Below are 288,358 nucleotides of genomic sequence, written 5' to 3'. Positions count from 1 at the left end.
ATAGCTTCACATGTTATTTATCTTTTCAAAGACTGCTCAGTACCTATGGGGCGGTGTGGTGGCTCAGTGGTTAGCACTGCTGCCTCCGAGCACCAGGGACTTGGGTTCAGTTCCAGCCTTGGGTGACTATCTGTGTGGAGTTTGCACATTCTCCCCCTATCTGCATGGGGTTTCCTCCGGGTTTTCTGGCTTCTTCCCACAGCCCAAGGATGCATAGGCTAGCTGGATCAGCCATGGGAAATGTTGGATTACAGGAATAGATAGGGAAGTGAGTCTGGGTAGATGAATCAGAGAATTGGTGTGGACTAGTTGGGCCAAATGGCCAGTTTCCACACTGTAGGGATTCTAGGAGCACCTGTTCCCCAATCTCTCTCTAAAAGTAAACCGGACAAAACACACCTCTTAAAGTCAAAGTGTTATCACAATTGACATCGGAATTGGTCCCACTATGATCCTGTGAGGCTCACGAAGATATCTGAAGAAGAGGTAGGCAAAGTAACACTGAGATGAGGAGGAATTTCTTCACTCAGAGGATGGTGACTTTGGAATCCAACTCAAAAGGCTGTAATCCCTCAAACAAGACAAAAATCAATACATTAATGACAGCAGGAAAGTGATGGTGAGGTAGGTAATCAGTCATGATATAATCAGACAATGGAGCAGGATTATAAAATGTGAGGCTGGATGAACACAGCAGGCCAAGCAGCATCTCAGGAGCACAAAAGCTGACGTTTCGGGCCTAGACCCTTCATCAGAGAGGGGGATGGGGGGAGGGAACTGGAATAAATAGGGAGAGAGGGGGAGGCGGACCGAAGATGGAGAGCAAAGAAGATAGGTGGAGAGGGTGTAGGTGGGGAGGTAGGGAGGGGATAGGTCAGTCCAGGGAAGACGGACAGGTCAAGGAGGTGGGATGAGGTTAGTAGGTAGCTGGGGGTGCGGCTGGGGGTGGGAGGAAGGGATGGGTGAGAGGAAGAACCGGTTAGGGAGGCAGAGACAGGTTGGACTGGTTTTGGGATGCAGTGGGTGGGGGGGAAGAGCTGGGCTGGTTGTGTGGTGCAGTGGGGGGAGGGGATGAACTGGGCTGGTTTAGGGATGCAGTGGGGGAAGGGGAGATTTTGAAACTGGTGAAGTCCACATTGATACCATATGGCTGCAGGGTTCCCAGGCGGAATATGAGTTGCTGTTCCTGCAACCTTCGGGTGGCATCATTGTGGCAGTGCAGGAGGCCCATGATGGACATGTCATCAAGAGAATGGGAGGGGGAGTGGAAATGGTTGGCGACTGGGAGGTGCAGTTGTTTGTTGCGAACTGAGCGGAGGTGTTCTGCAAAGCGGTCCCCAAGCCTCCGCTTGGTTTCCCCAATGTAGAGAAAGCCGCACCGGGTACAGTGGATGCAGTATACCACATTGCCAATGGAGCAGGATTGATGGGATGAATGGCCTCCTCCTGTTCTTTTGTTTTTCAGCATGCTTCATAAATGCAGGCTGTTGTTGTTAGTATCATAATGGAATTATTGTACAATTTCAAAATTTGCCAATAACACAAAATTTGAAAGTTTTTGTAAGCTGAGAAGATAGTGATAGACAAAGAGAACATAGTGCGGCTGGGAAACGGATGAACAAACATCAGCTGAAATTTGATTCAATGAGTTGTGAAGTGATTAGCTTTGGCAGGAAGGACAAGAAGAGGCAGTCTGAACTAAAGAATACAATTCTAAGCTTGGTGCCTGTGCGTTCGGACCTGAGGAATATCAAAGGAGTAAGACTGGTCAAGAAAGCAGTTAATAAGACTTCATAAATAGTAACAAAAGCAATAAAGTTACAAAACAGCTTTAGAACGCACTCAATCTGTTTCAACTGGGGAGTTATGGGCAGCACCTCAGGAAGAAATTAAAGGCCCAAGACAAGATGCAGAAAAGATTTGTAAGAATGTTTTTAGAAATGAGGAATTTTGGAAATGACTGTAATTTGGAGGGGCTGCTACTGCTCTCCCTACAGAAGACTGAGAGGAGATTTGATAAAAGGATTCAAAATCATGAGGGGTCATGAAGAATAGGAAGGGAGAAATTGTTTCCATTGTCAAAGTGTCCAGAATGAGAATGGCAAACGAACCAAAGACAATATGAGGAATGGTTTTATTACACAGCTTGTGGTTAGGATTTGGAATGCACTGTCTGACATTGTCGGGAAGGCAGGTGTACATGTGGCCTTCAAAGGAAGGTTGGATACTAGCCTGAGGAGAAAATGTCTGCAGGGCCGTGGGGAAAGAAAAGTGAGTGGACAGGCTATGGTGCTCTAAGAGAGACACAACCAATCGAATAGCTTTCTCTGAGAACAAAGTGCGGAGCTGGATGAACACAGCAGGCCAAGCAGCATCTCAGGAGCATAAAGGCTGATGTTTCGGGCCTAGACCCTTCATTAGAGAGCCTCTCTGATGAAGGGTCTAGGTCTGAAACGTCAGCTTTTGTGCTCCTGAGATGCTGCTTGGCCTGCTGTGTTCATCCAGCTCCACACTTTGTTATCTTGGATTCTCCAGCATCTGCAGTTCCCATCATCTCAAATAGCTTCCTCTTCTGCTTTAACATTTCTGTGACAGAATAAACTTGTCACACTGTAAATCTAATCTTCTGGGGGTATTGGGACTACTACTTCTTGACAAATACAACCAGAGAAAATCAATTTGTTCGACCTTGCCACTTGACAAGTGGTGAGGGAACCAACAAGAAGGAAAAATTTACTTCATCTCATTCTCACCAGTTTACCTGCTGCAGATGACAGTATTGGTAGGATTGACTCCCACACAGTTCTTGTGGGTACAAAGTACAATCTTTACATTGCGGCCAAACTATTTCATTGTGTATGACTTTACCACTATATTGAATGGGATAGCTTTCAAACAGATCAGCCAATCCACAGCTATTCATGTATAAGCCTTCAGCAGCAGTAGAATTGTATTCAACCACAATTTGTAACCACATCTTGTGGCATCTCCCACAACGCTATCATTTTTTTCAAACTTGGTTAAGTGATGGTTGCAAGAGTGCATGCCAGGTGAAGCATCAGACCAGACATGTGTCAAACTGGTGAAAATACGACACAGGATGACTTATATGCTGAACAGTAATAGAAGCAGCATGCTATAGACATGACTGAACAATTCCAAGGGATCATATTTAAGTTCTGCAGTCCTGCCACAGACAGTTGTGAATGATGGTGGACAATTAAACAATTAGCTGAACACAAACTAATTATTCCACAAATATCACCATCCTCATCGATTGGTGATCCTAGCACCTTAGTGCAAAAGACTGTACTTTAGAATTCTATTAATTGCATATTAATGCTAAACTAACATATATCCGTCTTTAATCTTATTGTTACATTAGTAAGAGATTATTCTTTGAACGCTACTTGTCTTCCATCTTCTGTCTACTTAACTGACCCTTCCCACGCTGTGCTATTTATGCCCAGTGAGGAGCAACTCCATGGTATCTTTACAAATTTGTTCTACGGCCCCAAAGCATTTCCACCACACCACTCCCAAAGCTTCACCCTCTAATCATAAGCAGTGATTAACATTTCTACACATGTCCAAATATCTTAATTAAATTAATTGTATTACAATGCTGTTGCACATTATTTTCCTCATCTTTCCTAACCATCTCCAAGTTTTTGACTTGACTTATCTGTGACAAAAAGTCAGTAAAGAAATTCTATAACAAGGGTTTCAAAAGTCTATGGTAAAGCTGTGAGCTCTCTTTTCTTTGCTGGCTTCTGTTACATCAGAGATTCAGTTGACCTCACTATCAAACCATAAACCCTGAACGGACAGTTTTTGCTGGATGGTCTTCTGTTGATGTAACTCCAGGTTCTTAAACCCTTGCACAATGTTATAGTATTCAGAAATTATTGCACAATGTTCAGCACTATTTATGCCTCTTGAGTCACAGAAGCAATCCATGTTCAAATGCAGCAAGACCTGAACAATATTCTGACTGGAGCAGAAAAATGGTAAGTGGCTCTTGTGCCACACAAGTACCAGGCAATAACCTCTCTAACTATCTTCCCTTGACATTTAATGATGTTACCGTCACTAAATCCTCCAATATCATCATTCTACAGAAGACCATCGACTTGGAACTGAATTGGACCATCCATAGAAACACTGTGACTACAGCAGCTGGTCACAGACTAGAAGAGTCAAGTAAAGATTCCACAAAGCTTCCGACTATCCTACAACGTACAAGTCAGGCGTGTGATGGAATACTCCCCACTTGTCTGAAAGGGTGCAGTTCCAACTACACGCAAAGAAGCTTGACACCATCCAGGACAAAGCAACCCCCTTAATATGCAGCCACCTATCACCTTCAATGTGAAGTTACTCCATCACCTGTGCAAATTGGCAGCTCTGTGTACCCATCGACAATATGCAGCACAACAACTCTCCAGCACATCTTCAAAATCATAAGGCCTACCACCTGCAAAGGCAATGCAAAAGATGCATGAGAATTCAAACTCCTGAAAGCTCCCATCCAAGCCCCCACACCCTGACTTGGAACTATAGTATCATTCCTTCAGTGTCACTGGACCCAGCTGTTGTAACTCCCCACTTAACATCACTTTGGGTATACCCAGGTTTGAGAAGGCTGCTCCCAGTCACCTTCTCAAGGGCAACTAGGTGTAGGCAGTAAATGCTGGCACATCTAGCAATACCCACATCATGTGAAACAATGAAAAAAAACTTTGGATAAAATAAAACACCTAAAAAATTAGAAGCTCTGAAAAAATTTTATGGAATAGATTTCACTGTACTATACCCGATATTCAATACTTCCTATGCTGTTCAATTTCATATCAGGTTAATTAGATTATTATTTCAAATGTCCATTCACACATTTCTTACACAGCGTTCTGTTATAATATCTTATGCTTTTATTCCAAAATTTGATATTGAAGGTCAGTGGTTAGCATTGCTGCCTCATAGCACCAGGGACCCAGGTTCAATTCCATCCTTGGGTGACTGTCTGCGTGGAGTTTGGAAATTTTCCCTGTGACTACGTGGGTCCCCTCTGGGTGTTCTGATTTCCTCCCACAGTCCAAAGATGTGCAGGTTAGGGTGGATTGTACATGGTAAATTGCCCATAGTGTCCAGGGATGCGTAAGTGGTGGATTAGCCAAGGGGAATGAAGGGTTAGGGAATGTATGGGGAGTGGGTCTGAGTGGGATGCTGTTCAAAGGACCAGTGTGGACTCAATGGGCTGAATGTCCTGCTTCCACACTGTTGGGATTCTATGATTCTATGTTTTTAGATAGGTATTTTGAATGAAAACCCAATTTCATCAGCTTGCTGTAACAGCCTAAATAAAGTTCTGATGATCAGGTGGGATATTAACAGTTTCTAAATTCACTTCAAACTTCAAGATTCTTCTAAGCCTTATCCATCCCCCTTTACTTGATGAGCTGCTTTGCTGGAGCACAACACTTCAAATGTAAAATTCTCATATTTGTATTTAAAGCCTTTCCACAATCTCACCCTTCCATACCAACAAAAACCTCCCCCAGCCCTATAACGCTTTGAGTTCTCTACATTCCAATTCTGGGGCTTCTTGATCAACTGCATTTCATTCATTCCTCCACCACACCTTCAGTTGTAAAAGTGTGAAGGTCTGGAATTTCCCCCCTACATCTCCTCACTCTGATAACTCTCTCTGATCATTTAAGGCACTGTGGCATAAGTTGGTTGTCTCACATCGTTATTTGAACACTTTCATTTAAAACTAGAGGGAAAATAGCATTTTTTTTAGTTTTAGCCTTTGGTTCTGTGATGGTGTTTCTTTTAACTTAAGTCAGAAAGTCGTTTCTATAAAGAATTACGTGTTGAGTGTAGAAAAAGAGAAGTTGGTTAAGCAGAAGAGCAGTTTTTTTTTTAATCTCACAGTAAGCTTCCAGTCTGTTAAACTTGCTAGAAATTTTCATGGCTGTCTGAATTCAAAAGTAGTTTGCAAGCATCAGAGCTACAACAAAGTTCTAAGCTATTTTAGCAGTCCAATAAGGAGGATTGAAAAGTGTTATTTGAGCAAGGAATTAAAGAGTTAAGATAGGAATAACACTTCACTAAGGATTGAGTGACTGTAAAGGATACTACTGGAGAAAGGGTTGAATCTTTCTTTTTGCTGTTTATGTTAAGGTCTTTCTAATTTATCATTGTTTTTGTCACTGGATTTGTAAGCCTGAACCCAACCTGGGGACATGTGTCAAAACCCACAGTGGTACATGATGATATTCAAATTTTAGAAAAATTTGGAATTAAAATCAAGCCTAATACAGACAATGTATCCACTGTTGATTGTTGTAAAGACATATCTGCTTCACTTGTGTCCTTTGTGGAAGGAAAGCTGCCACCTTTACCTTGTCTGACTAACATTTGACTCCAGGTCCATAACAAAATGATCGATTCTTAACCACTCTCTGGAAAATTATGGATTGGCATTAAATGCTGGCCTAGCTACCGAGGCCCTCATCTTGTAAATAATTTTTAAAAATACTGCAAAAACAAAACATGATTCATCAAATCAGGTTTTAGTCTGAGATCTGACTTGTCCAGTTTTATCATCATCTTGGATCATAACAATGCTCCTGAATGCTACTAACTTTTGTGAAACTCTGAGACCGATAGACAGATTCAGGAGGCGGTGCTGAGGAACGTCAGCCCTTAAGCTTGTCCAGCAAGTTTGAGATTCTTGCATCCTGTGTGGATGAGAGTGGGGGCTGTAGGGAGAATGAGCAAATTGACCATAGCACCGTGGTGCAGGGAGCCATTCAAGAGGGGGAAGAAAAGAGAAAAGTAGATGTAATCGGGGATGGTATAGTTAGGGGAATGGACAGTGTTCTCTGTGACCAGGATCAAGAGGACCAAAGGCTGTATTGCCTACCTGGGCTACAGTTGTCTTGGTCCACATAGGTACCAACCATACAGATAAAAAAAGGAAAAAGGTTCTGGGAGGAAATACGAGCAGCTGTGGGCTAAATTAAAAAGCAGAACCAAAAAGATAATAATCTATGATTACTACCGGAGCCGCAAGCAAATTGGCACAGGCTAAACAAAATTAAAAACGCAAATGTGTGGCTTGAAGATTGGTGTGGGAAAACAGGTTTGAATTCAAGGAACATTGGCACTATTACAGGGAGAAAGAGGAACTGTTCCAATGAGACAGTCTACCTGAATCATGCTGGAACCATCAGCGTGCTGAATTGTGTAACTAGGGCTATGAATAAGGCCTGAAACTAAATAGTAGGGGCACAGATTCAGTTGTATGGAAAATAGTTAAAAGTTAGCAGAGTTAATTAAAGTGTCCTGAACGAATAACAGGACAGAGAGTACGGAAAGGATCAGGAATCTAACTTCAGGCATGGCAAATCACGGGACAACTTTGAGAAGGTGGGCTGTCAATGCAGGACTGAGGGTGTTGTACTTAAATACATGCAGTATTCAAGATTGAGTAAGTGAGTTTGTAGTGCAGATTGAAATTGGCTGGTATGATGTTGTTGGTATCACAGAGATGTGGCTGCAAGGGGATCAGGGCTGGAAACGAAATATCCAAGGCTTGAAAAGACAGGCAGACAAGCAGAGGGAGGTTGTCTTCTTAGTAAGAAATGAAATTAAAACAATAATGAGACTGGATAATAGAGTTGTAAGATATAAAATCTGAGTGGGTGGAGTTCAGGAACTGCAAAGGAATAAAGACCCTAATGGGAGCTGTGTACTGGCCTCCTAACAATATTAAAATATGGAAAAGAAAATAAATCAGGAGAAATAAAAGCCATGTATGAAAGGGACTAATGCAATAATCCAGGGATTATGCAATATGCAGGTAGAGTAAGAAAGCCAGGTTGCTAGCAGACCTCAAGGAAATGACTTTATGGAAAATCCATGAGGTTTTTTTGGACCAGCTTATAGTTCAGTCCACTGGGGAATAGGCAGTTCTGGATTTAATGATGTGTAAATGAGACTTGATTAGGGACCTTAAGGTGAAGGAACCCCTAGGGAGCAGTGATCATAATACGATGGAGTTCATCCTGCAGTTTGAAAGGGAGAAGCTGGAAACAGATGTAATGGCATTACAATTGAGTAAAGGGAGCTAAAAAGACATGAGAGGGGACCCAGAGTTGATTGGAGCAGGAGATTAGTAGGGAAGATGGTAGAGCCATAATGGCAGGAGTTTCTGGGGGTAATTTGGGAGATGCAGTAGAAATTTATCCTAAGGAAAAAGAAACATATTAAGCAGAGTATGAGAGAACCATGTCTGACTATGGAAATCAAGTACATCATAAAAGCAAATGAAAAATCATACAATGCATGTGTGGGGATTAGTGGGAAGCCAGAGATTGGGAAACCTTTAAAAACAAGCACAAAATTACTAAAATAGCAACAAATTGGGGGTCGGATATGGAGGTGGGCTGGAGGGAGAAGATGAAATGTGAGGGTAAACTAGCAAGAGTATTTTTAGATGTCTCAAAGGTAATTTTGGCAGGAGAATTGAGGTTAAGAACCATGAGGTTATGCTGCAGCTCTATAAAACTCTGGTTGGAACACACTTGGAATATTGTGTTCAGTTCTGGTAACCTCATTATAGGAAAGATGTGGAAGCTTTAAAGAGGGTGCAGAGAAGATTTACCAGGATGCTGCCTGGACTAGAGGGCAGCTCTTATGAGCAAAGGTTGAGGGAGCTAGGGCTTTTTTTCCTTGGAATGAAGAAGGAAGAGAGGTGACTTGATAGAGGTATACAAAACGATGAGAGGCATAGATAGAGTGGATAGTCAGAGACTTTTACCCAGGGAGAAAATGACAATTGTGAGGGGACGTAATTTTAAGGTGATTGGAGGAAAGTATACAGGAGATATCAGAGATAGGTTCTTTGTGCAGAGAGTGGTGGGCTTGTGAAATGCACTGCCAGCAGTGATAGTGAGCAGTGGTAGTGGAGTCAGATATTTTAGAGACTTTAAAACAACTCTTGGATAGGCACATGGAGGATAGTAAAATGTAGGGTATGCAGGATAGATTGATCTTAGTAGAATAATAGGTCAGCACAACATTGTGGAACAAAGGGCCTGTACTGTGCTGTATACTGTTCTACGTTCTACGTTCTACATTCTCTGTTCTATGTTCTATGTTCTATGTAAGAGACAAAAGCAAAAATATACATTAGACCACTGGAACCTGAAGCTGAAGAAGTTGTAATGATGAATAAAGAAATGGCGGAGGAACTGAATGGGTACTGTGCATCAGTATCCACAGTGGAAGATGCCAGCAGCACTCTGTAACTTAAAGAGAGTCAGGGCAGAGGTGAGGGTGCTGGCCACTGCTACAGAGAGGTGCTGGGGAAGCTGAAAAGACTAAAAGTCAATAAATCACCTGGGCCAAATGGACCACACCCCAGGGTTCTAAATGAGATAGCTGAGGAGATTTAAGAGCCATTGCTGGTGATCTTTCAGGAATCACTTGAGCCTGGAAAATGCCTAATATAACACCCATGTTTAAGAAGAGACAGAAACTAGGAAATGATAGGCTGGTCAGCCCGCCCTCAGTCATTGGTAAGATTTTCGAGTCCATTATTAAGGACGAGATTGCACAACACTTGGAAGTGCATGGTAAAATAGGGCCTCATCAAAGGGATGTCATTCCTGTCAAATCTTGAGAAGGTTACAAGCAAGTTAGACAAAGGAGAGCCAGTGGATGTGATCTGTTTGGATTTCCAGAAGCCCTTTGACAAGGTGCAGTACAGGAGGCCACTAAATACGAAAAGAGCCCACAGTGTTAGGAACAGGGTGCTGACATGGATAGAGGATTGGCTGTCTGGCAGAAGGCAGAGAGTGGGGATAAAGGAGATTTTTCAGGATAGCAGCCAGTGACTAGTGGAGTTCTGCAGGAGTCAGTGTTAGGACCGCAATTATTCACATTACGCATTAACGATCTAACAAAGAAACTGAGGGCATTGTTGTTAAGTTTACAGATGACACAGAGGTAGGTGAATGGTTGGGTTTTCAGGAGGCAGGGAGGCTGCAGAAGGACTTGGACAGGCTAGGAGACAGGGCAAAGAAGTGGTAGATGGAACACAATATTGCAAGTGTGAGTTTATGCACTTTGATAGGGGGAATAGAGGTGTAGACTATTTTCTAAAGGGCGGGTGTGAAAGGTTTCAGAAGTTTTAAGCACAAAGAGACTTGGAAGTCTCAGTTCAGGATTCTTGTAAAGTTAATATGCAGGTTTACTTGGTAGTTAGAAAGGTAAATGCACTGTTTGCATTCATTTCAAGAGGGCGAAGTCTGAAGTCACACGACATTAGGTTATAGTCCAAAGAGTTTATTTGAAATCAAAGCTTTCGGGTGCTGCTCCTTTGTCAGTTGAAGTCCTGACAAAAGACCTATGCTCTGAAAGTTTGTAATTTCAAATAAACTTATTGGACGATAACCTGGTGTCATGCAACTCCTGACTTTGCTCACCCTAGTCCAACACCAGCATCTCCATTTCAAGAGGGCTAGAATACAAGAGCTTAGAGGCACTGCTGATGCTGTATAAGGCCCTGATCAGGCTATATTTGGAATATTGTGAGCAGATTTGAGCACAGTGTCTAATGGAGGATATGTTGGCTTTGGAGAAGGTCCAGAGTAGGACTCTGGGTCAATGGTATTTAGAAGGACTGGGGTGATCTGATTGAAAGTTGTTAGAATACTGAGAGGCCTGGATAGAGTAGACATGAAACAGATGCTTCCACTAGTAGGAGAGACTAGAACCTATTGGCACAGCCTCAGAGTGAAGGGACAACCCTTTAGAATTGAGATAAGAAGGAATTTCTTCAGAGGGTGGCGAATCTGTGGAACTCACTGTTACAGAGAGCTGTTGAAACCAAGTCATTGAGTGTTTTATGCGGTTCAATTAGGATTAATTCAAAGTTCAGAAGCACCTTGTAAAATTTCTCTAGATAATGTTTAAACACTTTTTCTGCAACACAAGAAGTCAAAGATGATCTTAACTTATTTCAGAAGCCTAAACCAATTAAATAGTGACTTAGGATTTTATTTTCTATCTCAGGTCAGGGCCACAAAGTTAGTTACAATCACAACACTGTGAAACTAACCTATAATACAATCAATAGCATTGTCAGATTTTGGGTCAGGTGAGGTGGTGGATTAGATTGGGAGTTAAACCATATGACATAGGAAGCCTTCTTCACTACCTGCTACATCTGAAAGCTTATTTTCAGTGACTAGTAAGCAACAACAGCAGGTTCTCATTGTACACCCCCCCCCCAATTCTTTCCCTATCCATCACCATTCAGATGTTGATCTACCTTCCTGCTTTTGCTACCAGAGTGGATAACCTCATATTTTTCCAGATTATGCTTCATCTGTCATGTCTTGTCCATTCAGACAACTTCTCCAAATCACACTGAAGCAATTCTGCATCATCCTCACTGTTCACTCTCCCATCTAGCATTGTGTCATTTCCAAAGTTGGAAATATTGTTTTTAGTCTGCTGGTCTAAATCATTTCTATATATTGTGAATAGTTGGGGTCTAAGTACTGATCCCTGCAGTACCCCACTCGTCACTGCCTGCCATTGGGAAAAAGTTACATTTATTCCTACTCTTTGTTTCTGATCTGCCACCCAGTTCTCTATCCCTTTCAGTACACCACCCCAATCCCGTATGCTTTACATTTAAGTACAAGTCTGTTATGTGGGACCTTATCAAAAGCCTTCTGGAAGTCCAGGCAAACAACATCCACCGGCTAACACTTATTCATAGAAGCCCTCCAGTATGGAAGCAGGCCATTTGGCCCAACAAGTACACACCACACCTCCGAACAGCATCCTACCCAGACTCATTTCCCTACCCCTGTATTTCCTATGTCTAACCCACTTAAACTAAACATCCCTGAACAAAATTGGACAATTTAGCATGGCCAATCCATCTAGCCTGCACACCTTTGGACTGTCGGAGGAAACCAGAGCACCTGAAGGAAACCCACGCAGACACAGGGAGAATGTGCAAACTCCACTCAGACAGTGGTTCAAGGTTGAAATCGAACCCGGGTCCCTGGCGCTGTGAGGCTGCAGTGCTAACCACTGAGCCACCGTGCCTCAGCTCTACTAGTTGCATTCTTAAAAAATTCCAATAGATTTGTCAAGCATGGTTTCCCTTTTGTAAACCCATGCTGATTCACTGTTTTGTCTATTTTAAAATGAAGCCACTGGCCACTGCCAATCACTGGAAGCAAATTGACTACAATGCTGCGAGCTTAAAGAGTAATTATGAGGGCAGGGCTTTAATGTCATCCTTGTGGAATCTCAAATCCTTTGATTAGTGAACAGACAGTGAACAATCACAAAAGAACAGTAGATGGTAAAGAACAAAAATTGCTTGTGAAACTCAGCAGATCTGGCAGCATGTGGGGGGGAGAAAGAAAAGTTAATCTTTTGAGCCTAATAACTCTTCTTCAAAGCTGACATCATCTGGGAAAAGGTGTTATTTATGCTGAAGATGAGATGGGGAGCAAAGGATAGACTAGGATAGAAGAGAAGCTGAATAAGTGATAACGAGAGCTGAGAGTCGGACACAATGAGTTGGCGATGGTGAACTGACAGTTGTGTTATAACAGGCTTATTCACCATTGCCTTCATGTCGCTGCCCATTTCTTTGAACAGGAATGCTCTTCCAGACCTGCAGACAACTTGACCCAACTCCAACACTCCCTCCACCTGGACCCTCCTTCTGGCCTTTTCCCTGCACTCAACTGGATCATTGAAAATTATCAACGTAGCATTGCTCGTATCAACTTTTCTTCCCTTGTATCCATTCCAGCCAATCTCCATGCCCTTGGATCCAACCCTGACTTTGGAATCAAGCCTGTTAACAAAGGTGGTACTGTTGTTGCTTAGTATACATTGCAGCAGCTGAGCATCAGTTCTGGGACATGTCCTCGCTTCTCCCCTGGACCATGGTTGATTGATTGATTGATTGATTTATTGTCATATGTACCGAAGTACAGTGAAAAGCTTAGTTTACAAGCAGTACAGGCAGACCAGAGTAAGCAAGGATGTACAGATCCAGAAGACTTAGACGGAGGCATGCAGGTTATGTTGCACAGGGCATGCACTAGGTGACATCAAGGTGAGCAAGATCAGCATTATTTGAGATTAGAAAGTCCTTTCATCAGTCTGATAACAGCCAGGAAGAAGTTGTCCCTGAACCTGCTGGTGTGTGGTTTCAGGCTTCTCTATCTTCTACTGGGCGGAAGAAGTTGTAGGAGATCATTGCCGGGGTGCAATGAGACCTTGATAATGTTGGCAGCCTTTCTGGGGGAGCGAGCTGTGTAAATGGAGCCCATGGATGGAAGGTTAGCTTCTGAGATGGTCTGGGCTGTGCACACCACCTTCTGTAGTTTCTTACAGTCCTGAGCACAGCAGTTGCCATATCAGGCTATTTTGCACCTGGACAGTATGCATTCAATGGTGCATCTATAGATGTTGGTAATGGACCTCATGGACATGCCAAATGTCCTCAGCCACCTGAGGAAAAAGAGGTGTTGTTGTGCCTTCTTGATCATTGCATCTACGTGCAAAGTCCAGGACTCCACCATTGAACATCAAGCCATTCTGTCCAAAACTGTCACTAACCTCATCTCATCTGGGGATCTCCCACTGACAGCCTCCCTGCTCATAGTCCCCAGTCCCATAGAAAACAAGGCTGTGTTGGACATGGAGAAGAGAACAGTGGGTTCAAGTCAATAGCTCCCTGAAAGTGGCCACACAAGTAGATAGTGTGGTAAAGAAGGTATCTGGCATGCTTGCCTTATTGGTCAGGGAACTGACTACAAGAGTCAGGCTGTCATTTTGCACCTTTATAAGACTTTGCTTAGGCCACACTTAGAGTATTGTGTTCAATTTTGGTCACCACATGACAGGAAGGATGTTGAGACTTTGCAGAGGATGCAGAAGAGGTTTACCAGGATGTTGCCTGGATTAGAAGTTATGATCTATAAGGAGAGGTTAGAAAAAAACTCAGGTTGTTTTTTCTTGAGTGAGGGAGGCTGAGGTGAGACTTGATAGAAATCTTTAAAGTTATGAGATGCATAGATAAGTCTGGCGGTCAGAATCTTTTTCCCACAGTTGAAATATTTACTACTAGGCGGCATTCATTTAAGGTAAAAGGGGGAAAGTTCATAGGAAATGTGAGGGGCAAGTTATTCCACGGAGAGTGGTAGGAGTTTGGAACGCACTGGCAGGGATGGTGGTGGAGGCAAGTACGGAAGGGAATGTAAGGGACTTTAGTTAAGCTCATGAATATACAAAGAATGGACGGATATGGACAAAAGGCAGGCGGGAGGGATTAGTTTAATTTGGCATCATGTACAGCACAACATCATGGGCTGAAGAGCCTGCTCCTGGACTGTACTATTCTATGCTCTATGAAACTTAAGAAAGATAGAGAACAGACATCATGCAGCCATTTTCTGAAGTTATGTAATTTAATGTTGAGACCTTGAGACTATAAACTGCCTGAGCAGATAATGAGATGTTGTTCCTCAAGCTGGTGTTACGTTTTGTTGCAATATAGCAACAGGCCCAGGGCAGAAATGTTAAAATGAGAACAAGGTGATTTTTTGCAATGAACTGAGAGGTCAGGGTCATTCCTGTGGACAGAGTGGAAGTGTGTTCCTCAAAGCAGTAAGTGAGTCTGCATATAGTCCGGCCATTGTAAAGTGATTGTATTGTGACCAGTGAATGTAGGAGACTAGATTGAAAGAAGTACAGGTAAAATGCTGCTTCACATGTCTGGGGCCTTGGACAGTGAGGAGGAAAGAGAGGAATGGGCAAAAGTTACACCTCCTGCCTTGAAAGGGTAGAACCAGCCCTCTTTCAGGTGACCTTGCATTGATTTAGGCTGGGCAAAATGATAACTTTTTTTTACATTAGATTCCCTAAAGTGCAGAAACAGGCCCTTCAGCCCAGCAAGTCCACACTGCCCCTTGGAGTATCCCACCCCCTTATAACCCATGCACCCCGAACACTATGGACAATTTAGCATGGCTGATCCACCTAGCCAGCACATCTTTGGACTGTGGGAGGAAACTGGAGCACCTGGAGGAAACCCATGCAGACACAGGGAGAATGTGCAAACTCCACACAGACTGTTGCCCAAGGCTGGAATTGAACCTGGGTCCCTCGTGCTGTGAGGCTGCAGTGCTAACCACTGAGCCACTGTGCTGCCCCACAGAGTGAATAATCTGACAATGGAACACGTGACATTTCCAGTCAAGGGAAGTCTTTGGTTGGAAGAAGAGGAGTATCAAGTGTCTGACAGAGGCAAAATAACTTCTTAGCAACTGATTTAAACAATGTGAACTCATGTTCTGAAGTTTTAAGATCTGTGATTAGCCTCCATACAGTCTGGTTTGTCAATATTTTACTGTCAGAATGTTTATTAACTTTACTGCACAAAGTCCACATTTTGCAACATTCACATTACATGACTATTCTGTTTATGTGTTTTTTTAAATAGCTTGGCAAAGTTTGTCATGAATTCTATTGACAATCACTCATTTCAAGTTTTCTGCCTCCTTTGTAACATTGTCAAGTCTCTTGTTTTTTACTGTTACATTCACGTCATTCCAAGCAGAAATATTGTTCTAAATATCACAACTTGAATTACCAACGTAGCATTACTTTTCACTGTGACATACACAACCATCTGATCAAGAGGTGGACATTCTGTTAGTGATTGTCTAATGACCAGAAGTACCACAGCATTCTACAATTTAATTCACATCAATGTCATGATTATACATGCAGACAAACATCGACCTTGGACAGTGCGCCGTTGGTAAATATTACTCATATAAGTTTGTGCACATTGCATATTTGCACTGTGATTAATGTAGCTCTCCTCGCCTGTGTATGCATGCAAAGTGTTACCATAGAATCACACAATGGTTGCAGCTCAGAAGAGAACCCTCAGGCCTTATTCCAATTCTTTGCCAGAGTAATTAAGCTAGTCCCACTCACCTACACTTCCCTTTATTCCTGCAATTTCTCTTCCCCTCAGATCCTCATCCAATTCCCTTTTGAAAGCTACCTCCAACACACTATTGGGCAACGCATTCCAGATCTTAACCACTAATTGCATAAAATAATTGTCCCATGTCGCTTTTGGTCCATTTGTCAATCCTGTTCGTTGTTTGTATACACCAGATGTTTAGTGGATTTAGCTGAGGTATTTCATAACTGAAGGCATTGTATTCTACACATGACAAACTTACTCAGCTTGCACATTATGCATTCAGCATTGCAGCTGACAGTAACTCTAACAACAGTATTTGTTTCTTTCTTTAATCATTTTCTGTCTTCACACATTCCAAGGTCACAGTGACGTCAACCAGTGCATTAAATTGTATAAAGCTCCAATGAAACAAACCTGAACTGCCCAAGCAAGGGAATTGATCCAACTGTACTTTGAGACAAACTATTGTAAAATATCTATGTTCACAAGCAACGCCTTCCAATTTCTTTAAGTTAGGGCTATATTTTATTGTTGGCCTGAGCATACTCAATGGAAGCATCAAGAATAATTAATTCATTTAATTCCTGCTGCTTGATTGTAGCAACAAACCCAAGTTGCTTCGGAGATTAGTCTAACCAGGAAGGAAAAGATTAAGAGGGCAATGAAAATCGTGGGGCAGAATCTTACATCTTTTTGGCTAAGTATGAGTTGCATTGATATTTCTGGAGTGATTCTGGCCAAAAGGCCAAACAGGTTATCTCACTACATCTTATCAAACTCATGTCATCTATGTCCAGTTCCAGCCCCATCTTATTATACACTGTTTCTAGAACAACTCGCTGTTCAGTGGGTATCTGCTGAAAGACCAGCAACCCTTACCTTTGTACTATCTATAAAAGCCAGTTGTGTACTGGAACAAGACCATAAAATATGGGAGCAGCCTATCAAGTCTTCTCCACCATTCAATCATAGCTGATGTTTCTTGAATTTTTTTCAAGTACCCCTTGATCCCCTTCCTACCCAAGCACCTATCATCTCTGTTTTAAATACACTCAATGTCTTGGCCTCCAGATACTTCTGTGGCAGTGAATTCCATAGAATCACCACCCTCTGGCTGAAGAAATTCCTTCTCATCTCAGTTCCGCTCCACATGCATAAACAGTAACAGCTGGGCCACACTCTTTCACCTTCTGCAATTCCTCCTTTGTTCTCATTCCAATGAGAAAACAGTCAACAAAGAATAGAAAGAGCAAACACAGGTGGTGGATCACCTGGTGATATCCAAACCCCTGAAACTGTATTGAAGGCTGTCCTTGGCTTCACAGCCAAGTCACCCTGACTGAAGGCCATCATGCTTGACTTTAACAAGACCTACTGACAGCCATGACAAGCTTCCTCACTTTGTGTTTGCACTAAGTGCCAAGGCAAGACAGTGATAACATGACCCTGGTATCTTGGCTGAGGGGGCAAAGCAATGGAAGGGAGGGATGCTGTCAGCATCCAGATAGGCTCAGAGTGCACCAGCACGAAGACAGTGAGCAAAGAGGCTGGAGACGCAGCCTGGACCAGACCTGAAGCTGGGTGCATGCCTTTGAGTACACAATACCCTTGCTGTAGTATTGCCATGATGAGTGCCATTTCACCTCAAGTTGCTTCACAGATGAGCTGATTAGGAAACAGTAGGTTATGAAGATTATCAAAAAAATGGGGACAGAAACTTATGTCTTTTTGGCAAGTTACACAGATTTTTACAGCAATTCTCACCAGGAGGCTGAATGAGTTTTGGTGCTGTGTCATACCAAACTCACCTCATTGACTAACTAGCCCACCCCTATGGTGAGTCTCATGTCCAATTCTACACCAATCTTATTAAATGCTGTTCTGAGAACATCTCATCAGCCCATGGATATCTGCTGAAAGACTGACATCTCTTGCGTTTGTGCATTCTTTAAAAGTCAGTATTGCACCAGGACAATTTTGCCCCATATTGCAGCATCAAAGTGCAGAAGTGGATCAGAGATATGTCACGAAGACTGTTAAGAAGCTGACACATGTCAAATGCTAATGCCCATGGTTATGGGGAGTGCGTGGTCCACATGGCCTGAGATGTTGGTGCCCAGCATCCAGCATGGAGATCCTTTCAAGCCAGTGACAAGCAGAAGTGTCCACATTCCCACTCCAACTTCCATGTCAGAAATTCTCAATATCATGCTTTCTTAACAAGTTCAGTAAAACAGGAAACTGAATACTAAATGTTTAATGTTTTAATGCAATAATAATGGTGGTTTGCAGCATTCATAAAGTATGATAAACAAGCTATAATGCCCCTTGATTAGCAACTCATTGCTACCTAATGAGAAACTCACTTCATTGTTAACAAAAGCATACAAGATGCAATGCAATGCCCCCAATGGCATGATTGGCACCATTGGTCTTCTCCTCATCAGATTCTACTATAAATCTCACTGTAGCCCATTTTGTTCGGGCCTGGATGATTTCACTCTTGGTCAAAGTGGAGAGGGAAATGGGTCAACAGAGAGCTTTACGAAAAGGAATTTGTGGGACCCAGGTGACCAAAGGCTTTGACACTAATGCTGGCCGACAAAGGAGGATTCATTCTTAAGGCACAGAGTCATCCAGATAGAATATCTGCAAAGGTGGATGTAGGATCCACAAAGATTACAGAGAATCTTTGAGGTCTTTAATGGATTAAATGATGAGGATGAGGATTTTAATTTGGAGGTATTCAGGGAAGACAGCAAGAGTAAGGTTGAATATGTGCAACATGAATTTGGACCAGTTGGTATTTCTGGCAGAAAGAGGAAGAGAAACCACCAAACAGAGTATTGACTTGGTAACCTGAAGATGGGAACAGTGTTTATATTAATTCCCATGATTTAGGAGTGTAAATCGAGGATATGTTGATGGTAAATGGTCTTTGGAAAGAAGAAGGAAAGACATAGGTAAAGTTTAAACTGCAAATATTGAGTAACTTTGCCAGCAAAAGGTGTTCAAAACCTGTGGACGAGCCACCGGAGTCTGGATTTTACGGGGTGCTTTTTTTTAATATCACTTGTGGGATGTGGATGTTCCTAGCTAAGCCAGCATTTTATTGCCTATCCCGAGTTGACCTTGAGAAGATGGTGGTGAGCTGCCTTCTTGAAATGCTGCAGTCCACATGCTGTAGTTTGACCCACAGTGCTGTTAGGGAGGGAATTCCAGGAATTTGATTCAGTGACAGTGAAGGAACAGCAATACATTTCCAAGTCTGGATGGTGATTGGCTTGGAGGGTTCCTTGCAGGTGATACTGGTCCTGTGTAACTGCTGCCCTTGTCCTTCAAGATGCTCCTCACTTCCTAACTAAAAGATTCAATCTGAAGCCTATTTTTGAGAAAAGTGACTGCCCCTCATTTATTGGCTCAGGGGAAACTTATCCCGTTTTGAGGTGACATCCTGCCCTGGAGAGCTGCAGCCAATCCAAGTGTACTCTGTCAGCAGTGCCAGGTCAAGGTGTGGCCATGGCTGGTAGTACAGTACAGCCAGAATCCAAAGAGGAGGAGGCTGTAGGTAAATCTAGATGTTGGCAAAGCATGATTGGCAAAGCAGGGTAATCCGAGGGATTAGTTAACTCGGGTACACCATTGATCACCATATATGAAAAATAATGAATGGGCATTCATCCATTTCAGCCCTGAAAAGTGCCCAGTCTACCTCAAATTAGAGAAAGTGTTGCAAAAGTTTGAGCAAAAGCTATTTCATGCTGCTACTATGCAGTTGCAAATTGACAGAATGCTGCTGTCAAACCAAAAAGACGTTCAACCTCCCAAAATAAGTAAATACCAACCTTAGAACAGAGCATCCAATGTTAAGTGTGACTCCTTAATTTTATGATACATATTTTTCACTATCGCAATTATGCTAAGAATTACGCTGACAACCAATTTTAAATTGTCAATTTGGCTCACTCATGTGGCTTACTCGGTCCTGAGGAAGGGTCACCAGACCCGAAATGGTAACCTCGATTTTTGTTCATACATGCTGCTAGGCCTGGTGAGATTTTCCAGCAATTTCTGTTTTTGTGGCTCACTTATAGCTGCTAGAAGTTATGTATAATTACAGTCTGGGCCCTCATCATTGCAAACAGTATGAACATTACAAAGATTACACCTTCATCAACTAAAGAATACCTTGGAGGCAGCTTTTCCACGGTGCATTCCCCATGACAATGCCTCAAAGTATGAGAGTCAACTTATTCATTTGAATTTGAATAAAACCTTTGGGGTAGCTGTTCTCTCGTACATTCTCTTTGATAATGATTCTACACAATTATAGTCCACTTGCCAATCAATCAGCACCACCTTTTTATGTTCTATCAATTGTTATTCCCCCACAATGGTTTTCTTGCAACTTGGTCCTGATAAGTCTAAGTTAAAAAGTTTCACAGCATGTCTTGTTTTTTCAACAATATTCAAGGAAGAAAATATTGCCTGAGTAATAAAAGTGAAAAAAGGAGGTAATTGGCCAAAAAATGATAAAAAGTGGGTATCAGAAAGGCCACCTGTACATAAATTAAGCAATACTTCGGGACTAGATGGGATGCATTTGAGGATGCCGAGGGAAGAAAGGCAGGAAATTGAGGAGGCACTGGCCATAATCCTCAAAACCGCCTTAGCGATAGGCTGGTGCTGGATGACTGGAAAATTGCAAACGCTACATCCTTGTTCAAAGAGGGAGCGACTACGGACTGGAGTGGGAAGAAATGATAGGTCATTGGTGGGTAGGTGGTAATGTGGAGTTATCAGATTAGCCATGATCATCTAGAATGGCTGACAGATTCAAGGAGCCTAGGAACCTATTTTTCTTAATGATAATAAGTTTAAAATTAAGTCACAGGGACAGGCCTTAATTAAGAAAAGCCAACCTGAATCTATTAAAGGCAAATTGTGTTTTTTTTTGATGAGTTCATAGAGATGGTTAATGAGTGCATTGCAGTTTGATGTGATGCATATGGATTTCCAAAAGGCCCTTGATAAAATGTTACAAATGGACATGCCAGGAAAATGGTAAACCATGGAAAAGAAAGGAGAGCTGTAGTGTGGGTGCAAAGTTAGCTGAGTGAAAAAAATAGTGACGAACAGTTGCTGTACAGACTGGAGGAAGGTTCACAGTGAAATTCACTAGAACTCATTGTTAGGACCTCTGCTTTTCTTGCCCAGAATTTGGCACAATTCTTTAAAAAAAATTGCAGGTGACATGTAACTTGAAAGCATTGTGAACTGTGAGGGGAATACTGTGTGAGCTGATGGGTCGAGGAGTGGCGGATGGAGTTTAATCTAGAGAAACATGAAATGTTGCATTTTGATAAGACAATCAGGCAGGGTCTATACACGTAATGATAGGGTCTTGGGGACTGTTGCTGAACAAAGGGGCTTTAGAGTCCAACTTTATAGTTCCTTGAAGGTGGAGTCACAGATAGACAGGGTAGTGAAGAAGGCATTTGGCACACTTGCCTTTCTTAGTCAGTGCATTGTGAGTAGGAGATGGGATGTCATGTTACCCTGTGCAAGACATTGGTTAGATCACTTTTGGAATATTGCATTCAATTATGTTCTCCCTGCTATTAGAAAAGATATTTTTAAACTTGAAATGATGCAGAAGTGATTCCCAAGGATGTCGCTAGGATTGGAGAGTTTGTGCTATAAGAAGAAGCTGAATATGCTGGGATTATTTTCCCTGGAGGGTCAGAGTTTGAGGGGTGACCTTATAGAGGGTTATAAGATCATGAGGGGCCTGCATATGGTGAATAGCCAAGGATTTTTTTTTCCCCCGAGGTAAGAGAGATTCAGGTGAGAGGGGCAGAAAATAAAAGAGGCCTAAAGGGCAATTTTTTCATGCGGAGAGTGGTGCATATATGGAATGAGCTGCCAGAGGAAATGGTAGAGGCTGGTACAATTATAGCATTAAAAGGCATCTAGATGGGCACATGAATAGGAGTAGATATGGTTGAAATGCTGGCAAATTGGATAGATTAGTTTAGAATATCTGGTCGGCATAGGCTTATTGGACTAAAGGGTCAGATTCCATGCTGTTCATCTCTATGACTCTATGACACAGACAGGATGGTAGAGTAACTGGACGAGTGCCAGATGAAATTTAATACAGAGGAGTGTGAACTGATGTGCTGTAAAAATGTGTTTTTTGACTATTTTTGATTCTCTTAATTAAGGAAGAAATCTTGCCTCGAATTCGAGGAGATCTCCACGATCATTGTCAAAATAGTGTCATGTGATATTTCTCGTCTGCCAGAGAGGGCAGGCGGATGTTGATTTATTGGGCCATCTAAAAGACAGTTTGGATCTCTCTCTGTATCAGGTATCCTCTGTAGTAGATAAATAAGTTTAAAATCATCTCATCAAATTGCAAGTCTGCTCTCTCAGATCATTGCTACATCAACTGAACTAATCAAATTAAAGTATCAATCTGTCAGCTACAACCTACAGTACAGTAATGACTTCCAGATGCTCTGCAGACCTCACTAATCTTCATTACAATCAAGGCAGGGCTCATTTATCATCTCAAGACCAGATAATGCAAATATAAAGAGTTATTGTTGAATAGCAGTGGTAAGAGTGGAGGCCGAGAATGTGGAAGAGGCAGTTGTTAACTGTTTGAATCATTTCGGTTTACAGGAAGGTGGAAAGTGCTAAAAGTGCTAAACGTATCAATATGGTTTATGATTTTGCTATAATAAGTGACCCTTTTCTAATAGTGAAAATGTCAACCGTAAGAGCTTTGAAGGAGTTAGAATGTTTATCACATTTCCACATCTGACTTCTAGAACATAGAACATAGAACAATACAGCACAGAACAGGCCCTTTGGCCCATGATGTTGCGCCGACCTGTAAACTAATCTAATCCCATCCCCATCCATATGCTTATCCAAGGGCTGTTTAAATGCCCCTAATATGGCTGAGTTAACTACATTGGCAAGCAGGGCATTCCACGCCCTTACCACTCTCTGAATAAAGAACGTGCCTCTGACATCTGTCTTAAATCTATCACCCCTCAATTTGTAGCTATGCCCCCTCATTCAAGCTGGCGTCATCATCCTTGGAAAAAGACTCTCACTGTCCACCCTATCTAATCCTCTGATCATCTTGTATGTCTCCATTAAATCCCCTCTTAGTCTTCTTCTCTCCAGTGAGAACAGGCCCAAGTCCCTCAGCCTTTCCTCATAAGCCTTCACTTCAGACCAGGCAGCATCCTGGTACATCTCCTCTGCACCTTTCCAATGCTTCCATATCCTTCCTGTAATGGGGCGACCAGAACTGCACACAATATTCCAAGTGAGGCCGCACTAGCATTTTGTACAGTTGCAGCATGACATCACGGCTCCGGAACTCAATCCCTCTACCAATAAAACCTAACACACCGTATTGCCTTCTTAACAGCAATATCAACCTGGGTGGCAACTTTCAGGAATCTATGTACATGGACACCAAGATCCCTCTGCACATCCACACTACCAAGAATCTTTCCATTGACCCAGTATTCTGCCTTCCTATTATTCTTCCCAAAATGAATCACCTCACATTTATCCGCATTGAACTCCATTTGCCATCTTTCAGCCCAATTCTGCAGTTTATCCAAGTCTCCCTGCAACCTGCGACATTCTTCCACACTGTCCACCACTCCACCGACTTTAGTGTCATCTGCAAACTTACTAACCCATCCACCTGTGCCTGCGTCCATGTCATTTATAAAAATGACAAACAGCAGTGGTCCCAAAACAGATCCTTGAGGCACACCACTAGTAACCGGACTCCAGGCTGAATATTTTCTATCAACCACCACTCGTTGCCTTCTTACAGAAAGCCAGTTTCTAATCCAAACTGCTAAATCTCCCTCAATCCCATGCCTCCATATTTTCTCCAAAGATAGACGCATACATAGATGCATTTCCTGCATAGCCCCCAGGCAATACCAAAATAACAACTGATTGATTGATTTTATTCTCACAAGTACCTAAATACAGTGAAAAGCTTTGTTTATGAGTGGTACAGGCAGATCACATCAAGCAAATGACATACAGGTCAAAAAGTCTTAGGGACATACAGGTTACATTATTTGAGGCTAGAGTACCTTCAACAATCTGATTACCACAAGAACCTGTTCTTGAACCTGCTTGTGCGTGTGTTCAGGCTTCTGAATTTTCTGCCTGACAAAAGAGGTTATAGGAGGTCATTGCCAGAGTGCAGTGAATCTTTGATGATGTTGTCCGCCATTCCATGGCAGTGAGCCATGTTGAACCTCTTAATTCTGTTACTATTTTTCCTTACATTAAACTTGAACTCACATGGTGTTTACATGTCTAATTGGATTAGTTCCACACAATCTTGTGAATTTATGAAGAACAGGAAGAATTTATGCTCAGGGTGATAGTCTTGGTCATGCGACTGCTGGGCATTTTTTTGATCTCCTTGGTAAATGATGGTTGGAAATTGCTTTACATTTTACACTGCAATCATACACAATGGAGAATGGAATCTTCCAGAACGTCTAACAGAACTTGAGGACATTTTGCCTAAAAATAGTTCGTAACTCTGCAAGGATCAAAGTGAGGGGGAGCTGGCTGCTCACTTGCTGAAATGTTTGTGTTTCAGTGAGACTATGAGGAATTTGGATTCAACAGATCATTGATGTTATCACTGTTTAGCATGGGTTCTATTATAAGAAGAACTGTAACTCAAACTGTGGAAAACATGGTGGGCTTAATGAGCTGCCTCTCCACCTTCAACGCTAAAAGAAATTCTCTGAGGATAGGCACACTTGTTTGAGCTATCTGTACATTATGTGGGGGATTTACCAGACAGGCTTGCACTACTAATCCAGAGATGTGACTTCTAATCCTATTGGAGCAGCCTGAGAAATTAAGTCAGTTTTGTTTTCAAACAAAGAAATTAGAAGCTCATGGTAATAAAAACATTTAAAACCAGAAAATCATTTGAGGCTGTCAAATTGGTGTATATGATACAAACAACTGGTCCACAAATAGAATAGAATTACATAGGATTCAGAGCACAGAAACCGCTCATTCAGCCTAGTCCATCCATGTCAATGTTTATGCTTCAATTGAAATTCGTCTCATAAATTGTCACCATCTGATGGCACAGCCACCTTTCTCCCTCAAATGTTTACCTAGTTTTCCCTTAAATGCAACTATCTATTCCCTTCAACCACACTGCCTGGTAGCAAGTTCTACATGCACACTGGTCTTAAATGAAAACATTTATTCTGAGTTCTCTTTAGGGTTTTATGGTGACTATCAAATGTTAATGGCATCTAATTTTGCTTATCTCAAAACAAAATGTTATTTCTATGTTTGCTGTATTAAAGCTTTTCATTGTTGTAAGGTCATCGATTCAGTCATCCCTCAACCATTTTATTTCAGTGAGAGAAGATCCAGCTTGTTAATTAAAAACCGAAAGAACTGCGGATTCTGTAAATCAGGAACAAAAACAAAGTTGCTGGAGAAGCTCAGCAGGTCTGGCAGCATCTTTGAAGGAAAAAACAGAAGGTCAGTCACCCTTCTGAGGAATGGTCACTGGACCCGAAATGTTGTGGTGTAACCTAGATTTGTTACAGATTTACTTCTGGTTTTTCATTAACCATTCATAAATAAACCTAGCTCTAGGTTTGTATTTTAAATATTCAGAATATTTTTGCAGAATATTCAGCATCACACCCGACTCTTCAGATACTGAAGCAGTTCATGTCCATAAACAACGAGACCAGGACAATATCCAGGTTTGGGTGGAAAAAGTGGGTTTTTGACATCTGTGCTACAGAAGTACCAGACAATAACCATCTCTAGCAAAAGAAAATCTAACCGTAATCCCATGTCATCTAAATAGTGTAACTATCACAGAATCCATACTGTATTATGCCGGGGCTACCACTGGCCAGAAACTGAACTTGGATCTGTCATATCAATACAGGGCTTCAGGTGGAGCTGAGAGGCTAGTAATTCAATGGCAGGAAGCTAACTCCCCAAAGCCTGTACACCATAAAAAGGCACACATCAAGAGTGTGAAGGAATTCTCTTGCCTGGATGAGTGCAGCTCCAACAGCACTCATCTGATTGGCTCACCAGCCACTATATAAATATTCTGTGAAACAAAAACCCCATTTTCCCCCTCGCTTCAGTATTCATTGACCAACATTATCTCCCAGTCAAGCAGTGCCTCATTCTTGTTTTCAAATCTTCTCTGGCTTCGCCCCTTTCTATCTATGTAGTGCACGGCAACACCACACTCTGAGCTATCTGCTCTCCTCTAATTCTAGTCTTTTCAATGTTCCACATTATATTTGCTCCACCAGTAGGGGTTATGCCTTCAGCTGCTTAGGCTGCAGGCTCTGGAATAAATCCTTACATCTGTTTGGCTTTTCCTCACTTTTCTCCTCAAAATGTTCCCCCTATCTCTTAATATCTGTTACTTTTACCATTGAACCATAGAATCCCTACAGTGTGGAAACAGGCCATTTGGCCCAAAAGGTCCACACCGAGTCTCCGAAGGGTATCCCATCCACACTCACCCCCCTACCCAACTCTAACGGCCAATGAACTTAACCTGCACATCTTTGAACTGTGGGAGGAAACCGAAGGACCTAGGTGACCTAAAAGCCCCTATGTGGCTTATGGTCATCCTTTGTTTCATAAGGCTTCTGTGAAGCACCTTGGAACATGTCATATAATAAAAATGCTAAATGAATGTAGATTTTTGTTATTGTTTGCAGAATAATATCCATTTGCATTCTAGTTTTGCCTTGCTGATAGCTGCACTCCCTTATCTACGAATATTATGTTATCCCAAGTAAATTCAGCTATTCGATTCCCTTGTTTTCTCTTTTCTATCTTTTCTTAATATTTTGTAGACTGCAATGTTTAATTCCAAGCCCTGTTTGTTCTGTTGCTGTACGCAGGATCTTGAGCTTCCCCCAAAACGTGAGAAACAAAGCAGGTGTGGGAAGTTGATTACGCAAGAGGTCAAGAATCTGATTACTGACACAGGATGAAAGTTGTAATTAAATTTTTTTGGGGAATTTTAAAGGGAAGCCTGGTTGTCTCAGAATGGGTAATCCTGAGAATTGCAGACTGATAATCTGGCATCTGCGATGATAAGGTAACACTGTGCTCTCTATAAATCTCATTATTATTGATGCCTTTTCTGATCTACTGATTAAGTATTTTTATCAGCCTCTAACCTTACAAACCTTTACTCAATGAAGTCTGTACCTGGGTTTTCTGTTGGAATGCAGAGACCAAAAGTGCTGTGTAGTTTAATGTGCTGGAATTGCCATAAGGAGTAATAACACATTAATGATATGGATGCTAGAGAATTGCTAAGAACTTAACAATTAACCACACTCTAGATAATATTTAATTGCAGTTAATTTTCACTTAATGACTAGCTGCAACTGATAGCATTCATGAGTCATTTGAGAGTACATCAATAAAGAAAACTAAATGTCACCTTATTAAAAATAACTTGCACAAGCATTTCATTCATGTAAAGTAACAACAGGATCATGATGAAGGGTCTAAGCCCAAAACGTCAGCTTTTGTGCACCTAAGATGCTGCTTGGCCTGCTGTGTTCATCCAGCTTCACACTTTGTTGTAGGAGGATCAATCACTCACATTTGAAAGAAGTAAAAAGACAATAATAACATGTTGTATTGGATCATGCATAAATGTAGAAAGACAAATTCCACTCATTCCTAACCAGTCCGACTAGAACGCACATTCTCATTTACCTGTTAATCTGGTCAGTATCTCTTTATCTCAAAGAACAAAGAACAGAACAGCACAGGAACAAAGAGATAACAGGGTGTAGAGCTGGATGAACACAGCAGGCCAAGCAGCATCATAGGAGCAGGATGGCTGATGTTTCGGGCCTAGACCATTCTTCAGAAATGGTGGGGGGAAGGAGGTTCTGAAATAAATAAGGAGAGGGGGGCAGCCGGATAGAAGATGGATAGAGGGGACGATAGGTGGAGAGGAGACAGACCGGTCAAAGAAGCATGGATGGAGCCAGTAAAGGTGAGTGTAGGTGGGGAGGTAGGGAGGAGAAAGCCAGTCCAGAGAGGACAGACAGGTCAAGGGGGGGGATGAGGTTAGTAGGTAGGTGATGGGGGTGGGGCTTGTGGTGGGAGGAGGGGATACGTGGAAGGACAGGTTAGGGCAGAAGGGACGAACTGGGCTGGTTTAGGGATGCGGTGGGGGAAGGGGAGATTTTGAAGCTGGTGAAGTCCACATTGATACCATTGGGCTGCAGGGTTCCCAAGCGGAATATGAGTTGCTGTGCCTGCAACCTTCACTGTGGCACTGCAGGAGGCCCAGGATGGACATGTCATCTGAGGAATGGGAGGGGGAGTTGAAATGGTCCCCAATTGGAAGGTATAGTTGTTTAGTGGTTTGCCCCCATGACCTGCCCATCCTCACTGATCTGATCTATCTCCTCCCTACCTCTCACCTTTATTGGCTCCATCCCCACCTCTTTGTCTCCTCTCCACCTATTTCTCTATCCATCTTCTATCCGCATCCCCGTCTCTCCTCCCTATTTATTTCAGAACCTCCTTCCCCTCCCCCATTTCTGAAGAAGGGTCTAGGCCTGAAACATCAGCTTTCCTGATCCTATGATGCTGCTTGGTCTGCTGTGTTCATCAGGCTGTACACCTTGTTATCTCAGATCCTCCAGCATCTGCAGTTCCTACTATCTCTAGCACAGGAACAACCCCTACAGCCCTTGAAGCCTGTGCCAACATATTTTGCCCTTCATTATTAAAACTGTTTTCACTTACAGGATGCATATCCCTCTATTCTCTTCCTATTCATGTATTTGTCCAGCTGCTTCTTAAATGCTGCTACTGTGTCTGCATCCAATCCTCCTCTGGCATAGCATTCTAGGCACTCACCATCCTTTGTGTGAGAACTTAGCCTCGCACATCTCCTTTAAACTAATTCCCTTGCACCTTGAACCTGTGTCCCCTAGTAATTGACTCCTCCGCCCTGGAGAAAAGTCTCATACTTTCTGCTCTATCAATGCCATTCACTATTTTATAAACTTCTATTAGGTCAACCCTTAACCTTCTATGTTCCAGTGAAAATAAACCTGATCTGTCTAATCTTACTTCATAGCTAAAATCCCCCATACCAACTAATATCCTTTGGCTTGGGAAATCAAGCAGAGACTTGGAGACCGCTTTTTGGAACACCTACGCTCGGTCACGACAAATGTCTGCACCTCCCAGTCGTGAACCATTTCAACTCCCCCTCCCACTCCTTGGACGACAAGCCCATCCTGAGCCTTCTCCAGTGCCACAACGATGCCACCGAAGATTGCAGGAACAGCACCTCATATTTCACTTGGGAGCCCTGCAGCCCAATGGTATCAATGTGGACTTCACAAGCTTCAAAATCTCCCCTCCCCTGACCTCATCCCAAAACCAACCCAGCTTGTCCCTGCCTCCTTAACCCGTCTGTCCTTCCTCCCCCCATCTACTCCTCCCACCTCAAGCCACACCCCCACCTCCTACCTAGCAGCCTTATCGCACCTCCTTGACCAGCCCGTCCCTGGACTGATCTATCCCCTCCCTAACTCCCCACCTACACTTACCTTGACTGGCTCCATCTCTTTGTACTGTCTGTCTCCTCCCCACCTCTCTGCTCCTTTATCCATCTTCCATCTGCATTCCCCTCTCTCTCTATTTATTTCAGAAACACCTTCCCCTCCCCCATTTCTGAAGAAGGGCCCCGAAACGTCAGCTTTCCTGCTCCTCTGATGCTGCCAGGTGCGCTATATTCCTCCAGCTCCATACTGTGTTGTCTCTAACTCCAGCATCTGCAGTTCATGCTACCTCTAACTAGATCAGCTATGTTTTCCTCCAAATCATTTGCGTGGATCATGAGGTCCCAGCACTGATCCCTGTGGAACACCACTAGTCACAGCCCTCCATTCTGAAAAGCATCCTTCCACCACTACCCTCTGTGTCCTATGACTAACCCAGTTCTGTATCCATCTTGCCAACTCACTTCTGATACCATGTGACTTTACTTTTTGTACTAGACTGCCATGAGGGACCTCCTCAAAGGCTTCATTGAAGTCCATGTAGACGACATCACCCGCTTTTCCCTCATCAATCACCATTGTGTAGTAGTAGTAGTAAGTCCATTTGCTTCTAAATGCATCCAGATCTTGCCCCTGAGAATCTTTTTCAATCATTTCCCTACCACTAACATGAGACCAACAGGCCTATAGTTTCCAGGATTATCCCTTCTACCCTTCTTAAACATTGGGACAACACCCACCATGCTCTGGGATCTCACCTGTGGCCAAACCTTGCAGACATCTTTTCCAGTAAACTCATCTACTCTCACAGATGCTATTTTATTTCACATAAATAGTTAAAGAAGAGGAAAAGCTTGTCATTTTATCGATAGATCGATTCCACATGTAGCTTAGGAAGAAATCCTTTGGGGCCAAAGATGACTTTATTCCAGTCTGGAATTGTAGCTTCTGAAGTAACCAGTCCAATGCTGGATCCACATACACACTCCCAGGTGTGGGGTCAGGTGATGACTGAAGAGGTGGGTGTATTGGATGCTTGGGTTTAGCCAAGGATCCTTGGCTTGGCCTCCACCAGGCATGTCCTTTACCCTCACCTTCTTGTGATGAAACTTGGAGTTGAGACAGTTTTGGGAATTTTGTGTCTGACATGCAAATAGCTTGTCCATATAATAATCATCTTTGGAAGCACAATATGTTGTCAGCATGGTGACAGTCTGCTTCAACACGCTTCCCTGGTTAGTTTCTGTTGCCATTTCGGGATAAAATGTTTACCTTGATTTTTCTTCGGAACTCAGGCACATCAGCTATGATCTTATTGAATGGTGGAGCAGGGTTGATGGGCCAAATGGCCTACTTCTGCTCCAAATTCACATGATCTAGACTCTCAGGGGCAAAATTCAATAAACCTTACAAACGAGCATGGGGGAGTGCATCACTCTGCAGGGTTAAATCACAAACTTTGGATCTAATGCTGGCAACATGCAAACTTCAGGCAATCAAGTTTGTGGGGGGCCTGCCCTACTTGGAGCCAGATTGGGCCTTTTCGAGGTGTAGCCCGGTCTGGCTGCAGTAGCTGCTGGGTGTGCCTGGCATTTAGAATATGATTGAAAATGGGCCCACAGCACAAGAAAGTGCACTTCAAGGGCAGAGTTTCCTTCCACACCCCATCCTGCCCTGAGGAGCAACAGTCACTCTTTGGGATTTTGACCATGTTCTCTGCCCAGTTAAGCAGGCTGTGAAAGCTGGAGCACCCATCAGAGACCTTCAAACTTGAGAGGAGCATTTGGTGGCAGTAAAGAGGAGAGGACAAACTGCAGAGCACTACACTGTAAAGCCATCTTCTCAGCAATCTTTTAAGAAAAGTCAGTAGACATAGCCATAGCATGCCTGTGCTGAAGGGGGTGGGGAGTCATTTCCAGGCAAATTTTGGCCATAACCACTCTCAGGGAGAAAGGGAGGGCAGTGCACTACCCGAAGAACAGGCATACTCCCCAGCTGGACTTTTGAATGATTTGAATGATTTTATTGTCTCGTATATTTTACAGGAAGAATACATTGAAGAACTTTCATTTGTTATCACAATTCGACGCCATTTTGAATAATTTAAGAATAAGGGAGAGAAGGAAGAGCCAACGTGAAGGGATTCCATCTGTCCTGAGCCACTTTATCATGATCAACAATGCCTGCGCTACCATCCCACTTCCACTGCTTCAGCGTCATCTTCACTGGGCCCAACTAACATCAACATCGTCAATCCTCAGGCGCCATCTTTCACTGCTGGGCCAATACTCCGCCTCCACCACTGTCTTACCACTGCCTGCACGGGACCAACCAACAGTGTAGTCACGTAGCTTCTGAATTCAAGAGAACTGGCGGCCCTTCAGCCAAATATTGCCAAGGCAGTGAGGGCAACTAGTCGTTTCTATCAATGCATTAGCCCAGCTACATAGGCCTAGATGCAGTATGTGAACCTTGTTGAATGAATTCACGTGAGAAATCACAGTCGGTGAATTCACCTATCCTTACGACTGAGACATTGTCACATACGCTGCCCAATTCCCCACTTACAAAGATTTGGAGTTCTGCAAACAGCTCGCCTCCTGACTCCTGCAAAACCTTTCCACCAAAGTACAAGTCAGAAGTGTGATCAAACACTTGCCAGTTGCCTCGATAAGAGCAGGCTCCTCCAATACAGGAAACATTTGGCACTATCCAGGACAAAACAGCCCACTTGACTTGCATCTCATCCACTAACTTGTAGCTTTCACTTGTTCCATAAGTCTGTAAATGGGGCAGATTGTCCTGTCTCCAAGATGTTCACCAGCAACTTTACAAGACTCCTTTAATATCACCTTCTGAACCTTGACTCTATCAGCCAGAAGAACAAGGGTAGGAGATACATTGGAGCAACAGCCCTTGTAAGTTCTTCCCTGGTCACTCCCCATCCTGTTTTGAAACTGTGTCACCACTCCTTCATCTCATTCACAGAGGCATAACATTTTCAAGCTCTGCTACAACATGATTAGTGTAAAAACAACAACTTGTAATTATATCAGAGATAATGGGAACTGCAGATGCTGGAGAATCCAAGATAATAAAATGTGAGGCTGGATGAACACAGCAGGCCAAGCAGCATCTCAGGAGCACAAAAGCTGACATTTCGGGCAGAGACCCTTCATCAGAGCCCGAAACGTCAGCTTTTGTGCTCCTGAGATGCTGCTAGGCCTGTTGTGTTCATCCAGCCTCACATTTTATTAACTTGTAATTATATGGTACATTTAACATAATAAAATGTTAAGACCTTTCACAGAAGCATTACAAAAAAAAAATATGACATTGAGCCACATAAGGACATAGTTGAGCAATGACCACAAGCTTCATCCAAAAGATAGGTTTAAAGGAGGAAAATTAAGTAGAAAGGTGAAGAGATTTAAGAAGGGAATTCTGAAGCTTTGAGTTAAATATGGAGGTTCTGATCAAATTAATTTTCTATCTGCAAGCCCTGCAACAGTGTTGACACTTTCTGATGAATCTATTCAGAGATACTATAACACACCTCTGAAGCAAGTGGAACTTGAACTCAGGCCACCTGACCCAGAGGTGGGGACACTAGCACTGCATCATAAAGGCCCACACTCTGTGCAGAAATGGGAAATTACAGACAGCAACATCCAGCTGTCACTCTGTAGTTGTGAATTCCAGAGGTAACTGTTAATTTCACAGAATAAGGATGGCAGTCACTGACAGTTTGGCTCTTTCTACAAATGCAATATCAGAGTTGTTGATGACTTCCAAACATTTACCTGGAGTAGAAACCAAAAGAACTGTGGACGCTGTAAATGGAAACATTAATTCTGATTACACGCCATAGGTGTTGCCATTGTTGCTGAGCTTTTCTAGCAATTTCTGTTTTCATCTGGAGTAGCTGGCAGTTCATCCAAGATTGGATCTTTGAAAGAATGAGTTAGTGCCCTCCATTCATTACACTACAACTCCCAACACAGTGTTCCTGAAGGAAAAGATAAAACAGCAATAAAACCAAAACCATGGAAGAAAGAGAGTTAGTGGTTTAATGGGTCTAGCACTATTTTTTTCAATTCCAGAACCTGAGTTGAAATGAGGCCCAGATTCATTGGATAAAGTTCTTTTCTGTTTGGATCTATTATGGCCAAAGTTTCACAAAAAATGTACCCTTGGACAGTGTCCATCAAGCTACTTTCGGAAGTAGCACTGTAATTGCCATTTTTTTTGTCATCAGTTGGTCTTCTCACCCATATCTGCTGCCAGAAAACCAATTATAACATACTTTGTTCAACAGGGAGAGGTGTTCTGGGTCAATAAAGGTATCAAGAGAAATTTTCTCTGCATCAAGCCATACTCAACTTTAGCAGATAGTTATATTTTCTGACACTGTGCGCCCATAGGGAAAATCTTCCAACTCTAAAGTCCTCCTAGAAACTGCACTAGAGCTCTAAAATCCTTCAGATCGAAAGGTAGAGATTCCTTAAGAGATTAATGATCCTAAGTAAAAACAGAGTACTGGAGAAACACAGTGATAATGGGAACTGCAGATGCTGGAGAATCCAAGATGACAAAGTGTGAAGCTGGATGAACACAGCAGGCTCAGCAGCATCTCAGGAGCACAAAAGCTGACGTTTCGGACCTAGACCCTTCATCAGAGAGGGGAATGGGGTGAGGGTTCTGGAATAAATAGGGAGAGAGGGGGAGGCGGACCGAAGATGGAGAGAAAAGAAGATAGGTGGAGAGGAGAGTATAGGTGGGGAGGTAGGGAGGGGATAGGTCAGTCCAGGGAAGACAGACAGGTCAAGGAGGTGGGATGAGGTTAGTAGGTAGGAAATGGAGGTGCGGCTTGGGGTGGGAGGAAGGGATGCGTGAGAGGAAGAACAGGTTAGGGAAGCAGAGACAGGTTGGACTGGTTTTGGGATGCAGTGGGTGGAGGGGAAGAGCTGGGCTGGTTGTGTGGTGCAGTGGGGGGAGGGGACGAACTGGGCTGGTTTTGGGATGCGGTGGGGGAAGGGGAGATTTTGAAGCTGGTGAAGTCCACATTGATGCCATTGGGCTGCAGGTTTCCCAAGCGGAATATGAGTTACTGTTCCTGCAACCTTCGGGTGGCATCATTGTGGCACTGTAGGAGGCCCATGATGGACATGTCATCGAAAGAATGGGAGGGGGAGTACCTTCGGATGGCATCTTTAGCTGACATGTCCATCATACAGGGAGGAAGGAGGAGGAGGAGGAAGAAGAGGAGGAGGAGGAGAAGTAACTCCACAGAGGCTGGTTTCCCATGAACAAGTTACCCTTCATTTCCATGTACATTGTATTTGACATCGTTCTGACTTCCTCAGAGCACTCCGCCATTCCTGCTTATATCTGTGAACCAGGGCTCCCTGATTGGATCAGATTAACAACCACATTCAGGGAACTCATCATCTATGATATCCACTGACTGACATTGTTGCACTCACTACAGAGTATGTAGGAATTCGAGGGCAAATTTGGCCCATGTCATTTCCAGTCAATGGGCAGTGAATGAAGGACTGGATTTTTTCGATGTATATCACACCTTCTTGCTTCCAGTATGCCAGGGAAACAAGTTGGAACTTGATTAATCCCCTCAACACCTCTTGGCTTTCTCTTTAAAATTATGCCCCCTTGTTATTAATCCTTAAACAAGGGCCCCACAACGGATGCCCCTCATTATCTCACACACCATAGAACCGTAGAAATGATACAGGACTAAAGGGGCTAATTTGGCCCACCTTGTCCATGCTGACCCAAAGACACCTAGATGCCCTTTCTAACCCCATTGTCCTTCACATGGCCAATAGCACCTGCTGCTTACAGCATTGAAGGTGCAATTCCAGTTACTTTCTGAAAGAGTTTTGGGTTTCTTTCTTCCTCCACCGCCAAATCAGGTAGCAAAGTCCAGACACCCATCACTCCCTGCATGAAAATGTTTTTCCTTGCATCCCCCCTAATCCTTCTGCCACTTAGCTTGAATCTATGATTCCTAGTTACCTCTATAAGGAAACCCCCTTCAACCTTCTCCTCTCCAGAAAAAACAACATAAATGCATCCAGCCTCCCTTCATTGTCAAAATTCTCCATTCCAGGCATCATCCTGATGAATCTCCTCTGTACCCACTCCAATGCAATCACACCCTTCTTATGGTGTGGTGACCAGAACTGCGCACATTACTTCAGTTGTGGCCAACGAAGCCTTGTACAGCTCCAATATAACTTTTCTGCCCTTACAGCCTATGCCTTGATTGATAAATGTTTCATATGGTTTACCTACCCTATCAACCTGTCCTGCTGCCTTCAGGGATTTGTGGCCAAACACCCCAAGATCCCTCTATTCCTCTGACCTTCCTAGTGTCCTACCATTCATTGAGTACTGCCTTGTTTTGTTACTTCTTCCAAAGCACACCACCTCACACCGATCAGGATTAAATTCCATGTGTCACTTCTCTGCCCATCTGATCGATCCCTTTATATCCTCCTTTAATCTAAAGACCTTGTAAGACCTTCTTTCTCACTGTAAATCACCCAACCAATCTTTGTGTCATCCACAAACTTAATTATCATCCCTTCGACACTGTCATCTGTATTTTTATTTATATCACCAGTAATAAGGAACCCAGTGCTTATCCCTGTGGTGTGCCAATGGACACTGGCCTCTACTCACAAAAATAGCTTTGTACCAGTTCTGAAGGAGGCTGGAAGTGTCAATAGGGTGATTGTGGACTCTCCGTTCAGCAGAGCTAAGCAATTTTTTTCCTACTGACATCTATCATTAACACCTATTTTCCATCTCAATAGCTCTTTTCCAGCCATTAGCCAAGTCCTTAGCTTTGGACACATTCACCATCCACCCAACTCACACCTCCTCCTACCCCTTTGTCAACAGCACAAAAACCATCAGTCTCCAGCCTTTTCAGTTCCAAAGATGAGTCATTGAACTTGAACCATTTGAACATAGAACAGTACCGGCCCTTCAGCCCAAGATGTTGTGCCAAACTTTTACCCTCAACCTCAGGTCTATCTAACGTCCACCCCAACTTTATACTACTACCCATATGCCTGTCTAATAGCCAATTAAATGCCCCTAATGAGGCCGACTCCACTACCCTCTCCAGCATTACATTCCACGTCCCTACCACTCTCTGAGTAAAGAACCTACCTCTGACATCTCCCCTATATCTACCTCCATCCACTCACTTTAAAACTACGCCCCCTTGTAATAGCTACCTCCACCCTAGGGAAAAAAGTGATGTGGGACCTGCTGAGTTCCTCTGTTGCTTTCTGCTTTTATTCCAAAATATTGCTGTGGGCTACTGCCAGACTTGAATTCATTGCCATCTCCCACTGACCTACTCACTCCCACTTCCAATATCTCTTTCCCAACCATCTCAGAATCCTGGCTGGCTGCCTTTGCAAACAAGGCATTGGCTGGTGAACTGCATCTTGATTTCAGATTGACGTCCGTAACTCACCAGCTGGATGGAACTGAGGTCCAATTTCAATGTGAGCTACAGGCCTCTGGCTCAATCATCACTATCTTGACCTAAATAAAGAGAAAATGGCTGTTTGCAGTACGGAGGAATTCATTATTTGTGAAGACTGAAAAGAGATCTGTTTTCCACTTAAAAGAGCTTTATTTCACATCCAGGAGGTAGGAATTGTCAGTATTCATCAGCAAGATGTATTTTTTGATGACCAGCCAGAAATCTACTGTTTGTTTGAAAGCTTTAGAAGGAAACAGTTACTGACTCAGGAAAGAAGTGAAATTACTTTGTGAGATATGATCTTGACCAGTACACTACAAAGTTTTATGTTTCAATAAATTTTATTTTTCAGTATTATAAACTCAGACAAGCATATATTAACTCAGATTTACCTTTAAACACTAGGGACTGTATAGAAAGGGAACATTACTTGTCTTTCCAGGTCACTAGTATTAGCTTCCCCAATCAACAAAACATCTAGGTTGTGTAATATCTGATTTGCAGCTTCATAAGATTTGATTGTTCCACCAAACAAGGAAGATGCTCCACATATTAGACAAATAATGTTATTATCTGGTCATGAGGCAATTTAGACACATGCGATTTTTGCATCTTAAATGCCATCATTTCCTTAATAATTGTGATTTGGGTGTATCCGATAGAAATTGATTTAAGAATACTGAAACATATTTGGGCCATTCAGCTCCCCTAAGCTATTCCACTGTTCCATTATATGTATATGCATCATAAGTTACTTACCATGACTTGTGATCTTTAATGCAATTTAGTTCTAAAATTTTCAACTGGCTTCAAGATAGAACAGCTTTTTTGGCTAAAGTATTCGAGATGCGCACTTTCTCTCACTTAAGGGGTAGCGCAGTGGCTCAGCGGTTAACACTTCTGCCTCACACTAAGATTCCCAGGTTCAATTCCACTCTCAGGTGACTGCCTGTGTGGAGTTTGCACATTCTCCCTGTGTTTCTTCCAGGAACAGAGATAATGGGAACTGCAGATGCTGGAGATTCCAAGATAATAAAATGTGATGCTGGATGAACACAGCAGGCCAAGCAGCATCTCAGGAGCACAAAAGCTGACGTTTCGGGCCTAGACCCTTCATCAGAGAGGGGGATGGGGGGAGGGAACTGGAATAAATAGGGAGAGAGGGGGAGGCGGACCGAAGATGGAGAGTAAAGAAGATAGGTGGAGAGGGTGTAGGTGGGGAGGTAGGGAGGGGATAGGTCAGTCCAGGGAAGACGGACAGGTCAAGGAGGTGGGATGAGGTTAGTAGGTAGCTGGGGGTGCGGCTTGGGGTGGGAGGAAGGGATGGGTGAGAGGAAGAACCGGTTAGGGAGGCAGAGACAGGTTGGACTGGTTTTGGGATGCAGTGGGTGGGGGGGAAGAGCTGGGCTGGTTGTGTGGTGCAGTGGGGGGAGGGGATGAACTGGGCTGGTTTAGGGATGCAGTGGGGGAAGGGGAGATTTTGAAACTGGTGAAGTCCACATTGATACCATATGGCTGCAGGGTTCCCAGGCGGAATATGAGTTGCTGTTCCTGCAACCTTCGGGTGGCACCATTGTGGCAGTGCAGGAGGCCCATGATGGACATGTCATCAAGAGAATGGGAGGGGGAGTGGAAATGGTTTGCGACTGGGAGGTGCAGTTGTTTGTTGCGAACTGAGCGGAGGTGTTCTGCAAAGCGGTCCCCAAGCCTCCGCTTGGTTTCCCCAATGTAGAGAAAGCCGCACCGGGTACAGTGGATGCAGTATACCACATTGGCAGATGTGCAGGTGAACCTCTGCTTAATGTGGAATGTCATCTTGGGGCCTGGGATGGGGGTGAGGGAGGAGGTGTGGGGACAAGTTTCTTCCAGGAACTGTGGTTTTGTCCCACAGTCCGGAGATGTGCAGGGTACATGGATTAACCATGCTAAATTACCCATAGTGTTCAGGGATGGGTCTGGGTGGGATGCTGTGAGGGTCAGTGTGAACTTGTTGGGCCAAACGGCCTGTTTCCACACTGTAGAGATTCTATGAATTCATGGCCTTATAAACTTCAATCAAATCACCATTTTTCTTCAAAATTACAGAGGAAACAAACCCAGGTTGACCAACCTATCCACTTATCCAACCTATCTGACAGTCTGGGGATCAGTCTATTAAACCTCCCCTGAATGCCTCCAGTGCATTTACAACTTTCTTTAAATAAGGAAACCAAAACTGTACATTGTATTCATGATGTGGATTCACTAATGCCTTGAATAACTGAAGCACAACATCCTGACTTTATAGGGCGTTCCTGTCCCACTGAACATATTTCTTCCTATTTTGGCTCTATCTTTTCCCCTTTTTGCCTAGTCTTTTCCTACTTACAGTCATGATTCTTCTGACAACTTACACTGGTTCCACAATTTCTAGGTTTCTGGCCCTAGCTGCCTCTTCTTCACCATCAATTTGCAATCCACCTACACATCCATCCCCCATCAAAAGGTGGTCTGAAGCCTCTGTGCTTCTTCCTTAAAAAGAGGCTTGAACAGACCCTATCCACCACCATTCTCCTTCACTTGGCTGAGCTCCTTCTCACTTTGAACAACTTCGCTTTTGGCTCATTTTACTTTCATCAAGTCAAAGGTTTACAGGTGCTCACATGGGCCAAGTTAAGCCTGTCTCTTTTTGGTGTATATGAAACATTCCTTGTTCTGGCCACACTCTGGCCCCCACCCACAACTCTTTCTCCAGTACATCGACAATGTCATCAGTGCTGCTTCCTGCTCGTGTCTGGAATTAGAAAAATCCACCAGTTTTACTTCCAATTCCCATCCTTTCCTCACAATGGCATCTTCGGCGAATCTCCCTATTCTGCTTCAAAACTGTGGCAGCATCCATAAGAGAGGGCAGGCAGCACATAGCAACTGAATGAAAGCATCTCAAAAGTGCAGCATTCACTCCGTATCACTGTAGCGGTTCAGTGTAGAGGTTTCTGCTCAAATGGTTCTTAAACTCACAATCTCGCTGCTGCTAACCTGCACAAAATTTTGTCTGTTTCTTGTTAAGAGTTGAACCACACACTCAGCATTGAACTAAGAATGAAAGAAATGGTGTATCCACAATGAATCTGTGAATGATAGAGTGAAATTCATACAAACCTTCATCAACACTATTCCAAGCTGCCATGTCCTGTTTCAAGTTTTGGGCTTGTGCCACTTTCACTGGCATAATTAGGGCATCAGACCACACCACATTATAAATAATGAACAACTTAGGCATAAAATAATGGTTGACTTCTAAAGGTATAAAATGAGCTCAGCAAGCTAATCAACAGAAGAAAACTGCAACTCTTTGCAGACAGTAGTTGGACCATGATTTTTTGTACCAGGGTAGCTAAGAGTATCTGTAATTAGGTACACTGTCCTTAAAGTTTAAATTTTCTTAATTCCCCATGACAAATTTCTGAATGCACACAGAGTTAATGTTGTAATGATGGAACAAGGGTATACAATGGTATATCTCCTTAACAAATCACGTTGAAGATCAATTAATTTAACTGTGATAGAAGTCAGAACACATCATAACATAGAATGGGTGATTTAAAGTAAAGTGCAGAAAGATAAATAAATAGAGAGAAAAGACTGGATGAAGAAGGAATGAGAAAACAGACAGACTGGTAACAATTAACAAAATGGTGTCATCCACACTGGCAAGAAAAATTGCAGACTGGGTGACCGCTTCACAGAACACCTACATTCCATCCATAAAAATGACCCCAAGCTTCCAGTTTCCTGCCACCTCAAGATACCATTGTGTTCCCTGGCCAACATCTCTGTTTCTGGCCAGCTGCAGTGTTCCAACAAAGCTCAGTGCAAGCTGGAAGAACAACAACTCATCTTCCACTTGGAGACATTACGGCTCTCAGGACTCAATATTGAGTTCAATAATTGATGAACATATCCTTCCACATCTATTACTCACTTCACACGCCAGGTTCTGTCATGACATGGGTTATTTTCAACACAGCCTACCCATTTTCATCCACTCATAGCTCCCATCATCACCAATCAAGCTTCTTTTCTTTCCCTGCTTTACTACGAACAGTCAACTTGTCCACCTAACCTTTTTATTTCTCTCTCGTTCTGTCTCTCTGGGCTCCCTTTCCACCTATCCACTCACTCCTCTTCCCCCTTTGATCCCCCCACATCATTAGCATAAATACCTTTCCTTTGCTGCTATCAGTTTTGAAGAACAATTACTGGACTCAAAATACTAATTCTGTTTGCTCTTCGCTGATGTTGCCAGAACTGCTCAATTTCTCCAGTAATTTCTGTTCCTGCATGTTTTGGATGTATGTTTGACACTTGTGGCTCAGAGGTAATGTGCTCAGATGTCTGCACTCTCAAGGTCCCATGACAATATACAAAATATCTCAACTCAATATCCTTGTCGATATCATCTTCTCAGACAAGAGAACTGGAACAGCTTACCTGACCGTAGTCACTTTGCTATTCCTCCGCATAGCCTGGCAGCTGTTTCCCCACAGTTCAAAAATGACTGACCTAAGAAAGGTATTTAATAGTCTGGAAAGCATTCTGAGATGTCATGAGGTTGAGAAAGATGTTGTGTAAGAGCAAGTTCTTTCTTTCTTTAGCACAATATGTGCACTATATTTTCAAGACATCTCTTTGATATGGGGTGGAGGAGTACGTGGCGTTCTCTTCGTTAAATTCTGTTCATTTTATTGTTCATTAGCTGGAGAGGGGGAATTGACAACTTTGCTGTCTACAACTGAAATATTTTTAAAAACTGTTATATTTGAGACTGGCAAAGGCCAATTTCTTGAATTAATTACCTTTCATAAGATGCCAGATTGATTTTTGATATGTACACACATCCAGAAATTGAGTGACAGCATATGAACTGCAGTTATGCCAGAAGCAAGACTGCACTCAGCTGCTGACACAATATTATTCCTAAAGTATTCAGCCATGAAATATTTGTTCTTGAATTCAGTTCAAAATACAGGAAATAATGATAACTCAGATAAACAAGGTCAACTATGGGATGAAGATAACTCATTACATGACTCATTACTTATTAAACTGGCAAAAAGAAAATGATTAAGATATTCTGCTGCTTCAAACAAAAGCACAGCAAAAGATTTTTGCTCAATAATTTGTTTGGCATACAGAATTCTTCCTTGACATGCTGTAAAACTGCTGGTTTCTTTTGTATATATAGAATTCCAGTTTAAGATGTTGGGCTTAATGCCCTACCCCATCTCTACTATAAAATTTGTATCATTTAGTTCATAGAATCATGCAGCATGGAAACAGGCCCCTCCGCCCATGATGCCATTGAATTTGGCAATGGGATAAGAAATGGGAGAAGGATTTTAACTTAAATTGCACCTGTACTGGAATAAATGAAATGGGTAATTTCACCCGATGGGTGATTTGTAACAATGTTAGCAAATGAGAGTAAAGATTTGCTTATCACTGATTCATTGTAAAGCTGTTAGAACAAATGTTGTCACAGGCTATATGGGAAAAGGGGTTCTGCATTGTGTCGGTGCAGTGCAGCCAGCTTTTCTTCTCCAGCTGGAATGTCTATGATTGCTGGAAGCCCTCAGTGGTGTGAAGCAGAAGTGGTGAAAGGATAGAAGCTTAGAAAAGGAGATCCCACAGAGTCACAGAGGCATACAGCACAGAAACAGGCCCTTCGGCCCCACTTGCCCATGCAGACCAGGTTTCCTAAACTGAACTGGTCCAATTTGACTGCGTTTTGGCCCATATCCCTCTAAATATTTCCTCTCCATATATCTGTCCAAACGTCTTTTAAATAATGTAATTGTACGCACCTCTACCACTTACACTGGGATTTCGCTCCATCTATGCACCACCCTCTGTAGAAAAAGTTGCCCCTCAGGCCACTTCTAAATTTTTTCCTTCCCACCTCAAACCTATACCCTTTAGTTTCGGACTCTCCTCCTCTGGAAAAAAGACATTGGCCATTCACGTTATCTATGCTTATCATGATTTTATGAACCTGTATCTGGTCACCCCTCAGCCTCTGATGTTCCAGGAAAAAAGGCCCCAGCCTACCCAGCCTCTCCTTATAATTCAAACATTTCAGTCTTGTTAACATTCTTGTAAATATTTTTTGCACCTTTCCAGTTAAATAACATCTTTCCTATAGCAGGCAGCCAGAATTGTACACAGTACTCCAGATGTGGCCTCTCTGATAACTTGTACGGCTGCATTGGCTGCTTGATTTTCTATCTACTTGGATGTCAGTGTGTCACCATGCATCAAGGCAGGAAACTTACAGCTAGAAATATGGCATCATGCTTCACATGATTATCCCCTCAGCCTATGTCATCTCACCACATCAACACCTTCTCCCCTTCCCTCTCTCATCCATGTGATTAACGTCCCTTTAATAGCATCTGCCTTGTTCACTTCAATCACTCTCAATGGGAGTGAAATCCACATTCCAACCACTCCAGCATGTGTTACAATTAGGAGTGATATCCTTGGAAGTAGAGAGGTGTTTATTTTTGTGTCTTTTTCTCACAAAACAGTTGATGTACTGAATAAGATCCAGAAAAGGTGAGATGCCAGCTGCCTCTGCTTGTCCCTGCCATCTGCCACCCCATGTTTCTCACTGATGGTGGAGCCAAGTCAGGGAATGTGAACGACTAAAGGATCATACTAACATCACTCCAGCAGTGAGCTGAATTTCAGCACCATGCAGTCATAGTATTGGTTTTCCTGATTCTGGACTAAGCTCTGAGGAATATCTGCATTGGAATTTGGTGAAGTAGTTTGACATCATGAAAATCACAGAATTTCAGAACAGTTACCCAACATGCCTGCACTAGTCCTAATAGCTAGTGCCAATTGCTTGCCTTTCCCCTATATCCCTGCGCACCATTTCTATCCAAATAAACATCCAATGCTCCTCTTGAATGCCTCAGTTGAACCTCTACGTGTCACATTTCCAGGCACTGCATTCCAGACCCCAACTACTAGCTGCATGATAAAAAGCCTCATAATACCCTTGATAATGGGAACTGCAGATGTTGGAGAATCCAAGATAACAAAGTGTGGGGCTGAATGAACACAGCAGGCCAAGCAGCATCTCAGGAGCACAAAAGCTGCCGTTTCGGGCCTAGACCCTTCATCCTCTGATGAAGGGTCTAGGCCCAAAACGTCAGCTTTTGTGCTCCTGAGATGCTGCTTGGCCTGCTGTGTTCATCCAGCTCCACACTTTGTTATCTCATAATACCCTTACTTCTTTTGCACATCTCTTTAAATATAGGCAGTCAGACTATTTGCTCTAAATTCTTATTTCTAAATTAGTCAGCGTGAATTGATGTTGGCTGACACCCATTCAATTTAGGATAATGGTAGGCTACTGCCTCCATTTTAAGGCCATGGCCATATTAGTGGGGCCTTCCTCTGGGTCCCCAAGGCACTTGCTTGTTTCAGGTGATGGGTCTGATAAGAAAGTAGCGTCCTATGACATGAATACGCTCTCTTTGACTTTTTGGTCAGGCTCGAACAGTCGCAAGGGGAATGGAGGAGAATAAACCTACCGAAACTAAATCTAGGAATAGTTCAGAGCAGGAATACATTCTGGTGCCCAAATGAGTAGTCCAGGATTGCTGCTGCCACAGGACCCCTGTCCCCTGCAATCTTGATACATCTTCTTTCATGAATAAAAGAATAAATTTTAGCCAATTGAAATTACAGAACTGTGATGATTGTTTCACAACAAGTTTGAGACCAGTACAAATTTAGAGGGATACTCATAATTAATACACATCAAGTTATACTGCCAAATCAACAGTGTCCTCCAGCTGGGGGCAAAAGACAGCATTGTTGAATGTTGGCCAAAGATTAGCGTCAACAAAAGTGCATTGGGTATAGGAGCTGGAATGGCATGTTGCTCCTGTACAGGACGTTGATGAGGCCACATTAAGAATACTGCACATTTCAGTTGGATCTGCTAAAGGAAGTTTGTTGTTAACCTTGAGACGGTGCAGAAAAAGATGTACAAGGATGTTCCTGGACAGGATGGCTGAACTGTAGGGAGAGGCTGAACAGTTTGAAGTATTTTCCCCTGGAGTGTCAGAGGCTAAGGGCTGATATGACAGAGGTTTATAAAATCATGAGGGGCATGAATAGTCTGAACATACTCAAACCATCATAATGCTAACATTAATGTTTATAAATTTTCCTCTTGTACATCTCTGAGTCCTACAAGGCTAATTGGCTTTCCATCTCACATTCTCCCATTCGCCTACATCAATCACCCCCATGCCATTTGCCACGTCCCTATCTCCCCATCAAGGTGTAGTCCATTGACCCGTTGCCAGGGGAAACCACTGTACCTTGGGAACTGGGTCTGTTCATGCTCATGATCTGAACTTGAACAAGCCAAGCCACATGGCTTTGTTGGTTCACACAGCTGGTTAACATGCCATAATTTTGTGTATGTTATGTCTGACTTGTGCTCGGGTACAAGCTGTTCAGGGAATATCGAATCCTTAATCTCTCCAAAAACACATGCATCAATTGGAAGTTGCAAGAAAAGAATTTCTAAGATCCTGCTCGATGCACAATGCTTTGGGCCATAGCTAATCTAAGTGGAATATGGCTGCTATGCGACCCTGGGCTTTTCTTCCTGATGATGGTCTGGGCTCTTGGAACATCTCAATAAACTACAGATTCATGCAATTCTGAAGTGGTTACAGCAAAGAAGGTTAATAAAATGTGAGGCTGGATGAACACAGCAGGCCCAGCAGCATCTCAGGAGCACAAAAGCTGACGTTTCGGGCCGAGACCCTTCATCAGAGAGGGGGATAGGGTGAGGGTTCTGGAATAAATAGGGAGAGAGGGGGAGGCGGACTGAAGATGGAGAGAAAAGAAGATAGGTGGAGAGGAGAGTATAGCTGGGGAGGTAGGAAGGGGATAGGTCAGTCCAGGGAAGACGGACAGGTCAAGGGGGTGGAATGAGGTTAGTAGGTAGGAGATGGAGGTGCGGCTTGGGGTGGGAGGAAGGGATGGGTGAGAGGAAGAACAGGTTAGGGAGGCAGAGACAGGTTGGACTGGTTTTGGGATGCAGTGGGTGGAGGGGAAGAGCTGGGCTGGTTGTGTGGTGCAGTGGGGGGAGGGGACGAACTGGGCTGGTATACTGCATCCACTGTACCCGGTGTGGCTTCCTCTACATTGGGGAAACCAAGCGGAGGCTTGGGGACCACTTTGCAGAACACCTCCGCTCGGTTCGCAATAAACAACTGCACCTCCCAGTCGCAAACCATTTCCACTCCCCCTCCCATTCTTTAGATGACATGTCCATCATGGGCCTCCTGCAGTGCCACAATGATGCCACCTGAAGGTTGCAGGAACAGCAACTCATATTCCGCTTGGGAACCCTGCAGCCCAATGGTATCAATGTGGACTTCACCAGCTTCAAAATCTCCCCTTCCCTCACCGCATCCCAAAACCAGCCCAGTTCGTCCCCTCCCCCCACTGCACCACACAACCAGCCCAGCTCTTCTTCCTCTCACCCATCCCTTCCTCCCACCCCAAGCCACACCTCCATCTCCTACCTACTAACCTCATCCCACCTCCTTGACCTGTCCGTCTTCCCTGGACTGACCTATCCCCTCCTTACCTCCCCACCTATACTCTCCTCTCCACCTATCTTCTTTTCTCTCCATCTTCGGTCCGCCTCCCCCTCTCTCCCTATTTATTCCAGAACCCTCACCCCATCCCCCTCTCTGATGAAGGGTCTAGGCCCGAAACGTCAGCTTTTGTGCTCCTGAGATGCTGCTGGGTCTGCTGTGTTCATCCAGCCTCACATTTTATTATCTTGGATTCTCCAGCATCTGCAGTTCCCCTTATCACAGCAAAGAAGGAAGCTATTTATCCCATTGCGACTGCGCTGACTCTCTGGGCACAACTCATTTTGTGATACATTTTCCCCTTATCTAGGTAGCCCTGTAAGTTTTTCCTTTTCAAGGTGATACCCAGGCACTGATGTGAAGTGTCAAGATACTTGTGACAATTCAGAACATGTGAAGCTGCTGCAGTGACAGCAGGTCCTACGGTTTTATTTACATATGACTCATTCTGCATCATTTCTACTGATATTGAGCCAATGGACAGATAGACACCAAATCCCACTTCTTTTTCAGATTTAGTCATGGTGCTCACACTGCTACTAGGGCCTCTGCAGCCAGTTACAAATGTATTAACATCGCAGCACAGTATCTGATAAACATAACTTATGGTTAGGGACTGAAGGTTTCATATTTCATTTTGGAAATCTACAACTCAATGGCCTAAACATGGATTTTACCAGTTTTAAAATCACCCCACCCCCAGCCTCATCCCATGTCCAAGCCTCCATCTCATCCCCACCTCCTTGACCTGAAGCAACCTGTCCATATTCTCCCCCACCTATCCACCCTCCCAATCCCCATCACTCCCTACCGGCATTCACCTATCACCATCCCACCTATCTACCCCAGCCCCACCCCTCCCCTCTCTATTTTTGAGCTCCCTTCCTCCTCTCCCATTTCTGAAGAAGGGGCCTGTCCCAAAACATCAACATTCCTGCTCACCTCTGATGCTGCCTAGCCTGCTATGTTCCTCCAGCTCTGCACTGCTATCTAGTCAATCCATGTTGCCCCCACGTAGATTCAAAAGTTGGACCTACTGAGACATTGTCATAACAACACCCCTCCCTTTTCCCTCATCAGTGGTACCCAAATTGCATGATGCAATGAGTGATTTGTGATTTATGAGTCCCAGGTGTGCGGAAAATGAAGATTCTGTGCTTTTCTACAATAAGCACTTTTATACAATTGTCTATTCTCCATCTGTCTTGGTGATACCAGTTGTCATAAGGGTGAGCTTTCTCCTGAAACTTCGGAATTGCTGCTGCATCTGGTGCTCCTGCAACTCATTTAGGTACAGAATTCCTGAACTCTGAGCCAATGATGATGAATAACAGAGATGTAGGTCAAGATTAGAAAAGTGTGGGACTTCGAAATGAGTTTGGATGTTCCCATGACAATGCTTCATTTGTCTGTGCCAGTGATAGAGGTCATGGGACATGGAGGTGAGAGTGAGAAACAAAATATACTTTAAAAGTAGTCCTGTTTTGGGACGTCCTGAAGACATGAAAGGCATGTGTAAATAAAATGTGGCTCTTTAAGTAACACACACGAGTTCAGAGACATTTCCTGTTGTAACACATTGTTATGTTTACACCAATAGGTTGTGTCGTTGGCTGGAAAGGTGCCAGTGAGGCTCATTCATAAGCAATGAAGCAGCAAACATGAAGAATTTTTCAACAGAACAATGCAAAAAGATAATGAGATGAGATATAAGTGGCCATTTGACCCAGTGAGATCAGTGTTTCTATAATAATACATGGAATGTTATGTTATCAGTCTCAAGGGATTTCGGCCTCTAAGGGAAGTGACACTCCCAAGGAAAGCTTTGATGGCTATTTTCTTGCTCATAGAACAGTGATTAGAAGCAGGAATCCAAGAAGATTGAATGTTGTTGGGGAATGCAAAGATTGAGTAATTGTCACGATCAGGAGCAAGACCCTGCATGTTTATTCTGGGTATAGGAAAGCAATCGGGAGAAGAAATCCCAGATGATTATCTTTGTTATTACAAGTAAGGAATGCTGGCTGGTTTGTCTGGTTATTGATCATTGCCCTATGACACAGCAATCACTTTGGCAATAAACGTGCACTTAAAAAGTGTTGGGTGAGAGTCAGCAATGGGTCAGTTCTGAAAAAGAGTCCCATCAGAGTCAAAACATTAACTCAGTTTCTCTATCCATTGATGATCTCAGAACGACCGCTTGTCTCCAGGACTTTCTGTTTTTATTTCAGATCTAGCATAGGCATTACATTGCTTTGATCTCGGTGAGGGGAGATGGCCTGTAGGATCTCAACAGTTCATTGTTCAACTGACCTACAGTTAATATGAATGGGGACAAATTGAACAAAGAACATGAACAATGTTTTCAGGAACTGGCCCTTTGGCTCACCAAACCTGCATTGACACGTGGTACCTTTTTAAGCTAAAAATCTTTTACCTCTACACAATCCCTAGCCCTATGTGGCCTGCCTTTTCATATATCTGACAAGATGCCTCTTAAATGTTGCTCTTGTATCTGATTCTACCAACTCAGGGAGCATTTTCCAGGCACTTACCACCTTCTGTGTAAGAAAACAACCTGCCTCTCAGATCTCTTTTTTCCTCCCTTTACCTTAAACCTACATCCCCTCGTAATTGACATTTCTACCTTGGGAAAAAGACTCAGATGATCCATACTATCTATGCCTCTCAAAGTTTTGTAAACTTCTATCAGGTCTCCCCTCAGCCTCTGAAATTCAAATGAAAACAAACCAAGTTTGTCCAATCTCTCTTCATAGCTAATAGCCCTCAGACCAGGCAACATCCTGGTATTCTTTTCTATACGCTCTCCAAAGCATCCACATCCTTCTGGCAATGTGATGATCAGAACTACACACAGTACTCCAAATGTGACCTAACTAAAGCTGCAGCGTGACTTTCCAATGTTTATTCTCTATGCCCAGACCAATGAATACAAGCATGGTATATGCATTCTTAACTACCTTATCCACTTGAGTTGCCATTTTCAGGGAACTGTGGAACTATAGGCCTTGATCCCTCGGTATGTTAATGTTTTAAGGTCCTGCTGTTGACTGTATACTTCTCTTCTGAATAGGATCTTCCAAAATGCATCATCTCACATTTACTTGGATTAGTTTCCATCTGCCATTTCTCTGCCCAAGTTCCCAGCCTATCTATATCCTGCTCTATCCTCTGGCAATCCTCCTCACTATCCACATTGCCCCCAATCTCTGTGTCATCCACAAATTTACTACTGATGAACAGGGGTACCAGCATCGATCCCTGCGGAACATAATTGGTCACAAATTTCCAGTCAGAAAAATATCCTTCCACCATTACTGTCTGTCTACTGTGACCAAACCAGCACTGTATGCATCTTACCAGCTCACGGCAGATCTCATCTGACTTCACCTTTTGTATGAGCTTGCCATAAGGGAACGCTTGTCAAAGGCCTTGCTAACGTCCATGTAGACAACATTTACCACCCTGCCCTCATCAATCATCGAGTCACAGAATCAGACAGCATGGAAACAGACCCTTTAGTCCAACCAGTCCATGCCGACCATAATCCCAAACTGAATTAATCCCACCTGCCTACACTTGGACCCTATATCTCCAACCATATCTTATATACTTATCTAAATGTCTTTTAAACACTGTAACTGTACCTACAATCCTCTACTTTCTCACACACGCATCACTTTCTATGTAAAAAAGTTGCCCCTCATGTCTTTTTAAAATCTTTCTACTCTCACCGTAAAAATACGCTCCGTCTTCTTTAAACTGCCCACCCCAGGGAAAAGACTCCTACCATTCACCTTTTCTATGTCCCTCATTATTTTATAAATCACCATAAGGTCACCTCGCAACCTCCTAACCTCTAGTGAAAAAAGTTCCAGTTTATCCATCCTCTCCTTATAACTCAAACCTTCCATTCCCAGCAACATCCTGGTAGGTCCCTTCTGGAGAACCCTCTCCAGCTTAATAATATCCTTCCAACAACAGGATGACCAGAACTAGACACAATAGTCCAGAAGAGGCCTCATCAACATCCTGTACAGTATCAACATATTGTCCTATTTCCTATACTTAAAGGTCTGAGCAATGAAGGAAACCATGCTGAACACCTTCTTAAACATACTATCTATATATGATGCAAACTTCAAAGAATTATGTGCCTGAAACCTTACGTCTCTCTGTTCTACATAACTGTCCAAGGTCCTACTTTTAATTGTATAAGTCTTGTCCTTGTTTGTTACCTTATGTTTATCCAAATTAGACTCTATTTGCAAATCTTCAGCCCATTGACACAATTGATCAAGATCTCTTTGTAATTTTAGATAACCTTCTTCACTGTGCACTATACCACCAATCTTGGTATCATCCACTAGCTTACTAACCATGCCTTCTATATTCTCATTCAAGTCATTTATATAAAAGACAAACAAAAGTGGGCCCAGCACTGATCCCTGTGGAACACTGCTGGTCACAGGCCCCCAGTCTGAAGAACAACCCTCCATCATCACACTCCGTCTCCTGCCATTCAGCTATTTTTGTATTCAATTGGCAAGCCCACTCTGAATCCCATATTATCTCGCTATACTTATTACTCTAGCAGGTCAAACCTTGTCACAGGCGTTATTAAAATGCATGAAATAACATGTGCCCTCATCAATCTTTTTGTATACTTCCTCAAAAAACTCTGTCAAGTTTCTGAGACATGCTTTTCCTAGTACAAAGCCATGCTGACTATCCCTAATCATTCATTGCCTCTCCAAATGCGTATAAATCCTATCTTTCAGAATTACTTCAAACAATGCAGTCAAACTCAAACTGATCAAAGTCAAACTCACAGGTTTACAGTTCCCAGGCTTCACCTTACAGCCTTCTAAACAAAAGCACAACATTAGACACTCTCCAGTCATTCAGCGCCTCCCTTGATTTAGAGACGATACAAATATTTCTGTAAGGAGCCTGAAATTTCCCCCATTACTTTCCACAATAGTGGAATAGACTCAGTCAGGTCGAGGAGGTTTTTCCACTTTCGTCTCCCCTAAGACCTCCAGCATTTCCTCTTCTGTAATGTGAACCATTTTCAAAACGTCAGTGTTTATTTCCCTGAGTTCTCTAACTTCTTCTTTCCCTGCAGTAAAAACTGAAGCAAAATACTCATTTCATATCTCTCCCATCTTGCGAAGTTCAACACAAAGATAGCCTCTTTGAGCTTTAAGGGACTTGCTTTCTTGCTTTTAGTGTACTCTTTGCATTGTCTTTAACTCTTTTTAGCCAAGGCTATCTCATATTGTCCCTTTGACTTCTTGATCTCCCTTTTAAGAAGGCCCATTCACTCTTATACTCTTAAAGGGATTCATTTGAACCCAGTTGTCTATATCTAATGTATAATTCTTTTTTATTCTTGCCTAGAACCTCAATATCTTTATTGATCCATTTTTCTCTATTACTACCCCCTTATCTTTTACTCTAACAGGAACATAGTGACTCTGAGTTCTTTATCACATTTTCACATTTATGAAAGCCTCCCACTTGTCAGATATCCCTTTATCGATGAACTATTTAATCCAATTAATTTTTGAAATTCTTGTCTCATACCATTAAAATTTGCTTTACACCAATTAAAATCTTGATTTTTATGTGAACGACTTATCCTTTCCCATAACTATTTAAAACAAGTAGAATTATTATCACTGGACTCAAAGGGTTCCCCTACTATCATTTTAGTCACTTGCCTGCCCAAGAGAAGATCAGGCTTTACTCCTTCTCCATTGGGAACATTTACATACTGATAAAGAAAATTTGTTTGAACACATTTAAAAATTCTTCACCATCCAAACCTTTAACACCATGTAGTCCCAGTCAATGTCCAAAAAATTAAAATCACCCATTATTACAACCTTATTATTCTTATAAATACCTGAGATGTCTCTCCATATTAGTTCTTCAATTTCCCTCTCACTACTGGGTGTTCTGTAACACTATCCCACCAGGTGATCATTCCTTTCTCATTTCTAATTTCAACCCATATATATTCTCTGGACAATGTTTCAGAAATATCCGCTGTAGTTACAGAAGTAATGCTTTCCTTAGTCAAAGACGCCATTCCCCCTCCCCTTTTGCCTCTTTTTCAATCCTTCCTTTGAAGAGTAATTACTTCTCGAAATGTACTATCCAACTTTGTGTCTCTTCTATGTCCTCAATGTCGTTAACCTTAAAAAGAAGCAGCTTACAATATCACCTTATATATAAAATAAACTACCTTTCTTTATCAAAAGTTAATATTAATCATGCCAGAAATAAGAAATTTCTAAAAAATCAAACGTATAAATCTTAAATAAAATCAACCACTTGGTTGAACAGTCAAATTTTAAAGAAAAATTCCTGCTCAAGTGATCCAATAGACAGCTTTCAAGCTTCTGTTTAAAAATAATCTCAGAGCAGAGCGGTTCACATGCAGGCATCCCCAAAAGGCCCATAACACAATTCTGTTTTGAAATAACAGCACACACCTCCACAATTATAAAAAGATCTCTTTAGTGATGTTTATAGACAATAGACAATAGACAATAGGTGCAGGAGTAGGCCATTTGGCCCTTCGAGCCAGGACCACCATTAATTATGATCATGGCTGGTCATCCACATTCAGTATCCTGTTCCTGCCTTATCCCCATAACCCTTGATTCCACTATCTTTAAGAGCTTTATCTATCTCTTTCTTGAAAGTATCCAGAGAGTTGGCCTCCACTGCCTTCTGGGGCAGAGCATTCCATATATCCACCACTCTCTGGGTGAAGAAGTTTTTCCTCAACTCTGTTCTAAATGGCCTACCCCTTATTTTTAAACTGTGTCCTCTGGCCCTGGACTCACCCATCAGTGGAAACATGCTTCCTGCCTCCACAGTGTCCAATCCCTTAGTAATCTTACACGTCTCAATCAGATCCCCACTCATCCTTCTAAACTCAAGAGTATACAAGCCCAGTCGCTCCAATCTTTCAACATATGATAGTCCCGCCATTCCGGGACTTGCCCTTGTGAACCTACGCTGTACTCCCTCAATAGCAAGAATGTCCTTCCTCAAATTGGGAGACCAAAACTGCACACAATACTCCAGGTACGGTCTCACCAGGGCCCTGTACAGCTGCAGAAGGACCTCTTGGCTCCTATAGTCAATTCCTCTTGTGATGAAGGCCAGCATGCTATTAGCTTTCTTCACTACCTGCTGTACCTGCATGCTTGCTTCATTGACTGATGTACAAGAACACCTAGATCTCGTTGTGCTTCCCCTTTACCTAACTTGACTCCATTGAGATAGTAATCTGCCTTCCTGTTCTTGCCACCAAAGTGGATAACCATACATTTATCCACATTGAACTGCATCTGCCATGCATCCGTCCACTCTCCTAGCCTGCCCAAGTCACCCTGTATTCTGATAACATCCTCCTCACATTTCACACTGTCACCCAGCTTTGTGTCATCAGCAAATTTGCTAATATTACTTCTAATGCCTTTGTCTATATCATTAATATATATTGTAAACAGCTATAGTCCCAGCACCGAACCTTGTGGTACCCCACTGGTCACTGCCTGCCATTCCGAAAGGGACCTGTTTATCACTACTCTTTGCTTCCTGTCAGCCAGCCAATTTTCAATCCAACTCAGTATTTTGCCTCCAATACCATGTGCCCTAATTTTGTTCACCAATCTCCTATGCGGGACTTTATCAAAGGCTTTCTGAAAGTCCAGGTACACTATATCCACTGGCTCTCCCTTATCCATCTTCATAGATACATCCTCAAAAAATTCCAGAAGATTAGTCAAGCACAATTTCCCCTTCGTAAATCCATGCTGACTCTGACCTATCCTGTTACTGCTATCCAAATGATTCGTAATTTCACTCCAGCATCTTTCCCACCACTGACGTCAGGCTAACCGGTCTGTAGTTTCCTGTTTTCTCTCTCCCTCCTTTCTTGAAAAGTGGGACAACATTTGCCACCCTCCAATCCACAGGATTGGATCCTGAATCTATAGAACCTTGGAAAATAATTACCAATGCGTCCACAATTTCTAGTTTGTACTGGGTTCACTGCTTTTCATCATTTACATAAATGATTTGGAATGTGACATAGGAGGGATGGTGAGTATGTTTGCAGATGACACCAAAATTGGAAGTGCAGTGGATAGGAAAGAAAGTTACCTCAGAGTAGAATGGGATCTTGATCAGATGGACCAAGGAGTGGCAGATGGAGCTTAATTTAGAGAAATGTGATATGCTGCATTTTGGAAAGACAAATCAGGGCAGGACTTATTCACTTAATGGTAAGGTGCTGGGGAGTGTTGCTGAACAAAGAGACCTTGGAATGCAAGTTCATAGTTCCTTGAAAGTGAAATCACAGGTACATAGGATAGTGAAGAAGATGTTTGATATGCTTGCCTTTATTGGACAGTGCATTGAATATAGGAGTTGGGAGGTCAAGTTGCAGCTGTACAGGACAATGGTTAGGCCACTTTTGGAATACTGTGTGCAATGCTGGTCTCTCTGCTATAAGAAGGATGTTGTGAAACTTCAAGGAGTTCAGAAAAGATTTACGAGGATGTTGCCAAGGTTGGAGGGTTTGAGCTATAGGAAGAGGCTGAATAGGCTGGAGCTACTTTCCCTGAAGCATCGAAGGCTGAAGGGTGGCCTTGTAGAGGTTTATAAAATTGTGAGGGGCATGGATAGGGTGAATAGACAAGATCATTTCCCTGGGCTGGAGGAGTCCAAAACTAGATGCCATAGTTTAAGGTGAGAGGGACGAGGTTTAAAAGGGACCTAAGGGGCAACCTTTTCATGCAGAGGCTGGTACGTGTGTGGATTGAACTGCCAGAAGAAGTGGTGGAGGCTGGCACAATGACAACATTTAAAAGGCATCTGGATGGGCATATGAATAGGAAAGGTTTCAAGGAACATAAGCCAAATGCTGGCAAATGGATATTAGGATATCGAGGATATCACGCTGGCATGGATGAGTTGGACTGAAGGGTCTGTCCAGTGCTCTACAACTCTATGACTCTCTATGACTCTTATGTTAATATCTCTCTTCAAGCAATCCACTTGCAGGCCTTTCTGAAAGGTCCATTAACAGAACTCTATTTGAAAAAAGTGCATGTGTTTTGTTTTGACATTTTGGGGATACTTTGCAATTTTGAGCATAAAAGAACAAGAAATGATTCAAAATAAAAATCTTATACTACTGAAATGTAATAACTGTAAGACATGGAGAAGTAAATCTAGAAATAAGCCTGAATCTCAAGAGCAGCCGCAAGATCCATGGCCAAACTCCATCCACCATTTTAGAATCACCTTTGTCACTTCCTCAAAAACTCAATCAAGTTTGTGAGACATGACCACCTCTACACAAAGCCATGACTAACAAATGCATGTTTTTTTTTCCAAACGTGAGTCAATTCTGGCCATTAGAATCTTCTCCAATAATTTCCTTACCACTGACCTAAGGTTCACTGGCCAGCAATTTCCTGGATAACCCCTGTCGTGACTCTTAAACAAAGGAACAACATTGGCTACTCTCCAGTCCTCAGGAACTTCTCCTATGATTAAAGAGGATACAAAGATTTTGTAACTAACTGCAAATATGTCTGAAGCAGGTTGATTAAAAACATTTAAGCCCCAAATAATTTTACAGAGCACCTGGCAGGACAGAGTGAAAGACTTGTTAGGGTTAAAAGGGTCTAAAGGAATTGATCCTAGAGCGTAGAAAGGAATGAGATCAGAAGTGAAAGGGCCAAAAGTGTTGGCTCAAACAGGCAATTGGAGAAAGAAATCTTTCTGCAGTGATATCCTAGTGGGCTAGGTTGAGGATCGAGTATGAATGACTTTTAGAACTGACTAATTACATTGTAAGTGCATTGGTGATGTGGCTGGAGATTCCTCCAGTGAGAACTGGATATGGAGGAACTGATGACCATGTAGTCAAAGATACCAGGACCCTTAGAGAGGAAGACATAACAAAGTGTGGAGCTGGATGAGCGTAACAGGCCAAGCAGATTCTTAGGAGCAGGAAAGCTGACATTTTGGGACTAGACCCTTCATCAGGGAGGGGAAGAGGGTTCTAAAATAAATAGGGAGAGAGGTGGAGATGGATCAGAGATGGATAGAGGAGAAGATGGGGGAGAGGAGACAGACAAGTTAAAGAGGCAGGATGGAGCCAGTAAAGGTGAGTGTAGGTCGGGAGATAGAAAGGAGATAGGTCAGTCCAGGGAGGATGGACAGGTCAAGGGGGGTGGGATGAGGCTAGTAGGTAGGAAATAAGGGTGCAGCTTGAGGTGGGGGGAGGGGGTAGGTGAGAGGAAGAACAGATTAGGGAGGCGGGGACGGGCTGCAGTTCCTATTATCCCTGAGAGGGGAAGGTGGAGGAACAGGAGGCTGGAAGAATAGAGCAGGCCAGGCAGCATCTGGAGGAAAGGAACAGTCAACGTTTTGGGTATTACCCTTTTTAAGGACTGGACCTGAAACGTTGGCTGCTCCTTTCCTCCAAATGCTCCCTGGTCTGCTGTTGTCTTCCAGCCTCATGGTTGGCTACCTTGGATTCCAGCATGTGCAGTTTTTTTGTCTCTAACCTGAGAGGGAAAGGCAAGTTCTGATGGGTGGCTCGAAGATTCTGCAGAGGGATATAGACAGGGTAAGTGAGTGAACGAAAACTTGGCAGATCGAATATAATGCAGGAAAATGTGAGATTATGCATTTTGGCCAGAACAGTTGAGAAGCTGAATATTACATAAGTGGAGAAAGGCAGCAAAAAACAACAGCACAGAGGGATTTGGGAGTCCTCATGCATAAATCAGAGAAAGCTGGAATGGAAATTCAGCAGGTAATAGAGAAGGAAAATAGAAAGTTGGCCTTACTTTCAATGGGCACGACATATGAAAATAGGGAAGTTTTGCTAAATCTATACAAGTCAGTAGTTTGACAACACATGCATATTGTGAACAGTTCAGGCTCCTTATCTAAGGAAAGATGTACTGCCATTGAAAGCAGTTCCAAGAATGCTCACTTGGCTGATGGCTGGTATGGAGGGATTTTATGCTGAGGAAGCGTTAAATAAATTGGGCTTATTGTCATTGAAATTCAGAGGAATGGGCGGTGACCTTATTGAAACATATAAGATTCTAAGGGGACTTCACAAGCTAGCTGCTGAGAGATTATTTAATCCATGAGAGAGTCTGGGAACAAAGGGCATAATCTCAGAGTAGGGGGTTACCCAGGTAGAAGAGGAATGAAGAGAAATTTATTTTCTCAGAGGGTATTGAATCTGTGGAAGTCATTATGACAGAAGTCTGAGGATATTGGTTCTTTAAATATATCCAAGCTTGAGATAGACAGATTTTTAATAATAAAGGAACCAAAGGTCACAGGGCAAAAGCAGGAAAGTGGAGATGATGATGTTCAGATCAGCCCTGATTTCATTGAATGGCAGAACAGACCCAACGGACTGAATGACCCACTTCCGCTCCTTTGTCTTATGGTCTTCATTCTACATATTACAATGGTTAAAATATAAGAAACAGTCAGACCTTACTGTTTTGACAGTGTTTTTTTTAATCCAGAAGCCCATCAGACAACAACATGAAGGTGAGAGGCACACCTCAGCAAGCAAGACCTGGAAAGATTCCACTCTGTCCAAGTCAGCTGCACATACCCTGTGAAATCTCAAACAAAGTTGTGATCTGGAATCTCTACAAGCAGACCCACAGAGGTGACAATATCTGAGCTGCTGGAGGGTGTGGAACATGAATGTGACGCTGTACCCTCTGAGGATTCCTTCTCCTCAGAAATGTTTTCTAGTCATGTTTACTGGCTGTTCCATAGTCTCACCTGTGGGAGTAGGGTTATGAATGGCAACACCGCTGACAGAAGATCAGAGAGCTCACAGTGTCTTACACATGCATACAACTTTAAACTTGTGACAATCCTCTCCCAAAGCTTGTTACTTAAAGGCCCCACTCTCTACTAGAGTAGTTCCAACCTCTCCATCAGCTACGGAATGGCTCCCTAGCAGCAAGCTACTTCCAGTGACTTTCATCACTAGGTCCTCAGGAGGGCAAGGAGGAAGACACATCCAGCAGATAATATTGTTTCTCTGAGGTTCTGTCCTTTCTTCTCCCATGGAGATAAATGGAAGTTTCTACAATGCTCTGAGGCCAGAAACCATCCACTCAAAATGCTTGTTGCAGCCTCTGAGGCCAATGTTAGGCAAGTGGAAGTCTAGTATGTGGGACTGTCCAGGCCCTGTGCTGGGCATTTGATCTCCAGACCAAACTCTAGCCTTGCTCTCTATCTGGTGTCTGCACACATCCCAAGCTCTGTATCCACGTACCCACATATTTAGAGATGATCTCAAGATGACTGAGGTTTATCCCTCACCCTGGCCGAGTGGAGCAGGCCATTGACCCTCTTGTAGCACTGATTGCTGACTCTGCAGAGACTCGGACTCCCACAAGCTACCTCCACCAGGCTGGACCTGCTGGTGAGGTCTGCCCCTTTGGCTTTCAGGTTACAGAAGCCTCAAATTTTTCTGTTGTGAAGGAGAAGGGAACTAGGTCAAAATCCTGGAACTTCCTTTCTCACAGCACCAGGGGTGCACCTGTGCACCATGGGCTGCAGCTGTTCAAGAAGTGGATTATCACCACCTTCCCTGAACGATTGGGGATGGGCAATAAATGCTGGCCAAACCCTAAATACTAAAAAACGACTTCCATTGATTTTCATTATGTGCTCTTTCAAACTCTTTCACAAATTTAAGGATCAGGAAAGGGCCATACCGGACCTCGTTTTGGGGAATGAGCCCTGTCAGGTAGTTGAAGTTTCAGTAGGGGATTACTTTGGGAATAGTGATAACAATTCTATAAGTTTTAGAATACTGGTGTACAAAGACAAGAGTGGTCCTAAAGGAAGAGTGCTGAATTGGGGGAAGGCCAACTCGAACAAAATTTGGCAGGAGCTGGGGAATGTGGATTGGGAGCAGCTGTTTGAGGGTAAACCCCACATTTGATATGTGGGAGGCTTTTAAAGAGAGGTTGATTAGAGTGCAGGAGAGACATGTCCCCGTGAAAATGAGAGATAGAAATGGCAAGATTAGGGAATCATGGATGACAGGTGAAATTGAGTGACTAGCAAAGAGGAAAAAGGAAGCATACAAAACATCTAGGGAACTGAAAACAGATGAAACTTTGGAAGAAGATCGGAAAAGTAGACCAATCTGAAATGAGGAATTAAGAGGGCTAAAAGGGGTCATGAAGTATCTTTAGCAAGCAGGGTTACAGAAAATCCCAAAGCCTTTAGTTCCTACGTAAGAAACAAGAGGGTAACTAGAGAAAGGGTTGGCCCCCTCAAGGACAAAGGAGGGAAGTTATGCAAGGAGTCAGAGAAAATGAGTGAGATTCTTATTGAGTACTTTGTATACACTGAGGAGAGGGCCATGACAGATGTTGAGTTTAGGGATAGATGTTTGATTACTCTAGGCAAAGTCAGCATAAGGAGGGGGTAAGTGATGGGTATTCTAAAAAGACATTAGGATGGACAAGTCCCCAGGTCCAGATGGGATCTATCCCAGGTTAGTGAGGGAAATGAGAGAGGAATTAGCTGGGGCCTTAAGAGATATCTTTGCAGCATCCTTGAGCACAGGTGAGGTCTCGGAGGACTGGAGAATTGGTAATGTTGTCTCCTTGTTTAAGAAGAGTAGCAAGGATAATCCAGGAAATTATAGACCGGTAAACCTGACGTCAGTGGTGGGGAAGCTGCTGGAGAAGATACTAAGGGATAGAATCTATTCACATTTGGAAGAAAATGGGCTTATTAGTGATAGGCAGCATGGTTTTGTGCAGGGAAGGTCACGTCTTACCAACTTGATAGAATTATTTGAGGAGGTGACAAAGTTGATGGATGAGGGAAGGGCTATAGATGTCATATATATGGACTTCAGTAAGGTGTTTGATAATGTTCCCCATGGTAGGCTGATGGGGAAAGTGAAGTCACGTGGTGTCCAGGGTGTACTAGTTAGATGGATAGAGAACTGGCTGGGCAACAGGAGACAGAGAGTAGTAGTGGAAAGGAGTTTCTCAAACTGAAGAACTGTGACCAGTGGTGTTCCACAGAGATCCGTGTTGGGACCACTGTTGTTTGTTGTATACATAAATGATTTGGAGGAAGGTATAGATGGTCTGATTAGCAAATTTGCAGATGACACTAAGATTGGTGGAAGAGCAGATAGTGAAGGGGACTGTCGGAAAATGCAGCCGAGTATAGACAGATTGGAGAGTTGGGCGGAGAAATGGCAGATGGAGTTCAATCCAAGCAAATGCGAGGTGATACATTTTGGAAGATCAAATTCAAGAGCGAACTATACAGTAAATGAAAAAGCCCCAGGGAAAATTGATACACAGAGAGATCTGGGTGTTCAGGTCCATTGTACCCTGAAGGTGGCAACACAGGTCAATAAGTGGTCAAGAAGGCATACAGCATGCTTTCATTCATCGGACGGGGTATTGAGTACAAGAGTTGGCAGGTCAAGTTACAGTTGTATAGGGCTTTAGTTTCACCGCATTTGGACTACTGTGTACAGTTCTGGTCGCCACATTACCAAAAGGATGTGAATGCTTTGGAGAAGGTGCAGTGGAGGTTCACCAGGATGTTGCCTGGTATGGAGGGCACTAGCTATGAAGAGAGGTTGAGTAGATTAGGATTATTTACTTTAGAAAGACAGAGGTTGAGGGGACACCTGATTGAGTCTACAAAATCATGAGCGGTATAGACAGGGTGGACAGCAGGAAGCTTTTTCCCTGAGTGGGGGACTCAATTACTAGGGGTCATGATTTCAAGGTGAGAGGGGAAAAGTTTAAGGGAGATATGCGTGGAAAGTTCTTTACGCAGAGGGTGTTGGGTGCCTGGAACGCGTTGCCAGCAGAGGTGGTAGAGGCAGGCACAATAGCATCATTTAAGGTGTATCTAGACAGATACATGAATGGGCAGGGAGCAGAGGGATACGGATCCTTGGAAAATAGACAACAGGTTTAGATAGAGGATCTGGTTTGGTGCAGGCTTGGAGGGCCAAACGGCCTGTTCCTGTGCTGTAATTTTCTTTATTCTTTGTTCTTTGTTCTTTGTTCTTTTGTTCTATCTCTATTAGCCACCTCTTGTTCTTCTCCTTTCCAGTATATAACTTAGGTACAGGATTTTAGAATCATAGAATCATATGTCAAGATGAGGCCTTTCAGCCCATTGAATCTGTACTGCAAAACATATATTTCTAACCACACTAGTCCCACTTTCCTATTTTAGTCCCATAGCCTTAAATATTATGACACGTCAAGTGCTCATCTAAGTGCTTTTTAAAGGTTGTGACATTTCCCAGCTCAACAACCCTTGTAGACTGTATATTCCAGAACCCCGCTTCTGAGTGAAAAAAATTGTTCCTCAAATGTCCTCTAAACTTCCTGCCTTTCATTTTGAAAAGTGTATCCCTTTGTTCTTGACTCATCGACTAAACTTGATGCAGTTGCTTTCTCCCCACCCTACCGCATGCCCCTCATAATCTTGTACAGCCTTAGCCCCAACCTTCTGTCAGGTCCCCCCTCAGCCTTCTCTGCTCCAAAGAAAACAACCCAAGATTATTCAGCCTGTCTTTATACAGCTAAAATGTTCCGTCCCAGGCAACATCCTGGTGAATCTTCCCTGTAGCGTCTCCAATGCAATCACATCCTTCCTCTTGTGTGGTGACTAGAATTGCACATGAAACCCCAGCTGTGGCCTCACTACTAACCTGCTTATTATTCCACAGAATTGTCCCGCTTTTCTGGTGATTAAAATGAGAGGGACTTTTCTCTGAAGAGAAAACTGCCTGGAACGATCGTCATAAGTAGATAGTGCTCTATTGTAGTGAGGTAACACAATGCGGATGATTATTGAAAATATTATTGCAGGGGCATCTTGAAACTGGCCATCAATTGTTGGTGCTATCAGTCACCTTCCTGGCTTTAAAATCCAGGAAGTTAGCAAGAGAGCAGGAAATGCATGTGCAAATTTTCCAGTCAGCCAGGCAAGTGCCATAACTTGTTAACATTTCCCAGTAGCTCTTTAAAGGATGATTACTCATAACATTTTCCAGCTCTCCCTCTTTCCAATGCTGAAAATGATATTATTATACTTGGGCCTGTTTATATTGATGATCTAACTGTGGCCTGAGAATATAAGAACATCAGAAGTGGGAGCAGGAATAGGCTGTCTGGCCCGTTGATCTTTTCATGGGCTCAGCTCCACTCACCCAGCTGCTCACTATAGCCTTTAATTCCTTGACTGTTCAAAAATCCATCTTTGCCTTAAAAACATTCAACAAAATAGCCTCAGTTGCTTCACTGAGCAGGGAATTCCACAGATTAACAACTCTCTGGGTGAAGTGCTGGTGCTGGAACTCTGTGGTTCCTCCTCAACACAGTCCTATATCTGAGATAATGGGAACTGCAGATGCTGGAGAATCCAAGATAACAAAGTGTGAAGCTGGATGAACACAGCAGGCCAATGCTGCTTGGCCTGCTGTGTTCATCCAGCTTCACACAGTCCTATATCTGCTCCCTTTGACCCTTAGTTCAAGAAACTAGTTTTTTTTTAAATTCATTCACAGGATGAAAGCATCACTTGCCAGGCAGAATTTATTGTCCATACATAATTGTCAGGAGTCAACCACGTTGCTATGGGCCTGAAGTCACATGGAGGCCAGACCAGGTAAGGATAACAGTTTCTTTCCCTAAAGAACATTAGTGATCCAGATAGGCTTTTCCCAGCAAACAACAATCAATTCATGGTCATCATTAGATTCTTAATTCCGGATATTTATTGAATTCAAATTCCACCACCTGCCATGGTAAGATTTGAACTCTGGTCTCCAGAACATTATCTGGGTCTCTGGATTAATAGTCCAGCAATAATACCACTAGGCCATTGCCTCCCGACAAATACAGGGATATACAGGGATCAAACAGGTATCCGACTCAAAACACATTGGACAAAGGGACACAGTTATCCATCCAAATAGGACAAACTTGTGCAGGAAGCAATTTGATCCCTCTCCTTTTTTTCTGGTATCCCAATGATTGTATCAGTTGCAGCCTCTGCTCCTGTCCAAAAATGGAAAATTCCACAATTTTCTTCCAGTTTTGATCCTCACCTACTTTTTAAGGACCATCTCTAACTTTTTTCCATCTCTTCCTCAACATACTCGATCTCATCTTCACCAATTTTCCTGCCATTGTTGCATTGTGTTTTCTTTGATTTGCTGATGAGAATCTGTGTTTCACTGGTTTGGTCAGCATTTATTGCCCATCTCTAATTGCCAAAAGGGACATTAGGATTCAAACATTTTTTGTTGTAGGTAACCAGGTAAAGATGGCACAGTTCATTTCCTAATGGACAATAGAAAGCCTGACAGGTTTTTAACAATCGACAGCAGCTACACAGTTGCATTAGGCTTTTACTTTATTCCAGATGTTAGTGAATTCAAACTTAACTATCTACCACAGTGGGATTTGAACTCGTGTTTCCAGAACTATTTTGGTAGCCCATTTACATTATCGTTCCGACCAAATCTATGGCAGTATGACAGTATCTGTAACAGTAATTACCACACAGTCCCTGTGGAGGCCAAGTCCCTTTTTCAAATTGAGGATACCTTCCATCCAGTTGTGTAAACCACTTTCAACATGGTCGATGGGATAGTCTTTGAACTGATCTAACAATGCAAGACTGGGCATTCACGGATGTGGAGGCCCATCAGCAGCAGTAGAATTGCAGTCTAACAATCTCACAGCCTGGCATATCCCCCACCCAACCACAACCATTCAGTCAAGAGATAAACCCTGTTTCAATGGAGAGTTCAGGAGCAGTTCCAGGCAAACCTAATGAGGTGCCAATCTGGTGAAGCTCTCAGACAAGACTACTTGCATGCTAAACAGCATAAGCAGCGAGTGGTTGACAGGGCAAAGCAATTGTACACCAATATATCAGATCTAAGCTCTGCAGTCCTGTCACATCCAATTGCGAATGTTGATGGACAATTAAACAGTTCACTGGAGGAGGAGACTCCACAGATGCTCCCATCTTCAGTGATGGGGAGACCTGCAGATCAGTGCAAAAAATAAGTCTGGAGCATTCATTGCATACTTCAGCCAGAAGTGCTGAGTGAGTGAGCCATCTCGGCCTCTGCAGAGGTCCCCAGTATGACAATTGCCTATCAATAACAATTCAATTCAGTCCAGATGATATGAGGAAACAATTAGAAGGACTAGACACTGCAAAGGCCATGGGCCCTTATAGTATTCCAGCAATAGTACTGAAGACATGTGCTTGCTGTGCCCCTAGCCAAGCTGTTCCACTGCAGCTAAAACACTGGCATCTACCTGATAATGTGGGATATTGCCCAGGTATGTCTGACACACAAAAAAACAGTACAAATCCAACATGGCCAATTACTATTCCATTAGTCTACGCTCAATCATCCATAAAATTATGGAAGTAATCATCAACAGCGTTATCAAGTAGCAAATCTGCTCAGACACACCCAGTCTGGGTTCCACCAGCACCATTCAGCTCCTGAGCTCATTACAGCCTTGGTTCGAACATGAATAAAGCTGAATTCCAGGGGTGAGGTGAAAGTGACAGCCCTTGACATCAAGACTGGTTTTAACCCAAGTATGGCATCAAAGAGCAAGCAAAATTGGAAGTAATGGGAATCAAGCGCAAACTCTCCACTGGCTGGAAACATACCTGGCATATAGGAAAATGGTTCTTGTTATTGTTGGAGGCAAGCCATCTCTGCAAGAGTTCCTCAAGATAGTGTCTTAGGCCCAACCATCCATTGTTTCATCAGTAACCTTGTCTCCATCGTTAACGTCAGAGGTGGGGACGTTCACGAATTATTGCACAATGTTCAGCACTATTTGTGACTCCTCAGATACTGAAGCAGTGCATGCTCAATGCAGAAAGGCCTGAATAATATCTAGGTTTTGACAAGTGGCAAGTAGCATTCATTCCACTTAAATGTCAGGCAATGACCAACTCCAACAAGAGAAAGTCTAACCATCGTCCCTTGACATTCCGTGGTATCACTGTTTCTGAACACCCCACAATCAGCATCCTAGGAAATAGTATTAAAACTGAGCTGGACTAGCCATGTAAATATTGTGGCTGTAAGTCCAGGTTAGAGGCTAGAAATACTGTAGCAACTAACTCTCCTCCCCAAAGCTTATCCACATCCACAAGGCACAATTAAAATATCTGGGCAGCCTCTGGATGACAGCAGCTCCAACAGCCCTCAAGAAGCTTGATATCCTACAGGACAAAGCATCCTGCTTCACTGACACTCCATCCACATCTACTCCATCCACCACTGATATTTAGGAGCAGCGGTGTGTACCAACTACAAGATGCATTGCAAAACTTCACCAATGCTTCTTAAACACCACCTTCCAATCCCATGGCCACTACTATCAAGGAGATGGGCAGGAAGTACATGGGAACACCACCACCTTCATCTTCCCCTCCAAGCCACTCATTATCCTGACTTGGAGATATATTGCCATTCCTTCAGTGTCATTGGATCAAAATTCTGGAATTGCAGCCCTAAAAGATTTGTGGGTCTATCAACAGCAATTATATTTTGCTGATGTTATTATTGTCATTTATAATGCATTTTGATGCACCCTTCTTTACTTGTCCTGTTACCGCTCCCTTCTGCCTTGCACCATCATCTTTCTTGTCATCAAATCTCTCTTTCTTTCAATTTCTATCAAATACTTTCAATTGTGTTCTTTATCAGCCCCCACCCAACTTTCTCTGTTTTTGAACACGTATAAAGCCTGTTGGTTCTCTAGCATTTCTCCAGTTTTGAATTATTTAAATAATTCAGTTCATTTTCTTTCTCCATTCATACTGTCTGACTGGCAGAGAATTTCCAGCAATTTATGAGTTTATTGTAGGAAATGATTTATGGTGACTACTTCTTTGTTGTCCACTATATCCACCAGGAATAAATCTAGACCTCTTTTTGTCAGTGCTTCAAATGATAAATCAAATATCTTGGTGACATTAACTAAAGGGTAAACTAACAGATGGTTATATTTTGAGGAAAGGCCACTGAATCTGAAACAGTAACTCTGATTTCTCTCCACAGAGGCTGTTGGACCTGTTGAGCTTTCCAGCAAATTCTATTTTTGTTTCTGAATTCCGGCATATGCAGTCCTTTCAGTTTTTTTTTGGCTGAGCTGGTTACATCACTGACTTAATATGGCAGAGACATGAATGTAATCCCACCATGGCAGGAGGATTTTAAATCCAGCTAATGATAAATTTGGATTAACATGTCAATTGCAGTAATGGTTACTTATTTGTGATCTATATAAAAACACAGCAAGTTTACTAATGCTAATAATTGACCTTATGAAGGAAACCTGTCACCTTTATCTCATCTGATTTGTGTGACTCCAGACCCACTTCCCTCTGAAGTCGGTACCAGCTGTTTTTTAGCAATGGGCTCACTTCCCCTGTCTCAGGGCAATGAAGGGTCAGAAGCAAATGCTGAGCTGACCAGTGTCAGCTATATCACTTGAGCCTGTTCTGGAAGCTCTGCAACATTCTGCATACAAGATAAGATAGTCAGAATTATACTGCTTGTAGAGAGTAAACCTCAAGGGTGTCCATGAACGTCATCTGAACCGATGATGTTTGCAACCTTGAAAATCACTTCCGTGTATTTTTCATTTTGTCCCTGTATACGTAAGATTTCCTGGTGTGTGATTGTTAAAGTATTTTTGAGGTCACATGATGGAGATCCAGTTGAGGAGCAGAGAGATTAAGAGCTGGTAGCAATTTAAATGTGATTGCTCAGGAGTTGTCACTCTATCCACACATCTTAGCCATGAGTGTGTAATATCAGGAGCATCGTTTAAAAGGTCACATCAAATGAACCGGAAACTAACAGTGGAGAGATTAAAATCAGGGCCGTTCATGAGCTCAAAAGGCCAGATGTCATGCAGGCTGTTGGGGCTGGGAGGAGACCTCAGCAATGGGGAGGCATGAGACAATGGGTTGGAGTTAAAACAAAGATGATATGATAGAGATGATATTTAACCAGTCTTTGGGAACATCAAGGTGTTGGTGTACTGGAGGCTTTATGAGTTCAGTAGGACCTACAGCTTACCAGCACACAATGTGGGAGTGTGGCCAGGGGTCAAGCCTGGAAGTAACAAAGCCATTGATGAGGGGTTCAGCAGCAGATGAGCGGAAGTAAGGGCAGAGCTGGACATGTTACACTGAAGGAATAAAACAGCCTTAGTGATGCCGCAGAAGCTTGACGTCGCATCAAGGATGACACCAAGGCTGCAAACAAACTGGCTTAATCTCAAAAAGCTGCCAGGGATGGAGTTAAGGGCTGGGGGACCACTCGGTCTTTATTTGGAGGAAATTTTTATGAGTCAAGCAATGGATGTTGGACAGGGAGCTTGATGATTTTGAGGCAGCGCAGGAATCAAGAAAGGTGGTGTTAAGTTTAACTGGGTGTTGCCAGCAAGTGCATAGGGCTGCACTTTATGCTTTTCCGACTAAAAGGCAGCTGAGTCATGTCTTTCAGAGGGATTTTCATGGCAAGGCCCAGCGAGAGTTTGCGCTGCATCTTTTAAACTTGCCTCATTAGCTACCTTCCCTGCCCCTTTGATGTCCGTCTCATCGAATCTACCCTCACAAATCAAGAGCCATTTTTAGAACAACTCACCAGTCCCCTGAAATCTTCACAAAGGAAAGAATTTCTAGCACCCACACCAATCCCTAGCACCCACATCATCTTGATAAGGCCAGAGATAGTAAGAACCACAGATGCTGGAGGCAGAGATAGCATAGTGTGCAGCTGGAGGAACACAGCAGGCCAGGAAGCATCAGAGGAGCAGGAAAGTTGATGTTTATGGTTGTAAACCTTCTTCAGAACAAAAGTCTGTTTAAAAGGCTATTGTGCATCTGGACAAGCACTGGCATTCCAAAACTGCACTGAGGGGTGCAGACAGTCACCCTGAAGATATCAGAGAAGGGGACAATGAAGCCGTGATTATTGCACAGGGACCTGGAGGTCCTGTCAGACAGGGTGGTGAGGAAGAGGGATGCACGATGAGCAGAGGAGACTATGACATTAAACCCTAGCAGCTTGGTCTGAGATCACCACCAAGGTCAGTGCAGCCTCCATGATATATAGAAATATGCAGCAGTAACACAAAATCAGTTACCTACTCTGCTGTGTTGAGCTAAGAGCCATGCTCTTCTGTCTATTACCACACACTCACTCTATCTTTGCCTGCTGCTCCAAGTCTCATGCTTTGCCACCCTCACTATCGCCTACAACATATTCCCTCACTCATTCTCACACCCCAGCCAACCTGCCACAACACTAACCTTGCTAGGCCTCGGTGCTGCCTTTTCACTTACTCTGGACTCCACTTTGCCTTTTGACCTCCTGCACCAACATTAACAGGTATGCCACCCACTGTCATCTCACTCAATCCCTTTCCTTTCCTTATTCCATGAGGCAAGAGTCCACAAAAGTGCAGAAAGGGAACAATGGATGAAAGAGTGCCTGGCATCATGTTCCTCACCATCTATGAAGAGACATAGAAAAGTACAGCATAGTACAGGCCCTTCGGCCCACAATGTTGTGCCGAGACAGTCTTGCTCCTTCCACCCTTCCCTCCGCCCCTCCAGCATGGATCTCATAACTGAAGTCACCCTGATCGGGCTTCTGAAAATGGCCAATCCCTGGACTGATATAGGGCCCTGCCCTTGACATATAGGATCACTTGACAGGTGGGTGCCTCCCTGGGCTTCAATGAGGACTACTCCCTTTAGACTTTGGCTGCTGTCTTGCTTCACATGCAGTGTACTTGCCACATATTGTCCTGGAACATGGTGCGGGTGTGGGATTCACATCACACAGGAAGATTGAGGACTGATCCAGTGAGGCAAGTGACCTGATTGTGTGTCTACTACAATGGGCACAGCAAGACAAGGCAAGCCAAGTTTGCTGTGGGCATGCACCTGGGTGCTAAATGAGCTTGTGCTAAGAGAGCAAGGGAGCAACTCTGAGATGCAGCCTGGACAAATCTGTGAGCCAGGTGCCTGGCCTTCTGGGCAAGGTGTCCTGGCAGCAGATCTTCAATGTAAATGCAAGTCTGTTCTTCCTAAACAAGCAGACCAGAGAGTGCTGTGAAGATCATGAGAAGTTGGCAAATGTCAGAAGCCATTGTTCCTGGGCGATGGGGGCATGAGACAGTTGACTACATTTTGTACCTTGAAACCCTGTTTGGTCATGAAATACATGGGGAATCTTTGCAGCCAGAGATGAGCAGGAGACGCTAGGCACCAGCTCTGAATTCCATGTTGAGAATTCTCGATGTCTAGTTTGTTTGCTGCATTTAGTGAGACAGCAGGCTGAATATTAATGAGGCTTGTTGTACCGTAAGTATGGTATTTAAGTCATAATAATCCCCAAATAAGCAACTTGCCTATGCCCACCAAGAAACTTGCCTTGCTGCCCAGCAGATGCATCAAAGATGAAGAGAGTTCCTCTGAATGTTGTGAGAGAGACCTCACTAAATCTCTCATGCAATTCTGCCACAAATCTCATGGTTGCCTACATGACATTGTGAATTCAGATGACATCATAGCAGCCTGTAGGCAGGATCAGAAGGCACAGAAGCAGAAGTAGACTATTCAGCTAGTCAATGAGATCACGGCTGATTTGATAGCCCTCAATTCCACTTTCCTGCCCTCTGTGACAATGAGTTCCACAGATTCACTTCCCTCTGGCTGAAGAAATTCCCCCTCAACCAAGTTATAGAACACAGAACATAGACCAGTACAGCACAGTACAGGCCCTTCGGCCCATGACGTCGTGCCAAACTTTTACCCAATCTTAAGGTCTATCTAGCCTCCACCCCTACCTTATACTATCATCCATATGCCTATCTAATAGCTGCTTAAATGCCCCGAATGAGGCCTACTCCACTACCCTCTCTGGCAATGTATTCCACTTCCCGACTACTCCCTGAGTAAAGAACTTACCTCTGACATTTCCCCTATATCTACCTCCACTCACTTAAAAACTATGCCCCCTCGTAAGAGCTACCTCCACCCTAGGAAAAAGTCTCTGGCTCTCCACTCTATCTATACCTCTGATCATCTTGCACACCGCTATCGTCACCTCTCATAGAACATAGAACATAGAACATAGAACATAGAACATAGAACAGTACAGCACAGAACAGGCCCTTCAGCCCACAATGTTGTGCCGAACATTGATCCTCATGTATGCACCCTCAAATTTCTGCGACCATATGCATGTCCAGCAGTCTCTTGAATGACCCCAATGACCTTGCTTCCACAACTGCTGCTGGCGACGCATTCCATGCTCTCACAACTCTCTGTGTAAAGAACCCGCCTCTGACATCCCCTCTATACTTTCCTCCAACCAGCTTAAAACTATGACCCCTCGTGTTAGCCTTTTCTGCCCTGAGAAATAGTCTCTGGCTATCAACTCTGTCTATGCCTTTCATTATCTTGTATACCTCAATTAGGTCCCCTCTCCTCCTCCTTTTCTCCAATGAAAAAAGTCCAAGGTCAGTCAACCTCTCTTCATAAGATAAGCCCTCCAGTCCAGGCAGCATCCTGGTAAACCTCCTCTGAACCCTCTCCAAAGCATCCACATCTTTCCTATAATAGGGCGACCAGAACTGGACGCAGTATTCCAAGTGCGGTCTAACCAAAGTTTTATAGAGCTGCAACAAGATCTCACAACTCTTAAACTCAATCCCCCTGTTAATGAAAGCCAAAACACCATATGCTTTCTTAACAACCCTGTCCACTTGGGTGGCCATTTTAAGGGATCTATGTATCTGCACACCAAGATCCCTCTGTTCCTCCACACTGCCAAGAATCCTATCCTTAATCTTGTACTCAGCTTTCAAATTCGACCTTCCAAAATGCATCACCTCGCATTTATCCAGGTTGAAGTCCATCTGCCACCTCTCAGCCCATCTCTGCATCCTGTCAATGTCCCGCTGCAGCCTACAACAGCCCTCTATACTGTCAACAACACCTCCGACCTTTGTGTCGTCTGAAAACTTGCTGACCCATCCTTCAATCCCCTCATCCAAGTCATTAATAAAAATTACAAACAGTAGAGGCCCAAGGACAGAGCCCTGTGGAACACCACTCACCACTGACTTCCAGGCAGAATATTTTCCTTCTACTACCACTCGCTGCCTTCTGTTGGCCAGCCAATTCTGTATCCAGACAGCTAAGTTCCCCTGTATCCCATTCCTCCTGACCTTCTGAATGAGCCTACCATGGGGAACCTTATCAAATGCCTTGCTGAAGTCCATATACACCACATCCACAGCTCGACCCTCATCAACTTTTCTCGTCACATCCTCAAAGAACTCGATAAGGTTTGTGAGGCATGACCTGCCCCTCACAAAGCCGTGTTGACTGCATTTGATCAAGCCATGCTCTTCCAGATGGTCATAAATCCCATCTCTCAGAATCCTTTCTAACATTTTGCAGACGACAGACGTGAGACTTAATGGTCTGTAATTGCCGGGGATTTCCCTATTTCCTTTCTTGAAGAGAGGAATTACATTTGCCTCTCTCCAGTCCTCAGGTACGACTCCAGTGGAGAGCGAGGATGCAAAGATCCTCGCAAGTGGCGAAGCAATTGCATCTCTCGCTTCCCAAAGCAGCCGAGGATAAATCTGGTCTGGGCCTGGCGACTTGTCAATCTTAATGTTTGACAAAATTTTCAGCACATCAGCTTCCTCTATCTCTATCCATTCCAGCATGCACACCTGCTCTTCAAAGGTTTCATTCACTACAAACTTCGTTTCTTTCGTAAAGACAGAAGAAAAAACTCATTTAGGGCTTCCCCTACCTCCTCAGACTCCACACACAAGTTCCCTGTGCTATCCCTGATCGGCCCTACTCTTTCTTTGACCATTCTCTCATTCCTCACATAAGTGTAAAATGCCTTTGTGTTCTCCCTAATCCGTTCTGCCAAGCCTTTCTCGTGCCCCCTCCTGGCTCTCCTCAGACCATTTTTGAGCTCCTTCCTTGCCTGCGTGTAATCCTCTCTAGCTGAACTTGACCCTAGCTTCCTCCACCTTATGTAAGCTACCTTCTTCCTTTTCACAAGAAGCTCCACCGCTCTCGTCATCCAAGGTTCCTTTATCTTACCCCTTCTTGCCTGTCTCAGAGGGACATATTTACTCATCACTCGCAACAGCTGTTCCTTAAACAGTCTCCACATGTCTATAGTGCCCTTACCATGGAACAATTGCTCCCAGTCCATGCTTCCTAACTCATCTTTTGTTGTTCTAAAGAGAAAAGCCCTAGCTTTCTCAACCTTTCCTCATAAGACCTTCCCTCCATCCCAGGCAACATCCCAGTGAATCTCCTCTGCACCTTTCCGACGCTTCCACATCTTTCCTGTAAAGAGGTGACCAGAACTGGACACAACACTCCAGATGTGGCCGAACCAGGCTTTTGTATAGCTGGAGCATAACTTGACAGCTCTTGAACTCAATCCCTCTATTAATGAAAGCTAACATGCCATATGCATTCTTAGCAACTCTATCCAATTGGGTGGCAGCTTTCAGAGAACTGTGAACATCAACCCAAGATCCCTCTGCTCCCCCACACTGCCAAGAATTTTTCTGTTAACCCTGTATTCTGCTTTCAAGTTTGTCCTTCCAAAATTAATCAACTCACATTTTTCAGGGTTAAACTCCATCTGCCACTTCTCAGACCAGCTCTGCATTCTATCAATGTCCTTTTGTAACCCAGGACAGCCCTCCACACTGTCCACAACGTGAACCACCTTTGCATTGTCCGTGAACTTGCTAATTCACCCTTCCACTCCTTCATCTAAATCATTTACGAAAAGCGTCATCTCTTCACTTTGAGGTCATTCCCCAACTCCTAATCTCTCCTACGAGTGGAAGCATCTTCCCCATCTAACCGTGTCTCCCTGTATTCTTTCAATCAGATCTCCACTCCTTCTAAACTCCATCGAATATCGACTCAGAGTCCTTAGATGATAAGCCCTTCATCCCAGGATCATTCTTATAAATATCCCCTGAAACCCCTCCAAGGCCAGCACATCTTTCCTTAGATACAGGGCACAAAAGTGCTCACAATATTCCAAATGCAGTCTGACCAGTGCCTTATACAGCATCAGCGATACATCTCTGCTGTAGTGTTCTAGCTCTCTTGAAAGAATGTTTACATTGCACTTAATTTCCTAACTGCCAAGTGAACCTGCATGTTAACCTTAAGGGAATTAAGCAGTTGGACTCCCAAGTCCTTTAGTGTTTCAGATATCTGAAGCCTTTCCCCATTTAGAAAATAGTCAGTGGCTTTACTCTTCCTACAACGTGCAAAACCTCATACTTTTCCACATTGTATTCCATTTGCCATTTCTTTTCCCACTTGTTTAACCTGCCCAACTGCTTTTGCAACCTCCCTGCTTCCTCAACACCACCTGCCCCTCCAGCTATCTTTGTATCATCTGCAAACTTAGCAACAATGTCCTCAGTGCCTTCATTCAGATTGTTAATATATAACGTGAATAGCTGTGGTCCCAACATGGACCCCTTTGGAACTCCACTAGTCACAGGATGCCATTCCAAACAAGACTCCTTCATCTCCACTCTATGCTATTCAGCCAATTCTCTATCCTTGCCAATACTTTGCCCCTAACAAATAAGAAATAAATTAGAGAAGGATGTATTTTTCTCAAACTCAAGGGTGCTTGAGAGAAAGTTTGGAAAGGGAAGCAGCAGATCAATGGTCTTAAACTTAGTGATTTAAAAAAAACCCAGCTCTTTGCACTTGTTTTTGAAATTGAGATTGAAGAAGACAGGGAAATGTGATTCAAGAAGAGATTTTATGACAAATAAAAGAAACTGAGTTATCTTCATATTCCAGAAATGGTGAGCAGTTTTAGTAGATAGGCTGGAACCCAATAATGCTTTTATGTGAATCAAAACAAATTACTAAAGATCTGCTGATGCTGGAAATCAGAAATAAAAGTAGAATTTGCTGGAAGAAACTCATCGGGTCTGGCGGCGTCATTGGTGAGAAAGCACAGTTAATGTTTTGGGTCCAATGACCTTTCTTCAGAACAAACTCTTCTGAAAGGTTAATTCTGATTTCACTCCACAAATGCTGCCAGGCCTGCTGAGTTTTTCCAGCAATTTCTGTTTTTTGTTGTTTAATGTTTTGTAGGACCTAGCCCAATTTGACAGTGCATGACTGAACCAGTTGTTCAGTGTATCTGTTCAAGTCATGTCACTTGGGCACAATGGAGCTGAGCTGAGAGTTGGGCTAGCCCAGAGATGAGTCACCCAATGAATTCCCCTTCCTCCTTAAGGAGACACTCGACTTTCATTCAACATTCATGACGTCGTTTGTGGTATATTGTATACTTTCCCACAAAGCATATACGACTGAAAACTGAGGTCTTGTGAGACAGTTGTCTTAAAGTCTATGTTACAACACTAACTATTTACAGGATTATAGCATTATGGGCTTACACAAATAATTTGGGTATTACAATGCTTGAAGTTATTGTACATTATAGACACATGGGACAAGCAACAAATACTGGCCTAGTCAAGGTCACCTATGTTGCTTTGAACAAACGAAGCACATAATTGAGTAGCTACACTGATTCTGTTCACAGACAGAATGACTGAAAGTGATGTGACTGCCTCTATATAGGAATGTCACACATCATCATGTTGTGTCACGGTGTTAAAGGTAAATTGTACATATGACAATACCCCCCACAACAGCAGGAGTAGATCAGTCATTCAGCAATGCACAAGAATCAAGCCTGATTTTCCCTAATTGATTAGTGCAGTGCAATGATGCTCCAATATATACAGCCTGACACCTTCCTTTAACTGTATACATCGGCTTCACGTGAGAACCGCCTTTCAGAGTTTTACTCCCATTTCCTCTAATGAATGTTTCACAGGATTTGGAATAAAGTATGAACAAGCTATCATCTCAAGCCAGAGGCTAGCCACATTGGACATCCATATCTGCTGTGGTTGGACAGCGTTCAAGCTGTTCTTTATTTGAGGCAAGCTGTTTCTGGCTGGCATGCTTCCCAATTGTCAACTTCAGTTTGTTCTTCATGAACCAAATCTGCGGCAACAACTGTGACAGTCAGAACTTGCAAATGATAGGCTTAGCTCACCAAGAAATTGCAGTTTTGCTCCATGAAAATGTTGCAATGTTCACTGCAAGATGTACATAGGGGTTGGAAGTTTCAAATAATTGTCCCTTGAGAACAATTAGTAAATAAAGGCAGAGTGAGATATCGACGGTCTTATGGAAACAAGTGGAAATGAAGAGTTCACTGTTTGAACCTGTGAACAAATTAATAGCAATATTAGATATGTATGGGTGGGAACCCCTTTCTCTGCTTCCTGAGGTAGTAATATATCAGGGATCATTTTGATAAATGGATTTTAAGACTCTGGAGACAATTCAGTTGGTAAATTCTTTTTATCAAAAGCATCAATGCCAGGCATGATCTATTCAACTTCTGAAAAGGCACAATTCCCAATTAGAAGATTTTTTTTTCATTCACCGGATGAGGGCTTCACTGTCTGGGTGAGCATTTATTTCCCATTCCTAATTGCCTAGAAAGCAGCTAAGAATCAACCACAATGCTATGGGACTGGAATTACATGTAGTCCAAGTTAGGTAAGCATGGCAGTTTCCTTCCCTAAAGGGCAGGAGTGAACCAGATGGGTTTTTCTCCAACATGAAACAATAGATTCATGGCCATTATTAGACCTGTAATTGCAGATTTTTTTTTAATAACTTAATTCACACTCCACATCAGCCATAGCAGAATTTGAGCCAAAGTCCCCAGTACATTACCTAGGCCTCTGGATTAACAGTCCAGCAATAATACCACTCGGCTATCATGTCTGTCTTGTGTACACTTGGAACAGACATGTACATATGCTTAATGACTGCATCACTGTACCTCATAGGTGGAGAAGTTCAAATCAAAATAAAAATGCCTGAGTTCCCCAAAATGGAAGTGTTTCATTTAAATAATTCTTAAAGCAAAAAGGTGTCTACTTTTCAACATTTACCAGGAGAACAAGAGATGAAATGAACTATTATTACAAAAAACATTGAGCTCAATAAAAATGATTGGAGTACCACAACAGTAAATAGAAGCAGCATTTGTTAGATAGGCACAGGTGATGAAATGCAATAGAAACAGTTAACAAATAGAATCAATCTTTACAATTTCTAGAACACATGAGTGAGATCTTTTAAAGGAAACACTTGCATTTACATAGAACAAGAGACAACACAGTGTGGAGCTGGAGAAACAGCAGATCAGGCAACATCAGAGGAGTAGGAAGCCTATGTTTCGGGTTGGGACTTTTCTTCAGAATTTATATAGAACCTTGTGTAATCTCAGGATAACCAAAAGTGCTTTACAGCCAATAAACTATGGTTGAAGTGCAGTTAGTGTTGTAATTTAGGATTTGCACACAGTCAGCTCCCGGAAACAATGTGACAATGACCAGGCAATGGTTTTATAATGTTGATTTAAGGGATGACTGCTGACCAGAATGCTGGGCTCAGTATTGACTAAAACATTGGGGCTAGCCTCCCTTCTTTTGTGAAAATAGTGGCACAGAATCACTTATGTCCACTACTGGGGCAGGTGGGATTTTCAGTCATTTGACCGTCTAAAAGTTTGAATCTCAGACAGTGCAGCACTCCCCTGAAATGTCAGTCTTGATTTTCTGTCCGTGTTTCTGAGGTAGAAATGTTCTGAAGAATGAGCCGACCCAAAACATCAACTTTCCTTCTCCTTTGATGTTGCCTGTCCTGCTGTGTTCTTCCAGCTCCCCACTGTGTTATCCATAATGCTATGACTTACTCCAGTCTGTGTAAATTTTGTATTAATCTATATTCATTTTCAGTGAATTTGAACTCATTGTTACTTTGAGCCTATCTACATGTGGCAATAATATGCTTTATAAGTTACCGACCTCTATAATCAATGGTTTCAGGGAATATTCTTAGCTAGATTCTTCAAGTGTGAACATGGCTGCTAAGAAATTATTTATATGCAAGTTCATGGTGCAGTTGTTTTGAAGTCATGTTTATGACTCTTCAATGACTTTGCACATGTAGCAAAGTAGCTTGAGATTTGCTGCTGGATTTGGGAATCCTGTCTGTGTGAAAATCAACAGTCTTTTTGATGTACATTGTGTGACCTACGCAGCATAAAAAGGTGGATTTAACTGAAAACTCTCTTAGTGTTAATATACTGAGATTCCAAAAATGTCTTTTAACTTGTACTGACACAGCATTTTACAGAGTCATTTGTGGCTGTTGCTAACTGGTTTTCAGCGACCTTAATGGTAAATATCTGCATTCTTGATTGCTGAGTGTTAGATCTTTCCATTAAACCTGCAAGTTTCATGCTCACAGCTTCATTCGTTTCATCAGTGGTTCAGAATGTTTTGAGGGCTGTTAATGGTTTGGTTATCAAATTAAAACTAACACTGTTAACCAAATTCAGCAGATAAACCTGCAGTTTAAAAAGTGTTTAAAGTAAACTGAATAACATACAAATATCCAGCTTTTACTGTTCCTTCGATTAAAGCAAATAGTTTGCTGTGTTGAGAGAAAGCATGTGTTCTTTCTGCTTATTTAAATGTCAATTTTCTCTTATGAATTATGCTCCCTTTAATTAGCTACACTAAGTAAAGCCAGTTTCTGTTACGTGAATAAGCCTTGCTTGGGGCCAGTCATGTGATCTGTGGGGGCTAGGTCAAGCAGCAAGCTTACATTGTACTACAGCAGAGAGGGACGGAGAGATTTTAGCCCCGTAGTGTCCATTCCATTGTCTTGCACCAGAGCCTGGTGAAAGTCACTAAAAGACCAACAATGAGAGCAGGATTTTGGATGATAGGAGTCAGTACTATGGAGGGATTGGTTTCCATATAAATTTATAGTATAGCTGCTCTGGCCACTATTCTGTCACTACTAATGTCCTTTCTTTCCCAACGACTAGTAAGCTGTCTTTAGAAGATTCAGCTGATGCCTGTAACATGCCAGAACTGTCCGAATGAGGCCAGTGAACGAACTGACAGCCGTCCTGTTGCCAGCACTTGGAGAGTGCTGTGTGAATCAGTTGGAAGTGAGTCCCTATTTGCACCGAGGAACAGGGCTTTGTGCTAACCCTAAATCAGCAAAGATCGGCAGATTCTCCTTATATTGTGCACATTAGCTGTGAGACTGAACTGACCAGGGATGGATGCAATTGCATGTCACTAAGGTCGGGATTTTCATCGTAATAAAGAGCCTTTCTATTGTAGTGAAAAAGGCAGCTGATCCCTGAAACTGGGAGTTCCACTCCCTGAACATGACACCTACCATTTTGATGGAGGTGAGAATAGGAGCAAATCATGTTTGACACAAATAAGCGGCTGCCCTGATAAGACAGTGGCTGCCTTCACTGATACATGATTTTGGAGACCTGTGTATCTGAAACATGAGATGAACAGATTAAACCAGTTAAGAATTCTCTGTACTTTGTGAATTTGTTTGGATAGGGGAGACACAACACCTGCTTGTATATGGCCCCAGAACATCTGTGGAAGAGGTTAGGTGTCCTTTGCGATTGTTAAAAGTAGGCATGAATATGTGTCAAATCTTCACAAACATAATTGAAGTTCGTAGGAAGTGTCCTGTATAGCCCTGATGTTAGATGACCGTACGTGTTACTTTATATTAAATTTATTGTTGGGATATGGGTATCACAGGTAAGTCCAATATTTATTGCCCATTCCTAATGCCCCAGAAATGGTGGCAGTTAGCCGCCTTCTTAAAGCACTGCAGTCTGTGTAGTGAAGGTCCTTACACAATGCTGGCTGGCAAGAAATTCCAGGATTTTGACTCTAAAATGATGAAGAAACAGTGATATTTATTCCAGGATTTTGACCCAAAAATGATGAAGAAACAGTGATATTTGTTCAACGCAGAATTGGAGACAACTTTCTGCACTCCTTGTTCTTCTGGGTGGTAGCGGTCCTGAATTAGGAACCTGCTGCTTTTGTTTTTAATGATTTGTAAAATTGGTTGGAAATATTCACAGTCTCATTGTTTTCACATTTCATTTGAGAACTGCAAGGATAGAAATTCCGAATGGGAGTCTGCCTGTACTTCCCAGCTTCCTCTTTGTGTTATTTAAATGTAGCTGTTACTTATCCTGAATTAGTTAATGCCATGTTAAACATAATATGGAAAGGAATTAAGTGGAAGTGTGTGTATAAAACAGCACCAGTCTGTGACACTGAATACTGCCACGGAGTAGGCAATGTCCCAAATTCCCACAGGTTGGCTTGATTCCACTTTCTGGTCCAGATGACAGATGCTGATCCATTGAGCCAAGTGACACCAACACAAGAGTAAATAAAACTAAGGCAAAGATGTTTCTAAAAATAATTCCAGGATACCAACTGCTTTGCAATCAAACAGTTTCAGCTTTCAAGTTACACAGTGGGTGGGTGTAATCAGACTGAGCACTGTAGAGCAGTGGGAACCAAGTGCATGCTAATGAAATCTGTCATGTTAAGTAAGGCATTGTATTGGATAAGGTGCAAGTCACCATAGGTCAAGAAGTGGAAAGCAGCAGATAAAACACCCAGGATCACTGCCAAATCGCTACCATCGGATGGTTGCAAGGGTAGACTAGCAGAGATCTGCTAGATGGTTGGTTCTTCTGATCTGTGATGAAGAGAGAAGGCATAATGGATGGAAAGAAAAGAAGATCAGAGTTTGCATCATATACTGTGACTTTAATAAAAAAAAGTATGGATTGGAAACTTTGAGGTACTAATGTAACACAAGGAAGTAAAATGGTCTATAATTGAGCTGGACAAGGAACATTTCAAATGCAAACTGTCAATGAACCATTTGCTCCTCAGCTTATGCAATACACGCAATAGCCACATTGAACCCAGTTATCAAATAAAATATCCCAAAGTGGTGAAGACAAATTGCAATGAAATTTGTCGGGAATGAGAGCAATATCACAGTAACAACTCTACCTCTGAAGAGAGACTTCAATCTCATCTTCCTTGAATCAGAACAAACTCCTTAAAAGTTAAAATTAGATCAGGAGACTGGGATTGGCCAAAATTGGTGGTGTTGGGGTGTCCTATTCGTGAGGTTACATGTTCATATTTTAGTTTCGTGCACTGGAACCTCCAGCAGTAGGTGGCATTGGTGAGGAAGGGTCATTGAACAGGGGAGCATGAGCAGTTGTGCCAGGACCTCCATCTGCAGGTGACAATGGTGAAGGAGGGTGGCTGGAACAGTCAAATTGATCTTCTCTAGAGAAAGGATGATTTTGAAGGCAAGATGTCTCTCGGGAAGGAGGAACAAACAGACAAAGAATTCCTGACCCTCAGGTAAACTACAGGCTTCATTTCAATTCAATATTGTAAATGCTTCCTTAAGCTGTTTAATTTTAATGGCCCATCCTCCTTGTAATGACTTAATACCAGTAGGTTTAAAGCATCACTGCTTCATGATTATTGGGCTTTCCACGTGTTGAAATCTCATATTATAGCACGGTTAATTAAGAACATTCTCTGTTTCTTCATCTTTCTATAATTCTGCTGCTCTGTGCTCAAGTTAAGAGAGGTACAAAATCTTAAGGCACAAATAAAAAATACCTACAGGCATTTCCAGACTCTTACTTGGATTCTGAAAGCTGCAGGGGGATATTGATACAAATAGGATTAAATCCAACAAGGCCTTTCAAGGATAACAAAGTGTGAAGCTGGATGAACACAGCAGGCCAAGCAGCATCTCAGGAGCACAAAAACTGACGTTTCAGGCCTAGACCCTTCATCAGAGAGGGGGATGGGGAGAGGGTTCTGAAATAAATAGGGAGAGAAGGGGAGGCGGACCGAAGATGGAGAGAAAAGAAGATAGGTGGAGAGGAGAGTATAGGTGGGGAGGTAGGGAGGGGATAGGTCAGTCCAGGGAGGACAGACAGGTCAAGGAGGCGGGATGAGGTTAGTAGGTGGGAAATGGAGGTGCAGCTTGAGGTGGGAGGAGGGTATAGGTGAGAAGAAGAACAGGTTAAGGAGGCGGGGACGAGCTGGGCTGGTTTTGTGATGCAGTGAGGGAAGGGGAGATTTTGAAGCTTCTGAAGTCCATATTGACACCATTAGGCTGCAGGGTTCCCAAGTGGAATATGAGTTGCTGTTCCTGCAACCTTTGGGAGGCATCATTGTGGCACTGCAGGAGGCCCATGGTGGACATGTCGTCTAAGGAATGGGAGAGGGAGTTAAAATGGTTCTCGACTGGGATGTGCAGTTGTTTATTGCGAACCGAGCAGAGGTCTTCTGCAAAGCGGTCCATATTAAGCTTTCCATATTAAGCAGATGTTCACCCGCACATCTGCCAATGTGGTATACTGTATCCACTGTACCCGTTGTGGCTCCCTCTACATTGAGGAAACCAAGCGGAGGCTTGGGGACCGCTTTGCAGAACACCTCCGCTCGTTTTGCAATAAACAACTGCACCTCCCAGTCGCGAACCATTTTAACTCCCCTCCCATTCCTTAGACAACATGGCCATCCTGGGCCTCCTGCAGTGCCACAATGATGCCACCTGAAGGTTGCAGGATAAAAGACATGGAGAAGAGATTTTGTTTAAAAGCTTCCAGCAGGAATTAATTTCCAAAGGCATTTCATTCTTGGAAATTGACACTTTCAAAGAGACTGTTTGATAGTAAACACAACATTAAAAATGCAGTGATATATGAATGCAACAGGGTGATTATTTTATGTTGGGTGTATAGGTTAATGTGGGTAAGTATGGCAACTTCATGACCTTAGATGGATTTTAATGCCATGTCAATTATTGAAGCATTGATACTTGCCCAGCCTGTGGAGTGTTACTAGCCAAATCCTATGAATTATTGTTTAATACCAAGCGTATTAATACACCACATTTATCTATATTAAAGGTATGTACTGTAAATGAGACTTAATGATGCATTTATTCCTATATACTGGCTGGATTTTACTACCAGTGATGAAACTATGATTTATGTCAATGACTATATTTAAAAATGTAATGCAACTTTTCCCATTGGCTGCAGTGGAAACTTTCTCTCCCACCTACAATTTCAATCCATCTGTTAGGTCTGTCTGGAGGCCGAATGGCAAGGCAGCTAACTAATGCACTTGGAGGGGGAGAGTGCACACTGAAGCCAACAATACAACCCCATGCTGTGAAAGAACTTGTCAAATTGTCAAGGTAACCTCAGCTCATGTGGTAATTGAACCCATTCAGTTGGCATCACTCTACGTTGCAAAATAGCTGTCTTGCCAACAGAGCCACCCAACTCTAAATTACCCTGGGCCAGAATGCCAGTGCGTGCTGGTATATGCTCCTATGCCGGTCTTCTAGGAGGAGGTCTGTTCTTCTTTTGGTCAACCCCTCGACCAGCACCTCCAAGTCCCTGCTGGAGAATCGCGGTGCCATCTTCATTTTCTCAGACAGGTTCGGAAAATGTCCTTGAGCAAGCAGGGCAGCTTCAGGATGCCATTGCTTGTGTACGTGTACATTGGCTGTTTAAATATGACGTGGGCACAAGGGAAAGATATCTGCTGAGTGATCGGTTATTCTGGAAATGGCGTGTGGTCAGATGGGTCTTGAATTGGACAGGAGAGTCACCAGGGGAGTGGGATTGGTAGTTAATGAGGTGTGCTTAATTACAGTGAGACATTCAGAGTCTTGCAGCAAAAGAATTCTCCAAAGAACTGGACACAACTCACAATTAGCCAAAAGAAGATTCAACCCGTTATACCCGCCTTTCATGAGCAATTACCCAACTCCCTTTCCCTTATCATTGAAAACGGGATCTAACAGAACTCAGAAATAATTTCAAGATCTCAGCCCTGTTTTTCATTTTTAACGTCACTGCAGTCTCTCTGACACTGCAAAAACCCAACTATTCATGTTTCAGACAAGTTGATAGTTTACAGTAAGGCTCCAGTTCCCTATATTTATACTTCTTTACATGTTTACTGTGAATGGCCACATGAAAGCAGGAGATAAATACAATTTTTGACATGCATTTTGAATTATGGTTGCCAGTAGAGAACTAGGGACATTAAATATACATGTGCAAATTATGAATCAGCTGGACCATAAAGTGTGCAGTTCCTTAAATGCTTTAAGGAGCTTTGAAAGGAGCACATTTTCTTCTGTGCTGTGATTCTGCAAGATAGGACAAACAAATAGAAACTTCAAATCCTGGAACCAGTTCTGCTTTAAGTTACATATCTGAAAACTTAATGTACCTACTCTATTTATATATTAACTTTGCATTTCAGTATTTTCTGTTTTTGTGTGTTTGCATAAGAAACTGATGTATTTTGGCTGCTTTCCCCAATTCTATCAACATCTTTAGTATGAGCAGAAAAATCTTGACAGCGTTCACCATGTTGGTTATTTGTTGTCGGGTTTTTCTAGAGGCTTGATTTGCTGTGGGCAATGTTCTTCAGTTCAAAGACACCTTTTCCACCTGTTCTTTGTGCGTACTGATCCAAGAACTCAAAAATCCATTGAAAAATTGCACCCAGGGAAAACATTGCTTGACTGATGGATATGGTTGGATGACTGATGTTTTTACTCGCTTTTATTAAGTAAAGAGTAATGAATTAATGATGATTTCTTAAATCATTGTATTCACATTCCATTGTCTCTTAGAGATCATTACTATATCAGGCAAGTGGGTATGGAGGTGCCGTGGATCAGTTAGGAAGCATGAAGGTAAGTGTGGAATTGGACATGAGTCAGGACATGGCATGGGGAAGCAAGAGGAGTGATGAAAAGCAGGTAGAGGGGCATGGCTTAGCAAGGGGAAGGCAATGAAGGGTCACAAGTATCAGTGGATATGCATAGATTGGCACAATAGGCATGAGAGGCCTTGGGGAGGTGGAAGACGGACATAACCTGGAGGATGAGGTTAACCTTGAACTTACACCTGCCATGGCACATGAGGAGCCATGAAATATGAGTCTTTGAGAGGTCCTCCAACTCCATTAAAATTGCACAGAAGTGGTTAAGCCTATCCCCACATGTATATTTAAGTCAGAGCGCAGCATGCAGGTTCAGGACACAAACCAGTTTGCATCCTTAAAATCAGAAACCCAGGAATGGGGTCAGGAATTCCAGAATCTGAGACTGTCAACCATTTTTAAAGGATTGCAAGTCATCCAGGTTAAAAGACTAAATATCTGGTTCTAGGTGTGGTTCTGCTTGAAGCCTATTGAATTATAGCAAGACTTCTTCATTGTTGTACTCCAGTCCTTTTGTAATAAAGTCTAAAAAAATTACCATTGCAATTGCTTGTTGAGCTTGTATGGTAAATTGTTATGTCCCCATACAAGATACTCAAATTTACTGAGCATCAATATTGAAAAATTAAGGTTTTTAAAATGTGCTGTTTTTATATTCTTACATCCAAAGTGAATAACTTCACAGTTCTCACAACATGCACCATGGCACTTTGTTTCCCACTGAAAATCCCTTTTCCGTGCCTTGTGGGTGAAGAGACAGCATCTGAAAGGTTGCTGGAATCCTTTAAATTGCCATAGCTGCACTTAATGCGCAAATGCTCCTTTAGGAAACCTCTCTAGATCTAAAATGTAGGGTTCAGTGGCCGTGCAAGTGCAGCCAGCAGTAACTCTCATATCCTGCTATTATTTTCTGGTTGTGCACGTTCACACAGATTCAGGAAAGATGACGACCTAAATCAGGAAGTAGTGCTAAGTGATATCAAACATGGATTTTAAACACTGGAGTAATACCGATGAAATAGAAAGACTGAAGGAAACTAACGGTGTAGGGAGAAATTAGGTGCTCGTGGAGTGAGTCAGATGAATCGCAGAAGGATATAACTCCAAAAGAACTGCCGACACTGGAAATCAGAAACATAAGCAGAAATTGCTGGAAAATCCGAGCAGGCCTGGCAGCATCTGTTGCGAGCAAACAGAGTTAACATTTTGGGTCTGAAGAAGGGACACTGGACCCCAAACATTAACTATGATTTCTGTCCACAGATGCTGCCAGACTTGTTGAGCTTTGCAACAATTTCTGTTTTCGACACAAAAAGATAAACTGCATCTTTCATCTTGTGCACAAATGCAAAAATGATGTTGCTTGAGTAACACAAACAATCTGAAAAGTTAAAAATGTGTCCATTTATTAATGTAATACACTATTTCACAATATATAGTTAGGCGAGTCCTGTAGGTAACATATATCTCAATGTGAAGATTTGAACAATGCAATTGTTCAGCAAAAGTAGTTGGTTTCATAAAGCATAAACTATTTAATGTTCCAATCCTTTCTTTGTGAATGCTCCATCAGTCTTTACGAGATGCTTCACTGAGTAGTTTGACTTGACAGTTACATCGGCATTTAACATTTCCACATGTTTGATTTAATGGGAACATTCAGCAGCAGCTACGTTTCATATACAGTGCTTCTCTCAAGGGACAAACATGATGCTCTTCATTAACTTCATTGAGCGCTGAATTTCATTTCTATCTTTTTACATCTTCTGTCAGACATTATTGGACTGCATTTAATATGTAGAATAGCTTTTCAGTTCAATATCCTCACAACCCGTTTCAGAAAAGAAAAAAAAACCCTGTTTATTTTACAGTCAATAGCACATAAGGGAACTGTGACTTTCTCCTTGCATATTTCACTCCAAAATTTTTATTTTCTCCACGTTTTCCAGTGGGTGTGATTGATGCAGTGCCAATTCAGGGACTGGGGATGGGGGATCCTGAAAATCTGGCTAAGATACAGACCCGGATTTGAGCTATTTGTGGACCATTTCTTGGGAAGCCCCTTTGATCAGGCTATGGTGCTCTTTCCAGAATTGAGCCATATCATCGTTTAAAATATATAAACTAAATCACGTGAGAACTAGAAGTAAGAGTAGGCAATTCAGTGCCTTGAGACTGCTCAGCCTTTAAATACGATCGTGACTGACCTCATCTTGGTCTGAACCCCACTTTCCAGCCAACCCTCCATAATCCTTCAAACCCTTATTAATTAAAAATCTGTCTATCTTCTCCTTAAATTTATTCAATGTCCGGGCATCCACCACACTCTGGGGTAGTGAATTCCACAGATTCATGACCCTTTGAGAGAAGTAATTTCTCCTCATCTCTGTTTTTAATTTGCTACCCCTTATCATATGAGTATGACCTCTCATTGTAGATTGCCCCATATAAGAAAATATCTCTTCTTAATCTATTTTTGTCAACCCCCTTTAGCACCCTATGCACCTCAATTAGATTTTCTCTCATTCTTCTAAACTCCAGTGAATATAGGCCTAAACTACTCAATCTCTCTTCATAACACAAACCTCTCATCCCTGGAATCAATCTAATGAACTTTCTCTGAACTACCTCTAATACAACTACATCCCCCCTCAAGCAAGGGGACTAAAATTGTGCATAATACTCCAGTTAAAAAGTGACTAAGCTAACTGTCCACATCTTTTTAATAAAATCATTCAGATGAACATTGGCAATTCAAGTTCAACTTCATTTTGATGGAGATAAGACACATAAAACTCTTGCCCATATTGGAAATGCACAATCAATAGCACATTGTGCTTGATCCTCAAGAACAGAGCAGATTTTTATAGATACTGCATTTTCTCTTCATGTACTTTCTGCTGTTAATATTAAGTACTTTTATAATAAGCAGCAATGACACAAAGACACCAGTGCTCAGTGTATGCTATTGGATACAAATAAGGAAATGGACTAGAAACTGCATTGATAGTATTCTACGTCCATTCTTCAACATAACAGCATCAGTTGACATATGATCAAAGAAGATTACTTAAGACAATGTGAAGAGTTTAGCCTGCTTTAAACAGGAGAAAACCTCCATCCATGAGATATAGTAGCCTAAAGGGTACTAAATATGCAGTATCAGGAGTTTCTTTCAAACAGAAATTTGGATACGGGCCAAATTGAACTAGTTCGGTTTAAAGACTTGGTATGGGGTCTATATTTTTTTTACTTGCCATAAATATTCAATTTGATGGATGGATTCAATTCCACCATGATGTTTACGCTCTACACTATTTAGTGTCACATGTCATGCTTGACAAGTTTTGCATTCCGTATTTGTGCTTTCAATTTACAATGCCTTTCGGCTCAGTACAAATTAAGTTGTTCAGCAAAATGAGGCAAACTCATCAAGATATTAATCAGCCTAACTTCAAAGTAATTTAGATGAGGACGCCCAAAGGATGCAAATCTAAAACAGTAGAAAATCAATGTAAAGCAAGTAGGAAGAGAAATTTATTTAACTCAGAGAATATTAAATGTTCTGAATAAATTACCGAAAAGAGTTAAGACAATAATGTTCATGTAATTCGTAATATAGTTGATCACTACGATAAGCAGTGTACTAGAATTATGAGCTTTAGTGTGTTAATCATCATTTCCCTCCATGCCTGCCTCCCTTGTTTCAGTGTGTGTTCTAAATCACAATTCTCATTAACAAAGGCAGTTTAAGATTCTTTTAATTCATCCTCACTAATCACTGGGCTCGACAGAACAATACTACATATGGTAGGCAATGCAAAAACAACATTTTTAAAAGATATTGTTCATGGGATGTAAGTGTCACTATTGAGGTCAGCATTTGTTGCCCATTTGTACTTGCTCAGAGGGCAGTGAAAAGTCAACTACATTGCTGTGGATCAGGAGTCACCTGTATCCCAGAACAGGTAAGGGCAGATTTCTTTCCCTAACAGGCATAAGTGAACAGGTAGATTTTATGGCAATTAACAGTGGTCACATAGTTCTCTTAAACCAGATTTTAATTCCTGCTGTGGTGAGATTTGAACTCATGTCTCCCAGAACATTAGCTAGTCGGAATTGCTAGCCCAGGGGCATTACTACTATACTGTCATCTCCCCTTAATTTTTGATTTTATCTGCTACCAAATAGACACCATTAACCACCGTTATGTAACTCAGCCTTGTCCAACCTTTTTTGAGTGAGGGGGCACATTTTTATTCTCAATTAAGGGGCCAATGAGCATATGTATGGCAAATGTTAAATGTACAGTAACAGAATACCAATGTCAAAGCAAAGAAATCAGTCATTCAACAAATAATAAAAATGAGCACAGGCTCCCTTACGGGCTGAGATTTTGCAATATATTTTCGAATGGAGCATGCATGTTAGTTGGTGACTGAGACACTGTCCCATTGACAAGTCACTGGACCACCCACTCTTGAGCTCAGGCTGAACAAGGGCAAGTATGTTGCCCTATTAGGTGCCTCGACACTGTTATGCCAAGTTGCCAGAAGCCAATCAGAGGCCAGCAAGTCATGGTTCCAAAGAACTGCCAGGAAAGGCCTACACTAGAGGGGACCAAATGGCAAGAAGGCATGTCTTTTTCTCTTCTTCTTACACATTGGGGACTCATTGAATAAAAGGTGTTCATGATGGTTGGAGGGAAGTGGAGGATGATGGCTTTGAGAGATAAGCCCGTTGTCCATTATCCATCTCTCCAGTTGCCGCAGACCCACCCCAAACAGGACCAGCAGGTTGCCCTAATTTCCCAGTTTCACCTTTCTCATCTGTGAGACAAGTAGGTGATCACAGAGCTGGCAAGTCAAGAAAGATGCCCATAGACATTCTCGCCCAGTGTTTAATTGCAATTTTGGTGACAAAGGTGTGATTTTGTCTCCAGAAAAATCAAACCCACTTATTTCTCCATCTCACTACTTCCAGGAAGGGGGGGAAATTCCTCTCAATCATTCCCACACACTCATTCACTACTCACATAGACTCACTCCTCAAAGACTCACTAGAAAGGATCTTATAGGGATCTGAACAATATGGGTTATGGTGCAATTTGTGACAAAATCAGAGGATAGGCCTGGAAAGGCTTATCTCAAAATGAAATCCTTTATGCTTGTGGCAAGAGTTGAACTTCTCACTAGACAGCAGAAAGTTGCCAACTAAATGACACAATACCTTGTTAAATACTTTACCAATGGCCCAACTCACATCATCAGTGACAGTAGGAACTGCAGATGCTGGAGATTCTGCGATAATAAAGTGTAAAGCCGGATGAGCACAGCAGGCCAAGCAGCATCTTAGGAGCAGAAAAGCTGATGTTTCAGGCCTAGACGCTTCATCGGAAAATAATTTTCTGATGAATTTTCTACTTCCTTTGATATCCTGATATGCATTATTTTATGATATTATTTCTCCAGAACTGTTCTGTAAGGGGTCTTTGTTCACTTTGGCTCCCCTCATGCTTTTTACACAGTTGAAGAAGCCCTTGCTATTCTGTCTTGATATCACTTGCTGATTTACCCTAAGTGTTTATTTTTCCTCTTTTTTTGATTTCTTGGTAGTTGTTTGTGAGGGTGTAGGTGGCCTTTAACTTGATTAGTTGCATAGCAGTTTTTTTCTAGTGATAGTCTTTATTTTCTTTCCTCCTTCTGCCCCCTAATCATTGAGTAACTTTGGAATGGTTGTGTTTTCTGCTGTGAAGATTGATGCAAAGTACTGATCAACTCTTCTGAGGTTTCCTGGTTCCCCGTTATTATTTCTCCAGAACTGCTCTGTAAGGGGTCTTTGTTCGCTTTGGCTCCCCTCATGCTTTTTAACACATATGAAGAAGCTCTTGCTATTCTGTCTTGATATCACTAGCTAGTTTACCCTAAGTGTTTATTATTCCTTTTTTTTTGATTTCTTGGTGGTAGTTTGTTACCCAATCCTGTAGCTTTCCACAAATCTTTGCCATACTTTAAGTTTTCTTTTCTTTCAGTTTACTGTTATGACATGAAAAGAGAGCGAAGCAGAAGTAACCCATTCACCTCATCAAGTGTGGTCTACCGTTTGGTAAGGTTGTGGCTGATTGTCTGAACTTCTGATTTCCAGCCTTTATCCAGTAACCTGACAGTCTTACTGATTATAAGTTTATCCATCTTAGCCTTGAATGAGCTTTAAATGACCCAGGCTCAACAGCGATCTCATGGTAGAGAAAGCCATAGATTCTCCATCATCCAACAGAAGAAATTCCTCCTCCTCTCTGTCTTACATATGTGGTCCCTTATTCTGAGATTATGCTGTTTTGTCCCAGATTCTCCTACCATAGAACCAATCTTTCTGAATGTGCCTTGTCAAGTTCCCCAAGAATTTTGCATGTTTCAATATGTTTGCCCTTTATTTTTCTATATTCTAAAAAGTACAGGCCCAATATGCAGAAGGCCTCATAAGACGGTCCCTCCATGTCTGGTATCAGCTTCACAGATCATCTTTGGGCTGCCTCCAATACCAGTGCATCTTTACTTGGATTAGCTGTGACCTTGCTAAAGCCATGTACAGTTTTAGCAAAATCTCCCTATTATATCCCAGTTCCTTTGAAATAATGGCCAACATTCCATTTGCTTTTCTTACTGCTGCTGAGCTTGAATACTAGTTTTTTGAGATTCATGGGCAAGGACTCTGAAATCACTCTATTCTGTAGCATTTTGCAATTTTTCTCTGTTTAAGTAATGTTCACATCGTCTTTTCCTACCAAAATGCCATAACTTGTTGTTTCCCCACAGTATAGTCCACCTGCCAAGTTTTTGCCCACTTTCTGAACTTTTCCATCTCCTTCTGCACTTTGCATCTGATGACCTCACACTAGCTTTCTGACCTGCTTTTGTTATCTGCAAACATGTCTATAAATATGTTCACTTTTCATCACTCCATGTCGCTAATGTGTATTGTAAATAATTGTGGCCCTCACATTGATCCCTGTGACATACCACAAGTTAAGGCTCCCCTTGAAAATGCCCCCTTACCTTAACTGGCTTCTATTATCCTTCACTTTCCTGGTTAACCATAGTTGTCTTAAACCCTCTTTAAAATCTCCTTCCACACTGGAAGTTATACTTGCAGTGAGCCATGGACTATATTTGTAAAATATCTGCTTTTGTCTCTCAGCTACCTTTACTGCTAAATTTGATTTTTAATGAGAGGGGATTTAATAAAAACATACAAGATGATCAGAGGATTAGATAGGGTGGACAGTGAGAGTTTTTTTCTGAGGACAATGACTTTAGCTTGTACAAGGGGGCATAATTACAAATTGAGGGGTGATAGATTTAGGGCAGATGTCGGAGGCAGGTTCTTTACTCAGAGAGTGGTAAGGGCGTGGAACGCCCTGCCTCCCAATGTAGTTAACTCAGCCATGTTAGGGGCATTTAAACAGTCCTTGGATAAGCATATGGATAATGATGGGATAGTGGAGGGGGAGGGGCTTAGATTAGTTCACAGGTCAGCGCAACATCGAGGGATGAAGGGCCTGTTCTGCGCTGTAATGTTCTATGTTCTATGTTCTAAGGGTCTAGGCCCGAAACGTCAGCTTTTCTGCTCCTAAGATGCTGCTTGGCCTGCTGTGTTCATCCAGCTCTACACTTTGTTATCTCACATCATCAGTATTCAGATTCCTGTCTTACCAAATGCATCAAACAAGCTGGATGTCAAGAAATCAGTGGCACTTTGAACATCTGGGCAGGCACCCGGCCAGCTCACAGGTTGCACCAGGCTGTATGTCAGAGCTGCTCGCGTGCTGTTTTAGCGCTTGCTCACTCAGTGCCGAACTGCATGGTCGCACCATCTATGCCTTGCATGTCCATTCTGTGCCAGACCAGTTAGCATGTTAGGTTTTCAGCCTGAGCGTTCTCCCCCTCAGTTAGCAATAAATGCGGACCCTGTCAGCGATACCCATGCCCGCCATGAGTGAAATAAAAATAGTTATCAGTCCTGCCATATGGCTGAATATATTTGTTGACAGGTTGCTTGTCAGTAGGGATCTCTCAGGATGAGGAGGTATCCTTGGGCAGGCTTGATGTGTGTCACATGGAAATGTCAGTTTAACACCTACAGCATGTGCAAGCTGCGGGTCAGCCAGACACTCTGATTCAACCAAATAGCCACGTCAGAAACTGGATTGTTACTGCTGATGACCATTCAATGACCATAATGACCTCCAATGTATTATTGTCTCCCCACCTTATCTGTCGAGTGCCCCCCTAAATAATTATCTTCTTTGCTTCTCAGCGTGCCGCCTTCAGTCTCCACAATTGAGTTTCCCACACTCACAGACTGACTCCCAATAACTCACTCACTGACACACTCACTTACAGACTGACTCCAAATAACTCACTCACTGACACACTCACTCACAGACTGACTCTCAATAACTCACTCACTGACACACTCAATCACAGACTGACTCCGAATAACTCACTCACTGACACACTCACTCACAGACTGACTCCCAATAACTCACTCACTGACACGCTCACTCAGACTGACTCCCAATAATTCACTCACTGACACATTCCCTCACAGACTGACTCCTAATAACTCACTCATTGACACACTCACTCACAGACTGACTCCCAATAATTCACTCACTGACACATTCCCTCACAGACTGACTCCTAATAACTCACTCATTGACACACTCACTCACAGGCTGACTCCCAATAATTCACTCACTGACACACTCACTCACAGACTGATTCCCAATAATTCACTCACTGACACACTCACTCAGACTGACTCCCAATTACTCACTCACTGACACACTCACTCACAGACTGACTCCCAATAACTCACTCACTGACACACTCACTCAGACTGACACCCAATAACTCACTCACTGACACACTCACTCACAGACTGACTCCCAATAACTCACTCACTGACACACTCACTCACAGACTGACTCCCAATAATTCACTCACTGACACACTCACTCACAGACTGATTCCCAATAATTCACTCACTGACACACTCACAGACTGACTCCCAATAACTCACTCACTGACACACTCACAGACTGACTCCCAATAACTCACTCACTGACACACTCACTCACAGACTGACTCCCAATAATTCACTCACTGACACATTCCCTCACAGACTGACTCCTAATAACTCACTCACTGACACACTCGCTCACAGACGACTCCTAATAGCTCACTCACTGACACATTCCCTCAGCCATGACTGACTCCTGGTACCTCACTCACTGACACACTCACTCACAGACTGACTCCCAATAATTCACACACTGACACACTCAGTCACAGACTGACTCCCAATAACTCACTCACTGACATACTCACTCAGACTGACTCCCAATAATTCACTCACTGACACACTCACTCACAGACTGACTCCTAATAACTCACTCACTGACACACTCGCTCACAGACGACTCCAAATAACTCACTCACTGACACATTCCCTCACAGCCTGACTCCTAATACCTCACTCACTGACACACTCACTCACAGATTGACTCCCATTAACTCACTCACTGACACGCTCGCTCACAAACTGACTCCTAATAACTCACTCACTGACACACTCGTTCACAGTGTGACACCCAATAACTCACTGACTGACACATTCACTCACAGACTGACTCCCAATAACTCACTCACTGACACACTCACTCACAGACTGACTCCCAATAATTCACTCACTGACACACTCGCTCACAGACGACTCCTAATAACTCACTCACTGACACATTCCCTCACAGACCGACTCCCAATTACACACTCACTGACACACTCGCTCACAGAGTGACTCCCAATAACTCACTGACTGACACATTCACTCACAGACTGACTCCTACTAACTCACTCACTGACACACTCGCTCACAGACGACTCCAAATAACTCACTCACTGACACACTCACTCACAGACTGACTCCCAATAACTCACTCACTGACACACTCACTCAGACTGATTCCCAATTACTCACTCACTGACACACTCACTTACAGACTGACTCCCAATAAGTCACTCACAGACACATGGACTCCCTCCCAAAGACCTATATATGGATTCTCTACCATTTATTCTCACTCGCTCCCATTCACACACCACCTGCAAGGTTTGGTCATTTTACCACCATGGAGGAATTTGGATTTGCTGTATATGTAGCAGGGCATACCTTCTTACATCACCCTGTCTGAGAGTCCAGCTATGACCCCCAGAGCTCAAGCCACACTGTTGCTGCAACCCTCGTTCCCTGTGGCCACTGTGGAATGCTTGGCGTGAGCTTCTTTATGGGGCTGGTACCTGAGCAGGAGGCTGACAGCATGGTCAAGGACAGCAAGGAGGACTGTGATGGCAGAGGCACAGTGCAGTCAAGCCCAGAGGTGGAATGCCCCTGGGCTATGAAAACATGGGAGAAGCCATTCACCCTCACACTGTTCACTGCTCATCGATCTGCATAGCGGAGGTGATGGCCTAGTGGTATTACTGCTGGCCTGTTAATCCCAAGACCCAGGTTATGCTCTGGGAACCTGGGTTCAAGTCCTGCCATAGCAGATGTTGGAGTTGGAATTTAATAAACATCAGGAATTAAGAGTCTAATGAAGACTGTGAATAGACTGTTTGGGTAAAAACCCATCTGGTTCACTAATGTCCCTCAGGGAAGTAAACTGCCACCTTTACCTGGTTAGGCCTACATGTGACTCCAGACCCCCAGCAATGTGGTTGACTCTGAAGTGTGGGAGGGGCAACAAATGCTGCCTGGCCAGCAATGCCCTAATCCTGTGAATGAATAAAGGAAGGAACAAACAGAGACTGTTCATCTCCCACATTAGCTGCTGGTGGGCCACTAGTAAGAACTTTTCTTTTTAACCCATGTTCATGACATGAATGTTCAAGGCCTGTTTTCCCACGTCACTAATCCACTCAGAGTGGCCTGCTTCCTCTTCCCATTGTACCCTATTTAACATTCTTTCCGTATCTAATAGTCTCTTGAGCTATACAAATTCCAGGTCATCGGCATGTGGTTGACCTCCTTACAAACTTGTGACGACATCAAAATTTGAAGATTTTCTGTTTTACTGAACGTTACTATGCTTCTGATGTTGTCTGCATTACTGTAGAAATGCAAAATGATTTCTGTTTATTTCTTCAAAAGGCCATCGGAGATGAGATTGTGAAGAAACGTCATGGACAAACTTCACTTTGCAATATGTTCACAACAGCATTCTTACTGCACTATGGTATATTCATGATGCAATGCAACAGGGCACTATTCTGAGTAGAATCTTCTTTCTTCATACTGTGACAATGTTCTCTAACCCTTCCTCCCACTCCACCCACCCCCTATGCTTCCACCTGCCTTGTCAAAATGGACAATCCCTAGCTGTCTCCCAGCTGGCACTGCTTTGAGTCAACTTCAAATGCATGAATTTAATCCATCACTTTACACCCCTCACACGTCGTTTTTTTATGGTGCTGTAGGTTGATTAATAGCCATCAACATTCTATCAGGGCACTGAAGAGCAACAATAAGTAAAAATGATGAGCTATAACAAGGGGATGTCACATAGAAGGTGACTTGATTTAGGACTATTTAATTTTTTTTAGCAACAAACACAGTGTAATCCCATTGTTTCTAATGCAACAACCTTTAGGTACAGTATATTCAAACAAACAATCATATCCATTTCAGTCCATGACTCAGTTTTTTTTCTTTTACTCAGGGAAGTATCAGGCACTTTGACCTTTGCTAAATGCAACATTCTCCAAACTCTAAATTAACGTGAAGTACGCAGTAGTAGTTTCAACATTGGGGTCTCTAATAGAGTCATATAATAGTCATACAGCATGGAAACAGACCCTTTGGCCTAACTCGTCCATGCTGACCAGATATTCTAATTTAATCTAGTCCTATTTTCCAGCATTTGGCCCAGATCCAGTTAAACCTTTCCTATTCGTATAGCTGTCCAGAAGTTTTTAAATGCTGTAATTGTACCAGCCTCCACTACTTCCTCTTTTGCTGCAGTTTGGTAAAGAATAGGTTAAGGTCCCTGTGAATGTGTCAGGTTCTGCTGGAATTTTATTAGCTGAAACTGAACACAATTTCACTTCAGTGTACTTATAAGCTGCCCACTGCTTGTCTAACTAGCGGGCCCCAGTAAGAAAAAGGTCTTCAGGGTTCCCAATAAATCCACCTCTCCCAGCTCCCCTCCTGCCTATCCTCTTTAGATACTGTTTTTTTTAAACGAACCACAGAGGGTGGTTCAGATTCCATATCCAATCACTAAAATCACAATAGGCTCAGGGGTGGACCATTCACCCCTCAAGCCTGCTCCATCATTTAATTAGGTCATGGTTAATCTGCTCTGTGGCCTTTACTCCACATACCTCCCTATATCTCCATAACCTTGGACTGCCTTGTGGGTCACTAATCTGTCTAACTCAGCCTTAGTTGATTATAATGTCAGCATTATGGGTTTGCTGGCATTTTTATTGTCCATCCCTAGATGCCCTGAGAAGGTTGTCCACATGCTGCAGATTGACCCACAATGGCCTTCGGCAGGGAATTCCAAGATTTTGACCCAGTGACAGTGAAGGAATCATGATATACTTCCACGTCAAGACAGTAAGTGGCTTGGAGGGGAACTTGCAAAGTGTGGTGTTCTAATGTAGCTGCTGCCCTTGTCCTTCTAGATAGAAGTGGTCGTGGGTTTGGAAGGTGCTGACTAAGGATCTTTGGTGAATTTCTGCATTATTTCAATATATTGTACTACACTTATTTCAACATTTCTAAATATTATACTGATAATTCAACTTTTCTATCAGATTAGAATTGGATTGTGATTCGCTGAAATGTTAAAAACAAAGCATGTCTCTCTCAAAATGTTAGTTATTGTTTAATAACAGTGAATAAGATAAATGGTTGATTAGAGCGGTTTAGGAGATCCATGCAGCATAAACCTAAAGATTATAGGATTCGCTTTTGGTATGATAGTGATATAATAAAGAAGGAGGAGTGGATTGGATTCAAACACTTGCAATGGTATCATTGGTTCTCATATCAGTGAATGATGGAAAGATGCTGAGAGAAAACAGTCATAAAAGTAATGGAAAGAATCAAGCAGAAAGGACCACAAAATAACTATTTGTGTTCTGCAGGACAAGGGAACTAAGAGACAGGATTATCAATCAAAGAGCTCATGGGTATTGAATTATTGTACTTAACAGAGAGATAACCATATCTTGAAATAGTCAGCAAAAGACTTTCAGAAATGCACCAGTGTTTTTTTGTAAATCTATAGTTTAGTGCAAATACAATTTTCCTCTCATGGGCCAACTCTCTTCATAAAATCCCTACAAGCCCACATTGCTCCTCTGAAGAGCATCTCATGCAGATCCATTTCCCTACCCTTTCCCTGTAACTCTACATTTCCTACGTTAATCCACTTAGTTTGCACACCTCTAGATAATTTTAGCATGACCAAACCACCTAACCCACACATTTTGGACAATGGTAGGAAACCAGGCCGCCCAGTGAAACCCCACACAGACACAGGGAGGACATGCAAACCCCACACAGACAGTCACCGAGGGGTGGAATTGGACCAGGCTCCCCAGCACTGTAAAGCAGCAGTCCTAACCACTGAGCCACTGTGCTGCCCTCCCATGGGAAAGGGTCCAGAATCTCACCTTTTAAAGAAAACAAAACATCTTTAATAACCTAATTTTCCTAACTGACCTGTTCAGACATGTTATTTCACATTCCTGGAGTAAGTGGGACTTGAACCTGAGTTTCTTGGGTTAGTTGTGGGGACCCCACCACTGCACTCCAGGAGGGTTACCTCTTGTTTCTTTTAAACTCACCGCCAAGTCAACCAATTAAACCATTAAACAAGTAACAATTAACAAGCACAGCTCACCAGAGGCAGTGCACCAAAGCCTAAAAAAAAACACAGCGAGGTGGGGTTAGCAAGGTAACGGTTTAAAGTAAAATGACATTGGAAGGGAGATCATGGACCCCGGCTCCTGCAATGCCCATACCTCTCGAAAGACTTCAAGGGTGGAGGTGGAACAGCATGCTCCATCTTCAAGGACACCCCAGCTCAAAACACAGAAGTTTTCTGTTTTAAACCACCACCAAATCGCCCATTTCATGAATGAAAATGACAAGTTACAAACACTATTCACCAGGCCCAGTGCAACAGTAGCAAAAGGGAAGGATAGGGAAAGACAGACGGTCTTCTCTAAATACCTCTCTATGGACACATGGGCACGAAACCCAGAAGCTGCTTTTAGTCTTACTTTGTTTACTCATAACACCAATTAAAATAACAAGCGAAAAGTGCTGCTCACCAGGGGCAGTACAACAGTAATGAAAATAGTGAACAAAATAAAAATGGATAATGCACTCCAGCCCTGCAGTGCCCACCTCTCTCTAAAGGCCTCCAGAATGTTGGTGGAACTCAGAAGCTCTGGATCAACACCCATTTCCTTAAAAAGTCACATTTATGTTGGAAGAAGATCTGACAATCACTCAGGCTGAAAACTCATGCACGAACAGTTGTGACTTTCGCAACTTGACAGGGCAGTGAACTAAGGTTCTGTTTTTGATTCTGGTTTCCAGCATACATGGGTTATTAGTTTGAAAGGTCAAGCTCCGAGCTATAAAAAAGGAATGATAGATGCAAATGCTAAAGGTACCAGGAGCAATGACATGGTATTGCAAATACCCACTCTTTCCTTCTGCAGTCTAGAGCTATCTGTAAGATTGTGCTCATTGTCTCTCACAGTTTTCACTCAACTTCATTTATATTGCAATGCAGTCTTTGTTGGTGTTCCACTTTATTCATCAAAATGATGGTAATAGCCTGCCATCTAGGGGAACATGGTTAAGCATTCAAACATAAATAAAATGGACACATTGAAGATTCAGTTGGGTATCATTGAATATGACAAAGAAAAGGGGATGGGAGATACAGGCCCAAATCAGACCTTCAACTGAATGGTATTTTTCTGACACTACTATCTTCTTATCTTCTCCTGCAAGGATCCCAAAAATGAAGAAGGCAAATAGTAAACTGGCCTTCATAGCGAGAGGATTCGAGTAACAGGGCAGGGATTTCTTGCTGATATTTTATGGGGCCTTAGCGAGACCATACCTGGAATACAGTGTGTAATTTTGGTCTCCTTACCTGAAAGAGGGTCTTCTGTCTATGGAGAGAGTGCACCACAGTGATTCCTGGGTTGGCAGCACTGATGTATGAAGTGAAATTGGGTCAGTTAGGACAATATTCTCTGGAGTTTCGAACAATGAGGTGGGTCTTATAGTCACCTATAAAATTCAAATAGACTAATTAGGATAGCTGCAGTAAGGATGACTGGAGAATACAAAAGCAAAAGTCACAATCTAAGATACAGGGTAGGGCTGTTTAAGACTGAGATGAGGAATTTCTTCACCCAGAGACTGGTAAGCCTATGGAATTATCTGCGACAGAGTGTAGTTGAGGCCAAAACATTGAGTGTTATCAAGGAGGTGATAAATATGGTTCTTCGGGCTAAAGGGATCAAAGTGCATGGGCTGAAAGCAGGAACAGATTGCTGAGTTGGATGATCAGTCAGTTTATATTCAGTGGTTGGAGCAGGCTTGAAAGGTCAATGGCCTGCTCCTATTTTCTATGTTTCTAAGATGAACACAAGACAATGTTAATAGTAATATGTACCTTACATAGAAGAACATCTCAGCATATTTGACAAGGGAAGAGTGAGATGTTGACTTGATTACCCAACAGCCTCAGCAAGCTGCAGTGAAGTGGCAGCACACCCTATTTTCAACCTAGAAGGTGATAAGTTCATATCTCATCTAGATGCCTGAACACAATACCTAGACCTTAGTTTAGTGCTGAGGGGGTATTATGTTGTCAGAAGTGTGATTTTTTTTGACACAGACATTAAACAAACTCCTTTCTCTCTCTCAAAACAAAACACCCCAATTCATACTTTTGGGAAAGAGCAAGGGAATTTTTTTTTCTGGCTTCCAGGCTGACACTCACTTATTTGTCAACCAAGACGACAAACAGAGACAAGCTGCTCATAAAACCATCAAATACTTAAAATGCATGAGTCATGGTCAGCTCTCTGTAAGCACAACTCATCTAATGCCACTCCCAATTTGCTTTCACTCCAGCTAATTTCCTATCTCTCTTGTGAGTGTTAGGATCGAAGCTGCCTCATCCCCACACTGTCAGGTAGTACATTCCAGACCCAAACCACTCACTGCGTAAATGAGATATTCCTCAGGTCAACAATGTATCATTTGTCAATGACCTTATATTGGAGTCCCCTAGCTCTCCAACCTGTTCACGCAAAGGAAAGAGTCATTCCATAACCACTCCGTCCAACCCCTCAACATTTTGCATTCTGTAACAACTAGGTTGGGGATGGGGAGGTAAAATGGCTTCTTCTTTTCCAGCTCCTGCTTTGTCCATAATAGAGATTTTTTTGTATTTTTAAGGTAATTCAAGTATTTAGCTGTTCACCTGCTGTGATTGTTAAAGAACCAATCAGACAGAGTTTACAAATGTAGAAACTAGGAACAGGTATAAGCCATTCAGCTTTTCCAAACTGCTCCACCATTAAATATGATGGAATTGATCCTCTTCCTCAATGCCATGTTCCACTTTCTCTTCATACCCCTTGATCCTTTAAAATCTAAAAATAAACTGTCTATCTCTTCAATAAATTCAGCGGCTTGATCTCCACATGTAGAGATTTCCTTCAGTTCACTACCCTGTGACGGAAGGTATCTTTCCTCATCTCAGTTCGAAATAGCTTACCCCATGTGAAAATGTGTTTCCTTGTTCTAGCCTTCCTCAACAGGGAAAACACCATCCTTGAATCTAGTCTGTCCAGCCCTGTTAAAAAAGTATACATTTCAATCAGATCCCCACTTATCCTTCTAAACTCCAATGAACATGAGTTAAGTCAAACTAATCTGTCCTTTATATCAGGGTAATGAAATGTGAGGCTGGATGGACACAGCAGGCCCAGCAGCATCTTGTGCTCCTGAGATGCCGCTGGGCCTGCTGTGTTCATCCAGCCTCACATTTCATTATCTTGGATTCTCAAGCATCTGCAGTTCCCATTATCACTGTCCTTTATATCAGTCCTGCCATCTCCAGTATTAGCCTAGTGAACCCCTGCCTCTTCAACAAATATGTCCTTTCTTAGATAGGAAAATGAAAAACGGCATGCTACACTCTAGGTGTGGCCTCACCAAAGCCCTATATAACCGCAGAAAAGCATCCCTACTTCTGAACTCGAATCATCATGCAATGAAAGCCCATTTGCCTTTCTAATTGCTTGCTGCACCTGCCTGTCTGCTTTCATTGGATGATGTACAAGGACACCCAGATCTCTTTCCACACTTACCAATATATCACCAAATATATGATACTTTTCCTCAACTGGTTTTCACACTAAATATATAACTTTGCTTTTAGTTGAATTGTACTGCATCTGCCATGTGTCTGTTCACACACTCAACTTGATAAATAGCCTTAGAGTTTTCTTTGCATCCTCCTCACAACTCACAATCCCACCTAGTTTTGTGCCATCAGCAGACTTGGAATCATAAATAGCTGGAGGCCAAGCAGTAATCCTTATGGTATCCCACAAGTTACTTGGAAAAATACCCTTTTATTCCCATTCTCTGTTTCCTGGCTGACCTTAAAAAAATCCTGAAAATTTAAATCCACTGGTTGTCCCCTACCTATTCTACCACAAGTCTCCAGGAGATTTGTTAATCATGATTTATCAACCCATGCAGGCTTTGTTCAACGTTAATGCATACCAAATGTTGTGATATCACATCTTTTTGAATAGACTAGCAATTTCTTTTCTTCCGATATCAGGCTAACTGGTCTGTAATTTTCTCTCACTCCCTTTTTTAAGTAGCGGGATGATATTTGACACTCTCCAATCTATTAAGAATTGCTCCTGCAATAGGGTTAGGGTTAGGGTTAGGGTGAGGGTTAGGGTTAGGGTTAAAATTTTGGAAGGTGACAAACAAGGCATCCAATATTTTCAGGGTCATTTTCTTACTAATACCAATTTCCTTCAATTCCGCTCTCTGACTTGACCTTTGATCCACAAACATTTCCATTGGGTTATTGTGCCCTCGTTTATGAAGATAAAACCAAAGTACATGTTAAATTTTTTTGCCATATCTTTGTTCCCCATTATAATTTCCCACTATAACTTTTTTGAGTAAATAAAGGGGTTACTTAATTGACATTTAAGCTAATATGGTCTATAAGAAGTAAAAGAAGTACACAGTTTGTAGTTTGGAGTCTGCGCTAGATACAGACTAAATGTGGTGGTCTTGCTTCAGTACTGAGGCAAGTCACTCATTGGTGGGATTTCTGTCCTTCTGAAGATGCTGTTGTGGAATTGAATACAATCTATTGCAGAAAGGAAACAAAGTCAAAGTAGTGGTAGACCATCTTGTTGGTTGGATGGAGATAGAAAGAGAGGCATACAGCAGGAGTTCTACTTCACTCAGTTGCTAGTTCCATTCTTACTGATATAAATTTAGAGAAGACAGTGATACAGAGTTACATCCAACCAGACGGAAATCATTTTCAACAGTGAGAACCTGTGTGTCCACTGTCTTTGTACCTGAACTGTACTAAGGGTTGAATTTTGTGGAATTCACAGGTGACTATTTGATCTGTATATGATCATTTTCACAATCATGACATTCACTCAAGCCATGTGGTTGTCAGTTACTGAACCTTCCACGGTGATTGCAATGGCAGAAACTAACAGCAGCATCACCATTACTGAATCCAAGACTATGAACATCCTTAATGTTTCGGATCTAGTGACCTTTCGTCAACTCCATTCTGACGACCAAGTCACCAGACCCAAAATGTTCACCCTGAATTTTTTACTTCATAGATGCTTCCAGGCCTGTTGAGCCTTACCAGCGACTTCTGTTTTTGTTCCTGATTTACAGCATCTGCAGTTCTTTCGGTTTTTATCAACATCCTGGTGGTTACTATTGAACAGAAACTGAACCAGACTATCTAGATAGCGTCATAGGGTCATACAGCATGGAAGCAGACCCTTCAGTCCAACTTGTTCATGCTGACCAAGTTTTCCAAACTAAATTAGCCCCAATTGCCTGTGTTTAGCCCATATCCCTCTAAATCTTTCCCACTCATGTACCTATCCAAATGTCTTTTAAACATTGTAATTGTACCTGTATCTACTACTTACTCGACCATACTCGAAACACTCTCTCTGTGGAAAAAGTTTCCCCTCGTGTCCCTTTTAAATCTTTGTCCTCTCACCTTAAAAATATTTCCCCTAGTTTTGAACTCACCCATCTCAGGAAAGGACCGTTGCTGCTCACCTTATCTATAACCCCCATGATTTTATAAACATCTGTAACGTCACCCCTTAACATCATACACTCCAGTGAAAAATATCCCAGCCTATCCAGCCTATCCTTATAACTCAAAGCCTCCAAACTTGGCAACATTCTGGTAAATCCTTTCTGAACCCTCTCTAATATAATAACATCCTTCCTATCATATGCTATCAGAACTGCATGCAGTATTCCAAAAGTGCCCTCACCAATGTCCTGTGCAACCTCAACGTGACGTCTCAACTCCTATACTCTGAGCAATGAGGGAAAGCATGCTAAACATCTTCCTAACCACCCCGTCCACCTGTGGTAAAACTTTCAAAGAACTATGTACCTGAACCCCTCGGTTCTCTCTGTTTGACAACTGTACCCTGGGCTCTATCATTAACTGTATAAGTCCTGCCCTTGTTTATTTTACCAATTTGCAATACCTCACATTTATCCAAATTAAAAAGCAGCTGCCACTCCCCCAGCCCTTTGGCCCAATTGATCAAGATCCCTTTGTAATCTTAGATACCTTCTGTGGGTAAAACAACATGGGTAGGTGATGGCCTAGTGGTATTATCACTGGGCTATTTATCCAGAAACCTAGCTGATGTCCTGGAGACTAAGGATCACATCCCACCATGGCAGATCGTGGAATTTACATTCAATGATTGTTAAAAAGTCTGGAATTAAGAATCTATTGATTGCCATGAAATCATTACGGATTGTAGGAAAAGCATAGCAAGCCATTCAGTTGTACCAATCAGTATGAAGTCTCATAAAAAAGAGACCAGACAGATCACCTGGTAGCAGAAACAGCCCTGTCAACCCTGCAAAGTCCTCCTCACTAGCATCTGGGGGTTAGTGCCAAAACCAGGATAGCTGTCTATAGACTAGTTAAGCAACTGCATTCCACCGAGTGTGGCATCAAGGAGCCCTAGCAAAACTGGAATCAATGGATATCAGGCATCAGAGTCATACTTGATACATAGGAAGCTGATCATGGCCGTGGTTGTGGGATGTCAATCATCTCAGCTCCAGGATATCTCTGCAGGAGTTCCTCAGGATAGTGTTCTAGGCCCAACCATCTTCAGCTGTTTCATCAATGACCCTCCCTGATGTTGATAATGCAACATAAGGTCAGAAGTGGGGAAGTTCACCAATGACTGCACAATGTTCAGCACTACTTGTGACTCCTCAGATACTGAAGCAGTCGTGTTCACATGCAAAAAGATCTGGACAATACCCAGGCTTGGGCTGACAAGTGGCAAGTGTCATTTGTGCCACACAAATGCCAGGCTATGGCCATCACCAATAAGAGACAATCTAACCACCGTCCCTTGACATTCAATGGTGCTACCATCACTTAATCCCTCACTATCAACATCCTGGAGGCTATCAATGACCAGAAACTCAGCTGGACTCACCACATAAAAATTGTGGCTACCAGAGCAGGCCAGAAGCTGGGGATACTGCGGTGAGTAACTCACCTCCTGACTCCTCAAAGCCTCTCCGCCACCTACAAGGAACAAGTTAGCAGTATGATGGAATACTCCCCACCTGCCTGGATGAATGCAGCCCTAACAGCACTCCAGAAGCTCGACAGCATCCAGGATAAAGCAGCCTGCATGATTTGCATTACATCCACAAGTATCCACTCCCTCCACCACCGAAGCTCAGTAGCAGCAGTGTGTACTACCTACAAGATGCACTGAAGAAATTCACCAAAAATCCTTAGACAGCACCATCACTTCCATCTAGAAGGACAAGGGCCACAGACGTATGGTAACACCACCACCTTCAAGCGCTCCCCCCCCCCCCCCCCCAAACTACTCACCATCCTGACTTGGAAATATATTGCCTTTCCTTCACTGTCGCTGTCAGAATCCTGGAATTCTCTCCCTAATGGCATTGTGGGTCAACCTACAACTGGTAGGCTACAGCAGTTCAAGAAGACAGCTCATCATTACCCTCTCAAAGGAAACTAACGATGGGCAAGAAACACAGGCCAGTCAGTGACACCCATATCCATCTAATGAATAAAAAATAATGTAACAGCCTGAAAATTCTTTAGCAAGTAACTCACCTCCTAAATCCTCATGCCTATCCACCATCTGTAAGGTATAATTTTTAAGTTTTCCACTTATTATGTTCGAGCACTTGTTGGGGTTTGGATACATGATGGCTTCATAGCTAATATTATTCCAGAACTTCCACATTTTTATAACAATGACATTTCAGAGACACATCTGCTATCACCCAAAATTACAGCCATGGAAATTCCAATAGGTTTCACTTTAAATATGTTTCTTTGACTGAACTTCTGACCATCTGCCCTATTATTTCTTAATGCTGTTCACTGTCAAATTGCAAGTTATAATGCTCCTGTGGAAGTGTCTTGGGACATTTTATTTTATAAACAACACTATGTAAATAAATATATTATTATTGTTAGGCCAGTCACTTCTGTATTTTACTTTGATCATAACATCACAGAATTGTTATAGTGCAGAAGGAAGCCATTCTGCCTATTATACCTGCAACTCTGTGTGGTAACTGTTTTGAAATGCCAGGCCACAAAAAATGATTAAAGTTAGTTTGCACTAGGTCTGACCAAACTGAGAGGACATTTTACATTCCCTTTCCACTGACTTCAATTGGGTACATCTTAAAATGGTTTGTTACGAGCCCATTTCTTCCAGCCCAATTTGATCCCTGTAGTCCCTTTAACTGGAGAACTGGATGAACACAGCAGACCAAGCAGCATCTTAGGAGCACAAAAGCTTTTGTGCTCCTAAGATGCTGCTTGGCCTGCTGTGTTCATCTAGCTCCACACTTTGTTATCTCTGATTCTCCAGCATCTGCAGTTCCCATTATCTCTGTCCCTTTAACTGTAAGTGAGTCAAATGGTGCCATCTGCTTGTAATGCTGATGAGATTACTGCGCCACAGATATACTGATGGAATCTCAGCTGCTTCACTGTGACCGCACATGTTGGAAATTTCCTATTGTCACCTTGTGTGTTCATGTTGATAACTGTAACCACAAATTCATTTACTACAGTTTCAAATGTAGCACACCCAAGTTAAATTCATAATGCGAACTTACTTTGAAATGAGTTTCATTAGTGACAATGGTAAAGCTGTCACCAACTCTGATGGAGCCAATTAAATAGCACTCACTAGTGCATTTGTTGAATGAATCCCTGCCAGTTCCTACATATGCCTCACCATCTGCCAACATGTTGAAGGAAGGTGCGGGTCATTTCCAATCAATTTCCCTTTGTTAATTCGACTGTAGGGCAGGGCACAAGCTTATACCATGTTTACCTGCAGCATGTAGTCTGCCCTATAAGACCTATCCCAAATAAACATTCTATAGAAAATAAACAAAGATTGTATAAACTAAGACCTGACAAAGTGCTTTTCAAAAGCTGAAAGCTATGTGAACAAATGTGCCTGTTCTTCCAGCTATAATCTTTAGACATTTTAAAGCAGCCATTAACGTAAGTTAAGGTTGTGGCTCTCCTCCTTCAGGAGGACCCTTCTGGAAGGGAAAAGATAAGCAGGTACTTCTCCAATAAAGTAAACCAATAAAGAAGGATATCCTTGATTTATTACTGGCTCTCAAACACTCTGAGGCAAATGTCCAAAATAGGTGCACAGAGATCACAGTCTAAATTGACCATGACCTAGCAACTTTTATGCAAAATGTTACGACCCAGAATGACAAGTTATTCCATTAGAGCTCGTTCCTTTAACCATACCACTTCAAAATCACCCATATTACCAAGAGATCAAATGTAATTATAGGTGCCCAGTCTTGAACTTAGACAAGCAGTCAGAACTGAAAGGCTAATTGACCAAGACTAGAAGAATACATGTTATTCAAGCGTATCCATGCTTTTATGTTAAATTTCTTTTCATTCATCTCTTTTGTAATGAAATTATCATGGATCTTATTTTATTCAAACTGCAGGTGGAGTGTTATGGCAATGAGTCAGAGTCAAAAATGTTTACATTTTTCACTTTTAATTAAAAATGCATTGTTTTGAAAGGAGGACTGCTACAGAAAAACTTCATATTTAAATTCAGTAACAGCCTGGTAAAGTCTTGCATGAACCCAATATAATTTCACACATGTAAACTGCTAGGGAAACTTCAAACAGACTGAACCATGATCACTTGTGACTACAAACATAACTTTTGTTGTATTCGCTTGCATCAGTTGCCCATGTACAGGACATTGTTTAGTTCACGCACAATTTTGGTCTTCCTGCGATAGGAAGGCTGTTGTGAAACTTGAAAGGGTTCAGAAAATATTTATAAGGATGTTGTGGCATTGGAGGATTTGATCTAGGCAGAGGCTGTACGGGCTGGAGCTATTTTGCCTGGAACATCAGACCGGAGGGGTGACCTTATAAAGGTTTATAAAATCATGAGGAGTATGGATAGAGTGAATAGACAAGGTCTTTTCCCCAGGGTGGGTAAGTCCAAAACTAGTTGAGATGGGAAAGATATAAAAGGAACCTAAGGGGCAGCTTTTTCATGAAGAGGGTGGTGCGTGTTTGGAATGAGCTGCCAGAGGAAGTGGTGGGGGATGATCCAATTACAACAAGTAAAAGGCATCTGGGTGGGTATATGAATGGGAAGGGTTTAGAGAGACTTGGTCCAAATGCTGGCAAATGGGACTACATTTATTTTGGCTCTCTGATCGGCAAGGATGAGATTTACAGCTCTATAACTCTATGTCCTTCTAAACAGAGATGGTCATTGGTTTGGAAGGTGTTGCCTAAGAATTTTTTGGTGAATTTTGGCAGTGCGTCTTCTAGATCACATGCTCAGCTGTTACTGAGCGTCAGGGTAGAGGAACTGGATGCTTGTGCTTGTGCTGCTGATCAAGTGGGTTGCTTTGTCCTGGATAATGTCAAGCTTTTTGAATGTTCTTGGAGCTTCACTCATCCAGAAAAGTGAGGATTATTCACTCACAAACCTGGCTTGTGACCAGTAGATGATGGACAGGCTTTGGGGAGTCAGGAGAAGATTTACGAGTCCAGGGCAGTTTTTGGTCAATGACTACCCACAGGATGTTGACAGTGATGGATTCAGGGATCATAAATCTACCACCTCAGTGGACAACACATCCATCCTAGGACAAGCCAAACAGAGACACGCACGAGAATTCCTAGAAGCATGGCATTCCAACCGGAACTCCATCAACAAACACATTGATTTGGAGCCAATCTATCATCCTCTGAGAAAAAAAACAGGAAATGGCATCACCAATGCAGGAATTGACATCACCAACCCAAGGAAACCTAAACAGATAAATAGAAAGCGGGACATAACACCAGCGCTTCATTGGAGGCTCACTGATGATGTTATCTAGAATGGTGATGAAAACTAACCTTCCAGCTCAGCGAGCAAACTCACACCCAGAGCCTCAGTGCCTCCTCCAAGTGTTGTTCAATATGGAGGAGCACAGGGTCATCAACCAAAAAAGGATAGTACGTTGTAATCAGCAGAATGTTTCCTTGCCCATAATTGGCCTGATGCCATGATACCTCACGGAGTTGAAGTCAATGTTGAAGACTGCCAGGGCAACTCCATCCGATTTATACACCACTGAGCCTGTGGACGCAGACAATGCTGGGTCTATCCTGTCTGTGGGATAGGACATATCCAGGAATGGTGATGGTGGTGGTGCTGTCTAATACATTGTCTGTATGTTACTGTGAGTATGACCAGATCAGGCTGTTGTTTGATTCGTCTGTGAGACAACTCTCCCAATTATGGCACTAGCCCCTAGATGACCTCAGAGGGTCAGCAAAGCTGATTTTGCCATTGTGATTTTCAGTGCTTAGGTTATTGCCAGGTGGTCCACCCGGGTTCATTTCTTTGTTGAGAATTCATCACGATTGATCCAACTGAAAGGCTACAAGGTCAAATATTAAATTCAAGGTCAGATCTTCATAGAACTTAAAGACTAATATTTAGTTTTCTTCCACTTAGAAACCAGGCTCTCAAATAATAGACACAGCATGAGTGTTCATAATACTATCCCTTTGAGGGATAATGAATATCACTGCAATATTTGTGCCCATCCTTCATTGCCTTTGAGAAGATAGCTGCCTTCTTGAACTTTTGCAGGTCACCTGGTATAGATATATCAACAGTGCTATCTCGGAGAGAGTCTAGGATATTTAGACTCAGTCATCTACTCAGAACTCATAATAGGTTTTAATCATGGAGATTTCTATCAATCAGATTATCAATTTGTCACTTCTCTTTTTCGAAAATTAGATTCTGGTGTAATTTTATAACATTTATTTTACACTTTGATTTTGATCTGCATTCACCAAGCTGGGAGCTCAACATTATTTATGATTGTGTATATTTATATCAATATTTCACATTTGTTAGCCTCTCCACAATATTGCAAGATCATTTTAAATATGGAAATCTAATTAGCACTCCACTTGCCCTGTCAATTTCAATGTGGGTTCCACCTTTGCATGAACTAACAAGGAAAATTGGACACCTCAGACACTGTGATTTTTCTCAATTTTCAGTTATGTGTTTAGTACTAGCTGGATCTGTCACTGCCAAGGGAATAACTAACACCCTGTCGGTTTCACTACGACAATAATCTACATAAGGTGGTTGCCATGCTATAAAAGCATCTAGTGGATTTGGATACAATGCAGAGATTAACTACAGGCATAATATCAAAAATGGGTGAGTATATTTCAGGAAAGGCTGCGCAGGTTGGGTTTCTTTTCTCTAGCAAATAGAAGGCTGAGGCATGGCCTAATGGTGTTTATTAAAAATATGAAGCAATTTTATAGGATGGATTGAAAATGTTTCTTTGTGTGAGGTAAACCTAACCAAAGCCATCAATATAAGATAGTCACCCATCTCAAAGAGAGTTCGGAAGGAAGTTCTTTCCCCAAAAATTGGTAAGAATATGGAACTCACTACTACAGGGAGTGAATGAAGTGAATAGACTCATAAATGTTTATAGTTCAAAAGAAGGCCAGTCAGCCCAGCATGTCCAACAAATACCAGGCTATATTTAATCCCATTTTCCATCTTTCTGGCCCATAGCCCTGGAGGCGGTGGTGATGACTATCGATTAAATGTTGCAAGAGTTTCTGATTTAACTACCTTTCAAGCAGTGAGTACCAGAGTCCACTGCAATCTGTGAGAAAACACTTCTGCTCAACTCTCCTGTTAGCCTTCTGCCTCTTTGCCATAAATTTATGTCCCCAGCATTGACTCCTTTACTCATGGAAAACACATTTTTCTGTCCACCCTCTCTATATCCTGCATAGTCTTATACACCTCTTTCAGGCTCTCTCTCTTAATCCTCCCAGCTCTAAGGAAAACACACGCAGCCTCTTCAATCTTTCCTTATGGCTCAGACCCCACAGACCAGGTAACATCCTGTTAAGAGACAGTAGGAACTGCAGATGCCGGAAAATCTGAGATAACAAGGTGAAGAGCTGGATGAACACAGCAGGCCAAGCAGCATCAGAGGAGCAGGAAGACTGACATTTCAGGCGTAGACCCTTATAACCGGTGTTTTATACAGTAATAGCTTAAACTCCTTGGTCTTGTATTCTTTGCCTTGGCTGCCTTCTTAATCATCTTACCTGCCTGCCATGCAACCTTGAGGGATCCGTGAATATGCACACCAATGTCCCTATGATCTTCGGTAATTACTGGGGTCCCACCACTCATAGCGTAATCCTTGCTTTTGTTAGTCCACTTCAAGTTATTTCCTCACACTTTTCTAGGTTGAATTCCATTTGCCATTGCTCTGCCCACCCGAACAGTCCTCCCGCAGTTTCTGGCTATCTTCTACACTACTTACTAACCAACTAATTCTTGTGTAATTTACAAACATCTTGATCATATTCCTGTATATTTAAGTCCAAATCACTACTGTATACCAACAAACAACGAAGGCATCAGTACTGAGCCTCCTGGAACAACATGGGAAACAGACTTGCAGTCGCAGAAGCCACTGCCATCACCCTCTGTTTCCTGCCTCTCAGCCAGTTTGGGATCCAATATGCAACTTTGCCTTGGATCCCATAGGCTCTTTTTTTAATCAGTGTGCCTTTAGAGACGTTATCAAAAGCCTTGCTGAACGCCATGTTGACCATAACAAATGTATTGCCCTCAACAAAATTCCTGGCTACCTCCACAAAGAAATTCAATCAAACTTGTCAAATATAATATTAACTTAGCGAGTCTATACTAACTATCCCTAATTAAATTGTATCTGTCCAAGTGCAGATGTATTCTGTTGTTTGGAATCCTTTCTAATAACTTAGCCAATACTAAGGTTAGATCGACAGTCCTGCAATAGTATAAATGCATTTAAAGGGAAATGACTTGAACAGTTTGGGGAGAAGGAACAGAGAGTTGTAATGGTAGATTTAGATGTGAAAAGGCGGGTAGAGCCTCAAGTGGAGTCAAGCATCAGCAGATATTAGATTGGCTGAATAGTCGTTTCACTGCCATACAGAATCTATGAGTATTGCAACAGGATTGGCCATATTACAGTTCAGTACGCTCCTGAATGAATACAAACTCATCTATTATACAGACAATGATATAATCTTGGCTCTGTAGGGTTTATTCAGTAAGGCCAGAAAGAAACTTTGTTGGGAGCAAGTGATGGGAATGCAGTTTGAGAGGTCAGTTGACAGCAAGCATTTCCATCCCATAAAGTTTACCCTGAAAAAATCTTCTCAGGTACTTCTGGATTTCAGTCTTTATAAGCAGGGCCAGTTTGTGAAACTAGATGTTGCAGCAGTAAACAAATACAAGCTACTCTTTTAAGCAATAATCAGTTGTTCATTTAACACTGCTTCACTGAAAATTAACCAGACTGAGATTCTTTTAGTCATAGAGTCATACAGCACAGAAACAGATCCTTTGGTCCAACCAGTCCATGTGGAACATAATCCCAAACTAACCTAGTCCTACCTGCCTGATCCTGGCCCATATTCTTTCAAACTAGTCTTAATTATTCAAAACTATGTACAATCGTCTCCATATTCAGCTCCAGACATTCCCCTGCTTTTGATGAGGGTCTTTAGAAAATTTCTTGCTGCTTTTTCTGAACAGAGAAAATTATTCTTCCTCAGCCTGCTAATGGTGAGGTCAATGCACCTTGATATTTTATCACAGCACTTACAATGGAGTGTTCAAAGAAACATCTGTGATCCAATTGCTTCTTATCATCACTAGTGATCTTGTGAGGGTCAGTAAAGATCTGCTTTCTTTATCGGTGACATTAATAATGTTGTCAACTTTGCAGCTGAAGGGCCAAGATCGTGCAGTGAGTGGGCGACCAGAGCTTTATTTCAGTTTTCAGAAAGCCACATCAATAATTCTACCGAAGGACACTAAAATGGACTTAGAACTCCTTCATCAGGTGATTTTCCTTTCTACTCACCATTATCAATGTTTCTATCACTGTTACAAACTGTCTGCATCTCCGAATAATGTGAGAGAGATAGTAGGAACTGCCAATGCTGGAGAAATCTGTGATAACAAGGTGTAGAGCTGGATGAACACAGCAGGCCAAGCAGCATCAGAGGAGCGGGAAAGCTAACGTTTCGGGTCTGGACCCTTCTTCAGAAGGTTTTCTCTACACCTTGTTATCCCAATAATGTGATCCTCGTTTGATGTGGTGATTGCTCAAAAAGCTAGTAAGGCTACATATCAATTTTTGTTAAAATCATCTGCATTGGTCAATGCTGATCACTGCAGCATCGTAAAAAATAAACTTGCGTAATACAGTGATTGTAAATTGTAACCCTGAGTGACAGATTACAGAAAGAATCTAAGCTTTGCTCTTGGAATGAGAGCAGATCCCAGCCCCGCACACATCAGTGAGCTCAATGGGCTGAAGTTTACTGAAAACCAGAACAGAGGGAGGAGGTGCTTTACCACACGCTTTGAGTCAATACTGCCATTTGCACATTAAGAAAACAAAGTGTAGAGCTGGATGAATGCAGCAGGCCAAGCAGCATCAGAGGAGCAGGAAAGCTGACATTTCGTGTCTCAACCCTTCTTCAGAAAAATGGGTCTAGGCCGAAATGTCAGTTTTCCTGCTCCTCTGATGCTGCTTGGCCTGCTTTGTTCATCCAGCTCTACACCTTGTTATCTCAGATTCTCCAGCATCGGCAGTTCCCACTATCTCTAGATTATCTTGAGTTATTGGACAAACACAGTCCCTGAGGCTGGTGGCTTCTTAAGTATAAATGAGGCTCTTCAACTCCTTATGTAGACAAACCCTCCTTTATTTACATCTGTACTTAGAAAGTCCTCAAATACAGGTCTCTAGTATCTACAACCACTCTTTCCACAGCTTCATTCTAACTGATGTCTTCTGTCTTACTTATGTGTCAGCTATTACCACCATGATTTACGTGAATCCAGTCACAGAACAAAGTGAGTGCCAGCAAAATAATGGGGAGCTGCACCAGAACAAATGGCGCAAATCTTCACCACATTACCCTCCACAACTGTGAATTAACTGGCTAAAGGGGAAAAGTATTGAAAAGGAAAACGGGTAACAATGAGAATTGTTTAAAATGATTCAACATACAGTTCAGTGAGTGCTGAGTATAAGGCACAGGTCTAAATGTTGTTGGATAGGGTGAAAGTATCTTTGTAGGTATTGTAATTATGAAGCAATCCATACAACCTCAATGTCAAGCTACACACTGGTGAATAATGAGTTGAATTCAGAGTGATTTGAGATTTAGCAGCAGACAACAGTGCTCTTCAAGGAAAAAACATAGCGTACATGGTTCCACAGCTAGTGGACGACTTTTATTGCATTCAGGCCACCTAGGAATAGCTTTAATCATTGTTACTGGGAGAGAACATCTGCTGTGGGGTATCTTATATTCACATGAATAGGCAGACGATGTATCCACTAACATGTCAACCAGAAGAAAAGAATAGGCTGCCTGACGATGCAGCAGCAACCCCTACCTCCTTCCCCTGTCTGCCCCAATACAGTTCAGAAACATCAGCTGAATCTAGGGTGTGCGTCCTACCGCCTTAATTCTTGATGGTACAGCGGGACTGCTCTCACATTCAGTGAGTCTGGCACTAGCTCTTTTCCAGAACAAACCACCTGTCATCCAAACTCCTGAGACCCTGACAACTTTGGGCCAGAGGGTGAGGCAGTGATGCATCTATTCTGTTGAAGATGTTTTAATTACCGTGGTTTAGAATGGTTTGCAACATTTAGCTTTTTCAAGCCTCAGCAACCAAGGGACCGGAGATCTGGGGAGGGTACACTGCCAGTCCTCTCTCACTGTAGCCTGGATATCCTGCTGCTGGAGCTGAGGGCCTGAACTGAGTGGTGATCTCACAAGAATATGAAGAAGAAAAGAATCTCCGCAAAATAACAGGCTTTAAGATCGTGGAAGAGGCCAAGGGAGATCCACAACAGGATGGTGATGACTTTGAACTGAAAATACACTATCACAGGATTCAGGACCTCAGGCAGCAGAGTGACATAACACTTTGCAAAGTCAATAGCTACACTCTGACTTGCCTCGATGATCCATTCCTGAGACCCACATCATCATGGGTGTCAGTCTTCAGTCAATTCAATTCATTTCATGTAACATCAAGAAATGGATGATGGAACAAGATGATGAAATAAAACTAAGGGCCCTGACAATATCTCAGTCATGCTGCTGCTGATTTGTGCACCAGAAACTAGCTGTGCCTCTAGCCAAGCTGTTCCAGTATAGCTACAACACTGGCAGCTAATCTAAAAGTAGATAATTGCCCTAGTATGCCCTGTCTGCAGAAAATAGGATAAATCCAATATGGATAATTGCTGACCCATCAGCCTACTCTTGATCAAAATTAATGTAATGAAAAGTGCCATTGACTGTGCTATCAAGCAACAGATACACAAAAATAATCTGCCTGGTTTGGGTTTCACCGAGGCTATTTTGCTCCTGACCTCATTACAAATTTGGCCCAAATATAAAAAAGGATCTGAACTCCTTTGAGTTGAAAATAATTGTCCTTTATATCAAGACAGCATATCACCGGAATGATATCAAAAAGCCGTAGCGGAACTGTAATCAAAAGGTATCACGAAGAAAACTCTCAAGATAACAAAGTGTGGAGCTGGATGAACACAGCAGGACCAGCAGCATCTCAGGAGCAGGAAGGCTGACGTCTCGGGCCTAGACCCTTCACCAGAAAAACCCTCTGGTTGGAGACAGTGGAAGCTGGTTGAGGATGTTGTAGGCCAGTTATCTCAATCCCAGGAAATAATTTTAGGAACTTCTTATGATAATTTCATAGGCCCAGCCATCTTCATTCCTTCATCAATGACATTTCCTCCATCACAATATCAGAAGAGGGGATGTTTGCTGATGTTGGCACAATATGCAGTGCATTTATAATTCTTTAGATACTGAAACAGTCCCATGGCTATATGCAGCATGACCTAGACAATATTCAGGCTCAGGTTGATAAATGATAAGGAACATTTACACTATACGAAAACCTGGCAACAACATCTCCAATCAAGCAGAGAACATCTTATTATCACCTTTTAACATTCATCCGCATCAATATCACTAACCCCACTAACAACATACTTGGAGTTAGCATTGACCAGAAACTGAACCGGACTTTTCATATAAATACTGTAGCTATGGCAACGGATCAGAGACTGGGAATTCATGGTCAGCAAATAGGCTTTTGCTGTCAATCTGCAACATATCGTGCCCCCTCCCCACACAAATACACACCCACACCCCCAGCTAAGAACAGGATTGACTCTACAAGCTCTTTGATGAAATCCCGAATAATGTGGGGCTTATGTTCTAAGGGGGCAGCCTTAAATTTCCATCAGAACCAGGGGTGACATCAGGAAGCTTGGAAAAATCTGGAACACTCACCGATGCCCAACATTCCATCCTCCACCACAAAAAAAATTGAGGATGGGCAGTAAAGTAGAAGATTTTCAAACTGAGATTGATAGAGTTTTGCTGGGGAGGGCTATGGGACTATGGTGTCTAGAAGGAATTCAGACTCCACAAATAGGGGAGGATCTACTCCTACTGACATGAATCCTAGGCTGATTAAGGAGCCATAGCCCACAGAGGATGAGAGGCATCTCTGCCTATTGGAGGGAGAGTTATCTGGTAAAATATGTCTTGTGGTGACCACTCCATAAAGGTGAGGTTGGGTGGAGAGGCTGGGCCATGAGTTATCACAGACAGTACGACCTTGACCACGTCTCCTGCATTTCCCGCAACACATCCCTCACACCCCGCCCCCGCCACAACCGCCCAAAGAGGATCCCCCTCGTTCTCACACACCACCCCACCAACCTCCACAACGCATCATCCTCCGACACTTCCGCCATCTACAATCTGGCCCCACCACCCAAGACATTTTTCCATCCCCACCCTTGTCTGCTTTCCGGAGAGACCACTCTCTCCATGACTCCCTTGTTCGCTCCACACTTCCCTCCAACCCCACCACACCCAGCACCTTCCCCTGCAAACGCAGGAAATGCTACACTTGCCCCCACACCTCCTCCCTCACCCCTATCCCAGGCCCAAGATGACTTTCCATATTAAGCAGAGGTTCACCTGCACATCTGCCAATCTGGTATACTGTATCCATTGTACCCAGTGTGGCTTCCTCTACATTGGGGAAACCAAGCGGAGGCTTGGGGACCGCTTTGCAGAACACCTCCGCTCGGTTCACAATAAACAACTGCACCTCCCAGTCGCAAACCATTTCCACTCCCCCTCCCATTCTTCAGAAGACATGTCTATCATGGGCCTCCTGCACTGCCACAATGATGCCACCCGAAGATTGCAGGAACAGCAACTCATATTCCGCTTGGGAACCCTGCAGCCCAATGGAATCAATGTGGACTTCACCAGCTTCAAAATCTCCCCTTCCCCCACCGCATCCCAAAACCAGCCCAGTTTGTTCCCTCCCCCCACTGCACCACACAACCAGCCCAGCTCTTCCCCTCCACCCACTGCATCCCAAAACCAGTCCAGCCTGTCTCTGCCTCCCCAACCTGTTCTTCCTCTCACCCGTCCCTTCCTCCCACCCCAAGCCGCACCTCCATCTCCTACCTACTAACCTCATCCCACCTCCTTGACCTGTCCGTCTTCCCTGGATTGACCTATCCCCTCCCTACCTCCCCACCTATACTCTCCTCTCCACCTATCTTCTTTTCTCTCCATCTTCGGTCCGCCTCTCCCTCTCTCCCTATTTATTCCAGAACCCTCAGCCCATTCCCCTCTCTGATGAAGGGTCTAGGCCCGAAACGTCAGCTTTTGTGCTCCTGAGATGCTGCTGAGCCTGCTGTGTTCATCCAGCCTCACATTTTATTATCTTGGATTCTCCAGCATCTACAGTTCCCATTATCACAGCCAGTACGAAGATTGAATCCGCGCTGTTTTTTTTAATTCTAGCCTCACTCTAATCTTGTGTACCAACTGAAGTAACCGGATCCCAGCTGGGAAATTGATGTCAGCCCTACTACACGCGTTCCCCCTTTAAGAAAGTCCATTTTTCGTTGCAACTCGCTTTTTCCTTCGTCTGTCGCTCTCTTGTGCAATCCGGATGAGTTTCTCTCCTGTTCCAGCACATGGCGCTGTGACCAGTAATGTTTGTGAAGATTCTGCCCATTTGAAACTCGAAAGATCTCATTTAAGCTGCGGCTTTAATGACGTTTCCTTTACGTGAACATTCACCTCTCTGCACGGTGCGTTAGCTGTTATTCCCCCCACCCCCTCCCTTCTCTCTCTTTCTCTGTTGGATCCCCGGCAGCACGCTCTCCCACCCAAAACTCCTCGCATCCCCTTCCATGCTACAGAACCTACAACGCTTCCTCCTGCCCCGTGTAGCTGGCGATGCTGATCCGAATGGCCGGGACTGGTCATACTGCAGACGACTGGCTGTGATGTGAATTTCTCCTGATTTTACTTTGGTGAGTCGACAACCTTTTTGCAAACTCCATCTCATTTTTTAAAAAATTAAGACAGAAAGAAAGAGGTAGGGAAGGGGGAACGATCGTGACTGCTTCAAAACAATATTTTATTAATTAGATAAAAATGTTTGAAATTCGTGTTTAATTTTGCATTGCACTACAATTAGTTTGCCTCCTGTGACTTGACTGTGTTTTATCAAGCCAATAGATTCAACAAGGAACACAAAATATTAATAAATTACATGATGAGGGAAAAGAAAACCAGTTCAATAATTTATATTTTCTGCACATTTCCAAGTTGCCTTTTCAATTAAAGTGCTGATTCCCAATATAAGTTTTTTTTTCATTTCGGGACGGTCATTTGCAATTTGTTGTGAAGGAGGTAAAGGTCAGTCATGTTTCCCCAGAAAACACTACTTGGCTGATGCCAGCTCCAAACCGATTTGACCAGGAAGCTGTAACCCGGGTTACAGTTAGCAAGATAAGAGGGATAGCGGTATTTATTCATTGTGGTGCGTGTGCATTTAAGGGGAGGGGAGAATATGGCAGAGTTAATCTATGCAGACGGAGCGTGATCGAAGTATTGTTGGGTCCGCGCTAATAGAGAGCTTTCCTCTTTGGTCAGACCTGCCGAGTGTCTCCATGGCTACAGTCTCAGAATCAGAACCAAGGACAGCGCTTTCCGCTCAGCTCCACGCACACAAAGCGAGAGGATGTTGGGGCCACTCGGGCGAATTGAATGGGCTTATTTCAGTCCCTGTGCGTATGTGTGTGCGAGAGAGAGAGACTGTAATTGAAAAAAAACGAATGAATTGCTACCAAAGAGACACACTCGATCGATAATTCAATTGCTATTTGAACACAGAAAGTTTCTTGAGACCCATTTGCTCGCTTCCCCAGAGACTTTCTATATAAACTTCGTGGAAAATTTCAAACCAGCCCAGCGTGTCTTTTTAAACACGACAGACTCCGTCTCCCATCCTACCGCCAACACCACAACATCACCGTACCCCCACCCCCAACCAACAAACAAACGCAGAGCCGAACATACGAGTTTTTACTTCCCCAAATATATTGCCTGTTTTACAATGGGGAGCGGACAGTACGGGGAATCCGAGTTTTGACACATCTTACCCCATGGGATTTGTTTAATTTTCATTGGTCAGTTTCGGAACTGTTGCTGCTCCCCGGCAGCAAGCGTTCCCCGTTATCAATAGTTTTACAATTACTGTGTGTGTGAAAGAGAGAGAATCACAGAGAGTCTGTGCCGCGTGGGTGATATCTGTGGATAGATGTGCCTCCACAGACTGGGGGAGTTCGCTTTGGAAAGGCGGATGGTGAATAGCACGTTTAAATAATTTAAACACCTTACTAAAATAAAATCACTTTCCTCCGATTCCCCTTAAAGAAAGGTTCATGTTTATCATGATGATTTTGATTTGGCAACTGGACTTGGTGTATGACAGTTTGTGGTCAGGCACTAGTGACTTCTGCTTCCAGAGTGACATATGTGAAACAGGTAAATAAGCTTCTCAGAGCGGCGGGTGGAAGCAGCTCCCTGGGTTGAAATCGGGCCCTGTTGAGGGATTACATAACAAGTGACAAGAAACATGGTGCATTTGGACCACGACCACCCACTTTTAGGTTAATTTTGCATAAATTAAAGCGGCACGGTCCCCCCCCTTCGCTGCAATGACTTATTCACCGGCGCCAGTTTGTCTCGACAAGCACACTTCTTAAATATAAAAGCAAATAACTTAAAATACTTTGTGTCGACATTTCATGGTTGGAGAGACAGTTCTAGTTTCCCGATTATATATTACAAAACCAAATTGATAGATCATAATTAGTCGTTTTTTTAGTTCTTTTTTAAAAAGTCAATGCCTGTCTGATCCTTTTTGTAAACTTGTAGACTGGTAATAGGGAAACTAGCTGACTACGTAGGGAATAGAATTATCGAATAATATGGAGATAGAATGTGAGCTAGAGGAAGAAGCTTTTGTGAAGCATAAATGTCAGCATAGCCCAGCTGCCCCAACAGCCTGTTCCGGCTGGAAATTCAATGCCATTTATGATAAACTCATTTAAGTATGAGTTTTATTTATTTGATTTTCAAATGAAAGCTTAATATGGACCATAAACTTGGACACGCCTTCTAGAAATTCTGCTCATTTGAGCGTGCGATAACCCTTTAACTTCCACGGGCATCCACGAGCCTTTCTTTTCCACAGGATTTACGCGCTGCAAGAACAGAAGAAATTCAACTCAATGTTATATTTTGTTCCCTTTAAGGGAACTCAGCTACTTCTATTTGCATTTACATTTTCTGAATCCACTTTGAACCCAGGAAGGCTTTGCTGCGCTGAAAACTCAGATTTTGTTTCGGTTGCTTTTTAGGAAGAGTGCTCTTTTCAGCTAAATACGATTTCCAGTTGCTTCCCAGCTCCCCTTTGGCAAATCTCCAACTGCGTGATTGTTGGATACTCTGAGACATCTGCATCTTTTTGGATCAGTGTTCTTGCCGAAATTCTAAGCACTGCAGATCCAGAACAGAGAAGTGCCATTATCTGGACATAATTTATCAATTTTCATTCACTAGTACAGTAGAGGGTGCTATTCCGGAAATTGAGAATTAATGCAATGTAAATGTAAATTACATTGTTTTGAATCTCTTGTAATCTGAGAACAGTCAATGTTGACAGTGGTTATAAAACGTGAACAAATCTTTCATCTCACATCACTGACATAAGATGCCTAGCAAATGCAAATCCAACAAAATGTAGTCACTGTATGTCAATAATGGGAAAGAATGGGATCAAAGGTTTTGGAGGAATGGGATCAAGGTGTGATACTCTCTCAAGTTCTAAAGTCAATATCTGACTCTCTAGATCCATATTGGGCATTCAGGTTAAGTACTGAAGAAAAATTGGGTCCATCTGATGTATATTGCAGCATTTAAAAATGACACAAGATGAAGGAAGAAAATTGAAAAGAGAGGCCCAAAAATAGATTAGACACAGATATTTCAAAAGTAGACACCTCACGTAAGTCCAAAGGCACGATGCAGCTCTTGGGTTCATAGTGCTCTCCTTTGACAGGCATTGGTGCATTTTCCTATATTTGTGATCAAAATTGCTAGTTAGAGAGGCTTTGTACATTGCCGATTGGGGTATTGAGCGATAAATGTTGCCTAGCGGATTCAGAATTTTTTTGGAAAAGCTTTCTTGCTCATGTCATTTCACATCTTTTGTCTGCTCTTTAACATTGTCTCAACTCTTGCATGATATTTAGATATTCCCAGCATGCACTGGAATATTGAGCATTCATCTGTACAAGATGGTTATTTTGAGAGGTGTTCATAATGTACAGCAAGGTGTTATAAAGAGCTACCTACAGGCACTGAGTTTATTTCTGTCCCACAGATGGAGGGACAAGGGCAGCCATTTCTGTGCAGCTGTTTTGTAACATAATGTGTTGTCAAGTGCAGTATTTTAACTAAATTTATTTCTGACATATCACGTGAATCCCAAATTTTGCAAGCTTCAGCAGACCTCACTCATCTCTGATTCAGAGCAATTTCAAACCCCATTCCAAGATTTTTGAACAATAATTACACCTATACTTCAGTATAATACTGAGCAAATCATAGAGTCAAAGGAACAATTTTTTTCAATGCATCGTTAAGCCAACTTCACACTCAGTTCGATATAAAAATTCCACAGTGATTTTGAAGAACATCAGGAGAGTACTCCCAATCGAATGGCAAATATTTATCCATTAGTTAATATTATTGAATTAGATTATCTGGCCATAAACAAAATGCTGTATGTGGATGCTTTCTGCGCTTAAATTGGCCACCATATTTCCTGAATAATGACAATTTCTATATTTCACAAAGCACCATTGGGATATCTTCATAAACCAAAGTCTTTCTACCTGAGCTGAAATGTCAGCTTGCATTTAACATTTTCTGCATTCTCAGTGGCAATTTTAAATTGAATTTTAAATGTTAAAAGGCCATGACTCTTTTTGAAGAAGAACAGGGAATATTCCTGATCTTCTGGCTAGCAGTGTCCCACTTCAAACATCTCTAACATACAATGCATTAACAAGACATTCGTTTCATTGTTGTTTGTAGGATGTGGTTGACGTAGAATCAATGGCCCAACGTAAGACACTGTAACATTTTTCCATGATATGAAAGGGCACAATTTAAATGCAGGTTTTATTTTGATTTTGTGTCTTTGAGATAAATTTGCCAATGGTTTATTATTTCATTTTATACTGTTCCTATTTATTAGTTTCTTTCTTCCAAATAAATGTGTGGATGATATCAATTCACCTCATATCTGAGAATCGAGAATATGATTGCCATTTAAATTCTCTCTAGTTTTAAAAATATTATTCTCTGTATATTTTGCAATATTTCTCTGAAGCTACCGAAATAGCAATGTTCACTTGCTCCAGAATAATTCATTGTATTTGAGGCACTTTCAGATATTTCCTTTCATTGGGGTTCTATATATAGCAAGGTTTTCTGTTGCTTTTGTTATCTATGCATCTCTCCATCCCTTCTCTAAAAGTCTAACATTAACATTACTAGTCACCTGATGAAAACACTTCACAAATGGTGCTGCTTTTATCTTTAATAGCATTTCACATCTGCCAGTTTCACAAACTAGCTTAGATTATGTTAATGAAGAATAGACAATGCATGGAGCAAACAGTTTATACCAGTGTATGTAAAAGGTAACAATGACATACTGGACAATCACTGTGTTAGGCACTTGTTAGATGTCAGCCAGAGTGTTGTGCACAGTTCTGGATGCCACATTATAGGAAGGATGTGAACACATTGGAGAGAGTTTTGAAGCAGTTCGTAAGAATGGTTCCAGGATGAGGAATTTTGGCAATAAGGATAGAATGAAAAAAATTGGAACTGTTCACCTTGATTAGATTAGATTCCCTACAGTGTGGAAACAGGCCCTTTGGTCCAACAAGTCCACACCACCCCTTGGAGCATCCCACCCCGATAACCCACACACCCCTGAACACTATGAGCAATTTAGCATGGCCAATCCACCTAGCCTGCACATCTTTGGTCTGTGGGAGGAAACCGGAGCACCCGGAGGAAACCCACGCAGACACAGGGAGAATGTGCAAATTCCACAGATAGTTGCCCGAGGCTGGAATCAAACCCGGGTCCCTGGTGCTGTGAGGCTGTAGTGCTACCCACTGAGCCACCGTGCCACCCCTTGGAAGGAAGAAAGCTAAGAGAAGATTTTATAGAGGTTTTTAAAGCCATGAATGGACTGAATAGAGCAGGTAGGAAGAAATTGTTCCCACTTTCAGAAGGAGTGACAACAAGACAGCATAAATTTAAAGAGATCTGCAAAGGAGGCAAGAGTGGATGAGGAAAAACCTTTTTACCCAGTGAATAGTTAGGTTATGGAATGCAATGCCTGTAAGTGGAATCAAGGCAGGTTCAATTCAGGCACACAAGAGGGCATTGAATGATCATTTGGATTAAAATAATATGCAAGAGTATGGGAAAAAAGCAGGAATTTTGCACCAGGTAATGATGCTCATTTAACGAGTTGGTACAGGCATGGGGGTCTGAATGGCCTATTTCTATACTGTAACACTTCAGTGATTCTTTGATACCAAATCTGATAAGACTCAGGAAACACTGTCTTTCAATCCTGAACCTCATCCAAACCCATCTAATCAATTCCTTGGAGTGAATCATTTATTACATATTTATTAAAATTATCAATTACTTCTTAAAACATTTAATGAATATCATTAGCTAATGTTTATGATGGTGCTCAGAAATGCTTCTCATTTTGACAGTGTTATTCTCTAAGCCTCATGATAACAAAGAGTGTAGCTCATGCCTCTCAGGTCCAGCATACAGGAGAGAATGATTAATTTGTGTAACAATATGACCACGAAGATAAGTTTCTATATTAGAACATTCATTGCTAGGGGAATTATCTATGTATATAAAATAGAAAATGTGAGCATATGTTGAGTACTAAAAAGGCTACTTTCAGAGAATTAAATTAGAACTCGGAAGGTTAAAATGGCTATTTTGGCATTTTATTAGAGACAACATCTTGCATTTACTTGGCATTTTTAATATTGTGAGTCAGTCTAATATGCTTCAAAGGAACATTTTCAAAGACCTGTCTCAGAATCCCCGAAGGAAGATGTTAGAACAAGTAGGTGGAAGAGGGAAGTTTCCAAGTGTTATGTCTAGCAACATGGAAGGATAGAAATCAGGCTAGATTTTCCCGTTTTAGTTAGTGCTTTGTTGAGTAACATAGCACTCAGTCTGCCATAGCTCATAGCAATTTGGATTGCGTAATTGTTTACTCTTCACCTTTTCAGTTATACATGGGCTCTATATTGCCCATCTTGAGGAATTGCACAGCTGGAGAAGTGGTCATCGCTGCAGGCACCTTCCAACATTCACATCATGTCACTGACATCATATTTAATGCTGAGCTGTACGTTACTTCAGATGCTGTAAGTCCTTACACTGTGTTGCTCAACAATTAAACTGAAAACATGGCCCAGTAAGAGAAGCTGGCAATGCATTTCACTTTTGGGAACCTGGGATGCTGTGAATGGGTTGATGGAGAAGAGGACGATGCTGCTGATGGCAGGCCATGTCACCAGGTACAAATGGCTTTGACCAAGGTAACAGCCCAGGTCAGTGCTTGTCATGGATAAAGAGCATAGCCATACAGAAAGAAAGTCAATGACATTCTATGTACAAGATGGGTAAATACCACCATTTTCTCTCTCTCGCTCTCTCTCTCTCTGTCTCACACACACACACACCCACACACACACTCACAGAGCTACCACCCACTCTAACCTATCAATGTTCACGGACTAGAACTCTCCCTGCTGAATGTTAAATGCATAATGTCCACTCAATGGCTTTCAGCCACCTCATCATCCCAAACTAATAACCCTCCTACTCATTCACTAGGCACATCTCATCCCCTCTCCTGGTTGTGCATCTCTAATGAAGGCTCTTACATTAGCTTTCATCATACTCAAACCATCCCTTTGTGTCATTGAGGGGAAATTTGCCCTCAACCAGGCCGAGAGGACCAAGAGGTCCTGAGGAAGGGTCACCAGACCCGAAACATTAATTCTGTTTTCTCCTCCACAGATGCTGCCAGACCTGTTGAGCTTTTCCAGCAACTTTGTTTTTGTTGTTGCTGTTGTGAGAGGACCAAGAACTGTGTGTTAATTTTCCTAGTGGCCAATGGCAGGGAAATTTCCTCTGTATTTTACTACACTCATATTTAGTTTGAACCTAACAATACTTGTCACCTTTCTTGAAGGTGTCTATAATTATGGTATCTCTCGGCTCTCTTGGCATGCTGTCCCCCATCCAGATGAGGGAGATGGATCGTACAGTTACAGTAATTATACATTTTTGTCATATTTTAGTGCTTCACTGGGGATTTGATCATCCCCTGATGGCTGGCTGTACTTTACTTTTCAAATGCTCTTTTTTACTTTATGCTGTGATGAAGTTATATCGAGATGTGGGTGGGTAGTTCATTGTAGGATTGAGTCAAGGACACTCACACTAAGGATGGAGTTTCTATTAAGGAGATCATTAAAGTGCTCCTTCCAGCAGATGCTGATTGTATCTCATATCCTGGAGAAGACTTCCTCTGCACGATCCTGTGCCTCCACTGGCAGGATAGGCTCACATATGCTGTTGTTCAGGCCAACAGCCCGAGCATCAAAATAATAACTGATGGGCCACATTATTTCCATGCCTAACACTAGACTGCTGAAGCAAGTGCTCTACTCAGGGCTTAGAAGCAGCAAAGTAACCTCCCAAAAAGGCAGAGGAAATACCTCAAGGACATCCCCAAAGACTCCTAGAGATAGGACATTTAATTGGATGTATGAGATGAGTGTGTCCCCCAGTGTACAATGCAAGTTGGCAGAAGTGTGCAAGATGTAGTTATCCCTGAGCTCTAAAGGTCTGAAGTTCTGTGAGAGTTGGACTGAAGACAGGCATGATGATATGATGAGGATGGTACTTTGTGAATGCCAGCTTCCATGGATGAAAAATGGAAGTGCATGGAGTTAGGAATTTGCACCATCTAATTTCTTGTGGAAGGAGAAGAGAATTAGAAGTGGCATAGAAGTGAAGCAAGCTGGGCTAACATGTGAGATGCAAATGCATTGAAATTAAACATTCACAACTCAAAAGTGAGATTCTCAAGTCATTGATTAAAGTTTAAGGGCAAAAATGGGAAACTTTGTCAATGTCAAGATTCTGATTCTTTCATTCATACCATTTTCCCCAACTTTCTACACATTGATCACATCGCACTAGGGAGGGCAACATTCCACAAGTAGTTCCATGTAAGGATGGTGTCTGACTTGGAGTGGAGTTTTCAGAAGTGGTCTCCCATTCATTTACTGCCCTTATAGTTATGGATGACAGAGATCACAGGTTTGGAAGCTGCTGTTAAAGGAGCCTGGCTGACTTGGTGCAACTCGCTGGTGTATTGTCAAAAAGAATCATGAGGCTCTTTGTCAGTATCATGCAGTCCATTTTCCTTCCACCAGTCAGACTACTGTCCTTTCAATCCAACCATTTCGTTAACTCATCACATTCCCCATTAACTATTGCCTAAACAGAAAGGCCATGCTCAGCTCTGAGCCACAGTACCAGAGATGAATCAAAATTAACCTTTGTGAAGTTATGTCTCATTCAGTTACCAATTCTACTCAATTAAGATTCTGTGAGTGCAGTCACCAAGACAGTTCCTTCTCACCCACTCTATCACAGATACGATAATTAATGTTGGCACATAATAATCACATGAAGGACTCAATGGTTCACAGAAAGAAAATGCCAGTTTTCAATCATTCAAACATCACAGTGCTGCTCAAAATCAGAACATTGAGCTATTCTGATCTTACGACAGGACAGCACCACAGCCAATACTCAGTTCAGCGCAGAACAAAGATGCTGGGTGTAACGACTGTAACAAGATTAGCCAGGTGAACCTCATCTCAAGATGGCAGCGGTGGAGCAGGAAGTATTTGGGCTCCTGTGCCCGGACTTGTCTTCCTTGTCTGCATTTTCCTTTTTTGCTTTTACCTTCTACCCCTTTATTTCCTCAAACTGACCTGATAAAGAGAGCTCTTCAGCAGGGAGGCAGCTTCGATGTGCTGCAGCGCGCTGGCGGCGTTTTCAGAGGCAGCGTAGCTGCCGAGATGGTCAGTCGGACTGTGAAGCCTAGAGCAGGACTCTTGCTTCCGTGTGGAGTAAGCCTCTGACAATGGTATGGCGTGGACTGAGAAGCCCGGAGCAGGTCACCCTCTGTGCAGCCTGGTGTGGGCTGGTGTATCCTGGAGTGGGACACTTTCTGTAGCGTGGCGTAGACTGGGAAGTCTGGAGTGGGGCACTCTCTGGTCAGCATGGAGTGGGCTGGGAAGTCTGGAACAGGATAGTCTCTGTAGCATGATGTATCTGGAAAGTCTGCAGTGGACTCTGGTGGCGATATACTGTAGCAACGGAGAATAAAAAGTTGGACTCTCTTTAAATTACCTTTTTTTATTTTATTATGCGAACGCTGCTTATGTTTGAACAGCGATACATGCTTTTCACTGTATTTTATACTGAATGCACGTGACTATAAAGCATATTCTCATAGAGTACAAGCTTTCTGATTGGAGCCAATAATCTGATCCAATCAGGGAGCCCTTGCTGACAGATATGAACAGGAGTGTCAGACGCCCTGTTCACTTTGAGAGCTGGCTCTGAGGGAGCTGGATCCGTATCAAAGGTGCTCCACATGTAAATAAGAGGTGACTTGGTGATGGGATACCAGCCTCTATGGAGTTTATTTCACTGGGAAAGCAGAGTGAACAACCAGAGGGAAAATCCGAGATAACAAGGTGTAGAGCTGGATGAACACAGCAGGCCAAGCAGCATCAGAGGAGCAGAAAAGCTGACATTTCGGGCCTAGACCCATCATCCTTTCTGCTTCCAGTTTCCTTGTGTTATATTCAAACAATATTTCTGGAATTTCCAGAGCAGTTTCAAACTCACTGTTAAAAATCTCTTTGTGCACGGGTTATTCATTTGTCTTTGCTTTTAACTCCATAGAGGTAAACTTATCTTCACCGACACTGGGAGCAGGAATCAGAAAAACCATGATGTAAGGTTCTTGATCATAAAAAAACTCACAAGGTAAAGAGTGCGACAGTCAGGCAGAGTGAGGAAAGGAGGAGCAAGGAGAAGTAGGATAGAGGGGGAGAGGGAGAGAGAGGGAATGATACAGAATCGGGGAGAAAGAGGCAAACAGTTATTCGCAAAAATAAAAGAATTTTTGAAAAACATTTTGCCAATGGGCCAAACCACAAGGGATCAACTCATATTCTAAATTTCAAGAGCATGTACTATCTGTTATGTCACACTGTAGTAACTGTAATTGCAGGCTTATTAACAATCTTGGGAGAAAAAGCTATTAATGAATTACATTAGTTATTTAATAATTAATTTTGCTGAAGGCTGTTATCAAATTTTGCAAGCAAACTTCCACTTCTCTAAAGCTCTGAATTTGTATACTGTGCACTACTATTGTTGTCCTGCATTGCACTTTGTTTGCATTTACTTTTGTTTTATCTTTTTTTGGATGGAGGTAATTAGAATCTCGGGCAAGAGAGCTAAAAACCTTCTTATTATCCTCAGAGGAACATTCTTGCCCTTCCTCGCCCTGTGTGTAATTATTAAGGAGGACATTCAGCCCATCAAGTCTCTGTGGAAAGTCAATTAAAAAGAAATGAAGACAATGTTCCAAAGTGTAGGTGAGCAGAAAGACCCCAATGTTCATTTACTCAAATCCGTAAAGGATTAGCAGGCAATTGAATCAAGTGATTCAGACCATTGGAGATTTACTTGTCTTTATAAACCAGAACATTGTTACAACCGGGTGAGCAGGCAGAAATAGGTTCCTCTCTTTCACACCCTTGCAGTCAGTTGCAACAAATATTTAGAAGACCCTTCAGCATACAGTTATATTTCAATTAAAATATAATATGAGTCAAAATTAAGGAGCCAGTTACAAGGTTGTTTTGATTGAAGGAACGAGGAATGTATTTTTCATTAACCCCCTTGAAAAATAGTAATAAATTGTAAGATCTAGTACAAACACTGGTATAATGTGTAAAAAGGAGAAGAGTGTTGTTTATAATCGGAGGATAAATTCTGTGTGGTTTAAAATGTTCTTAAGCAGCATTTGAGTTTTTATAGTTGAGACTAGGTTAATTACTTGACGTTGTGTATCCTCAGCAGTAGCAAAACCAGTCAAGTTCTTGGTACATGAATGTTTCTCTGATTGCTCTATCATGAATGTTGGCTTTCAAAATGTTGAAAAGGAAACAGAGACATTATTTCAGTACAGTCCATTGCTTATCTACATTTTTCTCTCTCTCTTGCCCAACAGCCGGTTTCTTGTTACCCATTTCACTTGTGCCATTACACAGTACCTCTTGTTAGTCACTAACAGCCCCCATTAACAACTAGTCACCGTCCTAGCCAGATTGTTATCAATTCCTTTGTCTACCCAACTGCTCTTTTCTCTCTTCGAGCTCTATCCTCTCATTTACTCTTCACCCCAGCCCACTCCCTATTTTCTGCATATAAACTGATATTTTCCGTCAGTTCTGAGGAAGGGTCACCAGACCCAAAACATTAACTCTTAATTGTTTTCCCCACAGATTGGAGATAGTCAACATGGATTCATCAAGGGCAGGTCGTGTCTCACAAACCTCATTGAGTTTTTTGAGACGGTGACCAAGCATGTGGCTGAGGGTAGGGCAGTTGACGTGGTGTACATGGACTTCAGTAAAGCTTTGATAAGGTTCCACATGGTAGGCTATTGGAGAAAATACGGAGGCATGAGATTGAGGGAGATTTAGCAGTTTGGATTAGAAACTGGCTTTCTGTAAGAAGGCAATGACTGGTGGTTGATGGAAAATATTCAGCCTGGAGTCCAGTTACTAGTGGTGTGCCTCAAGGATCTGTTTTGGGACCACTGCTGTTTGTCATTTTTATAAATGACTTGGACGCAGGCATAGGTGGATGGGTTAGTAAGTTTGCAAATGACACTAAAATCGGTGGAGTGGTGGACTGTGTGGAAGAATGTTGCAGGTTGCAGGGAGACATGGATAAACTGCAGAATTGGGCTGAAAGGTGGCAAATGGAGTTCAATGCAGATAAATGTGAGGTGATTCACTTTGGGAAGAACAATAAGAAGGCAGAATACTGGGTCAATGGAAAGATTCTTGGTAGTGTGGATGTCCAGAGGGATCTTGGTGCCAATATTTAGATGCCTGAAAGTTGCCACCCAGGTTGATAGTGCTGTTAAGAAGGCTTATGGTGTGTTAGGTTTTATTGGTAGAGGGATTGAGTTCCAGAGCCGTGATATCATGCTGCAACTGTACAAAACACTAGTGCGGCCTCACTCGGAATATTGTGTGCAGTTCTGGCCACCCCATTACAGGAAGGATGTGGAAGCATTGGAAAAGGTGCAGAGGAGATTTACCAGGATGCTGCCAGGTCTGGAGTGCAGGCCCTATGAAGAAAGGCTGAGGAACTCAGGCCTGTTCACATTGGAGAGAAGGAGGCTAAGAGGGGATTTAATAGAGACATACATGATGATCAGAGAATTAGATAGGGTGGACAGTGAGAGCCTTTTTCCGAGGATGATGACATCGACTTGTACGAGGGGGCATAGCTACAAATTGAGGGGTGATCATTTTAAGACAGATGTCAGAGGCAGGTTCTTTACTCAGAGAGTGGTAAGGGCGTGGAACACCCTGCCTGCCAATGTAGTTCACTCAGCCACATTAGGGGCATTTAAACAGTCCTTGGATAAGCATATGGATAATGATGGGATAGCATAAGGGGAGGGGCTTAGATTAGTTCACAGGTCGGCGCAACATCGAGGGCTGAAGGGCCTGTTCTGCGCTGTATTGTTCAATGTTCTATGTTCTATGTAGATGCCACCAGCTCTGCTGAGCCTTTCCAGCATCTTCTGTTTTTGTCGTTGTTAAAGATCATTTGAACTTGGATTACTGGAAACAACTTCATTGCAGTCCATTGAACCGCAACCCCCGCCCCCCCTTTACAGACTGAGCATGTTCCAACTACTGTTTGTTATTTATATGCATCACATATGCATAATTCTTCACCAGGTCTCACACCATTCAAGGAGTAAGGGAGAGGGATGGGAAAAGAGTGGAGGACACAAGAGTAATTTCCTACAGTAAAATGCAAGTTAACAATCGAGATAGTGAGAAATTTTGATAGAATAGGTGGAGGAAAACTATTCTGTCTTGTGAGTGAGTTCATATTCAGAGGTCATAGATTTAAAATCATCAGCAAGAGATCCAAAGGAAAGATATGGACTTTTTTCCTGCAAAGAGATGGTGGGATCTTTACTGGTCTGCTTGAATAAGTGATTAAAGCTGATTCTAGAAATAACTTTAAAGGAGAGTTGTGCATACAATTGAGAATGTGGAGCTTTAGGCTTACAGAGAAAAAGATTAGAATTGAGGAATTAAGCCTGGATTTTAGAAAGCAGAAATTCCCAGAAGGGCTGAATGACTTCCTCCTTTATTGTTTGTTTCTTCCAACCCCAGACATTCTCATGATGTTAACGTGGTAGGAAAGCCTCAATGGTCTTTCCCAACAGAAAGTCCAGGCTAAGAAAGCAGTTACGTCCCCACAGTGCCTATGAACCCAGGCTGTAAATTGAAAGGAGAACTCCAGACGTGGAGGATAACATCAGAATTTGTAGGTCATTTTGGAATGGATGTGTACCATAGGCAAGTTAAATTACCCACCTGCCCGTTTTCCACTCAGCAGGGAAGGTTAAAATTGCCCTTTGTATGTCAACAGTAAGCACCTGGGATGTAGAGAAGAGTTGAAAGTGGCATGATTCAATGGAGACCTCTATATAAACAATTATACGTATGTACACAAAGAAGGAGATATATATATATATATATATATATAATATATATATGTATATAATACACACACATATATATGTATATATATATATAATTAAATATGTTAAATATTTGTGTGTGTTTATAGCCACAGCAGAACAGTTAGAAAAAACTTGTCCAGATCCTCAGGTTGTGGGCTAAAGTCAATGCTGCCTTCTGCTGTGGTCCTGGACAAATTGTTCTTATTTCACTTATTTTTCTAACCAACCTGGTCAGAGATATTATTACACACCTGTGGAGCAGGTGGGGCTTGAACCTAGGCCTTGTCAATTCAGGGGATAGGGTCACCTCCACTGTTCCACAGGAGGGCCCTGATTGGACAAGTTGTTAGGCAAGTTTACATAAATTAGAAGCACCGTGTACAAATCAATTGAAGGGCATTTGTTTCATATTGCTTGTTGAAGTGACTAACCTCAGGACAGCTTGTCACCGTGCTTCGTGCTTCGTGCTTCGTGCTTCGTGCTTCGTGCTTCGTGCTTCGTGCTTCGTGCTTCGTGCTTCGTGCTTCGTGCTTCGTGCTTCGTGCTTCGTGCTTCGTGCTTCGTGCGCACTGTGCAGTTGTGAGTATACTACACCAGTTACATTGATACAGGATCAAGCACACTCACTTGCTTTCTAATCTAGATATCTGATAACTCTGAGCCACCTCATGGAGTGTTCTGTGACAGGCCATCCGTTTTGTGGCCTTCAGGCCTTAACTCACTTTAAAAACAAGATACGACAGTACAGCACAGTGTAGGTCCTAAGGCCCACGATATTCTGCTGACCTATTATTCTACTAAGATCAATCTACCCTGACACATATACCCTGATGGACCAAATAACTATTATTATATGCGTAGATTTCAGATCATTGACAAAAGCTGGGGAGTTGGGGGAGATGACCATGTGTTGTGACAATAAAGATTGTGTTACTTTAAAGGCTGGTAGAAGTAGATTTGACAGTCTTTAGCAAACTCTTAAAAGACCAATTGGCTAGCTAATTTTTAAAAATAATCATTTGTAGGAGTGTGGAGAAAGAGCAGAGGGGACTAATTTGATTGTACTTCCAAAGAATTGATGATAAGTCAAATGTTTCCTGTGCAGTAGGATTCAATGGTCCCAACTGGTTCTGTATTCGAGTGTCACCCAACTTCGTTCTCCACAAATAAAATTGTGTTTCTCAGCAACTCCACAGTGCGAAAGCAAGTTCCATAAAACCTCTGCCTGAAAGCTCACTATATTTGATTCCCTCAGCATGTTGTAGCAAGATAAGAAGGCTTCTTTAAAATTCGAGTGAAAAGACTTACAGCATCAGTGTGAGCACTCATGAGCAAAGCTCCTACTGCGCCTATGATCTACCTCATTAAGGGTTCTACACAGAAGCCACTGAAATAGTCATCTCCTCCTTGGCTGACTGCAGTGCATAGAATTGTTCATCCATGAGTACACAGGCAGGTCACAGATTGCTTCATACATCTCACAAGCCCTGGCAGGGCCTCTGTCAGGGACAGATTCAGCACAATTTCAGGCATCACAGTAGATCTCCCTCCAGTGCAGCTAGGATAGATTTTAAGTTGAAATGCCAATTTAGACTACAGTTAGAGGAAGAGTCTACTGGGTTAAAGCAGCTGAAATTTGCATTTGGAATGACCACCCTGAGAATTGCTACTTAAAAACTCCAGACCTTTTCGTATAGAACATATAGAACATTACAGCACAGTACAGGCCCTTCGGCCTTCGATGTTGTGCCAACCTGTCATACCAACCTGAAGCCCGTCTAACCTACGCTATTATTTCATGGCCAGTGTTAGTGTTTAATGCCCTCCCCTAATAACAACCAGCTGATTAGGAGTAAACGTGGTATTGATGGCAAAACAAAAACAATTGTTGAAAAAGTTCAGCAGGTCTGGCAATATCAGTGGGAAGAAATCAGAGTTAATGTTTCAGGTCAAGTGACCCTTCCTCAGAATTGACGAGTTCCAGTTTTCAGCAATTTCTGCTTCCGTTTTGAATTTACAGCGTCTGTAGTTCTTTCAGTTTTTATATATTATTGATGTGAACTTCAAGCATGACTTGATTCAAGAGTCACTCAAGGCTCTAAGGGATAGCCACAGTTTCATGTTCACCTGTGGCTGTAAGGATCCTCTGTGATACACATTAGGAGATACTGTAGTATCAGAGATAATGGGAACTGCAGATGCTGGAGAATCCAAGATAATAAAATGTGAGGCTGGATGAACACAGCAGGCCCAGCAGCATCTCAGGAGCACAAAAGCTGATGTTTCGGGCCTAGATACTGTAGAACTCTTTGTCATGGTCTTAGCCTCATTGTAGCAACATTTATTCTGGGAATTGAGCACTTTTACCTAAAAAAAAAATGCAAGTATTATGCAATTGCGTCTTATTGGATACTATTCATGGGTGTCTTGCTAGTTATTCTCTTTGGTCAGGGCTACTAATGGGAGGGAGGGGCTGGAGAGCATGATGGACTCCTACAGATACACTGCAAGTACAGGACATCATTGTCCTCCTCCATCAGGACCTCAAGTGCCATGTCCTCTGATCCTGTCCTCATGTTCTTTCAGTCCCAAAATTACCTTGCAACATATTGTTGATTGCCAGATGTTATAAAGCAGAAGTTGACACCCCCGCCCCGAGACCTGAAACCAAACACCCAAAGAGAAGCACCTCACCTTATAATCTCCAAAGAGTGTGAAAAGTGGTGTAAACTGCCTTTCAGCAACTTCTAGTGGTAAAATAAAACAAATCCTTGACATTCACTTTACAATCAACAAGTAACGATTTATTTATCTAACTGTAACAGTGAACAAATTAACTAAACTATTAACAAACCAAGTAAACCGCTTCTAACTATTAACTATTCCTGAATAAAACAAGATTCTAATGGTATGCTGTTCTGACAAATACATGTCCCACTTATATAAAGAAGAAGAAGAATTTAGTCTCTCAAAATTACAGCCAAGTTACTTGTCTTCCAGAATGTCCTGTGCCTTCTCCATCAAATGTTCTGTCAAGAACACCTTCTCCATCAATTCCTCTGTCAAGAATATTAACTAGGTGCACCATTGGGACCTTTGATTTAGATAGTGCTTTCTCTGAGGCTGAGAGGAGACTGTGAGAGCCAATGATTCTCTCTTGAGAATTGAGAGCTATTAACTGTAGCAGATGACAGTTAGTTCTCCTGTCTTTGTCCAACTGCCCTCTCCTTTTATACCATGATGACATATCAATTCCGAACAATAGGATTGGTCCTATGTTGTCAAAACATCAGATTTGAATTTAATAGATTTCTGATATCTAAGTGCTTGGTTCAAATTGATTGTTGAAATTTAAAACTTGTTGTCTTGGTGCCAAAACAAATGTGCTGCTTGGCCCACTAACTGTACGGCCTTGTGATACAAATGTTTCAATTTGCGTGCTTTCAGTGTGCTTTCAAACTTCCATGCTAGTCGCAGACATTTTATTTAAATCTCTAAGCATAGATAAAGCGCATAATCTTTTAAACGGACCATGCACTGCTCTCCACATGCCCAACCCTCCCATACCCTAGCATTTTACGAACACCAGATTCTAGCTTCCTGCCTCCCAATTCACATGTACTCCACCCAACATTGCAACACAGAATTAGAGCACTGTACATTCTCAGAGAGCACAGATATAAAGAGGTCGCATAAACCTGCTCCATAAAACTGCAGATGTCTCATTTAGAGACTCAAGGCAAGTTTATAGAATGCTAATCAGCAGAAAGGGTCAAACATGTTCCTAATTCCTGACTTTTCCGCACACCCGCACATCATATAGTAGTGCAACCCTATTTAGTTGTGTTTAACATCCTTTGTCCAAAATAATTTCCGGTGAATCATGTGAGCATTTGGGATTCAAACTGCTGTGAAAGAAGAGGCCCTAAATGTCAAGGCCATGCAGTAATACCGCATTTGACTTTCACCCAACGAGACTGATATTCAATTGTCACCCAACAGTTTCTTGCGACGGAGCCAGTAACTTTGCTGTCTAAATCCCCAAATGTGTTCTTGAAAGGGAAAAGCATTTGCAGGGCTGTGAAAGGTATACTTGCATTGATATAGCAGCTGGCACAACTTCAAACTGCTTTCCAGGCAATTAATCATTTTTGAACAAAAATGTGAAGAAATTAAAGCAAAAGACTTTGGATGCCAGATGTTTGATATAAAAACTGAAAGTGATGGAGAAATTCAGCTGTTCTTGTAGCATCTCTAACAGTCCAAAATAAAAGTCATATTGGACTCAAAGTGTTAGTCTGTTTCACTCTAAGATGCTGCTAGATCTGTTGAGTTTCTCCGGCATTTCCTGTTGATTTTAGGGAGTGACGATCTTGGCAATGGGACTAATTGTTTTCAGAGTTAACACAGTTACAACAGACTAAATGGCCTCCATCTGTGTTGTATGAATCTAAATCAGTTGTGCTAGTATCTGATAGAGGTGGCAATAAGATGTAGGATAGGATGTAGAATTCTGCAAGCAAATTGACAGTGGCAACAGTTTATGGATCCATTTCTAATGGAAGAGGAGACAAATGTCAATATATTACTTCAAACACCTACAAAAAAATTATTCCCATTGAGTAAAATTCCCAAGGAGGTGATTGAAGTTGTGCTGTGTGTCTGAGTGGTAGTATGATATGATGTGACAAGGATTCCATGTTCAAAATCATTTAGTCAGGAATTGCTGCCAGTTTCACTGTCCCTCATTGCTTGATGCTGCCTGTGTCCACATTTCCCAGACACTTTTTGTGAGTGCTTAGGGAGTGAGTAAGTCTGATTCCTTTGATTATTCACTATCTTGTCTCGCAAGCAGAACAGAGAACATAGACTTTTGTAAATACCCTCACAGTTCCAGAGGCACCTAGCATATCTTGCAGAAAATGTTTAACTTTATGATGCACAGATTAAATTTTGGAGACCTCTGCTCCCAGTTTGGAGTTTTACTCAACTGAAATGCAGACGAGGCTAACTCAGACAGAGGTTCTTGGTACATCCAGTGATTGAGATTTAAACAGAGTAAGAATTAATGGTTCCCTTTCAAATTGGCAGGCAGTAACTAGTCGGGTGCCACAGATATTGGTGCTAGGACCCCAGTTATTCACAATATATATTAATGATTTGGATGAGGGAACAATATGTAACATCTGCAAGTTTGCAGATGATACCGAGTTGGGTGAGAGGGTGAACTGTGACATGGATGTAGAGATCCTTTAGCATGATCTTGACAGGTTGGGTGTGTGGGCAAATCAATGGCAGATGCAGTATAATTTGGATAAATGTGAGGTTATTCACTTCGCAAGCAAAAACAAGAAAGCAGATTATTACCTGAATGTCTGTAATTTGGGAGTGGGGAGTGTGCAATGGGACCTGGGAGTCCTTGTGCACCAGTCACTGAAGATTGCAGGTGCTGCAGGCGGTAATGAAGGCAAAAGGTATGTTGGCCTTCATTGTGACAGGTTTTGAGTACAGGAGCAGAGATGTTTTGTTGCAGTTACACAGTGCCTTGGTGTGCAGCTTTGGTCTCCTTTTCTGAGGAAGGATGCTGTTGCTCTCGAGGGAGTGCAGTGAAGGTTTACCAGGCTGATTTTGGGGATGGTGGGATTGATATGAGGAGAGATTGACTAGGTTGGGATTGTTTTTGCTAGAGTTCAGACAAATGAAGGGGGATCTCATAGAGACTTATAAAATTCTAGCAGGACTAGACAGAGTAGATGAAGGGAGGATGCTCCCAATCTCTGGGTGTGTCCAGAACCATGGGTCACAGCCTGAGGATTCGAGGTAGACCATTTAGGGTGGAGATGAGGAGATATTTCTTCACCCAGAGAGCGATGAGCTGGTAAAATTCATTACCACAGGAAGCAGTTGATGCCAAAACATCGAATGTATTCAAGAGATGACTATTGTAGCACTTGGGGTGAATGGGATCAAAGGTTATGGGGAGAAAGCAGAATAAGGCTATTGAGTTGGATGATCAGCCATGATTGTGAAGAATGGCAGAGCAGGCTCAAAGGGCCGAATGGCCTCCTCCTGCTCCTATCTTCTATGTTTCTATGTTGACTTGGTGAGCTAAATCAAGGTGAATAATGGTGAATCAACAGCTCCGTTTGCATCATTCCTACCTTACTCCAATAGATGTGGAATAGACTCTGACTCATTGTGAGGAAATACAATAAGGGTGACAAAGTTAAAATCAGCTTCTTTGTGTGATTCCACTTACAAAACTTGTTGCTGCACCGGCAAACCAATGTAATCACTTAGCAGTTGTAAGTAAGATGAGCAAATTGAGATTGCCCATTCATATAAAGAATCCCTTGGTACCAGCTTCTGTTATGGCAGCATACTTGTACAGTCTTCTGTGAACCACCAGGAAAGGCTGGGAGAATTAACAGAGAGAACCTTATGCATTTGCATAGTTAATCAAAAAAATGTGATACCATCTTGGACAAAGCAACCCACTCAATTGTCACCATATTCACAAATATTCGCCCCCTCCATGACTAATGCTCAGGAGCAGCAAAATGTACCATTGTACAAAATGCTTAGCAGAAATTCACCAAGGCTTGTTGGACAGCATCTTGCAAAACTGATCTCTACCATCTAGAAGGACAAGGGCAGGAAATACATGGGGATACAATCACCTGCAAGTTCTCCAAGTCACTCACCATCCGGGCTTGGAAACATATCGCCATTCCTTCAGTATTATTGGATCAAAACCCTGGAATTCCTTACCAATAGCATTGTGGATCTACCTGCACTAAATGGACTGCAGCAATTCAAGAAGGCAGCTTCTTAAGAGAACTAGCCATAGGCAGTAAGTGGTGGCCTAGCCAGCAACGTTCACACCCCATTGATGGATAAAATAAAAATTTGGCATTGAGCCACATCAGGAGATATTAATGCGAATGACCAACAGCTTTCCCAAAGTGTTAGGTGATAAAGGGGGGAATTGAGGTCGAGAGGAGGAGAGGTGTAGTGGGGTTATTGCGGAGCTTTAAATCTAGGCAGCTGGAGACATGACCACCATGTTTTGGGTCAGTGAAAATAACAGATATGCAAGAAGACAGGATTAGAGGAGCCGGAGATCCCGGAGGTTATGGGGTTGTATGAGATTACACAGATATTGACGGCCAAAGCCACACATAGATTTGAGCACAACAATGAAAATTTTAAATATGAGACATTGCTGAGATGAGAACCAATCGAGGTCAGTGAACGCAATGGTTCATGAATGGATGAACAAGACCGGTGTAATTTAGGACACAGTATGCATTATTATTTAACCAGCGTAACTCTTAAATCAGAGATTTCATTCTATTTGTTTATGACCTCAAGCTGCAGAGGTAGTATTAATACTTTCTGCTATTTACCTCCATGCGTGTTAAAGAAGGAATTCCTTCAGGTCACATCTGTTTACCCCAATGGGCATCTTCTGCTCCATCTCAGTTCCATCAAAGCAAGGTTTGTACAGCCTCATCTGCAAGATAGACCTCTGTGTCTGGATGGCTGCATTTTTCAACAAGATTGCTACAGTAACAGCTGGTCTGGTCTCCTCCAGACTCTTGCAGGGTTTGGATCGCGTCATTATTAATCCACTGCATTACTTGATGATTTCCAATAGAATGTGCAATAAAAAGCATATGTACCTTAAATCAGTAAAATCCTTCATAAAACAACCTTCTTTGTAAGTCTCCAAATAACACTGTCAACCCAAAGTCAATGCACCAGAAGTTATTGACATTTCACTAACAGTGCTTCTCCCATTAGCTATAAATTAATGCCATTCAACATATATTCGTATTGGAGGATATTTCATACTTTCTAACTTTTTGACAGTAATGGAAGCGGGTATTAATTGTTGGTTTTACGTTGGGCAAGGTGTAAAAACATCCCACCTGTTCTGATTGGATTAGGCCCTTCCTTTTTGCTGGGTTCAAGGAGTAGGTATGAGGAGTGACAAAATAAACCATTCCAGTGAACCCAGTAGAGAAGTTTGTAAGTGCACAAACTGGAAAGGCACAGATTAATCCTGTCTGTCGCCTCCCCCAGCAGTAAAACAATCTTCTAGTACTTGCTTTGAGGCTCAGACACAAGATGACATGATGAGATAAGGTGGCTGAGGCAAACCAGTATTGTTAATATAAAAGCAATGTGGGAGACAGCTGTGTCCTATTGAATGGTTCAAAGAATATTCCACAATGCTGAATGAACTAAATAGAAATGGGACTTTTTCCCCAGCAAGGTTGGAATTTATTGTCCATATCTAATTACCCTTGAGGCCACCCTTGAAGCATAACATATTGATTGTGCGACTGCAGGCCACAAGCGTAGATAACATCATGATTATTTTCAACTGTAGCAGAGGAAACAGTGGCAGGTTATTGTCATGAGAGCGGAACAATTGAACTTGTAATCGAAAATGTGCAGACAAGGAATCCAAGTAGTCTTGCCAAAACAAAAAGATGCCTGCTGTTAACTCCTCAAAGGTTTGCAGGGCCAAGGTCAGAGAGAAGTGTTTGCTTGGAACCCTAGGGCTGCACGGCAAACTTTAATCTTCTCCATGCCGCAGCCCATATCAAATATTTCTTTCCCCTTCTGTGTCCTTGATCCCACATCCCAGCCAGCGGTGGCGGTGGGGCGGGGGGGGGATGTTGGCAGCATGGTGGTTCAATGATGAACACTGCTGCCTCACAGTACCACAGACTGGGGTTTGTTTCCATTCCTTGGGTGACTGTCTGTGTGGAGTTTGCACACTCCTCCTGTGTTGCGTGGGTTTCGTCCAGGAGCTCTGGTTTTCTTTCACGGTCCAAAGACATGTAGGTTAGGTAGTTTGGTCATGCTAAATTACCTGTAGTGTCCAGGGATGCGTAGGCTATGTGGATTAGCCATGGGAAATGCAGGGTTAGGGGATGGAATGCTCTTCAGAGGGTTGGTGTGGACTCAATGGGGCAAATAGCCTGCTTCCACACTGTATGGCTGTTGAATACTCACATCAGAATTCCTTGTTCAAACTCGCTTCAATTTAGTTTCTACGCTGTCTGTGGCATTGAGAGCTCACAATCAAAATGACCAATTATATTTTTTTGAGTACATCAGTGACATATCCCCTTGCCTTCTTTAAACTCATCAGTTTGCATAGGTGATCACATCATGATAACTCACTTTATGCGCCATGTTCTCTCAGTATAATAGTGTATCTTTACTAATGACTTATTTTCCTAAACATATGTGATAAATGTGCCAGTTTCCAAGATTTCATAAGGCCATAAAACCATAAGACATAGAAGCAGAAATCAGGCCATTCAGCTACTGAGTCTGCTCCGCCATTCAACTATGGCAGATAAATTCCTCAATCCCATTCTCCTGCTTTCTCCCCGTAACCATTGATCCCTTTGATAATCAAGAACCTATCAATCTCAGTCTTAAATGTACTAACTGACTTGGCCTCCACAGCCTTCTGTGGCAGTGAATTCCATAGATTCACCACTCTCCAGCTGAAAAAATTTCTCCTTATTTTCATTCCAAAAGATCTTCTCTTTATTCTAAGGCTGTGCCCTCAGAGCCAAGTCTCTCCTACCAATGGAAGCGTCTTCCCAACATCCACTCTGTTCAGGCCATTCAGTATTCTGTAAGTTTCAATTGGATCCCCCTTCATCCTTCTAAACTCCAATGAGTACAGTCCCAGAGTCCTCAAACGTTCCTCATACGTTAAGCTTTCCATTCCTGGCACCATTCTCGTGAACCTCCTCTGAATCTGCTCCAGGCAAGTACATCCTTCCTAAGATGTGGGGCACAAAATTGCACACCATACTCCAAATGTGGCTTGACCAAGTAAAGCCTCAGAAGTACATGAAATAATGGGAACTGCAGATGCTGGAGAATCCAAGATAATAAAATGTGAGGCTGGATGAACACAGCAGGCCCAGCAGCATCTCAGGAGCCTCCTGCAGTGCCACAATGATGCCACCCGAAGGTTGCAGGAACAGCAACTCATATTCCGCCTGGGAACCCTGCAGCCTAATGGTATCAATGTAGACTTCACCAGTTTCAAAATCTCCCCTTCCCCCACCACATCCCTAAACCAGCCCAGTTCGTTCCCTCCCCCCACTGCACCACACAACCAGCCCAGCTCTTCCCCTCCACCCACTGCATCCCAAAACCAGTCCAACCTGTCTCTGCCTCCCTAACCTGTTCTTCCTCTCACCCATCCCTTCCTCCCACCCCAAGCCACACCCCCATCTACCTACTAACCTCATCCCACCTCCTTGACCTGTCCGTCTGCTTTCTGGCAGACAGCCAATCTTCTTTCCATGCTCGCACCTTGCCTCTAACACTATTGGCCCTTATCTTACTCAGCAGCCTCCTGTGCAGCAACTTTCAAAGGCCTTCTTGAAGTCCAGATGGATAACATCCATTGGCTCTCCTTGGCCTACCCTGCTCGTTACTTCCTTGCCCTCATATACAAATATCTTCATGGAGTCACCATGTTCTATCTTTGCCTGACATCCTCTATCCCTTATCCTAAAACTCTGGAGTGCTGTGCTTTTTCCCAACCCTTCACTATACCAGCAATACAGTCTTTAGTTGTTTTAGTCCCCTGCTCAAATTCCCTCTTTAAACATCTCCATCTTGCTGCTTCTTTCCCTTCATTAGAAACTTTTTGAATTCCATCTTTTTAACCAGGTGTTCTGTCCCATCTCTAAGGCTACCTCTTACCTCTCAGCACTTTCTTTGCCTCTATACAACTTGGACATCTAAAACAAACTATGATGCCCAAATTAATACCAATAATCCACAGTGATGCCAGACAGTCTTTTAAAAATTGCATGCTGTGCAAGGAGATAGCGATTGATCCCGAAAAAGATGGCAACATCATTATTATTGTTATTTAACGAAAAGGAAGTGAGTGAGGGTGACATTTGTAAGGTGGGCAAAAGGTCACAGAGCATTGTGAATAAGCCCATATTTAGTGTGTCCCTTTATAATTCACAATATTTGGCTAGATCAAAGTTTTTGCAGTTAGAAGCACTACAGAACAAGTCAGAAAAGAACATTGCACTTTGCTAACATCAAGCAATCGTTATTTTCTTCAAAATCTCAATGGACTCCGTGACTTGTAAGCAAACAGTGAATGGTGGCATAACTAATAAGAAGGGCCTGGCTCAGTGCCCAAGAACATATATCAAATATCTGGGAGAACTTTCTTGTGATGGGAATAATCTTAAATAGCAAAGTAAGTTTTTTTTTGCCCTTCTGGCCTTAATCATCTTTCGGTATAATTGGAATATTTCCAGCAGTTACCTTGACCACGTGGCCTATTTTATGTGCAATGCACCACATGCTATGGAACTTTGTAAAATCCTGTTTGATAAAGGCCTTCATTTCCACTATTAGGTGACATCTGAAGTTGATAATTTGCTGAATTACTTCAGAACTCTGGCATTAGATTTAAAAGTAGGCCGTTAGCTCATACTTGTCTGTAACAGGACTGGCTTGCCGATTTGACCACAGCTTGCTTTTTAATTGGCCTCCTTTGGGTCTGGTGTCCATTAAAGGTAGCTGAAAATTGGAGGGCTATCAGCTCTGAGACCTCACCAACGGCAATGAGGAGAGCGGTCATTGCTGAGGAGACCTCAGGGCAGCTTCAGGAATGTGAATTAAAAATTACAAGTTGGCACACCAGGGAACACCCCTCCAGGGGGATTGTTGGGGCCTCAGGGCTCCTTCCCCACCAATGGAGGCAGAATGTCTGGAAATCCCATCCTTAGCTCTTACTGCTGTCTTCGACTTTGCAAGTTGTTTGTCTGCCACCTCAGAGCAGGCAGGCAAAGAGCCTCAGCCTTCCTAAGTACATGGAGTACTTTGGAGAGCCAACATGTAGCAGCAGTCTGTTATTTAATGAACACCCTGGCCAGCTACAGTGCCACCATGTAGGGGCGGTAAAATTCTGCCCTTTGAGAGAGAGTTCAGCATGAATAACAAAGACTTCTAAGGGCCTAAGGTGAAAGAAATGATGTGCAGTGCTACAATCAGATTCATACAGTCTATTCAGGATTACACAGTTAAAATATAATGTAGTGAAAAATCTAATTATTTGGAAGCATGCTGTGCTATATTAGAGGCTGCCTTCACTAATATGCACAATTGCATTAATTACTTCCCTCCAACTCATTCATCAGATGTTAAATTCAATGGTGTTTCAAATGTCAAATAAAATGTGGTAAATGCTGTTATAACTATTTTCAAAAGCAAGAGTGTGACAGACCATGGGAAGTGTGGGTGGAACTTTGAACAACAAAAAATAAATTCTGCGCTATTTGCCTGCAGTTTACTGCTTGATGAATGAGTTCTCAAGGTTGAAAGTTATACTGAGAAGTCACCTGTAACAATCTGAAACAGCCTCCGAAATTGAACTGCTTGTTCTGCAGAAGTGAAGTTTTCACTCTCCACAGGAAGCAGAAAGTGGATCGCATGTTGTCTGGGTGTCGTTTAAGCTCACTTGACTGGACAGCTGGTTTGCACTGTAAAAGTGGTCCTAATAGTACAGGTTCAATTCCTAGACTTGGGATATCACTATCATGAAGTCACTTCCTTTTCAACTACACCCCCCCTCAACTTCCTGAGGCATGTGATCCTTAGGTTAAATTGACCACCAGTCACTGCTACCTAATGTGAGAGTAGGACTATAGTGGCTTACACTTTACCTATGTTGGAAACGTTTTGTTTTCTATTCATGGGACATAGGAGAGATTGGTTGGGCCAGCATTTATTGCCCGTCTTCTTCTTGCCCTTGAGAAAGCAGCGGTGAGCAGTCCACAATGCCCTTGGGAGGCAATTCCAGGATTTTGACCCAGCGATAGTGTAGGGACAGCAATACATTTCCAAATCAGGATGGTGAATGGCTTGGAACATGCAGGTAGTAGTGTTACTTTGTATCTGCTGCGCTTGTCCTTCTAGATGGAAATGATCATGTGTTTGGATGGTGCAATCTGAGGATCTTTGGAGAATTTTGCAATGCATCTTGTAGATGCTGAGTGTCAGTGGTGGAGGAAGTGGATATTTATGGATGTGATGCCAATCAAGCAGGTTGCTTTTTTCCTGGGTAGTGTCAAGCTGCTTGAGTGTTGTTGAAGATGCACCCATCCAGGCAAGTGGGGCATATTCCACCACACTCCTCACTTGTGCCTTATAGATGATGGACAGGCTTTGAGGAATCAGGATGTGAGTTACTTGCCACAATATTCTTAACCTCTGACCTGCTTTTGTAACCTCTGTGTTTTTGTGCTGCATCCCAGTTGAGTTTCTGGTCAATAATACCCCAAGGATGTTCATAGGGGTGGGGATTCGATTGAATCTTATTGAAGGCTGTCATTGCTTGGCATTTACTTAGTGCAAATGTCACTTGCAAATTATCAACTGAAGCCTGGATACTGCCCAGATCTTCTGTCTGCATGGATGATGCCTGACTTTCTGTGATTTCCAGCATTTATTTTATTTTAAGTACTGATTCCAGTATCTGCAGTCATTTGCTCCTGCTGTCCAGATTTCCTTGCTTTTGAACATGGAATGCTTCAGTATCTGAGGAGTCACAAATGCATAATGTTTAGCACCAATCATCAGTGAACATCCCCACCTCTGAGCTTGTGATGGAGGGATGATCATTGATGAAGCAGCTAAAGATGCTCACTCACCTTGGAATCTAAATGCCTTTTGTAATATTGTAGAAGTCAGTTGTTGTTTTATTCTTGCTGAGGTGATACATATGCAAAGGTTAATTCCAACCAGTTGTGCTCTCAGCCAAACTTGATTGTTGCCATTCGGAAGTCCAAAAACGGAAAATTGCCAACACTTGCAATATTTAGCTGTCCCATCTAGGTCAGATTCTTGTAGGGTGGCAGAGCTCTTTTGCTTCATTTTAGCACTGCCTTGAGACTTCCTCTAGAATCTAATTCCAGAACAGTCAAGTAGTAATCACAGGCAGTGTTACAAAAATAAAGGAGGGAGGGGAGGAAGAAGTCACTGCAATTGTAAAACAGCAGGCTAAATGTTCTGGGGACACGGTTTCAAGTCCCACTGTGAAAAACAATAAAGTCTGAATTTTTTTTTTAAAAATTGGAATTCAGAGGTGGCTTAATGGCAAACATGTAGCCACTGTCATAAAAACTCACCTGCTTCAAGAAGGAAATGCCGCTGTTACTTGGTCTGGCCTACATGTGACTCCAGATCCACAGTTGACTGTCAACTGCTCTCTAATTATTTAGTGGTGAGCAATAAATGTTAGTGGGTTATCACTGCCAGCGTTCTATGAATAAAAGCTATTTAAAGGTAGTGTATGCAATTTTTTTACTAGTAATCTGAGTTTAGTGTTACAATTTGCTTTACTGCAGCTCTATTATTTGGAAAGAAATAGGGTTGTCCTTTGCTGCGCATCCAACATAAATTTAGAATTGGCTTGGCTAATCTTTCGGGTGACAGCTCTTTAACAAATATGAGACAGAACTGCTGCCTATCCTCAGGAGAATGCCTACCGCAGAGGCACTCTCCAGTTGGAGAGTAACTGCTCTGCACCATGACGGGATCAGTGGCCGTTACCGTGTGTTGGGATATGAGAATGTCGGGTTAATACTCAAAAGTAGGATGCTGGTCACCTTTCCTACTCTTTGAAAGCCATTGAACCTCAAGAAAACAGTGTATCAGTTACTCAGATCCTTCAGCCTTCTTGTAGATGCTGAATCTTCAGGAAGCAATGGAGAATTCAGCCATTCTGATTCTTGTGGATGCTCCTTTAGAGAGCCTTTCACTGGCAAATGTAGTTGTCACCATGCTAACCACTCTGAGTGATGCTATTACTGAGCTGAAGGGTCACAAAGCTCCGTACTGAACCAAAAGAATCTCCTGATTCTTCTTCCAGGTCCCTCCGCTGTGTGAAGTCCTCCTGCTAGGTTGGATAAAGAGCAATACAAATGTCAATGCTTCCTTGATATTCCTCCAAACCATCCTTAACATTGTGCCTTGGAACAGCACATCAATGGATCACCTTAGGAAGTGATTTGACATACAGACCCTACCTGTAGAGTTAATGAATAACTTTCAAAAGTTTAGGATGACAAGAAAATTTCCCCAAACACTCAATCATAAGATCAGTTATAGCTGTTACAAAAACAAAGTAGTGATTTTGTTGCTCTCTCTACCAAACAGTTATAAAAATTTAAATTGCCTTTTCACTTTGTTACCTACAAAAGTTAATTTTTCTTAACTGTTGATGGTAACATTGGGCTAATAGTTCAGGAGGTAGAGCCTCTTAGCACTGGGGAAGAAGCTAACACTCTGAATCATTCCTAGATATATGACTGTTTCATTACTAATATTAAATTCCACTCTTATGTGCTAGTGTTCAGTGACTCCCTGAAGCCAGGATTCCTGATTAGGTCATCAGCGTTATTGAAAGTAAAATCTTATATAAATTCAATGCGCATGAATGGAATTAAATTTTTACAGTATAATGTACCTCGTAATTCTTTGTGATTGTGTAATTTTGAAGAGGTGGCCTGACAGTGAGACTCCTTTTGTAATTTTATAGCATTATCAGTTGCATAAAAGAAAAACTGCTGTCTGATTATCTTCATAAAATTCTGGGCATATTAGCACTTGATGGGTGTTGCGCAGGAATAGAACTAAACTGCAATTGTCTAACAGGTCTCCTATTAAATGTGATAGCTATTCGGGAATGTCCTCCCCACCGCTGTCTCTTTGCAAGTCACTTGCATGCTATTGTACTGATGGGCACAAGTCACATGTGGGCGGGCAGGGACAGTTTTTATTGGGCCCAATTTTAACACCGCCCACCTGCCTGAAATCTGAGTAGTTAAGATAGCAGTCATGGGGTAATTGTTGCATTCAAGATGTATTTATACCTCCAACCCTTTGATCTGAGCAGCTTCTGTTTTGGTACAAGCAGGTAGGAACATCACAATTCTGTTCTCTTCAGAATTTGATGAATTTGTACTCCTCTACCATTTTAACTAACAATTGAAGAAGTCACCCCCCCCCCCCGCCCCAAGTGAAACGTGGTCTCTTAGAACTACTGAAGGTGCATTTTAAAAATATTGTGAATCCAAATTGATGGATCAATGGATTTCTCTGTGTGGTTTACTAGTGAAGCTTCCTGCTCCTAGATACCTTCCTTTTTCACACTCCGTAAGCTTTCTGTGTTTGTAACAGGAAACGTTAATGCTGGTTTCATTGGGATGGAGGAACACTGAGCATGAGAAGCAGCAGGAGCAGTTTTAACAAGTATTAGCAGTGCCCAGTCCAATCAAGAGACAACAGAGGGGCCAGGAGCCACTTTTTCTGCAAACGAAAACAGAAGTTGCTGGAAATGCTGACCAGATCTGGCAGCATTTGTGAAGAGAAATTAAAGTTAATATTTCGGGTCCTGCAACCCTTCCATTTTTTGGTATCTGTCTGAGGGACAATGCCGGAGGAACTTGAATTTTTTCAGGCAAGCTCTCACACCCCAACAGATCCCTGATCTTGTTAAAAGTCTGGTTACTGACTGCTGCACATGAGATAGAACTACAATCGATATTGGCTGTGTACAGTATTGAATGTGGGAGACTGGGGAAGGACGCCTCGTGACTTGCTGCAAAGCAGCAGGAGCAATGGGTCGAAGAACAGGCAAAATGAAAGGAAAACTTCACCTCAAAATAAATTTAATTATTTTTAAAAAACAGAACTGATTTGAACCTATTGTTGCTTGGATACCACTGGCATGTTGCTAAGCAACAGAACTCACAGCAGTTGTTATTGAGACTGCATTTCATTTTTCTGAGAAAGTGGAAGTGAGCAACCTAATGACTTATAAGGAATATTGGGAGGATTTTTTTAAAAGGAGTGAATTGTAAAGTAAAGGGCAGAAAATTGGGTTGAGTAGGATTTCAACAAAGTACAAGGTGGTTTGTTTGGTAGTAAGAATGGCACACAGGAAGAAACCTCATTCTTTGGCACTTCCACACACAACTGTTCCAAGATTCTAAACGAAAAAAAAGCAAAGAACTGTGGATGCTGGAAATCAGAAATAAGGTCAGAAATTGCTGGAGAAACTCAGCAGGTCTGCAGCATCTATGAAGAGAAAGCAGAATTCATGTTTAAGGTAGGGTCACGCCTTTTCTCCACAGGTGCTGCCAGACCTACTGAACTCTTGCAGCAATTTCTGTTTTTAATTTGAATATTCTCCTGTCTAGCTCCCCATCCTTCAGAATCTGTGACTATCAGCTCATCAGAAGCACTGTTGCCCATATTGAATGCCACACACCTATTACTGTTGTTATCTCTGACCTATACTGGCTCATTTTTATTATTAAACCCTCCATGGCCTCGCCCTTACTAATTCTATATTTTCCTGTAGCCATACTGTTCTCCCCAAAAAAACTCTGTTACCCTGCATGGCATCTTGTTGTAATGGGGAACTTTCCTGGTGACAGGACTGGAAGCGAGCAGGATTTGCACTCAGAAGCAGAAGAACTAGCCATATGTGGCCACCATGGCTGCTGGCCAATTTGCTTCAACACAGCCCAGGCTAATTGCATGGTATGGGTGGACAGAAGCCCCTGACCTCACAGTTACTTTGTGTAAGCTCCAGCGTTAAGGAGCACCTTGACAAGCATCAGACCCTGAAAAGCCTGCAGCAGCAACATTCCACCTTTCCGACAGGAGAGTTGTGAACTACTGCCACCCTCTCCCCACCTGCTGGATTTGAACCAGAGGACTACTCCATCCATCAGTCACATTTGACCGACCCAGCATCATCCTGAGAGGAGATTTGCAGCACACCTTAGGAAAGATCTATCAGCCTTGAAGAGAGTACAATGTAGGTTTACAAGAATGATGCCAGGACTTCAAGAATTAAGTTATGAGGTGAGATTATACAAATTAGGCCTGTTTCCTCTTAGAAATTGGAAGAATAAGGGATTTTGTGATTGAAGTCTTCAAGTTACATAAGGATGTTGTGAAACTTGAAAGGGTTCAGAAAAGATTTTCAAGGATGTTGCCAGGGTTGGATGGCTTACGCTACAGGGAGAGGCAGAATAGGCTGGGGCTATTTTCCCTGGAGTGTCGGAGGCTGAGGAGTTACCTTGTAGAGGTTTATAAAATCATGAAGGGTATGGATAGGGTAATAGACAAGTCTTTTCCCCAGGTTGGGGGAGTCCAAAACTAGAGGGCATAGGTCTAAGGTGAGAGGGGAAAATTTTAAATGGTGGTGCGTATGGAATGAGCTGCCAGAGAAAATTGTGGTAGTTGGTACAATTACAATATTTTAAAGGCATCTGGATGGGTACATAAATAGGAAGGATTTAGATGGATATGGGCCAAATGCTGGCAAATGGGACTAGATTAATTTAGGATATCTGGTCAGAATGGATGAGTTGGACCAAAGGGTCTGTTTCCATGCTATACAGCTGGATTACTCTATATTGACAGAAGAAGACAGGGCGGGTCATGATAAAACATTTCCTCTGGTTGGGTATTCTAGACTGGGGGGCATAGTCTAAAAATTAGAGCCAAACCATCAGGAGAGATGTTGTGAAGCACTTCTACACAACGTGATGGTGTATGTTTGGAACTCTCTTCCATAAATGGCAGTGGATGCTGGATCAGTTGTTAGTTTGAACTCTGAAAGAGATACATTTTTATGAAGGAAAGATGTGATGGACATAGGCCAAATGCAGGTACATGTAGTTAGGCTGCAGATCTGCCATGATCTCACTGAATGGTGGAACAGGCTCGATGAGCTGAATGACCACACCTGCTGCTATGATCTTCAACTTTCTCTTGATCATGCTAGCCCTGCCTGGAAATCTTCCAGTCACCCACTAACAACCTTCAATTGTCGACTTAGATCTGCTGCTGCCACCATCAAGTTTCTGTTTTACGTTCAGGGAATGCAGGTGCCACTGGCTTGGAGATGGTGGTAGTCCCAGGTATCTTTGGACCTCGTCCTTCTAGATAGTAGTGGTGGTGGTTTTTTTATTATATATATTCAATTGTGGAACAAGGGTGTGACTGGGGGGTCAGCAGTCTTTATTGTCCATTACTAGCTGCCCTTGAGAAGGTGGTGGAGAGCTGCCTTCTTGAACTGCTGCAGTCCATGTGCTATAGATTATAAAGCCCTTAGGGAGGGCCACACCGAGAAAGACCACGCTCTCCGCGACTCCCTAGTCTGCTTCACACTCCCCTCCAACCCCACCACACCCGGCACCTTCCCCTGCAACCGCAAGAAGTGCTACACTTGCCCCCACACCTCCTCCCTCACCCCTATCCCAGGCCCCAAGATGACTTTCCATATCAAGCAGATGTTCACCTGCACATCTGCCAATGTTGTATATTGTATCCATTGCACCCAGTGTGGCTTCCTCTACATTGGGGAAACCAAGCGGAGGCTTGGGGACCGCTTTGCAGAACACCTCCGCTCGGTTCGCAACAAACAACTGCACCTCCCAGTTGCGAACCATTTCAACTCCCCCTCCCATTCCTCAGACAACATGCCCATCCTGGGCCTCCTGCAGTGCCACAGTAATGCCACCCAAAGGTTGCAGGAACAGCAACTCATATTCCACTCGGGAACCCTGCAGCCCAATGGTATCAATGTGGACTTCACAAGCTTCAAAATCTCCCCTCCCCCACTGCATCCCAAAACCAGCCCAGCATGTCTCTGCCTCCCTAACCTGTTCTTCCTCTCACCCATCCCTTCTTCCCACCTCAAGCTGCACCTCCATTTCCTACCCACCACCTCATCCCGCCTCCTTGACCTGTCCATCTTCCCTGGACTGACCTATCCCCTCCCTACCTCCCCACCTATACTCTCCTCTCCACCTATCTTCTTTTCTCTCCATCTTCGGTCCGCCTCTCCCTCTCTCCCTATTTATTCCAGTTCCCTCTCCCCATCCCCCTCTCTGATGGGTCTAGGCCCAAAACGTCAACTTTTGTGCTCCTGTGATGCTGCTTGGCCTGCTGTGTTCATCCAGCTCCACACTTTGTTATCCAGGCAAGTGAGGAGTAGTCCATTACATGCCTGGCTTGTGTCTTTCAGACAGTGGACAGGCTTTGGAGAATCAAGAAGTGAGTTACTCCCTCCAGTATTCTTAGCCTTGTGTTCCAGAATTTGCCACTGTTTTTAATGACAAATCCAGCTGAGTTTCTGGTCAATGGTAACCCCCAAACATGTTAATAGTGGAGAAATTCAATGATGGTAACACCATCAAATGCCAAGGGGTGATGATTAGATTGGTCCTTATGGGAGATGGCCATTGCCTGGCTTTTGTGTGGTGTGAACATTACTTATCACTTATCAAAGCCTGGATATTGTCCAGACCTTGTTGTATTTGAACATGGACTGTTTCAGTACCTGAGGAATGTGCAATGTTTTGTACCAGTCATCAGTGAACTTCCCCACTTCTGACCTTATGATGGAGGGAAGGTCATTGAACAAGTAGCTGAAGATGGTTGGGTCTCGAGCGCTGCCTTGAGGAACTCCTGCAGAGATGTCCTGGAGCTGGGATGACTGACCTCCAACAACCACGACCATTTTCCTATGTGCTAGGTATTCTCCAATGCCCGCTCATTGATTCCAGCTTACCTAGGCTTCTTTGATGCCACGCTCAGTCAAATATGTCCTCGATATCAAGAGCTGTCACCTTTACTTCACCTCTGGAATTTACCACTGGAATTGACCTCTTTTGTCCATGTTTGACGCAAGACTGAAATGAGGTCAGAGGCTGAGTGGTCCTGGTAGAATCCAAACTGGGCGTCACTGAGCAGGTTATTGCTGAGCAGGTGCTGCTTGATAGCGCTGTTGACAAAACCTTGCATCACTTTCCTGTTGATTGAGAAAAGACTGATGGAGCAGTAGTTGACCGGGTTAGATTTGTCCTGCTTTTTGCATACAGAGCATATTTGTGCAATTTTCACATTGTTTGGTTAGTACCAATATTATAACTGTACAAGAAGAATTGGCGAGGGGAGTGCAATTTCTGCAGCACAAGTCTTCAGTACTATCTCTAGAATGTCATCAGACCCCTTAGGCCTTGCAGTACTAAATGCCTCCAACCATTTCTTGATATCATGAGGACTGAATCGAATTGGCTGAAGACTAGTATCTGTGATCTCAGGGACCGCTGGGGGAGGCTGAGTTGAATCATCCACTCGGCATTTCTGGCTGAAGATTGCTGTGAATGTTCAGCCTTATGTTTTGCACTGATGTGCTGGGCTCTTCCAGCATTGAGGGTGGGGATAATTTTGGAGACTCCTCCAGTAAGTTGTTTAATTGTCTACTACCAATCACGACTAGCTATATCAGCACTACAGAACTTAGATCTGATCCGTTGGTCATAGAATAGCTTTGCCTTGTCTATCACTTGCTGCTGATGCTGTTTGGAATGCAAATGGTCCTATTTGGTAGTTTCACCAGGTTGACACCTCACCTTCAGGAATGCCTGGTGCTGCTCCTGGCAAGCCTTCCTGCATCTCCAGGTTTGATGCCCTGGCTTAATGATAATGGTCGAGTGGGGCTGAGCTAAACCATGAGGTTACAGATTGTGGTGGAGTGCAATTCTGCTGCTCTTGATACTCACAGTGCCTGAGGGATGCCCAGCCTTTAGTTATGACATGTCTTTGAAGTCTGTTCCATGTAGCATGGTGATAATGCCACACAACACAATGGAGGGTGTTCTCAGTGTGAAGCTGGCCTGCATCTCCACAATGACCATGCAGTATGTACTCTTACAAACTGAGTCAATAAGTATCTGTCATGGAGAAATACAACTGCAGCTGGAAGATCAGAAACGATGAGGTCGAGAATGTTTTTCCCTCTTTTTGGTTCCCTCACCACCTGCCGCAGACCCAGTCTAGCAGTTACATCCTTTAGGACCCAACCAGCTCGATCAGGCGTACTGCTGTTTAGCCATTCATGGTGGTGGACATTGAAATTCCCCACCCAGAGTACATTTTGGGCTCTTGTCACCCTCAGTGCTTCCTCCAAGTGTTGTTCAACATGGAGGAGTACTGATGTATCAGCTGTGGGAGGATGGTACGCAGTAATCAGCACAAGATTTCATTGATAATGGGAACTGCTGATGCTGGAGAATCCAAGATAATAAAATGTGAAGCTGGATGAACACAGCAGGCCAAGCAGCATCTCAGGAGCACAAAAGCTGACGTTTCAGGCCTAGACCCTTCATCAGAGAGCTCTCTCTCTGTGTTCATCACATTTTATTAACAAGATTTCATTGCCCAGGTTTAGCTGAAGCCATGAGACTTTGTGAGGTCTGTAGTCGATGCTGGGAAGGTACTTTGGTGATTTTCTGCACTGCGTTTTGTAGATGGCCTACACTGCTGCTAAGCACCAGTAGTGAAAGGATTGATTGTTTCAGGACATGGTGCCAGTTAAGTGGTCTCAAGTTTTGCATATTGTTAGAACTTCACTCATCCAGACAGGCCGGGAAAATTCCATCACACTCCTGGCTTGTGCCTTCTGGTTGGTGGCCAGTCTTTGAGCAGTTATGTGATGAGTTACTTGATACAGGATTCCAAGCTGCACATCTCCCTGCCACAGCCGCATCATCCTGAACTTACTCATCCTTGAAATTCACTTTCACCGTTGGAGTAAAAATTGGTTCAGGACGGGAAAAAAAAGTTTCAGATTGGTGCTTCTCGACATTCTGTGTTAGAACCACTGTATCTGATGTGAATAATGCAATGGTAAAGAAAATTGCCATCGAAGCCAAATTAGAGAAGTAGCTAACAATGAGAATGACTCCGTTAGCTGGAACAGATAATAGACAGCTGAGCAAACCAGTCCCCTCCCCCCACTGCATCCCAAAACCAGCCCAGCCTGTCTCCGCTTCCCTAACCTGTTCTTCCTCTCACCCATCCCTTCCTCCCACCTCACGCCGCACCTCCATTTCCTACCTACTACCTCATCCCGCCTCCTTGACCTGTCCGTCTTCCCTGGACTGACCTATCCCCTCCCTACCTCCCCACCCATACTGTCCTCTCCACCTATCTTCTTTTCTCTCCATCTTCGGTCCACCTCCCCCTCTCTCCCTATTTATTCCAGAACCCTCTCCCCATCCCCCTCTCTGATGCAGGGTCTAGGACCAAAACATCAGCGTTTGTGCTCCTGAGATGCTGCTTGGCCTGCTGTGTTCATCCAGTTTCACACTTTGTTATCTTGGATTCTCCAGCATCTGCAGTTCCCATTATCACAGAGAAATTGCACATGGAATTTAATACTGAGTAATATGAGATGACGTATTTTGGCAGAAGTGATAGACAAAGGAAATATGTACTTAATAATATGGTTCTGAAAAGTGTGAAGGGACAATGAGCCCTGGAATTCATGTGCTTAGATCTTGGAAGGTAGCAGGAAATATTGAAAGAGTGGTTAGCAAAACATATGGGGTTTTGGACTATTGATTTTAAAAAAAAGCAAAAGTCATATTGCACTTGGAGTAGCGAGGCCTTACTGCAACTGTACAAGGTGCTGGTGAGACCACAACTAGATTACTGAGAGCAGTTCTGGTCTTAAGGAAAGGTATCATTTCATTGGTGGCAGTTCAGACAAGGTTCACGAGGATGACCTCTGCTATGGAAGGAATGTCTTATGAGCAAAGGCTTTACAGGTGGAACTCTACTCATTGAAGTTAAGAAGAATGAGGGGTCATTGAAACATATAGGATTCTTAAGGGACAATGACAAGGCAAATGCCGAGAGGATGTTTCCTTCATGGGAGAGCCCAGGACCAGAGGGCATAGAAAAAAGTGGTGCCAATTTAAGACTGAGATAAAGAGGAATTTCTTCTCCCAGAGTTGAGTGTTTGGAAATCTTTGTCACAGAGAGCTGTGGGAACAGAGCTCTTGTGTACTTTAAAGGCTGGGATAGACAGATTCTTAATCAGTTGGAAAAAATCAAGGGTTATAGGGAAAGGGCAGAAAGTAGATGTAAGGAATGTCAAATTAGCCATGATCTTAATGGTCAGCAGAGCAGACTCGAGGGCCCAAAAAGCCTACTCCTGTTGCTATTTTTTATGGTATTAACATTTATCAAGCTCTGGTTGGCCCCCAACAAGAGTATCATGTCCAGTTCAGACCACCACATTTTAGAAACGATAGAGGGGACACAAGAAGATAAAGAGGAAATTTGCCAGCATTTTTCCAGGCATAAGGGCTATATTGGACAAGTTGAGGCCAAGGTTCTTGGAGCAGAGGAGATTGAGGGGTGCTCAGATGAATGTATACAAAATACCCAATATCAGATGGTACAATGGTTAGTGCACAGATTTAAGGTTTTGATCAAGACATGCAAGATCATATTGAGGTGAACATGAAGAATGTTTTTATGCTGTGAGTGGTAATAATTTCAAACTCAGATGAAATGATAATTCATGACTTCAAAAGGACACCAGACAGGCACTTGAAAGGAAATAAACTTGCAGTACAATGAGATAGAGCAAACAAATAAAACCAACTGGATTGTTCCACTGAGATCTGGCATAGATTAAATGGGCTGAATGGTCTCCTACTATGTTGCAATAATTCTGTAACTCCATACCTATCTGGGCTCTGGTTTCATCAGTACTAACAAGCTGGAATAGCATGGCTTTGTGCCAGGTAATTTATTTCAATACCAGTGCAGAGAACCCTTTTTCATGTGTGACGTGCTTGTCTTTAAAAAAAGTATACTCAGTACCATCCACATTGATGTGCCATTTAATGTGCTGCTTGCAAAAATTTGAGCGTTAAAAAAAATCCTGCAAGTGTTCCATGATTCGTTACAAATGCAGTCATATACAGCTAAATACAAATACATTAACGTCTCTCTGACTAAGCAGCCATTTAGCAGAAAAAGAAGCTCTAATCCTAGCTTCACAGTGTACCTTACAACAGAATAATTGCACCAAAATAACCTTTAAGAGAAATGTGCGGTCTGCAAGTGTATGTTTTAGGCAGCATATGCTGCCATATTCATGAAAAGTGCACAATGTGATAGAAAGGAGAAGGAACACCCACTTAAGTAAAATAGAACAATGACAGATACACGAAAAAACAGGCTTAAATTAATTTCGTTTTTAAACATTCCTATAATTTTTGGGGATAATTTTCAGCTCTTTAAGAGAGGCATTAGCCTAGACAGGAAATACATTCAAGTTGTCTCTCACACATGCGCAGTTAGACATCCTTGTCTGAAGGTTGTGGTTTCTAGATTTGAGGTGGAGTGGGGGAGGTGTGGAGAGTGGAGGGTTTGGTGTAAATAAGTAGGTGCTGAAGTTTGTGCCACCAGCCAGCTCCATTACGAGCCATTTTGCTCATGGTCAGTGTCAGTGCTGCCACCAATTGCCAAGCAGCAGCCCACTTACTGGGAGGGAGCATTAAAAGGCCAATTACAGCTGTTAAACAGTGGGGCAGAGGAATTTCCCAACTGGCCTCCCACAAGTATTCGGCACTCTCCAGAAAGACTTTGAGGTCCTACTGCCTACTAACCCACAGGCTGCCCTACAGAAAGTGTTTTGAATTTTTTTTAATTCAACATATTTTCCTGATAACCCTGTTCAGAGATGTTATCACACACTTCGGGAGCAGGTGGGACTTGAACCCAGGCCTCTTGTTTCAGGGGGAGGGACACTACCATTACACTATTAGACACCCAGAAGGTGTTTTGAACAGTCAACCCCTCAAACCTGCTCCAGTATTCAGTGAGATCACAGTTGATTAATTTGTGCTTTGAATTCACATTCTCATCTACCCAAATAATCTCCGATTCCTCACCTATCATAGTTTTATACATGCTTAGAATATCTGCTATTTTAAACCATTAACCTGTTAGAGTCAGTGAGTGGACTGTTAAAGTGCAAAGGAAATTGATGCAAATATATCAGCTAAAGGAAATTAAAGCTTCCTTTATGTTTCTATGGAGAATATAAATTGAGAGATCTGGATAGATTGGTTTTATTGGGCCAGCTGGCCTTTGATCACATTTCTTGTTGATCTCAAATGAACTGTGCCAAGGCTCTGAAGCAGAATGCAGTTTAAAATGTGTTGCTTTGACAGTGTTGCGTTAATGTATCCCAATGGAATCTAGTTGAATAAATTGACAATAATATTCATTAAGAAATCTTTGACTTTAATATAGGAAAATAATTATTTTGAATAAGAATGCTATTAGCTAAATAAAATTATACTTTCAAAGCAAAAGTAAAAAACAATTTATCTCCTCATGTAACTGTTTCAGGAACATTGTACGTGTATAACATAAATTCAGAGGCAGCTCCATTTACATCAATTAATGTGACCTTTTTTTGTTAACAATTTTGCACAATTCCTGGTCTGATTGCAGGAACACCAAATAAAAAATTATATTTTTTCTTTGCATTTTACAAACCAGTGGACAATTATTTTCATTATTTTGGATACTGCATCATTAATCCCAATTGTGCAATCAATCACAAACATATAAATCTATGAATTAGAAACAGGACGTGGTCACTCAGCTCTTGAGCCTGCTCCGCTATTCAGTAAGATTGTGGCTGACCATATTACCCCACATTCCTGTGTTATTCTCAATAATGTTTTACCCCTTTGCTTATGGAGAATCTATCTACATCGGCCTTAAAAATATTCAAGCACTCTTGTTTCTACTGCTTTCTATAGAAGAGAGTTTCAAATACACTCAATCCTCCATGAGAGAATTTCTTCCCATCTTTGCCTTAAATGGGCTACCCTTTATTTTTACGCAATGGATCCCTGCCCAACTTTCCTCATAATACCACTTGACTACTTTAGGTATTAACCTGAGGACATGGTGTTCCCATATATCTGCTGCTCTTGTTCTTCCAGCTGGAAGTGGTCATGGGCTTGGATGGTCCTGTCTAAGGATCTGTCACCTTGATTATTCTAGCTGGTGAAGGCCACATGCAATGGCCAGACACATTTCCAAAGGGAGAATTGGGCGGACAGTCACTTTTGGTTTTCTCATGCAGATACTGATGAATGGTTTCAATGGCTGGTCTCCCTCTCAGATTAGTCTCAATGAAAGTAATTCACTAATCTTTGTGATATGTAAAGGAATAAAGGCTCTTTCTCTTTTTGAACCATACTAATGGGTGGATAAAACAGATACTTTGAAAATATTCTGATATTCAGAACCTTTACCAGGACGTTGCTGGAACTGGAGGGTTTGAGTCACAGGAGAGGCTGGATATGCTGGGACTTTTGTTTTACAGGAGTGTAGGAGGTTGAGGGGTGACCTTGAAGTTTGTAAAATCATGAGGAGCAGAGTTAAGATTGACTAATCCAAAGTCTTTTCCCTGGGAGATGGCAGGGGAGTTCAAAACTAGGGAGTGTATTTTTAAGGTGAGAGGAGAAAGATTTAAAAGGGACTTGAGGGGAAACTTTTTTCCACAGGGAGTGGTATGTGTGTGGAATGAACTGCCAGAGGAAGTCATTGATGCAGGTACAGATACAACATCTAAAAGACATTTGGACAGATACATGAACAGGAAAGCTTTCGAGGGATATGGGCCAAACGCAGGCGAGTGGGACTAGTTTAGTTTGGGAAAGACCATAAGATCATAGGACATAGGAGTGGAAGTAAGGCCATTCGGCCCATCAAGTCCACTCCGCCATTTAAATCATGGCTGATGGGCATTTCAACTCCACTTCCCTGCACTCTCCCCGTAGCCCTTGATTCCTTCTGAGATCAAGAATTTGTCGATCTCTGCCTTGAAGGCATCCAACATCCCAGCCTCCACTGCACTCCGTGGCAATAAATTCCACAAGCCCACCACTCTCTGGCTGAAGAAATGTCGTCTCATTTCAGTTTTAAATTTACCCCCTCTAATTTTAAGGCTGTGCCCACGGGTCCTAGTCTCCCCGCCTAACGGAAACAACTTCCTAGTGTCCACCCCTTCCAAACCATACATTATCTTGTAAATTTCTATTAGATCTCCCCTCAACCTTCTAAACTCTAATGAGTACAATCCCAGGATCCTTAGCCATTCATCATACATTAAACCTACCATTCCAGGGATCATCCGTGTGAATCTCCGCTGGACACACTCCAGGGCTAGTATGTCCTTCCTGAGGTGTGGGGCCAAAAATTGGACACAGTATTCTAAATGGGGCCTAACTAGAGCTTTATAAAGCCTCAGCAGCACATCGCTGCTTTTATATTCCAACCCTCTTGAGATAAACAACAACATTACATTTGCTTTCTTAGTTACGGACTCTGCCTGCAAGTTAACCTTTAGAGAATCCTGGACCAACGCTCCCAGATCCCTTTATACTTCTGCTTCGTGAATTTTCTCACCGTTTAGAAAATAGTCCATGCCTGTATTCTTTTTTCCAATGTGCAGAACCGCACATTTACTCACGTTGAATTTCACCAGCCATTTCCTGGACCACTCTCCTAAACTGTCTAAATCTTTCTGCAGCTTCCCCACCTCCTCAATACTACCTGCCTGTCCACCTATCTTCGTATCATTGGCAAACTTCGCCAGAATGTCCCCAGTCCCTTCATCCAGATCGTTAATATATAAGGTGAACAGCTATGGCCCCAACACTGAACCCTGCAGGACACCACTTGTCACTGGTTGCCATTCCGAAAAAGAGCCTTTTATCCCAACTCTCTGCCTTCTGGCAGACAGCCAATCCTCAATCCAAGCCAGTAGCTCACCTCGAACACCATGGGCCCTCACCTTGTTCAGCAGCCTCCTGTGAGGCACTGTATCAAAGGCCTTTTGGAAGTCGATAGATAACATCTACTGGGTTTCCCTGGTCTAACATACTTGTTACCTCTTCAAAGAATTCTAACAGGTTTGTCAGGCATGACCTCCCCTTACTAAGTCCATGCTGACTTGTTCTCATCTGACACTGCACTTCCAGGAATTTAGAAATCTCATCCTTGACAATGGATTCTAGAATTTTACCAACTACCGAGGTTAGGCTAATCGGCCTATAATTTTCAATCTTTTGCCTTGACCCTTTCTTAAACAAGGGAGTTACAACAGCAATTTTCCAATCATCTGGGACTTTCCCTGACTCCAGTGACTTTTGAAAGATCACGACGAAAGCCTCCACTATTTCCTCAGCCACCTCCCTCAGAACTCTAGGATGTAGCCCCTCGGGGCCAGGAGATTTATCAATTTTTAGACCTTTTAGCTTTTCTAGCACTTTCTCTTTTGTAATGCCTACCATACTCAACTTTGCCCCCGGGCTCTCCCTAATTGTTGGCATACTACTCATGTCTTCCACTGTGAAGACTGACGCAAAGTACTTATGAAGCTCTTCAGCTATTTCCTTGTCTCCCATCACTAGCCTTCTAGCATCAATTTGGAGCGGCCCAATATCTACTTTTGCCTCTCGTTTGTTTCTTATGTATTGAAAGAAGCTTTTACTGTCATTTCTAATATTACTAGTTAGCCTACCTTCATATTTGATCTTCTCCTTCCTTATTGCTCTCTTTGTTATCCTCTGTTTGTTTTTGTAGCCTACCCAATCTTCTGATTTCCCAGTGCTCTTGGCCACTTTATAGGCTGTCTCTTTTCCTTTGATATATTTCCTGACTTCCTTTGTCAGCTATGGCTGTCTAATCCCACCCCGGATAATCTTTCTTTTCTTTGGGATGAACCTCTGTACTGTGTCCTCAATTACATCCAGAAACTCCTGCCATTGTTGCTCTACTGTCTTCCCCGCTAGGCTCTGCTTCCAGTCGATTTTCATCAACTCCTCTCTCATGCCCCTGTAATTACCTTTATTTAACTGTAATACCATTACGTCCGATTTTGCCTTCTCTCTTTCAAACTGCAGACTGAACTCTACCATATTATGATCGCTCCCTCCTAAGTGTTCCCTTACTTTAAGGTGTTTTATAAAGTCTGGCTCATTACATAGCACGAAGTCCAGAATAGTCTGCTCCCTTGTGGGCTCCATCACAAGCTGTTCCAAAAAGCCATCATGCAAACATTCCACGAATTCCCTTCGTTGGATCCACCAGCAACATTATTCACCCAATCCACCTGCATATTAAAGTCCCCCATGATCACCGTGACCTTGCCTTTCTGACATGCCCTATTTCTCGGTGCATCTTGCGCCCCTGGTCCTGATCACTGTCAGGAGGTCTGTACATAACTCCCATTATAGTTTTTTTGCCTTTGTGGTTCCTCAATTCCACCCACAGACTCCACATCATCTGACCCCATGTCATTCAGTGCCGTAGATTTAATTCCATTCTTAACTAACAAGGCAACCCCACCCCCTCTGCCCACTTCCCTGTCTTTTCGATATGTTGTGAATCCTTGGATGTTTAACTGCCAGTCCTGAGCTCCCTGCAACCATGTCTCTGTGATGCCTACCACATCATAATCATTCAAGAGGATTTGTGCTGTTAATTCATCTACTTTGTTGCGAATACTATGAGCATTTAGATAAAGTGCCTTAATGCTAACTTTCTTATCATTATTAGAGAGTTTGGAAATCCCAAGATGTCTTAAGCTATCCTTCCTTTTTGCTGTATTCCTAGTCTGCCTCGAGCTTAAACCTACCTGTACACATGCTATCCTGTTGCTTATCTTTCCATTTAACTCCATACTCCCTGTCTCTTTCACTTTCCCTTCCCCCCGACTCAGAAGTTTAAAGTCCTACTGACCACCCTATTTATCCTTTTCGCTGGAACACTAGTTCCAGATCGGTTCAGGTGGAGACCGTCCCAACGGTACAGATCCCCCCTGTTCCAAATGCCCCATGAAATGGAATCCCTCTTTCCCACACCAATCCCTTAGCCACGTGTTTACTTCCCTAACTTTCTTATCCCTATGCCAATTAGCACGTGGCTCGGGCAGTGATCTGGAGATTATGACCCTTGAGGACCTGTACTTCAATTTCTTTCCTAGTGCTTGATAATCCCTGAACAGGTCCTCTACCCTAGCTTTGCCCATGTCGTTAGTCCCAACGTGGACCACAACAATTGGATCGTCCCCCTCCCGCTCCAATATCCTTTCAAGCCAGTCGGAGATGTCCCACACCCTGGCACCGGGCAGGCAACACACCATGCAGGACTCCCGACCCGGCTTGCATAGGATACTATCTGTCCTCCTAATTATAGAATCCCCTATAACAACTACCTGTCTTTTTGCTGCCCCCTCTTGAATGGCCTTCTGCACCACGGTGCCGTGGTCAGCTGGCTCACCCTGTCCACAGCCCTGTTCCTCATCCGTCCAGGGAGCAAGAATCTCATACCTGTTGGTCAAGGTCAAGGGCTGAGGCTCCTTTCCTGAACTCGGAATCCCCATACCTGCCTCACTTACAGTCATACCTCGTCCCTGAACACTTTCTGAATTTGAGTTATTTAATCTACCGGGTGTGACTGCCTCCTGAAACAAAGTGTCCAGGTAACTCTCCCCCTCCCGGATGTGCCGCAGAGTTTGAAGCTCAGATTCCAGATCATTTACTCTGATCCGGAGTTCTTCCAGCAACCAGCACTTACTGCAGATGTGGTCGCTGCCATTCACAATGGGATCAGGCAGCTCCCACTTCATACAGCTACAGCACATCACCTGTTCAGCCATTACTACTTATTTAGTTAGCTTTTGCAACTTATGTATTAAATGCTTTCTAGTACTTCTCTGCTACACTCTTTTTCAATTAAGCAATTAAACTTTTAATCAATTACACAATACACAAGGATATAAATGGAGGAGCCTTACCTTAACAACACACGAGAGTCCTTCTCAGTTAGAGCTCCCGCTCTTTCTGCTGCTGGAACAGGAATGGAGGGCTCTGCTGGTCAAGGTAGGTATTTGCTAATCTTTAAAGCAGAGACTCACCCACCTGTAGGCCTCTGATCGACGCTCATGATCTTCCTGCTGCGAGTCTGTGGACTTTTAATTAGGTTAGAGGAGGAGGGAGGCCCTACTGTGTAGGATCTGGTGCTTCGAGGTAAGTGCTTAAATAACAGTCACTTACCTTCCCAACTGCCCCTCTGCTCCGACTTCCATTCTGCCCAGCTCCCGACGCTCTCCGCTAAAGAAACTCGGTCAACATGGATGAGTTGGATTGAAGGATCTGTTTCCATGTTGTATGATTTTTTTGACTAGATGACTTTATATATCCCACTCTCTTTTGAAACCTCCAATGGAATCCACCTTTACCAGGCAGTGCATTCCAAATCATAACAGCTCTCTCAGAAAAGAGGCTTTTCTTCATCGACCTCCAAGCTCTCTTGCTAATAAGCTTGACCCCTAATTACTGACATACCAACCAGTGGAAATAAAGTATCCTTCTTCTCCCTGTCAAAATTGCTCATAATTTTGAATACCTCAATAAGGCCACTTTTTAATCTTCTCTACTCCAAGGAAAATAAGCCCAATCTCCCTAATTATTCCTTCTGTGTAAAATCCTTCATCCCTGGCATCATTCTTGTAAATTTCCTTCGAACTCTCCCCAGGGCTTCATCATCCTTCCTTAAGATGTCCAGAACTGAACACATATTCATCGACACATGTCCATCGACAGCTACTTTGGTGCAGCTTCATGCTCCCATCAGGATCTTGAAAACGTTCTTAATTTTACCTCCAATTTCCATCCCTCTGTAACTTTCACATCATCCATTTCCAATGCTTGCCTTCCTTTCCTTGACTTTTCTGTCCCCATTTTGAGGAATAAACTATCCACTGCCATCCACTACAAAGCCTTTGACTCCTGTAGCTACCTTCACCACAGCTCTTCACACCACACATCCTGCAAGGATTACATCCCATTTTCCCAGTTCCTTCACCTACATCATATCTGCTCAAATGATGCCACCTTCCAAAACAGCACCGCTGACACGGCTTTCTTCTTCCATAACCGTGGTTTCCCACACACTGCAGTTGACAGGGTCCTCAACCACATCCAATCTGTCACCCGTGCTTCCACCCTTATCCTTTCCCATCACTCACACCGTGATTGGGTTCTGTTGTCCTCACTTGTCATCCCAGCAACCTCCACATTCAAAGGATCATTCTCCTCAATTTCAGATAAGCCCAGCAAAATGCCACCACCAAGCACTTCTTCCTCTCACTCTCCCGTCTGCATTTCTCAGGGATCGTTCCCTCTGGGACACTCTAGTCCATTCCATGACTGCCAACACCAACACCCCCTTTCCCATGGCACCTTTCCATGACTGCAGAAGGTGCAGCACCTGCCCCTTCACCTCCTCCCCGCTCACCATCCAAGGGCCTAAATAATCTTTTCAGGTGAAGCAGCATTTCACCTGTACCTCCTCCAATCTTGTGTTGTACTCACTGCATTCAATGTGGCCTACTCTACATGGGAGAAACCAAACACAGACTGGGTGGCCGTGATAACGGGAACTGCAGATGCTGGAGAATTCAAGATAACAAAGTGTGGAGCTGGATGAACACAGCAGGCCAAGCAGCATCTCAGGAGCACAAAAGCTGACGTTTCTCCACACTTTGTTATCGCATACTGGGTGGCCGCTTTGCAGAACCTCCGGTCTGTGCGAAAGCATGACCCCAACCTTTGCATAGCCATGTTATTTGAATAAGTATCCTGCTCGCATGTCCACATGCCTGTCCTCAGCATGCTGCAGTGCTCCAGTGAACCACAGCGCAAACTGCAGGAACGTCTATCTTCAGACTAGGTATTTTACAGCTTTCTGGACTTAATGTTGAGTTCAACAACTTCAAATTGTGAACCAAATCCCATGTCCTCCAGATCTTTTAGCTTTACTTGTTATAGTCTCTGTCACCATGTTCTTTCTCCCCTCTCTCAACCCGTTTGGGGCTCTCTTCTCTTTCCAGTCTGGCAGTTAGACACTCCATTGTTCTGCCATTCTCACATTCCGATCACTCAATCTGAACTATCACTTCTTCACCAGCAGTCTACACCCCACCATCACTATACCCCACTCCAACTATAGCATAAATGCCGCCCCCTCCACACTTCATTTCAACTCTGAAGAAGAGTCATCTAGACTCAAAATGTTAGCTTACTGTCTCTCCATGGATGCTGTCTGAACAACCTGTGATCTCCAGCATTTGTTGTTTTCAGTGCATACTCCAAATATGAGCTTAATACCATCTGCAGATTTAGAAATTTCGTCCCATACTCACCTCCAAATCATGTATATAAATCATCAAAAGCAAGGGTGCCTTCGTATGGAGTGCTTTCTGAAAGTCCAAATTCACAACATCCACACCACTACCCTCATCCACTGCCGACGTCACCTCATCAAAGAACTCAATTAACTTTGTATCAGAGATAATGGGAACTGCCGATGCTGGAGAATCCAAGATAATAAAATGTGAGGCTGGATGAACACAGCAGGCCAAGCAGCATCTCAGGAGCACAAAAGCTGACGTTTCAGGCCTAGACCATTCATCAGAGAGGGGGCTGGGGTGAGGGTTCTGGAATAAATAGGGAGAGAGGGGGAGGCGGACCGAAGATGGAGAGAAAAGAAGATAGGTGGAGAGAGTATAGGTGGGGAGGTAGGGAGGGGATAGGTCAGTCCAGGGAAGACGGACAGGTCAAGGAGGTGGGATGAGGTTAGTAGGTAGGAAAAAGAGGTGCGGCTTGGGGTGGGAGGAAGGGAGGGGTGAGAGGAAGAACAGATTAGGGAGGCAGAGACAGGCTGGACTGGTTTTGGGATGCAGTGGGTGGAGGGGAAGAGCTGGGCTGGTTGTGTGGTGCAGTGGGGGGAGGGGACGAACTGGGCTGGTTTTGGGATACGGTGGGGGAAGGGGAGATTTTGAAGCTCGAAGTCCACATTGCTACCATTAGGCTGCAGGGTTCCCAAGCGGAATATGAGTTGCTGTTCCTGCAACCTTTGGGTGGCATCATTGTGGCACTGCAGGAGGCCCATGATGGACATGTCATCTAAAGAATGGGAGGGGGAGTGGAAATGGTTTGCGACTGGGAGGTGCAGTTGTTTGTTGCGAACCGAGCGGAGGTGTTCTGCAAAGCGGTCCCCAAGCCTCCGCTTGGTTTCCCCAATGTAGAGGAAGCCACACCGGGTACAGTGGATGCAGTATACCACATTGGCAGATGTGCAAGTGAACCTCTGCTTAATGCGGAATGTCATCTTGGGGCCTGGGATAGGGGTGAGGGAGGAGGTGTGGGGGCAAGTGTAGCATTTCCTGTGGTTGCAGGGGAAGGTGCCGGGTGTGGTGGGGTTGGAGGGCAGTGTGGAGTGAACAAGGGAGTCACGGAGAGAGTGGTCTCTCCGGAAAGCAGACAGGGGTGGGGATGGAAAAATGTCTTGGGTGGTGGGGTCGGATTGTAGATGGCGGAAGTGTCAGAGGATGATGCGTTGTATCCGGAGGTTGGTGGGGTGGTGTGTGAGAATGAGGGGGATCCTCTTTGGGCGGTTGTGGCGGGGGCGGGGTGTGAAGGACGTGTTGCGGGAAATGTGGGAGACGCGGTTGAGGGCGTTCTCGATCACTGTGGGGGGAATGTTGCGGTCCTTGAAGAACTTGGACATCTGGGATGTGCAGGAGTGGAATGTCTTGTCGTGGGAGCAGATGCGGCGGAGGCGGAGGAATTGGGAATTGGGGATGGAGTTTTTGCAGGAGGGTGAGTGGGAGGAGGTGTATTCTAGGTAGCTGTGGGAGTCGGTGGGCTTGAAATGGACATCAGTTACAAGCTGGTTGCCTGAGATGGAGACTGAGAGATCCAGGAAGGTGAGGGATGTGCTGGAGATGGTCCAGGTGAACTGAAGGTTGGGGTGGAAGGTGTTGGTGAAGTGGATGAACTGTTTGAGCTCCTCTCGGGAGCAAGAGGCGGCGCCGATACAGTCATCAATGTAACGGAGGAAGAGGTGGGGTTTGGGGCCAGTGTAGATGCGGAAGAGGGTCTGTTCCACGTAACCTATAAAGAGGCAGGCATAGCTGGGGCCCATGCGGGTGCCCATAGCCACCCCCTTAGTCTGTAGGAAGTGGGAGGAGTCGAAAGAGAAGATGTTGAGGGTGAGGACGAGTTCGGCTAGGCAGATGAGGGTGGAGGGGGACTGGTCGGGCCTGCGGGACAGGAAGAAGCGGAGGGCCTTGAGGCCATCTGCATGCGGAATGCAGGTGTATAGGGACTGGACGTCCATGGTGAAAATGAGTGTTGGGGGCCAGGGAATTGGAAGTCGTGGAGGAGGTGGAGGGCGTGGGTGGTGTCACGGACGTAGGTGGGGAGTTCCTGGACCAAAGGGGAGAAAATGGAGTCCAGATAGGTGGAGATGAGTTCGGTGGCGCAGGAGCAGGCTGAGACGATGGGTCGACCAGGGCAGGCAGGTTTGTGGATTTTGGGAAGGAGATAGAAACGGCCCGTGCGGGTTTGGGGAACAATGAGGTTGGAGGCTGTGGGTGGGAGGTCCCCTGAGGTGATGAGGTCATGAATGGTGTTGGAGATGATGGTTTGGTGCTCGGGTGTGGGGTCATGATCGAGGGGGCAGTAGGAGGTGGTGTCGGAGAGTTGGCGTCTGGCCTCGGCGATGTAGAGGTCAGTGCACCATACTACCACTGCGCCACCCTTGTCTGCGGGTTTGATGGTGAGGTTGGGGTTGGAGCGGAGGGCTGCCCGTTCTGCAGGGGAGAGGTTGGAGTGGGTGAGAGGGGTGGAGAGGTTGAGGCGGTTAATGTCTCGACGGCAGTTGAAGATGAAGAGGTCGAGGGAGGGTAGGAGGCCTGGGGGTGGTGTCCAGGAGGAGGACTTTTGTTGGAAGCGGGTGAAGGGGTCAGTGAAGGGAGGGTTGGGCTCCCGGTTGAAGAAGTAGGCGTGGAGGCGAAGGCGTGTTGGAAGCGGGTGAAGGGGCTCCTGAGATGCTGCTTGGCCTGCTGTGTTCATCCAGCCTCACATTTTATTAACTCAATTAACTTTGTCAGACTTGTCCTGCCCTTGACAAAGCTATGTTGATTGTCTCATAATTTTCTCTTAATTTTATCTAAATGTATATTTACTTTATTGCATATAATAGCCTCCGTAATTTTGGCCATTATTCATGTCAAGTTGACAGTTTTGTGGTTTCCTGGGTTAACCTTTGTCCCTTTCTTAAACAATGGTATCACATTTGCAACCCTCCACTCTCCCGGGATTAGTCTTGTATTCAGAGAGGCCTAGAAAATTTCTATCAATAAGTCTGCAATTTGTTTCCGTACCTGTCTCAGCAATCTGGGATGCATTCCATCCAGGCAAGGTGCGAACCTTTTCATCACCATTTTTTAATTCATTAACAGGATGAGGATATCACTGACGAGGCAGCAATTATTGCCCATCCCTAAATCCCCACAGGGCCCTGAATTTGGGGTCACATGTAGGCCAGACCAGGTAAAGATGGCAGTTTCTTTCCCTAAGGGACATCAGTGAACCATACGGGTTTTACCAACAATCGTCTTTATCTATCACTGTACTGTTCAGTTTGTCAACACCCATGTTTTCAACTAGGCCATTGTCACCAACTTCTAATTTGATAAAGGCAGAAGCAAAATAATCACTTTTATTGCCATTTCTTTTGCTTCAGGAAGCAGCTTACCGTGCTCGTTCTTTAGGGGCCCCACTCTATCTTCACGAATCTTTTACTATTAAGATGTTTGTTTCAGCACAATCTGTCATCCTTCCCTCATGCTTCCTCTTAGTCTTCCATGTGCCAGCCTTAGCCTCTCTCCTGCATTTCAGATACTCTTGCTGATTTCTCCTGTTATTATTATTCCAAAATGCATCATATGCCCCTTTGTTTCCCTTATTTTCTCATTGAAATCCTTAGTCATCCAGGGCACTCTAGCTTTGGTTACTCCATGTGTATTTCTCATGGACATGTACCTAGTTTGCACCTTATTCATGTCCCTTTGAAATTTCACAAGTTTCATCAATTGCTTCATTCACCAAAATGCATTTCCAATCAACCTGCTCCCGTTCAACTTTTAAACCATGCCCTTTTCTGGTTTGCAATCTTAATCATTGACTGATCTTTATCATTTTCCAACTTATGAAATGATTGCTGTTTTCCATATGCTTCCTCACTCTGACATTCTCCACTTGGCCTGCCTTATTTTCCAGAAACACACCCCAGCACAGCCCCTTCCCTGAAAGAACAGGAAATGTACTGTTACAGAAAGTTTTTCGGCTTCGCAGGAATTTCTCCCCACTCACGGCTCACACTCTTTGTCCCTGTCTGCCCTAAGGTAATTGAAATCAACATCACTCTCAGTCCTCCTTGTGCTGCAAATTTCCATAATCTCCACACAAATGCTGTCTTTTAATTCCTCCCCACTATTTGGAGGTTTGTAATAAGTACCTAACAAGGTCACTGCTCCCTTTCCATTTCTCACCTCCAACCATATAGATTCTAATTTAGGAACTGCGTCTCATTCAAGGGCAATGATAATATCTTTAACCAAGACTTCTACACCTCCTCCCTTTTTAGCCACCCTGTTTCTACTAAAAACCTTCTATCCTGGGATGTTAACTATCCAAGATAATGGGAACTGCAGATGCTGGAGAATCCAAGATAATAAAATGTGAGGCTGGATGAACACAGCAGGCCAAGCAGCATCTCAGGAGCACAAAAGCTGACATTTCGGGCCTAGACCCTTCATCAGAGAGGGGGATGGGGTGAGGGAACTGGAATAAATAGGGAGAGAGGGGGAGGCGGACCGAAGATGGAGAGAAAAGAAGATAGGTGGGGGGAGGTAGGGAGGGGATAGGTCAGTCCAGGGAAGACGGACAGGTCAAGGAGGTGGGATGAGGTTAGTAGGTAGATGGGGGTGCGGCTTGGGGTGAGAGGAAGGGATGGGTGAGAGGAAGAACAGGTTAGGGAGGCAGAGACAGGTTGGACTGGTTTTGGGATGCAGTGGGTGGAGGGGAAGAGGTGGGCTGGTTGTGTGGTGCAGTGGGGGGAGGGGACGAACTGGGTTGGTTTTGGGATGCGGTGGGGGAAGGGGAGATTTTGAAACTTTCAAAATCTCCCCTTCCCCCACCGCATCCCAAAACCAGCCCAGTTCGTCCCCTTCCCCCACCGCATCCCAAAACCAGCCCAGTTCGTCCCCTCCCCCCATTGCACCACACAACCAGCCCACCTCTTCCCCTCCACCCACTGCATCCCAAAACCAGTCCAACCTGTCTCTGCCTCCCTAACCTGTTCTTCCTCTCACCCATCCCTTCCTCCCACCCCAAGCCGCACCCTCATCTACCTACTAACCTCATCCCACCTCCTTGACCTGTCCGTCTTCCCTGGACTGACCTATCCCCTTCCTACGTCCCCACCTATACTCTCTCCACCTATCTTCTTTTCCCTCCATCTTCGGTCCGCCTCCCCCTCTCTCCCTATTTATTCCAGAACCCTCACCCCATCCCCCTCTCTGATGAAGGGTCTAGGCCCGAAACGTCAGCTTTTGTGCTCCTGAGATGCTGCTTGGCCTGCTGTGTTCATCCAGCCTCACATTTTATTATGTTAACTATCCAGTCCTGTTCTAGCTTGAACCATATTTCTGTCAACACTACTCTGTCAAACCCACTTTGAGCAATTTCTGCTTCTAGTTCCCAGTTTTGTTCACTATACTCCATGTATTTATATATATGCAATTTGACATTGCCTTTATCTCTTTCTTGCCCATTGGAAGGGTATCATTTCTTTGTTCCCCATCAACATTGAAGCCTTACTCACATCTTTTTTCCCCCATCCACTATCTTCTCGCATTTGACCTCTCTCGTATTTCCAAAACTAGGCCCATTTGTCAACCCACACCCCTGCCTTACAAGTATAAATCTACTCTCACTACACTATTTACTCCATCAGCCAAGAGATTAGGTCCTGTTATGCTCAAGTGAAGTCCATTTCTTCTGAACAGCTTTCCTCTTTCCCAAAAATGATCCTATTGTTCCAAAAGTCCAAGCCCCTCCCTCTGCACTGTGCCTCAAACCACACATTTATTTCCTTGATCTGTCTTTGCATAAATAGCGAAGCTTGTGGCACAGATAGTGTTTCTGAGATTACTGCCTGAGAGGTCTTGCATTTCAACCTACTCTCTAACTTCTGATGTTAATCCTGCAACACCTCCAAGCTATCCCTGACTATATTGTTGCTTCCCACATGAACCCTACCACTAGTTGCTTACCCTCCCTTTTCAGAAGATAATCCAGTATTCCATTATGTCCTGAACCCTTGCAGAAGGAGGCAACAGCTAGTATAGGACTCATTGCAAGCTGGACTGTCTATTCCTTGAACTATTTTCAGTCACCCACTACTATCGCCTTACTAACCTCCTTACCAGCCTCTCCCGCGTTTCCCAGAGTAGCCTCAGGCTATTGTGGTTTTCCCCCAAGTCAACCCCTACCAACTGAAATGTGTAGCTCACTAAGTAGGCACCTAAAATGTCATACCTGTTAGATAGCTCCAAAAAGTTCTCAGTTTCCTGGATCTGCTGTCTGCTATCAGTGAATGGTCACTATTCACCTGCTATCTCTACACTTCTCTCTGCCTACTTATGTGGAGTGTATAGTGCATAATGAGGAGAGTCACTGCTGCATATCAGCCACATGTTGTTCAAGGACTGCTGTCTCTGACATTTCATGCAGGTGTGACAGCCCTGAATGTCTTGTGGATCCAAAACCTCCCATATTTTACATGCCTCACACATTACAAGCTTTCTTGGAGCCCCTGCTATTTTTACTGGCCATAATGATGCACACTGCTAAGGTTCTGCTGTTTCTAAGGCGTAAACAATTTTCTAACGGCCAATCTTTTTTGGGTTTGAGGAGGAATGAGAGAGAAGGGAAAGGACGTTCTTATTTTATGTGCTAAATTATTTGCACCTATTTAATTTTTATTAATATTACCGAGCTAACCATCTAAAGTCTAATATTAGGCTATGGTATAGTGTAAAGCCATTTGAAATATTCTGAGGAGTTCAGTACTGTTAAGGTGATATTTCAGATGATTTTAAGGTGCAGAATTTTACCATTAGTCATCTTTTACAGCAATTATTCTTAACAGGGAACATTAACAATTGAGAAACTATGATTAATCTCAACTTGTTAACCAGGCCAGAAGATCTTAAAAGAGATCTTAAAAGCACTGGAGGCAACGGCCTCGTGGCATTATCGCAGGACTGTTAATGCAGAGACCCAGGTAACGTTCTGGGGACCCGGGTTTGAATCCCACCATGGCAGATGGTGGAACTTGAATTCAATAAATATCTGGAATTAAGAATCTAATGATTACCCTGAATCCATTGTCGATTGTCGGGGGGAAACCCATCTGGTTCACTAATGTCCTTTAGGGAAGGAAACTGCTATCCTTACCTGGTCTGGCCTACACGTGATTCCAGACTCACAGCAGTGTGGTTGACCCTGAACTGCCCTCTGGGCAAATAGGGATGGGCAATAAATGCTGCCTGGCCAGCAAGGCGCTCATCCTGTTAATGAATAAAGGAAGGAAAAAATTGTGTCCTTGGTAGGATTTGAAGAGGGACTACTAAAGTTGAAGCTTCTGATTTTTATTTAGCAATCTGTGAACTATATATACAGTGAAGCTTAGCATGAGGCTGTATACAGAATGATTTTTCTCCCACGTCCCCTGCCACATGGTCTCTTACATCATGATTGAGGTGAGCTGACTAATTACATATTTGTTCTATGCAAAGCACTATTTGCCTGGGAAAACTGGTTCCCGCTTTTTCATCCAACCTGTCAAGACTCCTCAGAATTTTATATGTTTCAAATAAGTCACCTTTTTCCCTTCTGAACTCCAGCAAACATAAGCCTTAGCCTGCATCACCTATCCTCATAAGATATCGGCACACTCCGAGTATTACTGAGTAAACCTCTGCCCCATGACTTCCATTTTATGGAATCTCTTTTGAAAAATAGGCATTACTAAATTTAGAATAAGGTCAAGATACAGCTAGATGCTGAAATAAATATGGAATACAGAAGTAGGCCACTTGGCTCTTCAGACCTGCTCCACCATTCAATAAGATCACAACTGATCTAATTTTAGCCTCAACTTTACATTCCTGCATACGCCTGATAATTTTTATCAAGAATCTATCGACATCTGCCTTAAAAATATTCAAAGATTCTGCATCCATTGCCTTTTGAGGAAAGGAATCCCAAAGTCTCACAAGCCTCAGTGATTTTTTTTCACCTCTGTCTTAAATGGGTGACCTCTTTCTCTGAAAAGGAGACCCCTTAGATTCTCCCACATCCATTCAGTCCAGTTCCCTTAGGATCTTAAGTGTTTTAATTATGTGACCTTTGACTAATCTAAACTGCAGAGGATCCAGGCCAACCTGTCTAGCCTTCCCTCATAATGCAATCCACTCATTCCAGATATTAGGTCTATGAACCTTCACTGAACTGATGCATTAATATCCTTCTGTAAGTACAGTAACGATTACTACGCGCAGCACTCCAGTCTCACCAACGCTCTGTATAACTGAAGCATAACCTCTCTACTCTTGCTTTTAATTCTTCACTCAATAAAGTGTAACACTATATCAGCTTTTCTGATTACTTTCTGTACCTGCATACTAACCTTCTGTGATTTAAGTACGAGGACACTCAGGTCTCTCAGTGCTCGACAACCTCTCATCAGTTAGATGATATGCTTTTTTTTATTCTTCCTGCCAAAATGGACAATTTCACATTTTCCCACATTGCATTCCAGTTGCCAGAAATTTGCGTACTAAAAATATCTATGTTCATTTGTAGGCTCCTTATGTCTTCTTCACATTTCACTTCCTTACTTATAGATGCCCACTGTAGTTGAAGAGCACACTAACAGCAGCCAATGTCCCCAGCTCACTTTCTGGGCTCAAACAGTAAGATCAGCTCACCTGGGGGTTTTACATAATCTGAAAAACAAATATTGTGTATAAGATATAGGGAAACTCAAAGTCACAGACACATTCCCTTTGGTCTAACTAGTCCATGCCAAACATAATCTCAAACTAAACTAGTCCTACCTGCCTGTTCCTGGCCATATCCCTCCAAACATTTCCTATTCATGTCCTTATCAAAGTGTCTTTTAAGTGTTGTAATTGTACCCACATCCATCACTTCCTCAGGAAGTTCATTCCACACACAAACTACCCTCTCTGTCAAAAATTTGCCTGTTATGATTTTGAAGTCTCTCTCCTCTCACCTTAAAAATATGCCCCCAGTCTTGAAAACCCCGACCTAGGGAAAAAGACTCTTGCTATTCACCTTATTTATGCCCCTCATTATTTTATAAACCTCTACAAGGTCACCCCTCAACCTCCTACACTCCAATGGAAAACGTCCCAGCCTATCCAGCCTTTTGTTATAACTCAAAACCTCAATACCCAGCATTATCTGGTAAATCTCTTGTGAACCCTCTCTAGTCAATATCCTTCCTGTAACTGGGCAAGCAGAACTGGGCACAGTACTCCAGATGAGGCCTCACCAACGTCCTGTACAACTTCAACATGACTCCCTAACTCCTGTAGTCAAAGCACTGAGCAATGAAGGCAAGCATGCTAATTGTTTCCTTGCTCCTTCCTCCCATGATCGGAATAAATAGCAAGTGGCCTGCTGAGATCTAATAAAATAGGGGAGGAGCTTGTTGCTTTGTCTAATTTAAAACTAAAATACATGGGTTCCTAGCCAGATCACAACATAAAATGTGTGGAACTTACTATCACAGCAAATAATATGGTTACAATTGATGAGAAATCATCTGCAGATAGATCAAGGCTCTTGCTTTAATTTTTTTCAATGGCCTGACAGATGTACTAGACACTTGCCTAAAGGGCAGCTTGAATGACAGAAGCTGAAGGGTAAACACAGTAATTTTTGCAAAGGTACAGTAATTATATGCTGCTGCAATCCTATTTGACATTCCTGCAGCTTATTGGGTGGTCCGGCAAAGCCCCTATGCATGGATTCTTAATAATTTAATTCTTAATGACTCAGCAGCTAACGTGGGCTGTATACTGAAGCTTTCTTTTAAAACAACCCGTTCGGAGATATTATACACACCTTTGGAGTAAGTGGGATATAAACCTGGGTGCCCCAGCTCAGAGTTAGGAACATTACCACAGCACCACAAGGGCTGTGTGGATCACCTTGTCAACTACAGGAACATCAAAGCACCTTCAAAAAAAACTCAAATGAACACTAAACCTACAGAGAAGAGGCCACTCATCAGCGATCAGCCCCAAAAGGTGGCTCTGAGGTGTTTTCCCAGAACAGTCTTATTTTATTTCATTATTATTTATTATTTATTATTAGCCTTGTTTTATTATGGAAAGAATTTAGCTAAGAGGAAACAGTAGATAGAAAAGAATTTTATTTTGAAATAGTTGATGTTGAGGGGAGATTTAATTAAGTTATGAGCAGCTGAGGCAGGTTCAACAGCAAAGCTCTATTTTCTTTAGCAGAGAGGTCAATGGAATGGGGTGTGAATTTAAAGAAATTGGTAGAAGGACAACAGGGGAGTTAAAGACTATATTTTTATTTTCCTGGGACCCTCTGGAACTCACTGACTGAAAAGGGCTGCAGAGGCAAAAAACTCAGCATAGTTTAAAAGCACTGACTACACGGTGACAAAGTCAGAAGTCACACGACACCAGGTTTATCTGAAATCGCAAGACTTTGGAGAGCTGCTCCTTCGTCAGGCGCTGTGTGATTTCTGACCCTGCCCACCTCCAGTCCAACACCGGCACCTCCATATTGTGGCTATGGGGTGACAGACCAAGTGGTGAAGTGAATGTGGCTTGGATAGCTCTTTTTAGCCAGCTTGAGCCTAATGACCTCGTTCTATAGAATAATACAAGTGTTACAACATGGAAGGCAGCCATTTGGCCATTTGAGTCCCTGCTGGCTGTCCCAAGGAGCACTTCAAATACTGTCACTCCCTTGCAATGCTATGTGCCATAAAGCTTTTTACAGTATCATCGTAGAATCCCTATAGTGTGGAAGCAGGCCATTCAGCCCATACCAACCCTCTGCAGAACATTTCACCCAACCCACTCCTGTAATGGCGCATTTCCCATAGCCAATCCACCTAACCTGCATATCTTTGGATTGTGGGGGGGAGACCCACGCAGACAGTTGCCCAAATGTGGAATCAAACCTGGGTTCCTGGCACTGTGAGGCAGCAGTGCTAACCACCATGCCAACCCAGCTTTCTATACTTTTAAATCAACATGCTAATGTCTGCTTTTCCTCCCATGTTCTCACCTGTCCCAAAAGTACTATGTCTCACCATAATTAATTAAGAGTTGACACCTCTCAATTGTTTCACACAAGTTGTTGTTTCCAGGGGTAAATTTACATGGTGAGTGTCAGGAAGTTGATCTGCTATGATGTACATCACATATTTTAGCTAAAATGAACGATATGTCAACAAAACTGTTTATATTCTCCAGGCCCAAGGACAGATCTACCAGATTATCCGTGACTTCAGTAAAATTGATTGAAAGCAGGAACCAGCAGAAACATCTTGCCAAAAGCCACAAATATATGTCCGAAAATAGACCAAGAAAATAGCATCCAGACGTTTTTACATTCGATCACAGAAGCAGGCCATTTGACTGAACCAGTCCCGACCAGTGTCAATACTTCACTATAACCTTGTCCCATTATTACTCATCTAAATCTACCATTGTATTCCCTGCTCACTCATGTACTCATGATTTCTCATCAACTGTAACCATATTATTTGCTGTGATAGTAAATTCCACACATTTTATGTTGTGATCTGGCTAGGAACCCATGTATTTTATTTTTAAATTAGACAAAGCAACAAGCCCCTCCCCTATTGCTTGGCAGAATTGAATGTTGGTGACATCCATACTGTTAATGTTACCAGTCATAGATTGCTAGTTTGCTTAGTACAAAATATTGATGCAGTTAGAGGATTTCATCACAACTCCCATTTTAATTCCCTCAGGTGACTATCATATCACCTTTAGTTATGCTATTCCCCACAAGAGGAGATATTCTCTTTGATATGCCCCTGAAAATTTACATTGCTTTGGCCTGTACTTTTATTTCAAATAAACTTGCACAAAGTAGCTTGAGCATTTTCCTTAATGTAAAAGATGCCTTCAACAAATGTTCAGTATTGTGACCATAATGAGTGCTCTTCAGCTGTTTATATAACCAATGCAAACTAGCTTGTCATTAGATAATCAGTCACAGCTGTTCTTTATATAATCAGCAATCATTGGATATTTATCTCAGTACCACCTTTAGCCAAGTTTCAGTCTATTCTTCTAGTGGTGATTTATCCAATGAGTGACAACCAACTCTTAATATTGGAAGCTGTCTTTGTGCAATGGTAGCATCTCCACTTTTGAGCCAGAAGGCCTGGTTCCAAGTCTTGGCTATGTGCCATTATACCTCTGAACAGGTTGATGAGAAAGTATCTACAAGGCTCTGAGGGGACATGAAAAGGTGGATGCTAAAAGAATACTTCCCTTTGTGGGAAGAGTCTCAAATAAGTGGACATGGATTCAATGTAAGGGGGTCTCCAATTGTATGGCACAATGGAAGTGTCCCTACCTGTGGATTAAGAAGCATAGGCCAAGTTCTACCTTCCCCTGAGGTGTGTCAAAACAGATTAATTAAATAATGTTGGAATTTATCTCAGGAATATGCCACTCTTGTATTGATTTTTCCAATGTTTGACAGCTGCCTCTCATAATTGGGTTAGTGATAATGGGAACTGCAGATGCTGGAGAATCCAAGATAATGAAATGTGAGGCTGGGGCCCGAAACGTCAGCTTTTGTTCTCCTGAGATGCTGCTGGGCCTGCTGTGTTCATCCAGCCTTGCATTTCATTATCTCATAATTGGGGTTCACGTGGCACAGTCGGAGCATTCCTACTCTGAGGCAGGAGGCATAGGTTCGAGTCCCACCCCCTCATGACATGTGTCATGATATCTGTGACCAGGTCGATTAGAAAATATTTAAACGTGGCAGAAATACCTTTTGTTTTGCTTTATTCATTCACAGGGCAGCTGAACAAGCAGCATTTATTCCCCATCCCTAAAAGTCAGCCACATTGCTGTAGGTCTGGAGTCATATACAGGCCAGACCAGGCAATGATGGCAGTTTCTTTCCCGAAAGGATGTTAGTGAATCAGATGGGTTTTTCCTGACAATTGGCAATGGATTCACAGTCGTCATTAGATTCTTAATTCCAGATATTTATTGAATTCAACTTCCACCATCTGCAGCTCAGAATTGCGTGTAGCATTCTAGTAGTGGCTGTACAAGACATTAGTTGGACCACTATTAGAATACTGTGTGCCATTCTGGTTTCCATGCTTATAGGAAGGATATTGTGAAACTTGAAAAGATTCAAAAAAGATTTATAAGGATGTCACCCGGGTTGGAGGGTTTGGGCTATAGTGAGAGGCTGAATAGACTGGGGCTATATTCGAAGGCTGTGGGGTGACCTTCGAGAGGTTCATAAAATCAAGAGGGGCAAGGATAGAGAAAATAGACAAGGTCTTTGGGGTGGATGTATCTACAACTAGAGGCTATAGATTTAAAGTGAGAGGGGAAAGATTTAATAGGGACCTAAGGAGCAACCTTTTCACCCAGAGGGCAATGTGTGAATGAGCTGCCAGAGGAAGTGATGGAGGCTGAATTAGTTACAACATTTAAAAGGCATCTGGATGGGTAAATGAATAGGAAGGGTTTAGAGGGATGTGGTCCAAATGCTAGCAAATGGGACTAGATTTATTTTGTGATATCTGGTCGGCATGGATGAGTTAGACGGAAGGATCTGTTTGTGTGCTGTATATCTCTATGAAATGATTTAGTTGTGAACATAGATGGTATAATTTGCAGATGAAGCCAAAATTAGAGGTGTAGTAGACAGCCAAGAACATTATCTCAGAGTACAAAATGATTTTAATCAGATGGGCCAATGGTCCAAGAAGTGGCAGATGGAGTTTAATTTTGATAATGTCGGGTGTTGCATTTTGAGAAGACAAATCAGGGCCGGACTTATACACTTAACGGTAAGGTCCTGGGGAGTGTTGCTGAACAAAGAGGCTGTGGAGTGCAGGCACGTAGTCCCTTGAAAGTGGAGTCACAGGTGGATAGGGTGATGAAGAAAACGTTTGATATGCTTGCCTTTATTGGTCAGGGCATTTGGTATAGGAGATGGGAGGTCATGTTGCAGCTGCGCAAGGCATTGGTTGGGCCACTATTGGAATATTGCATGCAATTCTGGTCTCTCTGCTATAAGAAGGATGTTGTGAAACTTGAAAAGGTTCGGAAAAGATTTACAAGGATGTTGAGGGTTTGAGCTGCAGGGAGAAATTGAATAGACTGTGGTTACAGGAACATTGGAGGCTGAGGGGTGACCTTATAGCGGTTTATAAAATCATGACAGGCATGATTTGGATAAATAGACAAGGTTCCTTTCCCCAGGGTGGAAGAGTCCAAAGCTAGAGAGCATAAGTTTACGTTGAGAGGGGAGGGATTTAATAGGGACTGAAGAGGCAACGTTTTCATGCAGAGGGTGGTGCATGTTTAGAATGAACTGCCAGAGGAAGCGGTGGAGGCTGGTACAATTGCAACATTTAAAAGGCATCTGGATGGATATATGATTGGGAAGGGTTTAAAGGGGTTTGGGCTAAATGCTGGCAAATGGGACTAGATTTATTTAGGATATCTGGTTGGCATGGACAATTTGGACTGAAGGATCTGTTTTTGTGCTGCATATCTCTATGACTATAATTTTGATGAACACTAAATAGGTTTATTACATATCACTTAATCAGTAGTCACATTGAATAGAAGAAACCTGATTGTCTCCTTTAAGACATGACACTTAACAGTAAATACATATTACCACTTTAGTTACATGCCATTAGCACTAGAAATAAGCGCTGAAGAACAGAACACAAACCGGTAAATGAATGAAGAACTCTACTCAACTCTGATTAGCTCATCTCAGGTACAGGTCTTCATATCCAGATCAGTGGAGCTTTTTTCAGGATGTAAAAGTTAACTATTTCAGGTTCTAACTTCTTATACATAGCATACTAAAGGCTTTCTCAGTTTTAAATGCTGTATAGCTTCTGGAACAAAATGTTAAATTTGATTACACTTGGTAGCATGTATTCCAAATGACCTAGCAGCATATTCTGAAGAATTTTAACTGGATATGCTGTTTGTCCTCCATTTCTGTTTAGTTATAGTGATGGATCAGTCAGCTTTAATAAATTGACAGGTTAGTTGGCTGGCTTTGAATCATCTGTGCTTCCAGAACCATTGCTTGCCCTTAATGCAAAATTTTATTTGGTATGTTGTATTATCATCATATCATCATGGGAATATTCTGTCTTATTGTACAGAAATGTTATAACCTTTACATTACAACTATTTTCATGGGGTATCTTACTGATTTCTCTTCTCTTAAAATAACAGATGAAGAATCCTAAAAATAAAGTTTGCCTCTAATTCGGCAGTAAGCCAGCTCAGTGTAAAGAAACAATGGCGATCCAGTGATGATTCTATGAATTTGAAAGTTAAACTGAGAAGAGAATAGAACTGTTATGAACTTAGATTTAGTAAAAGTAGACTATGGGGTAATTGTAGTAAAGGAAGACCAAGAAATGAAAATGGGATATAAATAGAGAATATAAGTAGGCTGTAACCAAAATAAATGACTTCAGCAAAACCATTCTTTAAATTTTTCAGGCACAAGAAAAGGATCCTGAGGGAAATTGCAGCTGTGGTGATTGTGAGTAGGAAAGTGGCAGAATCCGTTGAATCATTATTTGCAATTGTTTTGAACATTTAAGGGATTACGAGGCTCTAAATGAGGGTGGAGCATGAGACAGAGCAAACGGAACCCATCAGCATCACAAGGACAGACATAGTGGAAAGGACTAGAAGACTGAAGGCGGGCAAAGTTCTGGCAGGTGGTAGCCAGGCTTATGCGTGGGTCTACTTGAGGAGATTCAAAGTTCCAGTTCCCTGAAATATCTCAAAAATTGTATAACGTTTCACAGCCCAGAATGTATTGTATTGCTGGTTTCTGACAGAACCAAATATGATGTCTTTGATATATTCATTGCCACCAATCCTTTTCGTTAGCATTAGTGGAGGCTATTCATGCCATGTGGGCAAGGGAGCCTACACACTTTCTTAGGAAGAGGCTAGAATCAAACCTGATGAACAGTAAATGGGTTTATTGCAAATTACTTAATGGCTGCTTATATTACATCTTAAGATATATATATTGTCTGTAGTGAGGCATCAATCTCAACTTCATTGTAAGTTCACTGTACAGCAAGTAAAACATGCTTGCTCTCTTGAAACAATTGAAGAGTGAGTTTGATTTGATTTATTATTGTCATATCTAACTAGGTACAGTGAAAAGTTCTGTTTTGCATGCAGTACTGGCAGATCAAAGGTTATAGGGTGATTTTGAACAGAGCAAGGACTACAAACAAGGTACACAAAAAGCAAGGTCAAAATTTGGTTTGAAATTTGAGAGGTCCATTCAGAAGTCAAATAACAGCAGGGAAGAAGCAGTTCTTGAACCTGTTGGTATGTCTGTTTAAGCTTTTGTATCTTCTGTTTGACAAAAGAGGTTGGAATAGATTATAACCAGGGTGTGCAGGGTCTTTGATGTTGGCTGCCTTTTCAAGGTAGCGAGAATTATAGATGGAGTCAATAGATGGAAGGTTGGCTTGCATGATGGACTGGGCTGTGTTCACACTCTCTGTGATTCCTTACAGTCCAGGGCACAGCAGTTGCTGCACTAGGCCATGACGCAACCAGATAGAATGCTTTCTGTGCTGCATCTGTAAAGATTGATGAGGGCTTTTAATGGACATCCGAATTTCCTTAGCCTCCTGAAGAAGAAGAGGCATTGTTGTGCCTTCTTGATCAGCGTATCTAGCTGGGAGGCCCAGAACAGATTGTTGATTACCATCACTCCCAGCAACTTGACACTGTCAATCCTCTCCACCTCAGCTCCATTTATGTAGATGGGAGCATGTTCTCCTCCTTGCTTCCTGAGGTCAGTGACTGGCTCTTTCTTTTTTCTGACATTGAGGTAGAGATTGTTATCTTTTCACCGTGCTACTAAGCATTCTATCTCTTTCCTGTCTCATCATTGTTTGAGATCTGGCCTGTACTGGCAGTATAATCAGCTAACTTGTAGATGGAGTTCGGAAAAAAATTGGCCACAGTCATGAGTGTGCAGGAAGGACAGTAAGGGGCTGAGTATGCATCCTTACAGTGCACTGGTGTTGAGGATTGACATGGAGGAGGCTCTGTTGCCTGTCTTCATTGATTCCAGTCTATGGGTCAGGAAATCAAGGATCCAAGGATTGCAGAGGGTGGAGCAGAGAACTAGGTCTCAGAGTTTGGAGATTACTTTGGTTGGGATTATAGTGTTGAAGGCCAAGATGTAGTCAATAATTAGAAGCCTGATGTTTAGGTATCTTTGTTATCCACATGTTCCAGGGATGAGTGTAGGGCTAGCGAGATGGCATCTGCTGTGGACCTGTTTCACCAGTAGGCAAATTGCAAGGGTTTGGGCCAGGCTGGGAGGCTAGAGTTGATGAGAGTCATGACTAACCTCTCGAAGTACTTTGTAATTATGGATGTCAGAGCCAATGGGCTGTGGTTATTCAGACACATTACATGTGTTTTCTTTGGTACTGGGGATAATGAAACAAGTTAACAGCTCTTAGGAGCAGCACTGTATATTCTGATGGATGAAGCTTATTTTATGATGTCAGTTAACCCTTTCAGGTGCTAACTGCCTTACATGACAGAATGTAGCAAATCTGACTCCTAGGATTTTGTTCAAAAGGATGAATCCATCATATTGCCATCTGTTGAACTATGACTTGATTATGACAAAATTGTTTGGCACTAAATGAAAGAATTATCAAACAGGAGAGACTTAAGATTGGTCAGAATTCTTTCAGAGATGTCTGGTGGATATGGGTGAGGCAGTCTATTGTATTGACTTTAATGTCACAAAGACACCCAATGCTTCCAATTATCCAATAGATGCGAAAGCTGTTTGGCAATACGAAAGATAACAAAGCATTAACCTGGACAGCTCATTGAAAGATAGTAAAATACGAAAGGCTGTAGGAGGGTGTTCATGGTTCAATGATGTGAAGGTGCAGAAGTTGGACTGTGGTGGACAAAGTCAGAAGTCACACAACACCAGGTTAGAGTCCAAGAGGTTTATTTGAAATCACAAGCTTTTGGAGCGTTGCTCCAATCTGACTTAATGGTTCAAGGCATCTTTGCCAATACCAAAGTGTGTGTAATGAACATTGATGCTAAAGAATCTGTGACAGCCTAAAGGGATTTGATCAGGATAATTGAATAGGCAATAGAGCGGCAGGTGGAGTCCAGTGTAGAAATAGGCAAGATCACAAGACTATCTTGTAGGCTTCAGAACACATAACACACCAGTGGGAATAGGTTAGGAAATAAAGCAAGTAACAAAATAGGATGGAGAACAGGATAGTTTGATGGCAGCTCATCAAGGTCTATTAGTGAGACTGCAACTGGATTGCTGGTATTGGTCTCTTCCATCAAGGCAATATCTAGATATCTTGAATTGAGAGAACTGAGGAACACTAGAAGTTCATTCAGCCCCTCAAACCTGTTCCAAAATGTTACCAAGTCAAGCTGATCTGTACTTCATCCCACTTATCTGTTATTCATCACTTTGTACATTCCTGAATTACCTTAGAAACAATGGGAAGGAGCCCAGAATGAGATGCATGTTGCAGAATTGATACCATCTCAAACGCTCATGACAATCTTTGTGATATACACTTGACAAAAACATTTCTGGGACATTACTTTCTGGAGTAGAGAAGGAAGAGGAAAACTTGGTGACAATATCTAAGATTTTCACGGGTATTGAGAAGATCCCCAGGCATATGATTGAGGACTAGAGGGTGCTGTTTAATGTTAAGGTTGTCAAAAGGAGACAGGAAATTTCCATTTTATTTAATAAGAGAGTAATATAATTGTGAAACACATTATAAGCAGACTGTCAATGATTTCCAATTAAGAAAGAGGATACAGAGCGTGTAGTTGCAGAATTATCGTAGGGAAACTGATGGGAGATTTATGCGGATTGGGCTGATTTGAGAAATGGCCCTTCCTAACTCAGAACATTATGATATAAATTAGCATGCTTTTAATTGTGAAAAGAGTCTTTTAAATTCTTACCACATGTCGGAAACTTGGTATGAGTTGTTGTTACGTTTCTGGATTTCATTTAACTTAAAGATGCTTAGCACATCTGTTTCAGACAGTAACAATAGTTGGTATGAATTATATATAACCTGTGAAGTATGTATGGAATATCAAGTGAGTGAACTGATTAATTGCAGCAAATGGAGCAAACAAACTATCTGATGATCTACTTAACATGTCAAATCAGTGTGAAGTTGCTGTCAACAAGGTTAGATTAGATGACAAAGGACTAGGTGTGTATCAGAGGAAATGTGCTGTTCCAGCACAGTGGCTGTGTACCTACCTCTGGACCAAGAGTCCCAGCTTAAGCCCCACTCCTCCAGAGATATGTAATAATATCTTCAAAAAGGTTGATTGTAGGATATCTACATCAGAGAAAAGGGGTTTTGTGGAGCAGTGCCAGTGTACCTACTTCTGAGCCAAAAAGCTTCAGTTCAAGCCCCATCTATGCCAGATGCATATCATAACGTGCTTGAACAAATTGATTAGAAATATCTAAGTCAAATCTTTAAGCTGTGTGTAATGGCCTGGTCCAAACATGCCAATGATGAAATTAATATTGGGTGTCCAGTTTCAAATTGTACATTCCTGTATTACCTTAGAAACAATGGGAAGAGGACCAGAATGAGATGCATGTTGCAGAATTGATACCATCTCAAACTCTCATGACAATCTTTGTGATGTATTTCTTGCCCATTTGGACTGCAGCTTATTCTGGCCATGGGGCGTTTAAATCCAAGGAACATCTGGCTGTTCCTGATGAGAACTTTTGTGCCTTATATCAACTCACAGAAATGTTTAGTTATGGTAACTATGAAAGAAATTTGCTCATCTATGTTCTTTCCTTTATTAACTATTCCTCATTGGGATGTAGTGGATTGACCAGAAACCCCAGGTTTGTGAAAGGTGTGTAAACAATGTTTACAGTGTGAGAGCAGGCTCATAATGGTGAAAGGACTTTTAATGTTCATCAAGATTCAAAACTCAATCATGTACCAGAAACTGCTATTGCATTGTGTCTGACATGTACGAGAGGATGTTGGATCCAGAACATGTTGTTCTAAGAAACTATCCAAGGAACATCCTTTGCCTATCTGACTATCCCAGTAAATATGGAGATTAAAATCTCCCATGATTCTTGCAGTGTCTTTATGCCAAGCTCCCATTATTTCTTCTTTTATGCTGTACCCTAGCTGTGTAGACACTATTAGGGGGGCCTCTACACCTTTCCCACCAGTGACATTGTGTTTTAATAGTTTTCATCCTTACCCTCATCCTGATTTCGTGAACTTGGATCAATCCTCTATATTGTTCTAGTGCCATCATTAGCTAAGCTTTTCCTAGCTTCCGGTGCTTACTTAGGGTCCTATATCCTTCAGACGTCCCAGTCCATACCGTCCTGTAGTCATGTCTTGGTTTTGGCTGTTAGATCGTACTACTGTTTTTCTATTTGTGCTCTCAGTCCATCTGTTTTATTTCAAATGCTACACTCATTCAGATACAGAGCCATTAGTTTTTATCTTTTCATTCTTTTTATAAATTCTTGTCTTTTCAGTTGATTCATTCTTAGATTTATACTATTTATCCCATCCTGTTGTGATCTGTTTATTATTTCCTGTTGCTACTGGAATTCCTAGGGGTTAGTGATGGGACTTACAATTATTCACAATATGCATAAATGATCTGGACAAAGGAACTGAGCACCTTGTTGCTAAATTTGCAGATGACACAAAGATGGGTAGAGAGAGATAAGCAGTTTTGAGGAAGCAAGGAGACTGCAAAAGGACTTGAACAGGCTAGGAGAGTGGGCAAAGAAGTGGAAAATGGAATACACTGGGAAAGTATGAGCTAGTACACTTTGGCAGGAAGAAGAGAGGTATAGACTATTTTCAAAACAAGGAAAGGCTTTGGAAATCTGAAGCACAAAGGGACGTAGGAGTCATAGTTCAGGTTTTCTCTTCAGGTTAATATGTATGTTCAGTTGGCAATTAGGAAGGCAATTGCAATGTTAGCATTCATTTCATGAGGGCTAAAATACAAGTACAGATGTAATGCTGAGACTGTATGAGGCTCTGGCCAGATCACATTTGGAATATTGTGAGCAGTTTTGGCCCTGTGTCTAAGGAAGGATATGCTGGCATTGGAGAGGATCCAGAAGAGACTTACAAGAATAATGTAAATTCAGGGATGAAGGTCTTGCCATCAGAGGAGCAATTTTGAGGACTCTGGGTCCGTACTCAATGGTGTTTAGAAGGATGATGGGGTATTTGATTGAAAATTACAGAATACTAGGAGAACAGGATAGAGTGGATGTGAAGAAGACGTTTCCACTCAGCCGAGAGACTAGGACCTGAGGGCACAGGCTCAGAGTGAAGACCCCACTCTAGAACTGAGATGAGAAATTTCTTTGCCAGATGGTGGTTAATCTATGGAGGTCAAGTCATTGAGTATATTTAAGAATAAGAGAAGTTCTTGATTGGAAAAGGGGTTAAAGGTTATAGGGAGAAATTGAAGAGTAGGATTGAGGAAAATATCAACCATGATCAAATGGCAGACTCGATGAGCTGAATGGCCTAATTCTATTCTTATATCTAATGGTCTAATACTTTGCTTGGCTTGACTCTTTGGTTTCGTACAACTTCCCAAGTTTGATCCCTTGCCCCACGATTTAGTTTAAAATTCCCTCTAATTCACTGTTTATACAGCTGGCAAGAACACAGGGCCCAGCAGGGTTCATGCAGAAACCATCTCATTATTACAGATCCCACTTGCCCAGTTCTGGAGCTAATGCCCAAAACCAGAACCCACTTCTGACACAATAGTCTTTGAGCCACGTATTCATCTCTCTAATCTGATATGCCCTATTCTGATTTGCCTTGTGTTCAGATAATCATCCAGCAATTATGATATTTTAGCTTCTGCTTCTTAATTTGGTGTATAGTTTCTCACATTGATTACTTAGAACCTCCTCCTTTGTCCTGCCTATATTGTTGGTACAAATATGGATGGCAACAATTGGATCTTCCTCTTTCCCATCCAAGTTCCTCTCCATCTCTGAGCAGATGTCTTGAACATTGGCACCAGACAGTAACACAGTCAGGTACACTCACTCAATGGCTGCAGAGAATTGTGTCAATCCCTGCCACAATACAGTCCCCAACTACCACTTCACTCTTTCTAACTCCACCCGCTTGAAAGACTTTCTTAGCATGATGCTATGGCCAGTTAGCTTGCCCCCACTGCAGTGCTCACTCTCATCTCGACAAGCAGAAGAGTCTGAAACCTATTGGACAATTACAAAGGCTGAGCCTGCACTTTGGGCTCCCTTCCCCACCTTACTTACACTCTCCTGTCCCTGAACACTGACCAAATCAACAAGTCCAATTCTGAGGAGTGTCACTGCCTCATAGTACAAAGATTGTTGGTAACTTTCCCCTCCCTGATGTGTCAGTATTTCATCCTCCAACTCATAATATCAGAATCAAAGCTATTGCACCTTCAAGCACTTACAGCAGATCTGTTGCTCAGGACCAACATTTGCTTTTATTCATTCATGGGACGAGGATGTCACTGGCTAGGCAGCATTTATTGCCCATCTCTGTTTTCCCAAAGGGCATTTAAGAATCATCCATTTTGCTGCAGTTCTGGAGTCACGTGTAGTCCAGACCAGGTAAGGAGACAATTTCCTTCCCTAAAGGACATCAATGAACCAGATGGGTTTTTCTCACAATCAACAATGAAATCACCGTCATCATTTGATTCTTAATTCCAGACATTTATTGAATTCAAATTCCACCATCTGCCATCCAGGAAATCCCACATGCTGCAGCTGTGACACATCAGCTGCTCTGCCATCTTTAAGGTGTTCTAATTAATTATTTAATTATTTTATTCAGTTATATGTTCAGTTACATTTTTGTATGTTTTAATTAACCTCACCACCAATTCCTGTATAATGTTGAACTATAAGAACAGAATAAATCTTAGTCACTTCCAAATACTAACCCAAGGATTACATTCATCTCTTGTTTTAGAAAAAGAATCAATTTCTGGGGGCAGCAAAATTTAGAAACTGTAAAAGTGACAGAACTCCTCTTCCTCCCATTTCTCCCTTAATCATCTAATCCCAGCATTCCGAGTTGTGCCCAATTACTAAGTCAGGGGAAAATGTAAAAAGAAAACCTTGGATGCTTGAGATCTGAAACAAAAAAGAAAGTGCTGGAGAAACTCAACAGGCGTGGCAACATCTGTGGAGGTACAAAAACAGTTGCTGATTCAAGTCCAGTGACCCATCGTCAGAACTGAAAGCAGCTGGGAAATGGTGGTATTTATGCTGATGATGGGTGTGGGGCTTGGAGGGGAAGGAATAACCGAATAGATAGACTCAGTTCCCAGAGAGAGACAGAAAAAAAAATAGAAACAGCCAAAGAATTGCTAATGATAAGCAGGACGAGAGATAAATGCTGATGATAACGGGAGGTGTAAACAGTTGAAAATGGGTTGGCTGTACTGTGAGTGATCCATACAAAGCAGGACCTTGAGGTGTGGGAGAGGTTAAGAAATATGGAAGAAGGTGTTCACACTCTGAGACTGTTAAGCACAATGTTATCCCATCAGCTTGAGTTGTGCTTTGTTGAAGCAGAAAAGCAGGCCTGAGGCAGAAATGTCAGCATGGGACCACGGTGGTGTATTGAGATATCAGGCAGCTGAAAGCTCAGGTCACTTTTACAGAAAAGTGAAGGTGTTCCGTGAAGCAGTCACTCAGTTTGCATTTTGTCTCCCAAGAGACCACATTGTGAGCAGCGATACCTTAGATTAGATTGAATGAAGTACAGACAAATTGTTGCTTCAACAATTGGTGCGTCTCAGGCCTTGGACCGTGAAGAGGGCACGTGGGCAAGTGTTACACCTTCTATACTTGTACGGGAAGTGGCTATGTCGGTGTGGGCAGATGTTAGATGTGGAGAAGGAACAAGGGAGGGGAGCATAATATAGATCTGGTGGTGACATCCCTCTCAGGTAGCAGAATTGGCAGCATATGAAGTTAAAAGAAGTTGATGAGTTTGATATGCACTAACTCAAAAGGCCTAGCTGACCCCTCTTGATGCGGAACCATTTTACACAGCTTCTTATTTAAGGCTGACTACTCTTCCACTGGAAGTTTAAGTCTGGGAACTGCAGAACTTAAATATACATATAGATGTTAGTTACATGCCAATTGCAAATTACCAGAAAAGTTACATTTGATCAAAATAAACATTTAGACTTTCTTATACACCTACTGCAAGCTCTCAGTCTGTGTATATAGGTCGTGCATAACAAGAATATGTCTGTCAGTCAAAATGTTGTTGAACAAGGTTCACACCTTTCAGCGTATTTCTTATTTATTGAAGAAATATTTTAACCCAGTTATACCATGCCTGCAACTCGTGAGTTTCTTGATAATTAGATTTTATTGAACAATACCAATCCAAGGTGAGTGAGTAAATAACAAGAAGTGGATACAGTTTCCAGGTTGCAGATGCACTTATTAAATCACCAGGTTAATACAGAGAGAAATGACAGCATAGAAATCTTTGATTTTAACAACAGCAATCCCATATATTCATGTAATGCTATTAACATAAAGAGCCATTGCCAAGAAACTTTACAGGGCATTATAAGACAAAGTTTATCAATAAACTGCAGAAGGAGTCAGTAGGTCAAGTGACGAAAAGTATGGTCAAAGGTATAGGTTTTAAGATGTACTGAGGTGTAAAGTTATTGGGATGGAATTTCAGAATTTGGGGGCCCAAACAACTGAAGACACAACCACTGTTGGTAAAGTGATTCTGATTAGAAATGCGCGAAAGGCCAGAATTAGAAGTAGCCAGCTTGATTGGCATTTTATCCACTGCCTTCAACACCGAAACCCTCCATCTTTTCACAGTGACAGCAGTGTATGCCATCAAAAGAATGGACTGCAGCAACTCATCAAGGCTCCTTTCATAGCACCTTCCAAATCTGTGTCCACTACCACTCAGAAGAATGAGGGCAGTAGATGCATGAGAATATTACTACCTTTAAATACCCTTCCAAACCATATACCATCCAGATTTAGAACATGTAAATGTCCCTTTAGTCCTTCTGGGCCAACATCATGGAATTCCCTTCTCAGTAACACTGGATATACCTACAGCATAATCATTACAACAGTTCTAGAAGGCAGCTCACCACCATCTCCTCAAGGGCAATTGGTGATAGACAATAAATTCTGGCCGAGCCAGTGATACCCATCTCACAGAAAAGAAAAGAGCAAAAATGCACACTGCACCCTCTCAGCTTTATACAGAAACAGTTACACAGTTTTTATTACTTGTGTGTGGTAGCTTGTGAACATTGCTGTTTAGACTATCACTTATTAACTTAACTTAATTGCCCTTGAGAAGGTGAGCTGCCTTCCTGAAGTCTATCAGTTTTAAGCTATTTCACATAGCTGTTGGCAAGGATGTTCCAGGTTCTCTGTACAGAATTAGATTTTCTTAAGCATTGTTGCTCTGTTTTGAAGGCATGTTGCACTGATGAATGCAAAGTATGATGTGAGTGAATTTTCCATTCAGTAAATGGAAAAATCCTGCACAAAGGCCACCTGTCATCTTGCCAAATGGCTGTTTCTCTGAAGTATGACAGTAATGGAGACTGGTGCAAGCCAATTGGCCCACTTAAGGCATCGCAACTAAGCTTGATTTGGTCTTCATGAGCATGAGCACATTCATTCAGAAGTGACCTGATGGACTCATTGCAAATCATAGAATCCCTATGGTGTGGAAGCAGGCCATGTGGCCCATCGCGTCCACACTGACCCTTTCAACAACATTCCACCTAGACCCACATCCCTATCCCATCCGTCTAACCCTGCATCCCATGGCCAAATCACCTAGCCTGCACACCCCTAGACATGATGTGCAATTTAGCATGGCCAGTTCACTTAATCTGTACAACTTTGGACTGTGGGAGGAAGCTGGAGCGCCCAGAGGAAACCCATATAGACACAGGGAGAATGTGCAAACTACACAGTTGCATGAGGTTGGAATTGAACCCAGGACCCTGACACTATGAGGCAGCAGTGCTAACAACTGAGCCACTGTGCTGCCCCTCCTTGGGATAGCTCCTGTTGCTGGCCCAGAGTATGAAATACAATTGTAGCAGTTCTACATTGAGATAAATTAAGCCAGCATAATGCAGGATTGATTCTGACCTTCTTCAGGAGGAGCTCCCCGTCATAGAGAACGTATCACGTGCACAGCCTGTGATTTACTTCTGATTGAAAGGAATGGAACAAATATCCTCAAGTGCTGCTGGGATTTTATTACCTTGGGCAATAAGTTTGGATAATTTGTACTCGGCCAGCCTTGCTTCAAAGTGAGAGAAATAATATCTGGATATTGTCCTATAGAAGTGAATTTATAAAGTGCACTTTGTGTCTTGATAATGGATCACTTCATAAGATGAGAAGATAACGGAGCAGAATTAGACCATTAGGCCCATCAAGTCTCCTCCACCATTCAATCATGGCTGATATGGTTCTCAACCCCCTTCTCCTACCTTTTTCCCGTAACCCTTGATACCCTCATCTGAGTTTGGAAACTAGTTATAAACTGCAAGGTCCCACAAATACCAATGAAATAAGTGACCAGATGTTGTCTTTTAGGTGTTAGTTGCAAGGTAGAGATTGACAAAGGACACCCTGGAAAACTTAGCTGCTCTTCTTCAAATAGTCCCAGAGGCTGTTTCATATCCATAAAAAAGGGCAGGCTTGGTTTAACACCTGAGCTAAAAGGCAGGATCTCAGACAGTTTGCCATTCCCTCAGTACATGTGTCTCAGCCATGTTTTTTATTAATTTGGTCATGGGCTGTGTGCATCACTGGCAATGCAGCAATTATTGCCTGTCGATAATTTTCTTGAGATGGTGGTGGTGAGCTGCGTTCTTGATCTGCTGTCATCTAGGTGTAGTGGGTATACCCACACTGCCTCATACATAGGGAATTGCAGATTGCAGAGAAGGAACAGTGAGATAGTTCCAAGCCAGAATGATGTTTGTGTACACATTTAAAGTGGGGATTGAACGCACAGCCCGTTGACTCACAGACAAAAGTGCAACCACCAAGCCAATTTAATATCTCAATTTGTGTGTATCTCAAACATCTCCAAAACATTCTACCAACATTTATTGCCAGCAGTATTTTTATAGCTTTGGCAGCTGGTTTTACTGTAGAAAGTGCATCTATTTTCTACCCTGCAGTCAGTTTGGTATGAATCTTGTTTTATATCATATGAGGATATAATTATGCAGTCATTATTGTGTTCATAGGAAAATATATACAATTGGCTCCGCTACAATGCGTTCTTGTGCAATATCGCGTTATAGAAAATTGTGCTATAGAGAGGTCTTCATAGTGGGACTCAAGCAGCTCTTCAACATCCTCACTCTCCAATTCTTCAACTTGCTTTGCAAGATCAACACAATGTTCTTTGATTCTTGGGAGCTCTTCTGATGGATTTGAAGCCTCTAAAACCTTAAAGAAATCTGGGAGAACATTCTGCGAAATTGTATGCAGGCAGCCCTTACTGACATCACTCGAGGCCTCCGCAATAATGTCAATAGCATTATTGATGTTAAAGCTCTTCCAAAAGTGAAGAACACTGTCCTTACCCCCCACCCCTCCAACACCACCCCCCCACCCCCCCCACCGTCCCCGGTGGCTGCAATCAGCCTCTTAAATGTGCACCTTGAATAATAAGTTTGAAAAGCTACATTTGCACACTCGTTCATGGGTTGAAGGAGAGAGGTTGTGTTTGGGGTAGAAGTAACATTTTGATGTTTTCAGAAAGCTCACCAATGGTAGGAGGATGGCTTGGCTCATTATCCAAGATGATAAGATCTTGAAATCAATTTTGTTTTCCTGCACTGCTTTCCAAAAACATCTTCCAAACCATCAACAACAAGGTTAGAAAAAATTTGCCCCATCATCAAACCTTGTTTGCTTGACCTAAAATAGATGCCTAGAGGAGACAAAAGGTAATGTTTCAAGGCTTGTGAGTTGGCAGAGTGGTACATTACCACAGACTTAAGCTTTAAGTCTCCACTGGCATTGGTACCCAGCAGCACAGTCAAACGATCCTTTGCCACCTTAAAGCTTGGAGTGTGTGCTTCATTAATAGAAATGTAGGTTCTTGATAGCTTTCACTTTCAATATAAACCTGTCTCATCCAAAATGAAAATTTGACCTAAGTTGTAGCCTTCTTCATCAATTAATTGTTTTAGTAAGTGAGGAAATGCCATCATAATATCATTGTTGGCTATAACGTGATTCCATCACAAGTTTGCGTTTTAGAAATACATTCCCCTATTTGTCATCATGTTACAGCCAATTCACATTGCCAGAGCATGCATTATAGCTGGACCAAATGTACCGCATAAGATATAGGAGCAGAATTAGGCCATTTGGCTCATCAAGCTCACTCCGCAAACAATCTGAGTCAACTTGCCACCCCAACAGCCTCCTTTTCTCACGCAGTATAAATTATTGCTTTGTCTGATATTTGGTACAGTCTTGTCTGTTCAACTGCGTTATTGACAACTAAACTTGTTTCGTGGAATAAATTGTTGTTCCTTTTGAGATTTGATATTCTTGCAATTCCACCCTGATGAGTGCAAGGTAAAATCTTCAACAGCATGTCTCTTTTCTCTGCAATGTAAGGTATGTCTTATCAAACAATTAATCATAGAAAAGTGACAACACAGAAAAATGCCATTCAGCCTGTCATATTCTAGCTGCCTCTCCATTTATAAAATCATAAGGAACATAAATAACCAAGGTCTTTTCCCCGGTGTAGGGGAGTCCAACGGGGTAGGGGAGGGCACAGGTTTAAGCTGAGAGAGGAAAGATACATAAAAGGGATCTAAGGGGCAACTTTTTCATGCAGAGTCGTGTGTATTTGGAATGAGTCACAGAAGAAGTGGTGGAGACTGCTTCAGTTACAACATTTAAAAGACCTCTGGATAGGTACATGAATAGGGAGTTTTTAAGAAGGATATGGGGCAAATGCTAGCAAATGAGACTAGGTTTATGTAGGATATCTGGTCAGCATGGACCGGTTGGAATGAAGGTTTGCTTCCATTTAGTGCACCTCTGTGACTCTATGACTTTGAAGGCACATTTCACCTGCAGGCCATCAGCCATCTTCTCCTATAGCTCTGTGTATTCTTATAGAAATAATAATCCAATTCTCTCATGAATAAGTTAACTGAACCTGCCTCTGCCACACTCTCAGGCAATACTTTCTAGATCCTGAGGTAATGGGAACTGCAGATGCTGGAGAATCCAAGTTTCTCGGCCTGAAATGTCAACTTTTGTGCTTCTGAGATGCTGCTTGGCCTGCTGCGTTCATCCAGCTTCACACTTTGTTATCTTACTTTCTAGATCCTGATTATTTGCTGTATGAAAATATTTTTCTTCATCTTGCTATTGCTTATTATACCAATTGCCTTAAATCTGAACCCTCTAGTATTCAATCCTTACACCATCAGGAACAGTTTTGCCCTACCTACATTGCCCATATCCCTCATGGTTTTGAATGTCTCTATCAAATCTCCTCTCAACCTTGGTTTCTCCAAGGAGGACAGACCAATTTCTCAAATCGAACTGCATAACTGAATATCTCCACCTCAGAACCATTCTCAAACATCTTTGTTGCACCCCTCAAGCCTTTGTAATCTTCCTAAAGTCTGATTCTTAGAACTGTGTGCAATACTCTAGTTGAGAGTATGGTCTAAATAACATTACTGAAATTATGTCAAAGTCATCCTCAATTTTCTTTAAGAAAAAGAAAGTAGAAAATGGTGACAATGTTAAATCGAGCAGCTACTCTTCCCTAACCTTCAAGTCAACAAATTGACACCTTCTATTGTCAATCCCAGCTCAGCCTTGCTTTGTCTTCATTAATTTTGAAACACCCTTTGTAATTGAAGTTCTGTTCTTACTTTGATTTTCGTTTTTGGCTACCCTGATGGAAATAGAATATTAAATATAAATCCATTCATACTATCATTTTAGTTATTTCTTTCTATAGAAATCAAAAGTCAATGCTCTCACAAGGAACGGGTTTTTGAAAAATTGCAGTTTTGTCTGGGAAAATGTAAAGAAAGCTTATGTTTGTACCCTGGACTCAGCCAACACATACTGATTGATTAGTTGAGGATGAATGCTAGTTTGTTCTCTGGATCACCAAAGAAATCTGGTAGATAATCAGTCTCTCTGAGATAGAATGCCCCCATTTTGAGAGTGTATTTGCACTTTGAAGGCAGTCTTTCATTTACCTAACTTACAGCATCACTGCTAAATTCAGGAGTACTACAAATAATCATGCCGTAAGGTCAATGCAGCATTAGCTTCTTTGGTAACCAGCACAGAGTCACAGTCACAGCTGCCCTTGCCACAATTTGCCTTCAGCTGCAGTGTTTTGACATGCCACGTAACACAGTCCCAAAAAAAGAGACTAGAGAATGGTACACGCATCATAAAGTAAAGAAAAACGTTCCAAAATCTCAACATCAAATGACAGTAATAAGCTGGTAGGCCAGGTCTTAACATGCAAAGGTCTATATTTATCGCTCATCAGAGTCTTGAACCTAAAGCTTTGCCGGTGGTAGGTGAAACCCGTAAGAAATGCGCACTTCTTCCATCATTATTGGCTTCAACTGATCATAGCCAACCGACTGGCAGGCAGTCATTTATTGCCTGAGGAGCCTGTCAAAGAGGCAATATTCATGTGATCCAGTGACACAACAACACATGTCCAAGAACAGCAGTCTCAGAGTAGAGACAGTCTGAATGGCAATTACAAACAAGTGCAGGTGGCCAGCCCAGAAAATTACAAGCTGAGAGCACAGAATCGCATTTAGCGAGGATAATAGTGACAACATTTTATTGTTTTCACATTAGGTTCATTTGCAGCTCTGAGCCTTCCAGGCTTCCATTACCATTCTCTGCTGACAATAACCACCTTGGGCCTTGTAATTGGTTGAAACGTCCTCTCTAATAGGGTAATGACTGTAATATTAAGAGGCAGAGCAATTTGTTTCAGATTTTTGTGAAATGATCTGTGTACGATAGGAAAGAAATATTCAATTGGGTGCTTTCAGTGTGTTGTTGAGGCATATCAGAATGAGTAATGAAATCAAGTGGAGAACTCCCTCTATAGTTCAAGTTGCTGAGTGAACCATACACGAGATCCAGCAATTATTATCCCAGCATGTGCTAGAATAGAAACATATGAACAAAAGATTGATTGCCTTTTCTGGAAGCAAATTCCAAACCTCTCCCATCCTTTTTGTGTTGGCTTGTGGAATAACTCCACAGAGGCTGTTATCCCATTACCAAGACACCCTTTATTTACACATGCATAGTACTTAACACTAGTGCGGCTTTCTCAGAGTGAACGGAATCTTTGACACTCCTGTTTGTATCTGTCAGCTGGGGTTCCCTGATAGGTGCTATTAATATGGACCAATCAGGGAACTCATATTCTGTGACGTCCAACTGGCTGACTTCATTATAATCAATTATAGGGTGTTTACTGGTTTTACCCCTGGAAGCTCTGGCTTTAATTTTTAAGCACTATCACCAATCCCAGAGTTCCCAACCAGCAGAAATACTTTCTCCATGCCCTCAATGTCTTGAAAATTTTAATCAAGCCATCATTAGACCCTCTAAATTCCAAAGAATAAAACCCTTGTTAATGAATCATTCCTCATAATGTCACCCTTGGTGCCCAGGTAAAATCAACACGTAACTCTGTCAGGGGCAATGACCATTCAAGGTAAAGGGGTAGCTTAGAAGGGTCCCGACCCAAAACGCCAAGCTTTCTTGCTCCTCTGATGCTGCTTGGCCTGCTGTGTTCATCCAGCTTCACACCGTGTTATCTCAGTTTACCATCTTAGTTTCTTAAAAACGGTGCCAAACACTTCACAATCTCAATCCCAGTTATCTCTGAGATCTACGTGCTCGTGCAACCTTCCATAAGGTATCCCATCGAGAGGCCACACCTGGAGTACTGTGTGCAGTTTTGGGCTCCTTACTTGAGAAAGGATGTACAGGCACTGGAGGGGGTGCAGAGGATGTTCACTAGGTTGATCCCAGAGTTGAGGGGGTTAGTTTATGAGGAGAGACTGAGTAGATTGGGATTATATTCATTGGAATTCAGAAGATTGAGGGGGGTATCTTATAGAAACATATAAAATTATGAAGGTAATAGATAAGATAGAAGTAGGGAGGATGTTCCCACTGGCGGGTGAAGCTAGGACAAGAGGGCATAGCCTGAAGATTAGAGGGAACAGATTTAGGACTGAATTGAGAAGGAACTCCTTCACCCAGAAGGTTGTTAATCTATGGAATTCGTTGCCCAGTGAAGTAGTTGACACTACTTCAGTAAATGTTTTTAAAGCTAAGGTAGTTTTTTTTGATCAATAAAGGAATTAAGGGATACGGTGAGAACGCGCGTAAGTGGATCTGAGTTCATGAAAAGATCAGCCACAATCTTATTGAATGGTGAAGCATGCTTGAAGGGCCGGACGGCCTACTCCTGCTCCTAGTTCTTCTGTATTTGTCTTAAATCTCAGCTCACCTTTAATTGTGCTCTACCTCTGAACTCTTCAACATCCTTGCAGTTTCTTAGCCTGATTCCCCAGACCCAACCATGCTCCACTATCAACAGTCCTCATTTAAGCCCCACCCTCTGGAATCCCATCTTTGTATAGGCTTGTTTTGCAATTCCCTCCCACCATTTAAACCTCAAACCCCACCTGTTTGTCTTCAAAATTAACAGTTTGGCACATGTTGAAGAATCGCGGAATATAACATCGCTGCCAGAGCAGAACTCAAAAGCACATTGTTTGATGTGTGAAGCTCAACAGACTTCACATTTCACTGTACGCTGGTCCGTCAGTCTAAATCAGGCTTTAAGAGTGAGTTCTTCATCCATTTATTTTTAATCCACCAGCAGAGAATATTAAATGGAGCTGAGATGCTTTAATCATTCAATGCTATTACTGGGTTAACACATGATACTAAAAGGACAAGTACAGTAGTCAGGATTAAAGGGATTTCCCTTTCTAGGAAAGCATTGAGCAATCCTTTAACTGGTAACAAAGATTCCTACAACTTTGTTGAGGAGTCACTGGACTCAAAATGATAACTCTGCTTTCTTTCCACAGATGTTGCCAAACCTGCTGAGTTTCTCCAGCAGCAATTTCTGTTTTTGTTCCTTCACTTCCCATTCACCTGCTGGATGAATTGATGTTAATACATTTTTCGATGGTTCTCCAACTTCTGTAACAAATTCACCTTTGGGAACATACAGAGCTGATTTGGATTTCATGGTGGATGGTTGAAGCAAGCTGCTGAGCTGATAGAGAGCCTTCAACAGTTTGGACAAATGAAAAATATAGAACTTGTGTGCTTTTTATCTCTATGTGCAAGATAAAAGGGAGACCTTGCATTTATACAGCACCTTCCATGATACAGCTCAAAGTGCTTCGAAGTCACTGAGCTACTATGTTTTAAGGCATAATCACTTTGATAATGCAGGAAATATAACAGCCAATCTGTGCACAGCATGATTCCACAAGCAGCAGTGATATAAATGACCAGATCATCTGCTTTTACCTCTTGATTCAGGGTTGGTCTAGGAAATGGAGGAGAGTTCTCCTGGTTCTTTAAAATTGTGCCATGGGATCTTTTGCCTCTGCCTGTGACAGGAGCTGGGGCCTTGTCCCAATGTGCTGTCCAGATAGGACTGTGACTGCATCTCTAGGAAACTCCGACAATGCATGGTTAACACAATTAGATCTACAACCCCGAAAAACATGAAGAGCAATATGGCAGAATTCGCAAAAAGCTGCATAAGTTGTACCTCACAGCTGATTAACACAGCATATATTGAAGATAGCTTGGAGGTTGCCATGGTGATGCTGAGTTGCCAATGTTGTTCCATTACTAATGAAAACTTATACCTTACTCACGGCTTTAAGTAATAACTGGCAGGCAGCTTTTTACTTCGAACCCACCTGGATTTATTTTCTGGATTTATTGTTCAACAGAATTGTAGTGCAGTGCATTACTCTCAGAGCAAAAGGAAATGGATTTCCATGTTTACAATCAATATTTATCAACTTTGAGATTTGACGTCAGCTTCAGCCTTTGCCGTGTACAGTCTGAGTTTGCTTTGGCTGAATTTAAATGGGCATTTGCATTTGGATTTTGTATTAATCAAATCAAAGGAGTTTAGCTTGCCTAAGCTTTTATTCGTAGCTCTGTGGGCTTCAAGTCAGCAGTCTGTTTGTTTTCATCTCATTATCTTTTCCCTTCCTGGATTTCTCGTCACAGACGCAGGGTGAAATCATATGCAACACAGTTTACTGAAGAAAACTTAGGGATGGGATTCATCAGCTGGCGTGTAACTGTGAAATACTACCCCCACCCCAACATTCTTCTTTTCAGGGTACATGATTTGAGTTCTAAAGCTCTGGACATTTAGTGACCATCTGCTAACCTGCACCTTGTGGTGATACAAAGGTAAAAATAAAGTCATCATAGTCTTGCCAGACCTTAGGGCTGTTCCCTTGTCAGAAAGAGATGACTGGTGGTGGTATAGCCTGAGGCTCACCATGCCTCAGGTGAGGTTAGCCAGGAGAGTCCTTCATGGTAACCAGAACCGGAGCAGGAATTGGACCCACACTGTTAACATTGCTCTGCATCACAAACCAGCTGTCCAGCCAGGTGAGCTTTAACAAGAAAAGGGAGGTGAGTTTGGGGATTATCACGAATCAAATCTCCTCCAAATAGTCACAAATAGGAGAGGATCCAAGTATCATTCTCAACAACAAATATTTTCCAAGTATCAATCTGCCCTTTTCCATGTTTCACCTGGGCGGTGCGCAGAGAAACACTTCAAGCCTTCAGGTAAGTTACAACATATGAAGATAGGACATCACCTCCCGTCCTGACCCATGTTTGAGCCTTTTAATGGCTAGTCAACAAAAAAAACAGACTGCAATTAAGAATCTACTGATGACCATGAAACCATTCACCATTGTTGGAAAAACCCATCTGGTTTACTGATGTCCTTAAGGGAAGTAAATCTGCCATCCTCACCTGGTCTGGCTACATGTGACTCCAGGCACACAGCAATGAGGTAAACTCTCGATTGCCCTCTGAAATGCCAAGCAAGCCACTCAGTTCAAGGGCAGCTAGGGATGGGCAATTGATGCTGGCCAGCCAGCGACACCCAGGAGTAAATAAAAGAAACCTATTTCTCACACTGTCAGTGTCAGCAGGGTGAGTGCACAGTGGGAGAGCTTCATCAGTGAAATTGACAGGCTGGGCAGGTTTTGCTGAACTAATTGATTATTGAAACTGAAGTCATGGCCAGGTACCAAATTGATGCTTACAGCACTTTTCCTGAGAGTGCGGCCTTTCTGCTTGAAAGATGATTATCAACTTCTTGTCAGGCACTTTACTACAATGGGACATAGCAGAGCTTTAAAGAGTTTTAGAAGTTTTTTTGTGGTGAGGGAGTGGTGGACAACAGAGACCAACAGGATGAGCGTGAATTTGAATGTTGGCCGTTCGAATGAGCATTTGCACTGCATAGAGAGAGAGAGAGGAATGAGTGGGACTGTATGGCATGTTTTTCTGAGGAATGTTGTACAGAAGAATGCTGGGAAAGTCAGAGACTGGGGTTTAATACCTGAAAGTGTTACATCACTCACTTTCACTGCTCTGCTGAGGCCCTGGAACCTCTTGGTGAACTGTTCCCACATTACAGGGGACTATCATCTGCTGCTGACTTCCTTGGCAACTTAGATGTATCAGCTAGTTTGTTGAAGAAGTTGTCTTCATCCTGTCGAACTTGTGAAAGCTCACCTCACTAAAACTCATCCAAACCCACACCGGGAGCTCTGTGTAGGAGTAAGAGTGAGGGGGAAGAGAGAGTGGAATTGGCAACTTGTCCATATTACCTCTCTATTTCTAAAATTTGTATCCACCCCTATTATTTTGACCTCTACCAGAATCCTTTTCAAGGAAATCCTTCCTCTGATAGATTTGACATGTCTTCCTGCCAACCTGACTAATCAGGAAAACCGGAAGTGGGGTGTTCATGTGCTATCTCAGCAAAGGGCCATTGGAAAAGTGAGCTCCAGATTCCAATGTGGAATACAACTACTTATGGTCCAACATTCCTGCAGGGATTTTCACTTGACAATTCCATCCGATATCTCCAAAAGTATTTTGCTGCAGTAGAACATTCCATCAATCCTGACATTTGAAGTCACATTAATTTGTTATCTGTGACAATTTAAGAATATCCTCATCCCATTCCATCTCACCAATTTGTTGGCCTTGAAGGATTCCATTGCATGAATTGAAATGAATCAAAAACTGTTAGCTGAGTATTGCCCATCCCTCATTACCCTTGAAAAGGTTATAATGAGCTGCCCTCTTGAATTACTGCAGTCCACATGCTGTAGTACACCTACAGTGCAGTTAGGAGTGGCTTTCCAAGTGTGTTAGACCCAGCAACAGTAAAGGAGCAGTGATGTATTTCCAAGTCAGAATGGTGTGATTTGGAGGGAACTTGCATGTTGTAGAATTCCCATACATTTGTTACGCTTGTCTTCTAGGTGGGATGGGTCACGGGTTTGGAAGATGTTGCTGAAGGAATCTTGACAAGTTGCTGCAGTGCATCTTGCAGGTGGTACACACCGCTACTACTGTACACTAGAACTCAGGTACATTTAAAATACTCCATTACCAGTTTATAGTCTTTCTTCTTATACATAACGTGTTAGCTAACTAGGTTTTGTGTAGCCAAGTAAGGAAAGCTAACAGTGATAATGGGAACTGCAGATGCTGGAGAATCCGAGATAATAAAATGTGAGGCTGGATGAACACAGCAGGCTCAGCAGCATCTCAGGACCACTAACAGCAAGCTGGGAAACTCAAAGCTAGATCAGACTGAATTTCTCTGCAGTATGAGCCGAGGAGGTGGAAACTAAGGTACAATAGCACCACCAATGGCAAGTTGGTGAAATTACATGGTCAGTTTACGCCAGCAGTTTGCATTATTAATGTAGACAAAATAAGTTATACCAGGAAATGTTGACACAAACGTGCACTGACAGGTTGAGTAAAAAGGAAGCGTGTGCAAATATAAGGTTTTTTAATTAAGATATTTAGATTTCAATATGAGTCAGCATAGGGAGGAGGTTGGCGAGCACAAACTACCCAGCTACAATCTACCAGTGGCTGATTCGTAGACAGTATTACAATAATGTGGGCGAGTGATGTCCTAGTGGTGCTGTTGCTAGACTATTAATCCAGAGACCTAGGTAATATTCTGGGGACCTGGAGTCAAATCCCACCATGGCATTGGTAGAATTTGAATTCAATTAAAAATATCTTGAATTAAGAGTATAAATATGACTAAGAAACCTCTGTTGATTATTGGAAACACCCATTTGCTTCACTATTGTTGTTTAGGGATGAAAGCTGGTCTGGCTGACTTGTGACCCCAGACCCACAGCAATGTGGTTGGCTCTTAATGACCCTCTGGGCAATTAGGGATGGGAAATAACTGCAGGCCTGGCCAGTGACAACCTCATCCCTTGAATGAATTATACTTCTAAAAAAAAGCATAGAGACGTGCGCACAGAAAATATGACAGTCGTGTATACTATATAATTCTGAGTATGACTATACCAGCCATCCCAGTTTTGATGCAAGCCCCAGATGTTAGTGTGGAGGATTTCTCAGGATTAATAAGGCTGAGTGCACCCTGGTACCCAAACTGATGTCATGTCATCTATCCAATCTTATTTTTTTTTGCCTTTTCTGTGGTGAGTTGTTTCAATTGAATGACTTGCTAGGTTGCTTCAGGGGACAGTTAATAGTCAGTAACATTGCTGTGAGTCCAGGCTCACAGCTGGGCTGCAGATTTCCTTCGTTGAAGGGCAGAACTGAATCAATGAATGGATTTTTATGTTCATTAATGATAGTTTCACAGCACCGTTTCTGAGACAACCTTGCAATTCCAGAGTTTTTATCAGTTGATCTTTTACTAATTAAATGAGTTTAAGTTCCATCAGAGATTTAAAGCAGTTTCCCCAGGGCATTAGCGTGGGCCCCTGGATTACTGAGATAACAAGGTGTAGAGCTGGATGAACACAGCAGGTCTAGCAGCATCAGAGGAGCAGAAAAGCTGATGTTTCAGGTTTGGACCCCCCATTTCTGAAGAAGGGTCCAGACCGGAAACATCAGCTTTCCTACTCCTCTGATGCTGCTTGGCCTGATGTGTTCATCCAGCTCTACACCTTGTTATCTCAGATTCTCCAGTGTCGGCAGTTCCCACTATCCCTGGATTACTGATCACTGTTATGCTCATTAATGCGACTTTCCTCTGCTTTGTCTAAATCGCCCCTTCTTATGGTCACAAGCAGTCGTTTATCAATTAGACTGCTAGGCGAGTGATCTGTATCCCAAGCCTCTGCTGTGACACTCTTTTTCAGTTTTCCCATCTCTCACTAACTGAGGAATCTTGACCAGCACAAAACCAGGCAGTCTATCTGAGGATGGCAGCAGCAATATAAACTGGGATTTCTACTATATTTTGTATCATTTTGGGTAAGATGATCAGATTTTTGAATGGACCTCTCAAATATTGATTCTGATCTCTCTCTCTGCATCTTCTCTGTGGCTGTAGCACTGTATTCTGCAGTCTGTTGGGATACCCTGATGCACTTTGTGTGGTACAATCTACTTATATTGCACACAAAACAATACTTTTCACTATATCTCAGGACATGTAATGACAATCAGTCAATCAATTATGGTGTTTACTGCCTGAGCATTGAACATGGTCCTGGCACAGTGCAGGTAGAAAAACCTGGCAGTAAAGTTATTGAATTTTCCTTCTAATAAAAACAAGATCAGGCAGATTTTTCTACCATAGGCAATGGCCTACTGGTATAATCACTGCTGTTAATCTAGAGACCAAGATGACATGTGGGCTTGAATCTCAGATTTGAGGGTAGAATTTGAATTTAATTAAAAATATATTTAAGAATCTAGTGATAAATCATGAATCTGCTGCCAATTGTTGGGAAAATCCCATCCAATTCGCTGATGAGCTTTAGGGAAGGAAACTGCCATCCTTACCTGGTCTGGCCTACATGTGATTCCAGACCCACAGCAAGGTAATTGACTCTCAACTGACCTCTGGGCAACTGGAATGAGCAAAAGCAATGCCCTCATCCCATGAATATATTTGATCGGGTAATATTTGCTGTCATGTTATAAAGGCAAATCCCACCCCATAATGAAAGAAAATGTTTGCATTTGTGTTGTGCGTTTCAGGTTTTCCCAGTGTATTTTAAATAAAAGTACTTTGTTTCGAAACATGATCACCATTATAAGATGGTGCTCCAACCAAATTGTTTTATTTTTGTGTGTGATAGTTGATGAGTTGGTCAGGATATCAAGCGCCATCTCTTTTGCTCTTCAAAATAATGTCAACATCTTCTGCACTTGAGAAATCAGACAGAGCTTTAGTTTAATATTTCATTTATAAAATAATATCTGTAACAATGCAGAACCCTCAAACGGCCCTTGATTGCAAACCTAGATTTTGTGCTCACATCTCATATCTCAGACTGTCAATGAACAGGGTAATCGCGCTGCACTTATTAAAGGATGAATGCTGCTTTTTCCGATGACGGGTCTAGGCCCAAAACGTCAGCTTTTGTGCTCCTAAGATGCTGTTTGGCCTGCTGTGTTCTTCCAGCTCCACACCTTGTTATCTCGAATCCTGCTTTGTCATTTATGGGAACCCATGCTGATTACACTTCCACAAATTCTAACCCAAGACCCTGTTTCACTAATTTCCTTAAGTCATGCTTTACTGCCAAACTACTTGAAGTCAGTTTCCATTTTGCCTGTCTTTTCCAAAGGCTCCGCACCTTGACTATGTATTTAAAAACTCGAATAAAGAAAAAAATACAGTGGATGCTGGAAATCTGAAACAAACACAGAGAATACTGGAGAAACTCAGTCAGCCTGGCAGCATCTGTGGAGAGAGACTCAGGAACAGTCATATCAGACTCAAAACATCAATTCTGTTTCTCTCCAATCATTTTGAGTCAGTATGACTCTTCTCCAGGGTTTTTATTCCCACAAATGCTATCAGATCTGTTGAGTTTCGCCAGAATTTTCTGTTTATTTTGAACATTTATTTCCCAAATGTTGTCACTTTGTAACCATATCTCTGCAAAAGTTATTCAATCTGAAGTATTTATCTGCATTTACGACACTAGCACAAATATGTCATTCCTGATGCTTCATTCATCGGATAAGTCTTCAGATTTTCTTTTACTGCTTTATTTGTTGGTGAGCTGTCAACTCACTGCCCCTTCCTGTCCCACTCTGCACATCTCTGTCCAAATCGCATTATGCTGTATTATTTAGATTTCGAAATATCCCTTCACCTGAAACCCTCACCCAATCTGCCTCTGTTAGTTTCACACCCTATCCACATACCTAGTTTTACAATTTGTCAGGGCCTTCGTCCCAGTCCTCTCCCAATGGAGATCATTCCAGCGTGACAGCTCCCTCTTTCCCAAGTACTGGTAGCAGTGGTGTGGGAAAATTAATCACTCTTTGACTTAAATATCACATGTCCTTCTTCACCCAATGACCCATGGACTCAAGGAGTGGAATGGATCAGCAGAGTGAAAAATCATGGAAACTTTTAAAGATTAAACTGATTTTATAATAAGGGAAACTATGGGATCTTAATGGACTTCTGGATGCATATGATCCTTTGAAACATATTAGTGCCAAAAGCCCAGGGGTCTGAGCTTCATGTAATTTTATTTGCCATTTAAAAGTGTACAGTACTTTGTAATATTGGGCATCAAATAACGTCCTCTAAATTTGTCTCTTTCTGACCAGACTGATTATCAATTTCCATGGAGCAGGACATAGAGAGCTCAGTGGCTGGTCAGCAGCCAAAGCTGCCGAAACAAGTGCGAGAGGATGCCCCGAAACAAATAGCTACGGGCAATCGCCCTGTCAAAAGGAGTATCCAAAGGTACGTGCGAAAGGATGGAAAATGTAACGTTCACCATGGGAATGTCAGGGAGCGGTACCGTTACCTAACTGATATCTTCACTACGTTAGTGGACTTAAAGTGGAGGCACAACCTACTCATTTTTGTCATGGTCTATACCACCACTTGGCTTTTCTTTGGAATGATCTGGTGGCTTATTGCCTACATACGAGGGGACTTGAACCACATAGGGGACTCTACCTGGGTGCCCTGTGTTAACAATCTCAATGGCTTTGTCTCAGCATTTCTCTTCTCCATAGAAACTGAAACCACCATTGGATATGGGTACAGATTCATCACAGACAAGTGTCCTGAAGGTATCATTTTACTCCTGGTCCAGTCTGTCCTGGGATCAATAGTCAATGCCTTCATGGTTGGTTGCATGTTTGTGAAAATATCACAGCCCAATAAAAGAGCTGAAACGTTGGTCTTCTCCACACATGCTGTGATCTCTGTACGTGATGGGAAGTTGTGCCTAATGTTCCGAGTTGGGGACCTGAGGAATTCGCACATTGTGGAGGCTTCGATTCGTGCCAAGCTAATCAAATCAAGACAAACCAAGGAAGGAGAGTTCATCCCACTCAATCAAACAGACATAAACGTTGGCTACGACACAGGTGATGACCGTCTCTTTTTAGTCTCACCACTAATAATCTGCCATGAGATCAATCAGCAGAGCCCATTCTGGGAGATCTCCAAAGCCCAGATGGCCAAAGAAGAGGTGGAGATTGTAGTAATCCTCGAAGGAATGGTGGAGGCAACAGGTAAGAGATTTACTTCCAGTAATTGTGTGTAATCCATATTTCCTGCCCTCTTCAATTCCCATCTGGCAGAAATCAACAGGGATTGCGATCGAAATTTGAAAATGGCAATAGGCGCTGAGAGGTGGCATGTGGGAGAGATAAAAATACACTTTCAATCTTTGCAGTTAGTATTTTGCAAATTGTAACTCACAAAAATTAACTCATGGTGCGTGAGATTTGCTGGCGAGGTCAATAAACCAGTTCTGAGGAAGGGTCACTGGACCCAAAACGTTAACTGTTTTTTTTCCTTCACCGATGCTGCCAGACCTGCTGAGCTTTTCCAGCAACTTCCGTTTTTGTTGTCAATAAATGTTAGCCGTCTCTAATAATCCTCGAGATAATCGTGGTAACCTTACATCTAACTTAAATACAGCTTAGGCTTTTTTGGAGAGCAATTAAGAGTCAGTCACGTTGCTGAGGATCTGGATCCACCTGTTGGCCGTGCTGAGCCAGAAGAGCAGATTTCCTTCCTTAAAAGACATCAATGGGCTGGACAGGTTCAACAATCCGGTCGTTTCACAATCACCATTGCTGATACTAGCTTTTAAATCCAGATTGATTTCACAGCTGCGGTTGTGGCCAACATCACCACTAGGTGGTGCAATGCAAAATCAGAGTGCGGCTGTTAAACTTACATCGGAGAACAGTGTAAATAAATGAGAGCCAAAGACATGAAGGAACATTAGGGAAGGGACCCTTGAGATTAGCCTTTAAAGCGCTGACTGTGTTTTGAAGTTTGAATGGCATGTTTTCCATGTATCTTAGTAAACCGTTTGTAAACTTACTGTCATTTGGCCAGTCCTGAGCTCCCTTAAGGGGCATGCCATTTTAATCTGCATGCATCTAAGAAGAGATGGTACAGTGGTAGAGTCCCCACTTCTGAGCCAGAGGTCCTGGGTTCAAGTATCACTTGCTGCACTGGCCCTGTAGTACAGGTGAACAGTTTGGTTAGGAAGTATCTGTACCTAATCTCAGCATCCATCTTTTTCTTTTTAAAAAAAATTCCAATTAACCTGTTCAGAGTTACGATTGCACACCATTTGAAGCTGGGCCTCCTGGCCCAGAGATAGGGCCATTACCAATGCACCAGAATAGCTCAGCAATGATTTTTTAATGTTCAGGCAGAAGGCTAATCAGACTTTCAGAGGTAATAAAATGTGAGGCTGGATGAACACAGCAGACCAAGCAGCATCTCAGGAGCACAAAAGCTGACGTTTCGGGCCTAGACCCTTCATCAGAGAGGGGGATGGGGAGAGGGAACTGGAATAAATAGGGAGAGAGGGGGAGGCGGACCGAAGATGGAGAGTAAAGAAGATAGGTGGAGAGAGTGTAGGTGGGGAGGTAGGGAGGGGATAGGTCAGTCCAGGGAAGACGGACCAGTCAAGGAGGTGGGATGAGGTTAGTGGGTAGCTGGGGGTGCGGCTTGGGGTGGGAGGAAGGGATGGGTGAGAGGAAGAACCGGTTAGGGAGGCAGAGACAGGTTGGACTGATTTTGGGATGCAGTGGGTGGGGGGGAAGAGGTGGGCTGGTTGTGTGGTGCAGTGGGGGGAGGGGATGAACTGGGCTGGTTTAGGGATGCAGTAGGGGAAGGGGAGATTTTGAAACTGGTGAAGTCCACATTGATACCATATGGCTGCAGGGTTCCCAGGCGGAATATGAGTTGCTGTTCCTGCAACCTTCGGGTGGCATCATTGTGGCAGTGCAGGAGGCCCATGATGGACATGTCATCAAGAGAATGGGAGGGGGAGTGGAAATGGTTTGCGACTGGGAGGTGCAGTTGTTTGTTGCGAACTGAGCGGAGGTGTTCTGCAAAGCGGTCCCCAAGCCTCCGCTTGGTTTCCCCAATGTAGAGGAAGCCGCACCGGGTACAGTGGACGCAGTATACCACATTGGCAGATGTGCAGGTGAACCTCTGCTTAATGTGGAATGTCATCTTGGGGCCTGGGATGGGGGTGAGGGAGGAGGTGTGGGGACAAGTGTAGCATTTCCTGCGGTTGCAGGGGAAGGTGCCGGGTGTGGTGGGGTTGGAGGGCAGTGTGGAGCAAACAAGGGAGTCACGGAGAGAGTGGTCTCTCCGGAAAGCAGACAGGGGAGGGGATGGAAAAATGTCTTGGGTGGTGGGGTCGGATTGTAAATGGCGGAAGTGTCGGAGGATAATGCGTTGTATCCGGAGGTTGGTAGGGTGGTGTGTGAGAACGAGGGGGATCCTCTTGGGGCGGTTGTGGCGGGGGCGGGGTGTGAGGGATGTGTTGCGGGAAATATGGGTGACGCGGTCAAGGGCGTTCTCGATCACTGTGGGGGGAAAGTTGCGGTCCTTAAAGAACAGTTCATCCACTTCACCAACACCTTCCACCCCAACCTTCAGTTCACCTGGGCCATCTCCAGCACATCCCTCACCTTCCTGGACCTCTCAGTCTCCATCTCAGGCAACCAGCTTGTAACTGATGTCCATTTCAAGCCCACCGACTCCCACAGCTACCTAGAATACACCTCCTCCCACCCAGCCTCCTGCAAAAATTCCATCCCCTATTCCCAATTCCTCCGCCTCCGCCGCATCTGCTCCCACGATAAGACATTCCACTCCCGCACATCCCAGATGTCCAAGTTCTTTAAGGACCGCAACTTTCCCCCCACAGTGATCGAGAACGCCCTTGACCGCGTCTCCCGTATTTCCCGCAACACATCCCTCACACCCTGCCCCCGCCACAACCGCCCCAAGAGGATACCCCTCGTTCTCACACACCACCCTACCAACCTCCGGATACAACGCATTATCCTCCGACACTTCCGCCATTTACAATCCGACCCCACCACCCAAGACATTTTTCCATCCCCTCCCCTGTCTGCTTTCCGAAGAGACCACTCTCTCCGTGACTCCCTTGTTCTCTCCACACTGCCCTCCAACCCCACCACACCCGGCACCTTCCCCTGCAACCGCAGGAAATGCTACACTTGTCCCCACACCTCCTCCCTCACCCCCATCCCAGGCCCCAAGATGACATTCCACATTAAGCAGAGGTTCACCTGCACATCTGCCAATGTGGTATACTGCATCCACTGTACCCGGTGCGGCTTCCTCTACATTGGGGAAACCAAGCGGAGGCTTGGGGACCGCTTTGCAGAACACCTCCGCTCAGTTCGCAACAAACAACTGCACCTCCCAGTCGCAAACCATTTCCACTCCCCCTCCCATTCTCTAGATGACATGTCCATCATGGGCCTCCTGCACTGTCACAATGATGCCACCCGAAGGTTGCAGGAACAGCAACTCATATTCTGCCTGGGAACCCTGCAGCCATATGGTATCAATGTGGACTTCACCAGTTTCAAAATCTCCCCTTCCCCTACTGCATCCCTAAACCAGCCCAGTTCATCCCCTCCCCCCACTGCACCACACAACCAGCCCAGCTCTTCCCCCTCACCCACTGCATCCCAAAACCAGTCCAACCTGTCTCTGCCTCCCTAACCGGTTCTTCCTCTCACCCATCCCTTCCTCCCACCCCAAGCCGCACCCCCAGCTACCCACTAACCTCATCCCACCTCCTTGACCGGTCCGTCTTCCCTAGACTGACCTATCCCCTCCCTACCTCCCCACCTACACTCTCTCCACCTATCTTCTTTACTCTCCATCTTCGGTCCGCCTCCCCCTCTCTCCCTATTTATTCCAGTTCCCTCTCCCCATCCCCCTCTCTGATGAACGGTCTAGGCCTGAAACGTCAGCTTTTGTGCTCCTGAGATGCTGCTTGGCCTGCTGTGTTCATCCAGCCTCACATTTTATTATCTTGGAATTCTCCAGCATCTGCAGTTCCCATTATCTCTGAGACTTTCAGAGGTAATTGCTTTAAGTTTTTTTGTTAATTCGTTCATGGGAGGAGGGCATTGCTGGCTAGGCAGCATTTATTGCCAATCCCTAATTGCCCAGAGGGCAGTTAAGAGTCACATCAAGGCCAGATCAAGTAGGGATGGCAGTTTCCTTCCCTAAAGAAAATTAGTGATCCAGATAGGTTTTTCCTGAAAACTGATCATGGATTCACGGTCATCATTAGATTCTTAATTCCAGATGTTTACTGAATTCAAGTTCCACCATCTGCCATGGTGGGATTACGACCCTGGGTGCCCGGAACATTATCTGGGTCTCTGGATTACTGGTCCAGCAATAATACCATTAGGCCTCACCTCCCAAAGATACAGCAAAGATAACTTTTGCGTAAAAGTGTGTCAGTTTTGTTTCTGAATAGCTATGCTGATTTTCCACTACAGGTTGTATATCACTAATAGTGTGAGTTCACAGGTGCAACTCTATTTGTGTAGATGGAACATGACAGCTACATTGTGCTCTGGAAACAGACACTCTGCTGTTTAATCAAATTCAAATTCCTCAGCTCCATATTGCGTCTGTGGAGAGAGAAACAAGGTTAATGTTAAGGTTAAGATTGTTCCTTAGAATAGTCCCCACGTAGTGCAGGATAGTTGTGGGAGGTCCAACTGCAACCACTTTTGCAGCAGCCTATGTCATGTTCTGAGATTTAACTACCCCGCAGCACAGCCAGCAACTTTAACATCTCTTGTAAAAGGGTTAAGTATATCTGATAAGTACGAAGTTGGGTGCCACGAGGTTAAGGGGTAAGGGTGCCAGAGGTTAAGGAGTTAGGATTCCAGGCAGTTAAGGGGCTAGGGTGTCAGGAGGTTAAAGAGTGCCCCTTGGCATCATAACCCCTCAACCACCCAGCACCCTAACCAAGGAGGGTAAGGGTTTACTCTGCCAGGTGGTTAAGTGTTAGGGTGGGCCAGGTGCAGTGTAGGTGATAGAGTTCTTAGGGTAGGCCCAAGGCTGAGGGGAGTGTGGGGTGAGAAGGGAATTGGAATTGGTGTCAGGGTTGATAGCGGCAGCAGTAGTCAGGGGATTGAGGGTATTGGAGCCAATGGGAGAGCCTAGTGCCAGGGCTGATATAGGAGGTGGGGAGGTGGTTATTATTAATGGGTCCCCAGGCAACCGGGGTGCGGGGGTTCAGGATGGCTGAGGGTGAGAATCAGGTAGTGTGATTGTGTGGTGTTGGTGGGTGGGGGGGTGGTGACGGCGGAATTGTGTTGGTTTGTGGAGAGATGTGTACAGGGACAGAAGGGGATTTATCAGAATCCAGGACGGTGTAAAATGTCACGAAGGAGTCTTTGGGGGTGTATGTGGAAATTTGGGGTGGTGGGGTGTTGGGGGTGTGGAGAGGTAGAATCAATAGTTCCCACAGGGTTTGACTAAGTTTTTAGTCATGTATCTTAAGCTTAACCTGCAGAGGAATCTCCCGAATTCTCCAGGTTTAATGGATATTCTCAGAGATTTCCAATTGCAGGCGAACTTTATATCAAATCGTCAATTTCCCAGGCAATCCGCTTGGAGTCTGCTGCACCGGGGATTCTGCAGACTCCTGGTATGCATCTCAGACCTATGCTGCAGGAGGAAGGTTCAGTAATGTGGATACAATGGGCTGAATGGCCTCTATGAATATTTGATAGTCATTCATCTCACGGGTCTAGGATCTCCAAGTTTATCTTTCAATAATATCTCTTACTACTTATCCTGTTAGTCTCCTCTGCCTATTCTAGCTTTATTGTTCATTCTTCTGTCCCCTCCAGACTCAAACCCAAACTTATCCAATGTCTGTGAAATCAAAACAGAGAGTGCACCGAAGATGGCGAGAACCTCACCTTCAAGAGCAAGTTAAGGTTAGGACTTTTAGCAGAGTGCACAAAGGTTCAAAACCGATCTGTCTGATGAGTAGGACTTACTTTACAGTTGAAAAGGCACCACTATAGATTTGATCAAATGCAGAAGAGGGCAATAAAAGAAAATGTATCAGTAATTCAGTTGACCAGCAGCTACTCAGTGAAGTCCATGAGTTGCTTTGTTTCTCAGCCTGTCTTAGCTCTTGTGATAGTATCCCTACCTTTGGGCTAGGGAGCCTGGGCTCAAGTCCCACTGGCCCCACTAGTGTGCCCTAGCATTTCTGAATAGGTTGATTGGAAAGTTTTGCCAAAATGCTTGATGATAATTCACCAACTCCCCACCCTCACTCAACCACTTTATCAGCAGAATTAGTGACCCAAGGCTGAACATATTTATTTATAAAATCCTTTTCCCCTAAATTCTTTGTCTTTGTAAATTGTCTTCACTCTCATCAAGGATATCAGTGCTAGCAGTGTAATACCATCCCACCTGGGTATCTAGCAGTGAGCAAAGACTCCCAAATCACATTAAATGTGCTTAAAATGCACTGTCAAAATGCTACATTTGGAAAATTAGTCAACATTTCATAAGGGATAGGAGTAGAAGTAGGCCATTCAGCCCATTGAGTCTACTCCACCATTCAATGAAATCATGGCTGATCTGATAACCCTCAAATCCACTTTTCTGCCTTATCCCCATAAGCCTTGTTTCCCTTACTGATTAAAAATCTGCTTATCTCAGCCTTGCATTTATTACCATAAGGACGTATCGTGGAATTATGATGCACCATTCAACATTTTCAGTGCTTACAGAAATCCTGGGTGCTAGACAACAACAAGGAACGAGATAAACTCACCTACTCTAAAAAGGCAGAGTCAGGTTCAGAGAGATAAATCATCGTAAGGCCTTTCGTAAAAGAAGTTATTAGGGCAGAAAAGAAGATATTGTTTAAAGAGGTAGATTTTTAAAAGCTCTAGGATAGAGACATGCTAGGATTTTCAGAGCATACAGCCCAGACAGCTGAAGACATGGCCACCAATGGTAAGTCAGTAGGGGATGAGAGAAAGAGCTCATATTTGAAGGCACATAGATTTCTCAGAAAGTTAATCTGGTTGAAAAAGGTAGTGAAACTAACGAGTGATGGGGCCACAGAAGATTCTCAACACAACAACTATTTCATAATCAAAATGTTACTAGACTGGAAGTTAATGGAGCTGAGCAAACACAGAGATGAACACTGATGTTGTGAGTTGGGTGACAGGGAGCAGAGTTTTGGATAAACTGAAATCTGTTGAGCATGGAAGTTGGGAATCCAGTGAGGACAGTACTCAAGTAATAATAGAATAGCAACAATGCTCTCACTTGCATTTTCTTCAAGAACACTTTCCTTCTGGAAATGCAAGATAGCTGAATTTGTTCCTGAGTTCTAAAATTCAATAAATGGAACAAATCTGTTATAATTATAGGCTACAGAGGCAAACACCCATGTGCATAATTATTGGCTAGCAACCATACTGGGAAAATTCTTGGGAACATTACTTTGAACACTATAATCAAGCATTGTGGCCTCATAGTGACAAAGAGGTTTCCATATTAACCACTTCTGTTCTGTAGACTCTGTGTAATTTATGAGATGAGTACTGGTGTGTTTGCACAAGCATCTTTCTCTAAAGATTCAGTGATCACAGTGATCAGGCCCAATTTAGTGTGGAAGAGAGTGAATTAAAACTTCCCCCAATATTGAATTTAAATATCCTATTCTCCATTAAAATGCATCCACCAACATTTCAAAAATAAACTAGAGCTAAGGGTAACAAACACCAAAGCTGACATAAAGCTAGTGAAGGTGGTAAATTAAAAATGGTAAAATGTGAGAGGATTTGAATGAACTTAAAAATTGATTGCACTGCTGGCAAAGGGAGAAAAAAAATATAAAGTGCCGAACATGAGAATGAAAAAATCCAAGAAGGAACCATTGTGTAGGGTAAATGTAAGAAATCTGAGGGTCCAGTTTGACTATAAATTAAAGATTTAAAAAATCTAAAGCAACTCAAACGGGATGAATTGCGATGGTATGAGTATGAATCCCGAAAAGTAAGAGAAACTTTGCACCTTTTCGATCATTATGTTCCGAGACTGATTGCACCATGTATAAAGTTCTGGTTACCACAGTACAAGATGGATACTACAGTTATTGAAAGGGTATAGAAGAAGGCAACTGGAATAATTGACAGGATGGAGAGATTGTTTTATGATGGGCAATAATGTAGAATTGGGTGTATTCACTTTGGAAAAGAGCCAGTCTGGGATTCTGAAGAATCCAGGCAATGCAGACCAGGATGCTCTCTTCGATATGGGGTGGCGTGGTGGCTCAGCACTGGCTTAGTACTGCTGCCTCACGGTACCAAGGACCTGGGTTTAATTCCACCCTCAGGTGACAGTCTGTGTGGTGTTTGCACATTCTCCTTGTATTTTTGTGGGTTTCCTCCCATGGTCTAAAGACGTGCAGATTAAGTGGATTGGCCATGCTTAAATTGTCCAGGGATGAGCAAGCTAGGTAGATTAGACATGGGAAATGCAGGGATGGGGTCGGGGGTGGGTCTGGGTGGGATGCTGTTCAAGGGTCATTGAGGACTTGATGAACCAAATAGCCTGCTTCCACACTCTAGGGATTCTATTACTCTCTATCGTCCAAAATGATAGAGCTCCGGGAAATGGCCTGATAGCAGAGTCAATTCAAACTAATCCATGAGCCAGTTATTTCAGAAAGTCGTCCGTCAATAGAATATTCTCTCAAGTGAGATGGCGAAAGCAACATAGATTCATTCAACTACAAACAAAATTGTCTTCTGAAAGAAATCTATGTTTCAGGGTATGGTGCATGTAGGGAGTGGAGCATTATTGGAAGGACTGGGTTATTTTAGTCTATGACTCCCAAGCTGCTCACAATTTGGGTTTTCTCACCTCATGGTTCGATCTGGGGCAGGCTGATTGATCAGAGATTGATTGCTTGATTCAGTCAACATCTTTTATTGTTTTATCATGTCTCAGAAAGAAAAACAATATCAGTTTTGACAAGAGATAATGGGAACTGCAGATGCTGGAGAATCCAAGATAATAAAGTGTGAAGCTGGATGAACACAGCAGGCCAAGCAGCATCTCAGGAGCACAAAAACTGACGTTTCGGGCCTAGACCCTTCATCAGAGAGGGGGATGGGGAGAGGGTTCTGAAATAAATAGGGAGAGAGGGGGAGGTGGACCGACGATGGAGAGAAAAGAAGATAGGTGGAGAGGAGAGTATAGGTGGGGAGGTAGGGAGGGTTAGGTCAGTCCAGGGAAGACGGACAGGTCAAGGAGGTGGGATGAGGTTAGTAGGTAGGAAATGGAGGTGCGGCTTGAGGTGGGATGAGGGGATGGGCTAGAATACACCTCCTCCCACCCACCCTCCTGCAAAAATTCCCTTCCCTATTCCCAATTCCTCCGACTCCGCCGCATCTGCTCCCAGGATGAGGCATTCCACTCCCGCACATCGCAGATGTCCAAGTTCTTCAAGGACTGCAACTTGCCCCCTGCAGTGGTCGAGAATGCCCTTGACCGCGCCTCCCACATTTCCCGCAACACATCCCTCACACCCCGCCCCCGCCACAACCGCCCCAAGAGGATGCCCCTCATTCTCACACACCACCCCACCAACCTCCGGATACAAGGCATCATCCTCCGACACTTCCGCCATCTACAATCCGACCCCACCTTCCAAGACATTTTTCCATCCCCATCCTTGTCTGCCTTCCGGAGAGACCACTCTCTCCGTGACTCCCTTGTTCGTTCCACACTGCCCTCCAACCCCACCACACCCGGCGCCTTCCCCTGCAACCGCAGGAAGTGCTACGCTTGCCCCCGCACCTCCTCCCTCACCCCCATCCCAGGCCCCAAGATGACTTTCCATATTAAGCAGAGGTTCACCTGCACATCTGCCAATGTGGTGTACTGTATCCACTGTACCCGGTGTGGCTTCCTCTACATTGGGGAAACCAAGCGGAGGCTTGGGGACCGCTTTGCAGATCACCTCTGCTCGGTTCACAATAAACAACTGCACCTCCCAGTCGCGAACCATTTCCACTCCCCCTCCCATTCTTTAGACGACATGTCCATCATGGGCCTCCTGCAGTGCCACAGTGATGCCACCCGAAGGTTGCAGGAACAGCAAGTCATATTCCGCTTGGGAACCCTGCAGCCCAATGTTATCAATGTGGACTTCACAAGCTTCAAAATCTCCCCTTCCCCCACCGTATCCCAAAACCAGCCCAGTACGTCCCCTCCCCCCACTGCATCACACAACCAGCCCAGCTCATCCCCTCCACCCACTGCATCCCAAAACCAGCCCAGCCTGTCTCTGCCTCCCTAACCTGTTCTTCCTCTCACCCATCCCTTCCTTCCACCCCAAGCTGCACCTCCATTTCCTACCTACTAACCTCATCCCACCTCCTTGACCTGTCCGTCTTCCTTGGACTGACCTATCCCCTCCCTACCTCCCCGCCTATACTCTCCTCTCCACCTATCTTCTTTTCTCTCCATCTTCGGTCTGCCTCATCCTCTCTCCCTATTTATTTCAGAACCCTCTCCCCATCCCCCTCTCTGATGAAGGGTCTAGGCCTGAAACGTCAGCTTTTGTTCTCCTGAGATGCTGCTTGGCCTGCTGTGTTCATCCAGCTTCACACTTTATTATCAGTTCTGACAATTTTGCTTATCAACTCCAACATGGCATGTTCTAACCTCAAATAACTATTGACTTTGTTCATTGCTCACCTGGATGCATTTTAACAGACAATAGGATATTTAAATTTAATATTGGGAGAGGTTTTAATTCAGTCTCTTCCACACACCCGGTTTTAAAATTGGACCTGATCAGTGTGATTGCTGAACTGTTAAAGAAAGATGTTTGCATGAACACACTACAATCTGATAAATTACATCGTGACACAAAGAAAATACGTTGCAGTTTAATTATATCTCCAATTACTATTAATTACCACAACAGAAACAAAACACTTTATCCAGAGTCCCATAATTAGCCCATTCTTTTCAAAATTATAAAAGGTATAATGTATATTCCCCATAATTGACCCCAGACCTACTGTTATTACTTGAGTAAGTAATTAAGTCAGCGGATAAATTATTCAATTGATATTAGTTTTGGACAACACAGTGTGGAGCTGGAGGAACATAGCAGGCCAGGCAGCATCAGAGGAGCAGGAATTCAGCAGAAGGGTCCCAACCTGAAACAGCAGCTTTCCTGCTCCTCTGATGCTGCCTGGCCTGTTGTGTTCCTCCAGCTCCACACTGTGTTATCTCTGACTGCAGCTTCGGCAGTTCTTATTATCTCCATTCAATTGGTATTGTTGCTTTTGCTGATAACATGATATTATATGGTTCAGTAATAAGTTGAAAGGTGATTGATCATTTCCAGACCATTTTTGAACACATATTCACGTGGACCGTGATCTCAACCTGTTTTAATATTGATCAGTATAAAAGAAGTAGAAGTAGATTGGATGGATTGGAGAAGTTAGGACAGAGAACAATTATTTGAAGTCATTGGCAAAGGCACTAAAAGATGTGAGGGAAAAAAATACTTTTACACAATGAGTGGTTACAATCTGGAATGCTAGGGTTGAAAGGATAGTGGAGGCTGTTTCACTGGTTATATTCTAAAGGGAAATCAGTTAATATTGTTATGGACCACACTAACCCCTTTCAAAATATTGAGGAGAAAGGTTAGACCCTAACTTTTTTAACTTTTGAGGTGAATATAAAAGTTTTCCAGATACATTCCAGATATTATTCAATTGGTCAAACTAATGCATTTAAAGCAAACCACAATTTTACTTATCCACTATAGTTAAAATACAACAAAAGAAAGAAGGGTTTGGAATAACTTAACTCTATTGGAAAGCTTAACAGAATAATAGATACAGTAATTATTACTATTTAACAGTTCCAATATAGTAACATACCATAAACATGTGCTTGGCAAAAAGGCAAATTCAGCACGCAGATTGTTTCACTTGTAACTCCCACAGCAGAAAGAGAAACCCCAGCTTTTGGCTATAACTGGGGAGGGAAATGATAGCTTTCACTTCCCCAAGATCCCAACAGCAATTACTGAAAGCTAAAACTAAAAATCCTGGATCTGCTGGGAGGTTGGCTACACCCATCCAGGCGACTTCTATTTTTCCAACTTTCAAAAAAAAACCCAAGATCTCACCTGTTGTTTAGTCGAGTGGCTCTGGTCTACTGGTCAGTGCCTCTGCCTTAAACCCTCTCTTCAAAATAAAGGACAAAATACACCCCTTAAAGCCACAGGATTGTCAGAATTTCTGACAGGAAAGCAATTACGAGTCTCCAGGGAATAGACGGGCGATTTTGTGCCAGGGGTGATCATCTCTGTTACACATTGCCTATGGGATGAGAAAGTGCACAATTCTCTGGCCTCTGCTTTCTCTGGGTGGCCATTGTGGCCAGCTGAGCTTTTGTTACATTGCACTCCTTCCAATGCCCTTCCAAGGAGTTAGCTTCCAGCGGCCAGGGCTCTCAGCAATTGGCAATATCAGCATGACCATCAGGTGTCATTCTCGTAGACGCATGGGTTAAGGAGGTTGTCATGAGTGACCAGTTCACCATATGAACTATTGGCTACACAAATGTCATTCATCAGAAACAAAGCCATTGACATCATTGGCTTAACAATGTGCCTCCATTAATGGAATTAGCACATTCCAGTACCTCTGACTTGGTCCTGTCAATAGATGTCAATGATTTATCAGTGATAGTGAAAGTGGAAACTGTCCAGCTTTTTCTCCTGCCAGGCTTGTATTGTCCAGCTTTCGCCATCATAGAGGAATTCAGTGAGGACACAGAATTGTTGGAATTATAGTTTGGAGTTGTCAGTCAGTTTGCAGTTGTTCAAACTCCCTTGCTCAGATTTGACATTGTAGCTGCAGCCTTTGCAAAGCATGAGTTCCTGATACTGATAGTCAAACCACACTCTTTGTAGACATTCAGGATTCTGTCCATTTGCCAGTGAAGGTGTTCCTAGTGTGGAATACTAGTGCCGCATTGTCATTGAGCATTGAGCAATCCTTTGATCAGTTCATGGCACACCTTTGTCTTGGATCTCAGGCCAGCAAGATGAACAACTTTCTACTGTTCCAGTATGTAATACAGCACATTCTGTAGGGGTCTTCAAAACAAACGGAGCAATGCAAAGAAAAGTATGCCAGATCTTACCAGTGCAAGAATGCAACCCTTTTTAGCCTTAACTCAAGGGGTTTGAACGTTGCCTCATCATTGACCTAGCGTAGTCTTAGAAAGCCAAATAGTCTCTTTCTGTGCTGTAACAGTTCACAAAAGGTTCAAGAAACAGGCTAAAACTCTGATGGCTACTAATAATGAAAAGCATTTGAGAGTTGGCATTGATCATACACTGACCAATGATTTAGAATAACAGTTACCAATAAAAGGTACAATCTTCATGTATAATGAATTGCTCTTAATATGCTTTACCCACTGAACCTACAGTGAATCCTTTAACAGGGTAGTGCTATTTACTGCTAAGATCATAGCAAATCAGCATTTATTTGTAACCTCACACCAAATTATAATGCAGGAGTACCAAAGATATCTGTGACATATATGAGATACTATTTGGGGAGGAGCCAGTGTCATGGTAATGTCACTAAACTTGTAATCCAAAACCCCAGACCAAAGTTTTGGAAACAAGGCTCAAATCTCTGCGCCACCACAGACGTCCTCAAAGCAGCTGCAGGGATGGGTAAAGACTGCCACACATCTCCTGCTAGCATGTGCCTTTTCAAAGGAAATCTGGAAAAAGATACATTGGTTTTTGTCAAGGTTCATCCCGAGCAGCTCTGTAATGCATGACTCTGTGCTCTACAGTCTGTTCACCAGGATACACACCACAACAAACTTTGACTGCACCTGGAGGACCACCAACTTGGTGAAAGGTATGTTATGGTCTGCCCAAAACTTGCTGGTCCTCCAGAAGTAGGAGTTGACCTCAACTGAGCATTGCAGACAGGCACATGATTATGTGCTGAGGGACACATTAAAGCTTCGGCAGCTGCTGCCAATGTGCCGTGGGGAAAGACCACTATCTAAGGTCTTTCAGCCAAGTTAAATGGGGGTTCATTCACTTATCAGACTGCCCTGGTGCCTTAGATAAGTAGGAAATGCCTTTGATTTGGTAGTTGGATATAGTCAAACTCCAATATTTGTTAGTTTTTTCGTATGTTTCTGTACAGAACTGATCTGCTTTAGGGACTATGTATGTACAAAAAGATATTTTTATGAATAAAGTATATCTTTGAAATTAAAAGGATATGGTTCAAACCCCTGGCAGATGGCGAAATTTGAATTCAATAACATGTGGAATAATTTGCTGGCTTAGTGGTGACCACATAACTATTCTGGATTGTCATAAATTCCCATCTTATTCGGTAATGCTCTTTATGGAAGAAAATCTGCCATCCTTACTTGGTCAGGCCTACATGTGACTTCAGACCCACAGCAATGTGTTTGATTCTTAACTACCCTCTGGGCCATTAGGGATGGTCAATAAATTATTTTTTTTAAATGACTGCATGCAGTCAAGCCGAAACATGGTACCAGTGAGAGGGCCAAGAATTTGTTTCTGACCAAAATTCTATCATGAAAATGAAAAATTCATTAGCACTTCCTCTGTTCATACAATCCCTACAGTGTGGAAGAAGCCTTATCAGGTCCACACTGACCCTCCAAAGAGCAGCCACCCAAACCTTCCACCTCCACCCTATCCCTGTAACCCCATATTTTCCATGGCTAATCCAGATAGCCTGCACATGCCTGAACACTATAGGCAATTTAGCGTAGCCAGTCCAAATAACCTGCACATGGTCAGACTGTGGGAAGAAACTGAAACACTCAGAGGAAACCCATGCAGACACGGGGAGAATGTGTAAACTCCACACGGACAGTTGCCTGAGGGTGGAATCGAACCTGGGTTCCTGGTGCTAACCACTGTGCCTCCCAAGGTTGATTTCAGTGACTGTCTGATTTAAACATTGGCACTTTGAGTGCTGGGGTCTTTATTTTGACAATTCTAGGGAGCAACAAACTATACATTAATGTAAATTTCAATGACATAACGCAGACTAATTAAGTGTGCATTTCAGATATATGGTGAGCAATTTTGGACACCACCTGTCAATAGTAAGCAAATGCATTCAAAAGTGTTTGGGCCAACAGTGGTTAGAACTGTTCCGAGTGTAAGGACACCAATTGATGGAAAAATGAATGCCAAAGTTGATTTATGCTGCAGTAGTGAAGACTGAATGAAAATATTTTGCAGCTTTTGAAAATGGGTGAAGGTATATATAATGCTGAAATAAGTAAATTAACTTTAACTTTAGACCTCAGACTCTACTAGAAACAAGTGCTAGATGCCTTCATCAAGGTTAGAAATCAAGGTATATTTTTCTCAAAGAATAACAGACATGTGAAAGAAATTCCCCAGAGAGAGTAGCTAATTCAATATCATTGACACCTTTAAAAGCTAGAGTCATGACTGCTGAGCAGAGGGATTGAATGTTATAGTTATTAATAGCATAGATTGATTTTCATTTCAAAGAAAGTAGAGGAAGGACTTTGTTCTTGAAGTATAGATTAACTTGGTGAGGAAAGGGATAAATTTCATATTAAAATAGCCATACATGGATTCTTAGTGGAATTGCCTTGACATACTGTGAGCTTCCTTAATTTTCACTTGCTTGTGGACAGAACCCTTCATCAAAGTTCCTTTTTGAACTGGTTTCAAACAATAAAAGAAGGGGAGGAAATATACAATTAGCAAATAGAATACATGGCCAAAAACAAACTCAGAGAAAACCTCAGCGGATCTGGCAGCATCTATAAATGGAGAAAAACCGAGTTAAGAATGTGAGTCCGGTAAGACTCTGAAGATAATTCTCTGTGTTTGTTTCAAATTTCCAGCGTCTGCAGTATTTTGCTTTCAGTTGAGAATACCAGGTCAATTTTTTCGTTCTATTCAATTTTTTGTGGACAGAACCCTTCATCAAAGTTCCTTTTTGAACTGGTTTCAAACAATAAAAGAAGGGGAGGAAATATACAATTACCAAATAGAATACATGGCCAAAAACAAACTCAGAGAAACCCTCAGCAGATCTGGCAGCATCTATAAACAGTATGGAGTGGGTGCAGCTGGCCAGCATTCCTTGCCCATCCCTAGTTGCCCTTTAGTAGGTGATGGTGAGCTGCCTCTTGAACCTCTGCAGTCCTCCTGCTGTGGGTTGACCCACAATGCTATTGGGGAGGGAATTCCAGGATTTTGACCTAGCGACAGTGAAGGAACAGTGATATATTCCCAAGTCAGGATGGTGAGTGATCGGAGGGGAACTTGGAGGTGATGGCTTTCCCATATGCTTTCCTTGTACTTCTGGATGGAAGTGGTCATGAGTTTGGAAGGGGCTGTCTGAGGATCTTTGATGTATTTTGGTAGTGCGGCTTGTAGATAGTATACACTGCTGCTGCTGAGCATCAGTGGTGGAGGGAATGAGTACTTGTGGGTGTAGTGCCAATCAAGCAGGCTGTGTTGTTCTAGATGGTTTCAAGCTTCTCGAGTGTTGTTGGGGCTGCACTCATCCAGGCAAGTGGGGAGTATTCCATCACACTCCTGACTTGTGCCTTGTAGATGGTGGACAGGCTTTGAGGAATCAGGAGTCAATTTATCTTCCAACATGTGTCATTTATGTGTACCAGGTAATCACAGTCATTCCCTTTTGTTCATTGCTCTCATCCTTTCCATGGCTCTTCATTTAAAAACTGCTAAATCTTCCAGTATTGATGTTAGGACATCAAATTAAAAAGTTAGCTCACTTACCAGCTCTCTTCCCTAAGATGGTCTGACTTGCTGAGTCTTTCAATTTGGTCTGCCTTCAGTTTAAGTTTCCAATACTGACAGTATTTACCTTTTATTAATTTGCTGCCACATTATCCTGCATTAAAAATAGTTTTGTGATGTAATTTATATGCGTTTGGAAACTGGCTTGAGACAATCCAATCGTCTTTTACAAAACATCTTGAAGAGTGAACAGTAAAATGAGACATTTATCTCATCTTCATGGACTGAATTTGAACACAGGAGCCAGGGATGTAAGGAACAAGAGGGGTCGCCCTATGATATCATCTAGAGTCGAGTCAGTTTTAGTAAGAACCTCAGAGCGATCAGCATATACAAAATCAGAATGAACGTAACTGACAACAGTGCAACTGAACATTTGCCATCAAAACTTACTGTAGGTGTTACAAATTGTCATAGAAATAGTAGCAATGAACATTATTAATAACACCGCATAGCAAATAATCTGTAGCTTGTCATATTTGTCATAAATCATTCAGTGATAACAGACTTATTTCAACATAAGTGAGAGGATATAAACCACTTAAACACTGATAAGGTTGAGAGCAGACTGATGAGTTGCCAATTGGCGGCAATAAACCACAGAAAATCAGTGGCAATAGCCCCAGCTATGCCTGCCTCTTTGTAGGTTACGTGGAACAGTCCCTCTTCCGCACCGACACAGGCCCCAAACCCCACCTCTTCCTCCGGTACATTGATGACTGTATCGGCGCCGCCTCTTGCTCCCCAGAGGAGCTCGAACAGTTCATCCACTTCACCAACACCTTCCACCCCAACCTTCAGTTCACCTGGGCCAACTCCAGCACATCCCTCACCTTCCTGGACCTCTCAGTCTCCATCTCAGGCAACCAGCTTGTAACTGATGTCCATTTCAAGCCCACCGACTCCCACAGCTACCTAGAATACACCTCCTCCCACCCACCCTCCTGCAAAAATTCCATCCCCTATTCCCAATTCCTCCGCCTCCGCCGCATCTGCTCCCACGACAAGACATTCCACTCCCACACATCCCAGATGTCCAAGTTCTTCAAGGACCGCAACTTTCCCCCCACAGTGATCGAGAACGCCCTTGACCGCATCTCCCGTATTTCCCGCAACACATCCCTCACACCCCGCCCCCGCCACAACCGCCAAAAGAGGATCCCCCTCGTTCTCACACACCACCCCACCAACCTCCGGATACAACGCATCATCCTCCGACACTTCCGCCATCTACAATCCGACCCCACCACCCAAGACATTTTTCCATCCCCACCCCTGTCTGCTTTCCGGAGAGACCACTCTCTCCGTGACTCCCTTGTTTGCTCCACACTGCCCTCCAACCCCACCACACCCGGCACCTTCCCCTGCAACCGCAGGAAATGCTACACTTGCCCCCACACCTCCTCCCTCACCCCTATCCCAGGCCCCAAGATGACATTCCACATTAAGCAGAGGTTCACCTGCACATCTGCCAATGTGATATACTGCATCCACTGTACCCGGTGTGGCCTCCTCTACATTGGGGAAACCAAGCGGAGGCTTGGCGACCGCTTTGCAGAACACGTCCGCTCAGTTCGCAACAAACAACTGCACCTCGCAGTCGCAAACCATTTCCACTCCCCCCTCCCATTCTCTAGATGACATGTCCATCATGGGCCTCCTGCAGTGCCACAATGATGCCACCCGAAGGTTGCAGGAACCGCAACTCATATTCCGCCTGGGAACCCTGCAGCCATATGGTATCAATGTGGACTTCACCAGTTCCAAAATCTCCCCTTCCCCCACCGCATCCCTAAAACAGCCCAGTTCGTCCCCTCCCCCCACTGCACCACACAACCAGCCCAGCTCTTCCCCTCCACCCACTGCATCCCAAAACCAGTCCAACCTGTCTCTGCCTCCCTAACCTGTTCTTCCTCTCACCCATCCCTTCCTCCCACCCCAAGCCGCACCCTCATCTACCTGCTAACCTCATCCCACCTCCTTGACCTGTCCATCTTCCCTGGACTGACCTCTCCGCTCCCTACCTCCCCACCTATACTCTCTCCACCTATCTTCTTTTCTCTCCATCTTCGGTCCGCCTCTCCCTCTCTCCCTATTTATTCCAGAACCCTCACCCCATCCCCCTCTCTGATGAAGGGTCTAGGCCCGAAACGTCAGCTTTTGTGCTCCTGAGATGCTGCTTGGCCTGCTGTGTTCATCCAGCCTCACATTTTATTATCTTGGAATTCTCCAGCATCTGCAGTTCCCATTATCTCTGATGCAATTTTTTATCTACTGTCCGAACTGCCTCTGATTTTGGATCTAAACATTCAACGATATTCAGTTCAACCATTAGATTCCTGGCACTACGTTGCCACACATCTTACACCCCCATAGCGTATTAATGGGTGTACACATAGAATTATTTAGAATTTCTGACATAAGCTATTCAGCTCAATTAGTCTGAGCCCAGATTATAATGTCAATCAGCATTGCAAACTATTCTTTCTATCCATTCTGCTTATCTCCCTTCATCCTAAATAATGGTAATTTCTTCAACTATGCCTGGTGGTAGCAAATTTCATGTTCTCACAGTTCTTTGGATAAAGAAGGTTCTCCTGCATTCTTTATTGAATTTATCTGTGATTATCTTATGTTGTTTTAGGTATAGTATCCACAATATGTGGAAATATTTTTATCACATCTACCCTGTCAGTTCTTTTTATGTTTTTTTAAAGATGCCTATCAAAAAATCTTCAAAGAACTCCAAACCGGCCAACTTTTCTAGGCCGTTCTCAGTTCTAGTTTCCAGATTTATCTGATCTCACATGAAAAGTATCAACTGATTGAAACTGCCTGAGGTCTTTACTGCCTCACGGAACTGATAACGGTTAACAGTGTGAACAATAAATGGGGATTCAAGCAGCTTCGATCAAATATCTACACTGTTTAAAATGAGCAGGAGTAGTCAGAAAGTGGAGGCTTTGGTCAGCTTTGATCAATCAGCTGAACCAGTGTCTGTAATTTCTGTTCTAATTGCAATTCAACATATGCAATTTTTAGCTCTTTCAATGCTGCAAAGTGAGATGTTAATTGGATGCAACCTTAACCACAGTTAATACTGTAAAGGCAGCCAGCCATTGGGTCATTGATGTCAATGGCAATGAGATACAATGACACTATTTCCTTAATATTGATGACGGACTGTGACAAGCAAGAGACATACAAACACACAGACATGGAGCAAGAGTAGGCCACTCAGCCTGCCCTGCCATTCAATAAGATCATGGCTGGTCTGACTTTAACCTCGATTCTATATCCATGCCTATTCCCAATAATTTTTCTTCCCCGGTAATCAAAAATCTATCTACTTCTCCCTTAAAAATATTTAAAGATTTTGTATCCAATGTCTTCTTAGGAACGGAATTCCAATGACTCTCAACCTTCTGAGAGAAAATAGCGTTTCTTCGTCCCTGTTTTAAATGGGCAGCCTCCTCATTTTTAAACTGTAACCCCTCTGAGAAAGAGAGATCATAGTTTTGGGATGAGGGGGACCAGGTTTAAAACAGAGATGAAAAGAAATAACTTCTGGCAAAGGGTCATAAATCTGTCGAATTCACTACCCCAGAATATAATGGATGCCGGGACATGGTGAGTAAATTTAAAGGGAAGATAGAAAGATTTTTAACAAGTAATTGTTTGAAGGGTTATGGCAAGGAGGCAGGAAAGTGGAATTTGGGCTGAGATGTATCGAATGTTGAAGCAGATTTGAGGAGGTGAATTACCTGCTCCTGCTTGTAGTTCTTATTTCTAGATTCTCCCACAAGAGGAAACAGCCCTTCAACATCCACCCTTCAAATCTCTATAGGATTGTATATGTTTCAACTAAATCATCTCTGAATCTTCTAAACTCCAGAGGATACAGGCCCAGTCTTTCTATGGGTGGCATGGTGGCTCAGCGGTTAGCACTGCTGCCACACACCACCAGGGACCCAGATTCAATTCCAGCTTCATTTTTACCCACAGTTCAAAGATGTGCAGACCAGGTGGATTGGCCAAGGGAAATGTCGGGTTACAGGGATCGGGTGAGGCATGGGTCTAGTTAGCCTGCTCTTCAGAAGGTCAGTGAAGACTTGATGGGCCAAATGTCCTGCTTCCGCACTCTGGGATTCTATGATTCTTGTAGACTTGCTCACGAGCCGGTCTGTTTGGTTACAGACGTTTTGTCACCCTGGTAGGAACATTGTCAGCGCGCCTCCAGTGAAGTGTTGGTGTTCTGTTCTGCTTGCTATTTATGTGCCTCGGTTCATTGGGGCGACTGGCATCACTTCCAGTTCTGTTTTTCAGTGGTTTGTATATTAGGTCAAGTTCAGTGTGTTTGTTGATGGGGTTCCAGATGGAATGCCAGGCCTCCAGGAATTCCTGGAGGCCTGGCATTCCATCCAGAACTCCCCTGGCATGTCTCGGTTTGGCTCGTGTTGTTATGGGTGTGTTGCCCCTGTCGAATTCATGTCCTTCTTTGTCCGTGTGTATTGAGACCAGTGAGAATTAGTCGTGTCTCTTGGTGACTAGTTGGTGTTTATATATCCTTACTGTCAGTTTTCTGCCAGTTTGGCCTATGTAATGTTTTTCACTGTCCTTGCATGGTATTTTGTATATTACATTACTTTTATTGGACATATGGATCAGGTACTTAATTACACCAACAACCACCCCAACACCCATAAAAGGAGCTGCATCAGGATATTATTCAAAAGAGCCATAACACACTTCAGCAACCCTGAATTCTGCAAAGCAGAACAGGAGCACTTATACAAAGTTTTTGAAAGGAATAGATACCCAAAAAGTACAGTCTGCCGTTACCTCCAGGAGAGACTACAACAAGAAGACACAATACGGCCAGACACACTAGTCACCCTACCACACATGAGAGACATATCAGGGATAACCACAAGACTACTCAGACCCCTAGGTATCAGGGTAGCCCACAAACCAACAACTTCCCTGCAACAGCTACTGACGAAAGGACCCCATACCCACAACCAATAAAATTATGTAATGTACAAAATATTATGGAAGGACACCGGCCAAACTGGAAGAAAACTGACAATGAGGATATACTAACATCAACTAGCCACCAAGAGACATGACCAATTCTCACTGGTCTCAATACATAGGGACAAAGGAGGACACAAATTCGACTGGGACAACACATCCATAATAGCACGAGCCAAACAGAGACATGCCAGGGAATGCCTGGAAACCTGGCATTCAGCCGGAACTCCATCAACAAACACATTGAACTGGACCCGATCTGCAAACCACTGAGAAACAGAACCAGGAATGATACCAACCACCCCAGCAAACCGAGGCATTCAAATAACAAGCGGGACAGAGCACCAACTCTTCACCAGAGGCACACTAATGATGTTACCTAGCAGGGTGACAAAACGTCTGCAATCAAACACACTGACTCAGCGAGCAAGTCTACAACCTCATCCTCAACCCGAGCTACAAATCTTCTCAAAAACGTTAGATTCTATGACTCATAATGCAATCCACTCATTCCATGGATAGTGTTTGTGGTGAGAACTATGCAAGCCTTGCATTCCATAGCTTGTGGTTAAATTTGTTTACAGTCTATTTTCTCTCTAATTGTATAGTTCCCAGAGTAAGTTAAGGGGAATGAAAAATGGAAGAAAGAAAACTACATTATTAATTTGTTAAAAAGGGAGCAAACAATGAGTAGGCATTAGCATTTTCAGAGTGACTAGAATTCAGTGATTGTTTGAAGAATGGTCCATTGGAACTTACAGTCAGACAACGAAGGAAAGAAAAATTACAGCCTGATCTTTATCAAAATACAAGCTTTTAGTTACAAAAAGATACATTGTGATCAGTAAAACAGAATATAAATAAGGGCTTTAACATTAGGAGCACTGACTGGAGTTTTCTTAGGATTTTGATAAAAATCACTTCAAACAAATTAAAGTAGCCAAACAAATGTATTTACAATTAAACAAATTAAAAAATAAACTGATTTGACGCTACTATGTATTATCACGGCCTTGTTCATATTAAGTGTCTTCTAATTACCATTTATTCATCACACTCAGAGTGTCAAAGTACCAACAAAGAAAATTTTTATTTGAAAAATTAATCCTTTATAATGTGTTCTTCTGACGTTGAGGAGGAGGCAGGATTTACAACCAGCTATCATTCAAGAATAATACATGTTTTGTTTGACCTTGGATTTGGATACTGCAGTTGGACTCAATGGCCTTAAAGAGATACAATTTAGGAGTAGAATAATGCAATCCTTCATATAATGCTTCCATCCTCACAAAACAGCAGCGCCCTCCACTTACCATGAGTTATGCCTGGGGAATTCTGCTAGGAACTAAACAGATCTAGAAACAGCCTTAAAAGGTTCAACTTGGCCATTCTTCTTAAAGAAAGCAGTGCAAAAAGCTTTAGACAAGCATCACTTCATCAATATTTCCCTTTGTCAGATGGTACATGTTGCAGTTTTCATACAGTATATATTGCCTCCTAAACCATTGCTATTTTATCTTAAGGATAGCTCGAAGATGGATTACTCATCAGGCTTTATTGAATGAAGTAGCATAGCAACAATATTGTTAGGACAAAAGCACTGAATCTCAAATCTTCCCAAGATTAAAATAGAATATTACAAGGAGTGGGTGCTAAAATGAGATGCTCTTAAGTTACAGCAGTCTGACAGACATATTTTTGCATTTTATGAACAGGCTGGCATTTATTGTTGATGTTTATCATGTCTGGGTGCAATGCATACCAATTCTGCATTGTCACAACTTATGCCCACTGACATAGGCATTAGACCTACTGCACTGCAGCCAAATTGATGTGGAGGATATGGAATGTGTAAATTATGGGATAATTAAGACAGAATTTTCCCAGAGTCTTACAATGTGTGCAATGGTGATTAAGTTGGGAAAATATGGTGAGAACAGAAAAATGAAGGAATTCAGGGAATATCAGGGAAAAGGAGCTCAAATATCACATAAAAAGTGATAACAGCTAGATGAGAATTTTGCCAGTGAGCAGCAAGGGGGGCCTATTTGCATGCACTAACATCTCATTATTACTCAACCCATCTAACAGCAGTTAGCTGAGATAATGGGAACTGCAGATGCTGGAGATTCCAAGATAATAAAATGTGAGGCTGGATGAACACAGCAGGCCAAGCAGCATCTCAGGAGCACAAAAGCTGACGTTTCGGGCCTAGACCCTTCATCAGAGAGGGGGATGGGGGGAGGGAACTGGAATAAATAGGGAGAGAGGGGGAGGCGGACCGAAGATGGAGAGTAAAGAAGATAGGTGGAGAGAGTGTAGGTGGGGAGGTAGGGAGGGGATAGGTCAGTCCAGGGAAGACGGACAGGTCAAGGAGGTGGGATGAGGTTAGTAGGTAGCTGGGGGTGCGGCTTGGGGTGGGAGGAAGGGATGGGTGAGAGGAAGAACCGGTTAGGGAGGCAGAGACAGGTTGGACTGGTTTTGGGATGCAGTGGGTGGGGGGGAAGAGCTGGGCTGGTTGTGTGGTGCAGTGGGGGGAGGGGATGAACTGGGCTGGTTTAGGGATGCAGTAGGGGAAGGGGAGATTTTGAAACTGGTGAAGTCCACATTGATACCATATGGCTGCAGGGTTCCCAGGCGGAATATGAGTTGCTGTTCCTGCAACCTTCGGGTGGCATCATTGTGGCAGTGCAGGAGGCCCATGATGGACATGTCATCAAGAGAATGGGAGGGGGAATGGAAATGGTTTGCGACTGGGAGGTGCAGTTGTTTGTTGCGAACTGAGCGGAGGTGTTCTGCAAAGCGGTCCACAAGCCTCCGCTTGGTTTCCCCAATGTAGAGGAAGCCGCACCGGGTACAGTGGATGCAGTATACCACATTGGCATATGTGCAGGTCAACCTCTGCTTAATGTGGAATGTCATCTTGGGGCCTGGGATGGGGGTGAGGGAGGAGGTGTGGGGACAAGTGTAGCATTTCCTGCGGTTGCAGGGGAAGGTGCCGGGTGTGGTGGGGCTGGAGGGCAGTGTGGAGCGAACAAGGGAGTCATGGAGAGAGTGGTCTCTCCGGAAAGCAGACAGGGGAGGGGATGGAAAAATGTCTTGGGTGGTGGGGTCGGATTGTAAATGGCGGAAGTGTCGGAGGATAATGCGTTGTATCCGGAGGTTGGTAGGGTGGTGTGTGAGAACGAGGGGGATCCTCTTGGGGCGGTTGTGGCGGGGGCGGGGTGTGAGGGATGTGTCGCGGGAAATGCGGGAGACGCGGTCAAGGGCGTTCTCGATCACCGTGGGGGGAAAGTTGCGGCCCTTAAAGAACTTGAACTCATCTCCACCTATCTGGACTCCATTTTCTCCCCTGTGGTCCAGGAACTCCCCACCTACGTCCGTGACACCACCCACGCCCTCCACCTCCTCCAGGTCTTCCAATTCCCTGGCCCCCAACACCTCATATTCACCATGGACGTCCAGTCCCTGTACACCTGCATTCCACATGGAGATGGCCTCAAGGCCCTCCGCTTATTCCTGTCCCGCAGGCCCGACCAGGCCCCCTCCACCGACACTCTCATCCGCCTAGCTGAACACGTTCTCACACTCAACAACTTCTCTTTTGACTCCTCCCACTTCCTACAGACTAAGGGGGTGGCCATGGGCACCCGCATGGGCCCCAGCTATGCCTGCCTCTTTGTAGGTTACGTGGAACAGTCCCTCTTTTGCACCTACACAGGCCCCAAACCCCACCTCTTCCTCCGGTACATTGATGACTGTATCGGCGCCGCCTCTTGCTCCCAGAGGAGCTCGAACAGTTCATCCACTTCACCAACACCTTCCACCCCAACCTTCAGTTCACCTGGGCCATCTCCAGCACATCCCTCACCTTCCTGGACCTCTCAGTCTCCATCTCAGGCAACCAGCTTGTAACTGATGTCCATTTCAAGCCCACCGACTCCCACAGCTACCTAGAATACACCTCCTCCCACCCACCCTCCTGCAAAAATTCCATCCCCTATTCCCAATTCCTCCGCCTCCGCCGCATCTGCTCCCACGATAAGACATTCCACTCCCGCACATCCCAGATGCCCAAGTTCTTTAAGGACCGCAACTTTCCCCCCACGGTGATCGAGAACGCACTTGACCGCGTCTCCCGCATTTCCCGCGACACATCCCTCACACCCCGCCCCCGCCACAACCGCCCCAAGAGGATCCCCCTCGTTCTCACACACCACCCTACCAACCTCCGGATACAACGCATTATCCTCCGACACTTCCGCCATTTACAATCCGACCCCACCACCCAAGACATTTTTCCATCCCCTCCCCTGTCTGCTTTCCGGAGAGACCACTCTCTCCGTGACTCCCTTGTTCGCTCCACACTGCCCTCCAACCCCACCACACCCGGCACCTTCACCTGCAACCGCAGGAAATGCTACACTTGTCCCCACACCTCCTCCCTCACCCCCATCCCAGGCCCCAAGATGACATTCCACATTAAGCAGAGGTTCACCTGCACATCTGCCAATGTGATATACTGCATCCACTGTACCCGGTGCGGCTTCCTCTACATTGGGGAAACCAAGCGGAGGCTTGGAGACCGCTTTGCAGAACACGTCCGCTCAGTTCGCAACAAACAACTGCACCTCCCAGTTGCAAACCATTTCCACTCCCCCTCCCATTCTCTAGATGACATGTCCATCATGGGCCTCCTGCAGTGCCACAATGATGCCACCCGAAGGTTGCAGGAACAGCAACTCATATTCCGCCCGGAAACCCTGCAGCCTAATGGTCTCAATGTGGACTTCACCAGTTTCAAAATCTCCCCTTCCCCTACTGCATCCCTAAACCAGCCCAGTTCATCCCCTCCCCCCACTGCACCACACAACCAGCCCAGCTCTTCCCCCCCACCCACTGCATCCCAAAATCAGTCCAACCTGTCTCTGCCTCCCTAACCGGTTCTTCCTCTCACCCATCCCTTCCTCCCACCCCAAGCCGCACCCCCAGCTACCTACTGACCTCATCCCACCTCCTTGACCTGTCCGTCTTCCCTGGACTGACCTATCCCCTCCCTACCTCCCCACCTACACTCTCTCCACCTATCTTCTTTACTCTCCATCTTCGGTCCGCCTCCCCCTGTCTCCCTATTTATTCCAGTTCCCTCCCCCCATCCCCCTCTCTGATGAAGGGTCTAGGCCCGAAACGTCAGCTTTTGTGCTCCTGAGATGCTGCTTGGCCTGCTGTGTTCATCCAGCCTCACATTTTATTATCTTATAACAGCAGTTAGCTGTTCGCCCAGGCAGTGGAGAGAAACTCGACCAAAACTAATCCCAATATGAAAGTCGGAGCAGGTAGCTGATAACTTTAGCTCGCTGGCTTCATTTCTAGGCCTCTAACTTGACCAGGCTGGCTTTTATTGCTGATGTTTATCATGTCTGAGTGCAGTGCATACCTGGGGATGCTGCCTGGGCAGCGATCAACTGAATCCTTCATCAATGAAGGTTGGCATTGGTCAAGCATCGGTGCCACCTATCATCATAGCACATCTCTGACTCATTTATAATACAGTTCACTACTTCAGGACTACTGTCTAGACGCACCAAGTGCTTTTCATTGCAATGTTGCTGCCAGGCCACTTTGCACACACGATAGGCGTACCCTCATACATCGGAACACAGTATCTCAAGGCTTCTGGAGCTCACTGCACTTGGATGCTCACCATTTTTGTCCTACCTTGCCTTTTTCTGCATTGCTGCACTGTTAAGAACTTACAATCTCATGGTACTTCTGTCCGGCCTTGCCCTTTAAGACAGACAGAAGGCCAGGTAACTTGTAATGTTTGCCAGCAGTGATCAGTCAAGGAGACAGACCCGTTGCCTTGTGCCAACAGGTCAAAAGGCATATGCATTGAATGTGTTGCAACCAAATGGCTGTGTCTCAAAGTCTAAAGGGAGGTGTCTTCAGTCATGTTAAAGAAGCAGTGTCATCACTCAGCCATGGTCAATGAAGGGCATCATGTGATATCTGCCTAGGGGCTTGGTCATGGTCTGACAGACTTTTGGAATGCTCGATTTTAGGTTTTTCCATTTCATTTCCCATATGGGGAATAGACCAGTGGTCGGTCTTGCAGATTCAATGAGACCAGTCTGCGGATTAGCAATAAGGCAGTTCGGTATCAGTCAAGGGTCTGGTCACATATCAGTCAAGGGTTGTCCATAAGACCTTAAGACAAAGGAGTGAAAATAGGCCAATAGCCTCCGTCCAATCTACTCGCAATTCATTAAGATTACTGCTGATCCAATAATCGTCAATTCCACTTTCCTGCCTTATCCTCATAATCTTTCATTCTCATTTTGGTGAAAAATATGTCTATCTTAGCCTTGAGCATACTTAACAGCCCAGCCTCTACAGCCCCAGGGTCACCAACCTCAGGAAATTTCCTCCTCATTTTGGACTTAAAAAGCTGACTCCTTTACTCTGAGATTACACCCTCTGGTCCTGTACACTCTCACAAGAAAAAACAGCCATTTTTTTGCATCTCGATCAATGACGGGAGGCCATGGTCAGTGAGGTATGTCAGAAGCCATTGATGTAGTGGGGAATTTGTGGAAATCAATTGTGGACAGCATGCTGAGACACTGAGGAGATAATAATTGTGAAGGAAAGGGAAACAGCATATAGAGGTGAGAGACAGTACAGCATAAGAGGACATGGGGTATGGTAGGAGTTGGAGTAATTAATGGTCATCACTGCCCTGACTTCAACGACGAACAGTTCATGATGATGTTTGGCAGGATTAAGATGTAATTTGGGCTGGAGGGGATAAAGTAGGGAGATGAAGACTTAAATCATAGAGTTGGGCGGAAATGTGTGGAAGATTGTAGCCGGTGATGGTGACAGGGAGTGCAAGGCAGAAAGGAGTATGAAGGTTTGGTATCGTACATTGAGAGCCTGCAACTCACTCTGTGCTGTGCTATCAATTTCACCTTCCAGGCCTATCCAAATGACAAATGCACAAGGGAAATGAAAGATGGCTGTTACCATTCTCAGAGTGAGCAGATTAAGGTTTTTTTTTAAGAACCCGAGGGGCTCAGACTCTACTTGTGAACAATGCGAGGTCCTTCAAGGAACAATTGCATTAATCAGAGACTCACACAGTTAGTAAGGGCATGTTATCACAGCATCATGGAGGTGAATCTCGTGCAATGACCAGCTATTACACTGACAAGTCTAGGCCACAAGCAACCTTGACCATGTTATTGAATATTCCAAGTAAATCATAGTGATGGGTCTGAAGCAGAGTTATCTCAGTCAACATGTAAAGTTTCAGCTAAGAGCCACAATTTCCAAACCTATTTGAAGGTTGTGTAGTCTGTACAAGGCCCAGAAACAGCTCACCTGGGTCTATACTATGCGCACACCATTATCAAATGTGCAATACTGCTTTTCTTGGGTAATGTGGGGGAGGTCATGGGGTTTTGTTAGGGAGAAAGGGTCTCATTCTTCACACCACACCAACAACCTCTTATTTATGTGTGCCACATGTCTTATGCAACATACATCTGAATCAGAGCTACATTATTATAGGTTCCAGTAGAGGCATCCCTATTTGTCTGAGGTGACAACATTACAAATGTTCAACAATTGCTGTTTGAAAGTTCTTTGTGAAATCTGTGAGCACTGAACGTTCACTTTACTGAGGGGCTGCATTGTTTCTGATATTGACCACTGAGGCTCATTAGATTAGATTCCCTACAGTGTGGAAACAAGCCCTTCGGCCCAACAAGTCCACACAGCCCCTTGAAGCATCTCAACCAGGACCATTCCCCTATAACCCTCAAACCCCCGAACACTACTGGCAATTTAGTATGGCCGATCCACCTAGCCTGCACATCTTTGGACTGTGGGAGGAAACTGGAGCACCCGGAGGAAACCCACGCAGACACAGGGAGAATGGGCAAACTCCACACAGACACTCACCCGAGGCTGGAATCAAACCTGGGTCCCTAGTGCTGTGAGGCTGCATTGCTAACCACTGAGCCATCGTGCCGCCCCAAACTATGTCCATTGGTACCCACCAGTAGCAAAGACTAGGACCTGAGGCCACAGCCTCAGAGTGAAGTGACAACTCTTTCGAACTGAGATAAAAGGAGGAATTTCTTCAGCTAGAGGATTCTGAATCTGTGGAACTCATTGCTGCAGAGGGCTGTGGAGGTCAAATGTCTTCAAGACAGAGATAGATAGGTTTTTGATTGGTAAGGAGATCAAGGGATATGGGGAGAAAGAAGAGGAATAGGGATGAGAAATATATCAGCCATGATTAAATGGAGGAGCAGATTCAATGGCCCTAATGGCCTAGTATGCTCCTATATCTTATGGCTGTACGATTTTAGTCACAGATGCTGTTGTTGCCTGTGTTTACTTTTGTGAGAGTGTCCACAGAAGTTAATGAGGGACATGTGTCTGGAAAGTAAAGACCAGTATCCATGACCAGCAGATGTAAAGCAGCCTCCTAATGCAGAGTCCAGAAATATGCATCCTCGTGATGTAGGGAACATGCATTAAACCCATAGTCATTCATCACTGTCTGATGCTTCACTCCATCCAAAACCAATATATTCTTCTTAATATACTGTGTGCAAAATTACTCACTGCACTCCAAATGCAGTCTGATTTGGACTTTGTATTTAAACATGACTTCTGCCTTTTATTCTATTAAGCTACTGTATTAAGTACTGACATTCTGCTAGTTTTCTTCATTATTTTCTGCACTTTTTGTGACAATTTAATGATCCATACTTGAATCCTCAAGTTTTCACTGTTTCTACATTTTTGGCATTTAGAAAATACCTGGTGTTTCAGGCCCAGAATAGATGACCTCACATCTGGCAACACTGGAGACCATTTGTCACATGCTCCTCCGTTCACTTAAGCTCTAATAATCCTGCAATTACATCTCCCTCCACGCTGATTACAATGTTACCAATCTTTGTGTTGGTAGCACATTTGAATGTGTAGCTCACCATCCCATCATCGAAGTGATAAATAAAACAGTAGTCATGGATACCCCAAGACAGATCTTCATGGGACTACAATGAATTCATCCTACTTATCATAGTTCTCCACTATCCCTCCTTTCTGTATGCTGCCACTCAACTAAGTTCCTAACTGTGTCAATAATTTTTTATGAATTTCAACTTTAGCTAACAATCTCTTTTGAGGGATTTTATCCTGTCTCTGAAATCCATATAAATAGCATGCATAGACATTACCTTATCAACTGGTTTGGTCACCTCTTCAAAAAAGATAATCAGGTGGAATTCAGACTCTCTGTTTGCTCATAGAGGAATAGTTTATCGTGACAGATATTAATCTTTTAGATCTATGTTCACCTGACTAAAATCTTTGACAGGGCCTTCTAAACCAGTGACCTCCACCACTTAGAAAAACAAGAAGAGCAAACAGATGGGAACACTGCCATATGCAATGCAAGTGTAGGAAATGGGGCAAGAATACACTGTTTAGTCTCCTAAGCCTACATCACCATTTATTAAGATCAAGACTGATCTGATTGTGCCTTCAATTCCTCTTTTCTAACTGTTCCCCAACTTTTGACTCCTTTACAGACCAAAACTCAATCTGACACAGCCTCAAGTTTGTTCAGTGATCCAATCTCCTTTGCTTTCTTGTCAATGACCTCCAGTAAAAAAGCTTGTTATCTCTGTCTTAATTGGCAGAATTCTTGTTTTTGTACTCTGTCCTCTTGTTACAGAAACCCCCATGAGAGGAAACATCCTCTCAGCATCTACTATGTCAATCTTAGGTGTTTTAATAAGATTACCTCTCATTGTTCTAAATCTGCATGCATATTGATCCAATATGATCAATTTCTAAGGTGAAGGGGCTATCTCAGGCGGAGAAACTTGAGCACATAGAGCTCTTACCTTCCAGAGGTATAAATTGTTCCCAATTTTTTTTACATAGATCTCCAACAATCTTGTGTTGTGTCACCCATTTACAGAGCTTTCTGTTTGATTTAGACTGTCTTTAATTTCATTGAAGTTTGTCTTAAGTAAGTCAAGAAATTTAGGCACATTTTATATTTGTCCTTACTAACCGTTATGTTGATTTGAATTGGTACTCAAAGATGAAGGGTCTAGGCCCGAAACGTCAGCTTTTGTGCTCCTGAGATGCTGCTTGGCCTGCTGTGTTCATCCAGCCTCACATTTTATTATCTCAAAGAATGTTGATGTGCTATTAATCTGCACTAAATATACCTGGTTCATTAGCCCCTCACTGCACTCCTTTTCTGCTCTCCCCTCTCCCTGTCTCCTCATTCTATTATTTTCTTCCCTCTTCCTGCTTAAAATTTCGTCCTTCTCCCCTCCACTCCAGTCCTCCCTAGATGACCTACCATTGTGCAGGTCCAAAGGTCAGTGGTGACTTCTGATGACCCTGAGGCCATTGTTTTCTGCAAGCAGTAGATTGCCAACTCAGGTTGAGAGTGTATGTTTCACCCTTTGTTAATGCAGACTGACTCTCAAATGGCAACCCGTTGGCACTATTGGAGTGCCATCAACTTTGTGTCTGAAAAAGGCAAGAAAGGAAAACATATTCCTACATACTTGCCTGCTTGCTTTAATGTGATTGCAGACAACAACGGTGAATTCTGTCGAAACTGAAACTCTGAACAAAAGTCTTGAACCACTAAACACCCCCGTGATTGTGAATAACTTGACATTTCACACAAACCAGAACTGAATTGATAAAACACCACACAAACCACAGAATGCATATAGGGTGCAGCTGAAAATAGAGCCTGTGGCTTCTCCTTACTGTGTTTGACGTAAGTTTCACCTGTTGTAAATTCAGATGTTTAATAGAGAGGGGCAGACTGAAATGAACGACTTGCATTTATGTGAAAGATTTCATGACCTGCAGCTGAAGTAGCATCTGAATTGATTTCATTTCATTTATAATTATTATCACCTGTACCTAGGTACAGTGAAAAGTTCTGTTTTGTGTGCAGTACAGGCAGCTCATAACAGACAAAGATCATTGCATGATTGAACAGAAAGAGGAACACAAAGTTATAGCTGCAAAGAAGGTGCACAAAAACGACATTGTTAGTAATTTTAACAGATTGGAATTGAGGTTTGAAAGTGCAGAGTGATTGTAAGAAATGTGAGAATAAGAGTTGCTGTAGAGAGCTCGCAAGGGGTCGCCCAGTGCCATCTTTGAAGTGGAGAACCTTCACGTACACAGTATCTAATTTACATGTGGCAAGCTCCTACAAACTGCATTGTGGCAATAAATATACATAAAAATATATTGAAATAATTAGCAGACAGTTTGATGTTTGTGCGAAATTAGTTATTCTTTTCCTTTATTCGTTAACCGGATGAGGGTGTCGCTGACCAATGGGCATTTATTGCCCATCCCTAATTGCCCAGTGTGCAGTTCAGTCAACCACATTGCAGTAGGTCTGGAGTCATGTGTAGGCCAGACCAAATAAGGGTAGTAGTTTCCTTCCCTAAAGGACATTAGTGAATCAGATGGGTTTTTCTGACAATCAGCAATAGATGCATGGTCGTTATTAGATTCTTAATTCCAGATTTTTTTTATTGAATTCAAATTGCACCATCTGCCATGGCAGGATTTGAACCCAGGTCCCCAAAATGTTATCTATATCTCTGGGTTAACAGGCCAGCGATAATATCGCTGGGCCATTGCCTCCCCCTGTGTAGGGGGGTTAATATCGACCAGCACACCAGGAACATATTTCCTCTTCTTTAAAAGCATCATGCAATCTTCCATACCTACTGGAGAGCTCAGAAGATGGTTTATTGTCTCATCTGATAGTGCAGACCTCCTTCAGAATTGCACCGCAGTATTAGTGTCAAATTGGTGATCAATAGTCTCTGAATTGTGATCTGAACTCTCATCCTCCTGGCTCAGACATTGGGATCCTATAAACCAAGCGAAAGCACATGAAAAACTTGCCCAAATCGCCTTCTTGAAGCAACGGTCACTGCCAGACTCAATCTATTGAGGATGATCCCTTAAAGGAAAGGTTGTTGTGATAGAAGAGTGGATTGTTGCACTCAAAAACAGAAATTGCTGGAAAGCTCAGCACATCTGGCAACATTTGTGAAGAAAAATCAGAGGTAACATTTCGGATCCGGTGACCCTTCCTGAGAACTGATGGTAGCAAGGGAAATGTCACTTTATATGCGGAAGATAGGGTGGGGAGAGGGGTAAGGAGCAAATGATGGGTGGGGTTAGAGCCCGAAGAGCAGTTGGACAGACAAAGGAGCGTATAACAATTTGGCTAGGAGGGGGAATTGTCGTTAATGCAAACTGTTAGTGGTTAACAAAGTGTGAAGCTGGATGAACACAGCAGGCCAAGCAGCATCTCAGGTGCACAAAAGCTGACGTTTCGAGCTTAGACCCTTCATCAGAGAGGGGGATGGGGAGAGGGTTCCGGAATAAATAGGGAGAGAGGGGGAGGCGGACCGAAGATGGAGAGAAATGAAGATAGGTGGAGAGGAGAGTATAGGTGGGCACGTAGGGAGGGGATAGTCAGTCTGGGGGTGACAGACAGGTCAAGGGGGCAGGATGAGGTTAGTAGGTGGGAAATGGAGGTGCGGCTTGAGGTGGGAGGAGGGGATAGGTGAGAGGAAGAACAGGTTAGGGAGGCGGGGACGAGCTGGACTGGTTTTGGGATGCAGTGGGGGGAGGGGACGAGCTGAGCTGGTTTGGGATGCAGTGGGGGGAGGAGAGATTTTGAAGCTTGTGAAGTCCACATTGATACCATTGGTTTGCAGGGTTCTCAAGCAGAATATGAGTTGCTGTTCCTGCAACCTTCGGGTGGCATCATGGTGGCACTGCAGGAGGCCCATGATGGACATGTCGTCTAAGAAATGGAAGCGGAGTTAAAATGGTACACCACTGGGAGGTCCAGTTGTTTATTGCACACCGAGCGGAGGTGTTCTGCAAAGCGGTCCCCAAGCCTCCGCTTGGTTTCCCCAATGTAGAGGAAGCCACAACGGGTACAGTGGATGCAGTATACCACATTGGCAGATGTGCAGGTGAACATCTGCTTGATATGGAAAGTCATCTTGGGGCCTGGGATGTGGGTGAGCGAGGAGGTGTGGGGGCAAGTGTAGCACTTCCTGTGGTTGCAGGGGAAGGAGTGTGGAGCGGACAAGGGATTCCTGGAGAGAGTGGTCTCTCTGGAAGGCAGACAAGGGTGGGGATGGAAAAATGTCTTGGGTGGTGAGGTCAGATTGTAGATGGCGGAAGTGTTGGAGGATGATGCGTTGTATCCGGAGGGGTGGTATGTGAGGACTAGGGGGATTCTCTTTGGGCGGTTATTGCGGGGGCGGGGTGTGAGGGATGTGTTGCAGGAAATATGGGAGATATGGTCGAGGGCGTTCTCGACCACTGCGGGGGGGATGTTGCGGTCCTTGAAGAACGCGGACATCTGGGATGTGCGGGAGTGGATTGCCTCATCTTGGGAGCAGATGCGGCGGAGGTAAAGGAATTGGGAATAGGGGATGGAATTTTTGCAGGGGGATGGGTGGGAGGAGGTGTATTCTAGGTAGCTGTGGTATTCGGTGGACTTGAAATGGACATCAGTTTCTAGCAGGTTGCCTGAGATGGAGACAGAGGGGTCCAGGAAGGTGAGGGATGTGTTGGAGATGGCCCAGGTGAACTTGAGGTTGGGGTGGAAGGTGTTGGTGAAGTGGATGAAGTGTTCGAGTTCCTCTTGGGAGCAAGAGGCGGCGCCGATACAGTCATCAATGTACCGGAGGAAGAGGTGGGGTTTGGGGCCTGTGTAGGTGCGGAAGAGGGACTGTTCCACCAGCCCAGCTCATCCCCACCTCCCTAACCTGTTCTTCCTTTCACCTATCCCTTCCTCCCTCCATTTCCTGCCTACTAACCACATCCCACCTCCTTGACCTGTCAGTCTTCCACAGACTGACCTATCCCCTCCCCACCTATACTCTCCTCTCCACCTATCTTCTCCTCTATCCATCTTCAGTCCACCTCCCCCTGTCCCCCTATTTATTTCAGAACTCTCTCCCCATCCCCCTTTTCTGCTGAAGGGTCTAGGCCCGAAACGTCAGCTTTTGTGCTCCTGAGATGCTGCTTGGCCTGCTGTGTTCATCCAGCTCCACACTTTGTTATCTTGGATTCTCCAGCATCTGCAGTTCCCATCATCTCTGTTAATGGTTAATGATGGGTTGTGTGTAAGAGCAGACTACGTGATCATTAAGGCTTGGTATGTGGGGGCAGCAACTAAGGCACAGGAGAGTTCAAGCCCTAAAGTTATTGAACTTGATATTGAGTCCAGAATGTTGCAGGTTTCCCAGGTGGAAAATGAGGCGTTGTTCTTCCAGCTTACACTGAGCTTCACTGGGACACTGCAGAAAGCCAGAGACAAAAATATTGGCCAAGAAGCAGGGTGTTATGTTGAAGTGGCAGGCAAGTGAAACTCAGGTTCATTTTTGCAGATAGAACTTAGATGTTCTGCAAAGCAGTCACCCACTCTACACTTCATTTCCCCAGTGCAGAGGAGACCACATTATGAGCAGTGAGTGCATTAGACTAGATTGTGGGGAGTTCAGGTAAAACGTTGCTTCATCTGGAAGTTGTGTTTGGGCCCTTGGATATTGAGGAGGGAGGAGCAAGTGTTGCATCTTCAGTGATTCCAGGGGAAAGGTGCCATGACGCAGGGGGGTTGTGTTGGGAGAGAAGAATGTGTGGACCAGGGTGTCCCAGAGGGAATGGTCCCTGCATAAGGCGAACAAGGGAGCAGAGGGGAATATGTGTCTGGTGGTGGCATCTCGCTGGAAGTGGTAGAAATGGTGCCTGATGATTTTCTGGATGTGGATTCTGGTGAAATGGTAGGTGAGGACTGGGGGAACCCTATTGCTGTTGCAGATGGAAAAGAGGGGGAGAGCGGAAGTGCAGGTGATGGGTCAGAACCTGTTGACGGTCCTGTCAACAACAGTGCTGGGGAGCCCTTGGCTGAGGAAGAAGGTGAACATTTCAGAGACTGCCTTGTCAAAGTTGACATTATCGGAACATATGCCTGAAAGGAAAAGAAAACATTTTTTTGCTAGCGTAGTGAATGAGCTGTAGAATGAGGTGGAACTGTGGAGTGATGCAGCCCTGAGCCAGCGTGATATGATGATGTTGGAGAGAAAGGCAAGAACAGCTGACTGTGGAATGTTGAACATCACAGAGATACCTGTGACCCTGGATGGATTTAAAGTACCAGGGCTGAAACTTTAGTTGGAATCCACTTTTCCACAACCACATCACATTCCTCAGTGACTGCCTCTGGCTCAGATTCACCCCACATGGACTGCAGGCATCAAGGCCCACAAGATGCAGCAACTCGGAGATACACGTAGCCCTCTGGAATCTTCATCCTCTCCCCTTCCCTCTGACTTCATTCCTCACAAAACTCCACCTCCTGTCAGGTATTCACTATGCCTCGTAACTTTCTGCTCTCTGATACTGAGTGTTCTGTACTCAGAAAAGGCTTCAGTTTTATCCCTCTGCATCACCACCTTAATGAATTTCAGGCACAAAACGACATCAAAATCTTCTTCCATTGTCATCACCTCTGTGCCCAGTGCTTCGGACAAGCGTTCTCTCCCCATCCCACAGACCCGTTCGCCCGCCTACAACAGTCTCCCTCCACCTGGACCCCTCCTTCTGGCCTTCTACCTACACTTGTCCTGTTCATTGAGAAAGTTCATTGATGTGACATTCCTCTGCACCCCCTCACCCATTTGAACCTACCTCCCCACAAACTGACTGCACTTCATGTGATTCGATCCAACTCTCTATGTAATTAAGCCTGCCGGTAAGGGTGGTGCTGTTGTAGTCTGGCGTACCAACCTCTACATTGTAGAAGCTGAGGGCCAGCTCTCAGATACCACCTCCTATGTCCCCCGGACCATGATCTCATCATGGAACATCAAACCATTGTGTCAAGTACAGTCACTATCCTCATTTCATCTGGTGATCATACTCCCACCCACCTCCCTCTGACCAATTGCCGCCTCCAAGCTGATAGTCCTCCAACCCCACACAGCTCGCTTTACCTCCTTCCAAAAATCCACAAAGAGGACTGCCCTGGCAGACCCATTGTCTCAGCCTGCTCCTGCCCTACAGAACTCATCTGTTTCTACCTTGACTCAGCCTTCTCTCCCTTGCTCCAGTCCCTGCCCAGGTACATCTGTCATTCCTCTAACGCTTTACACCAGTTTCAGCATTTCCAGTTTGCAGACTCCAGTGCCACCTCTTTGCCATGGACGTGCAATTCCTCTACATGTCCATTCCCCATCAGGAGGGTCTCAGGGCTCTCTACTACTTCCTGGATCGAAGGTTTGAACTGTCCCCGCTCACCATCCTCCTCCACTTGGCAGAGCTCTTCCTCAACCTGAACAATTTCTCTTTTAACTCCTCTCATTTTCTTCAGGTCAGAGTGGTCGCCATGGGAACCCACATGGGCCCTAGTTATTGTCTCTTCATGAGGTACATGGAACATTCCTTATTGCAATCCTATTCTGGCCCCCAACCACAACTCTTTCTCTGAAATAGCGACGATATCATCAGTGCTGCTTTCCTCTCTAGAACTGGAAAAGTTCATCGATTTCATTCCCAATTTCCATCCTACCGTCACTTTCAACTGGTCCATCTCTGACTCCTCCCTCCCCCTCCTCAACATCTCTGTTTCCATTTCTGGGGATAGATTGGCTAGCAATATCCATTACAAATCCACTGACTCCCACAGCTACCTGGACTATACACCCTCAAGCACAGTTTCCTGTCAAGGCTCTGTTCCATTCTCCCATTCCTCTGTCTCCGTCACAAGTATTCCAAAGATTCCAACTTTGACAAGGCAGCCTCAGAAACGTTCACCTTCTTCCTCAACTGAGGATTCCCCAGCATCGTTGTTGACAGGACCCTCAACCGGGTCCAACCCATCTCTTGCACATCAGCGCTCATGCCCTCTGTTCCCTCCTGCTGCAGCATCAGGGTTCCCCTTGCCTTTACCTGTCTGCATCCAGAAAACTATCAGACACCATTTCCACCACATCCAGCAGACACACATTTCCCTCCCCTCCTTTGTCCACATTCTGCACGGACCGTTCCCCGCAGAACACCCTGGTCCACCCTTCATTCACTTCCAACAACACCCGCCCCCACTGCCACAGCCTCCTGGCACCTTCTCCTGCAATCGCCAAAGGTGTAACACTTGCTCATTTACTTCCTCCCTCCCCAGTATTCAAGGGCCCAAACATACCTTCCAGATGAAGCAGCGCTTTACGTGCCCTTCCCACAATGCATTCTCTGCTCACAATGTAGTCTCCTCTATGCCGGGGAAATGAAGTATACAATGGGTGACTGCTTTGCAGAGCATCTATGTTCTGTTCGCAAAAATGACTCTGAGCTCTCAGTTGCCTGCCACATCAACACACCACCCTGTTCCCTGGCCACTATCTCTGTCTCAGGCTTGCTGTAGTGCTCCAGTGAAGCTCAGCATAAGCTGGAAGAATGACACCTCAGAAACCAGCAATATTCTGGACTCAACAATGAGTTCAATAACATTAGGGCTTGAACTCTTCTGTGTCTTAGCCCCTACCCCCACACACCAGGACTTGTGATCACATTGTCTGCTATTACACACAACCCATTATTAGTCTCTAACAGCCTCCAGTAACAAGTATTCACCCTCCCAACTGGAATATTATCCACTCCCTTGTCTGTCCAACTGCTGTTCTGTCTCTCTGGGCTGTATCCCCACCTATCATTTACTGACAACCTCCTTCTCCCACCCCATCTTCTGCATATAAACTGACACTTTCCGAGCTACTGCCAGTTCTGAGGAAGGGTCACAGGACCGGAAATGTTAGCTGTGATTTCTCTTGACAGATGCTGCCAGATGTGCTGAGTTTTCAGCAACGTCCATTTTTGTTTGATTTAAAACCTTCACAGTTCTTTTGGTTTTTATTTAGAATAGTTACATATGCTGTCACAGGTGAGACGTGCAGGCACCCTGTTCCCTTTCGTGATGGAGGTTTTGTGGAAACAGTGAAAGCGAGCTTAATTTGCAGCATGCTTCAAGGGAAACTAGGGATGGGCAAGAAATGCTGGCCAGCCAGTGGTGCCCACCTCCCACAAATGAATAGAAAGAAAAATGATTCCCACCCTCCAGCAAAGCTAATAGCTTCAAGCCTAACCACTAACCTGAATGAAATCTGCCTAGGCCCTTTTTCTTGGGATACATGCAGGAAAACTTAGCAGATTCCAGAAGAAAAGGAGAGCAAATGTCCTCAATTTTGCTTTATTTTGTGAAGAACCCAGTAAACGTGATACAAGTGTCAAGTGGAGATTCATCATCCTCTGAGTTATATGACATGATTTCAGCTAAAGTTTATTTATTTCCTAGAATGAAATCTGGATGGATAGATGATATTTTGCTTTTGCTTTCTAAAATGTGATGATTTTTCACTGAAACATAAACACACAAAGCTCTTTTTATTCATAAAGTAGAAGTTTATTCCACAAAATAAATAAAAATTAAAACAAAGTCAGCCTGTGTAAATATTCCAAAGCTTGAAACTTTTAAAAACGCACAGCAAACCAAAATTCTACATTTCCAACACCGTCACTTTAAAGAAACTCAAAAATCAGAGAATTTCTCTTCCCTGACAAATCTATCGATTTGATTTAATTGTTTGTTCTCCAGTCCCGAGAGGTGTGAAGCATTTTCCTTCAACGCTCACATACAAGTACCATCTTAGACTTTCTCAGATTCAAATAACATATGCAAATTTCTAACCAAATGTTTTCGATTGGAACTTTCACAAATTAAATCCTTTCACTGAGGAAGCAGATTTAACTGCTCTGAAAAATCTACTTTTTTTAGGAGAGACTGTAATGACACCTGATTTCAGTCAGCTTCTCTTTTGAACTGCCTAAAAACCAAATCTCTGGCTCTTGTTAAAGCTAAAATAAATTCTTATTTATTCTAAACCTGAAAGCAAGTGAAGATCCTTGAATATTTTCTCTCTCCTCACAAACATCTCCACAATATAATGAAGTCTCCATTAACCTTCCAGGAGGCTTAAAGTCATGGTTCCGGAAGAACTAACCTAATTAAATTTTAACCTCATTACAAAAATAGACTAACACACATTTGACACTACTTTAAAATCCAAACTATGAAACATTCCACCTATATATATATAACTCACGTACCTTCTACCACAGGTCAGCATTGTATTAAACTGTCGTTGTTTTGAATACACTACTTCATTTCAAAAGCTGCATTTTTCTTAGAGCCAAGGATCAGCACACAGATAACTAACTTTCCAAGCTGAGCTGCTCTAGTATTCTCAGATTGGAGTCGGTGGGCCCATTTTCAAGGTGCCAGTTAATAACCTGTCCTTCTAAGAATCATGATTCTTTCTTGTTGCCACCAATCACCACCAACCAATTTTCCCTTGGCTAGTTGTGCACTATAGAGGTTTGCAGCCCAACTTGCCCATTCCACCCAGTTTTCACAATTAATCTAATCTCATTTGCCAGCATTGGATCCACATCCCTCCGCACCTATCCTATCCACGTACCTATCCAAATATTTCTTAAATGATAAAATCATACTCGCCTCTGTTGCTACCTCAAGCAGCCCATTCCAGCCACTCACCATCGTCTGTGTGAAAAAAATTTGCCCCATGTATCCTTTTGTATCTCTCCCCTCTCACCTTAAACCTCTAATTTTAGACTCCCCTACCCTGGGGATAAGCCTGATACAATCAAAAGTCCTGCTACATTTCCTGCAAAAGGTAACAGAAACAGTGCTAGCCACCACTCTGTCCCATTGCATGGTTACTGTAGCATGATGACTCTGATTCCCCTGCTGTCATTTGTCCCAGTTTTTTCATATCCCAGTTACCAAGTATTTTTTATTGAATTTGTACTAATAATAATAGTTTTCGCCTGCATTTGTTCATCAGCTAACGTAGTTCCTGTAAAACCTGGATTATAAATTATGTGTTTGTTATATTGCTAAAACAAATAAAGTCACAAATATATAAATACCTTGCCTCTGTTTCATGATGGTGTGATTAGAATTGGGTCTGAGTAAATTAATTTCACTTGAACATAAGGAACTCAGAATATGCAAGATCCTAAAAGGACATTTTACTGGGAAAGAAAACTTCCCTTTCACCCAAAGCAGGTATTTGAATTAACGACTACTGATCAGATCAAAGTATTTTCTGTTTGCTGTATGCAAGAGTCTAATGAAACTCAGTTCATTGGTGATGGGGTCACAGTCCACATCTGTCCATAATGTAATACAAATAATTAACTTGGAAAGTCAATTCAAATAAGCCAGAATGTCAGAAATGGAAATGTCAAACTGCCACTTTTCTTTGAAGGTTAAGGTTAAGACTTTGGTTGGGCCAGAATATAGGGAATTTAACTTTGTATACCTGGGCTATTGGCACACCTAACTTAGAAATGCTCAATATTTTTGTTCAGTCTGTTTGGAGATGTTATGATACGCCACTGGAACAGGTGGGATTTTCTGTCCTATCAGTTGGATAGGACAGAAAAACAATCCATTCACTAAATCCAGCTCAACACATCACTGAAATTCACATAGGCAAATGATTTTCCCCAATGTATGGTTCCAATCCCATGTCAACATTTCATTAGAGCATGTAAGTTCTAATTTCAAACTAAGATGATGACATGCATTCAAAAACTCTAAACATTTTGTTATATACCCCGCATCAAAACTATAGGAACACATGTAGCTGATGTTGTGTAACAAAGATAGTACTGACCAGTTGCAAAGACTACTTTGTATTCAGTGTATATGGCAAGTGAAGTGAGAGTGATCATGCAATAACAACAAGTATCTCTGTCAGTGTAGTAATGTGAGGTTTGCACTCTCATGAGTGAACATATAGTTGTCTTTATTTAACACACCTATTTGTAAAGCAGGGTAAGAAAAGGACATCCTGCTGGAACCTTACAGATTTTTGACCATCTCCATGTGATCTGGCATCACTGTCACTATGGGACAGCATGGTGAAACTCACAATCTGCTACTCCTAAGGTCATTAAAAAATATTAATATTTCTTCAAATCATTCAAAAAGTCCCCATATTCCTGTTTGTCATCCAAACAGAAAACACTGATGGGTTTGGTTACTTAACTAGAAGCTCTCACATTGTACAAATACATTTTTAAGCACAGTCAAAAGAAAATGAATTATCAACTTAAAACTTTAACTAGTCAAGAAGGTGGTGTAGGAGGAATATCCAACTGGAGATCCTCCACACTGTCTGCTCCTTTCTCTTTTTTTTTCTTCCCCATTTGGTTTCTCAGTGGGTCTCAGTCTGGTCTTCCATCAGCTTGTGATGGGGCCCCGGCCTGATCAACCTGCGGTGCATGATGGCTCTTGGCCTGGTCTCTCGGTGGCATGGTGGGTCCCGATGTGATCTCTTGGCAGCTCTCAGCCTGGTCTCTCGTTGGTGTGTCAGCTGGTCTCTCAGCGGCTTATGGCGGTATCTCAGCTTGGCTTGCGAGTGGATCCTTCCCAGACATGTTCCTAACGCACCACTGGAGATTGGACAGGTGTTGGTTCCAGCAGCAGCCACAACAGTGTCTGTGGACGTGGCATCGAGAACAGACAGCAGAGCGAGATAAGGGAGGACTCTTCAAAGGCTGTTGAATTTTTAACTCATTCCTTTACTTTCCCAGCTAAAATTATGAAAGACTTCAATGTAAATCATTGCTTATTTCTTTATTTTTCTACTATTCTATGAAGAATTCTCAAGCTTTTAACTCTCATTTCCCTTAATATCTTGTACCTAAGCTTTTTTTTTGTACCTTGGAACCTAAGATGGTACCACATCTAGCAACATTATACATTTTTGACTGTACTCTTGTACATCGTGAGTACACGTGACAATAAAATATAAAATCTCAGCCATACCTCTTCTTAAACCTTTATACACACACATGCACACTGATATAGACAAACAGAAATACACAGGTGGAGAAAAATTATTGCAGGAATAAAGTACAATCTCATCAGTTTGCAGGATTCAGTCAGATGTTCTTTTGCATCTTTTGAGCATCTTTCTGACCTCTGATCTTTTTCATTTCTAATCCTTTCAGTTCTTTACTACAGGCACAGGGCAGTTGGCACGCTCATTATTCAGTCTCTAAGTCAATGACTAAAGGCAGCAGTTAATAGGTAAATAGGTCAGTGTAAAGAGATAGCTGTCTTCCAATTTTTTGCTTCTTCTCTGTACAGCGAGAGATATATTTTTAGACCCTGAAGGTTTCTGCTACTATGATGTTCACACATCTGCTCCTGAGCAAGAGACAGCTGGTCAAGAGTTGCCATGCTGAGCAATCATCACCTACAAAACTGATCTTGTTTGAAAACCGAGTCAGTCAACGGACTATCTGAGCATTCCCCTAATCAAACAACTGTGGTGCTGATGAATTCCCAAATCTCCCCTCAATCTTTGAGCGAAATGGCAGTATATATACAACCCACTAACTTGTTTTAAAAGTGCAACACCTCCATCCACAGCTGCCATGATTGAAAGCATCTCCTTTCCCATTTTGGTCCACAATCCAAAAATGCTCTTTGCGTCAAACTAACATAGAACTTTCTGTACTTTCTGTAAAGGAATTACGAATCACTTACATTTCTACCCAAATTCTTTTATGGCACCCCTATCAGCAGTAATATTTAAACACAAACATTTAACTCTTTACTCCTAAATTATCCTTCATAAGTCTCTTTGGCTTGATGCATTAACCTCCAACAGAATTCTCTGCACTCTCGGAGTAAGGATGGGATGCATGTTGACGCTTATCGTTGTCAATGAGGTTAAACATAGAGTTAGGGTCGGACGACAATATCTCTGCAGCCAAGGACATTTCTGAAACCCTCTTAAAAATCAGAAATGTATCATTGTCGGTAAGCAAGTAAAACTTCTGAGCTAGGATCAATGAGAAGCTCCTGCGGAAGACTGTAGTCTTCATGTTTGATGGCAAATTGTTTACCTCTGTCTGCATTTCTGAGCCTTTTTTCGAAAAGAAATTATCCTTATTTGCAGGTGATGCTACTCTGTTTATTTTTCTATCTCCCAGGTTTGCAGAAAACTATCTTCCCTTAAGAATATCATTATTAAAAATAAGACCAGCAATCTTTAATTTGAGGCAAAAGATTTCCTCAGCTAATAGCCCCAGCAAACAATGATGGCATTGGAAAGCTGCTAATAGCTTAAGCTTTTAAGCCAGGACATCGTAAGTTAGTTGGACTGCTTCAGTTTTTGTTGGAATTTGATCTGGATGAGCTCCTTAGATGCACAAATCCAAGCTGTGTCAAGACATACAAAATCTTGCCAAGCTGGCACTGGTCTTCATTTTGGGTGCTTAGTGCTTCTCATCTCCAGTTCCATGGGTCCAGTTATCATTGCTTCATATAGTCAAATGAGGTCTACACTCATCGAGTGAACATTAACAGGCTTTTTAAAGGTATGATAAGTATGCTGCTGGAACCTTACAAATTTAAGCTTAATTTCTCTGCAATCTAACATTATAATAACATAGCTCCGTTTGCATCTGACACTAGATACTTTAACATTAAGGTATAATTGACACTTTACTCCATAGTAAGCAAAGCTACATTCCCGTCGCATGCACAAGTTTTACGAATGTTCTTTATTTCCGTAACATTCTTCATTGGAAATGGTGAGTCTGCTTTGACATCCTAGTTGGGTACTGGTACTTTCAGTGTTGATGCCTTGAGCATGCATTTCAATGGGTAGAGAATCACAGGCTGCAATTTTATTCGCTTCAGCAATTTATAAGCACAAAGCAGTATTAAGTATATCTGGGAAATCATATTAGAAGGAATTGACACTCAGCAATGCAACAGTTGAGCCAGAGCAGCTCCATAATAATTTTGAGATAACAAAGTGTGAAGCTGGATGAACACAGCAGGCCAAGCAGCATCTCAGGAGCACAAAAGCTGACGTTTCGGCCTAGACCCTTCATCAGAGAGGGGGATGGGGAGGGGGAATTGGAATAAATAGGGAGAGAGGGGGAGGCAGACCGAAGGTGGAGAGAAAAGAAGATAGGTGGAGAGGAGAGTATAGGTGAGGAGGTAGGGAGGGGATAGGTCAGTCCAGGGAAGATGGACAGGTCAAGGAGGCGGAATGAGGTTAGTAGGTAGGAATTGGAGGTGCAGCTTGAGGTGGGAGGAAGGGAAGAACAGGTTAGGGAGGCAGAGACAGGCTGGGCTGGTTTTGGGATGCAGTGGGGGGAGGGGACGAGCTGGGCTGATTTTGTGATGCAGTGGGGGGAGGGGAAGAACTGGGCTGGTTTTGGGATGTGGTGGGGGAATGGGAGATTTTGAAGCTTGTGAAGTCCACATTGATACCATTGGGCTGCAGGGTTCCCAAGGGGGATAGGAGTTGCTGTTCCTGCAACCTTCGGGTGGCATCGTTGTGGCACTGCAGGAGGCCCATGATGGACATGTCATCTAGAGAATGGGAGGGGGAGTTGAAGTGGTTTGCGACTGGGAGGTGCACTTGTTTGTTGCAAACCGAGCGGAGGTGTTCTGCAAAGCGGTCCCCAAGCCTCCGCTTGGTTTCCCCAATGTAGAGGAAGCCACACTGGGTGCAATGGATGCAATATACAACATTGGCAGAGGTGCAGGTGAACATCTGCTTGATATGGAAGGTCATCTTGAGGCCTGGGATGGGGGTGAGGGAGGAGGTGTGAGGACAAGTGTAGCACTTCCTGCGGTTACAGGGGAAGGTGCCAAGTGTGGTGGGGTTGGAGGGGAGTGTGGAGCGAACAAGGGAGTCGCGGAGAGAGTGGTCTCTCCGGAAGGCAGACAAGGGTGGGGATGGAAAAATAGCTTGGGTGGTGGGGTCGGATTGTAGATGGCGGAAGTGTTGGAGGATGATGCGTTGTATCCGGAGATTGGTGGGGTGGTATGTGAGAATGAGGGGGATCCTCTGGGGGCGGTTGTGGCGGGGGCAGGGTGTGAGGGATGTGTTGTGGGAAATGCGGGAGACGTGGTCAAGGGTATTCTCAACCACTGTCGGGGGAAAGTTGCAGTCCTTGAAGAATTTGGGCATCTGGGATGTGCAGGAGTGGAATGCCTCATCCTGGGAGCAGTTGCGGCGGAGGCAGAGGAATTGGGAATAGGGGATGGAATTTTTGCAGGAGGGTGGGTGGGAGGAGGTGTATTCTAGGTAGCTGTGGAAGTCAGTGGTCTTGAAATGGACATCAGTTTCTAGCTGGTTGCCTGAGATGGAGACTGAGGGGTCCAGGAAGGTGAGGGATGTGTTGGAGATGGCCCAGGCGAACTTTAGGTTGGGGTGGACGGTGTTGGTGAAGTGAATGAACTGTTCGAGCTCCTCTGGGGAGCAAGAGGCGGTGCCGATACAGTCATCAATGTAACGGAGGAAGAAGTGGGGTTTGGGATCTGTGTAGGTGCGGAAGAGGGACTGTTCCATGTAACCTACAAAGAGGCAGGCATAGCTTGGGCCCATGCGGGTGCCCATGGCCACCCCCTTTGTCTGTAGGAAGTGGGAGGAATCGAAAGAGAAGTTGTTGAGGGTGAGAACGAGTTCGGGTAGGCAGATGAGGGTGTTGGAGGAGGGGAATTGGTCGGGCCTGTGGGACAGGAAGAAGCAGAGTACCTTGAGGCCATCTGCATGAGGAATACAGGTGTACTGGGAGCTCTTCAAGGACCACAACGTTCCCCCCGCAGTGGTCGAGAACGCCCTCGACTGTGTCTCCTGCATTTCCCGAAACACATCCCTCACCTTCCTGGGCCTCTCAGTCTCCATCTCAGGTAACCAGCTAGAAACTGATGTCCATTTCAAGCCCACCGACTCCCACAGCTACCTAGAATACACCTCCTCCCACCCACCCTCCTGCAAAAATTCCATCCCCTATTCCCAATTCCTCCGACTCTGCCGCAACTGCTCCCAGGATGAGGCATTCCACTCCCGCACATCCCAGATGTCCACGTTCTTCAAGGACCGCAATTTTCCCCCCTGCAGTGGTCGAGAACGCCCTTGACCGTGTCTCCTGCATTTCCTGCAACACATCCCTCACACCCCGCCCCCGCCACAACCGCCCAAAGAGTATCCCCCTCGTTCTCACTCACCACCCCACCAACCTCTGGATACAACGTATCATCCTCCGACACTTCCGCCATCTACAATCTGACCCGACCACCCAAGCTATTTTTCCATCCCCACCCTTGTCTGCTTTCCAGAGAGACCAATCTCTCCGCGACTCCCTTGTCCACTCCACACTCCCCTCCAACCCCACCACATCCGGCACCTTCCCCTGCAACCGCAGGAAATGCTACACTTGCCCCCACACCTCCTCCCTCACCCCTATCCCAGACCCCAAGATGACCTTCCATATCAAGCAGATGTTCACCTGCACATCTGCCAATGTTGTATATTGTATCCATTGCACCCAGTGTGGCTTCCTCTACATTGGGGAAAACAAGCAGTGGCTTGGGGACCGCTTTGCCGAACACCTCCGCTCAATTCGCAATAAACAACTGCACCTCCCAGTCGCGAACCATTTCAACTCCCCCTCCCATTCCTCAGACGACATGACCATCATGGGCCTCCTGCAGTGCCACAATGATGCCACTCGAAGGTTGCAGGATCAGCAACTCATATTCCGCTTGGGAACCCTGCAGCCCAATGGTATCAATATGGATTTCACAAGCTTCAAAATCTCCCGTTCCCCCACCGCATCCCAAAACCAGCCAAGTTCTTCCCCTCCCCCCACTGCATCCGAAAACCAGCCGAGCCTGTCTCTGCTTCCCTAACCTGTTCTTCCTCTCACCCATCCCTTCCTCCCACCCCAAGCCGCACCTCCATTTCCTACCTACTAACCTCATCCCACCTCCTTGACCTGTCCATCTTCCCTGGCTGACCTATCCCCTCCCTACCTTCTCACCTATACTCTCCTCTCTACCTATCTTCTTTTCTCTCCATCTTCGGTCCGGTTCCCCCTCTCTCCCTATTTATTCCAGTTCCCTCTCCCCATCCCCCTCTCTGATGAAGGGTCTAGGCCCGAAACGCCAGCTTTTGTGCTCCTGAGATGCTGCTTGGCCTGCTGTGTTCATCCAGCTCCACACTTTGTTATCTTGGATTCTCCAGCATCTACAGTTCCCATTATCACTCATCCATAATAATTTTGTTCAGATATAACCAACAACCATATCATAGCCAAGAAACTGCTATCGCCAATATGAACCTAAATGTGGAAAGCATTTAGATAATAATTCTCTGCCCGTAATTACAATGAAATCCTAAAGTATGTCACTGAGAGATGACTTTCCCCTTCTCTCATTGTGTGGAGGTAGTTGAGATACCCTTGCTCGCAAATTAGGATCAGAACATAATAGATGCAAGGACCAAGTGTGAGCCTTGAGGTTCATATATTCCAACAGACATGCCAATTGTAACGGATTATATTTGAAAGTTAAACATAATAAAATTGGTCAGAAAATGTCTGTCTAAATATCTTAATCTTGTCCATCTGGGTCAGTGGGCAAAAGAGTGCCAGATGGTATTCAATTCAGATAAATGCGAGGTGATGCATTTGGTAAGACACACCAGGGCGGAATCTACACAGTTAATAGTAGGGCCCTGGAGATTGTTGCCGAACAAAGAGATCTAGAGGTGCAAATACACAGTCCCTTGAAAGTGGCATCACAGGTTAACAGGATGGTGAAGATGATGCCTTCATCAGTCAGAACATTAATTAAAGGAGTTGGGACGTCATGTTACATCTGTACAACACGTTGGTAAGGCCACATTTGGAGTACTGCATACACTTCTAGTCACCCTGCTATAGGAAGAGTGTTATTAAACTGGTAAGAGTGCAAAAAATATTTCCGTGGACAAAACTGAGACTGGAAAGTTCGACTTATAAGGAGATCTTGAATAGGTTGGCACTTTTTTCCCCATGGGGTGTATGGGGCTGAGAGTGACATTATATATGTTTGTGAAATCTTGAGGGGCGTAGATAACATGAATGCCCAAGGGTTTTTCCTAGTATAAGGGTGTCCAATACTTGAGAGCATAGGTTTAAGGTGAGAAAGGAAATATTTAAAATGGACCTGAGGGACAACTTCTTGACACAGAGAGTGGAGCATGTGTGGAGCAAGCTGCCAGAAGAAGTGATAGAGTTGAGTACAACTATGACATGTAAAAGGCATTTGGACAGGTACATAGATAGGAAAGGTTTAAAGGGCTATGGGTCAAAAGCAAGCAAATGGGTCTAGTTCAGTTTAGGATACCTGGTCAGCATGGATGCATTGGACCGAAATGTCTGTTTCTGTGCTCTATGACTCTAAAATGATCCTTCTAAAAAATGATCATACGCCATGATAGTGAAATGCAGGTAAAGTCATGGGCAGCTTCCTTCTGAACGCCAATTTCAACAACCTAAAACTTCCACTTAGGAAATAATCAAATAATCAATCTTTGTCAGAAAACTGACAAAGGGTCACTGGACTTGAGACATCAACTCTGTTTTTCTCTCTACAGATGCTGGCAGACCTGCTGAAATCCTCCAGCACTCTGTTTTTGTTTCAGATTTCCAGTGTCTGAAGTTCTGTGTTTCTATTTTGGTGGCTGTCACAGGTTCTTTGCTTCTGTACAGGCTACTGTACTTATGTGCCCCCAACAGCAACCATTCAAAACCACTTGAACTCATGTCAACTTTCCGTTTTGTGCTTAATATCATTACTAAAAACAAGCTCCGAAAACAAAAATGAAATGCACTTGGATTTTTATTGGTATATCAAGCCATACCATTGCTGAACAATTTTTTGAGCTTTGAAAAACTAATTTATGTTTGTTGAATGCCATTTTTATAAAATACAGTAAAAATGATTTGTCTTTAACATTTGATTACACTATTTCAGTTACCATCTTATTCCTATATGTCCTAGCCCTAAAATTATACGAAATACGTAATTATCTCTGCCTTTTACCTTCTGATTTGCCTACCTGATGATATTACATTTGTTAGGTGCCAAAAAATGCTATATAATTGGTGCCAGAATCAAAGTCATATCAGAAAAAGGGAAATCCTGTCATGTATATGCATATGTAAAAAAAACTTGATCTTTGTGGCACCTTCTTTGAGATAAGAGCTATCACTTCAACGCTGATCATAGAATCAGGGTCAATTTGTTTGTAAAACTATACTGTACAACTATTAATACCTGCATATGAAGATTGTACGATTGCTATTTTCAGTGGTAAATTCAAACCATTCAGCAAAAACAAATCACATTTCTATGCCATTTCTCACAAAATAAAATGTCATGAGGTGTTCCACAGGAATGTTGTCAGACTAAAAGTGTTGGCGAGTCACAGCGGGAGATATTAGATCAGGTGACCAATATAAATACACAAGCAAGGAATAAGATTATGTCACTTAGCTCTTCCAGCTTGTTCCACCATTCACAAAGGTCATTGCTGACTTAATTTATCCTTAACTCCACATTCCTACATTCTCCATAATCTTTTGTTCCCTTGGCAATCAAGAATGTATCCACTTCTGCCTTGAAAATATTTAAGATTCTGCATCCATTGCCTTTAAAGGAAGGGAATTCCAAAACATCAAGACTTAGAGAGAAATGAAAGTTTTCTCATCTCTGTCTTAAGTGGGAGACCTCTTATTTTTTAAACTATGGCCTTCAGTTCTACAAGATGAAACATGCTTTCAACATCCACCCAGTCAAGTATATGATTCAATTAAATCATCCCTGACCCTTTGAAATTTCATACGATAGAGGCCTAGCTTTTCCTCATAAGGCAAGCCACTCATTCCAGGTATTATTCTAGTAAACCTTTTCTGAACTGCTTCCAATTCATTAGCATCCTTCTGTAAATAGTGACCAGTGCTGCACATTGTACCCCAGATATGTTCTCATCAATGCCCTTTATAACTGAAGCTTGGCTAAAGGGCAGAATGAGAACGGAAATGTATCATTAATGCACACAGCGCAACTTTTTTTTTTACACAGAGAGTGGTTTGTGGTTGGAATAAACTTCCAGACAAAATGGTGGATGCAGATACAGTTATAACGTTAAAAGACATTTAGATAATTGTGCAAATAATAAATGTTCACAGGGATATAGGCCAAGTGCAGGCAGGTGGGATGTGCTTAGTTTGGGATTATGTTCGGCATGGACTGGTTGGACTCAAGGCTCTGTTTCTATGCCGTATGAGTCTCTGCTTAGTTACAAAGGCAAAAGTAGATCAATCTCCAAAACCAATGAGGTCTGTATAATTATGTAGACACAAAAGAAAAATAAGTATTTACTGGTGCCTTTCTTTTCACATAGGTATGACATGCCAAGCACGGAGTTCATACGTTACCAATGAAATCCTGTGGGGTTACCGCTTCATGCCTGTCCTATCATTGGAGGAAGGATTTTATGAGGTTGATTACAACAACTTTCATGAGACCTATGAGATAAAGACACCGCCCTGCAGCGCCAAAGAGTTGGCGGAGATGAACAGCAAGGTGGAACTTCCCCTCACCTGGTCAGTCTCTACCAAGCTAAATGAGGAGGAGGAGGAAGAGGAGGAGGAGGAAGAGGAGGAGGAAGGGGAGGTGCAACCAGAGGACAAACACCACGAGGAGCAATCCGAGCAGAATGGAGAGGTTACAAACTTAGAAAATGAATCCAAAGTATGAATTAGAAGAAACTGGAATCTCACATTTCTAATGCAGGCAGTAAGGGAATCAAAGTGTGAAGCAACACACTGAAGACTTTGATATTTGAACAAAAATATTGATTAGGGAAATGGGGGTGCTTTGGGAGTTGGGAAATGAATGGTTGGGGATGAGGGGTACAGGTGTCGAAGGATGAGGTGGGATCACTCTGAATTAACAGGACAGAGTTTAGTTTGCAAAGGAATTTTTAACCAGTTAATATAGACACAACATCTGTGTTTAAAATAGAGCGACTAAAATGCCTCATTAGAGCATACTTGGGTTCAGAAGCTATTTAGAATTTACTGTTTTAAATGCTGGAACAGTAAACTGTCAGCTTTTTAAAGTATCCAACATTTAAGTAGTAAGAATTATGCAGAAGTATTTCTAATGCTGTGCTGTTAAGTGAATACAGCAAAATGATCCCTTTTTATGCTTAATATGTGTCTGTGTATATATTAAATGGTTCAGATAGTAACATTATTAGATTCAATCAAGATCTCAGGAAGGATGCTGGGCAGGTGGAAGATGTTGTACATTTAAAGAAGCTCTGCTATATTTTCACTGGAGCTAACATGAGAACTATTTTTGGATGTTGTTTACGAGTGGCTTTCTTTTTTAAACCCTTTGTAATTTCCAACACTACTTTCTTTGGGAAGAAGAGCCCAGCACCCATTCAAAGAAAACCATATTAAATCAACAGCTTTTCACTTTCACATCCCACCCTCCCCATCAGAAGGTCTGTTTGATCATGGGATCTCTTATTAATGTATGAGCATCAAATAGTGACTGAAACCCATGTTGCAAAGTTTAGCTACACATCAACAACGTGAATGTGACAAAATGTAAACCCTGGGAATTGAGAAAGATGACTCGAATAAAACAGGCTTGTGTTTCATCATTGGGTCAGCCTTTATTAGAATTAGATTAGTGATCGAGGGGTTTGCTATCAAATGGAGAAGTAATTTCAACATTATGATATTTTACGAGGATTGAAAGAGGTCATTATAAAACAAGTATGTATGGCTATACAACCTTCAATATATTGCTGGATAAATGTACATAACATATGAAATATCTATGGATTTTTTTGAATGTTAATGAGAATGTAGGTAAGTTGTACAGAAATTGCGCACTTCAAAGCTGAGCATCATTTTGAGAGACTGAGACTTAAATCAGTTCGAGGAAGAGGAAGGTGATGGTGGGTATGGTAGAGCATAGAATACAAGCATTCCGTATTGTGGTTTTATTGTTTCTAACATATGAAAAATGGCATTGTGACTTTTTTCTTCTAAATTCTGCCCTGTACATAACTTTTAATAGATCAACAAATTTATGGCTGTCTGTTAGGCCCATATTTGAGCAGACAGTCCTGTTTTAAAGCAATTCTCCAGACATTTTGTAAAACTAAAAACGAACTTTCTTAATGTATAAACTTATGTCCTTCTGCTTATCTGTCTGCCAACGCAATGGCACTGAATTGTTTCAGCATCTTCCTGGGACAAAGCAAATGTCAAGTTGTGATTTTACTTTGTCATATCTGTACCATCCAACAACTCCCTTGCTCGCATCTCCACACCCGACCTAGTTGTATGCTTGGCAATAGGTGAATAGCTGTAATTAAGAGAATCAAGGGAAGTGGAGGCATAGATAGAGTTGATAGCCAGAGACTATTTCCCAGGGCAGAAATGGCTAGCACGAGGGGTCATAGTTTTAAGCTGGTTGGTGGAAAGTATAGAGGGGATGTCAGAGGCAGGTTCTTTACGCAGAGAGTTGTGAGAGCATGGAATGCGTTGCCAGCAGCAGTTGTGGAAGCAAGGTCATTGGGGTCATTTAAGAGACTGCTGGACATGCATATGGTCACAGAAATTTGAGGGTGCATACATGAGGATCAATGGTCGGCACAACATTGTGGGCTGAAGGGCCTGTTCTGTGCTGTACTGTTCTATGTTCTATGTTCTATGGAGACAAGAGGGAAAGGGGAGCTAAACTGAACAACCAACCACAAACTTACAGAAGTAGCAAAGAAAGTTCAAAGAGCCTTGCAACCTGCTCCTCTGCCTATTTCATGTGATACACCGACAAGCAGAGAGAAGCAGCATGCTGCATGTAACTTTACAACATAGAACCCACAAGAGATTTAAGAATTTTAGAGGTTTACAGGAATATTGTTTCAATGTATAAACAATGAAAAGATTTAACTAGGTACATTACTAGTGCCAAATCACTGCTTTTTATAACTCACTACATTTCATTCAAATGTTTTTATTGGACAGTTACAGTAGCAGTTTATAGATAAAAGCATAATTCATACTTCCCTTAATTCTTTTAAATGTTTGCAGCCTAATGATGCTAAGAACATAAACTGCTTCAGCACTAATGTACTACTTTTGAAGTGATATAACAAAGGAAAAGTGGGACTTAAATTTAAACGGGGAAAATCTCCATGAAACAGCAAAGTGAATGATAAAGTCATTCTTCAGCAACATTGGGTTCAGAAGCTTGAGGGATGAACATTGGTCAGGATGTGTGAGAACCTCCCTGTTCTCCTTCAAAATAGTGTCATGGGATCTTTCAAGTTCACTAGAGAGGGAAAACAAGACCCTGGTTTAACAACTTACAGGCAAGACCACAGCTCCAAAGGGGCAACACCATTTTGGTGACTGAAGAGTCAGCCTAGAGTTTGTTCCTTGAACAAAGCACCTTTAAACTCAGAGAAAAGAGTGCACCCAACAGAGCCCAGTTTGACCTTGTATATTTGATCTCTTTATTAATATGAATGATGAACTTGAGTTCATAGCTAGGATGATCAACCCAGGAAAAGTTGGGAATGTGCCTAGAGATTTCATGACATGACCATTTGCCTCCCACTGCACTTCCTCCAGCATCAATGCCCAACCACACACACATCCTGGTGGGACAAATTGCCTTCCTAACTCAAGCAAAATGCAAACAGAACCCCACCTCCACCCTTCTCTACTAGCCAACTGAATTGTGCACAGTCAAACCAATCTCCAGTGGCATTTTAGAATTAAGCAAAAAAAAAGCTTCCAAACGAGATATAGAAGAAACAATTTTGTAATGGTGCATTGAATTTTTTTATTTTCTCAAAGACAAAATTGGGTGGCTCAGCGATTAGCTCTGCTGCTTTGCAGCACCAGGGACCCAGGTTCAATTCCATCCTCAGGCAGCCATGTGGAATTTGCACGTTCTTACTGTGTCTGCATGGGTTTCTTCCGAGTGCTCTGGTTTCCTTCCACAGTTCAAAGATGTGCAGATTTGGCGGATTGCCAATGCTAAATTCCCAAAGTGTCCAGGGATGTGTAGGCTAGGTGGGTTAGCCATGGGAAATGCAAGGTTCCTAGGATACGGTAGGGGGTGCTAAGTCTGGGTGGGATGTTCTTTGGCGGGCCAGTGCCAAATGGCCTGTTACCATGCTGCAGGGATTCCATGACACAATGAAACAGTTACTTATAGCAGTGCTGTGCCCTCCAATCTTTATTTCAAGCCTCATCCACACTAGGAACAGCCCAGTCGCAATTTTAACAAAACGGTTGTTAGTTTACTTTGAGAAAGCCTTTTGTAGTTGCAGGGCATGTTTGAAGGTGAATCAGGGAACAGTACCTGTCAAAAGAACCTGCTCCTGCAAACATTCTCATTTCTACCTGCCTGGATGGTTTTCCACAAGTTGCTCCAATCAGACGTGTGTTTTTTTTTCCCTTGTACATTCTGTGCACTTTATAAACCCTCACAGGAACTTTCTTCAATTAGACTTTACTTCTCAAGTCAGAAACCAGCAAGAATCTCAATGGTGGAGGGGCCAGGAAATTATTTTTGAACATTGTACCATGTAATTAATATTGAACGTACACCATCATTAACATCAGTCTTATAGTAACCATTCAAGCACTGAAAGTCTCAAGTGCTTTTTGCATACCGACTCTAACTATAAATTTCTGTACTTTTTTTTTATGTTGAATGTTTTCAAGTGAAATTAAAGAAATGCACGGCCGCACATCTAATTGGTCTTCTTTGTAATCTTGATTTCTGGCAGAGACAACCATTTAACGTTGATGCAGAGGTGATACATCTCAAAGGACACAAATCAGTGAGAATCATTTTTTATATGTAAACCCAAGGATAGCTGGAGTAGAGCAATTACCATCAGCAATTTGCTCCAAGGCACTTACATCATAGGTTACAGTTTGAAGCAAGTGTTTTACTGAAGTTTTCGCAATTTCCAAACTTACTTTTTATTGGGAAATTGACTGAACCTCAGAGAAATAGCAAAAATTGATATTTCACAGAATCTCATGTGTTATGGTGCAGAAACAGGTCTTTCAGCCCATCATGACTGGACTCGCTTGTTAGTGCTAATTTACTTGAGAAAAGTACTTTGAGAACACCTCCGCTCAGTTCGCAACAAACAACTGCACCTCCCAGTCGCAAACCATTTCCACTCCCCCTCCCATTCTCTTGATGACATGTCCATCATGGGCCTCCTGCACTGCCACAATGATGCCACCCAAAGGTTGCAGGAACAGCAACTCATATTCCGCCTGGGAACCCTGCAGCCATATGGTATCAATGTGGACTTCACCAGTTTCAAAATCTCCCCTTCCCCTACTGCATCCCTAAACCAGCCCAGTTCATCCCCTCCCCCCACTGCACCACACAACCAGCCCAGCTCTTCCCCCCCACCCACTGCATCCCAAAACCAGTCCAACCTGTCTCTGCCTCCCTAACCGGTTCTTCCTCTCACCCATCCCTTCCTCCCACCCCAAGCCGCACCCCCAGCTACCTACTAACCTCATCCCACCTCCTTGACCTGTCCATCTTCCCTGGACTGACCTATCCCCTCCCTACCTCCCCACCTACACTCTCTCCACCTATCTTCTTTACTCTCCATCTTCGGTCCGCCTCCCCCTCTCTCCCTATTTATTCCAGTTCCCTCCCCCCATCCCCCTCTCTGATGAAGGGTCTAGGCCCGAAACGTCAGCTTTTGTGCTCCTGAGATGCTGCTTGGCCTGCTGTGTTCATCCAGCCTCACATTTTGTAATTTTAAGAGATTTTTTTCCTAATATACAAGCAGAACTTGTATTTATTGAATAGCATACCATTAGAATCTTGCTTTATTCAGAAATGGCCAGGAGTTAGAGGGGATTTGTTGCTTTTCTTAATAACTTAATTAATTTGTTCGCTGTTAGAATTAGACAAATAAATCATTACTTGTTGATTTTTAACATGAATGTCAGGGATTTATTTTATTTAACCACTAGAAGTTGCTGAAAAGCATGTTATACCCACATTTCACACTCCTTTCACAGATTATAGGGCAAGATGCTCCTCTTGGGTGTTCCGGTTTTGGTTTTCAGAGGGGGCTCAACCCCTGCTTTATAACACTGAGCGTTTCTGTTTTATGCTGTTGATCCTTTTTTGTAGAAAACTGTGAATCTATTTCATACAGTCAGAGTCATACAGCATTGGAACAGAAATTTGGGTCCAACTAGTTCATATTGATCATGTTCACAAACTAAACTAGTCCCACTTGCCTGCATTTGGCCCATTTAAAATGATGGCCATCTTTGGAAACCTTCATGATGCCATAACCTCAGTCTTCCAAGCTGACTTACTGTTTCCCAGAGAAAAACATAAAACAAAAAGCTGTTCCCTGAATCGTATCTCCATGACAATATGTCATTCAAATGTCCCAGTTAGAGACTTGAATCAAGCATCTTACCTCCAAAACAACCCTTTGATTCTGGGATCCTTATGAATACATCTGTCTGTAAAGGAAATAACAGCCCGCCTATATATGGAGGTTTAATCAAGAAACCTAATGTCAACATGTTGCTAGTAACCTCTTTGATCTGGGGAACCACATGAATAATTTATTCACCTCACAAGGAAAGCTTCTCGCTTTCTTACTCAAAAGGTAATACCTACTGTCGAATGTTTTTACACTTCTAACTTTGACTTTATTAAATAAACACAGATCATCCTTTGAGTTTCAATTATTTTTGGCATTGCCTCATCCTGATTTTTCCTTCCTTACCTTATTGCTAAATCTATGAATCATGGCATTACATATTCATAACCACAGTTAAACTGTTATCGTCCACAAGCAGGTCATCAGTAGCATTTTGATTGATTGGTGTACTAGATGGCTTAAAGTAGCCATGTTGTAACAATGGTAAATGGCAATGTGATCATTACAATTGAAATGGGATTGATCACTGCAAGCGACCGCAAAACCCAGATTAATAAATCAGGAGAAAGATTTGAATTTATGCATTGCCTTTCAAAACCACAATGTCCCAAATGGCTAACGTAGTATTAAGGTTTCGCTGCTGTTGTAGCTACGGGCTGAGCAGAATTCCCCTGCTCTTCTCTAAAATAATGTTGTTGGACCTTTTGCAACATTCCAAGGGGGCATATGGGACCTCAGTTTAACATCTTAGCTAAAAGATCCAAGAGATCAGTAAGGTAATCTACTGCTGAATTTCATCTCTGTAGTTTTCAGATACAGATTTGACCTATGTTGAACAGTTTGTCGACTCACTAAAGGAATGTTTCTGAAATGATGTGACCAAAGTAAAGTTGCAAGATTGGGAATCAAACTTTTGACATCACTTAAATTGTAATACACAGACAATAAATTGCCGTAACAGAGAGTGAAATTCCTTTAGAGGTCCAGTGGCTTGGATTCAGTGTCACTACTATAGTTTAATTCCAGGTCAAAGAATAAAGATTTATCAAGCCAGCTGAAATAGTACTTTTGGAAATTGAAGGCCTAAAGCTCCTGTGTTCACACCTGAGTTTTGGCGGTCAGTGCAGTTGTTGGTCTTGGTGACATAGTTGGTCAGCACGTTTAGCTGTTAACTGCAAGTTTAGTTGCTTGAGACTGTTCAGGGATGAACCTTCCATTTTTTGGAGTTTCCTGTGATGCTGTGGCAGTGTCCCTGTCTCTGGCCCAGAAGCTCCTAGATCAAGTCTCATCTGCTGCAGAGATGGGTGATAACATATCTGAATAAGTTTAATAAAAATACATTTTGTACAGTGAACAGTTGGGAAACCACACAACTAATTAATAATGGCCACATATAAAGCTCTATTGCTCTATTATTAAGTTTAAAATTTTCAAGTTTGTTTTTAATTCCCTCCTTGGCCTTACCCTTCCTCATCCCTATAATTTCTTCCAGCCCTGCAACCTTCTGAGATCACCGTGTTTCTCTAAAGTTTGATCTTTTGTGCATTTTTCCAGGTTTTAATTCTTCCACCCCAGTGGTGGCTTCTCTTTCAGTTGCTCCATCCCTAAACATTGCAATTCCCTCCCTGCACCTCCCCACATTTCTCACTTCCCTCCTTTAAAGTCCTCCAAAACTAATCTCTTTGGCCAACCTGTCTTAATATCATGCTGCTTGGGGTCATATTGTATGTAATATTGCACCTGTGAAAGGACGTTTAGTTATGTCAATGATATATAAATAAAACTGGTCACTCTCCTGCAACACTGTTGCTAACTCCCATTATTGTGGTGTAACTTGATGCTGAAACAATACAGCTACTTATGAGCAGTGCGGTTTTATTTTGATCTCCAGTGCCCAGAGCAAGTTATTTTTAAACTACAGCAATCCAAGAGCAATACTGGGAGGAAGCAAATACACTGAGAAAGAAAAGCGATGGGGGGTGTGTAGTTCCATTTTGTTCAAGTGCTGATCAATTGTAATCCTCAATCCTGTTGCAATGACACGGGCGCACATCTCAGGGGTAACTTCAATGTCACTAGGCTACAGCCTTATTGGCATCAGACACAGAGGCAAAGCTAGTCACCAACATAGACAAGGAACAGAGGCAATAATTAAAACTTTCTCCAGGTGGCTCTTGCATTCTTTTGTAGAGCATTTGACTTTTCAGTTTAAAGAGAAGGTGCATTGGAGTAATACTACTCCCCTCCTATGAAAAGGCTGAAGCAGAACTAAAGTTTGACTTTATGGAAATTCCAGACGGTTGCTTTTACATTCTCCTTCCTCCTTTGAGGTGGTCCTTAAAACCTACCATTTACTTCAACCTTTTGGTCACTGTCTCTAATATTACCTCATGTAGCACAGGTGTCCAATTTTCTCTCTCATATATTCCTGTGATGCACCTTGGGATTTATTATGTTTGGAGTTGTTATGTATATACATGTTATCACTGAGTCATAGACACAGACCATTTGGCCCTTCATGTCTATGCCAACCAAAAATAAACAAACACAAAATTACATTAATTCTATGAACCTGCACTTGGTCCACAAACTATTGTGCCCAGCATTTTAAGTGCTCATCTAGATGTTAGATGTTGTGACAATACCTGTCTCCACCACCTTCTCATGTTCCACATTTCTACCTTCCTCTGGGTGAAAACACATTTCCTCAGATTGCCTCGAAACAACTTACTCCTCACCCTATACCTGTGCCCTCTGGTCATCGACTAATCTGTCACAGGAAAAAGATTCTCATGATCTACTCTGTCCATGCCTCTCATAATTTTCTATCTCTCATTCACATCCCATGCAGCCTTCTCAGCTCCAGGGAAACCAAACTTTGTCTATCCAGTCTCTCTCATTACTGAGACTTTTCTTCCAAGAAACATCTTGATGAATCTCCTCTGCACCTTCTCTAATGCAATCATGTCACTCCAATAGTGTGGCAACCAGAACTGCGCACTATATTTCATCTTTTTTACATAATGTTGCAATATGACTCACTTGCTCCTATATTGTACAACCCAGCTCATGAAGGCAAGCATCCCATCTGTCTTTTCAATAAGCTGTCAACCTGAGCTGACACCTTCAGGAGTCCAAGGACTTCTGCACCAAGATCTGTTTGTTCCTCAGTACCCCCTAGGGCCCTACCATTCATTGTGTATATCTTTCCCTCATTGGACCTCCCAAAATGCATCATCTTGCACTTATCAGAATTACATTCCATTTACCATTGCTTTGCCCAATTTACCAGCTGATCAAACATCAAACAGTAGTCTGAGGTCATCCTCCTCACCATCAACAATGCCACCAATTCAAGATGTTAATGCACATAACATCAAGAGTCCCAGCTCCTATCCCTGTGGTACACCACAGGTCACAAGTTTCCAATTAAAAAAAAAATGCCCCCACCATTACCCTTTGCCTCCTGTTTGTAAAGGAAGTATGAATCCAGTTTGCTACTTTGCCTTGGATCACATGGGCTCTTACCTTCTGGACCAGTCTTCTATGTGGGATCTTGTCAAAGTCCTTACTGAAGTCCATGTAAACTACATCAACTTTACTACATTCATCAATATATTTAGCCATCTTTTCAAAAAACTCAAATAAATTAGTTGACAGGATCTCCTGCAAACAAATCTGTGCCAACTATCTCTGCTTTTCCAAGTATTGATTAATCATGTTCCTCATAATTTTTTCCAATAATTTTCCATTCACATGCAGACTAACTAGTTCGTAATTAGCTGGCCTTTCCTGTTGCCCTTCTTGACCAAAGGGACCACATTAGTTATTATCCAGTCATCTGGCACTTGACCTGTGGCCAGTGAAGTATTAAATAACTCCACCAGGGCTCAGCAATCTCTTCCCTTGCTTCCCATTGCAGTTGATGATACATCTCATCAAGCACTGGGGATTTATGCTTCTGCATACCTGCTGAACATCTAACACCACCTCCTTATTGATATTAACATGTTCTAGAACCGCATCATCCCAAATGAAATTCCTGCTTACAAAGTCATCCTCCTCTGTGAACATGGGTGAAAAGGATTCATCTGGTGTCAACAGGCTCCACAGACAGATTGCCCCTTTGGTCTCTAAAAGGCCCCAATCTTGCCCTGGCTATCCTCTTACTCTTAATATACTTGGAACACTCCAAGGATTTTTCTTTGATCCTATCTGCCAAAGACATGTCACGTACTTTTGAAGTGCCTCCTCTGTTTTTAATGCACCGTACTTGACATATGCTTCCTTCTTTTTGTTTATCAAACTTTTGATATCCCTTGTCATCTAGGGTTCCCTGGATTTGCTGCCCTTGCTCTTCACTCTTAGAGGAACATGCTGGCCCTGAATTCTCAGTATACTTCTTTTAATAGATTCCCACTTTTCAAATATAGACTTTGCTGCAAGTAGCTACTCCTATGTTGGCCAGACCCTGTTTAACGATATTGAAATTGGCCTTTCCCCCCAATTTAGACACTCAACATTTGCATTATCCTTGTCCCTATTCATGACGACTTTGAAACATAAGAATTATGGTCACAATCTCCAAAAAGCCCACTGAAGCTTCATCTGCTTGACCAGCTTCATGCCCTAACATTGAGTCTTGCACTGTCCCATCTGTGGTAGGATTATATAAATTCTGGTACAAAAAGCTCTCCTAGATGTACTTGTATCTTCCCTTTGTAATCAGGTCAGTTCTCAGGACGTTCACTGAAATTGCACTATGCTCAGCACTATTAGTGACTCCTTGGACACTGAAATAGTGACCACATGCAGCAAGACCTAGACAATATTCATGTCTGCGCTGGTGTGTGGCAGATACACAGATACCTGTGTAAAAGTCAACTTGTGTAAAAAACAGCCCCTTGAATTCTGGCATTAAAGGAACTATTAACAAACATCTTAAGCATAATTCAGGTTCTTAAAAGATCAAAGCTCCGAAATTTCGGAATCAAGGTATAATCTGTACAACCACAAAGTCCTCAGAAGTCACACCTTAAAAAAAAAATTGAACCCACTGCAACATTTCTCCAGTTCCTACATGTCAATGTCATACAAAGGGAGAGTAAAGTGCTATTTGTTTTAGGGGGACAAATTTTCAGATCAGGGAGAAGCAGTGAACAGCATACAAACAAACAGGACCAACCTCCAAAGTGAAGACTGACAGAACACCAGGGCCTGGTCTCCAGCTGCCTGGGAAGGGGAAAGAGACTCAAGCTTTGACAGCTGCGCCCTGTAACTTCTGGTTCTCTACAATCCTTTGCAGAGACAAGTACTGTGGACTATTAGAATTATATTTTTGAATGGTGTGTTCCTCTGCTTTCCTTGCCATAGCCCTTAAACAGTATCAAAACCACAGGGGCCCCTAATACTACCCCTGCTTCCTCTCTTGGGTTGATGTGTTAGAAACACTGTAGGTGTAGTTTGGATGAAAGCAAACCCCTCAGAAAAACCAACTCAGCCTTTTCCCTGAAAGATTGGACTCAAAATCTTGACTTGTCCATGGGTAGACTTGGCAACACTTGCACTGTGTAAGTGGCAGGTAACAACCATCTTCAACAAGACGGAGTCTGACCATCCTTGACATTCAATGGCATTACTAAACGTCCCACGATCGACACTTTGGGGTGTGTTTGACCAGCAACATAGCTGGGCCAACCATATAATTCTGTGACGACAAGAGCAGGTGACAGGCTGGAGTTTCTGTGGCAAACACCTGTCAAAGAATGTCCACTATCTACCAAGGATCACATCAGGTGAGTGATTGAAGTCTCCAGTTGCCTGGATAGGCGTCGTTCCAACAACATTTGCAAAGCTCAATACGATCCAGACTCAAATAGCTCCATTGATTGACATTTCACCCACCACCTTAAACATTCACTTCTTCACCACTAGTGCACGGTGGTAGCAGTGTGCACCATACACAAGATGTGCTGCAGTGACTCTCCAAACCTCGTCCAACAGCATTTTCTAAATCTTTATCTCTCAAAAGAGAGGCATAGATAGAGTTGATAGCCAGAGACTATTTCCCAGGGCAGAAATGGCTAGCACGAGGGGTCATAGTTTTAAGCTGGTTGGTGGAAAGTATAGAGGGGATGTCAGAGGCAGGTTCTTTACGCAGAGAGTTGTGAGAGCATGGAATGCGTTGCCAGCAGCAGTTGTGGAAGCAAGGTCATTGGGGTCATTTAAGAGACTGCTGGACATGTATATGGTCACAGAAATTTGAGGGTGCATACATGAGGATCAATGGTCGGCACAACATTGTGGGCTGAAGGGCCTGTTCTGTGCTGTACTGTTCTATGTTCTATGTTCTATGTAAAAGTACAAGGGCTCTACAACAATGAAGGAGGAGGAAATAACCTTTCTCCCCATCAAGGGCTTTGCATTTGCTACTCTTCAATGTGCCATCACTGGTGCACACACACATATCTGGAGTAGATTGGAAAATTACATGAAATTGCTTGGTCATCTCGATTCAAACTTTCTTTAGCCATTTGGACCAGGTAACTTGGTTACTCTAAGTAACTCTGAGCAACTCTAAGCCAGACCTCAGAACACTATTCCTCTCGTTCTTCACCCCATCAGCTCTGTCATTTTCACTTCGACGAATATTTTGCCAGCATCCTCTTCCTTTCTAAACACTGATGCCAAGTCCCCTTCAAGGGAGCATAGGATGGGGAAGGAAACTGCAGGGGATGGGCACATTAGAAATGTGGAGCTTATTCAAGGAAAAGCTCCTGTGTGTCCTAGATAAGTATGTACCTGTCAGGCAGGGAGGAAGCTGTAGAGTGCGGGAGCCGTGGTTTACGAAGGAGGTGGAATCTCTGGTCAAGGGGAAGAAGAAGGCTTATGTTAGGATGAGATGTGAAGGCTCAGTTAGGGCGCTGGAGGGCTATGAGGTAGCCAGGAAAGACCTAAAGAGAGAGCTCAGAAGAGCCAGGAGGAGACATGAGAAGTTGTTCGCGGATAGGATCAGGGTAAACCCTAAGGCTTTCTATAGGTATTTAAGGAATAAAAGAATGACGAAAGTAAGATTAGGGCCAATCAAGGATAGTAGTGGTAAGTTGTGTGTGGAGTCAGATGAGATAGGGGAAGCGCTAAATCAATATTTTTCGACAGTATTCACTCTAGAAAACGACAATGTTGTCGAGGAGAATACTGAGATACAGGCTACTAGACTAGGTGGGATTGAGGTTTACAAGGAAGAGGTATTAGAAATCCTTCAGAGGGTGAAGATAGATAAGTCCCCGGGCCAGATGGGATTTATCCTCGGATCCTCTGGGAAGCCAGGGAGGAGATTGCCGAGCCTTTGGCATTGATCTTTAACTCGTCATTGTCTGCAGGAATAGTGCCAGATGACTGGAGGATAGCAAATGTTGTTCCCCTGTTCAAGAAGGGGAGTAGAGACAACCCTGGTAATTATAGACCAGTGAGCCTTACCTCAGTTGTTGGTAAAGTGTTGGAAAAGGTTATAAGGGATAGGATTTATAATCATCTGGAAAAGGATGAATTGATTAGGGATAGTCAGCACGGTTTTGTGAAGGGAAGGTCGTGCCTCACAAACCTTATTGAGTTCTTTGAGAAGATGACTAAACAGGTAGATGAGAGTAAACCGGTTGATGTGGTGTATATGGATTTCAGCAAGGCATTCGATAAGGTTCCCCACAATAGGCTATTATACAAAATGTGGAGGAATGGAATTGTGGGAGATATAGCAGTTTGGATCGGAAATTGGCTTGCTGAAAGAAAACAGAGGGTGGTAGTTGATGGGAAATGTTCATCCTAGAGACCAGTTACTAGTGGTGTACCGCAAGGGTCGGTGTTGGGTCCACTGCTGTTTGTCATTTTTATAAATGACCTGGATGAGGGCGTAGAAGGATGGATTAGTAAATTTTCAGACGACACTAAGGTCGGTGGAGTTGTGGATAGTGACGAAGGATGCTGTAGGTTGCAGAGAGACATAGATAAGCTGCAGAGCTGGGCTGAGAGATGGCAAATGGAGTTTAATGCAGACAAGTGTGAGGTGATGCACTTTGATAGGAGTAACCAGAAGGCAAAGTACTGGGCTAATGGTAAGATTCTTAGTAGTGTAGATGAGCAGAGGGATCTCGGTGTCCATGTACACAGATCCTTGAAAGTTGCCACCCAGGTTGACAGGGCTGTTAAGAAGGCATACAGTGTTTTAACTTTTATTAATAGAGGGATCGAGTTCCAGAACCAAGAGGTTATGGTGAAGCTGTACAAAACTCTGGTGCGGCCGCACTTGGAGTATTGTGTACAGTTCTGGTCACCGCATTATAAGAAGGATGTGGAAGCTTTGGAAAGGGTGCAGAGGAGATTTACTAGGATGGTGCCTGGTATGGAGGGAAGGTCTTACGAGGAAAGGCTGAGGGACTTGAGGCTGTTTTCATTAGAGAGAAGAAGGTTGAGATGTGACTTAATTGAAACATATAAAATAATCAGGGTTAGTAAGGGTGGATAGGGAGAGCCCTTTTCCTAGGATGGTGACGGTGAGCATGAGGGGCCATAGCTTTAAATTGAGGGGCGAAAGGTATAGGACAGATGTCAGAGGTAGTTTCTTTACTCAGAGTAGTAAGGGAATCACAAAGCTATTGCTTTGCCTGCAATGGTAGTAGATTCACCAACTTTAGGTACATTTAAGTCATCATTGGATAACCATATGGACGTACATGGAATAGTGTAGGTTAGATGGGCTTGAGACCGGTATGACAGGTCGGCACAACATTGAGGGCCGAAGGGCCTGTACTGTGCTGTAATGTTCTATGTTCTATATTAACATCAGCACCAAGTTTAATGTTCACCCTCCCCTTTAATCCAACAGCTATTGCATTCATGACACAAAAACCACAGTATTCCAAATCAGCGATGTGCTAAGTATTGTGGCTGCAATGAATTTTCCCTGTTCAGCTGCCTTGATGTCTGTTTCATCCTTAAACTACCATCACCTTTATTGTGTGGTCCACCAGCAGAGGCTTCTTATCACTCCAAGCCGGGTCTGCCCTCCTATTACCAGGATGTCAGCAGAAATGGTTTCATCTCTCGTGCCTGGGAGCTCATCTTCCTCCTCTTCTTCCCCAAGGTTCCATCAGCTCATTCTGACTGTAATCAGAATTAGAATTACAACGCCTACAGTGTGGAGACAGGCCCTTTGGCCCAACAAGTCCACACTGACCCTTGGTGCATCCCAAACAGACCCATTCCTCCTTTTACCCACCTAATCTACAGACCCCTGAATACTATGGGCAATTTAGCTTAGCCAATCCACCTAACCTGCACATCTTTGGACTGTGGGAGGAAACTTCAACACCTGGAGGAAACCCACGCAGACACGGAGACAATGTGCAAACTCCACACAGACAGTCTCCCGAGGGTTGAATTGAACCTGGGTCCCTGGCGCTGAGGCAGCAGTGCTAACCACTGAGCCACTGTGTCACCCCAAGTTACTTGGGGCTCTTAATACTGTGGATGAGCATGGGCTTGGTTTCATAAGTAAACACAGATGCCAAGTTGACCTCTCCGTTCCTATTGCAATGTCACTTGTGAATGAGCCAGTAGTTATGTATTAAAATGAAACAGCTGGAAGCATTTAGACACTAACCAAAAAAGAGTGATGCTTGCAAGAAGACAGAAATAACATTTGGAATTCCAATTCCCAGTTGTCACAAATTCACTCAGTGATTAGATTTAAATTACATAGGCTATCCAAAATATCTTTTCCATAAACAGAAAGCCAAATATCCAAGCTCTCTTTATGAAACACAGAGCATATGTTTAAGTTATTACGATGGAATTATACTACCTCTGCCTAATTGACGTATAAATAGGCTTTCCCTGGAACCAAAACTGGAGGTTTTATTCAGGAAGCTTTTAAGAGTATAATAACAATTTGTGCTAATTATCCCTATTTGCATAATCATCTTTAAATACCTGCCAATGCAAACAATATCCCAAGGTGGAACAATGTCTTGGTGAATTTGCTTAAAAGATGCTTACTAATAGTTTGTTCTGACAGACACGTGTCCAAACTATCACCAGCTTGAAAAAAAGAGAAATGTAATGTCTAATTTTGAAACAGTATCTCACCCACCTGGACAACATAAACTGCAATCACAAAGCTATTTATCAAAATGTAATTATTCAATATTATAAGACCAGCTGACTTAGGAGTGGATGTAGGCTATTCAGCCCATCAAGCCTGTTCTGCCATTCAATGAGATCAAGGTTGATCTGATCATTCGCGATTTCACTTTTGCGCCTTACCCAACATTGCTTGATTACCTGACTGCTTAAAAATCTCTGTCGTCCTGGAAAATACTTAATGATCCAAACTCTGTGGTAAATAATGCCACAGATTCACTAGCCTCAGACAAAACCAGTCCTCATCTCTTGGCTTAAATAAACAACCTCTTACTCTGAAATGATGCCTTCTTGGGCAGGGGGCAGGGGGAGGTACCTAGACTCTCCCACAAGAGAAAGCAGTCTTTTTACTTCTAGCCTGTCAAGTACCCCAAGAAGTTTCAGTAAGGGCGCCTCTCATTCTGGTATGTTCTAATGAGTACAGCTCAATCTGAACAACTTCTCATAAGACAATCCATCTATACCGGTATCAGCTTCGCGAACCTTCTCTAGCTTCCAATGCCACTGTAACTTTCCTTAAATCAGGGGCTCAAAGCTCACGTTATTTCAGCTATGGTCCAACTAGTGCATTGCATAGTTTTAGCAAGATCACCCTAACTTTCATATTCCATTCTCTTTAAAATAAACACCAACATTTCATTTGCCTTCTCCATTACCTGCTGAACTTGGATGCTATATTTTGATCTCCCTGTAGCCATGTTTCTATACTGGATACGAGACCATACTTGCTAACCTGTATTTGTGCCATTAATTCATCTATCTTGTCCCAAATACAACATGTATTTCATCAGAGACATTATTTGGCCTCTTTACCACATTTTTCTCTTTTGGCCATATTTACTGTTTTTCAATGTTAGTATACACTCTCCCTTCCTGTTCTGCTCCTGGTATCATTTTCCAATAACTATTCTGCAACGCTGCCATAGTCTGTTACTTTGTACGTCTACGCTCGTCCTCCTCTTTTCCCTACAGCCCCTATATTTTTTGCAATTTGCCTGTGGCTCAGGTAGAAATCCAGAGATTATTACCATGCTAGGACCAAGCATTTAACAAATACATTCTTATTGCCGTAACTCTTAAAATTTGAAGTCAGAACTCACACGGCACCAGGTTACGGTCCAACAGTTTATTTGAAATGACAAGCTTTTGGAGTACTACTCCTTTGTCAGGTGAAGTTAGAGAGAAGTGTTCAGAACACAGAAATTTATGGGCAGAGAGGTCAAGGGCAGAGAGATCCAAAGATCCTATAAATGGTGAGAGTTGAGTATCGAATAATAAGTCTTCAGGTGATCCGAAGTGTCAAAAGCTGAATAACAAGCAAAGAGATGACTGAAAATCTGACTAAATGAGGCAGAGATAATTACAAAAAAATTTTAAAAAGGTGGTACTGGAGACAAACCAAATGGCTGAAATAACATGAACAGTATAAAAGAGTTGCAAGCCAAGGATCTAACCAAAGTAAAAAGTAATCGAAAACTGTACAAACAAATTAAGGTAGAGAACTATAACATTTTACCAAGATGATGGTGTCAAAACAGGACAGTAAGGAAAATTGTACAGGCACTGAACAGTGTGACGAGGTTACATTAAATGCGGCATGAAGCCAACATCACAGTTAAGGCTGTCTTTGTGGGTGCAGAACTGGACTAAGAGTTTCTGCTCAGTATTTCTGCATTGTTGTGTATCGCCAAGGCCACCTTGGAGGATGCTTACCCAAAGATCGAAGGCTGAATGTCCTTGACTGCTAAAGTGTTCCCGACTGGGAGGGAACATTCCTGTCTCGTGATTGTTGCAAGGCACCCATTCATTTATTGTTGTAGTGCCACGTTTGTAGGAAGTGGGAGGAATTGAAAGGGGATGGCCATAGGTACCCTCATGGGCCCAAGCTATATCTGCCTCTTTGTAGGTTATGTTGAACAGTCCCTCTTCTGTACCTACACTGGCCCTAAACCCCACCTCTTCCTCCATTACATTGATGACTGTATTGGCACTGCCTCATGCTCCCACAAGGAGCTCGAACAGATCATCCACTTCACCAACACCTTCCACCCCAGCTTTACGTTCACCTGGACCATCTCCAATACCTCTTTCTCCTTCCTGGATCCCTCTGTCTCCATCTCTGGCAACCACCTAGAAACCTATATCCATTTCAAGCCCATCAACTCCCATAGCTACCTAGAATGCACCTCCTCCCACCCATCTTCCTGCAAAAATGCCATCACCTATTCCCCATTCCTTCGCCTCTGCCGCATCTGCATCCGCATCCGCATCCAGGATGGAGACATTCCACTTCCGTACATTTCAGATGTCCTCGTTCTTCAAGGACCGCAACATCCCCCCTCAGCAGTCGAGAATGCCCTCGAACATGTCTCCCTCATTTCTCGCAACTCATCCCTCACACTTTCCCCTTGCAATAACAACCAAAACAGAATACCCCTCGTCCTCATGTACCACCCCACCAACCACCTGATCCAAGGCATCTTCCTCCGACACTTCCGCCATCTGCAATCCGACCCCACCACTAAAGACATTTTTCCCTCCCCATCCGTGTCTGCTTTCCAGAGGGATCACTGTCTTCATGACTCCCTTGTCTGCTCCACACTCCCCTCCAGCCCCATCACACCCGGCACTTTTCTCTGCAACTGCAGGAAGTGCTACACCTGCTCCTACACCTCCCCCCTCACCCTCATCCCAGACCCCAAGACGACTTTCCACATTAAGTAGATGTTCACCTGCACATCTGCTAGTGTGGTATACTGCATCCGCTGTTCCTATTGTGGCCTCCTCTACATCAGGGAACCCAAGTGGAGGCTTGGGGACCGCTTTGCAGAACACCTACGCTCAGTTCGCACTAAACAACTGCAACTCCCAGTTGCAAACCATTTCAACTCCCCCTCCCATTCCTCAAATGACATGCCCATCCTGGGCCTCCTGCAGTGCCACAACTATGCTACCCGAAGGTTGCAGGAACAGCAGTGTTATTCCGCTTGGCAACTATGCAGCCCAATGTATCAATGTGGGCTTCAAGCTTCAAAATCTCCCCTGCCCCACCGCATCTCAAAACCAGCCCAGCTTGTCCTTCCCTAGCCTGTCCTTCCTCCCACCTCAAGTCGCACCCCCATCCTGCCCCCTTGACCCGTCCATTCTCCCTGGACTGGCCTATTTCCTCCCTATCTCCCCACCTACTCTCACCTTTAGTGGCTCCAACTCCAGCTCTTGGACCTGTCTGTCTCGTCTCCACCTATCTTCTCCTCTATCCACCTCCCCCTCTCTCCCTATTTATTTCAGAACCCCCTTCCCCTCCCCTATTTCTGAAGTAGGGTCTAGGCCTGAAACATCAGCCTTCCTGCTCCTCTGATCCTGCTTGGCCTGCTGTGTGCATCCAGCTCTACACCTTGTTAGCTCAGATTTTCCAGCATTTGCAGTTCCTACTATCTCTGATACAAATGTAAGTACAATTGGGGTTGAATACACAAGGCATCAAAAAATTGTTAGCGTGGCACTGAAAAGGCCCACAGGCACCAGTGTCCAACAGACAAAGCTGCATGCTTTTATGGAACTTTGATACATATCGTTCCAGCAAAACTTTCAATACCGTCTTCTGAATTAGCCTGATAAAATAACAAATAAAAATATTTCAAAAGAGCACATTTCAGATACTAACTACAGAATTTGGAGAAACTGAGCAGGTCTTGCAGTATCTATAGAGAGATGGGAGTTCATAGAATCATTCAGCACAGAAGAGGCCCATCAAGCCTATACAGCCAAGAAAATAGTAATATATACATCAGTTTCCCCCTTCCAGCACTAGGATGATTTCTTTGAATTTTACATTTCTAGGGCTCAAGAATTATACTGGACTTGAGACATTTGAGACATTATCAGATGTGGAGCAGCTCTGCTGAAAAGTGTCACACTTCTCCAGCATTTACTACTTTTATTTCAGATTTCCAGCACACCGAGTATTTTGCTTGTATTTCAGATATTCCTACCAGGACTTTACCCTTAATTATCCAAGCATCTATCAAGATAATGTATGTTTGATCCTAGCTGAAGTTATAACTGGACAAGTTAAATCACAGACTGAAATCTTTGTCCTTTTTTGTGGTTTCAACAAGGTGGTCTATTGCTCAAACACAAACACACAAAGTTGCAGATTTGGTTTTAACAATAAAATAGAAGTTTATTGCACAAAAGAGATAAAATAGGATACACAAACTATTTATTTTTAACATAAAGAATTTGAAGCACATGGTAAACTACAATCTCATTGACCCCAACAGCACCTTTTGTTAAAAAAAAGTACTCAAATACCAGAGATAATTCCCTTCTCTATCACAGAGGGTTTGATTTAGCTCAGCCTTCAATTCCAAGTCCAGAAAATGTTTGTCTCTTGCAACAGTCTTCATGTAACCGGATTCAGAATTGACTTCAAACACACACTTCGGGGTTTTAACTGAAGACTTCTGGTATGGAACTTTGAAATAAACTGCTTACAATAAAGTAACCCTATTTTTAAACAGTTCTAAACCATGTCATTTCATCAAGAAAAAGTCTTATGCACCCAACACTTCTGCAGAACGGTCCAAACACAAACCAAAGGTTTTTGCCATGCTAAGTGTATTTTTTCCCCAAGAAGGGGAAAAAAAATCCCTGTCCTTCCAAAATGCAAGCTCATTGCACAACGATTTAATTTGTTCACTTGTAGTAGCCACCAATGTAAAATTGTAATTTGCCTCCAAGAACTCACCCTCTCATGCCATGGTTCATAAAAGAAATCACTTTGGCTACAGAAATACCTAACAAGTTAATCGCTTAACCCTCTTCAGACATACACCCAAAATCCACAATCACACAAACCCAAATTCTAAAATAAGTGCTCTGAAATTTAAAGATTTTAAAATATGGTTTTAAAAATGTCTCTTTAATGCACAAAACACTCGTTTAGAATACTCCAAGAAACTTCAATGTCCCATCTTGAGGATTGGATTGGCTCTTCCTCAAGCCTTCATACAATTGAGCTTAGACTTTCTACACTTCAAATAAGCCTTGCAGGGTTTTAAACAAACATTTGTCAGTCTGCACCTTTAAACCAGTTGCCGAGGAAGCTGATACATCCAATATGCAGCAGGCAGTGCTTGAAATGGCAGGTAGATGGCTTGTTTAGAGGTGCTCTCATCGCTCTCTAATGTCCCAACTTTGGCTCTGGATGTTTCTACATTTTTTCTGATGTGTTTGGTACCTCCTTGAATGAGCCTTCTCCATTTTGATGTGGCATAAACCAGAGCCCCCTGTGACTTGGACTTCAAAATATTTTAAGGACATTCACACTTGCTACAACCAAGTTCCAAGTGAACCAGTTGCTATGAGAGTCTGGTGTCAGACACAAGAATGTTATACTTGAGTGATTAGTACCTCAGTGTTGGCTTGTTCACTTGGGAGGGATCATCAGTGCTAAACATACTATTCCATATTAAGGCAATGCTGTTGGTATTTCTCTAGTGCTTCAGGTTGCCCAAACTGCTGAGGCATTTGGAGCATGGGGATCACTGGCGCTGGACAAGTCATAATCTTTGTATCAGGGGAGATTATATTTCTCAAATATTCTTTTTCTCAGTTAGCTGAAGGCTTAGCTGGCACATTGGGGACATTTGCTGAGTTTGACCATATGTGCCTTCATTAAGATGAGATCCCATCCATGTCACCACTACAGCAATCTTAATTTTTTTTTGTTTCACAATTCAAACCAGAAGAATTTCTTCTTTCTAACTCGGCAATATTTTACCTGCACAGTATGATCATCTGAGATTCCTTTTCCACCCTTCCCTTTTTGAAAAAACTTTGCATACTTAAATATCATGTAACCAGTCTTTTGTAAACTATTTTTCTGTCATTATCACTATTTCAGGTTTCCCAATGGCTACCTGGACATGCATCAGCATGTTATTTTTTTAAAATTCATTCATGGTTAGTGGCTATTATTGCCAAAATAAGCACTTATTACCCATCCTTAATTGTTCTGGATGTGAGTTTGCTCGCTGAGCTGGAAGGTTCGTTTTCAGACGTTTCGTCACCATTCTAGGTAACGTCATCAGTGAGCCTCCGACGAAGCGCTGGTGTTATGTCCCGCTTTCTATTTATCTGGTTAGGTTTCCTTGGGTTGGTGATGTCATTTCCTGTTCTTTTTCTCAGGGGATGGTAGATTGGCTCCAAATCAATGTGTTGATGGAGTTACAGTTGGAATGTCACGCTTCTAGGAATTCTCGTGCGTCTCTGTTTGGCTTGTCCTAGGATGGACGTGTTGTCCCAATCAAAGTGGTGTCCATCCTCATCTGTATGTAAGGATACGAGTGATAGTGGGTCATGTCGTTTTGTGGCTAGTTGATGTTCATGTATCCTGGTGGCTAGCTTTCTGTCAGTTTGTCCAATGTAGTGTAGTAAAACACTACATTGGACAAACTGACAGAAAGCTAGCCACCAGGATACATGATCAACTAGCCACAAAACGACATGACCCACTATCACTCGTATCCTTACATACAGATGAGGATGGACACCACTTTGATTGGGACAACACGTCCATCCTAGGACAAGCCAAACAGAGACACGCACGAGAATTCCTAGAAGCGTGACATTCCAACCGTAACTCCATCAACACATTGGCTCCAAATCAATCTACCATCCCCTGAGAAAAAGAACAGGAAATGACATCACCAACCCAAGGAAACCTAACCAGATAAATAGAAAGCGGGACATAACACCAGCGCTTCGTCGGAGGCTCACTGATGACGTTACCTAGAATGGCGACGAAACGTCTGAAAACGAACCTTCCAGCTCAGCAAGCAAACTCACATCCAGAACCTCAACCTGAGCTACAAATCTTCTCAAAACTCGCTATCCTTAATTGTCTTTGAGAAGGTGATGGTGAGCTGCCATCCTGAACTGTTGTAGAGTGTGTGTTGCAGGCACACCCACAATCCTGAGAGGAAGGGAGCTTCAGAATTTTGACAAAATGACAATGAAGGAAGAGCAATATAACTCCAAGTAAAACTGACAAATGGGTTGGAGGGGCACTTGCTGGAGGTGATATTCCCATGTATGTCCTGTCCTTGTCTGAGTGCAAAGGTAATAGGTTTGGAAAGTTCTGTCAGAGGAGCACAACTAAGCTGTCACAGTGCATCCTGTAGATGGTAAACAGTGCAGTTACTGAGCGCTGTTGGTGAATGGAATGAATGCTAAAGGTGTTGGATAATGTCAAGCAAGCTGGATGCATCAGCATGAATAGTGCCGAGCTTGGATATTGTTGGAGCTTCAGCCATCAAGGTGGGTAGAAAGTATTCCATTACACTTATCCAGCATGTATCAGACACATATTGGGAGACAGGAAAATTGGTCATTGTGGAATTCTTAGCCGCTGACTTCTCTTGTATCCACAGTATTTATGCAGTCGGTCCAGTTCAGTTTTGGGACAACGACAACACCCAGGATGCTGATAGATACTAATGATGGTAAACATCAAGGTGCAACAGTAAATTCCCTCTTGTGCTAGACTACTAAGGCATGGCATTACGTTGCTCATTACTTGCCTGCATCAACTGCTGGAAATCTCAGTAGATCTGGCTCTGGTGAACAGATCATAGCATGCAACAGGGAAGGGGATAGGTTCCTGAATTGTTTACACAAACAGGCAGTCACCGCTCATTCATTCAGGTTCTATAATTTTGTCAGTGTTCAGGGACAGAAGACTACACCTGCAAGGTAAGTGCACAAGGCATCCAGAGAGCAAGGGCACAGAAATTTCAGCCTGTGCAATTGTTTAAGAGGTCTGGATAAGCAAAGACTGCAGTGTGGATGGTGACTGACACTGTTGCCAGCAAATAAAGTGAAGCCAGGTGGTTGTGTTGCCAACTTGGTGTCAACATTTGGAATATCTGCACATTGCTGGAGAGGCACTTGAAGTGAGGGAAAGTAGCCAATCATCATAGTCCATGTAGACATCAAAAATCACAGAGTGAATCAACAGAAGCTGACTCATCTAATCTTACTCCATCCTTGACACAGATGAGGTGTTGGTGGCCTCATGGCAGCAGCAGTGGACAAGTCATCCAGAGACCTTGGCCAAAACCCTGGGGATTTGGGTTCAAATCCCATTATAGCAGTTAGAAGAGTTTAGATTCAATTAACAGAAAGATCCTGCAATTGAAAGCTTGTTTCAATAATAGCTGGCATAAAGTTATCATTGATATTGTGCAAAGTCATTTGGTGGGCTAAGATCTTTTAAGGAAGTAAATCTGCCACTCTTACCTGGTCTAACTTGCATGTTTAGGTCTGGAGTTAATGCGGACAATTCATAAATATCCTCTGAAATAGCACTGAAAGCTACTCAGTTCAAAGGCGATGTGACATGGGCAACAAATTATTGGTCTTGCCAGCAATGCCAACATCATTTAAAAGAACACAAACAAAAAACTGTCTAAACCAAAGACATTTTTCTGTAGTAACTACTCAATTATTAAAAATATTTTTCTTTCAAAGGCCTGAAAAAAAATGGTATATGAAGATCTGTATTTAGTTTTCTTGAAATTTTCTGATTACATGATTAGCACCATTTTACCACATAAACATGTCTGTCAGGTGAAAATGTTAGCTCCATCCTCAAGTTCCTAACATGCACATACATCAGATTAGAGGAAGGTTAAACCAAGAAACAAGACTGACACGGTACATGGACAGTTGCTCTATTGTGTATAGATCAAGTGCTAGTTAACCTTTTTCATTGTCAATAAACCTTGATCTTAGGAATTTCAGAAGCAAAAATATTAATTGTTTTACATTTTAAGCTAGGTAGCAAATGAAAGAAGCTGCAAAATCCAAGAAGGCTTTAAGTTGATGTCTTAAATTGGAATTGTGAACCTGTAAGCACAAGATAACAGTAACATTGAATTTGCTAGACAAAACTGTGAAAGTGCAAATTATATTTCAAAGTACGAGGTCTTTGCAGCCATTTTTCATGCGCTGATAAGATCATTTGTGCTCAGAGCAAATGAGAACAATATTTTGTATCACCGTTTTCCCTCAGGCAACCAAAACCACACAGATAAAGTTAGCTAGCTTTTATATATTTGTTTCTTTTTACATAATTACTTAATTCATATACAGTGTCTCTGGGTCAAACAACCATGTAGCAGCAACATGGTCTGAAAAGCTATGGTACAGGTACCAAAATCCAGAGGCTGGATCATAGCCCCTCAGCGGCAATTACTTCAGCCGAGAATAGATTATCTGGAAGTCAAACTACAGAACATAGAACATTACAGCACAGTACAGGCCCTTCAACCCTCGATGTTGTGCCGACCTGAAGCCCATCTAACCTACACTATTTCATGTATGTCCATATGCTTGTCCAATGACAATTTAAACATACTTAAAGTTGGTAAATCTACTATCGTTGCAGGCAAAGCATTCCATTCCCAAGAAACTACTTGACATCTGTCCTATATCTTTCACCCCTCAATTTAAAGCTGCGCTCGCCGTTACCATCCTAGGAAAAAGGCTCTCTATATCCACCCTTACTAGCCCTCTGATTATTTAATATGTCTCAATTAAGTCACATCTCAACCTTCTTCTCTCTAATGAAAACAGCCTCAAGTCCCTCAGCCTTTCCTCGTAAGACCTTCCCTCCATACCAGGCAACATCCTAGTAAATCTCCTCTGCACCCTTTCCAAAGCTTCCACATCCTTCTTATAATGCAGTGACCAGAACTGTACGCAATACTCCAAGTGCGGCCACACCAGAGTTTTGTACAGCTTCACCATAACCTCTTGGTTCCGGAACTCGATCCCTCTATTAATAAAAGCTAAAACACTGTATGCCTTCTTAACAGCCCTGTCAACCTGGGTGGCAACTTTCAAGGATCTGTGTACATGGACACCGAGATCCCTCTGCTCATCTACACTACCAAGAGACTTACCATTAGCCCTGTACTTTGCCTTCTGGTTACTCCTACCAAAGTGCATCACCTCACACTTGTCTGCATTAAACTCGATTTGCCACACCTCAGCCCAGCTCTGCAGCTTATCTATGTCTCTCTG

General features: G+C 43.0%; 1 protein-coding gene across 4 annotated transcripts; it reads left to right on the top strand.

Moving 5' to 3' along the window:
* The first annotated feature begins 119,076 nt into the window (after nt 1–119,076).
* On the top strand, nt 119,077–266,563 carry kcnj6 (potassium inwardly rectifying channel subfamily J member 6). 4 transcript variants are annotated; one of them, XM_048541285.2, is made up of 4 exons: nt 119,077–119,423; nt 204,510–204,617; nt 208,834–209,754; nt 261,986–266,563. In XM_048541285.2, the coding sequence occupies exons 3-4, from the start codon at nt 208,851–208,853 to the stop codon at nt 262,339–262,341; spliced, it is 1,260 nt and encodes a 419-aa protein (XP_048397242.1). In that variant the 5' UTR covers nt 119,077–119,423; nt 204,510–204,617; nt 208,834–208,850; the 3' UTR covers nt 262,342–266,563. The 4 variants fall into 4 exon arrangements, with proteins under 4 accessions (XP_048397242.1, XP_048397243.1, XP_048397244.1 ...); XM_048541286.2 differs by lacking the exon at nt 204,510–204,617 and adding an exon at nt 183,237–183,279; XM_048541287.2 differs by lacking the exon at nt 204,510–204,617 and adding an exon at nt 215,422–215,511 and having other exon boundaries at nt 261,986–262,073.
* Nucleotides 266,564–288,358: the final 21,795 nt, after the last annotated feature.

The sequence above is a fragment of the Stegostoma tigrinum genome, chromosome 12 (genome assembly GCF_030684315.1).
Source record: "Stegostoma tigrinum isolate sSteTig4 chromosome 12, sSteTig4.hap1, whole genome shotgun sequence".
NCBI lineage: Eukaryota > Metazoa > Chordata > Chondrichthyes > Orectolobiformes > Stegostomatidae > Stegostoma > Stegostoma tigrinum.
Note: the sequence above shows the minus strand (reverse complement) of the source record. Positions and strands in the feature narration are given on the sequence as shown.

What these genes read in the sequence shown, in the direction of transcription:
- kcnj6 (XM_048541285.2), top strand. Translation starts at nt 208,851, where the DNA reads ATGGAGCAGGACATAGAGAGCTCAGTGGCTGGTCAGCAGCCAAAGCTG. An exon ending in AGGAATGGTGGAGGCAACAG is followed by an intron (nt 209,755 to 261,985) that starts GTAAGAGATTTA and finishes CTTTTCACATAG; the next exon opens with GTATGACATGCCAAGCACGG.